Source organism: Xyrauchen texanus, chromosome 32 (assembly GCF_025860055.1).
Source record: "Xyrauchen texanus isolate HMW12.3.18 chromosome 32, RBS_HiC_50CHRs, whole genome shotgun sequence".
Taxonomy (NCBI): Eukaryota; Metazoa; Chordata; class Actinopteri; order Cypriniformes; family Catostomidae; genus Xyrauchen; species Xyrauchen texanus.
The window spans coordinates 30,179,322-30,433,765 of NC_068307.1; the positions used below are offsets into that span (position 1 = coordinate 30,179,322).

The 254,444-nt window shown below is 40.9% G+C and overlaps 10 protein-coding genes and 1 long non-coding RNA gene across 19 annotated transcripts; 7 read left to right on the forward strand and 4 right to left on the reverse strand.

Annotated features, from left to right (window-relative positions):
- The first annotated feature begins 12,996 nt into the window (after positions 1-12,996).
- tomm20b (translocase of outer mitochondrial membrane 20b) lies at positions 12,997-16,082 on the forward strand. Its single transcript, XM_052101794.1, has 5 exons — positions 12,997-13,226; positions 13,805-13,851; positions 14,636-14,717; positions 15,126-15,268; positions 15,481-16,082. The coding sequence occupies exons 1-5, from the start codon at positions 13,103-13,105 to the stop codon at positions 15,523-15,525; spliced, it is 441 nt and encodes a 146-aa protein (XP_051957754.1). The 5' UTR covers positions 12,997-13,102; the 3' UTR covers positions 15,526-16,082.
- A 2,376-nt stretch (positions 16,083-18,458) lies between these two features.
- LOC127626386 (uncharacterized) lies at positions 18,459-19,582 on the reverse strand. Its single transcript, XR_007968444.1, has 5 exons — positions 19,455-19,582; positions 19,283-19,368; positions 19,111-19,196; positions 18,939-19,024; positions 18,459-18,509 (listed from the first exon to the last, which is right to left on the reverse strand). It is a non-coding gene; the product is annotated as an uncharacterized LOC127626386 (long non-coding RNA).
- A 4,585-nt stretch (positions 19,583-24,167) lies between these two features.
- LOC127626164 (nidogen-1-like) lies at positions 24,168-60,685 on the reverse strand. The gene is made up of 20 exons (XM_052101753.1): positions 60,425-60,685; positions 51,271-51,573; positions 49,972-50,201; positions 49,192-49,529; positions 47,246-47,386; positions 46,727-46,978; positions 46,134-46,334; positions 45,159-45,392; positions 43,349-43,486; positions 40,722-40,850; positions 40,421-40,564; positions 38,225-38,350; positions 35,235-35,474; positions 34,974-35,146; positions 32,296-32,422; positions 31,904-32,075; positions 31,641-31,798; positions 25,820-25,943; positions 25,255-25,367; positions 24,168-25,003 (listed from the first exon to the last, which is right to left on the reverse strand). Exons 1-20 carry the CDS (start codon positions 60,611-60,613, stop codon positions 24,876-24,878), a joined length of 3,660 nt encoding a protein of 1,219 aa, XP_051957713.1. The 5' UTR covers positions 60,614-60,685; the 3' UTR covers positions 24,168-24,875.
- A 5,394-nt stretch (positions 60,686-66,079) lies between these two features.
- LOC127626372 (G protein-coupled receptor 137Ba-like) lies at positions 66,080-77,454 on the forward strand. The gene is made up of 7 exons (XM_052102114.1): positions 66,080-66,598; positions 67,935-67,984; positions 69,339-69,561; positions 70,187-70,336; positions 70,558-70,686; positions 70,785-70,906; positions 73,144-77,454. Exons 1-7 carry the CDS (start codon positions 66,212-66,214, stop codon positions 73,250-73,252), a joined length of 1,170 nt encoding a protein of 389 aa, XP_051958074.1. The 5' UTR covers positions 66,080-66,211; the 3' UTR covers positions 73,253-77,454.
- A 2,137-nt stretch (positions 77,455-79,591) lies between these two features.
- LOC127626040 (ERO1-like protein beta) lies at positions 79,592-97,189 on the reverse strand. Of its 2 annotated transcripts, none has more exons than XM_052101555.1 (16): positions 95,139-95,311; positions 94,481-94,600; positions 92,436-92,519; positions 92,142-92,183; positions 89,943-90,025; positions 89,783-89,856; positions 88,839-88,959; positions 88,689-88,735; positions 88,566-88,577; positions 88,439-88,465; positions 84,476-84,568; positions 84,143-84,389; positions 83,203-83,272; positions 82,432-82,518; positions 82,187-82,320; positions 79,592-80,605 (listed from the first exon to the last, which is right to left on the reverse strand). In XM_052101555.1, exons 1-16 carry the CDS (start codon positions 95,214-95,216, stop codon positions 80,545-80,547), a joined length of 1,380 nt encoding a protein of 459 aa, XP_051957515.1. In that variant the 5' UTR covers positions 95,217-95,311; the 3' UTR covers positions 79,592-80,544. The 2 variants fall into 2 exon arrangements, with proteins under 2 accessions (XP_051957515.1, XP_051957514.1); XM_052101554.1 differs by lacking the exon at positions 95,139-95,311 and adding an exon at positions 96,801-97,189 and having other exon boundaries at positions 79,593-80,605.
- Positions 97,190-97,904: 715 nt separating this feature from the next.
- Positions 97,905-105,243, forward strand: LOC127625917 (GTPase IMAP family member 8-like). The gene is made up of 7 exons (XM_052101374.1): positions 97,905-98,120; positions 98,471-98,522; positions 99,458-100,135; positions 100,238-101,056; positions 101,173-101,238; positions 103,432-103,533; positions 103,658-105,243. The coding sequence occupies exons 2-7, from the start codon at positions 98,498-98,500 to the stop codon at positions 103,828-103,830; spliced, it is 1,863 nt and encodes a 620-aa protein (XP_051957334.1). The 5' UTR covers positions 97,905-98,120; positions 98,471-98,497; the 3' UTR covers positions 103,831-105,243.
- A 5,025-nt stretch (positions 105,244-110,268) lies between these two features.
- Positions 110,269-193,661, forward strand: LOC127625919 (GTPase IMAP family member 8-like). 8 transcript variants are annotated; one of them, XM_052101381.1, is made up of 6 exons: positions 110,269-110,671; positions 189,756-189,938; positions 190,030-190,842; positions 190,934-190,999; positions 191,373-191,474; positions 192,721-193,661. In XM_052101381.1, the coding sequence occupies exons 1-6, from the start codon at positions 110,284-110,286 to the stop codon at positions 192,861-192,863; spliced, it is 1,695 nt and encodes a 564-aa protein (XP_051957341.1). In that variant the 5' UTR covers positions 110,269-110,283; the 3' UTR covers positions 192,864-193,661. The 8 variants fall into 8 exon arrangements, with proteins under 8 accessions (XP_051957341.1, XP_051957339.1, XP_051957340.1 ...); XM_052101379.1 differs by lacking the exons at positions 189,756-189,938; positions 190,030-190,842; positions 190,934-190,999; positions 191,373-191,474; positions 192,721-193,661 and adding exons at positions 110,940-111,071; positions 182,671-183,351; positions 183,430-183,492; positions 183,607-183,717; positions 183,872-184,395 and having other exon boundaries at positions 110,269-110,854; XM_052101380.1 differs by lacking the exons at positions 189,756-189,938; positions 190,030-190,842; positions 190,934-190,999; positions 191,373-191,474; positions 192,721-193,661 and adding exons at positions 169,417-169,548; positions 182,671-183,351; positions 183,430-183,492; positions 183,607-183,717; positions 183,872-184,395 and having other exon boundaries at positions 110,269-110,854.
- LOC127625918 (GTPase IMAP family member 8-like) lies at positions 136,504-139,616 on the forward strand. Its single transcript, XM_052101375.1, has 6 exons — positions 136,504-136,640; positions 136,964-137,638; positions 137,724-138,536; positions 138,613-138,675; positions 138,769-138,873; positions 138,982-139,616. The coding sequence occupies exons 1-6, from the start codon at positions 136,631-136,633 to the stop codon at positions 139,137-139,139; spliced, it is 1,824 nt and encodes a 607-aa protein (XP_051957335.1). The 5' UTR covers positions 136,504-136,630; the 3' UTR covers positions 139,140-139,616.
- Positions 180,897-182,809, forward strand: LOC127625920 (GTPase IMAP family member 9-like). The gene is made up of 3 exons (XM_052101385.1): positions 180,897-181,036; positions 181,778-182,452; positions 182,538-182,809. Exons 1-3 carry the CDS (start codon positions 181,027-181,029, stop codon positions 182,627-182,629), a joined length of 777 nt encoding a protein of 258 aa, XP_051957345.1. The 5' UTR covers positions 180,897-181,026; the 3' UTR covers positions 182,630-182,809.
- An 8,280-nt stretch (positions 193,662-201,941) lies between the features above and the next one.
- Positions 201,942-220,334, forward strand: mfn1b (mitofusin 1b). Its single transcript, XM_052101914.1, has 19 exons — positions 201,942-202,061; positions 202,681-202,711; positions 202,796-202,918; positions 203,082-203,217; positions 203,331-203,493; positions 204,798-204,922; positions 205,463-205,571; positions 207,466-207,573; positions 207,696-207,849; positions 208,690-208,757; positions 211,186-211,307; positions 214,594-214,720; positions 214,904-215,008; positions 215,227-215,329; positions 215,601-215,827; positions 218,565-218,738; positions 218,982-219,178; positions 219,455-219,589; positions 219,807-220,334. The coding sequence occupies exons 3-19, from the start codon at positions 202,804-202,806 to the stop codon at positions 219,874-219,876; spliced, it is 2,238 nt and encodes a 745-aa protein (XP_051957874.1). The 5' UTR covers positions 201,942-202,061; positions 202,681-202,711; positions 202,796-202,803; the 3' UTR covers positions 219,877-220,334.
- A 387-nt stretch (positions 220,335-220,721) lies between these two features.
- On the reverse strand, positions 220,722-233,595 carry LOC127626015 (guanine nucleotide-binding protein G(I)/G(S)/G(T) subunit beta-1-like). Its single transcript, XM_052101514.1, has 10 exons — positions 233,413-233,595; positions 229,634-229,732; positions 228,940-228,978; positions 228,040-228,146; positions 227,592-227,655; positions 227,338-227,500; positions 225,461-225,527; positions 224,882-225,083; positions 223,817-224,033; positions 220,722-223,008 (listed from the first exon to the last, which is right to left on the reverse strand). The coding sequence occupies exons 2-10, from the start codon at positions 229,688-229,690 to the stop codon at positions 222,902-222,904; spliced, it is 1,023 nt and encodes a 340-aa protein (XP_051957474.1). The 5' UTR covers positions 229,691-229,732; positions 233,413-233,595; the 3' UTR covers positions 220,722-222,901.
- Positions 233,596-254,444: the final 20,849 nt, after the last annotated feature.

A 254,444-nucleotide genomic window follows, 5' to 3' on the forward strand; every position in this document is an offset into this window, starting at 1 on the left:
AAAGATATCCTTTGAAACCATTTAAAAAACACGGCTTTTGCCAAAATGTTTAAGAAAACCCTTGCAAGAAAAATCACAAGAGCGACTTTTTTGTAGCATAAAAATATTTCTGGTAATATAGCATAAACAATCATTATAAGAGCTAGCAGTTAGCATTAGCATTATGAAGTATACACTTGCGAGTGAACTAAGAATAAAAGGATAGTAAATTAAGCAGTATTGCCATGTCTGCTTATAGTAAGCAACTCAGGAGTTTTCAAGTCGCTTATAAATATGGCAGTCGTGAGTTGCTTTTTTTTTTTTGGCTTATTTTTACAAAACAGTCCCTCTCCCCCAATTGGGGAACAATTGTGGTCGCTTAATTTAGCTTGTTTTGATGAGGCACGTCGGTTATTTCGTCCTTGTTTTTCCAGTCCAGGTTGCTTGTTACACTTGCATGATCTGGTAATGCTGAAATGAACTTTTGCTGATATTTCTCCAAAGTAAAAGACCCCAATAATCTCACACGTGTCTCCTCTAGAAATCTCAAACTGTGCTCATATTTGCCAAGATATTGAAGTCTGCGATCAAAAGTATTAATATGACCCCAAACATTTCTAATTAAATTCTTCTCAAGAGAGACCCCATTAAGTTTCCCGAGTGATGAAAAAGCAGCCTCTGAGCAATAACATGCTCCTCAGGGAATGGCTCAAAATGGCTGCAGTTGTGTTTACATTTTTCTTCTTGTAAAAACAAGGTGCCGAATCTGGATCGAGCTTCCCATGTGTATAAAGACCCAGAGGCCTTTGCTCAAGCCTTCCATGACTGTGAGAAATGCGTCTCTATCCCCCGATAATCCCTCTTGCGCGCACACACACACACACACACACACACACACACACACACACACACACACACACACACACACACACACTCACACTCACACACCATGAGGCCTGCAGGTCATTGCAGGATAGTGATGGAGTGTAAAGCTCATTTTGCTGACACAGTTTCGCGAGCTGTTGAGGGGAATTGTAGCCAGCTAAGCTACCAACTACCGTACAGAAAAATGAGCTACGCTAGTAAAAAGCTACATTTTTAGAGAAGGTATCTAGTAACACTGCAAGCTACATGGCAAAAGTACCATGATACATTTAAGCTACTTTATATGCTTTAAAAAATATGAAACATTAAAGATGGCAAACTGTCATTTGGAGTCTGGCCTCGGATGGTGGTGTCATTTTTGCAAAATATGATGTGGTTCAGTTCTGAGGTGAAATGTCCACTGGTTGGCGCTAAAAGCGAGTATAGCGAGAATATTCTGACAAACAGATGAGGATTTAAGGTTAACGAGTTTGAATCCAGGGTGTGCTGAGTGACTCCAGTCAGGTCTCCTAAGCAACCAAATTGGCCCGGTTGCTAGGGAGGATAGAGTCACATGGGGTAACCTCCTCGTGGTCACTATAATGTGGTTCTCGCTCTCGGTGGGGCGTGTGGTGAATTGTGCGTGGATGCCGTGGAGAATAGCGTGAAGTCTCCACAAGCGCTACGTCCCCGTGCTAACACGCTCAACAAGCCACGCGATAAGATGCGCAGATTGCCGTTCTCAGACGTGGAGGTAACTGAGATTCGTCCTCCGCCACACGTATCGAGGTGAGTCACTACACCACCACAAGGACTTAGAACACATTGGGAATTGGGCATTCCAAATTGGGGAGAAAATAAAAAAATAATACAATAAATATATATATATATATATATATATATATATATATATATATATATATATATATATATATGTTAGGATTAAGTTAGGATTAAGTTGGTTGTTACTACCATTTAAGTTATGTAATTGTGTATTGCAATCCAAACTGATTTTGCACAATTCTTCCTTAATACAGATAAAATTAGAAATTCTCATTCAGTCTTTGTGTATTTTATTTACAGAGATGGCTAAAAATCATTACATGTGAGAAGTGACTTTACAAAATCTTTTGAAAAAAAATAAATAAATAAATAAAAACATATTTACATATTAGATGCGAGCATGGTGTATAATTCTAACACGACGGCTTCACAACAATACTTGGACACATATTGGTCAAAGCACAACACACAACCACAATTTTATCCAGCAAAGTCTTATCCTCCCCCTCACAAGGCACCACATATCCCAGGCCCAGTCAGGATCACACTCCAACATTTCATAGGCAGGTTTGCCTGCAAACAGTCACCAAATAAATTGCTATATAGCCTAGATGTACAACATTTAAAACTGATTAACGTTACGCTTTAGTACATTGGTAACTTAAGCTCATTTTCTAGCCATGTCATGCTAGTTAACACTGGCCTAACGTCAAATCTAATGGTCTGGTTAAATCAAACAAAACATGCTGGTTATTTGCCCACAACATAACATTTACAATTACTCTCTGTAATTTAACTTTGTGAAAATACTTTGAACACACCATCATGTGTAGTGGAGTGTTATCGAAGGTAATCTTGGGCCTCCTTACTGCTGCTATCCATGCCATTCGTCGCACTTTTTGTCACCTTTGAAACGTGGCTTGTACTATTATTTTTCCACGCTGGAAAACGATAAAAGGATTTTCCGTTCTTAAGCTTTATGCCACTTCTATCATGAGAATGACTATTGTAGTTTATAACACAGCAGGTAGACGGCATCTTGAACATTGCGTTCTTCCCTCCATGCAATCAAGTCTGGCGCCTACTGTTTGTGCCGCGGATTCCCAAAATGCTTTGCGTTCACCACTGGTAATACGTCACGATGACGTCACATTAGCAATCTCTATTGACTCGTGTGCTTTTTGCTGAAAAACAAAGTATATTTTGGGCTTCACTGGTTAAAATACCCGCTTCACATTTAGTGTTTATTAAACATCAAATATGTCTATTAAGTTTGTCATGTCGCAGACAGACAGACAGACAGACAGATCACATTTCACCAAAGTGCACTTATCATGCAGATTTTGACCCCGACGACGAAAGAAAACAATGTTTTTTTGTAGTAATGACTATTCGTGGATGCATAATTATTGGATGGTGATATAATTTAAGGGGAGTTCAAAGGGTTTAATTGGTATGCTCGGATGCAGCTCGACACGTTCAATGCACGTCTCTGTTCAAAGGCTTTAATCAGATCCATTGCAGGAGGACGCAGCGTGCAGAGCCTCAATCCCAGACCATCTGCAGCCGAGCGCGCTGTGCCAAGTGTCTCCTGTGGCTGTGCCCGCTGCCGACACAGAGACACAGGAAGTGAAGAGAGCAGATGCACAGGTGCAGATTAACACTCGTCTCCTGCATGGAAATGACACGTTAGGATGAGTTTAATCATCTCAAAGCGTTTCATCAAAGCACTATTGACAATATTTCATTGGTCATGGTGTACAGTATGAATGTACAGTGGATAGTAATAAATCTCTCTATGCAATAAACTTTTGTTTTTTCTCAGCATATTGATGATGCTGTTTCTATCAATGAAGTGTGTGTGTGTGAGTGTGTGTGTGTATTAGAGTGTGTGTGTGTGTGTGTGTGTGTGTGAGTGACTGAGCGAGTGTGTGTGTGTGTGTGTGTGTGAGTGACTGAGCGAGTGTGTGTGTTGTGTGTGTGAATGTGAGTGAGTGATTGAGCGAGTGTGTGTAGTGTGTGTGAATGTGAGTGTGTGTGAGTGATTGAGCGAGTGTGTGTGTGTGTGTGAATGTGAGTGTGTGTGAGTGATTGAGCGAGTGTGTGTGTGTTGTGTGTGTGTGAATGATTGAGCAAGTGTGTGTTGTGTGTGTGAATGTGAGCGTGTGAGTATGTGTGTGTGTGTGTTAGAGTGAGTGTGTGTGTATATGTGTGTGTGTGTTTGTCTGTGTTAGCGAGTGTGTGAGTGAGTGTGTATGAATGTGAGTGTGTGTGAATTTGAGTGTGTGAGTGATTGAGCGAGTGTGTGTGTGTGTGTGTGTGTGTGTGTGTGTGTGTGTGTGTGTGTGAATGTGAGTGTGTGTGTGTGAATGATTGAGCAAGTGTGTGTTGTGTGTGTGAATGTGAGCGTGTGAGTATGTGTGTGTGTGTGTGTTGGAGTGAGTGTGTGTGTATATGTGTGTGTGTGTTTGTCTGTGTTAGCGAGTGTGTGAGTGAGTGTGTATGAATGTGAGTGTGTGTGAATTTGAGTGTGTGAGTGATTGAGCGAGTGTGTGTGTGTGTGTGTGTGTGTGTGTGTGTGTGTGTGTGTGAGTGATTGAGCGAGTGTGTGTGTGTGTGTTGTGTGTGTGAATGTGAGTGTGTGTGTGTGAATGATTGAGCAAGTGTGTGTTGTGTGTGTGAATGTGAGCGTGTGAGTATGTGTGTGTGTGTGTTAGAGTGAGTTTGTGTGTATATGTGTGTGTGTGTTTGTCTGTGTTAGCGAGTGTGTGAGTGAGTGTGTATGAATGTGAGTGTGTGTGAATTTGAGTGTGTGAGTGATTGAGCGAGTGTGTGTGTGTGTGTGTGTGAGTGTGTGTGTGTGTGTGTGTGTGTGTGTGTGTGAGTGAGTGTGTGTGAATGATTGAGTGAGTGTGTGTGTGTGTGTGTGCGTGCGTGTGCGTGTGTGTGTGTGTGTGTGTGTGTGTGTGTGTGTGTGTGAGTGTGTCTCCTGATGCAGCAGCCACCCCTACTGAATGCAACTGGTCTCACACTGTCGTTTTCAGTTTTGCAGTTCAACATGTTATAAAACACATTTGCCCACACACACTCTTACAAAATCACAATTAAGACACATTGAGTTTTTTTACACCTCAGTCCGAGCAGATGTTTCACATTCTGTTTCAGTTACCAGGTGCTGCCCACTGTGATGGCACAGACAGATTTTCTACAGAAAGATGCTATGTGTTTCCACAGACGCTCTATCAATGACATCAGAGGAAGTGATTTTGGATGATGGTTCCTCCTAAGGAAACTGGCTTCAGGATGACTTTTAAGGCAATATAATATCGTGTCTAAAGACCTAGAGCAAACGATCAAGTGATCTTAGTTGACTGCATGTGATTCAGTTTGAATGTGGACATGTGTAGATGCCTTCCTACCTCCGTGTACAGCCTGTGAAGGCAGCATAATTCAGCTTTTGATAGAGCCACTGTTTACTGACTGTCAAAACTGCTATAGCTGAACTGTGTCAGGACCAAGAACCGGACTGCAGGGACTTTATAGAGTTCTTCAGCCAACACACACTCTCTGCACTTTCTAAACACGGTTTCTATTTGGCTTTCTCTGTAAACCCCTCCCTACCCAGCTAGAACATCCCAACATCATGACAACTCACAATCATTTTTAGGAGATAGCGAAAAAGTACGACTTTTATTCCTATAGTGAGCAACCAATCAGCAAACAGTATTTCAAACTGATACAAATCAATATTGGCTAATACAGGTGATTCTTGTTTTTTACAGGCCAAAATCAGTCATTAGTTTTAGGGTAAACTTGAGTAAGGTGTTTAGGTTTAGGTTAGGGGTTAAACTATGGTTCATTGGTTCTTTTTTCTTTGGAAGTCAGATTTTACTACTGGTTACAGTTTTGCCATCCTGAACTTTTCTTATGACTTGTCATGAGACCCGGTTGAAAATCCAGCATGAGCTGGTAACAGTGTTTTGGAACATGATAGTTGGTTTCTAGTTAGTCCAAGAATGTTTCTAGTTGGTCTAAGCTGGCTATAAGATGGTCCATGCTGGTTTCTATCTGGTCTAATGTGGTAAACTGGTAGCTGGTTTGTTGCTGACACAAGATGGACTTCCAGTTTGGACCAGAGAATGATCAGCTTGGAGAACCTAGAAACCAATTTTAGTCAATTAACGAGTCTGACCAGCTTAAAACGGCTAGAAACCAGCTTGGACCAGGTTAATGATAATCCTGAACCTGCTAGAAACCAGCTTGGACCATGTAATGGCTAGCTTGGAGAAGCAAGAAACCAGCTTGGAGAAGGTAATGACCAGCTAGGAACCAGATTGGACCAAGTGATGACCTGATTGGATCAGGTTAACGATAAACCTGAACCTGCTAGAAACCAGCTTGTACCAGGCCAGGTAATGACCATCTCGGAGAAGCTAGAAACCAGCTTGGAGTAGGTAATGACTAGCTAGAAACCAGATTGGACCAAGTGATGACCTGCTTGAACTGGATAGAAACCAGCTTGGACCAGGTAAAGACCATCTTGGAACAGCTAGAAACCATTAAATGGCCAGCTTGAAACAGATAGAAACCAACTTGGACCAGGTAATGACCAGCTAAAACTGGCTAGAAACCAGCTTGGACCAGGTAATGACCATCTTGGAACAGCTAGAAACCAGCTGGAACCAAGTAATGGCCAGCTTGAAAAGGATAGAAACCAGCTTGGACCAGGTAATGACCAGCTAAAACTGTCTAGAAACCAGCTACCATGTTCCAAACCACAGTTACCAGCTCAGACTGGATTTTAATGGAGGGTATGCAGATAAAAATCCCTCGCACTGCTTGGACGTGGCCTACATCACATCATTCCAGGTTCCACTATGTGTTTCTCCTTGAAAACTCATTGGATGACATCACAAAGCTCTGGGTTCATGGAAAATACAGACTCTGCAGCCATAAAGGCTTTTGGTCGGCTATTCCTGGGCAGCGGCTCAAATCGTGGTGTATTTTATTCCAATAGTTATAACAGATTTTTTCAGTTGCTGTCTCCTGGCGGGACTCCCGTGCTGCACTTGCCAAAGTTTTATAAAAAACTAAGCAAAACAGCTGCAGTTTGGGGTAAAAATAATGACACTTCTGTCTCTAAAGAGATGGAGGGTGGGGCGTCCTCAGAGACCACAACACCCATCAGCCGAAGCACCACATTTACTGCATCTCTAGTTAACTCTAGTTCTCTAGCTGACACTAGAAGAATATAACTACTGAATTTCGACATTTAAAAGGCATTCTGAATTCAATTCTGATTGACACGCAATACTGATCCATGTGTGTGTGTGTGTGTGTGTGTGTGTGTGTGTGTGTGTCATGTGGCCAGACATACTGTAGATGACAGAATGCACATATGCGCTTTCAAGTTGCGGACCCGTGCACAAATGCAGACAGTCACAGTCCACACACACACTTCAGTCAGTCTGACAGACAGGACAAATACACACATGCAGCATGTGCTAAATGACGACATGCATCCAATCTCGTCTTTCATAAACTGCAACCGCAGCAGCTGCACACAATGACAGCAGACTGGCGCCTCACTGCAGCTGACACGAGCAGATGTGCATCAACACAGTTTATCTGATACTTTCTGTTGCGTTTGAGTCTCAGTGGTATCACGGGTCATTTGTAATTCATTCATTCTTTACTGAAACAGAAATCACAGTTCAAAGACAGACAATTACGTTTAAAGGAAACACATTAAACTGCTGTGCACAACTAGACTGATTTTTAGTAAACGTTTCAGTCTATAAGAGAGGTGAACTATTGCCACCAGCATTTAAAACATAAGCTGGTGATTACTAAAGTGATGATATTTACTGTATATCATACTACAAGGTACAATGTTATTGAATAAAAATACTAAGCAAAAGCATGCTGTTAAATATATATATATATATATATATATATATATATATATATATATATATACATATATATACACTGGTGGCCAAAAGTTTGGGATAATGGACATATTTTTCTGTTTCAGAAGGAAATTGGTACTTTAATTCACCAAAGTGGCATTCAACTGATCACAGAGTATATTCGGGACATTACTGATGTATAAATCAGCACCATCACTATTGGAAAAAAGTCATTTATGATTAAATCTAGACAGCAGCATCACTCCAACACCTTATCCTCGAGTAATCATGATAAATTGATCATTTGATACTAGAAAATCACTCGCCATTATATCAAACACAGCTGAAATATATTTGGATCATTAAATGAAGTTGAACATTGTATTTGTCGTCAGTCAATCATTGTTTTGAGGAATGAATGTGATATAATGCTTGAAATTGCCACAAAACTGCAGATTTCATCCAAAGGTGTACATGTTAATTCTCATTTCGGACATTGTGAAGGAAAGTTTTAGTGAATATATCAGAAATATATATATATATTAGGGCTGTCGATTTAAAGCGTTAATTCAGTATGATTAATTTGACAAAAAATAACACGTTAAAAAAATGTACGCAATTAATCGCAATGCCCACGGACCGTAATAATGAAGATTTGTGAGAAACGCAAGCTTGTAGTACCACCTGTTTCCTCCAGGGGGCAGTAAGTGAAACTTCAGCTGTGTGAGCAACACACAGTTTATACAGTGAAGAAAACAACCCACAACACAAACATGAGTTACGTTCTTGCGTTCAAAACACTTTATGGAGCGCAAATGTGAACTAAGAGATCTCAAGATGTGTTTAAAGATTGAGTATTAAACTATATTTAACTTGACACAGTGACCTAAACATGTATGTTTATGACGCAACACACCCGAGACGACTGACGCAGGTGTACCTTAACGGGTCCTTAAACAAGCCCTCATAATAAATCTCTGATTGATAAATTCACTTGTGTAATGGATTGCTGTGAACTGTTGATCAATGATTGACTTATGATCAATAATATGGTAATAAACAATACATTGTTTTCTAAAGCTGATTTTTGTCTTATTAATGATGAACTCTTCTGCTACAGGAATGTAATGCATTTTAATTATCTGAATATTTTTTATTATATATATATATATAATTTTTTTATATTTAAAAATCCATCCATCCATCTTCAACCGCTTATCCGAAGTCGGGTCGCAGGGGCAGCTGCTCCAGCAGGGGGCCCCAAACTTCCCTATCCCGAGCCACATTAACCAACTCTGACTGGGGGACCCCGAGGCGTTCCCAGGCCAGTGTGGAGATGTAATCTCTCCACCTAGTCCTGGGTCTTCCCCGAGGCCTCCTCCCACCTGGACGTGGCTGAAACACCTCCCTAGGCAGGCGGCCAGGGGGCAGCCTTACCAGATGCCCAAACCACCTCAACTGACTCCTTTCGACGCAAAGGAGCAGCGGCTCTACTCCGAGCTCCTCACGGATGACTGAGCTCCTCACCCTATCTCTAAGGGAGAAGCCCGCCACCCTTCTGAGGAAGCCCATTTCGGCCACTTTTACTCGCGACCTAGTTCTTTTGGTCATGACCCAACCTTCATGACCATAGGTGAGGGTAGGAACAAAAATTGACCGGTAGATCGAGAGCTTTGCCTTTCGGCTCAGCTCTCTTTTCGTGACAACGGTGCGATAGAGCGAGTGCAATACAGCCCCCGCTGCCCCGATTCTCCGGCCAACCTCCCGCTCCATTGTCCCCTCACTCGTGAACAAGACCCCGAGGTACTTGAACTCCTTCACTTGGGGCAAAACCTCATTCCCTACCTGGAGTACGCACATTACGCATATTAAAGATAAATATGTATAATTATATATTGATATAAATATGTAAAATCTATATATATTGAATTATTGTTATATGAGGGGCTTTCTCAGCAAATATTTGTATATGCGATTAAATGCGATTAATCGCGATAAATTAATCGGGACACCATGTACTTAATTTGATTAAAAATGTTAATCGATTGACAGCCTTAATATTTATACACACACATACAAATATATGTACACTCACCTAAAGGATTATTAGGAACACCTGTTCAATTTCTCATTAATGCAATTATCTAATCAACCAATCACATGGCAGTTGCTTCAATGCATTTAGGGGTGTGGTCCTGGTCAAGACAATCTCCTGAACTCCAAACTGAATGTCAGAATGGGAAAGAAAGGTGATTTAAGAAATTTTGAGCATGGCATGGTTGTTGGTGCCAGACGGGCCGGTCTGAGTATTTCACAATCTGCTCAGTTACTGGGATTTTCACGCACAACCATTTCTAGGGTTTACAAAGAATGGTGTGAAAAGGGAAAAACATCCAGTATGCGGCAGTCCTGTGGGCGAAAATGCCTTGTTGATGCTAGAGGTCAGAGGAGAATGGGCCGACTGATTCAAGCTGATAGAAGAGCAACTTTGCCTGAAATAACCACTCGTTACAACCGAGGTATGCAGCAAAGCATTTGTGAAGCCACAACACGCACAACCTTGAGGCGGATGGGCTACAACAGCAGAAGACCCCACCGGGTCCACTACAAATAGGAAATAGAGGCTACAATTTGCAAGAGCTCACCAAAATTGGACAGTTGAAGACTGGAAAAATGTTGCCTGGTCTGATGAGTCTCGATTTCTGTTGAGACATTCAGATGGTAGAGTCAGAATTTGGCGTAAACAGAATGAGAACATGGATCCATCATGCCTTGTTACCACTGTGCAGGCTGGTGGTGGTGGTGTAATGGTGTGGGGGATGTTTTCTTGGCACACTTCAGGCCCCTTAGTGCCAATTGGGGATCGTTTAAATGCCACGGCCTACCTGAGCATTGTTTCTGACCATGTCCATCCCTTTATGGCCACCATGTACCCATCCTCTGATGGCTACTTCCAGCAGGATAATGCACCATGTCACAAAGCTCGAATCATTTCAAATTGGTTTCTTGAACATGACAATGAGTTGACTGTACTAAAATGGCCCCCACAGTCACCAGATCTCAACCCAATAGAGCATCTTTGGGATGTGGTGGAACGGGAGCTTCGTGCCCTGGATGTGCATCCCACAAATCTCCATCAACTGCAAGATGCTATCCTATCAATATGGGCCAACATTTCTAAAGAATGCTTTCAGCACCTTGTTGAATCAATGCCACGTAGAATTAAGGCAGTTCTGAAGGCGAAAGGGGGTCAAACACAGTATTAGTATGTGTTCCTAATAATCCTTTAGGTGAGTGTATATATGTATATTATGTCAATTTTATTGATGACTTTAATGTGTTTTAATGCTCTTTACATTTTTGTATGAGTGTGCCCCTAAAATGTTTTAAATCTAACATTGGAAAGTCAGAATTATTCTAGTGAATCGGTTCGTCCTAACCGGCCAGTGTCTCACATATGTTATAATTCTAGTAAGTGAATATGTGAAACCGATTCACTGTAATGAATGTAGCCAGAGACTATTTACCCCGAGACGGAGCACTAGTATTAAATATGAGAAATTGGAGCACCCATTAAGCAAGTCCTGCCTTAGATGTTAAAGAGCAAATCACCTTTTAGAAACATCGCCTGTCAATTTATGATACTATTGATGTCAGATTTTACTGCTGATTTGAAATATGTTTTTTGATCGTAATCTTGACCAGCCGTTTTGGAGTTTTTGGTCTTTCTCCAATCAAGTAGATTTCCATGCCGCTTATATACATGGAAAATAGCTTTGCGGGAGTGTTCGACTGACTTGTGTTAAAACAGTGGTCATTTTTGGAAAGCTATTTTCTAGGTAAAAAAAAGTAAATCCTAAACTAGCCGCAAATTTGCCATTGACTCTCGATTTTTGTAAGGGTATAGGTGGCATAAAAGCACATCTCCCGTCTACTTGAATGGACAAAGACCGAAAACTCCAAAACGGCTGGCCAAGATTACGATCAAAAAACACATTTCAAATCAGCGGTAAAATCTGACAACAATGGTTTCATAAATTGTGCTTCTTTACCTCATATCACGCTAAAAAAAACAACATGTTCAGACTGTTTCAGGTGATGCATACTCAAGTGATCTAAAATCTGATTGGCTCTTTTACCTATAAGGAGGGACTTCCTTTTCTACATCCATTGACATTGGGCGTTCCAGTTTCTCCCATTAATTTTAATAGTAGTGGCCTGTCTCTGCTAAATAGTCTCTCCTTGAAATGATAGACCTTGTTCTTATCACATAGCGCCATCTTTGATTTTTGACGGGAATGAAAACGAGGCTCTGAGGGATAGACTTACTTTCACTTCAATGACAACTGTATAAAGCTATTCAAAAGCTCCTAGATCACATCAGATTTTCCACAACTCATGTTGTGTGGAGTTTATTTATTTTTTGTCTATTTTTAATGTTTCATCAGGGGAACAATGCAAAAACACTTTAAACAACTATACGTCAATCCGTCACCCTCTAGCTTTATCTGCATTTGCACGATAACAATATATAGACAAAACAAAGGCAAACAATTTTGTTTGTACAATACAACATATTAGAAAGTACAAAATATTACAAATTATAAAAAATATTATACATTTGAAAAGCTTCAAAAGTTTTACAGATTTCACAAATCTAGTGTTCTGTATTCTCAAACTTGAAAGGGTATCAATATAAACCTTCAGATCAGTGTTGCAGAATGTAATATAGTGTTTTTATTTAACTTTTCAGTAATTCTTGTTTTGTGCATATACAATTATGCTAAAATAATGAACAGATTGAGGATATAATTCTCATTCTCTGAAGTGTTTTCTAAAGAGTAAAACGTCACATATGGTTTTAAGTATATGGTTTTGTTAAATATTTTAGTCATGTCTATATTGAAATAAATCCAAAACGAAACTGAGGAGGGGCAGTCAAAAATAAATGTTTTATGCCTTTAACTGATGTAAAAAGTACACTTATGTCAAATATGGTGTGGATATAGATACTGATCGCCGTCATTCCCGTCAGAACTCAATTATGGCGTTATTGTAATAGGCTACGGTCGGACTCATTCTGGTGATTGATATATTGTAAACAGTTAGTAACTTCTCCAACATTGATTACATGTAGATCGCAAAAACAGAGGGATTGAATACAGAAGCATTTTCTTGCGCTAGTTTGAGAACAGTTGTGTTTGTGTGGCGCTGAGGTGATTCATCTGTGGATATCTACTACCATCTGCTGTTGAAATTTACAAACAACGTCCAAATAAATGAATTCAGTTACTACCTGTTATGCTGGTGATTTTCATTTTATCATTCTTTCTAGAGAGATATTATATTATCTTCTTATTTTCAAACATATACGATTCAGTAAAGCGCGATTGTGTATTTTTGATCAGGCGAAAGTGAGCGGCGGCTCATGTGTCACAAGTTTGACGTCACTGGGGTCTTTCCTCGTGTGTGGTTGTGTGAGGGTCATGCAGTCAATCTGATCTTTATTATTATTATATTATTATTATTGTGTCGTGTTATTTAACTCTCGGATCTGTGTCGTGATGATGGGCGGACGGAGCAGCACTCTCGCGGCTGGTGTGGGCGCGGCGCTGTTTGTCGGTTACTGCATTTATTTCGACAGAAAGAGACGAAGCGACCCGAACTACAAGAACAAACTCAGAGAACGTGAGACGAGATATAAATATCTGTCTGCCTGCATGTCTCTGTTTGTTTGTTTGTCTGTATGTAATATGTGTATCTATCTGTCTATCTATCTAGATGTCTGTCTGTCCATATAAATGTCTGCCTGCCTGCCTGCCTGCCTGCCTGTCTATCTAAATATCTGTCTGTCTATATAAATATCTGTCTGTCTGTCTGTCTGTCCATATAAATGTCTGTCTGTATAAATATCTGTCTGTCTGACTGTCTATCTATCTAAATGTCTGTCTATCTATCTGTCTGTCTGTATGTCTCTGATTGTTTATCTGTCTGTCTGTATGTAATATGTGTATATATCTATCTATCTAATGTCTGTCTATATAAATATCTGTCTGTCCTTCTATATCTATGTCTGTCTGTCTGTCTGTCTCTGTTTGTTTATCTGTCTGTCATGTGAACTGACAATTTCAGTTGTAACAGGAATATGGATGATTTGCACAAATAAATATGTGATATTATAAATATCTACCTGATTCTTAATGTCTGTCATCACATTCCTAACACATTTATTGTCATTGTTGAATATTATTGTGGTTTTGTTGCAGGAAGGCGAAAGCAGAAAACTGTTCAGGAGAAAGCTGGATTGTCAAGGGTAATTTCACAAAACGAACACCCTGAGTTACATCTGTTAGACAAATTGAACAAAATGTAGTTGTTATCTATCGGGAATTATGATGTTATATATTGTGTTGGACACGATCTGTGGGGTTACACCACAGGAGGGCTGTGCAATATGGACAAACATATCATTTTGCTACTTGATAGAATTGTGATTTTCCTTATTCACTCGTTTTGCATTTCAGTGTACAAAAACATATTTCAGGAGGGGAAAATATCTTGGCATAATTGATAGTCTGTTATTTATTGTCCATGTGCAAAAGATGTGCACCATTGAGAATAGCAATCTAAATAATAATCAAAAATATCATTGCAGCGTGATGTGATTTAGAAATTGCTCATAGATGCTCGTAGTGTGATGTTATTGCGATTAATTGCGCAGCCCTACAAAATAATCTTAAAATATTCAGATAATATTTTACTTCTAAAACACAGTTTTACAACAGTTCTTCATGATTTATTGACATTTAAAGATATTGTTACTGTTTATATGTTGCTTAATGGTTAAAAACGTGTAAATATGACAGTTTACCTGCATCGGACGATCTCAGACATTTATTTGTTCTCATTGTAGAGAGTTGTGCAGAGAGTAAAAGTCGATCTTGGGATTTAAGAATCAATATCGAGATCGTTCAAATGAAGATGCCGATGATCGGAAAATCAGTATTTTTACCCAGTCCTAATAATGAAGAGTGACTGAGAAATGGTCACAAAACAGACTGTTCCCAGATTGTTTCATCTTTTATATTTCTGTTCAGTTACCAGACCTGAAGGACGCAGAAGCCGTGCAGAAATTCTTCCTGGAGGAGATTCAACTTGGTGAAGAGCTTCTTGCACAGGGTGAGATATCACACGCACACACACACTCACAGAAACACACACATTTACAGACACACACTCACACACATTAAACACACACTAATCACACACACACTCACAGAAACACACACATTTACAGACTCACACACATTAAACACACACTAATCACACACTAAACACTCACACACACTCACACACACTCAAACACTAATCACACACTAATCACACACACACTCTAAACACACACACTCACACACACTAATCAAGCACACACACTAACCCCTAACCCCTAACCCTAACCCAAGCACACACACACTCACTCACACACACTAAACACTTTCTCACACACACTAAACACACACACACTCATTCACACACAAACACACATTTCCTTTATTCACAAGTACCCCCGGTCTCTCTCTCTCTCAGGAGACTATGAGAAGGGTGTGGATCACCTGACCAATGCGATCGCCGTGTGCGGTCAGCCGCAGCAGCTCCTGCAGGTCCTGCAGCAAACTCTTCCTCCTCCAGTCTTCCAGATGCTCCTCACTAAGCTGCCCACTATCAGTCAGGTGATTTTTCTTTGTTTTATCTCATATTTCACCTCAAGCATGCTCTTTACTGACACTTGGTTAACAAGTACACTAACTTTTGAAAAAACGATGGTAGTACTCTGTTCTGAACACAACGTACTTAAATAATAACGTCTGTGTAAATTCAGTTTTTCAGTCTTCATGATGTCGATTAACTGCAATTCTGACATTTTTTCTTTTCTCTCGTGCAGAGAATCATCAGCGCTCAGAGTGTGAGTGACGATGACATCGAGTAGAAGAAACTCTTGCAGCGTTTTGAGTTTGGGCCCTCCCTCTATGACATCACTTCCTGTCTGCTTTCAAACTACGATCACTCAGTCCCGCCCCTTTGAATCCATTTGAGTGAAACACTGAACGCACACATCTGAGTGTGTTAGAAATCTCATTGTATCTGAAAGGTTTAGAGTTGTTTCTGTAAAAGCTGTTTCAGTGTATTAGAATGACAGAAAACAAGCATGAACTGCAGACCTTGACATTTCCTGTGTCATTTGTTTTACTAACAAAGTTCTAGAAATCATGAAATATGCGATGAATTTATAAAATGTTATTATTCATGGGCTCTCGGCCTTAGATAATCACAGACAGTATGTTTACCGTCATGTCAGGGCTGCTCAAGAGAATGAGTGTGTGCTTCATGTATTTAAGTTATTTTTAAAAGCTATCAGACATCTTGTGTGGTATTGTGGGATGTGAGGCACTTTTAAATGTGCTTTGGCTCTGTTTCCTGTAGGGGAAGATTCCACTTTTTTTTTTTTTTTTTTTTTAACAAAAATAAAAACATAAATCAATGTATCACATCAAAGAGCGTCAAAATCATTAATATTGAGCTGCTGTTAGCTTATCATAGTGGATTGAAATTTAAAGGGACAGTTCACCCAAAAAAATTACAACTTCGTCATCATTTTATCACCCTCATGTCATACCCGATGTATATGACTTTCTTCCCAAGAACACAAATGAAGACAAATAATGCAAGTCAACAGTGTCCAAAACTTTGAAGCTCATAAAGCATATAAAGGCAGCATAAAAGTAATCCATTACAAACAGATAAATATTTAAATACTTTTTTACTATAGATTTTTCTCCCTGCCCAGTAGGTGGCGATATACGCAAAGAATAAATCGCCAAAAACAAATGAAGAATGTGAAATTGATCCGTTTCTCTCACACCTATCATATCGCTTCTGAAGACATGGATTTAACAATTTTTATGTGCTTTTTTGAGCTTCAAATTTTGGGACCCTGTTGACTTGCATTGTGTGGACCTACAGAGCTGAAATATTCTTCTTGAAAAATCATCTGTGTTCATCAGAAGAAAGTAAGTTGTACACATATGTGATGGCATGAGGGTGAGTAAATGTACATTTTTGGGTGAACTATCCCTTTAAAAGTTGAATATTTTGCTGTTGGTGATTTTACAAATGAGCTATAAAATTGGCAAGAACAAAAAGAAACATGTTCAATCACAGACGTGTTATTGGCAGTTGTGTGACTGAACAAGAGCAGTGGCTTTCTAGTTTTCTCTTGTTTGATTAATATCACACTAGAAACTGGCAGGCTGCATTTACACTTCCAATATTGTGATATAAACCTGCTGTTTACAGTCAATTTAAACGTAAATGACTGCGTTTTCACTGATACCTTACCAAGATGGGCATTTACACACAATTGTGAGGTGTATTTTATGGTTAATAAGCAATTATATGCATTATCACAACACTGTGAGCTCTGACCTGTCAGTCATACAGCGCGCGGGGAAATGAGGAAATAAGCGATCTTTACAATTATCGTTACAAATTATCGGCCACTCCAAAAGGTGGATTTTCTTTTTCTGTAGTGGATTTATTTCTATGTTTATGGTCATTGCCTCATTGAGCATTCTGTGGTGTGCCCTTTGAGTCATCTTGGCTGGACGGCCACTTCTAGTGAGAGTACCTATAGTACTAAATCACCATTTATAGACAGTTTGTCTCACTGTGGACAGATGAATATCTAACAGCCACTTCTAGTGAGTAGTACCTATAGTACTAAATCATCTCCATTTATAGACAGTTTGTCTAACTGTGGACAGATGAATATCTAACGGACACTTCTAGAGAGAGTACCTATAGTACTAAATCATCTCCATTTATAGACAGTTTGTCTAACTGTGGACAGATGAATATCTAACGGACACTTCTAGAGAGAGTACCTATAGTACTAAATCATCTCCATTTATAGACAGTTTGTCTAACTGTGGACAGATGAATATCTAACGGACACTTCTAGAGAGAGTACCTATAGTACTAAATCATCTCCATTTATAGACAGTTTGTCTAACTGTGGACAGATGAATATCTAACGGACACTTCTAGAGAGAGTACCTATAGTACTAAATCATCTCCATTTATAGACAGTTTGTCTAACTGTGGACAGATGAATATCTAACGGACACTTCTAGAGAGAGTACCTATAGTACTAAATCATCTCCATTTATAGACAGTTTGTCTAACTGTGGACAGATGAATATCTAACGGACACTTCTAGAGAGAGTACCTATAGTACTAAATCATCTCCATTTATAGACAGTTTGTCTCACTGTGAACAGATGAATATCTAACGGCCACTTCTAGAGAGAGTACCTATAGTACTAAATCATCTCCATTTATAGACAGTTTGTCTAACTGTGGACAGATGAATATCTAACGGCCATTCTAGAGCGAGTACCTATAGTACTAAATCATCTCCATTTATAGACAGTTTGTGTCACTGTGGACAGATGAATATCTAACGGCCACTTCTAGAGAGAGTACCTATAGTACTAAATCATCTCCATTTATAGACAGTTTGTCTAACTGTGCACAGATGAATATCTAACGGCCATTCTAGAGCGAGTACCTATAGTACTAAATCATCTCCATTTATAGACAGTTTGTGTCACTGTGGACAGATGAATATCTAACGGCCACTTCTAGTGAGAGTACCTATAGTACTAAATCATCTCCATTTATAGACAGTTTGTCTAACTGTGAACAGATGAATATCTAACGGCCACTTCTAGAGAGAGTACCTATAGTACTAAATCATCTCCATTTATAGACAGTTTGTCTAACTGTGGACAGATGAATATCTAACGGCCACTTCTAGTGAGAGTACCTATAGTACTAAATCATCTCCATTTATTGACAGTTTGTCTAACTGTGAACAGATGAATATCTAACGGCCACTTCTAGTGAGAGTACCTATAGTACTAAATCATCTCCATTTATAGACAGTTTGTCTAACTGTGAACAGATGAATATCTAACAGCCGCTTCTAGTGAGAGTACCTATAGTATAAATCACCTCCATTTATAGACAGTTTGTCTAACTGTGAACAGATGAATATCTAACGGCCACTTCTAGAGAGAGTACCTATAGTACTAAATCATCTCCATTTATAGACAGTTTGTCTCACTGTGAACAGATGAATATCTAATGGCCACTTCTAGAGAGAGTACCTATAGTACTTAATCATCTCCATTTATAGACAGTTTGTCTCACTGTGAACAGATGAATATCTAACGGCCACTTCTAGTGAGAGTACCTATAGTACTAAATCATCTCCATTTATAGACAGTTTGTCTAACTGTGGACAGATGAATATCTAACGGCCACTTCTAGAGAGAGTACCTATAGTACTAAATCATCTCCATTTATAGACAGTTTGTCTAACTGTGAACAGATGAATATCTAACAGCCACTTCTAGAGAGAGTACCTATAGTACTAAATCATCTCCATTTATAGACAGTTTGTCTCACTGTGAACAGATGAATATCTAATGGCCACTTCTAGAGAGAGTACCTATAGTACTAAATCATCTCCATTTATAGACAGTTTGTCTAACTGTGAACAGATGAATATCTAACGGCCACTTCTAGTGAGAGTACCTATAGTACTAAATCATCTCCATTTATAGACAGTTTGTCTAACTGTGGACAGATGAATATCTAATGGCCACTTCTAGTGAGAGTACCTATAGTACTAAATCATCTCCATTTATAGACAGTTTGTCTAACTGTGAACAGATGAATATCTAACGGCCACTTCTAGTGAGAGTACCTATAGTACTAAATCATCTCCATTTATAGACAGTTTGTCTAACTGTGGACAGATGAATATCTAATGGCCATTTCTAGTGAGAGTACCTATAGTACTAAATCATCTCCATTTATAGACAGTTTGTCTAACTGTGAACAGATGAATATCTAACGGCCACTTCTAGTGAGAGTACCTATAGTACTAAATCATCTCCATTTATAGACAGTTTGTCTAACTGTGGACAGATGAATATCTAATGGCCACTTCTAGTGAGAGTACCTATAGTACTAAATCATCTCCATTTATAGACAGTTTGTCTAACTGTGAACAGATGAATATCTAAACTCTTCCAGATAACTTTGTAACACTTTCCAGCTTTTTGCAAAGCAACAATTCTTAATTGTTAGATCTTTTTTGTGATGCACGGTCCACATCAGCAGATGCTTCTTGTGAATAGCAAACTCAAAATGTTTGAGTGCTTTTTATAAGTAAAAGTAGCTCTAACCCGCACCTACAATCTCGCTTCATTAAGCAGATGCCAGGTTTGCCAACTCCTGACTTTAATTAGCTTTGGTTGACATTATTAGCATAATCGCTATTTCAAAAAAGGCATTTATGATTAAATCTAGACAGCAGCATCACTCCAACACCTTATCCTTGAGTAATCATGATAAATTGATCATTTGATACTAGAAAATCACTCGCCATTATATCAAACACAGCTGAAAGATATTTGGTTCATTAAATGAAGTTGAACATTGTCTTTGTGTTGTTTTTGAGTTGCACAGTATGAAATAGACTGGCATGTCTTAAGGTCAATATCAGGACATAAATGGCAAAAAAGAAACTTTCTCTAGAAACTCATCAGTCAATCATTGTTTTGAGGAATGAAGCGATACAATGATTGAAATTACCAAAAAACTGAAGATGTCATACAAAGGTGTAACTACAGTCTTCAAAGACAAAGCACAACTGACTCTAACAAGGACAGAAAGAGATGTGGAAGACCAGATGTACAACTAAACAAGAGGATAAGTACATCAGAGTCTCTAGTTTGAGAAATAGACGCCTCACATGTCCTCCGCTGACAGAGAAAATATTTAGCAATTTCAAACTTGATATAATACAAATTTATTTTGCAAGTGTGTGTGTGTTGTGTGTATGAGTGTGAGTGTGTGTGTTTGTGTGTATGAGTGTGTGTGTGTGTGCTTGTGTGTATGAGTGTGAGTGTGTGTGTTTGTGTGTATGTGTGTGTTTTGGACTGAGGACATTTTAGAGTCTCACCCTGTAATTTTTTTCTGTCTGTTTTTTTGTTTTTCTGCATTGCTGATATATTAATTGTATTTGATAGATAAAAAAAATATCTGTTTTTGGTCTTTCCCATTCATTTTCAATGGTCGGTCAATTCTGACCACGAATTCCAACGGTGTGTGTGTTTCTTTCATTACGACCACATAGACAGAATCAAGCTCGATCTTTTTTTTTGTATGTTCAGGTGGCAAATGGAGGAAAAGTCACCAAGTCTTGTACTGCTCAGATATTTTTTAAATTAAATTAGAAAAATGTATTTAGGTTAAAAATGACCAAATACCATAAGAGGCTTAACACTTTCACAATGGCTACATTCTGAAAGTATTACTAGTGTGCTGCATATTGCATATGCTCAGTATTTATTCTACTTTTTTAGATGTTGTACTGCACATTTTGTAAATGCATCAAGTTATTTCATGCATGCTGTTTAATGGTAGACAAAATAATCATAAGTAATAATGTCTCTTTTACTGTCATAGATGGCTGGCAGAGAGATTGATAATGAGAAGGATCTAAAGCGCTGCAGTTTTACATAATCCTGGTGTGCTGGTCTTGATCACACAAAGCTGATCTCCAGGACATTTGAGCTTTAAAGACTCAACAGCACCCTGATTTAGTTAACAGCAACAGCACCCTGAGTTAATGAAACTGATTGTTTAAACAGACTCATTTAACATTGTCAACAGTGTGTTACTCTATTACAAACCTTCTGGGATTGTCTTTGCAGGTGATTACAGTAACTCACCACCAGATGGATGTAAAGTTCATATGGCTGAAACATTTCCTCCAGACCGACACTGTATAAAGATTAAGATTTTTAATGATATCTGTCCTGTAAAGAGTAGAAATAATGAGTATGCTACATGAATACAAGAACATCAGTATAAGTTTTATTAATATATCACTCAAATACATAATCTGTCCCTTACGTACCTGGTTATTCTTCTGTCAAATGAATTGTTTACAAGTGTCCATGTTCTGTATTGTTTATGTGAGAGGTTAAGAGTGCAACAACATGTGACAGCATGTGTATGTTTGATTAATATGCAGAAGAATTGTGATATAATACACAATTTGATTTTCTTTCTTTCTTTTTGAACGATGTATGAGATGTTTTTGTCCATAGTCAATGGGGTCCAACACTTTCAAGCACCAAAATGGGCATAAAGGCAGCAGAAAGTGAATCCATAGTTCTCAAGTGGTTTAATCCATGTCTTCTTAAGTGATACGATCAGTTTTGCTGAGAAACAGATGAAAGTGGAACTTCTTATGCACTGTAAATCTTGATATCTTCAGTCTCATAAGCGATCGTGATATGAAGCTCAATTACACCTCGTGTTTGTGGCATGCGCACATTATGTACTCAACACAATCTGTTTTAACTAATGACAAACAAATTATTGTATTGTTCTTGTTACATATTAAGTAAATCATTCAAACATTCACAGTGTAGGTTGGAAAAGGTATGTGAACCCCATAGGCTAATAACGTCATCAAAAGCTAATTTGAGTCAGGAGTTGGCAAACCTGGCATCCGCTTAATGAAACGAGATTGTAGGTACGGGTTAGAGCTACTGTTACTTATAAAAAGCACTCAAAAATTTTGAGTTTGCTATTCACAAGAAACATCTGCTGACATGGACCATGCCTCACAGAAAAGAGATCTCAGAAGACCTACTACCTGATTTAGTACTGTAGGTACTCCCTCTAGAAGTGGCCGTCCAGCCAAGATGACTCAAAGGGACTCTAAGATTTATCAATGAGGTAAACAAGAACCTCTGAATCATTGGTACTGGTGAACATCTCTGTTTGTTACAGATTAACATTATGGTGTTCATGGCAGGACATCACGAAGGAAACCGCTGCTTTCCAATAAAAACATTGCTGCGCACCTGAAGTTTGCCAAAGACCACCTTGACACTCCACAACGCTGCTGGGAAAATGTTATATGGACTGATAAAACTAAGCTTTAATCCGCATCTTCCGGAAACACTTGATTGAGGTTATTGATGCCAAAGGAGGATCAACCAGTTATTAAATCCAAGTGTTCACTTACTTTTTCCACTGCACTGTGAATGTTTAATGAGATGTATTCAATAAAGACATGAAAGATTATAATTGTGTTTGTCTGTACTTGTGACTTTGATGAAGATGAGATCACATTTTATAACCAATTAATGCAGAAGACCAGCTGATTCCAAAGGGTTCACATACTTTTTCTCGCCACTGTACATATGCATGCATCGTCCAAACAAACCGATTCGCTTAAATGAATAAGAATTTCTATGATTCATATGGGACAGTGCTTTAGGAGTGCTCATTCGGGTGATGTGTTGGGAAAATATTCAAATTCAGAGACATTTTGCGCCCTGGAATCGAATGATATTTTCTCATAACAGACGGCTAAAAACCTGTTGAGCAATTATAACAAATACTAGGTAGACTAAAGGCTTTAATGTTTAATGTAGACTTTATCGTTTTAGTGAAGTGGAAGTGATCAGAAACAGTCTTACATGAAGAACAAATGAATGAAAGAAAATAAAACTTCTTTAAAATGTTTTAATTGAACAGCTGTACAGAAAACAGTCTCTCTTCCTGTCTGTCTCTCGTGTTGTTCTTCCTTTGTCCAGCTGTGTCCACAGTGCCCGCCATCCCATCATGCAATGTGTAAACAGTGAATGTGAACTCCCATCTGGGGCCATAAAGTCCCGAGCGCCGAGGGCCCCGTACAGATGGACCGTTTGAGTGTAAAGAACATAAAATAACCTGAAAGGGGCCTTGAACCCCCCGAGCACCATCAAGAATATATATATATATATCGGATAATGACTATATAGTTTTGATATTTACAAAAATACTAAATGAAATATCTGACAATTTAAAAATCTGATTAAAAAATAACATATTTCACCTAATCAAAATGATTGAACAGTATAAATGTATGCACCTGGAATACATTTAAAGGAATATTCTGGGTTGAATGCAAGTGAATCTCAATCGGCAGCATTTGTGGTATAATGTTGATTACCGCAAAAATGTATTTGGACTCGTTCCTCCTTTTCTTTAAAATAAGCACAAATGTGTGTTCCAGTGAGACACTTCCAATGGAAGTCAATGGGGTTTAATCTGTCAACATTAAAATACTGTTTCACAAGTATAGACACAAGACATAAACAACATGTGTGTTAACATGATTTTACTGTCATTAAATCACTCACTGACCACATCTGTGTGAAGATAGAGATAATTTTACAACTCCGTTGCCATGACGACATATTAGTGTAAACCCTAATATCCTAAAATGATTATTTAAATCAACTTTACAGCTCAAATAATACACAAGTTTTAATGCAAGTGCTTTTATTAAATTATAAGCTTCAGATTTCGGTCATTAAACCCCATTGACTTCCATTAGAAGTGTCTCACTGGACACACATTTGTGCTTTTATTAAAGAAAAGGAGGAACGAGTCCAAATTAATTTTTGTGGTAATCAACATTATAACACAAATGCTGCCGATTGAGCTGAACTTGTATTGAACCCGGAATATTCCTTTAATTCCCGGCTTTCTGTGGCATTCTGGGTAACTGAGTACTTTAAATCCCTGAATTTTGACTGTAAGATTACTTTCTTCCACAAGCTGATGGACTAAAAACTCAAACATATGAATAAGATTCATTTATTCTTGAACTATCGGCTGGGCAGTCGAATTTCAGAATGTGCAAATGAAAGTTTGGTTTTATTAGGGATGCACACATATAGGGAATGTTAGAAATATATATATATATATATTAGCAAAAACAAATATGAATGCCAATATTATAAATCTATACTGTTTTGCTTGCTTGCAAATACAAAAACAAAACACAAAAAACAACGCTAATATGTTTTCTACGGCTTCTTCAAGTGATTTGATTGCTGATATTATAAATTAGATTTTAAAACAAATAAAAAACGTTCACACTAGAATTCGACATGTATCAGTAAAATCATGGATCAAAACGTTTAACGTACAACAGAAAAATAAAAAAGATAACCGTATAATTCTGTTTAAAGAAATGAACTAATATTGGCCAATACCGATATGGCGATGATATATGGGCTGCATCACAGTTTTTTGGACTTTTTAATCTATATTGATTCTCTCCGCACGTGTATGACGGAGATTTGTCATAAAGAACACAAATGAATCCTGCAGTGAGTTCTGAGTCTCTTTCTCTCAGAAATTCTCGCCCTCTTCCACACATGACCCGTCTCTGGCATCGGGACACCTGCAGGTGAATCCGCCCGGCCGCGGCAGACATAAGTGTGAACATCCTCCGTTATCACGAGAGCAATAGTTCACTCCTGCGGAAAACAGTCAAGTGTTAAAAGACGCTCAAAACGATTCATTCAGAACTAAACATTACAGCGTATATATATATATAAATATATATTCACTTCTCGACTTTCTATCTGCTGGAAAATTTCATCTGTAATTGTATGTTTTGGTCCAATGTAGAAAAACATTGCACCTCAAACTTTAACACTATTTTATTGCTGACTTGCTATTTCCTTCAGGAACCCTTTTAATATATATATATAATATGATGTCAGACCTTGAGGGCATTGTGGGTAAGTGATCGTGATGCCGTATGTACGTGACCGTCTTTGAGGAAGAAACTCCTCCACCTCCATCCCATCATGATGATCCACGGCAACCACCGCTTCCCTAGCAACAAAAACAATACATTTACAGTAGCATGACATTAAAAACAAACATAGTCCCAACACCGGTAAAGACGCTCTGGGTTAAAGGTCACACAGGTCAGCGGACACTGAACTTCAGGTTACACAGCTCAGGGGATCGGGTACTAAACAAACTCCCAAAAGCGTCAGCCAATCCCTAAGAGCTGTTTATCAATCGTTCAATGGTAAACATGCGGTAGATGTTCGTCTTTGACCGCCGTGCTGCATCTTGCTTTGTTATCAGCGTCTTGCGTAGGAGCATTATGTTGCTTAGACACCAAGTCAATTGCACTTTTAATAACACCTGCAATCTGTTCTTTTCATTGCGCAAGAATGTGTTGGGTTTGAACGGCCACTGAAAGCAGTCCATAGAGATGATCATTTGTACAAAAACACTACTTTATTGTATATGAAGAGATGGACTGTTTGAAAGACCTTCTCCAGTCGGTGTAGTAAAGGTTTCTTCCGTATGACACGATGGCAAATGGGTACTGAATCCCTTCAGTCACTTTCCTCCTGAGGCGTGAGAACGGATCGATACACTCCACCTTACGAGTTCCTGAAACAACAAACACAAAGATATTTGATGGTCAGCATCGGCCAATAAATGCGACGCTTTGCAGAGTGAACGCACTTAACTGCATAGAGAAATATAGGATGCTCCTTTGCTCCCTATTTAGTGAATGACTTAACCTCCAGTGTGCTGTCTGTCTGCACTGGTCTCAGAACAGTTATAGGAGAGCTATAGGATGCTCCCTTGCTCCCTATTTAGTGAATGACTTAATCTCCAGTGTGCTGTCTGTCTGCACTGGTCTCAGAACAGATATAGGAGAGCTATAGGATGCTCCCTTGCTCCCTATTTAGTGCATGACTTAACCTCCAGTGTGCTGTCTGTCTGCACTGGTCTCAGAACAGTTATAGCGAGCTATAGGATGCTCCCTTGCTCCCTATTTAGTGCATGACTTAACCTCCAGTGTGCTGTCTGTCTGCACTGGTCTCAGAACAGTTATAGCGAGCTATAGGATGCTCCCTTGCTCCCTATTTAGTGCATGACTTAACCTCCAGTGTGCTGTCTGTCTGCACTGGTCTCAGAACAGTTATAGTAGAGCTATAGGATGCTCCCTTGCTCCCTATTTAGTGAATGACTTAACCTCCAGTGTGCTGTCTGTCTGCACTGGTCTCAGAACAGCTATAGGAGAGCTATAGGATGCTCCTTGCTCCCTATGTAGTGAGTAACTTAACATCCAGTGTGCTGTCTGTCTGCACTGGTCTCAGAAAAGTTATAGTAGAGCTATAGGATGCTCCCTTGCTCCCTTGCTCCCTATTTAGTGAATGACTTAACCTCCAGTGTGCTGTCTGTCTGCACTGGTCTCAGAACAGTTATAGAGAGCTATAGGATGCTCCCTTGCTCCCTGTTTAGTGAATGACTTAACCTCCAGTGTGCTGTCTGTCTGCACTGGTCTCAGAACAGCTATAGGAGAGCTATAGGATGCTCCTTGCTCCCTATGTAGTGAGTGACTTAACGTCCAGTGTGCTGTCTGTCTGCACTGGTCTCAGAACAGCTATAGGAGAGCTATAGGATGCTCCTTGCTCCCTATGTAGTGAGTGACTTAACCTCCAGTGTGCTGTCTGTCTGCACTGGTCTCAGAACAGTTATAGGAGAGCTATAGGATGCTCCCTTGCTCCCTATTTAGTACATGACTTAACCTCCAGTGTGCTGTCTGTCTGCACTGGTCTCAGCACAGCTATAAGAGAGCTATAGGATGCTCCCTTGCTCCCTATGTAGTGAGTGACTTAACGTCCAGTGTGCTGTCTGTCTGCACTTGTCTCAGAACAGCTATAGGAGAGCTATAGGATGCTCCCTTGCTCCCTATTTAGTGCATGACTTAACCTCCAGTGTGCTGTCTGTCTGCACTGGTCTCAGAACAGTTATAGGAGAGCTATAGGATGCTCCCTTGCTCCCTATTTAGTACATGACTTAACCTCCAGTGTGCTGTCTGTCTGCACTGGTCTCAGAACAGTTATAGTAGAGCTATAGGATGCTCCCTTGCTCCCTATTTAGTGCATGACTTAACCACCAGTGTGCTGTCTGTCTGCACTGGTCTCAGAACAGCTATAGGAGAGCTATAGGATGCTCCTTGCTCCCTATGTAGTGAGTGACTTAACGTCCAGTGTGCTGTCTGTCTGCACTGGTCTCAGAACAGCTATAGGAGAGCTATAGGATGCTCCTTGCTCCCTATGTAGTGAGTGACATAACCTCCAGTGTGCTGTCTGTCTGCATTGGTCTCAGAACAGCTATAGGAGAGCTATAGGATGCTCCCTTGCTCCCTATTTAGTGCATGACTTAACCTCCAGTGTGCTGTCTGTCTGCACTGGTCTCAGAACAGTTATAGAGAGCTATAGGATGCTCCCTTGCTCCGTATGTAGTGAGTGACTTAACCTCCAGTGTGCTGTCTGTCTGCACTGGTCTCAGAACAGCTATAGGAGAGCTATAGGATGCTCCCTTGCTCCGTATGTAGTGAGTGACTTAACCTCCAGTGTGCTGTCTGTCTGCACTGGTCTCAGAACAGTTATAGGAGAGCTATAGGATGCTCCCTTGCTCCCTATTTAGTGCATGACTTAACCTCCAGTGTGCTGTCTGTCTGCACTTGTCTCAGCACAGCTATAAGAGAGCTATAGGATGCTCCCTTGCTCCCTATGTAGTGAGTGACTTAACGTCCAGTGTGCTGTCTGTCTGCACTTGTCTCAGAACAGCTATAGGAGAGCTATAGGATGCTCCCTTGCTCCCTATTTAGTGCATGACTTAACCTCCAGTGTGCTGTCTGTCTGCACGTGTCTCAGAACAGTTATAGGAGAGCTATAGGATGCTCCCTTGCTCCCTATTTAGTGCATGACTTAACCTCCAGTGTGCTGTCTGTCTGCACTGGTCTCAGAACAGTTATAGGAGAGCTATAGGATGCTCCCTTGCTCCCTATTTAGTGCATGACTTAACCTCCAGTGTGCTGTCTGTCTGCACTGGTCTCAGAACAGTTATAGTGAGCTATAGGATGCTCCCTTGCTCCCTATAAAGTGCATGACTTAACCTCCAGTGTGCTGTCTGTCTGCACTGGTCTCAGAACAGTTATAGAGAGCTATAGGATGCTCCCTTGCTCCCTATTTAGTGCATGACTTAACCTCCAGTGTGCTGTCTGTCTGCACTGGTCTCAGAACAGCTATAGGAGAGCTATAGGATGCTCCCTTGCTCCCTATGCAGTGAGTAACTTAACGTCCAGTGTGCTGTCTGTCTGCACTGGTCTCAGAACAGTTTGAAATGCACATTATTTTCATGCTAACTCCATGTTAAAGCCTCTATAATGCACAGTAAATGTAGGATAACTTAAGGAAAATGAGCCTGTAATTTAATGTAAAAACTTAATGAGGTTTCTTACCAGATGTAGTTTTACTGCCATTTCTGGTAAAGACAAACTTAGCAGAGGTCGACGCCATGTTGTTTTGCCACATGACTCGGAGCGTCACAAGTTAAGCCTAGAGTCTCCTGAACTGAGATCAGTTGGTTTAAATGAAATGTAATTATCTAGCGAAGCCAAAATGTAATCTCTGCGCATGTGAACGTGGGATCTCAGGAGGTTCAGTGAATTTTCAGTAAATACTGAGTGAAACACGTGTTCAGAAATGTTGTCAGTGTTTCATTTGCGGTCATTAAATTGTATATAACTAGGGCTGTCAATCAATTCACATTTTTTATAGAATTAATAACACAATGTGCCAATTAACCCTTTAAGCTCTGGAGGTGGTGTTAAAGATTTCAGATTTCAGTGGCATACCCAAAATTAAAGGCTTATAACTCAACAAGTGTAAAGTGTTTAGTATCATTGTAAAGAAAACTTTTCACATTTTGTAATGATATAGATTATGAGACATTCTGAGACTCTTGGCGTAAGAAACTGCTGGAAAATCACACAAAATGTTTTAATTTTTTCATATTTTTCTTATGTGACATTACACTCACCTAAAGGATTATTAGGAACACCTGTTCAATTTCTCATTAATGCAATTATCTAATCAACCAATCACATGGCAGTTGCTTCAATGCATTTAGGGGTGTGGTCCTGGTCAAGACAATCTCCTGAACTCCAAACTGAATGTCAGAATGGGAAAGAAAGGTGATTTAAGCAATTTTGAGCATGGCATGGTTGTTGGTGCCAGACGGGCCGGTCTGAGTATTTCACAATCTGCTCAGTTACTGGGATTTTCACGCACAACCATTTCTAGGGTTTACAAAGAATGGTGTGAAAAGGAAAAGCATCCAGTATGCGGCAGTCCTGTGGGCTGAAAATGCCTTGTTGATGCTAGAGGTCAGAGGAGAATGGGCCGACTGATTCAAGCTGATAGAAGAGCAACTTTGCCTGAAATAACCACTCGTTACAACCGAGGTATGCAGCAAAGCATTTGTGAAGCCACAACACGCACAACCTTGAGGCGGATGGGCTACAACAGCAGAAGACCCCACCGGTACCACTCATCTCCACTACAAATAGGAAAAAGAGGCTACAATTTGCAAGAGCTCACCAAAATTGGACAGTTGAAGACTGGAAAAATGTTGCCTGGTCTGATGAGTCTCGATTTCTGTTGAGACATTCAGATGGTAGAGTCAGAATTTGGCGTAAACAGAATGAGAACATGGATCCATCATGCCTTGTTACCACTGTGCAGGCTGGTGGTGGTGGTGTAATGGTGTGGGGGATGTTTTCTTGGCACACTTTAGGCCCCTTAGTGCCAATTGGGCATCGTTTAAATGCCACGGCCTACCTGAGCATTGTTTCTGACCATGTCCATCCCTTTATGGCCACCATGTACCCATCCTCTGATGGCTACTTCCAGCAGGATAATGCACCATGTCACAAAGCTCGAATCATTTCAAATCGGTTTCTTGAACATGACAATGAGTTCACTGTACTAAAATGGCCCCCACAGTCACCAGATCTCAACCCAATAGAGCATCTTTGGGATGTGGTGGAACGGGAGCTTCGTGCCCTGGATGTGCATCCCACAAATCTCCATCAACTGCAAGATGCTATCCTATCAATATGGGCCAACATTTCTAAAGAATGCTTTCAGCACCTTGTTGAATCAATGCCACGTAGAATTAAGGCAGTTCTGAAGGCGAAAGGGGGTCAAACACAGTATTAGTATGTGTTCCTAATAATCCTTTAGGTGAGTGTATATATCTCTGGGTGTAAATAAGGTGGCTCCAGAAAACCGCTCCCAAGCGTTTGTTCATGTTTCTGAGAAAATTGTTTATGATGATACGACAAAGCAATAAAAAAATATAATTTATCATAGTGTACAAAAGCCTCTCCAAACAAATAAAAGATAATAATTGTGCATAAGAACTAATTACACATGCAAACACAACAATGACTAAAGGTTTGCATAGCATACAGACATGATTTTACTCATGAGATTTCACAGAATGAGTTTCATTCTGTGTCATTTGAGTCATCATTGAGTCTGTGACATGTATTTGGCGCCATCTCCTGGTGGTCATATGTAACATTGTGCTTCATGTGGATTATCTAATGATCTATACATCTGATTATCTTGTGTGTGACCAAATTTTGACCAAAAATAAAAAAATGATAGTGGATCCATATGAGCATTAAAGGGTTAAATAATCAAATTAATCGCATATGAATATATATACTAAGAAAGGCCCCCAAATAAAGATAATATAGTATATAATATTTATAATAATTATATATATATAATATACTGTATAATACATTTTATAATTGAGATATTTAAAATGCATAACATTAGATTAATATATTGCGGCAGCAGAAAAGTAAAGTATTTAGAAAATACAAAAAGATGCTTCAAAGTCATAATATTGTTTTATTTCCATATCATTGAACATAACCCCGTTATTGGCCTAAGTCCAGCTGCTCTATTTTGTTTTATAATTGTTGGTCTATATACTCATGCGTCAGATGAATGCTTTCGGAGCATCTCACTTTTTAACACGTTATTTTGCATGTAATTAATTGCACTCAATTAATGCGTTAAAACCAACAGCCCCAATACTAACGATTTATTGGCTCTGTAATCAAGATAAATATTAGTTGTTGAAAAACTCACATTGGTCAACCACCAGGTAGTAAATTGACTTCTGAGTAGCAACATGTATTTACAGCATAACTTTGAAATCAATATTCAAAACGAACCGTAATCATGTCAACGATTAATTAACTCTGACCTGCATCCGCCCAGCAGAGCTGTCTGGTGTGGGGGTCAAAGGTCAATCCATTGGGCAGCCCCAGGTCATCTTTCACCAGCACTGTTCTGTCAGTACCGTCCATGTTGGAGCGCTCAATCTTGGGTCCGTCTCGGTTCCAGTCGGCCCAGTATAGATGTCTGAGTTACAGGAAAGAGAGATTCAACATTTACTCGTTTCGACATTTGACATTTTCCACAGCAAACACCCCTCTGATGTCACAGTGTTAACGGCAGAGCATGTACCCATAGCTGGGGTCAGCAATGATTGGTCGTGGATTGATGAGGTCATTGTCGAAGAGGACGTGTCGAAAGCGCCCGTCTAATCTTGAAACTTCAATTCGGTCCAGTATAGAATCAGTCCAGTACATGTTCCGTGACATGTGATCAATCGCGATTCCTTCAGGACTGCCCAGATCTGTCCATGGAAAGAGAATTAATCAAATTAGAGGCCGTTCACACCGAATGCATTTTTGAGTCCTATGTACACATCGTCTAGATGTCATATAAACATCCAATCAAGTCCAATGTCTTAAATGTGACAGGTATTTAATCATAAGATTATGTGTTAAAATACAGTTGCTTAAGAATCGTATAGCTTCTTTTACATCATACAGGATAATGCGCTAATCACAAACCTGTTTTGATGATATCAGTAGTCTGGCCGCCCTGCATGTTTGCTCTGCTAATGGCCGGTTGTGTGATATCAGACCAGTAAACCATCTTCTCAACGCAGTCGTACGCCACAGCGATCACGACTTTACCCTGCAGAGACACATGAAAGCAAATGCTACAGCTGAAAGTCAAGACAGAGCCAACATATGGGGAGTATTCATAAAGACATATGGGAAAAATAACATGTTTAATATGGAATGCAAGTCCAGCCTTTGAGCTTAAATACCAGAATACCTTGTGTTTCAACACATTCACTTTTCAGGCCTATTTTGCATTGAAACGTGTTGAAATTACATGATTTGTAAAGCCCATGTGGAATCCACAATATTCTCAGCGAGTTTGTACGGTACAGTTTATATGTCTGGTAAGACATCGTTATTTCCTACACAAGAACAATAAATTCAATCTATCAACAGGATCAGTTGTTCAGTCAACACTAAAAGACTTCAGGAATATTATAGATTTAGATAGAGATTAAGTATGTAAACTAACAATCATAAAGCTAGATTGATCTTACTACACATTCATCTCCTGCAAAATAATTGTATTTTATCTGAAAAACTGAGAATGACAGTATCATCTCCCGAGTCCTGTAATGCACCTGCTGTCATGACCTCCCCTGTATCTGCATTGAGAACATAATCTCAGTACAAACAACTCTTCAGGTTCTGACTAGACTCAATATATGCTTTAAAATAAACATGATTATCTACAGTTCTCAAAACATGTCCAACTTTACAGCTGTGAAGGCGCTAATAGGCTACATCGCTTATCATGTTAGTATGCTCAGGTTCGAAAAAGACTTGACAAAATAACTAAAATGCTTCTGTGGAGCGGAGGGGGGCGGGGCCGGGTCGGAATATTGCGTGCCCGGTCCCCAATCGGCCTGATGAGGCACGCGAGGGATAAAGGCGGCCGGTGACGATGGTTCGAGAGAGAGAGAATTACGGGCATGTCGGTCATGTGTGTGTTTGTTTATGCTTTTGGTTTAAGTTTGCATTAAATTATGATTTATGTTGACAAGCCGGTTCTCGCCTCCTCCTTACCCATCCTTTAACAGTGTTACATTGGTGCGGAAAGCCCGGGAAGGAGGAGGGATGCCCGTTGCAGTGTCCTCTACACTGCCGTCCACCCAGGCGCTGCTGCTATCTGCCGGGTGACGGAGTAGCCCGACCGCCCGGATGCGTGGAACGGCCGCCGTCCGCGGGGCAAGTGGGGACTGGATACCCCGACCGCCTGGAGCGAGGGAGCCGCTGCCGGGGGAGGAGGAGTGCCCTGCCATCCCCAGAGACGCGGAGGGGTCAAGGGAGACCGCCGTCCGCAGGGAGAGGAGGGAAGAAACTCTCAGACCACCTGGAGCGGTAGGGCCGCTGCCAGGGGCGGAGGAGTGTCCTCATTTGCTGCCAGAAAAGCAGAGGGGCGTTCTGCCCACTGGAGGTCGAAGGTTTGACTCCGGTTCGCCCGGGGTTGGAGCGGCTGTTGTCCGCCTGAGTGTGGAGGAGTGTTGGAGGACCACGCAACAGTACATCAGAGAACCAGTGAGTGAGCTTTTTCTCTCTCTCCTCTCTCTCTCTTTCGCACCGTGTTGGCTTTTTCCCTCGCCTATTTTTTTTGTTGTTGTTGTCTTCCCATCCTATTTCCTCCCAGGGCGAGGAAGGCGGAGATGGGGGGGGAGTGTATGTCATGCCGATGGCACCCCGGCCTGAGATAACGGCAGGAGGAGTGTGGAGCGGAGGGGGGCGGGGCCGGGTCGGAATATCGCGCGCCCGGTCCCCAATCGGCCTGATGAGGTGCGTGAGGGATAAAGGCGGCCGTGACGATGGTTCGAGAGAGAGAGAATTACAGGCATGTCCATCATGTGTGTGTTTGTTTATGCTTTTGGTTTAAGTTTTCATTAAAATTATGATTTATGTTGACAAGCCGGTTCCTGCCTCCTCCTTGTCCATCCTTTAACTGTGTTACAGCTTCTATTTGCGATATTTGGCCATTATCCTGAAACCCATAATCATTAACAGATTGCCGAGGACGAACAATATCGCCTCACTATAATTCTGTGATCATTTGTTCTCAAGTTTCTGTCATTTTTAATGCTGCGTTAGTACATAACATAATGATTGTTTATGGGTAACTGGAAGTTCCACCCACATCGCCCGTAAAGCATCATGGGACAACTACTACATCAAGTAGTTGATGTAGTTGATTGACTGAATGGTCAGTTTGAAGAGACCAGACAAACTGCAGTAACTCAGAATATGTGGATGGAGTATTGTGTAATTGTCTCCAAAGGTTCTGAAGAACCCACACTGAGTGTCAAATCAAAGCCACCTCAGTGTGACCAGCATTCATAAAACAAAAGAAAAAAACATTCTCTTGTTTTCTAGTTTTCCTGGAATGTGTCCCACCGTGACATGACTGAAGATTGTATCTGATGGTGTGGTTGACAAAGGCAGTAAAATGAGGCTTTACCATCTCTGTGCTGATTTCATTAAGTTAGCTTTAGTCACACTCCTAGAAAAGTAACCACAGGTGTAGTTCATCGAGTATTCATATAGAGTATTGTAACAAAATCATATATGACATCTACACAAGTTTGAGATGATAAACATCTTCATAAAATGCCCTGGGTGAAAGGTCAACTCACTGGTACATGCAGCATGGTCTTTGCTTCATCTTTATTCATTCGGTTGCTGTCGAATGGGATGTGCTCGATCTTTCCGCTCTGTGCGAATAAGATGTTAGCTCCTGGAGCCAATGGGCTGATGTCAGGCTTTGGGGTGGGGCCAATGATGGGCGGAGCCACGTTGTAGTCAATACCTATGGAAAGAGGAAGGGGCTCATTGTCATTAAAGGTGCTGATGTCAGATTCTGGTCAGTTATGACACAAGTCTGTTTGTGTGCTTACACATGGGTCTGTTGCCAGGTCCGGTTCTGGAACCTGGAATTTCCTGTCCAGATCCGTCCACACACCAACACTGGCCAACACTGGCATGACACTGTGTGGGTTCGTAAGCACCGTAGCTATCACAGTTGGGGACGTACTGCCCAACGGCTGGACGTGGACGGAAGAAAAAGTATCCACCAGAGGAAGAGGACGTGGCCAGTGCTGAATCTCTTTGATGCTCACATGCCGTCTTCTCACGATCTGACATATGTAAAAATATACAATCAGTGAACATGCAAACTCTTACAAACCCTATACAAATTTTAAAGAAACTGCTAAAGTGAAGTTTTGCAAAGAGGCTGTTTTTGAAGAATGCAAAAATTCTAAACTTGGGATGGGCTGGGATTGTGGTGACATCTAGTATACAGAATCTGTGACCGACCTTTGTCCCCGACACACTGCGGCCCACCACAAATAATTACAACATACTCATGTACTGAATACAATCTATCCAAGCACAAACAACACACACTGTCTCTTCTACAGAGATGAACAGTGACTTTAAAGAGCTAAACAGTCATAGTACAGGACTAAACAATGAAAATACAGTTGTAAACAATGACATAACAAGGCTGGAGGGCAATATTATAGGGTTGAACAGCAACAATACAGGGCTGAAGAGTGACAATACAGTGTTAAACAGCGGCAATACAGAGCTGGACAGCGACGTCGCAGGGCTGAACAGCTACAATATAGGGCTGAAGATTGACAATACAGTGTTAAACAGTGACAATACAGGACCGAACAGTGATGTTACAAGGCTGAAAAGTGACATTACAGCACTGAACGGTGACGTTACAGGGCTGAACAGGGATGTTACTGGGCTGAACGGCGACGTTAATGGGCTGAACTGCGACGTTACTGGTCTGAACAGGGACGTTACTGGGCTAAACAGGGACGTTACAGGGCCGAACGGTGACGTTACAGCACCGAACGGTGACGTTACAGGACCGAACGGTGACGTTACAGGGCTGAACGGTGACGTTACAGGGCTGAACGGTGACGTTACAGGGCTGAACAGTGACGTTACAGGGCTGAACGGTGATGTTACTGGTCTGAACAGCGATGTTACTTGTCTGAACAAGGACGTTACTAGTCTGAACAGCGAGGTTACTGGTCTGAACAGGGATGTTACTGGGCTGAACGGCGATGATAATGGGCTGAACGGCGATGTTACTGGTCTGAACGGGGACGTTACTGGTCTGAACAGCGACGTTACTTGTCTGAACAAGGACGTTACTGGTCTGAACAGCGAGGTTATTGGTCTGAACAGCGAGGTTATTGGTCTGAACAGCGACGTTACTTGTCTGAACAGATACATTACTGGTCTGAACAGCGACGTTACTTGTCTGAACAAGGACGTTACTGGTCTGAACAGCGAGGTTATTGGTCTGAACAGGGACATTACTGGTCTGAACAGGGATGTTACTGGGCTGAACAGGGACGTTACTTGTCTGAACAGGGATGTTACTGGGCTGAACAGGGACATTACTGGTCTGAACAGATACATTACTGGGCTGAACTGCGACATTACTTGTCTGAACAGGGATGTTACTGGGCTGAACAGGGACGTTACTGGGCTGAACAGGGACGTTACTGGGCTGAACAGGGATGTTACTGGGCTGAACAGGGACGTTACTGGTCTGAACAGCGACATTACTGAGCTGAACAGGGATGTTACTGGGCTAATAAGCAACAATACAGAGCTGAACAGTGATAATACAGGGCTAAACAATGATGCTACAGACTTAAAAATCAAGGCTGAACAGAAGAGGGTTTTACAGTAAGCATGAAACATTTGGGCTGATGTTCATGGTGGGACAGGGGCTGTAATTATCAAGGCGTCAGAGACAAGACACCTGCCCTCAAATTAGCAAACACTACAGGCCTCTCAACAAACCCGGACAGACAGAGACAGACTCACATACGTGCTGTGAAATATTTGCCCTGGGGACAAAACCTGTGTTATAACACAGTAGAGTTGAGCTGTAATAAACAGAACAGCACAGAGAAGTCTAACAGGACTGCCAAAATTCAATGGATTGAGATTTTGGTTAAATTATAACCTAAACTATAGAGCTATTTTTTGGGGTTATTATGCCATTCTACATTTTTTTTTTAGCTTTTATAAATGTCTGCCAATGTTTAATGTTTACTTATGTCTGTTTACATTTAATGGCTATTAATTGTATATATCTGTCTACTGTATATACATTTTATGCCGGTGTCAAAGACAAATTGTCATTCTATGGCAAACCGAATGTTTAATAAATTGTAAACTAAACTGAACATATTTCAGTATGTGCATACGTATGTCAAACAATTAAAATAGGCTTCATTTCCTTTACGCAAAATATGATTTCATCCACCCCATTACATCCATTTTTATCATAAATGAAAATTTGAATTAAAGTTATAGTATTACAGTAATAAGAGGGGTAATGTGAAATTATTATAAAAAATCTTAACTAAAATATGCTTTTTCTTTATGCAATTATAAATTCTCAATTTATCCTTTAGGTTAAAACACATTTTTTGTTCACCGGATTATCTCTAATGTTTTTAACAATAGACAGCTGGTGAATGGTACATACTGTAACTGGTGAAATGACAATGCAATGAGCAACCACTACCATTTCAACAAAACTCTGTACAGTATGTATACACATGCAGAACAAAGACACAGATTCCAGATGAATTCTTGCCCACTGATTGGAGCAGGCGTGCCGGGACTCAACGGCATTGTATATGAGAACCATATGATAATGTAAATTCCCTGACCATCCCCCCTCATCCCTGAGGGAAACAAAAATCTGTGGAGGAAGGAACAAACTCACAGATAACAAAATGAGAGCTATTATCTTACAGGCACATTTCCTTACAAATGAATAAACGCTTTCAGAAATCACAGTTCACTACATTAGTCTTATAGTACACATACTAACACCTACCGGAACCTGGTGTGCAGCTGAAGCCATCGCCATGGAAACCTGGTCGGCACTGACAGGAGAAAGAACCCTGGGTGTTGTAGCAGATGGCATCACTATGGCAACGACCGGGTTGACATTCATCAATATCTGTATGTCACACAGAAAACTCTATCTTAGACAATCATTTGTTAGTCTTATCAGAATCGACACTCTATAAGTAGGAATGCTCATCTGTTGCATGAGGTTATTAAAGCATGTCTATCTGTGGTGCCTCTGACTTGCATTGAGTTCTCATGAGCATTCAAACATACATGTGCAGCCCTTATGCAACATACACTGACCGAGCAATCTCAGCATGATTTTCTAAGGCTGAGGAACCCATTCAGGGCGTGAGCTGCAATCTGTCCGAACTCAGTTATTACTAACTGGTGAAGAGGAACGTGATAAACGACGTGCACAGCTGTGGCACATATTCAAGCATTTCCTGTCGGGGTCAATGCATTTCCTCCCTTTAGGGGCCCTGATGTTGGGTGAGAGCAGAACGCAGACTCTATATTACTCAGTAAAACAGAGTATTACTGTTTTCCTAAAAATGTATGTCCTCATGTGTGGACAGCAGGACTAAGATTTAAATAATATCAAGCGATAGAAAGTCAGATATTTTTCCATCAAATAGTTTATGATGTTTGCAGGAGTGTCGATTATGATGTTTTTGAGACGTTACATGCACTTAATGCATAGAGAGCTATAGGATGCTCCCTTGCACCCTATGTAGTGAATGACTTAATAAAAGTATAAAATATCACATCACTATAGTGTTATTTGTTTAAGTAATGCAAACAAAATTCTACATAAATATGTCCATAGAAGTCAGAGTTGCACGGCTCATACTGCGCTGAAATGACCGGGACTTCCCAACAAATGGCCAGTAATTGAAATGGTGATGTGCATGATTGACAGAGTTTGAAATATAAAAGCACTGCTGGCTCAGAGATGCACGCACAGTCATCCAACGTAATTGGATATTTTGCCTATTATGTTGCAAGCTTAGTCTTTAAGAAATGTCACTGTTTGAGCTGTAGTTTGAGCAGCTTTTGGGACAAAAGCAACATTGCAGATGCCAAAAACAATAGTCTGTGCTTCCCCACTTCTGAAAAGCTTGTGTGACATTAGCATGTTGCTAAGCTCTAAAAAACAAAATATACTTGGCACATACAAATTTGTCAAATTTGTATTCAATATTATTATTGATGCTTTGCATTTTGCAATTACAAAAACAAAAAAAAGGTTTTTGTGTTATATATTGTGGTATAAAATGTGTTTAGTATCAATTTAAAGAAAACTTTTCAAATGTGTTAATAATATAGATTCTGAGACATTCTGAGACTCCGAAACTAAGTTCTGAAACTAAGACTAAGAAACTACTGAAAAGTAATTGCCAAAAATTAACTTTTTTCTTATTTGATAAATTATTTTGTTGGTATGCCAAAGCAATCAAAATGTTTACCATTGCAAAAATAATTTATCATAGTGTCCAAAAACATCTCCAAACAAATAAAAGATAATAATTGTACATAAGAACTAATTACACATGCAAACACAACAATGACTAAAGGTTTGCATAGCATGCAGACATGATTTTACTCATGAGATTTCACAGAATGAGTTTCATTCTGTGTCATTTGAGTCATCATTGAGTCTGTGTCGTGTATTTGGCGCCATCTCCTGGTGGTCATATGTAACATTGTGCTTCATGTGGATTATCTAATGATCTATACATCTGATTATCTTGTGTGTGGACTCGTTTGAAAGACAATCACAGACTCTAAATAATCATATGTGAGATTTCAGTTTATTTTTGTGAAGTTATAAGTGAAAACACAGCATATAAGCAACACAAACATAATGATCAATAACGCTAACCAATCAATTATTTGGATAAATAAAAATAAATAAAAAACGTTATTTATAATGAACATTTCTCTTTATTGTTTTTGCTGAGCTAGTTTTGATGCATTCTGGCATATCACTTCTGTGAATGTGATGCACCCTAAAAATGTTGCCTAGATAGGCACCTCCACTAGAGTTGGCAACAGACCTTATAGCGTTGCCTTTTATTGAAAAATAAATGACTCCCCCCACTAAAATATATTCCTGTTTTTTCTTTTACACTCACATATATGATCTTGTGAAAATAATAGCGATTGAGACAGTTACCCTGGCAGGTGCGGCCATCTCCCGCGAACCCCGGCAGACACGAGCAGACATACGAGGAACCCCCCGTGTAGCTGCATCTGGCGCGTTCTGGAATGTCACAGTCATGTGTTCCCCTCTGGCAGTGATCTATGGGACGATCCATTTCTACAGAACAGTTTCAAATGCAAAAAGTGTTTAGAAGTGGGTTGGTGGTTTAGTCTTGTGAGTGTTTTTCTCAAAAACACATAATTCAACCAGATAGATGAAACCACACACACACACACACACACACACACACACAAACAAACAACTGTGCTCTCACCAACACATGTCCGTCCATCACTGGCAAACTCAAAACCATCCAAACATTCACATCGGAAAGTTCCAGGTTGGTTGTTACACGTGGCGTACGGACCGCAGATAAGAGGCGTTTCCGAGCACTCATCCACATCTGAAAACGAGACAATGTTAGAATGCAATATTCTCAATTGTACATCACATTATTTGAGGTATAGATCTATACGTCATGGGCTCCCTCGAGAATTTCCAATGTGTTTTCAGAATTGCATTTTTTTGATTTATAACTAAAATATGAGACAACATAAATTACACAGTCATAACTTAAAATGGACTTTTGAAACCTAACCTAACCCGTCCTTTACAAATGCACATTGCAAACAAGTGCTTAAATGTTAACTTACATCCCTTTGGTAGTTGTAGTTGCTGTGTGGCAATTTGTGAGCAGTTTAAAGCTTAAGTTTGTAATTTTTGCACCAATGAACGGAATTGCAAAGATAAACAATGGATTCAAAACAGCTTTCTGAAAACGCTCCTCACTTTCTATTGTTCAAACAGTCAGATAGTCCCGCCCCCAACCCACACCAATGGCAGAGTAATGTTGTTGGGGCGGGTCTAATGGGTCTCTCAAAACAAAAACAGGAATTTTCATAGCGCCACAGAAACACAGTGTTTGCAGTTTTCATGTTTACCGCAGACCTTACTTGACTCAAAATCGAAAACCGCTAATCAAAAACCCCATTCGAAATACCTGAGGGAACCCACAGCGAATTAGATGTCCAGGCTAGCCTCCAAACTGACATTAATCTGCCCAGTATGTCAATGGTCAGATATTAACCCTTTAAGCTCCGAAGGTGTTTTTAAAGATTTCCTGGTTGTGGCATGTCCAAATTAAATATAAAAAATAGACTTATAATTAAAAAAAAAACTAAAAAAACAAGGAGATTGAAGTGTTATCATTGTAAAGACAACATTTAAAATGTGTTCCTAATATAGATTATGAGACATTCTGAGACTCTAAGATACCCTAAGAAACTGCTGAAATTTTATTTTGGCCAAAATTTACTTTTTTCTTATTTTTCTTATTTGATAAAACAACCAAAAGTTTTAGCATTGCAAAAATAATTTATCTTAGTGTACAAAAGCCTCTCCAAACAAATAAAAGATAATAATTGTACATAAGAACTAATTACACATGCAAACACAACAATGACTAAAGGTTTGCATAGCATGCAGACATGATTTTACTCATGAGATTTCACAGAATGAGTTTCATTCTGTGTCATTCGAGTCATCATTGAGTCTGTGTCGTGTATTTGGCGCCATCTCCTGGTGGTCATATGTAACATTGTGCTTCATGTGGATTATCTAATGATCTATACATCTGATTATCTTGTGTGTGGACTCGTTTGAAAGATAATCACAGACTCTAAATAATGGTACGTGATATTTCTGTTTAGTTTAGTTTTGTTAAGTTATAAGTGAAAAACGTCATATAAGCAACAGCAACATAATAGTCAAAGATATATACTTAGCTATTACTCACTATATATTAGTCTGTGATTAAAACAAATAGACTGGTTGTTTTTTACTCTTTAAGAGCTTTCCAACAACACATAACACATGGCTTTTGGTTTGATGTTTTTACTGATTGCAATAATATGTGTTGTAAAGTAGATCTTCTAAGCTTTCAAACGATACCTATTTTCTGTTGGCCAAGACTGAAGTTATTTATATTTTGACTATATGTTTTCTGCTGGAAGACCCATTAGAGCTTAAACGGGTGAAACCAAAAAAAATAATTTTAGATGGGACTTTTATCTATGAGGAATTGATTGATTTGTGAAAAGTGGGCTAACTATTTGGCTATTGATTAACGCTAACCAATACGCCATGACCTAGCTAACATCAGCCGATATGGAAAGTCACTTCAGAAGAGGAGAAGGTTATACATTTGTAATAAACAATTGTAAAGACCAACATTTATTTATTTAAGAATAACGTGCACTGATGAATGGTCTTAAAATAACCTATACCTCATTTTCTTTAAGCTAAACATCATTTCTTCTTTCTTTCTAGTGATCTTGGTGTGAAATATGACCAGGACATGTTCTTGACAAATTATGAAAGAGACAATTTTGCCATTTCAAGACCTTTCTAAGTTTCGAGGGTCTTTGAGATTAAACATTTAATATTTGCAGAACGCAGCGATCTGTGCACATGTTCAGTGTTATCTGTGGCAGTCTGACATTTCACAAAACCCAGATCTCAGCCAAGAGATCGGATGAATTGTAGAAAAAAAAAATCACACTGAAAGTCTGGGAGGTAAAAACAATATTTCCTTTACATTAAATCCCAAGTACCTCTTAACCCTCAACCAATGTCAACACACATCCCAAGAACTACTGTTGAACACTGTATACACAGACAATGACATCTGGACTGAACTCTCTTTCGCAGTGTGTTTGGATTGGATCTAACTCCAGTTTATGAACCAGCAAGACTTTGATGTCCAAAATTGAATTATAATATCATTTCTTCAACAAGATTGATCCAACAGCTCTCAAAGGGTCTTCAAAAGCTTCTTGAGAAACAGATATTTTTACTCAATATGCTTACATGTTTATTAATAATGCATCAATTCTGTATTACCGTTGCAAACGCGTCCATTACCAGTGAACCCAGTGGCACATTCGCAAGTGAAATCTTTTCCTTGACCTGGACGGCACATGGCGTTGGTGTCGCATCCGTGTCGGCCAGTAAAACACGGATTTTGTTCTGGTATTCCACCTGAAATAACACGCAAGACATTTCAATGCAGCACCAGCCAAATCTGCATGTGCTTTCAATATAGGAATTCATTCAAACTATATATTTATAGACATGATAATTAATCGGGACACCATGTAATTAATACAATTAATTTTTTTAGCAATTGACAGCCCTAATTAATAGCAATTCATATATGACTAAATATATTAATCAAACAGACTCTTTATTAGTTGCTGATGTGGCAATCATTAATGAATGCCTTAGCTAATCATGAGTCATACATTAACTCAGTATTAACTGTGCATTAATTAAGCATGAATTAATGCATATTAATGCACCCGTATTGTAAAGTTTTACCAGTTTATTTAACAAGTTGGGAGGCTGTGGCTTTTATAATTTTAGAGTGGCTTTGGTTGTCTATGCCCCTGAAAGCAAGATGAATCATCAGTATTTTTGGTCCATTATTCACAGAAAAGAAAGTCTATACATATTAAATGCATACATCTACTTAAAATTCCTTTAGTCAACTTTTAGAAGTACACTAGCATATCGTCGCTGTCCGATGAAAAACACGTATCTCCACTTATGGCAATTTTGGCCTTCTACCATAGATGGAATGCACCGAATGACTTCTTCCTACTGTTTGTGCATCAAAATGACCAATGAAAAGATGTTTAATCAGACTCTCTGTTTAACTCTTTCCCCGCCAAACACGGAATTTTCCGTGTTTTATGAAAAAACGCTTCCCCGCCAAACACGGAATTTTCCGGGTATCCGTGTTTTAGGTGTTATACGGTAAGGAAGACCCCTGCGCATGTTTTCAAAGAGTACGCAACTCTTTGATCAAAGAAACAGACTGCGATCGTCTCAAACATGAAGAAGTGGAGTATTGAGAAGCTCAAAATATCAGACATAAACATGCCTTTTTATCAGCTTTTTGTCTGAAATGTTGTTTTTGACAAAACCTACCTCTGTTCAAGTGGCAATAAAAAAAGAACAAATGAAGATAAAATAAAATCGGTTTTTTTGCCTAAAAGCAGAGGCTCAGATCTTTATTGTGATATATACACTGCAAAAAATGTATACATTTTTACAAATTTTTACAAGAAAAAAAATCTGCCAATGTGGTAAGCAAAATAAACTTAATTTAAAAGGAAAACAAGTTTATTTTGCTTATCCCATTGGCAGATTTTTTTTCTTGTTTTGAGTCTAAAGTTCACTAAATTTAGTTAGATTTATCTTAAAACAAGACTTAATATCTTATCCCATTTTGCTTGACAAGTAAATAAATCGTGTTTTAAGAAAGTTTAGATAATTTGACAGGAATACAAGACAAAAATACTTGTCAAGAAAATCATTTTTTGCAGTGTAGCATCTTCATATATTCATGGAAGAAAATATTCTGCGGGCCATTAAAGTTTAGCGAAAATCGTCAAAAACCCTGGCGGTGGCTGGCAACTTTTTTTAAAAACGCTGGAGAAAGAGTTAACAAGCATCTCCATTGGCCTTGAGAAGTGTCCATCAAAACCGCATCTATCCCGCCCTTATGTTTTGAAGAACAAGAAAAAACTTTTTGAAGTACCACATACTTTGAAAAACGATGACATTAGGGAATTTTCAATTGATAATTAGTGTGAAAGTGTCCTTAAAATGCTGTTTAATTGTAGTTTGACAACAGGAGTTTCCTCACTGTGAATGGAGCCGATTTTGTTGCTCATGGCGTAGCGGATCAGCTGGTTGTTGGAGTCATACATGACGAAGATTTGGTCGATGCTGAGCTGTTGGCTGGAGGGTACAGAGTGCATGACCTCTTCGTGTGGGCAACTCTGGAATTTGATGTTCTGCGTCCACAAGTAGCTTCGCGTGTGGGTGTTACCATCAGGCATGTTAATGGTGTAGTCCCGCCGCGACGATGATGTTATCACTGAAAGCACAAAAGAAGAAGAGTTAGCTAGAGATAGATTGGACATTAGCAATTTTTTACACAGATGTTGTGTGGTAAAACGCAAATGCTTGCACAACGTATTGCACTTGTGCAATCTCGTTGACGTGCTCATGCGTTGCTCTGCTTGTAACAAAGCTCAGTACTCAAGGGGGTGAAAGACTTACATTCAAATGTCTTTGATATTAAACCCATTGATTTACTATTCAGTTAGCCAGCTTTTTGCACAAGAATGCGTTCAGTCTGAACGGCTCTTTACTGCACCATGTAGTTGAACTGAAATAAATGAAACGCTAATTTCCACTATAGTGCCCCTTGTGGCAATGCTAAGAATGCAATGAAAGAATGCTTTCATTTGATACATGACTTGCCATTTAGGTCCTATGTGAAAGACTTGTATATTCATATTAACAGTTCTACCACATTACAACTAGGGGGCGCTACTATGCGACGTGAATGTTTTCAGGACTTATTTTGTTATTTATGTAACTTAAATGCAAAAATATGGTTCAAATGATACCTCATATGTCTGACTTACTTTATGTATACGGGGACTTTTAACCCTTTAAGCATAAACTTTGATTGCGATATAGCGCCCCCTTTGGATCCTCCAGCGGGTCCATATAGTTTAAAGGGTTAATGTGCAAATTTCAATATTTCCAGCTGCACTTAAAGGTCATGGAGCTATCCAGCACCATTACGTTTCCAAGACAGTACACTCACAGTTGCTGGAATACTGATAAATCTCGTTGTAGGGATCGATTTGGACCGTGGCTCCACGAGGCACCTCAGGAATCCTTCCGTCCAGTTCCGTGCTGATCACCAGGTGATCGTGTTCATCGATACCTTTGAACTCCTGCCTGATGGTCAGCTTCTCGTTGCCAGGCTGGAAGGTGACCTCGGCCTGGCGGGTGAACACACCACCTGTGGACATAGAAAGAATGAGAGGGAACTGAGCCCAGAAACATCCTGAGCTCCAGAGAATTCCAGCTCCTCAGACATCAAGGGATCACCAAGTAGGGAGCGACCCTGAGCATGTGTTTTCACTTGTTTCTGAGGAACAGGAGACAGCTGGATCTCATAGGTTGGAACAGCAACTCAAAAGAAAAGCTTGCGTGAAGATAAAGGAACGCTGTTTTATTGAGTTTTGAGATATGAGACGAATTTGAAGCAGGACCTCTGGGATTTTTAATACAGTACTATCTACAACAATACTTTAAATGTCATGCTAATAATCAATAAAGGGGTTGACTTTATGGAGTAAACAAGCAACAACAAAAAAGCTATAAAGAAGACAAGCAGAAAACGGCTCGTACCAATGATGCTAAAGCCGTTCTGATAGTTGGGCTGCTCCAGGGCAAATGCCCATCCAATGGCTTCTCCGAGAGGCGGCAGCGGTTGCAGAGACGGTCCAATACTGGCCGGAATACTGCTGATAGCGATGTACGCTCGCCCGTCATTGGTCACCACATACGAATGAAGGTCATTATTGGAGAACTCCACTGGAGAGGGAGCGTTACCAACATAGACTCTGCCGTTGACTTTGCCGTTCATTCTCTGAGGTTTACCTGACGATTCGAGAAATATGAGTATAATTCTCAACTCAAATATGATGAAACATTAATGGAATTATTGTTGCTTAGCAAGAACAAAAAAAGCTGATTATTTACAACCAAGTCTCAGACACTAATACTTTGTTCTTCCAAAAATGATTTTATGTTATTGAAACACAATCAATGGATAACACATCCTGAGGAGGTATGTTTTGAGTTGTGTTAAAATGTTGCTGTGACTTCATTCTTTGTGAGTTTGAATGTTCTTACTCTTAATCTTACCTTCAGCAACACAATCATTGCCGTTGCCATAGTAACCTGGCTTGCAATGACAGCAGTAGCCGTTGGCGTAGTCTCTGCAGTCGGCGAAAGCAGAACACTTGTGCTTGTTGCTGGAACACGTCTCATATTTATATGCAAAAACTATTTAAAAAAAGAAAACATTTTCATTACGGTTTAGGTGTTAAGACGTGACAGTAGAGTGAATATAAAAATGGACAGATTTTCAACACAATAATATGATGCAAATATAATAATAAATGGAGCGTTTATCAAGGCTTTTAACATTTTTAAAAAGCCTTGACAGACAGACAGAAAGATAGATAGACAAACATAAAGTTCCGTATATAGATAGACAGATCAATAGACAGACAGACAGATAGACAGGCAGACAGACAGATCAATAGACAGACAGATAGACAGACAGACAGACAGATCAATAGACAGATAGACAGACAGATCAATAGACAGACAGACAGATAGACAGACAGACAGACAGACAGAAAGACAGACAGACAGATCAATAGACAGACAGACAGATAGACAGACAGACAGACAGACCAATAGACAGACAGACAGATAGACCGACAGACAGATCAATAGACAGACAGACAGATAGACAGACAGATCAATAGACAGATCAATAGATAGACAGACAGACAGACAGATCAATAGACAGACAGATCGACAGACAGACAGATCGATAAACAGGCAGACAGACAAACAGATAGATAGCAAACAGATCAATCGAAAGACAGACCGATCGACAGACAGACAGACAGAGATAGACTGAAATATTGATAGACAGATAGACAGACAGACATATAGATGGACAGAAACAGACAAGGAGACAAATTTACAGATCGATAGCAAACAGACTAATCAATAAACAGACCGACAGACAGACATATAGAAAGACAGACAGATAGACAGACAAATTTATCAAAAGACATACAGACAGACCAAAAGATAATTTGCAATCAATAGACAGACAGACATATAGACGGACAGAAACAGACAGAAAGACCGACAGACGAAAAGGTCGATAGCAAACAGACCAATCAATAGACAGACAGACAGACAGACAGACAGATCAATCAATAGACAGACAGACAGACAGACAGATCAATCAATAGACAGACAGACAGACAGACAGACAGATCAATCAATAGACAGACAGACAGACAGATAGAATTACTCTTACATTTTTTGATATCTGAAATACTAAATCTATAATGCTGAAATAAATTTCAAAATTAGCAAAAATTAGCGTTTTTACTAGTTGTTATTCATTTGTTGATATCAGGAATAAGCATTTGTATTAGTAACAATTAATTACTGATATACATTTGTTTATTTGTTTATTTGTACTACTTAAAAGTACACAGCTGAGATGTGAATTTGGAATTTCAACTAGTAAGAAATTAATTACTGTATATCTGTAATTGCTTTTTGAACAGGAGCGACTGACATATGAAATGTGAAAATACAGATATCAATAATTGTGTTTTTTATTGGTAGAAACTAAATTTTTTAATAAAGAATTTAAAGGGGGTCTGGGCAGCTCAATGAGTATTGACGATGACTATCACACCTGGAGTCGTGAGTTTGAATCCAGGGTGTGCTGAGTGACTCCAGTCAGGTCTCCTAAGCAACCAAATTGGCCCGGTTGCTAGGGAGGGTAGAGTCACATGGGGTAACCTCCTCGTGGTCACTATAATGTGGTTCTTGCTCTCGGTGGGGCGTGTGGTGAGTTGTGCGTGGATGCCGCGGAGAATAGCATGAAGCCTCCACATGTGCTACGTCTCCACGGTAACGCGCTCAACAAGCCACGTGATAAGTTGCGCGGATTGACGGTCTCAGACGCGAGTTAGCATTTTAACTATTGAAAATGTAATTGTTGATATCTTGATTCAATGTAAAAATTGTACAGTGTAAGTGTCTCTCACCGTTAACGTTCAGATCATCTTCATCGATGATCAGCACCTGAGGGTTCTGAGGCTGTTGAGGCGTTTGTGGTCGACGCGGCTGCACATATCTATATCGAGACTGATCGGGGATGGTTGAATCTGGCTGTTCTTTTGTGGTAATGTCATATGCGGGCGACTCGGAGGTCTCAAGCTCTACTTCATAGTATCTCAGTATCGCCGGCGTTTCAGAAACAGGCAGCTCTGTCACGGCCTCTTCCGTGGGAACCTCTGTGACGTCGCCGGGCGTGATGGAGGTGAATAACGGTGATGTACCAATCTCATACACCCAAACGCCATGTCTGCCAGAGTTGGTAGTCCTGAAAGTTTTGAAGAATGGAGTGTAACACTTCAATAAGACCAATGGGGGAATGAAGCCATACTTTAACTTCAGCAGTTCAAAATAAATAGGCCAAACAACTGTTAAAAGGGAGGAGAAAACACTTCCCATATGTTTTGTTATTGACATTAAGCCCAATGCTCCAATCAAACTCTATGGTATTTTGGTGTAAATAAATGTGGCAAAGTCATTTTATTACATTTCAATGTTTCAGTTTAAAGGACTAAACAGTATGCCACAAATGATGTCAATTGAGCTTAACTTGTATTGAACCTGGAATATTCCTTTGAGAAATATTTTGTTTACCAAACCATTTTGTTTCGCTTTGGGTGGCCACTTGATGTGCAATATAAAACTTAATATCTAGAGAACTGTCATAAAACCAAAAAAGAAAAAGAAACACGTTGAAAATTAGCACTTACTGTGTCAAAGCATTAACCGACTCCTCGGTGTCGTCAGTGACACGATAATAAGTTCCTTGATTAGACCAACTAAACCAGCCAGAGACTAAACCCTCATTGAACCCAACGTGAACCGGCTGATCTTCACCATCTGTAAGTGTGGAAACAAACTGCATGCCCTCTTCAGGGTACAGCAGGATGGCGTAAGTCGCTGATTCCATGTTTGCCACAACAAGCTGAAAAGTGTTTCTCTGCAAGAGATCATGCAACGAACAGGTTTACATTTGAGAAGGGAGAAATTAGATGAAAAATCAAACATCAACATGTTCACAGACATGGGCATTACGAGGATGCAAACTTTGGGGGTACAGTATTTTGATCTTAACGGCCAAAGTATACTTAGGTTTTTACGCGAACGCTTAGCATATATTTGAACGTTCAGCCTTTCAAAGTATACTTCATTTGACAGTGCGCGCATACACAGGAGGTTGGCTGCATGCACGCTACAACTGTAATGAGAGACTGGACTATTTGTCTTCAAGAGTTTAGACCCATAAATGTCTTTATATTCCTTCAGACTCGAGTTATAGTATCTCCTGATCTCCTCACACACGTGCTCTTGACCTGCACATCCACTGTTGTTGATTTCACTTCATCTCTTGAAGTTAAGTGGCGATTACATCTTCTTTTAACATTTCTTTGTGACAGAAACGGCTCAAATGTGAGTGTTGTCACCTTGTGGACCCACTAATCAGTGCAAATAATTCCAGGCGCATACTGCACGTTCAGAGTATGTGCGGTTAGAAAAATCAGGCTGCATTCATTCAGTGCTCCAGCTCTCTGCTGATGACAAAATTTGCATTATGTGTCCTGTACGCAGATGACTAGCATTCGTGTCTAACCGAAGTATACTTTGGGCTTTATGGTAGGCAACTGGTTGTCTCTTCAACGGGGTAGTGCTGTCTGAAGTTTCCAAGAAAAATTTCAGGGGGACCTCCTAGCCCCTTCTTAGGTCCAGCCATGTTTACAGGCCATTATACTTCCAATATGTGACATATTTATGAGTGAAACAAGATGTGTTGGACAAAATGTTGGACAAGATGTTATTTAATCCATCAGAAATTGATTGGATGTTGAAAAGTGGGTATGTCACACCAGAATTGATTCTGAACCGAATTTGCAGTGGATTCAAAAGGACAACATTTTGTAAGCCACATTTTATTTTTGTCAAGCTGCTTTGGTACCATGTGCATTACACAAAAACAAGCATTATACAAATACATTTAAATGACCTATAAAATTTCAAACAGACTCACGTACCACATCATGAAACTCATCTCCTCTTCCTGGTCCACCTTGAGCCGCCACATTCTCCCAGGTGACGATGAGGGCATGGGTGGGTTCGATCCCATCGTCAGAAGGAAACGCCTGGCTAATGTGATCGGCCGTTCTTTGGAGCACGTCTGGGCTTCTGTCCTGCCGGAAATAGACTTTCCCGATCCCATCGCTAGTGTCCAGGTCTCCCAGGAATGCTGCGATCATACCAAAACGGGCTGGCATTTTCCCCAGATACTCCGATTCAGTTGTGGGTTCGGCCAGTGATATAAAGCCATTGGTGCTGACCTGCAAAGGGTGTAGAATGTAGAATGAAGAGGGTGAATAACTGTATCAGTGAATAACTTTTTCTTGGCCATCACTTCCAATCAACCTGTAATTTTGCCAAATTATACAAAAAGTTAAAAAAAAAATATGATTTAATTGTGTGTTTTTAGGATTCATAAAAAGTTAGCTCTAAAATTAATCTTGGCAAGACAATGGAGTTCATTTATTTGGAAAAAATTTCAAATTCAATTTCGGGGGTGTGGGTAGCTCAGCAATAAATACACTGACTATCACTCCTGGAGTCGTGAGTTTGAATCCAGGGCGTGCTGAATGACTCCAGTCAGGTCTCCTAAGCAACCAAATTGGCCCGGTTGCGAGGGAGGGTAGAGTCACATGGGGTAACCTCCTCGTGGTCGCTATAATGTGGTTCTCGCTCTCGGTGGGGCGTGTGTTGAGTTGTGCGTGGACACCGAGGAGAATAGCGTGAAGCCTCCACGCGCTATGTCTCGGAGGCAGCTGAAATTTGTCCTCCGCCACCCGGATCAAGGCGAGTCACTACGCCACCACGAGGACTTGGAGCACATTGGGAATTCCAAATTGGGGAGGAATTTTTTTTATTTCAATAGCGTCATTTCCAGCACAGAATTCTATTAAACACATTACAGAATTTGAGATGTGCTGGAAATGACGCTGTGGTGGGAAAAAATGTGTTTCCACAGTGGTTAAAGTGCCCGAAGTTTAAGAAATACCAATAAATGCCTCATTCTTCTAAACGCAACACACATTTCCTATAAAAGTCTAAAAGAGAGAGCGAGAATCAATAGCAGATGTTACGTCTATAATTCTGTTGGAACCGCTGGGGGGTCCAAAGTGGGGGTTAGGTATTGCGGAAAATCTTTACACTTAAAATGTTGTTTCCATATAAATAAGTCAGACATGCAAGGCATCATTTGAAAGCTTAGAATCAGAGATAGACATCACTCCTGCATTTATGTTACTTTAACAAAATAAGGCCTAAAAACATTTGCGTTGAAAATTAGCGCCTCCTAAAGGTAATGGGGTAGAAATAATTATATGAAAATAAAAGTCCTTCACATCATATATCAAATGAAAGCTCTCATTCTCATGAATATGACTGTATAGTTTATTTTGTTGCACTTATGCCACAGTCTGAAATATTTTCAAAAGAATCAGAAAGTGAAAGTCATCAAATACAAACATCTGTTTAATGTGCCGATAACTGCTGCTGTAAACCTCAACTAGCTAAAAGCTGATTTTTTTTTTTTCTAAAAAAAATATATATATATTTATATATTATAATTTTTTTTTTACTTGTCTGTGAACTTGTTTGGCTGAATAATCAAATTGTATATCTTAGATGTCTAGAACAAAATTATGCCAATCAGCAGGAAAATCATGCTAAACAAACCAACAGAAAAATATATGTTTTCAATAAAATGTTATGTATAATCTCTAAGGGGATTTCTGAAAAATAAAAAAAATAAAAGAAAATAAATAAAATTAGACCAGTTGTTTGCAATTAGTCCACAGTGTGTGTGAATGGCGAGCTTTTAAAATTTAAGGGGTTAAGATATGCTTTTTTAATGGCCTTGTGCTAAAATATAGTTTTAATTACAGTCTGTACTGTAAATGATAAAAAACACACATGATTAGAAGTTTTCCTCCAGGAAGAGACAAAACAACATGTTTACCTGACGCCTCATGAATCCAAACAGTCACGTTTTTCTCTGATCTTCCTTTGCTAATGGTTATTTAGCATGTTACACTGCCGTGCAAACAGCCTTTTAAAGGTGTGTGACATTTAAACTGCGTTTGTGTGTGTAAAAGCGTTTTCTTTAACAAGTTTCTGGCAATTGCTGTAAGTAACAGCAGGAGATCTTTGCGAAAGAGACAACATGACACAACATCACTGTTAGAAGATTTTCCATTTCTTTATCCATTGGGGTGAAATATCAGAAACCAAGCAATGTTAGCAGACAAAAATTGCCATAGACATAAAAAGAAAACACAAACGCAATGGTTCAACTGTCTACATAGGCAGCTACATTCTAAAAGTCAACGTATACTACGGCTTTCCATGTGCTTGTACGTCAGTATCTTTAGGAACAGCGTTTGAGTCATAAGAGCGAATATGATGCTTTAAAATGCTATCTAGATAATTACCTTACAAGACTGGCTCCTCAGGGCCACTGTTTAACAGCAAACCAATAAATGAATGAGTCGAGCTCTTTACACCAAAGTGACAACAGAAGAGTCTCCAGCAAACAGCCATAATTAGTGTTTGACGTCTGCTTGTCATTACCCACAAACCTGATGAGGATACAGCTGAGAACCACAGCAGCTGAGAAATGAACGATAACTTTGCTTTAAGGTGGCCAGTAAGTTCTGAATAGAAGAGCACACGAGAGATTAAAGCATATGGATGCATCTTCAAGGTGAGTAAACAACAGGTATTGACTTAAGATTCTCCAACAGAACCTGAACAGCGTGATGGAAAACGTATACAGACAGGCGGCAGCTGAAACAAACATTTTGTCTCAAAGGATTAGCCCACCTCTGCAGGGACAGGTCACACACTTATCTTGGGTCATTTGTAGTGTTGTGAAGCTTGAGTTGATGGAAGACATCTCCTATTTCTAGAGGCCAAACCAATCCAAACAAGACCGTCTCAAATTACGTGACAGATTCCCCCCAAAGTCAAGCCAATATTTAGTGGTGTTTGCAAAGTCTAGCATCAGGATTACTATCGCTAATCGCCAAATAACAACATAAATGTAGGTCTGTTCATCATACAAAGCTTCAGAAGGTGTGAAGTAGACCACACAAGGACAGTTGGGGACGCTGTAGCTAAACAGCATTTTCCTCCACCGAAAACCATTTGTTTTCGTAAACGTTCTCCATTACCCCATAATTTGTATGACGATGACGTAAAACGATGGCGCTAGGAAACTGAAAACTCATTAACTCCGCTATGTTTACAGCACTCATTCATACTAGTATGGCATTTTCTTCCACCGAAAATGGCGCGTTTCGAAAATGCTCTGCACAACTTCATACTTCGTAAAACGATGACGCTAGGAAACTCATTAATTTGGCTACGTTACGCTTCTCATCCACATTAGAATGGTGTTTTCTGACACTGAAAATGGAGCATTTCGATAGCGCTCTAGTACGTTAATACATATTTTAAAAACAATGGCATTAGGAAACTGAGAACGCATTTATTTTGTTACGTTTAAGTCTCATCCACACTTGAATGGCGTTTTGAAAATGATCTCCATTACCTTTACTTTACTTTGGAAAACGATGTCCGATGACTGAAAACAATGCAGGGGGTACATGAATCATCTAAACTAATTGATTCACAAAAATATCTTGATACATATATGTAAATTTGTATGAAAGTGAACTGATTTGATTTGGAAAAGCTACAAGAGAGGACAGTTTAGGTAAGGGTGTTTGATTACTCCATTGGAAATGGAAAAGAATGGAGAAGAACAAAGTGAATATTCTTTGAAACATCATCCTTTTCTGTTCCACGGCAAAGAGCAAGTCATATGAATTTGGAACAACATGGGTGACAAAATTATGACGAAATTTTCATTTTTGTGTATACTGTCCCTTTCGAGAAGCCAGAAAGGAGATTTGGTCCCACTGTAGATTTGAGTCCTGAATAATTCCACCCCCGCCAGTCTCTGCAGCTGTTTCTCATGGTGGAGGAAGGCCGGTCACATGCATCGCCTCAGGGGACGGCAGGAGATATCAAAGGCACCTGGAGGACCTCTAAACACACTCACTAAAGCAACACAACCCCGTCCTGGACTGCAGGGGTACGGGAAACAAGCAACAGGAGAGAAGAATTGAACAGGAAACAAAGAGAGACCTGATGCATCAGTCGAATTCCTAGGATGGAATTCCCAGCAAGGGAGAGCAGTGAATTGTGGGAGAAGGAAAGTAACTTCAACCCTATATAATGTGGTAAACCACTGCACGCAATCATTCACAGAATTCCCTACAGACAGGGTAACAAAGCTAAATGCAAGTAAAATGCAACTAATGAAATATTAAAGAGATAGTTTATCAAAAAATGATCTCATCATATATAAAAGTTATTCCATACGACTCGTGTGGTTTTAAATCAAGATTTAAGTCCGAATTTTTAAACTGCGAACCTGGCAAAACTATATCTGGTTTGTGTACAACGCTCGGTGCATGCATCAAGCACGAGGAAGAGTAATAATGATCGCGCCAAAGAAAGTGCGGATGTCAATATTTATAGTGAGTAAGGACTCATATTTTGGTCTGTTTCTCACCCAAACTGATCATAGTGCTTCAGAAGACATGGATTGAACCATTTGAGTATGGATTACCTTTATGCTGCCTTTATGTCCATTTTGGAGCTTGAATGTTTTTACAATGTTTTACATTATTATACATTCTTGAAAATATCTTTGTTTATGTTCTGCAGAAGAAAAAGTCACGTGTTTAGGATGTCATATGTGTAAATTATAAGTATGACAATTTTTGGGTGAACTGTTCCTTTAAATCAATTAAAGGTGCTGTAAGTGATTTCAGTCTTTTGCATCCACAATACTGAGCCGTTGGATTAGCCACACCCCCTCTTTCCATAATCCCCAACTCCAAAGATACTAAAATGAGCTTTATTGAGAGTAAAAACGGATGTTAAAAACAACAGCAGTAAAACAGCGCCCTCAACTGACAGCTGTTATGAACATCATGGCTTAAAAATGCCATTATGCCTCAATAATTATCTGCAACTACAATACTATGAGAACATGCAAAATGATTGACAGGCAGAAAGTGTCATTGTCTGCGGACATGCTTTTGTTTGTTGTTTACAGAGACTAGAGCTGTCACAGAGACCGGTGAGATATCTCAAGACACTTTTTGTGCATGAAAAAAAATCGCACTTTTAATAATTCATATTATCAATAAATGATGTTTGATTTAAAATGGATGGTTCCACTTCAAATGAAAGTCCTGTAATAATTTACTCCTATGTTGTCCCAAACCTGTTTGACTTTCTTTCTTCTGTGGAACACAAATGAAGCCTCAGTCACCATTCACATTCAGTGTATCCTGATTCCATACAATGATACTATGTAACATTCTGCCTAACTTTTGTGTTCCATGAAAGAAAATCAATGAAATGATGGTGAGTAAATAATGGCAGAACTTTCATTTTTGGGAGAACTATCCCTTTAGGGGGTACTTATGTGGGATTTTTGTTTATGCTAAACAATTTTGTTACTGGGTTGAGTCAACATTGAGGTCCAGAATAAATAAACACTATCCTACATGCTTCAGACCGAAGACCTTATCCTGAACTGAAATTAAGTTCCAATGGCAATTAGACATTCTTCTAAATTTTTATTGTGTTAAAACCAGCTAAAACAGCCATCTTTGTTTGATAAGTTCAATCAGGAACATCAATGCTCTCAGAAATGAATGGGGCAAAGCAGGAAAGGAGTTAGTGCTTATATAAAAGGCTGTTGAGAGGGGAAGTAATCAAAGTTACCACAGATCTGCATTGATGACGCTCTGAAGCCTCAGGCAAAACCTAAACGATGCATCGAGGAAAGAAACAAGAATTCCCACAAAGACATTGCAGATCCTTCTGGAATCATACAATGGCATCTCTGTTTCCTCAAGAAGGCACTTAGAAACTTCTGTTACTCAACGGAAGCTGTTATCTGAAACCGAATAAAGTCAACATTCTTGACAATCTTTACAATTGTGTGTCCGCTATCCGTGGAAGTGTCCGTATGGAATATGTCATTCCAAGGGGAGGTTGCGTCAACGGATGGGGGGAGAGATATAGCCAGACATATAACATAAAGACCAATGCTTTGGCAGATTCATCATCAGGCCGAGCCTTCACATACAGAAATCTGTAGAATGGATTTAAACTTGGCAAAATGGGTTCAATGGAGCTTAAAGTACTACGGTTTATTATTTCAAAGTAAACTCTTATGAACACAAACCCCTCTGGACGTATTCGATGGATGCGCACTACGATTGCTTTTGTTATATTCTTTAGTAGCGACAGATGCAAAAAACTAGGCTGCTGATGTGCGCGAGACGTTCCGGCACGTTGACAACTGAAGTGTATTTTGGCCTTTATTGGTAGCTGAAAACAAAATGAAATAAGCCAAAATCTTTAACAAATGAACACACAAGGAAAGGGGAATATGTAAGGATTTAAAGGGGTCAGGAAATGGAGAATCGCGCTTTCCTTGGTATTTAGACACGCTGTACATTTCAGAACTCATAACGTCCACCCCAGTCTGAAAAGAGTATTTATAGTTGCCACCCTGCTGTAACATCTCTGTGTTAATGATGTCACAACACATTTGCATTTACACATCCCACAACATCTCATCGCACCCTTGGCCCCACCCACTAGCGCATAGTTCAAGTCCAGACGGAAGGCCATGTGTAACACCAAAGGGGACCCATTTGAACTATTTTTTATTATTTTGTATAGCAACATGAACTAAACCATCTATTTCGCTGCTTTTGAAAGATGCGATGTCAAGTTACAACCCTCAAAGGCAGAAGCAATTCTCTCATTCAGCTGCTGACGCGTTCCTTAACCAATCCACGCTATTTTTAATTGTTGGTGTATGTAAACATAGGATGTCTTTGACCGTTTCGATGTATTTCCGCCTCAGTGCACCTTCAGAATGTATGTGCGTAATTTCATCGTTCTTTGTTGTCGCTATAACTGTGGAGGACCTGTTTTTAGATAAACAAAACGAGTTATCGCTTGAACGCCCCAATGTCGTGAGGGGGTTCGTGAACTGTTGCTCTCGTGCACTATCATGAACACACACGAGAGATCAACAGTGAACATTTACACTAAATAATACTTTAGATTTCAGTTTCTCATCAAATCTTATCGTGTCCTTTCATAACAATCATGAGTCTCATGAATAATTAATTAGACTTCTGAATGATACTTTTGTGTTCTTTTGAATCTTGAAGAGGCGTCACCATAAACTGCCATTGTGACATCACTGAGCACAACATTTACTCACAGTTTCTCCCTTTGTGTTCAGAAAAAGACAGAAAGTCATATAGAGTTACAACAACACAGGAATTATCATGATAAACTAATCCTTTAAAGACAAGGAAAACTACCAAAAGATATAATAATATCTTACATATTCATAAGCAAAATGATAGGAAAGTTTTCTGTACAAACTGAAATATGTTAAAGCAAACTGGGAATTTTGTAGTAAGCAGCACCTACAGATTTAGTTTTTAGTTAATTTATCAATTAGTTCCAGCTGGTCTAAACTTCACAACTTCTGCCATTCTTGTCAAGTCTTCTAAGCTGGCAGAACAACAAACCATACAAACATACTTCAGATAACCGCTTATGAATGGTAATTGGCTTCAGATTGGCTCCTATGGTGACGGTAGGTGAAGATGCTCGACAAACAATGACATCATTCAAATTCACCAATATGTTGAATGAATAGTGGGGCACAACTGCTGGAACAACAGGGGTTCATGTTTGAGAATTATACGGCCCTGACGGTGGAAACTCAATGCATTATGTGCTTTACTAAAGACTGTCTTGGCTTACATTGGAAAGTGAGCATTTAGGGAACTTGACGAAGGTAAAATATGATTGTTTAGGGAAAAAAGACTTACACATGACTGATTTTATTCATTTAAAACTTGTAAATCTCTTGAACTCACTCCAGAACTTAAACAAACCCCCAAATAATGACTATATCTACAGGGGAATAACAAGACAGACACCTAAGGTAAATATTTATGTCTCTCTCCACTGTTTTCTTTCCATATGGGGGTTTTACTGTAGACAGCTTTAAAAAAAAGACAAAGAGTAGGATGTGGTGAGGTCATTAATGTGCAGCCGTCGATATGAGATCCTGATAAGCTGTGTTATGTCTGTTTTGGTAGATCAGAGCGAGTTTAGAGATGTAATCAATGTGCTCGTATGATCAAACACAATGAAGGAAATTCCTGCAAACTCAGAATCAATACATTTGTTAAATACATTTTCTTAGTTAGTTAGATCAGGACTTTTCATACATTCTTTAAGCCTACTAAAACTATAAACAGTGTTGGGGTGTAACGGTGTTACGCATTTAAAATACAAAATACAAAAAACCTTGTGTAAATTGTTAGCTTTACGCTAAGCTAAAATGCTATTTCTAGCCATTTTATACATGCCCATGTGACCAGACACCATCATATTTTATATCAAGAAAATTAACATTGGATTATAATTTCTTTTTTCTAGTAAGATCTTTGATATTAGGGCAAAAATCATATTCTTGATAATAATAATTTTTGTATTGTTTTCCTGTAAAAATATCTAAAAATCCTTAAAACAAGATCAGTTTGATTTACCTTGTTTTAGAAACAACACTGCATAAGATATTTAGGTTTTTCAGAGAATATATTTGTGTATTTTGTCTGACTGTACTTTTGACAGCATGTAATCTGTATTTCAAAATTAACCCTCACAACCCTGAATATAAATAAATGTCAAATCTCTCAAACTTCAGTTATAATCATTTGTACACAATAATTATATTCAATATTCAAATGGAATGTTAATTTCATTTAAATAGAATTTCTTATTCATGCGGTGACGTCCAATATTAAAAAGAATTAAATGATCAATTAAAAATATATAAATAATGAATGAATGGGTGAATAAACTAAATTAGTTTCTCAAAGTGCTGAACAAAAAAACAAACAAATTACAATTATTCCCCCCCAAAAAGGTTAAGAATACCAAACTGAAAAACAACAATAGAAAGAATGTGTTGTATTGAAATGTACTTACGTAAACTTTGTCAAACGTCCCTTTGAAGAAGAACAGAGTCTGGTCCAGGTCGAGTTCTAGAACGGAGTCAGTTCCAGACTCCAGAATCTCATCACCAAACTGGACCCCATAATCAAAGAGCTGATCTCGGGTCAGACACTGGACCGACACCAGTAGAGTCAGAACCCCAACAGTGCACAAAAGAGACATTATAACAACTCTATAATCATATAAATGAGCGTTTATTTTCCATACAACGGATTTGGGGTCAGTGTGTCCCCATTAAAGTTCCAGTCTGTAGTAACAGATGAACTCCAGAGGTGCTTCAAGAAGCTATGAAGGGAGGAGCTGGAAGGGGGTGGCGAAGCCCCTCTAAACATTTACATCTTTAGGGTGTGAATTACCGGGGGTTTGACGGGATGTGTGTTGTCTGTGGGGCATGGATTCCAGGGGGGATGGGGGGTAATCAAAACAAGCAAGTACAACCCCACCATTATTTATAGCATGATCAATGGAGATATGTAAATGCTTCACACTGTGTTCAAGCCAAATTACACCCTTGTGTGCGGCCCTAATTAAGATACCCCTAATTACCCCCCAAGGGCAAGACAACAAAAGGCTGGGGGTGTCTTAAAAAGTACCCTAAAGTATTTTAATTCTATATTACACATGTTACTCAAGGAACATTTCAACAACGGTGCTTGTTTTCACATGGGAAGTTGTGTTCCTGAGGAGGTAACCGTATGCCGCTTGAACACTTTCAGTTACTACTGGACGATAAGATACATGTGTACATATGCCAAAAAGTTTACATTTAAAAGGATTATCACCTGAAGTCCTCAGACTGCCTACTCCTAGCTCTGGAAAACAGACTTTGCATTCGCTTCATGAGGTAACCATAGCAACAGTAGTTCGCATGAGCGCTTTCCGCTACGATCGATATCGTACGTTGCACTAACAGAACACAAGTACTGTCACTTAGTGAGATATTTCACTGGTCTCTGTCTCTATAAACAGCAAACAAAAACGTATCTGCGGGATAGTCAATAACGTATTCTGGCTTTCAATCTTTTTGGGCATTCTCATGGACATTTTTCACACTTCCGTGTTCGCAAAGAGGAAGTCTTCATAGTTGGGAAAAAGCAGCTATGGCCGCTGCCGAGGTGTCTGTGTATTCACAGTCCTTAAAAGTTTTTCCTGCATTTACGTTTGGAGACATTGAGCGCATCATTCATCAACATTTACAAGGTAAGTCGATAAAAAACGTATTATTATTATTTTTCTTTTTTTCCTCCCCTTTTCTCCCCAATTAGTAACGCCCAATTCCCAATGCACTCCAAGTCCTTGTGGTGGCGTAGAGACTCGCCTCAATCCGGGTGGCGGAGGACAAATCTCAGTTGCCTCCGCGTCTGAGACCGTCAATCCGCGCATCTTATCACGTGACTTGTTGAGCGCGTTACCGTGGAGACTTAGTGCGTGTGGAGGCTTCATGCCATTCTATTCATCCACTGAGAGCGAGAACCACATTATAGCGAACCACATTATAGCGAGGAGGTTACCCCATGTGACTCTACCCTCCCTAGCAACCGGGCCAATTTGGTTGCTTAGGAGACCTGGCTGGAGTCACTCAGCACACCCTGGATTCAAACTCATGACTCCAGGTGTGATAGTCATCGTCAATACTTGCTGAGATACCCAGACCCTAAAAATATATTATTATTGAGAGGTTGTGCGTTAAATCAGAAGGCGCAAAGGACAGATTTTTAGGTCGTAGATTGCAAAAATGCCAAAATAAAGAGGGCATAGTTACCAAATCTGTGAGTTGTACTTGGCGAAACTTATAGCCTACCTGAAGGGGGCAAAGCAGGATGTGAATAAGTGCAGAGACACATGTCGCACTCTATCCGACTTTTAACCCTGTCAAACACACACACACGTGTCAGTTGTGATGTGTAATCGTTCCAATGAAACTGACGGCACAGATCAGATCGAAGCAGGAGTGACTGCTGCAAGTCCTCATCTTGTAAATACTGTCCACAGATGAAAGTGCTTCCTCATTTAATAACGGCGCGATCTCCCTCGTGTTTAATTGCCTGAACTGACAGAGCTCATACAAAGTTCAGCATCGTTCAGAAATTCATGGAAACACAAATCAGGATGATTTATTTTAGGATTTGTGCATATAGGAACACTGTAGTGGCACTGGTTATATCTGTTCTTCACAATCGTCACCAGAGTTTACCCAACGATGATGACTTGTGTGAAAAGGGTTCATTGTATTGGAGTTGCAGTAAATTATTGAGGCTTAATGCCATTTTTATACCATGTTGCTCACAACAGTTGTCAGCTGAGGGCGCTGTTTTACTGCCGTTGTTTTTGACACCGTTTCTGCTCTTGTCGGTCTCAATAAAATTAATTTGGTATATTTGGAGTGGGTGTGGCTATACGGTTTGTGGAAATGATAGTACAGATAAAATCACTTATAGCACATCGTTTTTATTGCTTACAGTATTTCACCGATTTGTTTTGCTTTAAGAAGCAAAGACTTTTGATGAAGTGAGGGCGAGAGACGTTCATTTCATGTTCAGCTGCATTCCAGCTCTCACCTTTGACCTTTATTGGTCTGTTCAGAGATCAGTGGTCCAAACGATCAATAACAACAGCAGAGCATTTATTGAGGTTAAACAGCAAACCAGCTCATATCATGGTAAACATACATTAATATTCATAAAATGATGTTTTATAACATTTCAATTCAATTGTTCACATGTGTTTTGATGCAATATCTCCCTCTGGTGGTGATGAGTGACATTAACACGCTTCTCTAGTGAGATGACAACTGTGCAGCATCTTCTGATGGGAGGAAAATGCTTTTAAAACCTGTCAAGATCATGTCTAGGTTATATCTCAGCCTCAAATTAAAAGAAAATATAAGAAATGTAATTTTGCATAAAGGAAATCAAGTCCACTTTTTGAATAAGACGACGTTTTTGGGCCGTTAAGATTTTATTTATTTTGCCATGAAAATTAAATAACAAAAATGATCATATATTAATGAGTATTTATATCATGGCATTATTTGTTGTACTACTGTTTATGCTGCTTTAATTACAAAATCATTGTACTTATATATATATATACACTGGCGGCCAATTGTTTGGAATATTGGACAGATTTTTCTGTTTCAGAAGGAAATCGGTACTTTAATTCACCAAAGTGACATTCAACTGATCACAGAGTATATTCGGGACATTACTGACGTATAAATCAGCACCATCACTATTGGAAAAAAGTCATTTTTGATGAAATCTTGACAGCAGCATCACTTCAACACATTATCCTCGAGTAATCATGATAAATTGATCATTTGATACTAGAAAATCACTCGCCATTATATCAAACACAGCTGAAAGATATTTGGATCATTAAATGAAGTTTAACATTGTCTTTGTGTTTGTTTTTGAGTTGCACAGTATGAAATAGACTGGCATGTGTTAAGGTCAATATTAAGTCAAAAATGGCAAAAAAGAAACTTTCTGTAGAAACTCATCAGTCAATCATTGTTTTGAGGAATGAAGGTAATACGATGCTTGAAATGGCCAAAAACTGAAGATTTCATACAAAGGTGTAACTACAGTCTTCAAACACAAAGCACAACTGTCTCTAACAAGGACAGAAAGAGATGTGGAAGACCAGATGTACAACTAAACAAGAGGAGAAGTACATCAGAGTCTCTAGTTTGAGAAATAGACGCCTCACATGTCCTCCGCTGACAGCTTCATTGAATTCTACCCGCTCAAAACAAAAAGAAAAGGTTCGAGTGGGCAAAGAAACACAGACATTGGACAACAGATAATTGGAAAAGAGTGTTACGGATCTAAACCCCATTGAGCTTTTGTGGGATCAGTTAGACTGTAAGGTGTGTGAGAAGTGCCCGATAAGACAGTCACATCTATGGCAAGTGCTACAGGAAGTGTGGGGTGAAAGGTCAAGTGCTACAGGAAGTGTGGGGTGAAAGGTCACCTAATATCTGGACAAACTGACTGCTAGAATATCAAGGATCTGTAAAGCAGATGATGAGACCTCTTTGATGTAGCTTAAGAATGTGAATAATGTGGGGGCAGTGGTGGCTCAGCAGTTAAGGCTCAGGGTTACTGACCAGAATGTCAGGGGTTCAAGCCCCAACACCACCAAGACACCACTGTTGGGCCCTTGAGCAAGGCCCTTGACCCTATTTACTCTGCTCCAGGGGTGCTGTATCATGGCTGACCCTGCACTCTGACCCCAGCTTAGCTGGGATATGTGAAAAATAAATAATTTCACCATGTATATGCAGAAATGTATGTATAATGTGTGACAATTGTACAAATGTTTTATGTGAAATTATTCACATTATTAATGTCCTGACTATATATTGTGATCAGTTGAATGTCCCTTTGGTGAATAAAAGTACCAATTTATTTCCATAAGAGCAAAATCTGTCCATTATTCCAAACTTTTGGCCACCAGTGTGTGTATATATATATATATATATATACATACATAGTATATACTGTGTACACTATATGAATATAATATAGTATTAAAGTAATGAGAATCAGCTTTGAGAATGGGAATAATAATGAAAAAAACTCAAATGTAACCAAATGTAAAAGGTGCATTACAGTAATGAGAATTTTAGGGGCAAACTGGCTTAAAGGAATATTCCGGGTTCAATACAAGTTCAGCTCAATCGGCAGCATTTGTGGTATAATGTTGATTACCACAAAAATTAATTTGGACTCGTTCCTCTTTTTCTTTATAAAAAGCACAAATGTGTGTTCCAGTGAGACACTTATAATGGAAGTTTAAAGACCGAACTCTGAAGCTTATAATTTAATAAAAGCACTTGCATTAATTCTTCTGTTAAAACTTGTGTATTATTTGAACTTTAAGGTTGTTTAAATCATAATTTTTTTTACAGTCGTTTTAGTGTTTGTTGACATTACATCATCAAATTATCTATATCTTCACACAGATGTGGTCAGTAAGTGATTTAATGACAGTAAAATCATGTTAACACACATGTTGTTTATGTCTTGTGTCTATACTTGTGAAACAGTATTTTAATGTTGACAGATTAAACCCCATTGACTTCCATTGGAAGTGTCTCACTGGAACACACATTTGTGCTTTTTATAAAGAAAAAGAGGAACGAGTCCAAATTAATTTTTGTGGTAATCAACATTATACCACAAATGCTGCCGATTGAGCTGAACTTCTATTAAACCCGGAATATTCCTTTAAAGGTGATGAAATTACACAATGAAAACTGAATGGCTCTAAAATAGGCTGCATTGTCTTTATGCAAAATATGTTTTCTTCTCGTGTCAATTTTGCTTTGGAGCCAGTAAAGAGTATTTCATTTTGATTCAAATTGAGATGATAAGATCTTACTGGATAAATGGCAATGAAAAATGAATGATGGCATAAATGTATCACTTACATGTATTCCCTGAAGACATATCGATAGCAAATGTTTCACATAAACCTGCTGAATCAAATGAATTCCTCCCCTCACCCCCCCTCTCTCCTCACAGTACAGAGCCAATCATATTCCTCATATCCTGATCATGTGCTCCATCCTCTCTGCACGCTGCAGTCGTGCTCTTTCTCTCCCTCTCTTCCTCACGACTCTCACGAGGACAGACAGTAAATCCATGATGCTTCATGAAGAGGTAAAGACAGGGATCCAGACAGCAGCATCACTGTGGATGTAAAATCGAGGCTTTCTAAGAGTCAGAGAGAGACATACAGAGAACATCTACCATGGAGCATCATTCCAGGTCAATTCAGCAGGATACTTCAGGTGGGAACGCCTCCCTTTCTCCACCGACTCTCACTCCAGCGATTCCTCCCTACGTCAAACTGGGCCTGACAGTCGCCTACACTGTCTTCTACTCCGTCCTCTTCGCGTTCATCTATGCTCAGCTGTGGCTGGTGTTGCGTTACCGGCACAAACGTTTCAGCTACCAGACGGCGTTCCTGTTCTTGTGTCTGCTGTGGGCAGCTCTGCGCGCACTCCTCTTCTCATTCTATTTCAGGGACTGCATGACGGCCAACGCACTCGGACCATTCTCTTTCTGGCTGCTCTACTGCTTCCCCGTGTGCCTGCAGTTCTTCACCCTCAGCCTCATGAATCTGTACTGCGCTCAGGTGAGTACTCGCAGTCAGAATTCCTAAAGGAGAGTGTATGGAATTCCAGTTGAAATTCTAGCGAATTTAAAACCAATCCTAAGGAATCCAAATGGACATTTTCTCATAGGATCCCAACACAACACACAACTTAAAATAAATATTTTCTAATACATTGTTCCCAATTGGTCGGAATGTCGGGATTTGGAACCAATCCTAAGAGATTTTCTCATACTGTAGGATCCCAACACAACACACAACTTAAAATAAATCTTTTTAGAACACATTGTTCCCAATTAGTCGGAATGTCGGAATTTGGAACCAATCCTAAGAGATTTTCATATTCTGTAGGATCCCAATACAACACACAACTTAAACCAAATCTTTTTAGAACACATTGTTCCCAATTGGTCGGAATGTTGGAATTTGGAACCAATCCTTAAGGATGGGAATTGTCTATCAAAAAGCATGACAATAAATATGCAAAGCAAGGACTTTCAGAACATATAGTTTCTAATGGGAATATCATGATTCCCAATAGGATAAACTTCCCATGGACATTACAGGATTTTAAAACATTCTACAGCTCCCTTTGCAATTTACTTTAACAGTCCAGTATTAAGACACTTATAAGTATAACATAAAAAAAATATATATATATTTTTTTTTACTTAAAAAGTTTTTAATGCAATTTTTTATTGAGAATATGAAACTTTCCATTGTGGAATTTACCCAGTAGGAACTAATTATTGCAATTAGAATTAAATTGAAATATAATTGAATGTCCCCAAAGGAAGTTTGATACAATGATACAATGCAGGATCTTGTTATTACATGGTATTACAATAAAAATCATTGAAACAATCAAGAAAGAATTTACGAAGGAAGGAAGGAAGGAAGGAAGGATGGGGGGATTTCATAAATGAACATTACAGACGATATGAATAAACGATGGATCATCTAATACATAATTAAAGAGGAGTGCTGTTACACGTGTGACCTACATTAAACACTGAATCTGTGTAATATATTGTTGACGTCATCTGTGAGCTGAAATAGTTATGACGATACCGGCAGACATATAATATCATCTTTACATCCCCCAGTGGTTAGTTGAGGAGGTTAACCTGGTGAAGGGTGACGTGTACATTCAGACCCCTCGATCACGTCGCACACTGAATCCGGCGGGCCGCTGCTGAATGTATTCCCTGAGCAGTTCAACGGTCTGTCATGAATTAAACAGGAGATGATGTCTGCGGCCATTCTCCATCGCTGATGTTTACAGCTGTGCCTATAAATAATGTTTGAATGGAATGATCTGGAATAAAGAACTCATAAATCCTGTTTCCTTTGGCAGGTGTTCTTCAAGGCCAAATCGAAGTATTCCCCTCACCTCCTAAAATATAAGTGAGGAACGTTCTGCTATTTTAGATCTTCCATTTCTGTCTCTCTCTCTTTTTCTGTCCTTTCCTCCTCCTTTTCTTTTTTTATTTACTCCTTCCTTAACTTCTTTCCTTCCTTTCTTCCCTCTATCTCTTCTTCCTTCCTTTCCCCTCCTTTAATGCTTCCTTTCTTCCTTCATTCCTTTCCCTCTTCTTTAGTTCTTCTTTTCTTATTTCATTCGTTTTTTCTTTCCTCGTTTGTCTGCTTTTTTCCTTTCCATTTTGTCTTCCTTTCTTTCCCCTTTCTTCAATTCTTCCTTTCTTTCCTCCTCCTGTCTTCCTTCCTTCTTTTCTTTCTTCCCCCTTCTTCAATTCTTTCTTCCTTCTTCTTGTCTTCCATCCTTTCTTTTCTCCTTTTTCCATTCTGCCTTCCTTTCTTACTTCTTGTCATCTTTTCTTCCTTCCTTTATCTCCTTCCTGTCTTTCTTCTCTTGTTTCTTCATTTCCCCCTTCTTCCTTTCTTTCCTCCTCTACTTTCTCTTCCTTTCTTCTTTTCCTCCTTCCTGTCTTTCTTCCCCATTCTTCAATTCTTCCTTCATTCTTTTACACTTTTCTGTCTTCCTTTTCTTCCTTTATCTCCTTCCTGTCTTCCTTCTATCTCTTCTTCATTATTTTCCCTCTTCTTTAGTTCTTCTTTTCTTGTTCAATTTGTTTTTTTCTTCCTCGTTTGTCTCCTTTTTTCCTTTCCATCTTGTCTTCCTTTCTTTCTTTCTCTTCAATTCTTCATTCCTTTCTTCCTCCTGTCTTCCTTCCTTCTTCTTTTCTTCCTTCTTTGACTCTTTTCTATCTTCCTTTTCTTCCTTGATCTCCTTCCTGTCTTTCTTTTCTCCTCCTTTCCTTTTTTCCTTCCTGTCCTATTTCCTTTCTTTTCTGCTTTTTACATTCTGCTTTCCTTTCTTCCTTTATCTCCTTCCTGTCTTCCTTCCATCTCTAGTTTATTCAATTCCCCCTTCATCAATTCATCCTTTCTTTCCTCTACTTTGTCTTCCTTTCTTCATTTCCTTCTTCCTGTCTTTCTTCACCCTTAATGTGTTCTTCCTTCTTTTACATCTTCCTTTTCTTCCTTGATCTCCTTCCTGTCTTTTTTCTTTCTTTCTTTCTTTTCTCCTCCTTTCCTTTTTTCCTTCCTGTCCTTTTTCCATTCTGTCCTTCCTTCCTTCCTTTGTTCCTTTATCTTCCCCTACTTCAATTCTTCATTTCTTTTTACTTCCAGTCTTTCTTTGATACTTTTCCTCCTTTTATAATCCTTTCTTCTTCCCTTCTTTCTCTTTTAAACATGACTCTTCGTTCCTTGTCTCTTCCTCTCTGTGTGTCGGCAGGTTTCCTCTGTATCTGCTGTTTGTTGGTGTGAGTCTGTTGTTTCTGCTGGTCAATCTGACGTGTGCTCTGCTGGTGAAGATGACCGACACACAGGTCAAGATTATCGTCCTGGTGCGCGTCACCATCAACGACTCTCTCTTCGTTCTCTGCGCCGTCTCTCTGTCCGTCTGCCTCTACAAGGTGGCCAAGATGTCTCTGGCCAGCATCTACCTGGAGTCCAAGGTAACAAAACGGATCTGAGAGTATAAAGTCAGTCTTAATCCCATCAAACGTCAACACATGATATATCTGCATCAATTTAAATGTAAGACATGAGAATGATAGAACATTTAAACCCTGTTATCGTTTACTCGCTCTCATTTCATTTAAAACCACAACTTTCTTTTACGTATAACACAACAGAAGATGTTTAGCGGGAAGTTTAAACTTCTCTTTTCCTTACAGTGAAAGCATCCGGTGATCAAGGGCTGTCAAGCTCCAAAAATGAAAAAAAAAAAAACAATCAAGACATAAACGAATCATTAGTCCGTATAAAATGTGGAACCACCCGATGTTGTTGAGTGGTGGTGGTGTAGTGGGCTAAAGCACAGAACTGGTAATCAGAAGGTTTCTGGTTTGATCCCCACAGTCACCACCATTGTGTCCTTGAGCAAGGCACTTAACTCCAGGTTGCTCCGGGGGGATTGTCCCTGTAATAAGTGCACTGTAAGTTTTTTGGATAAAAGCATCTGCCAAATGCATAAAATGTGAAATGTTGAGTAAATGATGACAGAACATTCATATTAAGTTGAACTATTCCTAAAGCCTTGGATGTTTAATGTGATATGTCTTCTGTTTCTGAATGCAGGGCACATCCGTGTGTCAGGTGACCCTGATTGGTCTCACAGTGATACTCCTGTACGCATCACGGGCCTGTTATAATTTAGTGGTCCTGGCTCTCACAGATATCGAGACCATTAATTCGTTTGATTACGACTGGTACAACGTGTCGGATCAGGTAAGCAACGTGCTCTATCTTTCTCTATGGGTAGTTGACGCATAATGTTTCCATAAACGTTTTATTAAACAGATTTGAGCTTTTTACCTTCACTAGACACATTACATGTATTCTTTCAGTATACTCTTTTATCAATAATGATAAAAGAGTACAGCATGCAACATTACAGAACATGTCAACTTGCTATATACAGAAATAAAACGATGTCTGTGGTTTTGCAGGCGGATCTGAGGTCTAGTCTTGGCGATGCCGGTTATGTCGTGTTCGGTGTGATTCTGTTCGTGTGGGAGCTGCTGCCCACATCCCTAGTGGTTTATTTTTTCCGAGTGCGCAAACCCGCTCAGGACAGGGTGAGCTGAGACACATCTGATGTGTGTTTTGATACGTGTCTTATTTCATTATCAGCATCACTCATTGACTAACAACAGAGCATTCTGGTTCATTCTAGAGCGGTTCTGCGATTCCCAGCCACGTTTTCGCCAACAGACCATATTTCTTTGACAACCCCAGACGTTATGACAGTGATGACGATTTAGCCTGGACCTCCAACCCTGTGACCACCTCAAAAAGGTAAAACTCACCGTCCAGACACACACGCACAACAACATCTGATATTATATTATAGAGATGAAGTAACGGTCTGGTAAGGTAAAAAGACAGATATCATCCCAAATACAATTTGTCATCATACAAAACATACAATGTCTTATGACCTTTCCTTATGTTTTGATTGCCAACATTGTTTTCTTGATCTTCAGGACCAAGTTGTTTGATGGTCAATTTGTCTTGAATTAGCAACAGAAACGTCACGCTGTTGCACACACGTTCATCACACTGGTGGTGCGCACTAATACTAAAGTTACCTTTATGGGCAGAATAATTTCTTTCCCAATGGGTCTCAATGATGGCTTGTTGCAGTACCATATTTGACCACAGATTTCCATTGGAAAAACTGAGTGGGCGCTGTGGAGTTCGGGAGGGCAGCAGACTCCCTGCCTCACATGCTCGAATATCTACACCAATGAGCCAAAACATTATGACCACTCACAGGTGAAGTGAATAACGTTGATCATCTCCTAACAAGGCCACATGTCAAGGTCTGGGTAGATTAGATGGTGAGCGAACAATCAGTTCTCGTAGTCAGCATGTTGAACGCAGGTGAAATGGGCAGGAGTAAAGACCTGAGCGACAAGGGCCAAATATTTATGGCCAGACAACTGGGTCAGATGCATCTCTGAAACAGCAAGGCTTGTGAGGTGTTCCCGGTCAGCAGTGGTGAGTACCTACTGACAGTGGTTTGAGGAGGGACAACCACAAACCGGCGACATGGTGTTGGGCGCCCAAGGCTCATCGGTGCGCGAGGGCAACGAACGATATCCTGTCTGATCCAAACTGACAGAAGGTCTAATGTGGCACAAGTCACAGGAAATTTTAATAATGGTTATGGGGAGAATGTGTCACAACAGAAAGTGCATCTCACCCTGCTGCGTATGGTGCTGCAATGACCCCTGTCCACTGTCAAAAGAGCCTACAATGGGCACGTGAGCATCGGAACTGGACCTTGGAGCAGTGGAAGAATGTCGTCTGGTCTGATGAGTCACGTTTTATTTTACATCACGTGGACGGTCGTGTACATGAGCGCCGGTTACCTCGGGAAGTGATGGCGCCAGGAAACATTGTGGGATTATGACAAGCCGGTGGAGGGAGTATGATGCTCTGGGCAATGTTCTGCTGGGAAACTCTGAGTCCGGCCATTCATGTGGACGTCAATTTGACACGTGCCACCAACCTAAACATAGTTGCAGTCCAGGTACGCCCCTTCATGGCAATGGTGTTCCCTGATGGCAGTGGCCTCTTTCAGCAGGGTAATGCGCCCTGTTACACTGCACACATTGTTCAGGAATGGTTTAAGGAACATGATGAAGAGTTCAAGGTGTTGCCCTGGCCTCCAAATTCCCCAGATCTCAATCCGATTGAGCATCTCTAGAATGTGCTGGAACAACAAGTCTGATCCACAGCAGCTCCACCTCACAACTTACAGGACTTGAAGGATCTGCTGCTAATGTCTTTGTGCCAGATACCACAGGACACCTTCAGGGGTCTTGAAGAATCCATGCATTGGGGGGTCGGTGCTGATTTGGCATCATGCAGAGCACCAACAGCATATTAGGCAGGTGGTCATAATGTTTTGGCTCATCCGTGTACATCAAACACTGTGTAACGGAGCTTTCAGCTACATTATGACTTAAAAATGCAATACAAACTTTCCCTAGTCCTGCTTTTAAATACACATGTCAGCATTTTGAACACATTTATGTGTGAACAAATTACATTATTGGCAGTTTATAGTATGAATCTATGTTTTCAAGTGGATTCATAGTTAAGCGGGCTCTGCCCTACCTGCCCATATAGACGTGCCGTGCCTGGTTGCTATGTATTCTGAGTCGTTTTTAGAGCACTGACAGGGGGTTGCTAGGGTGTGCTGATTGGTTGCCAAACAGTTGCTAAGGTATTCTGAGTGGTTGGAAGGATGTTCAAAACAGCCTGAATCTCTTTATTGGACATATAAATCACGAGGAGGAATTATCCAGATATTTTAAACAGAAATATTGCCAAATATTTCAATCAAACCCTTATTTGTACAGCTACAATATATTATCTTTGAAAAGCCAGTATAGCTACATTGTTTAGTGGACACTGTGGTTAATAAGGTAAAGTTTTGTAAGGGACGCTGCTCTATAGGTGGATTTAAAGCAGATCATTTCATTTCACACATCTATGACTGTAGTCTATATTTCTCTCTGTAGTTTGTCTACAGACTGCTATGATTGGGGGAGCCGGAGCAGCAGTTTCCTGGTCCATTTGGGAGGAGATGACCAACGGTTGTCCACGACAACAGCGGGACTAAGCCGTTAATGCCGCAGCTTATTAATGTAGTTGTACAGTTGTGCTATCTCAATTGCACCGCACTTTAGTCGGACAACTACAGTACATGCGCATATAAATACGCACAAGCAGTTCCATTATACATGTCAAAGAGAAGGCCCACTGCAAATGCGAGTATCCATGGCAACTAACTCCAGAGCAATGTGCAATCGTCATGGTAACCACAGCTCTAAACCATGTGATCCTACAGAAGAGAGGACCATGGCTGTGTTCAGAATTGCATATTAACATGCTGCATATTACACAGTGTTTATTTTTATTATACTATTTAAAAGATAAACAGTATGCAAGGATAAACATGTCAAACATTGATCTCATTATGTTGCATTTTAATTCAGTCAGTGGCGTACATTCTTTAAGTCTGACATCCATTTTTGTGTAGGACATTTGTTATGTAAGTTTTTCTACTGGGGTAAATCTTGGGGTGTCATCAGAGGACTCTCTGGGCTTTTCAGAGATACCAAACGTTTGAGAGTTTGGCCATGACAACTTCCTCTCCTTGATCTATAAATATGGATTGAAACGTATCACAGTTAAATAATAAAAAAAAAGTTTTATCATCTGTATTTAATGCACCAAACACTATATTGACATTTAGAAAAGCGATAAATTGTAAAACGTTTTTCACTGGGTCTCAAGTAGTGGTGAGATGAATGATCTTTATAATGACAGAGCAGGCCACATATATATAAATACACAGAAATATTAGTTCACATTTTAAATATATATTATAACATGTTTATGTCATAATTGTAAAGCTCTGTGATGTTTGTTGTGGTGTGCATGAATGTAATGTAATGGTGATTGAGAGATATTCTTCAAAAGCCTGTTGATAATATGGATTTCAAAGGGGCTTTTTCAATAAAATAATTTATAAAAGTTTAATCAAGCACAAGTTGCTTATAATCAGAAAATACTCATTTTAAAATATCAGTAACAATATAATCATTACTTTTACTTGATTAAATTAAGCTGTCATTTATCCCAACATATAAGTCACTTTACGTGCAAGTCCACCACCATTTAAATTGATAAACATTGAAACCACATTTTCCACCATTAACCACTAGATGGTGCCTTAAACATGTGACACTTACATACCAATTGATTTTTGGCTCATCAGCTTGAACAGAGAGTGAAACAGGAGTCATCAAACGTGTTGCATCATATTTAAATAATGAGCTCAGTATGTACAGTAATGTGCAAATGTTTTAGGCACTTAAGATGTTTCACAAAAGCATTTGTCTTAAGATGGTTATTTATATCTTCAGTTTTAGTGTGTCAATGGGAAATATCAATGTTAGACTCCCAAACATTACTTTTGTAAATCGAATAGAAGAACAGGGGGCCCTGCAACAGATGGCATTGGCATTGCCCACACAATGTCTGCCACTGAACATTGAGTCAGTTTCAGATTACAAGAAGAGACAGAAACAACTGAGACAGCCGAAATAGACAGAAGAACTGAGGTGAATTCTCCAAGAAGCTTGAACATCCGATCTGCCAACAACCAAGAGAAACTGTGTCCAGGTGTATCTAGGAGAATTAGTGCTCACTATGCAACATTTTTCACGTGCCTAAAACATTTGCACAGTATGTATACTGCAGAACGTACTGTATGTAGTATGCAATTCTGAACATGGGACATGTCTCCAGAGCACGCTTCTAAACTGTGTGAGTATTTTCATACATCAGAATTTAGTAGTTGATTTAATCAGGACTATAATATAACATGTATAAGGCATGAATTGACGTAACTTGCTTTGTCATTATTTATCTAAAAAATGTATTTAAAAAAAAAAAAAATTATTGTTTGTCCAGTGAGGTAAAGCACAATTAAAGTTCACAACTGATGTCTTAAAATAATGTGTATTATAAATGCATTTAATGTTTATTTCAGTGAATATGTGGAAACATTTTATTCTCATTTGTTGATTTGTTATAAGGACATTTGATCACGTTGTAAATCCACAAATGATGTGTGACAAGTTTCCAGCCCGGATTAAAAGTGACTTAATTGCAACCAATCAGAACATTTATTTAATGTTTAAACCTTCCTTGGTCATATGGGTAAATTTGACACTTTTGATTTTTAACACTGATTTACATCAACTTAAGTAGTTTTCAGCCTGAAACTTCATGACATCTACAGAGGTGATCTGAACCTGGCAAAGTCATTTTTTTAAATTCATGTTTTTATACAAAAAGCTACAAATATTCCCTACATTGACCTTACGGGTCAAATTGGTCAAACTTCAAAAGCTTATAATAAAGGCTCTGTTTGTTCTATCTCTCTACTTCTAAATCATTCGTTGACGTGCCAACACTAGAAAAAAATACTTTTTCCTCTATCACAACATACAGATCTGAAAAGATGGGGATGCCGCAACGTGGTTTGTGACTCCGCCCATAGACATCCAGTCTGTTTTAGGAAGCCCCACCCTGTCCCCATGGTTTGTGGAATATCTTGGCCTCTGAATGGACTACAAATGTGATCTTGGTGTCATTTGAATGCTAAGAACATCAGGTTTCAATGATGTCTAAAAGTTTATCATCATTTTTCAGCAACATATTCAAATTATGATTTATATAATTTTTTTGCTGAACTGCATTTTCTAGAAATTTGAGACATAACAGTGGTTTATTTACCCAGACAAGCTGAGAGAATAAGTACAAATAGACTCGTTTGGTAGAAAACAACCTAAGGTAAGAGCTGATGTAGAGTTTGTGGCTATTTGGGGTTTACAGAAGCAGTGATCGGAGCTGACATTAGGTTTTTTGTTTATTCACAATTTCACTTTGAATCTCTTTTGACATTTTCAACTAAATAATCCAATAACTAATAAACTTAAATTGCATTTATTCTCCTTTTGTTTTTAAAGGTGTTTATTATATCTCATTTGAACATACAAGCTTGTGTTTACATTGGTGTCTGTTGTCAATGAGTGTTTGTGGGTGTTTGTGTGGATGTACTTATGTGTTGTGTGTGTTTTTAAAATAACATTTTGACCTTTTCTATAATTTTACGGCGAGGCTTCTCAAAAAAGACTGGATGTCTATGGGCAGAGTTGGGGCTCCCCCTGACTTTCAGATCTGTATATTGTGAAAAAAGGTGATAGACAAAAAATACTTGTTTCTACCATTAGCGGTCACCTAGATTAACAAAAAGTATAGAGAGCAGAGAGAGAGAGAGCAAACAGAGCCTTTAATACAAGCTTTTGAAACTGAACATAAAAAGGGTCAATTTGACGCTTCAGGACAATGTAGGGACTTGATCGTTAAGACAAAGGAGGGTTTAATAATTTGGATGGCGGGATTATCCAGCGCAATGCCACAGAAAACAAGTGAGTGCCAAAATTGGCTAGTTTTCCAAAAACTCTGATTTATATGCTAGCTCGTGTTATTGCACGTCTCTTTATCGTGTCTCACCAGGTTTGGACACTTTGTAAATTATTTGTTGTTTAAATATACTAGGATCGATGTTGTTGACAAAAGAAACAATGAAAATTGAAAGAAAGACAAAAATGCTGTGAGTGACAACCAGATAAATGTATTTATTCCTGTTAAATAAATATTCTTGACACAAAAACAATATAGAAGCATCTTTATCTTTTAAATGTCTGATGTCGGTCTTTCAGAAACGCCAGAGGATGTTCTGAACATTATAAAGGCAGAGATCTCGACTGAGGTTGTGATGGGCAGATTTATTCAAGTTTTTAACAATTATCAGCAGGCCGACAGGGAGAGAGCCCATAGAGTTGGAACGCCCCTCATTTCACGCATTTATTTTGGTTTAATACAACTTTTGGGCTAATTTGATTTACTTTCAGCTACCAAGAAGAGCTGTGGTTGCAGATACACCTGCTTATTATTCTTCCAAAGATGCAATAATATCAAATATCTGACCCAATCGTAGGCTGTCACCGCTTCTCCGTTTTGACCTTTTTGAGCTAAACATGAACAATCAGGCCTTTTAACAATTACAGAAGACAGAAATCATAATCACAGGAGGCAGACATGAGCAATATATACAGTGTGTGTGTATTTTTGGAAATATTAAGGCAGACAAGTTGAACACATTGAATGTTCTTTTTTTGTCGAAAGCATGTGCTGCTCAGTCCGACACACACACACACACACACACACACACACACACACACACACACACACACTTCATCTTAACTTCTAGCTGACATTATGCGATTATCGCTTAATAAAATGATTCCTCCAGATTTATTAGCTCTTGACAAAGTCAGACAGAAAAATAAAGAGAAGGAACAGCAAAACTGACTCATTACTAAAGTAAAAACAAATATTCCAGGACAATCGAGCAGAACAAAGCAGCTTTGGTTCAAATCGCTTCGTGTTTCAGTGTTAAATCAAACAGCCGTTTGTGATTCACTGATCACGTTTAGATGACGTCTTCAGGTGATTTAAGTGCACGCGCCGCTTTGACGTTATTAATAGAAACGTCTTGAAGGGACGTTTGCACACAATGTCAGAACTTACGCAATTGGAAGAAGCGAGCTGCCTTTTTACACCACGACACCTTTCAAGCGATATTTGAAGAATTCTTAGAGAAGCCGTGCTATAATTATAATAGTCAAAACTTTTGAGGCTCAAAATGTCATCAATCTGAAGTCCGTTTCTATTGGCCTCGCATACGTTTAACGAGTCTGGACTGAATGGAGGAATATTATTGCTTGTTATGTGATGCTTAAACTTGTAACAATTCAAAGCTACATTTACTTCTTTCAAGCTTATAAAAATAAAGGGATAATTCACCCAAATATAAAAATCATTTACTAAACCACATGTCAAACCTGTTTGGAAGCTCCAAATAGGACTTTACAAGTATCACAGGAGTAGCAGTAGTCTTCTGAAGTCACACACTAACTTTAATAAAAAAAACAGACCCAAATTTAAGTTGTTATTCACTGAAAATCCTCCCCTACGCCAAATCTCATTCGACGTATTCGAACTTGCCACATTGCGATCGCTCACGTGAAATGTGACAACCAGCGGCACATTGGAAAATATGCAAACATGAAGGAGATTTGTGAATAATTACTTACATTTGGGTCTGTTCGTCATTGTATGACTTCAGAAGACTTGGATTATAGCGCAGAATTTGTGTGGACTACTTCAATTATAAAGTCATTCCGTGCCAACTCAACCAGAGATTCTCCACTCAAAAATGCGATTTCGATATTTTTTTTTTCAGGTGAAAGAAATCCATAAATGAAGATGAAAGCCAAAATATGAAATGCCATGGACAAATATTTACAGAGTAAAAGTTTTTTAAAGCGTGGTCAAAATGGCGATTTTCACCTTTGAAAATAAAAATCACAGGTAAAAAATAACTTTAGAAAGGTGGCAGCATCATGATTTTATTTTTACACAGAGATTGGTTGGTCAGTTACTAAAATCAGTTGACTTTAGCAATCCTTGTTGCATTATATGCCAATGGTGACTGCTCAAAAATGGGAAAAAGCACTTTTTTCCAAAGTTGGCATGCCTGTAACTCCAGAATGATTAAAGATATCTTAACATCCTTTTAGATTCTGGTTCAGAACAAAGTTTTCTTACTGTATTTTCATTTTTGAGGCCCTTTATGGTTCAATCCCAGAGATATGGGGATCTCAATGTGGCTCCGTGTGCAAATTGTTAAATTGTACACATTTTCAGTGGTCAAATACGGGTCACTTTGCATACAGCTGATACTTTCGGTCTTTTAAAGGGTAATGTCTGAAGTACAGATAATGTTGAAACTTGAACTGTATCTTTTTTCCCTCAATCAAAACAATTGCAAAGATTTTAACAATGTCTGAGTGCCAAAAATACACTGAAATGGTCAAGCTGAATAAATAAAAGGTACACCTTTAGTTTCAGCATTATTTGTTCTTCAGACGTTTCTATTTATATACAATAAGTTTTAGCAGATTTATACAAAGTGACCAACATTTGGTTTTTGACCACTGTAAATGGGTAAAATTAAACAATTTGCACATGCAGTCACATTGAGATCCCCACATCTCTGGTACTGAATCATATAGGGACTTAAAAATGAAGAAACTAAAAGAGAAGATTGTTCTGACACAGAATCTAAAAGGATATATATATATATATATATATATATATATCTTTAATACTTCTGGAGTTATAGGCACGTTAACTTTGGGAAAAAGAACACAAAACGTGCTTTTTCCCATTTTTGGACTCACACCATTGGCATATAATGCAACAAGGATTTCTAAAGTCAACTGATTTTAGTAACTGACTAACGAATCTCTGTGCAAAAATAAAATCATGATGCTGCCACCTTTCTGAAGTTATTTTTTTGATCTGTGGTTTTGCTCCAAAATCATTGGTGAAAAATCGCCATTTTGACCGGCCTCTATAAAATAGCGGATTAGTGAGTAAATATTTGTCCATGGCATTTAATATTTTGGCTTTCATCTTCATTTATGCATTTTTTTCACCAGAAAAAAATTATAAACATTTTGAGCCGGGACCTCTGGTTAAGTTGACATGGAACGATGCTAAAGCTTTTTTGGCGTTTTTTTTTGTCATCTTTGGAAAAAATGTCAGATTTGAAAAGTCATTCAGGTTTGAAACAACATGAGGGTGAGTAAATAATTTTTGTGTGAACTAATGCTTTAACTAAATTCTATGGTCCCTTAAACATAAAAATCTTCATTTATGGATTAGGAATGTCTGTAAGACAAATGCATGCAGCTAACGCATTAAACGCACAGATTTCAGGGACACGCAAAATTATTAAAACACAAGTTCTTTAACTGTTCTGAAAGAAAAGAAGAAAATGTAATTACCATTGTAACTGACAGAAACTAACCTGGACACAAAGACCAACCATCAAATATACAAACAAGCGAACGAGGGAAGAAACACCAGCGCTTTGTGAACTGAAGACATGAACCGTCTAATCGGTCAGAGATGACGAAGAAAACGAGAAGTCTGAAATCTGTTCGCACATACAGAGACATGTAAAGCCTGCACATCTAAAGTCAAAGCGTAAAATCCGAAGTTTTCGGAGCTGAAAGCTGCTGTTTTGAGTGATTATGAGTCAGTTTTTTTAACTCTCGCAGTGTGGAAACTGAGCAGAAGGGCTTGATGTGATCTAGAGTAAAAGGGTTCTGCAGACAACGGTCCTGCAGTCCCTGAGAGAGGAATTTGTCTGGGGCGGATAAGACCATTGCAGAGTCCACTGGGCTGGTGCCACCTGGTGGCCTGGAGGTGTGTTACCTATGATCCTTCAGAAGCATTCGGAAGTTGTGCAACTCTTTTATACTGGTGGAAAGTCTGGAGAGAGAGAGAGAGAGAGAGAGAGAGAGAGGAGAGAGAGAGAGAGAGAGAGAGGAGACTGTAGTGAGAACATCATTTGCTTGTTTTGGTGAGTGTAATTAAAGACATTTTATTACAGCAGAGAAACGTTCTGGTAACTGCAATAATCCCTTGCAATGTTTCTTTATTCTTTTGTTTTTAAAGTCAAAATGAAATAAAAATTTGCTCTTTAACTTTCCTAACATGTTACTGGTCTTATTGTGAACATCAAGGCATGTTATTCCATAGAAAATAAATTATTTTTCTTATCTAAAAACAGCGATAGTGACAACAGAACTCAACACAACTGCACAAAACTGAGAACAGAACTTACTAAACATGTCTGAAGAGTTTGTAGTCCAAGAATTGATGCATTTCTATGCCCAGCCTTGTTTTTTTGTTTTTTAACGGAGAACGCAAAATAAGAGAAACATAGAGGCTACATGCAGCCACAGTCACACCGTGTCCTAATCTGATGGCAAACAACACGTGATTAAAGGTATATTATATATGTTAATCAGAGTTTTTGTCCTAACCAGCAGTGATGAGCGACGGTATATCATATCGATCACTTGTTTTCTATTTTCGGCATCGTACGGGTAACTCCGACCACTGTAAACTAGCACTGATCCAAAAACTTTCAAAACAAAAATAAGGCTGGGCATAGAAATGCATCAATTCTTGGACTACAAACTCTTCAGACATGTTTAGTAAGTTCTGTTCCCTGTTTTGTGAGCAGCTGTGTTGTGTTCTGTTGTCACTATCACTGTTGAGGACCTGTTTTTAGATTAACAAAACAAGTTTTCACTTGAACGCTCCCAATGTTGCAAAGGGTCTGCGTGAACTGTTGCTCTCGTGTCCTATCATGAACACACACAGGACGTTCTTTTGAAGCTTGAAGAGGTGTCACCATAAACTGCCATTTTATGACATCACAGAGCACAACATTTATTCACAATTTCTCCCTTTAAGTCATATAGAGGTATAACAACACAGGGGTGAGTAAACAATCACTGAATTATCATTTTTGGGTGAATTATCTCTTTTACAGCATCTCAGTTCTTCTTGTGCATGTGCTACTGAAGTGCATTTCTGCAGAGAAATACGTTTATTTCACGATTGACCTAGAATCAATTATAAACTTCTTTATTTAAGTGGTCTTATTGTATGACATAAATTTGAGTCAATTTAATTTGAATTATTAAGTAGCAATAACAACATCAAAATAGCAAATCAGAGTGAAATTTACTTGCATCTAGTTACTTAGTTAAGTTCAATCTATAAGTTAAGTGAACTTAATTACACCATTACTTAATTTAATTGAGTAAAGTCAACTTTTAAAGTGCATGGAAGAATAATAATGAGTAATAAACTAATCTTCTTAAATCCTGATGGATAAAATCATGGAGATTTTGCAGAATTTTCTGCTGCATGTTGTGTTTCATTTGGAAATTGTCATATTATTGAAGTTAAATGCATGTTTACAGACCTCAGTTGAGAATTTCACACACACTCGTGCCATTATATGCCGCTGTAACAAACAGATCGACCATGTTTTACCTGGAGAATCCGTTGAGTAGAGCTATAATCTCCTGTCGTGTGAGCTGGAAGCCCTTTGACGGGCTGTTTTCTGGAAGATTCTTGATTTCTTTCTCAGAGAAGAGAATCCTGAGAGCCGTGCCCAGACCCTCAGTCTGATGGGACACACATTCATTCGGGTTTATCTTTGTCTTACATAACACAACAAAAAGAATGACGCAGAACAGGACGCTGTTCACTATGAGGAAAAGGGCTGTAGTTTGTACCTGTAACTTTCCCCAAAGTCGACATTTACTGCAGCCGACACAGTCCATGATACGAGAGATGTTTTTAAAATGAAGTCTGAACTCCTCCTAGACAGAAATGAACGAGTCAAGTCAACATGACATTAAAACTCCATTTACTTTCTTTATAAGCGTTTCTTGTTTTACTGTGAAGAAGTCTCAACCACTTGACATACAGAGACACTTTTAACCATCAGATCATAAACTGGTCAATGGCTGTTGGGTAAACTGCAGTCTCCTCACATTTGAACGTTTTGTTTAGTCTGATTCAGCTGATGAAAACACGCCGCGTGATCATGTGGAAGGATCAAGATGTAAACTGGAATGAAGGTGCAGAATTTAAATGAACAAAATAGTCTACTCCTCTCCCGCCGTTGCTGACGTGCCAGTGATTACCCCTCTGCGTGCCAATGCTGGCACCCGTGCCATAGGTTGCCAACCCCTTATCTATACAAATGAGCACTCGTGTAAACGATCTGTACTTATGCAAAACGCATAACTGAACTTGTACTGTTCAGTTATTGTCATTTTTTTTAATCATAGAAGTATTTACGCATAAGCCTTTAGATCAAAAGCTTCTGAAGATAATATGAAAGATCTCATGCATTTGAATGATCAAACAAGATGAACGAGTCAAATTATAACATCCACCAGCAAGTTACCGATACAACACATTCAATAGACATAAACCTGTTTAATCACAATGTGTGACGCGGGTCTGTAATTAGCGAGTGAATGTGTGATGTTACTCACCTTTAATATTTTTGCCTCTATTTTGTGTCCAGCAAACATGGAGCTCTCGTCAAAGTGCATTGGGAACGTTCTGCGGGAACACACACACAAATTAGGAAAATAACAGAAAATATATAAAAACTAAAATACATTGTTTATTTACACTGACTACTGTATATCTATTCAGGTGAATCTCATTAAGAAATGTCCAGGTTCTACCCCCCTAATTTATAAAATTAAGCCTATTTTTAAGATAATTCAGATTTTGTTTTTGCATTATGACTTTATTTTCATGTCAATTAAGCACATGAGCACACGTGAGATTAGTCCATGAAATTATACAAATTTAAATTGGAAAAGATGGCACAAATTAAGAAAAACACATTGGTAATTAAATAAATGCAGACTTTAGAATTAAAGAGGAATATCTAGAATAATTACAATTTGTTTTGTTTTTCATGACAATTAAGCCCATTTCCCCTCTGAAATTCTCAATAAGTAAAACCAATTGATCATGATTTATAATTACTGTAAATGTGTATATTAATATTAAATAAAAAGTCAATTAACATCTCAATGATAAAGGTTTTAAATAATAATGGGTACAAAAAAATCATACAAATATATTCAGAATGCAAAAATCTAAATTAAATGTATTATATTAATATTATTTTATTATTATTATAACTAAATAAAAAGAGATTTAATTTTATTTATGCAATAACAGCATAATTTCTTATTATTTTTTATATAAATCGTTTTTGCGAAATTCATTGACAAAATTATATATATATATATAAAAAAGATTAACTGGCAATTAATTACACATAATAAAAAAATCAAAATTATGCAACTTATGGAATTGGTGATGGTGAAAATAAAGTATATTTTTGAACTTCCTCCTCTAATAATCAGTATGAATCTGCTTGTATTAGTCAGTCAATTGACGTTTTCCTCTCACTTGGTCTCGTTGAGTATCTCCAGCAGCAGATCTTTGGTCGTCGTGTCCTCTTCTCTGTTTCCTGTGTACAGATTGATGAAGGTGCGCTCGAAGTACGGAGCTACTTTAGACAGCGCTCTCAGCTCGATAAGGTACAGGAAGTACAGGTTCTTCAGGCGCCGAGTGCCCTCGCCCTTCGTCTCTGCCGGGTCGAACCGCTGACGGAACTCATGGACGTTTGGACCCCAAACTGATTTGCCCCAACCCTCTTGGATCATACAAAATACAGGAAATGAACAAACACTACTTAGGAATGCCCCGAGCAGAAGTATGAAGCAGGTGGAGAGTGTTTACCATCCAGCAGGTATTCAGCACACAGGTGGATGTTAATGCTGCTGTGCAGACCGGAGATCAGACGATAGAAAACTCTCTTCTCCAAACACAGACCTGCAGCACACATGAACATACAGTCCATCAATACAGATGTCATGAGAGAATATTTCACAGACTTCTCAGAATCAGAAATCAACAATGACTTGCACAGTCTTGCATAGTCACGACTTTCGACTCTAAACATAAAGTCTGGCCACTTTGCAGTTCATTCTGCACAAGAGCTGCTCACTTAGACAGGAAAAGATTTCTTGTTGTACAGAAACCACGGTTTCCTCTTTGCATTTTTCTTGTTTTTGTGATTGAAAAAGGTGCTGCTTTTTAAATTGATATATATATATATATATATATATATATATATATATATATATATATATATATATAGCAATTCCCCAAGTGCAATAAAAAGAGCTCTGGCACAACAGTCACAACGTTTATACCAGCTGAAGTGGGTATCGAACCGGGGCTCACCAGTCATTTGAACTGAAGCCCAAAGCTCGAACCACTGTGCCACACAATCGACAAGTCTGACTGACATCAAAGACACATTATTGGTTGAGATTATACAGCTATTCTGAGAAAATAGTTACAGCCAAGTTTTAGTTTTTTAAATTGAAGCATGAATTATGCATAATATCATATATATATAATATATATATATATATACACACACACTCACTCACCTAAAGGATTATTAGGAACACATACTAATACTGTGTTTGACCCCCTTTCGCCTTCAGAACTGCCTTAATTCTACGTGGCATTGATTCAACAAGGTGCTGAAAGCATTCTTTAGAAATGTTGGCCCATATTGATAGGATAGCATCTTGCAGTTGATGGAGATTTGTGGGATGCACATCCAGGGCACGAAGCTCCCGTTCCACCACATCCCAAAGATGCTCTATTGGGTTGAGATCTGGTGACTGTGGGGGCCATTTTAGTACAGTGAACTCATTGTCATGTTCAAGAAACCAATTTGAAATGATTCGAGCTTTGTGACATGGTGCATTATCCTGCTGGAAGTAGCCATCAGAGGATGGGTACATGGTGGCCATAAAGGGATGGACATGGTCAGAAACAATGCTCAGGTAGGCCGTGGCATTTAAACGATGCCCAATTGGCACTAAGGGGCCTAAAGCGTGCCAAGAAAACATCCCCCACACCATTACACCACCACCACCAGCCTGCACAGTGGTAACAAGGCATGATGGATCCATGTTCTCATTCTGTTTACGCCAAATTCTGACTCTACCATCTGAATGTCTCAACAGAAATCGAGACTCATCAGACCAGGCAACATTTTTCCAGTCTTCAACTGTCCAATTTTGGTGAGCTCTTGCAAATTGTAGCCTCTTTTTCCTATTTGTAGTGGAGATGAGTGGTACCCGGTGGGGTCTTCTGCTGTTGTAGCCCATCCGCCTCAAGGTTGTGCGTGTTGTGGCTTCACAAATGCTTTGCTGCATACCTCGGTTGTAACGAGTGGTTATTTCAGGCAAAGTTGCTCTTCTATCAGCTTGAATCAGTCGGCCCATTCTCCTCTGACCTCTAGCATCAACAAGGCATTTTCAGCCCACAGGACTGCCGCATACTGGATGTTTTTCCTTTTCACACCATTCTTTGTAAACCCTAGAAATGGTTGTGCGTGAAAATCCCAGTAACTGAGCAGATTGTGAAATACTCAGACCGGCCCGTCTGGCACCAACAACCATGCCACGCTCAAAATTGCTTAAATCACCTTTCTTTCCCATTCTGACATTCAGTTTGGAGTTCAGGAGATTGTCTTGACCAGGACCACACCCCTAAATGCATTGAAGCAACTGCCATGTGATTGGTTGATTAGATAATTGCAATAATGAGAAATTGAACAGGTGTTCCTAATAATCCTTTAGGTGAGTATATATATATATATATATATATACACACACACACACACACACAGTATTTACTGAGATTTATAGGTGTGTGTGAGTAAAATGAGCATAAATTCATTTAGAGCATTTATTTGCAGAAAATGACAACTGGTCAACATAACACAAAAGATGTCGTGTTTTCAGACCTCCAATAATGCAAAGAAAACAAGTTCATATTCATTTATAAACAACACAATACTAATTTTACTAAATCAATGTTTACTGGAATCATTTTTCATGCGTCTTGCTTTCACCAGTCTTTCACATTGCTGTTGGGTGACTTCATGCTACTCCTGGTGCAAAAATTCAAGCATCTCTGCTTTGTTTGAAGGCTTGTGGGCATCCATCTTTCTCCCGATCACATTCCAGAGGTGTTCAATGGGGTTCAGGTCTGGATGACAGGGTCTTGATCCGGTGGTCCTCCATCCACACCTTGATTGATCTGTCTGTGTGGCATGGAGCATTGTCCTACTGGAGAACCCAATCCTCAGAGTTGGGGAACATTGTCAGAGCAGAAGGAAGCACGTTTTCTTCCAGGATAACCTTGTACATGGCTTGATTCATGCATCCTTCTCAAAGACGAATCTGCACGATTCCAGCCTTACTGAAGCACCCCCAGATCATCACCGATCCTCCATCTGATCATCTAATGGTTAGACGGAGACCTGGAGAGGCCTTCAAGCCACAGTGTCTCGCACCCACTGTGAAATTTGGGAGGATTGGTGATGATCTGGGAGCTGTTTTTGCACCAGAAGTGGCATGATGTCACCCAACAGCAATGTGAAAGACTGGCAGAGAGCGTGCCAAGACGCATGAAAGCTGTGATTGAAAAATCAGGATTATTCCAATAAATATTGATTTCTGAACTCTAAGTTAATACATTAATATTGTGTTATTTATAAATGAACATGAACTTGATTTCTTTGCATTATTGGAGGTCTGAAAACACGCCATCTTTTTTGATATTTTGACCAGTTGTCATGTTCTGCAAATAAATGCTCTAAATGACAATATTTGTATTTGTAATTTGGGAGAAATGTTGCCAGTACTTTATAGAATAAAACTAAAATGTTCATTTTATTCACACATTCCTATAAATAGTAAATCCAGAGAAACTGATCATTTTGCTGTGGTCTCTTAATTTTTTCCAGAGCTGTAATTATATATAATAAATTCATTTAGACATGTATCTCTGCCAATTTCAGAAGACTTAGAATAAGGAAACAATTATACATTCAAAGTTTTGTTTAAGTTGAGTAAGCATTTTGACCACTATGTGGCGCTGTCTCCAAACTGCTTAGGTACCCTCAGAACACCCCTCCAATTTTCATTCAAATAAGACAAAGCTTTTTAAAAATACATCACTACAATAAAATTCAAAATGGCGGAGTGGTTATATGGCTGATGTTGGTAAAGATGACATTGTTGAAATCCTCATGACCCAAGGAATCCAAAATTTGAACAAACAGTTAAAATGTTACGGGAAAAATATCAAATCTTGATATTTCTTGACCCATAGGTGGCGCTGGCATAATTTCTGAATGGTAGAACAAATTCAAATTAATTCTGGTCAGTTCTCAGTCTGGAGATTATTTTGAGCCATCGTTTGGACAAATTGGAAAAAGTTTGAAGGACGTGAAAAGTTTAAACTGTAAATGTCATAATGCAAGGTGGCGGACACTGTAATGAATTTTGTATCAGTCAAATAAACAATAATCTACCACATCTCTCAGTTTCAGATCATTATTTAAGCAATCACATATTTATAGGAAACATTGAGTATTGGCTGGCACATTAACGTTAGCAGGAGGTCGTTTACAGATGAGCTCGTTCACCAATAAAGCACCACGTGAGATCTCAGTGTCTGAATGAATTAGCAAATAATTCATCTCTACTTCTGATAGGAACAGGAAACAAAACAATCAAAAGCATGATGTCCGAGGACAAAACACTGACGGTTCAATCTTTCATCAGATTTACAGTGTTAAGAGACGTTCATGCTGAAATACTCCATTACCTTCAAGCCACTTGTAGAATCCTTCACCTGTGAGAACAAAAACAAACCAAGATTAAAAAGCCCTTTACACTGATATAAAAACAGAGAATAGCAAATAAAACAAGATACTAAACAAATATGAACTCACCATCATCATCACCTGAGCAGAGAGAAAACACAACAGACAAAAGGTGTCAGGTTACACAAACAGCCCATGAGTGCACACCTGTCTTTAATTATACATGCAAATGTTGGATTCAATCAAACACACCTCGACTGGGAGCCAAAGGATTGAGGGGACGATACACTGATCTTGGCCTAAAAATGAACCATTGACAATAAAATCAGTTGAAGACCACAGTACAGCAGTGTGTGTGTGTGTGTGTGTGTGTGTGTGTGTGTGTGTGTGTGTGTGTCTCACTTGAAGCAGTTTTCTTCATAAATGCTGTTCCACACTCTCCAGGCTGATGGTCCTTTATATCCCGTGTATCTCTCTGGATTCAACAGCAGATCCACATACTCGGATTCAGGAGACATCTCATCTACACACACACACAGAAAAACACACACACACACACACACACACACACACAACACACACACACACAGAGAACAACACACACACACAAAGAAAACACACACACACACACACACACACAGAAAAACACACACAAAGAAAAACACACACAAAGAAAAACACACACACACACACACACACACACACACACACACACACACAGAAAAAGAAAAACACACATACAAACACAGTCACACACACACACACACACACACACACACAGACAGACAGACAGAAAAAGAAAAACACACATACGAACACACACACACACACACACAGAAAAAGAAAAACACACATACGAACACACACACACACACACACACACACACAAAACAAACACACACAGAAAAACACACACACAGTGTTGGGCGTTGGGGAGATTAAATAAATAAAACAAATAAAGCTATTTGCATTTCAGATTAACAGGATTATGAAAGTTTATACATGTGTAACATTGTAAATTCAGTATAAAAGTGCTTCCCTGCACGTGCTCACACTAAACTCAAGCGTCAGCTGCTAAATGACGGATGCACGAGAGAGAGAGAGAGAGAGAGAGAGAGAGAGAGAATGATTTTGACTCCCGCAGATTCTGCTGTTTTAAGCGTCTCCTCTATTCACGCCCCAAAATGTTATTTAAGATATTAAAGATGTTTTAAATTTCAAACATTTTATTTAAGACTCTTTAAGTCTGACATTTCTTTTTCTACCAGTACACAGTAAATAACCACATCTGTTTCAGAGACAGATTTGTTTAGTGATGCTCTGTTGCAATGAAAAGTCAAACTCACCATCTAACCCACAGAAATGGTCCTGAGCATCGTCATGGTGAGCCCAGTCTGCAAACGCTTCTTTACTCTGATTACTGTGGCATAATGAGGGAACAAACATGTTTTTGGAGAAGTGAACTGCAACAGGAAGTGAAAGGTTTTGTTATGGAGTATAGTTTACCTCAGTGTGCTGTTAATGGCACCCAATTCATGCGCCTGTTCACACTCTATGATGTTATCCATGTTGTTGCCAGCCTGAGCGTACTAGCAGAGAAAACACAACACAGACCAATCAGAATGAGCCAAAGTTCAAATATGAGGATTAATATGTTTCTATACTGTTTTACATTGTTGCAAAATGAACCCTGACAGGGCGATGTGGACACCAACGGAAAGCGGTGGCCTGAAAGCATCTAAACATTTGGTAACAAGCTGCTAAATAAGAATTGCACGTCTAATTTCCAAATATTTCTTCCTCAAAAAGCACTAAAAGAACCGATAATTGAATCGTTAAGAGGGATCAGAATGCCTGCATTGACCAATCGGAAGTATCAAGTATTCCGGAGAGCTGTATAATAATGATGGAGAAAAACATCCAATTCATGTCTTCAAGTCTTTATATTAGTGACAGACCAACATATCGGCCGGGCTGATTAATCGCCAATATTTGGCCATTTGCGATTAACGGCATCAGCCAATAACGGTGTTAAATTTCCCTCGTGTCAGTTACTAAATCTACCAATAGATTTGTCAATGGATAGTCAATACTTCGTTTTCAAGTTTATGCAAATGTGAGTATATATTGCATTAAAAAAAGCATTTGTTTAAATTTGGAGTACATTTGATTTTATTTTTTTTCCCCATTTTGGAAAGCCCAATACCCACTACTTAGTAGGTCCTCGTGGTGGCGTGTTTACTCGCCTCAATCCGGGTGGCGAAGGACGAATCTCAGTTGCCTCCGCTTCTGAGACCGTCAATCCGTGCATCTGATCACGTGACTCGTCGTGCATGACACCGGAGACTCACAGCATGTGGAGACTCATGCTACTCTCCACGATCCACACACAACACACCACACGCCACATTGAGAGAACCACTATGTGCCATGTGACTCTACCCTCCTTAGCAACCAGGCCAATTTGGTTACCCCATGTGACTCTACCCTCCCTAGCAACTGGGCCAATTTGGTTGCTTAGGAGACCTGGCTGGAGTCACTCAGCACGCCCTGGATTCAAACTCGTGACTCCAGGGGTGAAAGTCAGCGTCAATACTCGCTGAGATACATAGACCTCCCTGATTTGCTGTTGATAAATTATTTTATGTTTATCAGCATTTTATATTTGTCACTGACCATTTCACTCTCTAGATATCGATATCGGCTATATTTCAAACATTTCACATCAATTAGGGCTGTTTTTACTATTAAAAAATAGTCGATTATTTACTTTGATTTTGTAATAGTGATTAATTGCGATCAACAGAATTGACATTAAATACTAGAAGTAGACCGATATATCGGTTTTACCAATTAATCGGTGCCGATAGTTGCTTTACGTAACTATCGGTTATCGCCAAAAAGCTATGCTAATAATTTTTTTATTTATTATTATTATTCCTACGTGTTCCTCTGAGGCCGGTGCTTGTGGATTCTACTGTTAGAACAGCTGTCTATAGAGGTGAACTAAAAACAAATCACTGACACCAGGTGGGAATTCGCTTTATCTAAATGTGTCATCATTCACAACATATATCATATGTTTATCCTCACTTCAACGCATATTGGTTTTCTTTTGAGTAGATTAAAAAAAGTGTTCTAAATTAAATCAATGGCATGCAAAAAATACAAAAGTATCTATATGTGCTTGTGATCTGTCCTCTGTCTGATGTATGAACACTTACAGCTAACTAAAAATAACCTGCACGTCTATTATCAGCATTTAAGACACGCTCACACTTTAAAACACTCAACTGATATCATAGAAAGAGACAGATAGAGAGCGCCGAGTGCTGACTCAACCTTACACACTTTAGTCTCCGCTCCATTACACAAACCTGAGACCCTTAACAAACAAAACACACTTAACGTCCCCGGGTCAGTCGCCCGTGCTATCACAACCAAACATTATTGAGCCATGACGTACACAAACCTCAAAGCTCATGAGAAGTAGCTTAAAAAAAAAAAACAGTAAATGCATTTCAAAGCTCAAGGACTACATTTCTATTAACTTAACATGAAACGTCAAATCAAACCCACTGGAGAAGTTTTACACAATATGTTTAGAGAGGGAAAGCAGATATTCAACTGAGCGTCTGTTGCCAGGACGGGGCAAAAGTAGAAACAAAACATTCATTACGAACGATTATTTTCAAAGTCTCTCACCTTGTTGTAGTTGCCGGATTTAATTCCCACGGGGACTTTGCTCTGGAGGGAAAAGTACATAAAAAGGACACAGTAAATCTGTATCTGTAGGCAAAACTACTTCTGTAACAATAAATATAAAGCTGTCAGAACATCTCATCACTGCAAAATCAAGAGGAATGTATTTTAAAACAAGATTTTAACTCGAAGTTTCCATTGACTTCGAGGTTAAATGAAAACAAACAAACAAACGACACGGAAAGCTTGTCTATTTGACTGGCAATCATTTGGAAAGCGCTAGTGTTGAACTCTGACCTCTGGACATGGCTCTACGTGACAGTCTTTGATGGAGCATTGGCCATCGTCAGGCCAAAACGGACACGGTCGCTTCAGGTTCACCTGCAGAAAAAGATTACCGTGAGCTTTGGTTTGTGTTCGCAATTCATTTCATTTCTTAACAGTGGGCATCAAATCAGGATTAGATTCTGCCAACAAATGAGTCTGTATGACATCATGCCACGTCCATGACTATGAATACAAGACCATTTAATTCATTCATCCAGACTGTTAGAACATCAGACACCATTCGCGTTACAGATTAGAGGTTGACTGATAGTGAATATTGATGATAATAATAACTAAGGTGTCAGAAAAGACAGATAACAGATTAATCGGTCGATAGTTTTTAAAAATCAATTTACAGAATCTTAAGGTGCGTCCCAAACGGCACACTTCTGCACTATTCAACACTGTCATTCTTAAGTGCGAGTAGTATGTTAACACTGAAAATGCAACAGCAGTGTACATAGATGATGCACTCTGAATTTTGGGCTTAACGTTTGTAGCCTCAATGCTGGTCTGACAAACAATTGTAAATAATGTAGAGACATTATAGCAAAACTTTAGTGAAGAAAGCACCTTAGAAATGTGAGTTGAACGTTTTATCATCACCTCACGCTGTGTGAAAATGTACGTTATTTGAGATACTCAGTTGAACTGAGGTTGGCTAATGTGCTAAACGCGCAGCAACACATCATGTGCGTTTGAAACGTCACATTAATCAGCTGTTAAATGGCTAATGCTTCTGTTTTCCATTTGGGAGCGATAATACGCGTTCATAGACTACATGGCTGAGTGCATAGTGTATAGTGCCTCATTTGGGACAGAGCTTTCGACTTTTCTTACTGTGAAAGGCACAGACATAGAGGCTACAACAGTCTATAATTAATACAATTCCAGATGTAGATTATTGTTCATGAAAATATATATATATTAACCAAATGACGGTGGCATTTTATTTTATTTGTATCACTTCGCTTTAATTTAGAACACTTGATAATCAAAATAACAAAATATGCATTGAATTAAATATGGATGTATATTCTCAATCATGAAAGATTAAGATACAACAGATCCCCATGAGGGGTCAGTAATTGTTTTTATCTCACCTCTGCCACAGTTATTACAAAACTATCGGCATAGATTTCTGCCGATAACTGATGGTTGCTTTTTGGAACAATCGGCACTGATTCATCGGTAAAACCGATATATCGGTCTACCTCTAATACAGGAGCTGTTATTCATCTTTGGTTAGTTGCGAAATTACTCCAGCAGATTCTTGCTTGCATAATCATCTTAAAGGTAGACTCAGTAAGTTTGTGTTCATGCCATCTTATACTTACACTGACACCTAGTGGCCTGGATGCAGCATCATTCAAACACAATATTTGTGTTATTTTTAAAACCCCTTTTCTCCCAATATAGAATGCCCAATTCCCACTACTTAGTAGGTCCTCGTGGTGGCGCGGTTACTCACTTCAATCTGGGTGCTGGAGGACGAGTCTCAGTTGCCTCCAAGTCTGAGACCGTCAATCCACGCATCTGATCACATGACTCATTGTGCACGACACCGCGGAAACTCACAGCATGTGGAGACTCATTCTACTCTCCACGATCCACACACAACTCACCACACGCCCCATTGAGAGAACCACTAATCACCACCACCACGAGGAGGTTACCCCATGTGACTCTACCCTCCCTAGCAACCGGGCCAATTTGGTTGCTAAGGAGACCTGGCTGGAGTCACTCAGCACGCCCGTGAATCACGACTCCAGGGGTGGAAGTCAGCGTCAATATTCGTTGAGCTACCCGGACCCCCCTCAAAATAATGACTAGTACATAAAATGTATTTATTTAAAATCAGATCAATTGCAAATTTGGATGTTTATGTTCAGATTGTTTCCCCTTCAAATCCTAAACCAGCCTACACTTCTAAAGGAAATGCAAAAAGCTGTAATGGTGCATTTGTAAAACCTTCAAGACTCGGCCAGTCGGAAAAACTCACTGAGCCAATTTACCTTGTAGTATCGAAAGAAGTCTCTTTCTGTGAGCTTGCGAATGCGAGGATAAATTTTGAAGTTGTTGAAGACGTCAATGCTCTCAATGTCACAGAAACAGTCGTCCAAGACACCTGTTAACTGTAGAGAACAGAAAAGATATTTGTAAAACCACCAGTTTGAAAAAAGTACCTTGTTTATGCCAAAATCTATGAACATATGTCTCTTTCATTGCACTGTGAGCTTCTCAGCTGTCTTTTTTCTCATGCGATATGACCAGTATGTTGCTTTGAGAGAGCACTTTTACATAAAACTATGTACTAAATAATAATAAACTGATTATTAATAGTGACTGCTATACCAGCCAGGTTGATTAAATCAAAACATATTTGGCTATTTTGAGATTAGCGCCAGAGAACTATGCCTGACTGGACAGAACAGGTATTCTGTTTTCACCTACTTATTAAAATATAAATTGCAATCATTTAAATTTAGTATTTTGATGGATATCCTGCTTTGTATATTTTGGTAGCAGCCAAAGCCCTATTAGTCAACTTTAAATATTGCATAACATGTTTAAAATCACCAAGACTTAGGTGCTAACTGTGTCATTAATATACAAAAACATCTTAAAGAATGAAACAGAAGTCATTTAATTTGGTGGTTAAAAATCTCTGACCTGCTCTGAGTGTAAAAGTCCAATAAATCCGAAAGCAAACAAAGATATTTCCCAAAAACTACATCTGTTCCCAGCCATTACTGTTTAAATACAGAGCTTTGTTTTATTGTCATTTATTTAGCACGTTCTGCAGTCATCAGGCTGTTTCGCTGGTCATGCAGTGTGAAGTTACTCTCCTCTGGGATCATCGGACACTACTAGAGATGAGCTGTCAAACTCAAACAACTACCGCGTGAAAATTCAGCCACGGAGCCCCTCCTCCAAACAAAGCAACGTCATCCTTAGTCACGCCCCTACGCGACTTGGCGTAGTTCTTCGCTGACGCGCTGACCGTTGCAGTGAATGTTTGACGGAGAGACGAAAGACTACAAATCCCACAACCCCTCTGACGTCAGCGATTCTCACAGACCAATAGGACATCACCACGCTGATTAACGGACGGTTTGCTTTCGTTACCGTGTTGCGAACGTAATGTTCAAGATTTTCTTACAATTTAATGAAATTATTGAAAATAGGTATCCATCACTGTACATTTACACTTTTACAATAAAATACATTGTTTAATGAAAACAAAGATGATAACGCTCTTGACTTTGTTGCAAATGTTTCAAAACACACACAGACTAAATAATTTGGAAACATTTATGGAAGATAATGCAATGTCAGCCCGTAATTTTTGTAATATTTCATAAATGAACCCTGTTGCGACCTTCGGGACATTTTTGTCTTTTCGATCATTTTGGCTGTGTTAAGGCCAACGGCATAACTTTTGCCAAAGGTGTGTATTTTGGGGGGAATTTTCACATTTCAACCTCCGTTCCTATAATACATCTATAATACTCGGTGTACACAATACTTAATTAAATCATTAAATCAAAATGTCCCCACTGAAACCCATTAAAACTGCAATATTTGATCCCAGTGTCTAAAGCATAAAATCATGAATTCTATGATATTGTGCTTTCATTCCGGAGCTCTGGCTTAAAATTTTACATTTTTAATATTTTCCACCAAATTGTGCCATTTTTCTCATGTTTAGCCTGTGGAGCAAATACAAGATTTTGTCCTATTTTCTGTTTGCTGTATTATAGAGCACTGCAGCACAATTGAATAAATGATGCAGATAAAAGTGTGTGTGTGTGTGTGTGTGTGTGTGTGTGTGTGTTGTTATGGATGTCAGTGTTTTATAAATGTTCATTGAGAAGTGTGTGTAAAAATTAGTGGCATTATATAAACAAACTGGCATTTAAAAGGTTAAAATCCTGCAAAAGAATGAATATTTGGTAGTTATGATCAGTCAGTGAGAGTAGAAAATAATATTAATATATACTAATATTATGGCAGTTCTTTGACGTGGACATTTTTGTCCTCTAAGGTCCTATGAGAAACTTTTTTTTAATTTTATTTTTTTAATTGACGCACACGGGTTAAAAATAAATCTTGATGTACATTTTATATAAACAAGGAGATGTAACGTTACATGAACAGGAGACATTAAACAGCAAAAGAGCTAAAGCGAACTGCGGACATGATGACGTCAAATTAACGCGACAGTAGAACATGCCAGAAATACCATGAACTACATAAAAAAAAATGAAATGTTGACATTAACATTAAAGTGTCTTTTTTCAGGATAGCGTCAGACACATCAAATCAACTTACATGACATAAGCAGCTCTGGTCCTCGCTGTCTGAAGTCTCTGTGTAAACATGCTCGTGTTTCTTCACGTTGTTTTGAAACCATCCCCATGTGAAATTCCCGAAAAATAAACCGAGTAAAATCACGAGTCCGGGTGTTTGTATCGTGTATTTTAACATCGCTGATGCGGAGTCGTTTCCAGGAACCTAAACATGAACAACTGATGTAAATAACTCCAACTTCCTGCTGCGCTAAGAGGGCAGTACCTAATTAATGCTTTAATTAAAACGACAGTCACATGTAGTTATTACAAAGATTAATTATATGGCGCCAACTGCATTAAAAACCCGTTCAAGATCTCAAATGTGAGGAAATTGCTGGAATAAAACATCGACACCGGGGCAACACTACGGGAAGCTGGGGGCGTGTCTAAACAAGCGATGTCAGAGCCCTTCTACATTTTTGCCTACTTACCATAAAATAGCATAACGAGGCCGTTTTTAATGGATTTCTACGGAGGAGATACTTCATTACGCTGAATAAACTGCTTTTGTGAGGAAACAGCTCATAATGTAATGATTTGACTACCTGTCCACCAATCCTCAATATATTTTACACTAAACAGTCCTTAGGAGTGACATATGTGTGGAGTTTAGTACAATAAAACAACTGTTTTATAAGCGTTGACGTGGACATCTTTGCGACAGGTAGGTGTCAGTTTACGGCTTTCCCCATTCGACTGATGACTTTTTCTTATTCAGATTTTAGAAATGTACTTTTATGTACATTTATTTTATGAATCATGACTCATGTGTAAACAACATAGGAATAATTAAACCTACAAACTTATTTAAAATATATATCACTTATGGAAATGTATTTCAACATATTTTCACATCAAACGAACGTAATATCATACAAATTAAAATGAGTTGAGTTGGCAAAATCGTAAAAAAAAAATAATGAGGTTTTCCTGAGCATAAAATATAGCCTAAATTAAGACTGAAAGACTGATATTTAGATTTGAAGTGGTAGTTAAATTATGTTTACTGCGATCTGTGGCCAGCAGGGGAGGCAGTCACACCTCAAGCGTGCTTCTTAAAAAAAAAAAAAAAAAAAAAGAACTTTTTATACAAGTTTTACTTTCACCTTTTCATCATTAGCGTTTCCGCTAACAAAAAACTGATTAATTCAAACTCATTACTCTTTATTATTTTAAAACTAATTTTTAAATGCATTTGCACAGAGTTGTAATTTTTTGGTAGTTTTATTTTAAGAATAAAACATTTTTACTGATCATTTCTGCATGCGCAACACAGGAAATGTCATGCAGCGCCATTTCGGTAAGACAGCTCTTGGCATACTGTTTTAATTTATAATCTATCATTTAAATGGCTATATCTGACAAATAATAAATAAACGAGTAGATGCAAGTAAATATGAATATGCACGTTTGTTATTTCTGTACTTATTCTACGTTACAGTCAAATTACTCGTTTTTCTAGCGATGTTTTGATGGAAATGGCAACAGGGCGGTGAGGGATTGACGTAGTGTTTTTGCATTCTTCCCCCGATGAGACAAAAAACTCCAGACAACATTTTAATATTGTTGTTAATAGCTTTAAACAGTTGTCATTGAAGAGAAGTGTTTTATTCGACATGATGAGTCCTCTGTACCCCTTTACTCTTATAGAGGCAGTGACCATCATGGAGTAAGAACATGTCAGTAGTAGAGAATCAGACAGGTGGGTGATTATAACGAATGTAACTTTTCTCTTGAACTCAATTTAAGTGTGTTGTAGACTTGTGCAGGGGCGGAAAAGTGGGCCACCAAATATTCAGAATGTCAGTATGCAATAATCAGCAAGCTGCACTTCAGCTCTCTGTGTTATGAATAAATTATGCAAATGACTATGTACTGCTCATACCTTTACTTTTTGCAGATTTTATATACACTGCTGTTATTATCTTTGTTTTAACTTGAAGTTATTTGTCATTTTGTGATTATTCAGAGCTTATTTTATACTCAATGTTGTCTTTGGTTGTCACCATTATTGTGATTTGCATGTCAAAAAATGAGGGCACACGTAATCAGTCATAAATACATTTTCAGATATAAGCTTTACAAGATGTGATCTGTGAATCTTCATAATTTAGTCACCGCTATTTTGTTCCAAACTGGTTTCATTGTCTCCCATCTCTCGAACACAAAAGGTGAACTTTTGCAATGCATTGAGATTGAGTTGGGATGCAGTAAATTAACTGATATTAACAACAGAAACATCTTTAAAAAAGTTAATTCTCTGAATATTCAAATCGTCTGACTTTGCAACTGGGTTGAGACTCCTTAAAGGCCAAATTATACTTTTGTTGTCCGCATTGATGTCATCAGTACATCTGTGCTTGCATCATCTCATGCTGATAATTGATCCGGGTTTCAAGTGAGGAGCGTTTTCAATTTGAGGTTTCTCATACGCTGAAGTCGCACGGCAGGAAAAATTTACATTTAGTCAATTTAGTCAAAGCAAATTTCAGCATGCCCGATCATTAATGATAAATGTAGAATCTATTTACAAAGAATACCTTTATGGCACTTTTGTTTACATTCTGTGTTTGGGTTGGTTATCCGTTTTGCACACTGCTCATTTTTCTCCTGTATTTCTTCTTTGTGGTCACGCAGAGTTGAGGGCAGCACTACTTGGATGGCACAGCTCAGGGAAGACATCGGTGATCAACACTATATTGGCGGCCAGTGAAGTAGAGATAAAGGAATTGACAGATGAAAATGTGAAGAGAGAGGGATTTATTGATGGGAAAAGAGTCCTCTTGGTTGAGACACCAGGCTGGTGGAAAGAGTTCAGTTTAAATGATTTATCAAACATTTCTAAACAGCAGTTGGTGCGCAGAGTGTCTCAGTGTTCACCTCATGCTGTCATAATCACCATTCAGGCAGATTTGAAATTTAATGAATCTGATGGAAAAGGTTTGGTTGAACACGTCGAGCTACTTGGTCCAAATGTCTGGGCACATGCTATAGTACTCTTCACAAGAGGGGACTTGATTAAAGAGAAAGACATAGAGCGAGATATTAAGAGAGCAGGACCAGCGCTCAAGCGGCTCATTGAAAAGTGTGGAAATGAATATCATGTTTTTAATAATTCTAACCATCATGACAAAACCCAAATCACAGAGTTGCTAGAGAAAATGGTAGGAATTGTCAAAAAGAATGATGGCAAGCACTTCAGCGTTGACCTAAAAAAAGTAAAGGAACTCAACATCAAGTGGGGGGAAATTCAGACGAGAGCACGTGCTAGAAAAGCCAAAGTACAGGCGCAAAGTTCAATAATTCAAGATAGAGGTGAGTGACAGATATTCAATCTTTTGCCTTATTCTGTACACAGATTCAGAGACCATAAAACAGATTCTTTACTCTCTTTTCTCAACTATTCTTTAATCTTAGCCTACGTGCGTCGTCTTGAGGAGATCAGAGTAGTTCTTCTGGGATGGGTGATCGCTGGGAAAAGTCTTGCTGGAAACACCATCTTGAACCGCGATGAATTTGTCACTGGAGGGAGAACAGAAAAGGGAACAAGAGGCTTCAGCGATGTGGATGGAAGGAAGATGACCGTACTGGACACTCCTGGCTGGTGGAAGTATTTTGCATCAGAATTAAACCCAGATTTTGTTAGATCTGCAATTCTAGACAGCATTTCAGAATGTACGAAATTTCCTCATGCCATGATCCTAGTGATTCCGGCAGATACTTCATTTCAGCAAGAACAAAGAAGAATCATTCAAAAAAATATGGCCATCCTTGGTGAGGACGTCTGGAGACACACCATAGTTTTGTTCACGCTGGGCGACAAACTTCCTGTCGTCTCAATCGAGGAGCACATTGAGAGTGAAGGAGACGCACTCCAGTGGCTGATTGAGAAATGTGGGAACAGATATCACGTCTTTGACAACACAGACAGGAAGAATCGAGATCAAGTCACACAGCTGCTCCAGAAGATTGATCAGATGGTGGCAGGAAACTGTTTGTTCCATCTTGACACTACAGCGAAATACAGTGATGTTGAGTCACACCTTCAGAGAACTGATACCCAGGAAAATGTGACGATAGAGGAGATCAAACTGAAGGATATCTGCCATTTTCTGGATGAGGGGATTAACAGGAAGTTAAAAGAGATAAGAGAGAAGATAGAAAGCATATGGAAGGATATCATGGAAGAAAACCTATACCTTGATGAATATAGAAGCATGGATTCTCCAGTTAACTGTACGTTGATACTTCTTTATACTGTATTTGTTTTTACATAATATGTAAACATATCTATACATAATAGGTATTTTAAGAGTACTTTCCATTTTCATAAAAGTTTGTCTCATATGTAGTTCGAAATGAATCTCCTAAATCCTCTGAGCCAGCGGAAGTGATCACTACACCTCAACAGGACAGAAGTAAGTAGAGTTTCTTTTCAAGATGGCAACTTCTACATTGCATCAGAAGCTGGTGCTATGGAAGCACCCTTCAGGGGGCGTTGACTTTTAAACCCTAAACCATCACGCCAATTTGATTGGCTGGTGAAGCTTTGCGCTCCGCCTATGCTGATGTTATCATGAGCATATTAGCTGGAGCCCAGTGTCACACCATCAGAATTTTCCTTTTCCCTGCTTTGTTCCAGCAAAAGAAGCAACCCTGAAAAAACTTTTCCAGGTTTTAAGTGTTTACATTGCACTCCTAAAAGAGTATATTGAAGAAAATAAAAGAGTCACCTGCTGAAAGCACATCTATTTAAAGATGGCAAATCTTGACACTTTTTCTCTAGAAGCTCGTTTTTTTGTTCTGAAAGACGAAGCCGCTCCTTTATGGCTTCCGAGAGGCCAGGAGGTGATATAGAGCACTGAGATTTAAGGAGAGTTTGTTGCAGGCTCATGCCTTGCATGCCTCGTTTTCTCCAAATTAAGAGGTTTGCCCGTTCAGTACGACCACTGTATTTAACCTGAGCTGAGCCCTTGCTAAAACAGCGCTCAGTGAGATTGATTTTGTTCATGGTGAACACATGAACACTGAAATCCAAAGCCACTCCCCTCTCTTCCCACTTGCTCCTCTGCTGCTCCCAAGACACCTTATGAGTAAGATGCGAGAGGAAGGGATACAGAGTTTGGAGATTCTTTTTCGCAAGCTCATTTTCCTTCATATCAAGCAGCTTCGTCTGAAAGTGAAGATCTTTGTCCCAGAATCGGCACACGTTATACAATCACGTTTGGCAGAGATGAAGGGGATTCTTTAATGGTTCTGTACTCAGGGTAGGCGCTTGACATTTCTTTCCCGAGGGTGAAAAACGGGACAAAGCAGCCTCTGAGACTGTGTTGCTTGTGTTTTTATTTAGCCTATCAGAAGCTAATTGTCTAAAGGCTTGATATCATTTTCTGTAATTTTAAGCTGCTTAAAGGCACAGTTAACAGTGTATGTAAACATCTGACCCACTGGAATTGTGATATAGTCAAGAAGAAGTGAAACAATCGGACTTGTGTCATGCACAAAGAAGATGACACAATGAAGTAGATGAAAGCAATGAAGCAGTTCAGGCAAGAGTTTATTTTCTGCCCTATCACACATTTCACGCAATCATCCTCTGTGGCTTCTTAACTCAAGGTGCTCAAACAGATTTCTTAAAGGTTCAACAACATAACATTTCTTAAACAACTTCTCAATAAAATAAACACTCTGAACAAAAATTAGAGGGAACATTGGCCCCATGGGAATAAAATGTATTTCTAGCAGGAGTATGGCCTCCTCCTAGGCATGAGCAAAGGGCTTAACTTTAGGAGACATGTCTTGGGCTTCCCTAATACCTTTGCCAGGTTTAATAACCTGCATGTACAGTATCGTCCCTCTCTTCCCAGATCTTTACAGAGGAAGAAGGTTGAGCACTGACCAATTGGTTAGTGCTGGTGTTAGATTCCCACTGCTGTGCACCCCTCTATCCTGCTAACCAGGAAAATGTGTTGAGACATTGCTGTCATTGCTAGTGTCTCTGTCTTGGCACCAAGCAGTTGGTTTATTATTTTCAGTATGAAGGGGTAGCTACAGCAATGCGTTTGACTGCCCTGTAATGGCTAGAATCCATTGCACATCAGTGCTACATCATTATGGTATACAGATCCCATAGCATCAGCTCCTCACGCAGTGTCAAATTTACCTCCTTGAAAGGGAACGTCTAGGTTACACACGTATTCTTGGATCCCTGAAAGGAAGGAACGAGACTCTGTGTTGCTGTGTGCAGTTACTGATTTCACTGTTATGGGGCTGAGCGTTACACTGTTCTTGCTTTAGTCAGAAAATTCTGATGGTGTGACACTGGGCTCTGGCTTCTATGCTTACGATGATGTTAGCATAGGTGGAGCACCATGGTTCACATGCCAATCAAACTGGCACTATAGTATAGGGTTTCAAATTCAACACCCCACTGAAGGGTGCTCCCAAAGCGTCAACTTCTGATGCAGTGTCTCATCCCTCCTTTCAGAGAATAAAGGTTACATGAGTGAAATTTTTTTGTTTGGTTGGAAATATTTTACAATTACACAGATGCTGTGATGATACACTTTGCATTATGTTAATATTGATAATGTGCTAATCAAATCTTTCAGTCCTTGAGCACATTAAGACACTTCTGGAAAGAGAATTTAGCAGATGGGAAAATGTTATGATATCTGGAGTCCGAAAAAGTTTGCTGGACATTAAATCATTTGGTGAGTTATTGAACTGGAATAGGGCGACTTGCTTTAAACATTTATATTTCACACACTAAATATCACATTTGTAATTGTCTTCAGTTTAAGACTAAGATTACTCTGTACATTGTCATATTTACAGAGCTCTCTCAGGAGGAAAAGATCCAGAAGTCGAAGGACGCAGTTGAGGGGTGGCTACAGAACCATCGACATTATGTTGAACATACTATAGAAAAAATACAAGATACAGAATCTGTGATCAAGCCAAAGAGACTGAAGACAAGACATGATGATGACATCAGAGAAGTGACTTAAAACCTGCTGTGAAACATCAAACCATCCAAAATTATAATAAAAAAGAAACTAAATTGTGTTCATACTTTGTATTTTACTAATGGTGACTCTGATGTAAAGAAGGCGTTGTATTATCTGCCATTTCAGTGTCATGTTCTAATGAGAAACAATATTACTATATAATATATTATAACAGACACATTTTTTATCTCAATCTTCAGATCATTTTGTAGCATTGTTAAATTTTTATGTGATCACAAATGGGATACATATACAGTATGTAAACACCGGTGATTTGTTATTATGTTGTAAAAGCATATCTATATTCCTATAATAGATTATGAGTCATTTTAAAGCTATTAGGTACATTTTTGCATTGAAGTATCAAGAATTTAGCATCGGAAAATCCTCCTGGCAAATACTGTAACTTGAAAATTCTGTGGAAAAATGACATTTTTTGGAAGCAACATATAAATTGTACATTTTTCATTACATAACGGTAGATGTTTTACTGGTGCCCAATATTTTTGGAAGAGAGTTGGGTGGAGCTATTCTGTTATAGCACTGATCCTCCAATTCAAGCTAAATCCCTGCACTTAACAAACACTGAAAAAATACTTTAGCCTATTTGATTTATGCATTTCAATTATATAATCAAATTTTATTGTGTAATTTTTTTTTACAAAAATTAAATCTTCCAAGTATTTTATTTTTTACACTTTGTTAAATATTACTCAATTCAATTTGATGGATTTTTGTTATGAAATTTAAATGTGTAAATCTTCAAAATAAGGCTAAAACATTTGTCTGCGTGACACATACGTGTTATGATATATTGAAAACAATTTGAATAGTGTAGTTTAGTAAGCAAACCCATCAATGTATAAACAGGTCAGTTGTCACTAATAGAGGAAGACCATTTCACCTTTCTCTTTGGCTCTGTTTCTGGAACAAATAACACGTTGTTACTCACAGAACAGTACCTTTATTAGTATACCAAAGGAAAATGAAGTGTGTTTGCATTCTCCCTGAGTAAGTCATGTTGATTTCTGTGTATTGAGGCTGTTTTCTGAAATGTATTATTGGGAAAATATGTTTATTGAAAATACTTCTGGTTATCAGAGTTGTTTTGTGTTCGTTGTCATCTGAGCAGCTTCCCTGATAATCTGGTTTCAAGATGTTATTCCATGTTCTTTCACTTTCAGCCACATTTTCTGTGTAACAGTTTGTTAAGTTGGTATATACTCTTGTCCGTCATGTAGATTTGTACTGGTTTGATTTTTCTGTCAGGACTTCGACACAGAAGGCGAGACCAAGTGAGAAAAATGGATCAAGTTAAAGTTCACAGACGATTTGTCAAGATATCAAATGTCACTTTCATTTGATTAATTTTCTATGTTTGTTAGACATGTTATACAGCCAGGGACTGCTGTAAAATAAATATAATCTAAATTGCTTAACTCTTTATCTTGGTTTGTCCTACAAATACAAAATGTGTAATGTTGTTAGAGTTTGACACTTGCGTCCAGATCACTGTTCCTGAAAATGCTCTTTCTTCTTGGTTAACAAGAATTGGGTTGTTTATCAACCACTTAGTAAACTACTTGATGTCATATACTCATTTAATTTCTATCAAAACCGTCTTATGTACTTTTAATTCTTCATGAAATTTGAGGTCTGTTTTCTATTCCCATTCTTCATCTTTTCAGAGCTAAGAGTGGTTGTTCTAGGTTCCCCACCCTTGGAAAAAGCATCAGTGATTAACAGTATTTTAGGTGGTAGTATTTTGTAGCAGTGTCAGAAGAACTGGTGATTCAGTATCAAGTTGATACTAATTATATATAGATTTTCAATATTAAGTAATAGATATATATAGATTAATGTTACCCACTCAGTTCAGTGCCCAGTGTATATGCGCGCCTGCAAGAAGATCGCTGGTGTCGTGCGACTGCAGATGTGTTTAAATGGTCAACATGTCTGTCTTGGTGTGATATTGGAAACTGTGTTAAGTTGGTCCATCCAGATTCAGTACAGTGGATATAAAAAGTCTACACACCCCTGTTAAAATACCAGGTTTTTGTGATGTAAAAGAATGAGACAAAGATAAATCATGTCAGAACTTTTTCTACTTTTAATGTGACCTATAATGTGAACAATTCAATTGAAAAACAAACTGAAATCTTCGTGGGGGAAAATGAAAATGAAAAACCTTACAATAGCCTGGTTGCATAAGTGTGCACGCCCTCTTATAACTGGGGATGTGGCTGTGTTCAGAATTAACCAATCACATTCAAGCTCGTGTTAAATTGAAGTCATTACACACCTGCCATCATTTAAAGTGACTGATTAATCACAAATAAAGTTCAGCTCTTCTAGTAGGATTTTCCTGACATTTTCGTAGTTGCATCTCAGAACAAAAGCCATGGTCCGCAGAGAGCTTCCAAAGCATCAGAGGGATCTCATTGTTGAAAGATATCAGTCAGGAGAAGGATACAAAAGAATTTCCAAAGCATTAGATATACAGTGGAACACAGTGAAGACAGTCATCATCAAGTGGAGAAAATACGGCACAACAGAGACATTACCAAGAACTGGACGTCCCTCCAAAATTGATGAAAAGACGAGAAGAAAACTGGTCAGGGAGGCTTCCAAGAGGCCTACAGCAACATTAAAGGAACTGCAGGAATTTCTGGCAAGTACTGGCTGTGTGCTACATGTGACAACAATCTCCCGTATTCTTCATATGAATGGGCTATGGCGTAGGGTGGCAAGATGGAAGCCTTTTCTTTCAAAGAAAAACATCCAAGCCCGGCTGAAGTTTGCAAAAACAAACATCAAGTCTCCCAAAAGCACGTGGGAAAATGTGTTATGGTCTGATGAAACCAAGGTTGAACTTTTTGGCCATAATTCCAAAAGGTGTGTTTGGCCAAAAGAACACCATACCCACAGTGAAGCATGGTGGAGGCAGCATCATGCTTTGGGGCTGTTTTCTTCAGCTGGAACAGGGGCATTAGTCAGGGTGGAGGGAATTATGAACAGTTCCATATACCAGGCAATTTTGGCACAAACCTTCAGGCGTCCGTTAGAAAGCTGAAGATGAAGAGGAAGTTCACCTTTCAGCATGACAACGACCCAAAGCACACATCCAAATCCACAAAAGCATGGCTTCACCAGAAGAAGATTAACGTTTTGGAATGGCCCAGACCTGAATCCAATTAAACATCTGTGGGGTGATCTGAAGAGGGCTGTGCACAGGAGATGTCCTCGTATTCTGATAGATCTGGAGTGCTTTTGCAAAGAAGAGTGGGCAAATATTGCCACGTCAAGATGTGCCATGCTAATAGACTCCTACCCAAAAAGACTGAGTGCTGTAATAAAATCAAAAGGTGCTTCAACAAAGTATTAGTTTAAGGGTGTGCACACTTATGCAACCAGGTTATTATATAGCTACACTGGTGGCCAAAAGTTTGGAATAATGTTCAGACTTTGCTCTTAGGGAAAGAAATTGGTGCTTTAATTAACTAAAGTGCATTCAACTGATCACAATGTATCGTCAGGATAATATTGATGTAAAAACAGCACCATCACTATTTGAATTTCTTTTTTTTTTAACAAATCTATACAGACCCATTTCCAGCAGCCATCACTCCAACATCTTATCCTTGAGTAATCATGCTAAATTACTTATTTGGTACTAGAAAATAACTTTATAATCAAACACAGCTGGACGTCAATCATTGTTTTGAGGAATGAAGGTGATACAATGCTTGAAATAGCCAAAAACTGAAGTTTCGTACAAAGGTGTAACTAAATTCTTCAAAGACAAAGACAACTGACTCTAACAAGGACAGAAAGAGATGTGGAAGACCAGATGTGCAACTAAACAAGAGGATAAGAACATCAGAGTCTCTAGTTTCAGAAATAGACGCCTCACATGTCCTCTGCTGACAGCTTCATTGAATTCTACCCGCTCAACACCAGTTTCATGTACAACCGTAAAGAGAAGACTCAGGAGGTCTTATGGGGAGAATTGCAAAGAAAAAGCCACTTTTGAAACAGAAAAACAAAAAGAAAAGGTGTAATTTACTGATAATTCAAATTATTTTATTTCATATTCATAATTCTGTATTTCATGATTAAAATGTTATATTAATTAGCTAAATGTAAGAAATGTGGTAAAAATTATGATGATAATCATGAAATGTTAAAATGATCAACAGTGCACAAAATCTCATTTAATAAAAGAGTTCTGACTCAAAATTCTGTCTGTATGAGCAACATTAGATGCTGTTGTAAAATTATTATAAATGCACATCTGTCACTGAATATACAATGAATAAGAAGTAATAAGCAGTTTTTGAAAATATATAACAAGCATTATTCTGGGCTGAAATGTGTTTATTATGCATTTCAAAATAACATCATTAAAGGTTGTCAACTTGTTTTTCAGAGTAATGTCCTTATCTCAATTTTCTGCATGAATACACACAGGCTGGTATGTGCTCTTCAAGAGAGAACTCTTACGAAAGGGCACAAAAGATCTAGAAGATTGCAAAAGTGTTATATAAATATCCAACATTGGACATTAAAAATCTGATGGTTCAGTCACTGTTGATTAACCTGATACAATTATTTATTTTTGACTAAATGTTGTCAATCCTAAACCACCAGAGCAATACTTGATTTATGCACTTCAAATGGGGATTAATTGATTGATTGATTGATTGATTGATTGATTGATTGATTGATTGGATGTTGAATTTAAAACTTACATTTTTGTCTGTTCATCACACAAAGTGATCATAAGGTTTTAGAATATATTGAAAACAGTATTTTCCAGAAACACAGAATACTACAGTATGCAAACCCAGTTTATCATCATGCCAACAAATTTGTACTGTTGCTAATACATTTAGTACTTTACAAATCAATCTTAGTCATCTACTGAGCACTGCTATTTATTAGTATTCCTAAGGAAAATTAAATGTATTTGCATTCTCCCTCAGTTATAATCGATTTCTCCTTGTTATTAAAGAAAAAAATAAGCTGTTATTTATTCAAAACATTTTGTTTGTCAGATTGTTGATCATGTTTGAACGGGAGGGAATGTTTCTTCTAATCACTGTCATCTCAGCAGCAAGACTGACCTGATATTCTGGTTTAGTATGCTTCGGGTCATTGTCCATCTGTACTGTGAAGCACCGTCCAATGAGTTCTGAAGCATTTGGCTGAATATGAGCTGATAATATTGCCCGAAACACTTCAGAATTCATCCTGCTGCATTTGTCAGCAGTCACATCATCAATAAATACAAGAGAACCAGTTCCATTGGCAGCCATAGATGCCCACGCCATGACACAACCACCATCATGCTTCGCTGATGAGGTGGTATGCTTTGGATCATGAGCAGTTCCTTTCCTTCTCCATACTCTTCTCTTCCCATCACTCTGGTACAAGTTGATCTTTGTCTCATCTGTCCATAGGATGTTGTTCCAGAACTGTGAAGGCTTTTTTAGATGTTGTTTGGCAAACTCTAATCTGGCCTTCCTGTTTTTGAGGCTCACCAATGGTTTACATCTTGTGGTGAACCCTCTGTATTCACTCTGGTGAAGTCTTCTCTTGATTGTTGACTTTGACACACATACACCTACCTCCTGGAGAGTGTTCTTGATCTGGCCAACTGTTGTGAAGGGTGTTTTCTTCACCAGGGAAAGAATTCTTCGGTCATCCACCACAGTTGTTTTCCGTGGTCTTCCGGGTCTTTTGGTGTTGCTGAGCTCACCGGTGCGTTCTTTCTTTTTAAGAATGTTCCAAACAGTTGATTTGGCCACACCTAATGTTTTTGCTATCTCTCTGATGGGTTTGTTTTGATTTTTCAGCCTAATGATGGCTTGCTTCACTGATAGTGACAGCTCTTTGGATCTCATATTGAGAGTTGACGGCAACAGATTCCAAATGCAAATAGCACACTTGAAATGAACTCTGGACCTTTTATCTGCTCCTTGTAAATGGGATAATGAGGGAATAACACACACCTGGCCATGGAACAGCTGAGCAGCCAATTGTCCCATTACTTTTGGTCCCTTAAAAAGTGGGAGGCACATATACAAACTGTTGTAATTCCTACACCGTTCACCTGATTTCGATGTAAATACCCTCAAATTAAAGCTGAAAGTCTGCAGTTAACGCACATCTTGTTCATTTAATTTCAAATCCATTGTGGTGGTGTATAGAGCCAAAAAGATTAGAACTGTGTCGATGTCCCAATATTTATGGACCTGACTGTATATATATATATATAACTGAGATGATAAACTTACAACAGTTTATTTGTACCAACACTGTTTTCTCTTCACATTCTTCATCTTTTCAGAGCTAAGAATGGTTGTTCTGGGTCACCAGTCCTCTGAAAAAACATCAGTGATCAACAGTATTTTAGGTGAAGTTGAGTCTAAGAAATGTTTTGTGAAGTCTATGAGGAGAGATGGTGAAGTGAATGGACGGAAGATCGCTCTGATTAACACACCCAGCTGGTGGAATATATTTGACCTGCGAGACTCACCAGTAGTGGTCAAACAGGAACTGGTGTGCAGTGTCTTCCTGTGTCCACCAGGACCTCATGCTTTTCTGCTGGTTATTAATCTCAGTTTGCCTTTTACTCAAGAACACAGAATCAGTATTGAGGAACATCTTGGTCTCTTTGGAGAGAGAATCTGGTCACACGTCATAGTGCTCTTTACACGAACAGTTTCACTGAAAGATGAATCCATTGAGCAGCACATACAGAATCAAGGAGAAGATCTGCAGCAGATCATCCAGAGATGTGGACACAGATACCACATCTTTGATATTGACAATAAAGGTAATGGAGTTGAAGAACTGCTTGTGAAGATTGATGGTGTTGTGACTGTAAACAATGGCAAACACTTTGAAACTGATGATGAAAAACTACTTGAGGTGAAGAAAAAGAGAGAAGAAATTCAAGAGAGAGCAAAAGCCAGACAAACAATGGTGCAGGAAAAAACAGAACAGCTGACAGAAAAAGGTAAAAGTCAATTACAGTTATATTAGTGATGAATGAATAGCTTGGAATGATCAATCTTTATAATCATGACACATTTTCTCCAAAGGTGACGTGTTTCCACTCCGATCACTGAGACTTGTTCTGGTGGGTTGGATCCTTGCTGGGAAAAGTTTAGCAGGAAACACCATCTTGAATGATGATGTATTTAAAGCAGGAAAAATAAAATCATATGTAGAAGGTTCTGGTGATGTGAATGGAAGGAAGATAACGGTGATGGACACGCCAGGCTGGTGGAAGTATGTTTCAACCCAATTCAATCCAGAGTTTATCCAGACATCACTTCTAGAGAGTGTTTCAAAAAGTGGAAAATTTCCCCATGCAGTAATATTAGTGATTCCTGGAGACACTTCATTTAAGAAAGAACAAAAGAGAATCATTGAAGAAAATCTGTCTGTTCTCGGAGAGGAAGTCTGGAGACACACCATAGTTTTGTTCACATGGGGTGACAGATTTCCAGACATCTCAATCGAGGAGCACATTGAGAGTGAAGGAGACGCACTCCAGTGGCTGATTGAGAAATGTGGGAACAGATATCACGTCTTTGACAACACAGACAGGAAGAATCGAGATCAAGTCACACAGCTGCTCCAGAAGATTGATCAGATGGTGGCAGAAAACTGTCTGTTCAGTCTCGACACTCGCTGTGCTGCAGAAATCAGTCTTCATGAGACTGACACACAACAAGATCTGGATTCAGAGGAGGAAATAAATCTGGACACTCAACATGTGATGAAATTACTAAGTGAGGAGCTAAATAACAGGTTGAAGGGAATTCAAAATACGACAAAAGAAATACTGAAGGATTTCACTAAAGATAATGACTCTGCCAGCCAGAGAAGTTTGCAAAGCCCTCCAGAATGTGAGTTATTAATCTTAAAATGAGTTTCGAGTTCTCAGTCTTTTTCAGTTCCAGTAATATTGTGTTTTATTTACAGTTAAAGAGGATGAATCAAATAAATCTTCTGAAACACAGATCATCAAACATCAACAGGAGATCAGTAAGTGTAGTTTTACATTATATCTGATTGTAGTTTCAAGAGTTGAATTTATGCATATAGTTCATTGAGTTTAATATTACATTACTCTTTCAGTTCAAGAGAAACTCCAGGATCAGATTAAAAGGGAAGGAAACAGATGGGAAGCCATTTTAATGGAGGGACTCTTGAATATTTTGCAGATTTCTAAAGTATCATGTGGTGAGTTATTGAACTGATACAGAAGAAATGGGATTTTCACTGCTTGAATTATAGAATTTATCTTTCGCCAAACTCACACTCACTTTTTCAACTCATAATATCTACAGATGAAAATGGGAACCAAAGATCAGGTGAGGTGCAGAAGTGGCTTCAAAGATGTGAGGAATACAGCACATCTGGATATGAATCAAACTCTAATCTCAGTGATCCAGCTGAAGATTCACAGAATACAGAATAATAAAAAACTCAACATCAAATCACATTATCAACAGTTCAGTCAGATTGTGATTGATTTGAAAAAGTTTAGAACATCTAGAACATTTTGTATTTACTGCTTTGATAAACTGTAAATCTGTAATTTTTGGTAATTTAAATTATTTTACTTCATGTTCATAATTCTGTATTTCATGATTAATTTTTTTTAAGTAATTTAAGTTTTAAAAAATATTTTCTTGATGGAATGTTACTCAAATTGTTATATGATGACTACACTGTATATTAATCATATACTATACTACGCAATAGATATCTTACCATAACTGAATACGTCTTGTTTTGAAATGTAACTGCAATGCGTTTTTAAGAGTAACAAATTATGTCACACTTAAATCTATTTAGTTGACACCAACTCATTTCATCACATGGCGAATTCTGATCAGACTGATCTCACAGTGAAATCGGAAACAGTAGTTTGACTTTCCTTTAGATAAAGTCAGTCTATGCTTACTGATATTGGAAAAACTGCCCCCAGTGGCCAAAGCGTTAAGTGTTGTTGGGCATATGGGCACATGGGAGATCCATTTTCTGTGTGAAATATCCACGGATGGGCACCAAAAGTGAGATGTACAAGCTGTAATACAGTGAAGAGGAATGCATATTTTATAAACTTTACCCCCACCCCAAACCTAAACCTAACCATTACTGGAGTAAAAATGTAATGTTAGATGGAAAAATTAAACCTCTGAATTGTAGTGTTTTGGATAGAACTGCACAGATGAACTTACTTCATTAATCCATTTATTTTTCCAAACAATTCTTCTTACAGCTATTTAAAATGCGGCATCCTTCTTGTCAACTTGTGAATTTTAACTAATTGGGTGCTTCTCATTTCTTTAATTGTACATCCTCGTTCCCTTGCTCCTCCGTCCTTGAGACTGTGAGCCAGAAACCGATCAAAGTCTGCCATCATGAAGGACGACTCAATACTGTAAATACACCGCAGGGACCGAGGACAGAGGAAGATTCCCGAGGACGCTTGAGGAAGGAAGCACCAGAGCATCCTATGCGGAAGACTTTTTGGCTGATGCACCTGATGCACACTTAAATTCTCCACCTCCGTTCTTACATTTTTTTTATTCAAATGTAATTAATGTTTCACCTTTGCAGTTTAAATAAACCATAATTGTCACACACTTTAACTGTGCATCTTGAATTAGGTTTTATTATGAAAATATAATTTAATCAAGTTTCAACAGCATAACAACAAGCGCTCTGAGGTAAGATCCACCATGCACAATTTAAATATATATTGTGTTGTCACGATACCAACATTTCAGTTGTTGGAACCAATACCAGTGAAACGAATAACTAATTTGTTAATTGGGTAAATATTGTTTCAAGTTCTCAAGTAAGTATTCAGGACCAAGAAACAGTCATTAATTATTTAAGAACAAAGAAACACATTTCTAACAGTTGTATCAAGTATTCAAGTAAACATTGTTACAGGTCTTCACTGTTTGATTATATTTATATATATTATATTTTATTTTAAAGCTACTAAAGTTATTACTTTACACAAATGCTGTGGTGTATTTTTATCAAGTTAAGTATACATTAATCAGGTGTAATCAATGTAAACATTGTTGATTTGTACCACGGTTATGTCTGACGGGCAAACATGCAGTTTACTGTGTTTGTGTAAAGGCCTGTAGTCATGAGGGAATGTGTGCTCAACATATGTGTGACTATTTGAAGGTATGTGCAGGAACAGGAATAGCCTCATATATGTGCTCTCATGACTGCTGAGAAAATATATGGTGAGACAGGTGTCTCCTGTCCACTTCTCAAAATAAGCTGACCAGGGTTAAAGCACAGGAATAGCCCCACCGTGTTAGAGGACTGTATTTAAGTGAACCAAAACTCAGAGATGCTTTAGTTGTTGTTGTGGTTGTACTGCAGGCAACTCGGCTTTATGGTATGATAATAAAGTCTATTCTTCTGAAATCAAAATCCCAAAGATGTTGAGGGATTTTTCACAAAATTGGCAGAAACTACTACAAATGGTGCCCGAACAGGGACAGAAGAGAGCAGAGGATTGACTGCAGCGCTGGCTGGCTGGGAAGGCAACACAAACAGGTGGCCACCATTAAAAGGTAAGCAACTTTCGCTTATATAAAAGTTTGTATTGCTTGCCAGTTTGCCTGTGGTGGTAAGAACGCTCAAAAAGCTCTTCTAAACCAATAAGGAAAATAAAATAAGAATAAATAAAGGGTTTTGATTCCAGAAGAAATAATTGCATGTTTTTATTTGCTGTTAAGGGTCTAAATGAAATGGCAGTAAATGAAGGCAGATAAAGTAGTAGTATTACGGATACCGCTCTATTGAATAGCAATAAGAGGACTGCACGGGTAATACTACAGATACCGCTCTATTGAATAGTAATAAGAGGACTGCACGGGTAATACTACAGATACCGCTCTATTGAATAGCAATAAGAGGACTGCACGGGTAATACTACAGATACCGCTCTATTGAATAGTAATAAGAGGACTGTATGGGTAGTATTACGGATACCGCTCTATTGAATAGTAATAAGAGGACTGTATGGGTATTACTATGTATACCGCTCTATTGAATAGCAATAAGAGGACTGCATGGGTAGTACTATGTATACCGCTCTATTGAATAGCAATAAGAGGACTGCATGGGTAGTACCATGTATAACGCTCTATTGAATAGCAATAAGAGGACTGATGGGTAGTACTACGGATACCGCTCTACTATATTAGAAAGAGGTCCGCACAGATAGGCAAAAGAATAAAAAATAAATAAATAAAAAATAAATCCTTCAGGTTACTTAGGATAGGAATAATAATAATTGTGTTTTAAAATTGTATTGTATTTTTTGAGAGCTCTGTGTTTATAAAAGCCTTGTGTTTGTAATAAGTGTGACATTTCTGTGGTTGTGAGTGTCTGTGTTTGAAAATGGAAAAGTATGACCGAGTACAGATATAAGTCCTGTAACGGAATTGAAATGTGTAAAGAGTTCTTAACCATATAAAGAACTCAGAGTGTATGTTATATGAGCCCTGTTACGAAGGCAGACAAGGAGTGGGGATCTAAATGCGGTTTATTGAAAATAACTAGACAAACAAGACTGGAACAAACAAAACATCCACGATGGGAAACAAAAGATATAAACAAGGGAAAACATCCACGACGGGCTCAGGCAGGAACACATACCAGAATCTACAAGACTTTAACATAGCATTTAGACATTTATATTCGAACATTTATATTCGAACATCTACATTCAACGACCGACAAAGACTGACCAAACAACCAGGGTTTAAATACAGAGGGATAATGAAGATCAAACGACATACAGGTGAGAACAATGACTGAGTGCTGGCAGTGATGAGGGCAGGGAATTATGGGAAGTGTAGTTTATGACAGCTGACAAGTGAAACACAGGGCAGACAACAGGGGATTGTGACAAGCCCTATAAATAAGGGGAGAAGTATGAATATAAGCCCTAAAAATTAATAAGGGACAAGATGAATGGAGTAAAGTTGTCCAATAAATAAAGTTTGTTGTTTATATGTTGAATGAATGTTGGAAATGAAAGCTGTCTCATAAAACTGTGGAAAGAAATTTCTTTAGGTAACACATAGAAAACTAAAATCTGAGATATTGTAGGGTGTGTGACCAAGATAGAGAGACTGGCAATTGTCTTTAAAAATATGCCAGATCTCTGAACTAGTCTGTAACATAAAAGTAGTGGACTTCATACAGAGAATCTATACATTCAAGAGGTATAACTGTGCTTAGAGATAAAGTTTATATTAAAGTGACAAGTAAGAATATTTAAATTATAAAGAACTGTAAAGTGACCATTTGGGAAATCACATTATCTGGACAAATAATAAAGTGTATTGCATTAAACTAAAAAGTCAACTAAGTAATTGGAATTTAAACAGAGGTTGTATTTAAGATAAGTGTTGTTATATTACATAAGGTAAAACTCCAGTGGAAATACTAAAATCTAGAAGTCCACTGTGTAAAATCTCAAAGAAATGAGAAAGCAAAATAAATAAATAATAAAGTGACTTGAATGAACTTTGTGTATTATAAAGTAAAGGTGAAAGAAATTGGAAAAATTGTTTCAAAATATTGCCGTTGAAGATTAGTGTAGAAGGAAATACATTTACAAAATAAGAGATTAATTTATTCTCTAAATGTATTGATTTATCTAAATTAATGGTGCTAAAATAATTTTTCATTTTTATATGCCAAGTAAAAATGAAGAAATAAACAGCGAAGAAATAAAAACTAAGATCCAGATGAAGACTGATCCTAAAAGTAAATTGACAAACATATAGGAAATGTATTCATGTATGGAGTATAATAATTCATATATTTAAAAAGCATATTATTAGAAGAAGATAAGGAAATTGATTTAGAAAGACAATTTGATTAAAAGGTTAAAAAATAAATAAATAAAAAGACAAGAGTAAAAACTAGAAACAGGAAAAAATAAAAAGAATAAAGTAAGAGCTACCAATTTCCAGGAAGTTTAAAATTCACTGAGAAATATGAGACAGGCCAGAAAAAACTAAGGGATGCAGAAGAGGGTAAAATGGCAAGGTCCTTTTTAAAAATACCTCCCTCTGCGACCCCAAAGGTCAGCTCCAAATACTTTAGAAGAAGGTGGATGGTGGACTTATAAAAAGACAGCATAGGAGAATGAGAGAAGCCTGTCTTTAGATGGTTATGAATAGGAGAGCTATTGTTTTGTTGTGTAATTCTTTTATTGAGGCCAGTAGTTATCAAAGCCACAACGGAAATGCAAACATGTCAAGAAAATGGGAAAGAGAAATTAAAAAGAAGGATTTTTGTAACTGGAATATGAAAAGTAAACCTTAAATGTGAAAATGTCACATTCGTGTGTCTGTTTTATGTTCTGTCTAGTCCAATATGAGAGAATAACATTTTTAACAATATTGAATTAAACACTATAATGTCTTGATATATAAATTCAAAAACCCATGATTATATGTTTTATTTTTTGATGTGTTTAAATATGTCTGGAGAACAATGTACATGTGTGTGCAACTTTATCAGTGTAAACTTTGATCAACCAACAAAAATAAGACAGATAGCGTTTATTATTTTTGCTAGGGAATGTCTAAATGGAGAGGTTGAGTAAAAAAAAATCTCGTCTCTCTTGATGTCTCCACTCAAACAAAGGGGCGCCCCGAATTTAGAAAAGATAGATAGCAGATTCTTTTAAGATTAGATATTTTTTACAGTGTAGGCATTGGTTGATCATGGGTACACTGAGAGCTGTCACTGAGACTAGAATTAAAGACAATAAATTTAAGAATGATTTAGATCATTTCATGTTCTCTACTTTTCAAATTTGCTTAGAGAAGTTGTTTCTTGGGTTTGTTCTGTGACTAATCATGCCAGATAAAATTGAAATAGTCACAATATGTGCTATATTTGATTGAAAAAATATTGATAATGCTAAGGAAAAACTGGTAATTGGTACTAGGTGAAAACCCAAGGAGAAACATTAAGATTAAATTTAATATCATAAATAACTTAATGTTCATGTGTCTATTCTGTGTGTTAGTGATGCTAACTATGTTTTACTCTTTCTGTTGTCAGAATTGTGTAATTCGTTTCAATAACTCATTCTGGAACCAGTCTCTCACCATTGCAGATTGCTGAGCCAGATGATTTATTGAAGATGCTTATATTGCAGGAGAAAGTCCGGAGAAAAGAAAAAAGACTGAGAAATACAGTATGTGGGCTGTTATATGATTGGCCCTCCTACTATCATGAATGCTGGTAATTATTACTGAATTGACATTTCAATTGTGGATTCAAATTTCTCTGGATAAGTTGATTTCAGTCATATATGACTAAGTGGATGTTTGATTCTCCAACTGCCATCCATGGGTTCAATATCCATGTCTAAATTGTTCTGAGGGTCTAAATTTAAATCCAGCATCTAATTGCTAATTTATTGATGTGAAGGTTAAATATTAAAACTTAATGGCAAAGTAAGAGTTGTATATTGGGTTGGTTACTCCCCTAAATTTCCCAAAGACTACCCTCACTTTAAAGAAAAAGATTAATGAGTGCTACATAGAAAAAATTACGTGTTTATTTCTAATAAGCTATTTCTATTTTGAGTTACATCCATGAAAATACAATTTTAGAGGTATACAGTTTATGCACAGTGACATCTGTCTCTGCTATTTAACTGAATAATTTATCATGAAATGCTGATAAGTATAAGAGGATAATAACTGAAAAATCATATTGTTAAATGATAACATTAGGATATAAAAATGAAACTTGTGAGAAATTAGAGGGATTTAATGTGTTTTACTGATCAATTATTGCAAAACACAAGAGATTTGTCTGAACTTCCATTGTGCCTCTTTACTATTTTATTTTGTTTAAATTTCTTTAATTTCTTTTCTGTTAGTTTAAAAAGGTGATTTATGTTGGTTTATTTGACATAATGAAAGTTCCTTCTCCTGAGAAAGAGTAAGAAAAGGGAGAAAGTAATCATAAGAAAGTTTATTGGTTTAAAAACAAAAACGTACATTTCTCAATGGTCTGAATACAAATGCGCATTATTTTCATTGCGCGAGGGGGGAAGGGATAAGAGAAGTAAAAATTCTAGAAGTTTTCTTGAAGATGGTTTAAAATGGGAAAGGTTGAAAGCAGATAATATAATGAAATATATTTGATTATATTATTTCATTAAATTACATTTATCACTATTCTCACTGTTGTAGAATTACATAAATGTGTTATTGTGATTTTCTAAGAAAAAAAAAAGGAATAACTGTAACAACAGTGTGAAGGAGTGGAATCTCTCCTCCAAATTATTTCTTGTGTTATTTAAAGGCATATCTCTAAAAAAAAATTATTTTCTTTTGATTTTATTTTCTTTTATATGGAAAATGATGTGATTTGACAATAATGTTAGATACAGTAATATGAAAGAAAGGTTCAAACAGCTTTCCTCATCATGATTAAAAATGTTATATATTCAGAGGGCAATTTGAAGTGAAGTGTTCACAGTGAAAGATAAGAGATTTGGTTGAATGTACATCTGGAAGAATAAATGTAGGTTCTAAAACTACCTAGAAATTATTAAATTAAAGTGATGATTTAAATTAAGCATCAGAAGCTTGACAGAGGCGACCCTGTGTTTTGATTTGTTCTGATGGTTAGTCTTCACCAAGAGACAAGGTCTTTTGTGACCTTTGCTAAATGAGAAAACATAACTACTTGAATGGAAATTAGTGAACTGTAGATGAGTTCAATTGTAACATTTTACTTTTAATTTGGACAATTTCAATAGATTGTTGAACTTTGAATAATGCCTTGTAAATTTAACCATATGATGAACTGTCTTCATGTTTGAGCAGTTGTAGATGGTTCCATTGGCTGTGACGGTTTTCAGGTGATGCTCCCTGAAACAAGGGAAAATATCTGTTACTGATACCAGATCATTAAAGATTGGATAATAGGACTGAGCGGTATCGAGACCAGAGACAAGAGATGATAACCCAATGATGGGTGGAGATCTCCAGTGGCGAGAGGTGACGACCCAATGACGGGTAAAGACTCTCCAACTGCAAAATGAGAGCTGCCTAAGACAGGGTTTCACCGCCCTGGAAACATGCCCAAGAAGGGTTTAAGGAAGTGGAAGGATGCTTTTAGGTTAGAAGCATCAAAAGGGAGGTCTAGAAGAAACCTGCCAGATGTTGTGAGTTCCACTCAACCCGACTGTGTCTTAATAACCGCTTTATTCAAATAGTTTATCACAGCGATAAATACCAAGCATTCTATCACTGTGTTATCAGGGGATCACACCCTGTGTAGAAGATCAATTATAGATTGATTGTGGAGGTAAAGCTTTGAGAACCGTTGCATACAAAGAAGTGCCTAAATTATTAAAGAAGTATTAAGCAAACCTGGGTTTGGTTGTATAATGAAAGATTAAGATTGATAATGTATTTTTGTTTATGCTTTTATTGAACTCATGTACATTTTAATAATAATGAAGAATGGAAAAAGAAAACAGGGTGGGGACTAAAAATTAACATGGCTTGACTTGTTTATAGCAATTTAAATAGATTGTTTAAGAAATGGGGTGCACAATTAGCTAAAATTAATATAATGTTTGGAATAACAACATTGTGGAAGGAATAATATTCTGTTGTGTGTTACCATTGGTAAAATAATTTTTGATTCGAGCAACAGTGAAACAGATGACATTGTTCGATGTGAATGGCCCAATGCAATGGCAACTACCCTGGATGAACAGAAAGACCAAATTGGGAGGAAATTGATTCCTCCAATGAATATACAAAACGATATGAAGAACCACGCCCTGGGTGTAAGTGCTGGCTAACCTCTCTCCAAAGGGTGACCCTCTACGATGCGCAAAATATCTGGGTTGAAGACATCTACACTACAAGCAAGAACTCTTAAAATTAGGATGAATATTTTGTTTGATACACTCCACATAACTGTGACAACCAAAAACAAGGCTGAACCAGGAGCACGCACATGCTTAAATATGTTAAGGTGTGCCTCGGAAAAAGTCACAGAGGAGGGATATGTAGTATATTTTTATCAAGTTAAGTATACATTAATCAGGTGTAATCAATGTAAACATTGTTGATTTGTACCACAGTTATGTCTGACGGGCAAACATGCAGTTTACTGTGTGTGTGTAAAGGCCTGTAGTCATGAGGGAATGTGTGCTCAACATATGTGTGACTATTTGAAGGTATGTGCAGCAACAGGAATAGCCTCATATATGTGCTCTCATGACTGCTGAGAAAATATATGGTGAGACAGGTGTCTCCTGTCCACTTCTCAAAATTAGCTGACCAGGGTTAAAGCACAGGAATAGCCCCACCGTGTTAGAGGACTGTATTTAAGTGAACCAAAACTCAGAGATGCTTTAGTTGTTGTTGTGGTTGTACTGCAGGCAACTCGGCTTTATGGTATGATAATAAAGTCTATTCTTCTGAAATCAAAATCCCAAAGATGAGTGATTTTTCACAAAATTGGCAGAAACTACTACAATGCACACAAAAAAAGTAGTCTGTCAGACAGTGTGCGGTGATCAAGATTACGAAATGTATGATGGTGATACCTGACTGGATGATTCAGTAATATTTATCAGATAAGAGCTACCTGATTGGTCTGAGAAACTATAGTCTAAATCTTTAATCGTAGCCATAAGTAATCAGTAGAGCTTTCCTCATAAATATGAATGAGTCTTCTGTCATCCTACATTTCAGAAATCCACCCTCGTGGGAATTACAACCATCTTCACCTTCAGATATTATTTCCAGATAAAACAAGAACTTAAACATTACCCTTAACCTTTAACGTTAAACATTAGCATTGGATCTACGAGTTCTGTTCCTTTGAATGTATTCATTTGACATTTTATAGTCCGCTAATTTCCTTGGTGGACCTCTGTTTTCTCTCTGTGGGTATGTCCTGACATCAGGAGATTGAGGCTTTAGAGCAGGTGATGGAGGAAGCATTACTGCTGAAACTTGGCCTGTGAAATTGACTTCCCCAATTGTGATCCAATAAATTTTTATTTCTCTTCAGTGTGTCACTTCTGTTGCTCTTGTTTATAAATTTTTGTGGCTAGATCCTGAAACTCATGTTTTGTCTCTAGTGTCCGGATCCTGACACTTCTTTTGGTCTTGTTTGTAGTTTAATTGGATGGATCCTGACACATGTTTTGTCTGTTTTTGTGTGGGTGAACTTGGCTTTGTTGTTTTTCTTCATTGCAATGTGCACTCATGTCTGCTCAGTCTAAGGTATTACACCGCCCCCTCATTGCCTGGTTATCTAATCATCTTTTTCACCTGCCATGTCTCATTTCCCTCCTTATTTCTCTCTCTATATAATCTCCACATCTTGTGCCAATTCATTGATTGTGGAAAGTCCAGCAGAATGTTTAGCAGATTTCTCCGTCATCTGTCTGTCCATCCGTCCATGTGTCTAGTCAAATTCCTGTGTCCTGTCTGTTCCTGTTTTGGTGTGGAACTACGACCTTAAGGCTTTTTTCGCCAGCCCGGCATTGAGTTTATCGCCCTGAGTGGTTTTTTCCCCCTATGGGCTAGTTGGGAGACCCATTTGCGACCAAGCTTTAACTTCCTGGCTGATGTCTTGAGATTTTGCTACAATATATCCACATCATTTTCCTTCCTCATGATGCCATCTATTTTGTGAAGTGCACCAGTCCCTCCTGCAGCAAAGCACCCCCTAAATATGATGCTGCCTCCCACAGTTGGGATGGTGTTCTTCAGCTTGCAAGCCTCACCCTTTTTCCTCCAAACATAATGATGGTCATTATGGCTAAACAGATTCATTTTTGTTTCATCAGTCCAGAGGATATTTATCCAAGATCTTTGTCCCCATGTGCACTTGCAAACTTAGTCTGGCTTTTTTATGGTGGTTTTGGAGCAGTGGCTTCTTCCTTGCTGAGCAGCCTTTCAGGTTATGTTGATATAGGACTCGTTTTGCTGTGGATCTAGATATTCGTCTATCTGTTTCCTCCAGCAGCTTCACAAGGTCCTTTGCTGTTGTTCTGGGATTGATTTGCACTTTTTGCACCAAACTACGTTCATCTCTAGGAGACAGAATGCGTCTCCTTCCTGAGCGGTATGATGACTGTGTGGTCACATGGTGTTTATACTTGTGTACTATTGTTTGTACAGATGAACGTGGCACGTTCAAGTGTTTGGAAATTTCTCCCAAGGATGAACCAGACTTATGAGGTCCACAATTATATGCTGAGGTCTTGGCTGATTTCTTTTGATTTTCCCATGATGTCACGCAAAGAGGCACTGAGTTTGAAGGTAGGCCTTAAAATGCACCCACAGGTACACCTCCAATTGCTCAAATAAGACAATTGGCCTATCAGAAGCTTATTGGCTGATTGCCTAAAGGCTTGATATCATTTTCTGTAATTTTAAGCTGCTTAAAGGCACAGTTAACAGTGTATGTAAACTTCTGACCCACTGGAATTGTGATATAGTCAAGAAGAAATGAAACAATCTGTCTGTAAACAATTGTTGGAAAAATGACTTGTGTCATGCACAAAGAAGATGACACAACAAAGTAGATTGTTTATTTTCTGCCCTCTCACACATTTCATGCAATCATCCTCTGTGGCTTCTTAACTCAAGGTGCTCAAACAGATTTCTTAAAGGTTCAACAACATAACATTTCTTAAACAACTTCTCAATAACATAAACTCTCTGAAAAAAAATTAGAGGGAACATTGGCCCCATGGGAATAAAATGTATTTCTACCAGGAGTATGGCCTCCTCCTAGGCATGAGCAAAGGGCTTAACATTAGGAGACATGTCTTGGGCTTCCCTAATACCTTTGCCAGGTTTAATAACCTGCATGTACAGTATCGTCCCTCTCTTCTCATATCTTTACAGAGGAAGAAGGTTGATCACTGACCAATTGGCTAGTGCTGGTGTTAGATTCCCACTGCTGTGCACCCCTCTATCCTGCTAACCAGGAAAATTTGTTGGGACATTGCTGTCATTGCTAGTGTCTCTGTCTTGGCACTGAGCAGTTGGTTTATTATTTTCAGTATGAAGGGGTAGCTACAGCAATGCGTTTGACTGCCCTTTAATGGCTAGAATCCAATGCACATCAGTGCTACATCATTATGGTATACAGATCCCATAGCATCAGCTCCTCACGCAGTGTCAAATTTACCTTCTTGAAAGGGAACGTCTAGGTTACACACATATTCTTGGATCCCTGAAAGGAAGGAACGAGACTCTGTGTTGCTGTGTGCAGTTACTGATTTCACTGTTATGGGGCTGAGCGTTACACTGTTCATGCTTTAGTCAGAAAAGTCTGATGGTGTGACACTGGGCTCTGGCTTCTATGCTTACGATGATGTTAGCATAGGTGGAGCACCATGGTTCACATGCCAATCAAACTGGCACTATAGTATAGGGTTTCAAATTCAACACCCCACTGAAGGGTGCTCCCAAAGCGTCAACTTCTGATGCAGTGTCTCATCCCTCCTTTCAGAGAACGTCTAGGTTATGTATGTAACCTCCGTTCCCCGATGGAGGAAACGAGACGTTGTGTCAGAGAAGCGACACTAGGGGTCTCTCTTGAGCGCCGATATTCACCTCTGAACTATGAAAAAAGGCCAATGAGAGTTGGCAACCAGTATTTGCATGTCCCGCCCCCGGACATATGGGTATTTAAGCAGTGCAAATACAGGAGTTCATTCAGGATTTTTCTGAGGAGCCGGAAATGGTCCGGCCACAACAGTGGCTCGGCTCAGCGACGTGGCAGGGGAGACACAACGTCTCGTTCCCTCCATCGGGGAACGGAGGTTACATAAGTAACCTAGATGTTCCCCTTCTGTCGCTCTCTCCACGTTGTGTCAGAGAAGCGACACTAGGGGTCCACTTATAAAAGTGCCATGCGCTGAGCCGTGTACGTGAACTGCTGATACAGGAGCGAGCAGGTATTCTTACGTGCAGGACAACCAACTGTATCAGGCTGCACGTACCCTTCCCCAATGCCCCATTTAAGCCATCAGGATTCCTTATTGTTACCCTGGAGGGGGGAACAAGGTGCTGGCCGCCAACCTGGGAACGGGCCAAGCCTGGCCGGGCCTCTTTTCTCTCTATGTTTCTCGCATAGAGCAACTAAGGCCGGGGCCCTTACACGCATTGAGGGAAGGGCATCTTAGCCCTTATTCAGGGTGGAGAAGACCCTGCGGAGGCCACGCCTACCCGAGAGGGGAGGCAAGTTTAAGTGGCAAAACCATCAGAGGCCTGACTTAGGGCCTATGTGGAAAAGTTGATGTGGTGGTGGATCCAGCCTCATAGAGGGGGGAACATACAGCACGGCAACCGTGGCAGCCGTGACTGCCTAAGGGAAACACGGGAGTCCGCTCGCCAGAGGGGACAGAACCGTGGTGTTACACACAGGGGGAGTCCGAAGGAGGCCTTACCTGTGGAGCACCTATACCAGTACAGGGTAGCTTGCGGTACCCGCAGTGGCTTGGGTCGGCGAGTTCCTCCGCTGAACTGTGACCCACGAGGGCTAGGGAGGAATCAACCAGTGTCCCAAACCTGGGATCTCCTGGGAATGAAGGCGCACTGTTTCCCCTGGTTAGGGGGAAGGGCGCTAGGTGCAAGCGATTCACCCGGTCAGATCGTGGGCGTGCTACCGAGTTCTACGGGCTCGGTACCTGAGAAAACACGGGACGATACTGACTCAACTCGGAGATTGTAGAATCTTGCAAAAGTGTTAGGTGTTGCCCAGCCCGCTGCTCTACAAATGTCTGCTAGGGCAGTGCCCCTAGCCAGTGCCCATGAGGACGCAACACTCCTGGTGGAGTGGGCTCGGACCCGCAAGGGGGGGGCACGGCCTGGGTGTGATAAGCCAGGGAAATGGCGTCGACAACCCAGTGGGCGAGTCTCTGCTTGGAGACAGCGTTCCCTTTCTGCTGTCCCCCAAAGCAGACGAAGAGCTGCTCAGAGCGTCTGGTGCTCTGTGTGCGGTCCAGATAAATACGCAAAGCACGTACTGGACACAGCAGTGAAAGGGCTGGGTCTGCCTCCTCCCGGGGCAGCGCTTGCAGGTTCACCACCTGATCCCTGAAGGGTGTGGTAGGAACCTTGGGCACGTAGCCCGGTCGCGGTCTTAGGATCACGAAAGTGTCTGCCGGACCGAACTCCAGGCAAGCGTCGCTAACAGAGAACGCATGCAGGTCCCCGACCCTCTTGATGGAAGCGAGCGCGATCAGCAGGGCGGTCTTGAGAGAGAGGGCCCTGAGTCCAACTGAGTCAAGCGGCTCGAAGGGGGGTCTCTGGAGTCCCGTAAGGACGACCGAGAGATCCCAGGAGGGGAACAGGTTAGGCCGGGAGGGCACCTTTTAGGAACCTGACGATTAAGTCGTGCTTACCAAGAGACTTGCCGTCTACCGTGTCGTGGTGGGCCGCGATAGCGGCGACATACACCTTGAGGGTGGAGGGGGACAGCCTCCTCTCCAGCCTCTCCTGAAGAAACACGAGCACTGACCTAACTGCGCACTTCTGCGGGTCTTCGGCTCGGGAAGAACACCAGTCCGCGAACAGACGCCACTTTAGAGCGTAAAGATGCCTGGTAGAGGGGGCTCTGGCTTGATTGATTGTATCTATGACGGTCGATGGTAGGCCGGCTAGATCTTCCGCATCCCGTCCAAGGGCCAGACGTGGAGGTTCCAGAGGTCTGGGTGCGGGTGCCAGAGCGTGCCCCGTCCCTGAGAAAGAAGGTCCTTCCTCAGGGGAATTCGCCAGGGAGGGGCTGTCGTGAGGAGCGTGAGGTCCGAAAACCAAGTCCGGGTGGGCCAGTAAGGGGCTACCAGAATGACTTGCTCCTCGTCCTCCCTGACCTTGCATAGCACCTGTGCAAGAAGGCTCACTGGGGGAAATGCGTACTTGCGCAGCCCCGCAGGCCAGCTGTGTGCCAACGCGTCTGCCCCGAGGGGAGCCTCTGTCCGGGCATACCAGAGCGGGCAGTGGGAGGTTTCTTGGGAGGCAAACAGGTCTACCTGAGCCTTGCCGAACCGGTCCCAAATCAGCTGGACCGACTGGGGGTGGAGCCTCCACTCTCCGCCAGGCAAGCTTTGTCTTGACAGCGCGTCCGCTATCACATTGAGGTTGCCGGGGATGTGAGTGGCGCGCAGTGACTTGAGTCGCTGCTGACTCCAAAGGAGGAGACGACGGGCGAGCTGTGACATGTGGAGGGAGCGTACTCCGCCTTGGCGGTTTATGTAGGCTACGACCGTGGTGCTGTCTGTCCTGACTAGGACGTGTTTGTTCCGAATTAACGGGAGAAACTTCTGCAGGGCCAGAAAAACAGCCAGCAGCTCTAGGCAGTTGATGTGCCAGCGCAGCGGGCCTCGGTTCCACCGGCCTGCGGCTGCGCGCCCGTTGCACACGGCGCCCCAACCCAATTTGGAGGCGTCGGTTGTGACCAGAACGCGTCGGGACACCTGCTGCAAGGGTACTCCTGCCCTTAGAAAGCAGAGGTCTGTCCAGGGTTTGAAGGTTTGGCGGCAGGCAGAGGTAACTTTTACGTTGTGCGTGCCGCGGCGCCATGCTCGTCTCGGGACTCGAGTCCGGAGCCAGTGCTGAAGTGGTCTCATATGCATCAACCCCAGCGGCGCGGCCGCCGCGGAGGATGCCATATGCCCCAGGAGCTGTTGGAAACGTTTTAGCGGGACCACGGCGCCTGGCTTGAAGGAAGCGAGGCATTTCAGCACTGACTGAGCACGCTCGTTGGAGAGACGTGCTGTCATTGAGACTGAGTCTAACTCCAGACCGAGAAAAGAGATGCTCTGGACCGGGGAGAGCTTGCTCTTTTCCCAGTTGACCTGAAGCCCCAAACGGCTGAGGTGGCTGAGCACCTGGTCTCTGTGTGCGCATAGTAACTCTCGGGAGTGGGCCAGTATGAGCCAGTCGTCGAGGTAATTGAGTATGCGTATGCCGGCTTCTCGGAGCGGGGCAAGAGCTGCCTCTGCGACTTTCGTGAAGACGCGAGGGGACAGAGACAGGCCGAAGGGGAGGACTTTGTACTGATACGCCTGGCCGTCGAACGCGAACCGTAGGAAGGGTCGATGTCGAGGGCGAATTGAGACGTGGAAGTACGCGTCCTTCAGGTCTACCGCTGCGAACCAATCTAGATGCCGGACGCCAGATAGAATTTGTTTCTGGGTGAGCATTTTGAACGGGAGTTTGGACAAGGTCCGATTGAAAACTCGCAGGTCCAAGATCGGTCGTAAGCCGCCGCCTTTCTTGGGTACAACGAAGTAAGGGCTGTAGAAACCCTTCTTCGTTTCGGTTGGAGGGACAGGCTCTATCGCGTCCTTTAATAGAAGGGAGGCGATTTCTTCGCGCAGGGAATGGGCATGTTGGCCGTGTACTGCGGAAAAATGTACGCCCACGAAGGGGGGCGGAGACCTGGCAAACTGAATTGCGTAACCGAGTCGAATGGTCCGGTGCAGCCAGCGTGACGGGTTGGGCAGTGAAAGCCACGCCTCTAAACTCCGTGCTAGGGGCACCAAGGGGACGAGTTTTTTGGACGTACCCGGCGGGGCTTCGCAGCGGTGCGGAACAGGTAACGCGGCGTCGGGAGGCAACGTGGCGTCCCGAGGCTCTGGTGCTGAGAATAAACTCAAAGCACTTACCTTGCTCCGCGCATCCGGCAGGGGGCGGGTTCGTGACTGAGGAGGAGGTCTGATGCTGGCGTCCTCTGGACTCGTCTGAACCGGCCGGCCGGGGAACAGTCGTGGGGCTGAAGGCGGGGACACCGCGTCCATGGAGCCGGGACTGTTGAGGCCTGAAAGCAGAGTGCCGTGAGAACGGCATTTGCGGGCCAGGTGACCCCAGAGACAACAAGGAAATAGCTCTATAGAGTGTAAAGAATTTAACAAAAAATTCTCCTCCCGGCCCTCCACCGGGGAACGGAGTGGTCTTACCAGCTCCGGAGCTAACGTCTCGGTCTCTGGGTCTGTCATCTCAGGAGCGCCTGGGAGCCTTCTGGGTCCTCAAGGGGGTCCGTGAGACGATGGGCGTCCAACTTCTGCGGGGAGCTCAACGCTGGGGCTGAGAGCTGGGCCCACTCACTTGTTAGTTGAGGCGGAGCACCACTTTCTTTCTTTCTTGAAAGCCGCAGGAGGACGCCCTCGGCGAGCAGACAGGGCATGGCCCCTGGCGGCAGGTTTGCGGCAGGGCAGGATGCTTTTTTGCTTGAAAATAGCCTTCGTCTGTTTCTTCACCACTGAGGACTGCTGGGTGAAGTCGTCAAGTGGTGTCGCCGAATGGACGGAGCTGGGAGACGGGGGCGTTTGAGAAAGCGTGCTTTGTCTGCCTCCCGTACTGCCTGTCCATCGTTGCGTTTCTGGACCACGGAGTGGCCATCGCCTGTTTGAGTGCAGTTCCTGCAGCACGTCAAGAACAGGACCACCCAAGTGCAGATTTTGAAGTGCCCTGGCCCGGTGGACTTGCAGGAGGGGGCCATGGCGTGCAGGGGGGAGCGGTCTGGGACCGTTCTACCACCGAGGGTAGCGAGAGCGGAGGAGCGAGGAAGCTGGGCTTGCTCAGCTCGTCATGCACGTCCGGGAAGGAATCCGGCTGTGAGCGGTGCACATGCCCGCGGAACCAATTAAGCCTGGGGAAGCATAGCGGACCTTCTTGCATCAGGCTCAGACTGGGCGGAGACCCGAAGGTGGCGGCCCAGGCGAGTTATCCGCATCCGACGCCGCTGTTACGCTCTCCGATGCAGCGGTGATGTCATCATCCAATGCCGGGGAGCTCGAGGGACCAGACGGTAGGCTGTTAAGCGGACCGCACTAATCCCGAGCTCGGGGGAAGCAGGCAAGCGTGCCGGGGGAGGCGGGAGGTTTTCGAGGGGATTTACCCGGCGAAAGCGTCCCGTTATTCTCCCCAGATCGTTCTCCATCGCCCGCGGCGCCTGCCTCAATCCCGTAGGAAGGAGGCGAGGCGCGGGGGGCGGCTGAAATGGCTCTCTCTCACTACAAGAGAAAGCAGAGGCGGATGGTGCTGAATGGTACTGAAAACATAGACCATTTATAAAAACGCTGCCTGCGTGTGATCGCAACCCAGGAATGCAAGGCAGTTTTTATGGCCGTCAGAGGTGGGGAGAATCAACGCATCCAGAAACTACACAGAGGCGGAAAATCGTCTTTAAAAAGACGCGTCCTGAGAAGGACGTTCAACGCCGCTGTGTTTTTCTCTTTAGAGCGAAATTCACTCTTTTAGAATAACTCTTTCGAGTTGTCTGCGCTGTCGAAGCGCCCAGGGGCAAGAATGCACAGCCGTGCACGAATGAGAAAGCCGCTGTTATGCGCCGTCAGATCCAACAGCATGCAGAGCGTCAGAGGATTAAACAGGAACTTGGTGTGTATCTCGCAGCAGACTGCATGCACGACCATCGGCTCCGAAGAAATTTTCTGAATGAACTCCCGTATTTGCGCCGCTTAAATACCCGTATGTCCGGGGGCGGGACATGCAAATACTGGTTGCCAACTCTCATTGGCCTTTTTTCATAGTTCAGAGGTGAATATCGGCGCTCAAGAGAGACCCCTAGTGTCGCTCCTCTGACACAACGTGGAGAGAGTGACAGAAGGGGAATCAAGGTTACATGAGTGAGATATTTTTGTTTTGTTGGAAATATTTTACAATTACACAGATGCTGTGATGATACCCTTTGCATTATGTTAATATTGATAATGTGCTAATCAAATCTTTCAGTCCTTGAGCACATTAAGACACTTCTGGAAAGAGAATTCAGCAGATGGGAAAATGTTATGATATCTGGAGTCCGAAAAAGTTTGCTGGACATTAAATCATTTGGTGAGTTATTGAACTGGAATAGGGCGACTTGCTTTAAACATTTATATTTCACACACTAAATATCACATTTGTAATTGTCTTCAGTTTAAGACTAAGATTACTCTGTACATTGTCATATTTACAGAGCTCTCTCAGGAGGAAAAGATCCAGAAGTCGAAGGACGCTAGTTGAGGGGTGGCTACAGAACCATCGACATTATGTTGAACATACTATAGAAAAAATACAAGATACAGAATCTGTGATCAAGCCAAAGAGACTGAAGACAAGACATGATGATGACATCAGAGAAGTGACTTAAAACCTGCTGTGAAACATCAAACCATCCAAAATTATAATATAAAAGAAACTAAATTGTGTTCATACTTTGTATTTTACTAATGGTGACTCTGATGTAAAGAAGGCGTTGTATTATCTGCCATTTCAGTGTCATGTTCTAATGAGAAACAATATTACTATATAATATATTATAACAGACACATTTTTTATCTCAATCTTCAGATCATTTTGTAGCATTGTTAAATTTTTATGTGATCACAAATGGGATACATATACAGTATGTAAACACCGGTGATTTGTTATTATGTTGTAAAAGCATATCTATATTCCTATAATAGATTATGAGTCATTTTAAAGCTATAAGGTAAATTTTTGCATTTAAGTATCAGGAATTTAGCATCGGCATATCCTCCTGGCAAATACTGTAACTTGAAAATTCTGTGGAAAAATGACATTTTTTGGAAGCAACATATAAATTGTACATTTTTCATTACATAACGGTAGATGTTTTACTGGTGCCCAATATTTTTGGAAGAGAGTTGGGTGGAGCTATTCTGTTATAGCACTGATCCTCCAATTCAAGCTAAATCCCTGCACTTAACAAACACTGAAAAAATACTTTAGCCTATTTGATTTATGCATTTCAATTATTTAATCAAATTTTATTGTGTAATTTTTTTTTACAAAAATTAAATCTTCCAAGTATTTTATTTTTTACACTTTGTTAAATATTACTCAATTCAATTTGATGGATTTTTGTTATGAAATTTAAATGTGTAAATCTTCAAAATAAGGCTAAAACATTTGTCTGCGTGACACATACGTGTTATGATATATTGAAAACAATTTGAATAGTGTAGTTTAGTAAGCAAACCCATCAATGTATAAACAGGTCAGTTGTCACTAATAGAGGAAGACCATTTCACCTTTCTCTTTGGCTCTGTTTCTGGAACAAATAACACGTTACTCAGAACAGTTCCCTTTATTAGTATACCAAAGGAAAATGAAGTGTGTTTGCATTCTCCCTGAGTAAGTCATGTTGATTTCTGTGTATTGAGGCTGTTTTCTGAAATGTATTATTGGGAAAATATGTTTATTGAAAATACTTCTGGTTATCAGAGTTGTTTTGTGTTCGTTGTCATCTGAGCAGCTTCCCTGATAATCTGGTTTCAAGATGTTATTCCATGTTCTTTCACTTTCAGCCACATTTTCTGTGTAACAGTTTGTTAAGTTGGTATATACTCTTGTCCGTCATGTAGATTTGTACTGGTTTGATTTTTCTGTCAGGACTTCGACACAGAAGGCGAGACCAAGTGAGAAAAATGGATCAAGTTAAAGTTCACAGACAATTTGTCAAGATATCAAATGTCACTTTCATTTGATTAATTTTCTATGTTTGTTAGACATGTTATACAGCCAGGGACTGCTGTAAAATAAATATAATCTAAATTGCTTAACTCTTTATCTTGGTTTGTCCTACAAATACAAAATGTGTAATGTTGTTAGAGTTTGACACTTGCGTCCAGATCACTGTTCCTGAAAATGCTCTTTCTTCTTGGTTAACAAGAATTGGGTTGTTTATCAACCACTTAGTAAACTACTTGATGTCATATACTCATTTAATTTCTATCAAAACCGTCTTATGTACTTTTAATTCTTCATGAAATTTGAGGTCTGTTTTCTATTCCCATTCTTCATCTTTTCAGAGCTAAGAGTGGTTGTTCTAGGTTCCCCACCCTTGGAAAAAGCATCAGTGATTAACAGTATCTTAGGTGGTAGTATTTTGTAGCAGTGTCAGAAGAACCGGTGCTTCAGTATCAAGTTACTAATTATAGATATATTTTCAATATTAAGTAATACATATATATAGATTAATGTTACCGAGTTCAGTGACCAGTGAATATGCGCGCCTGCAAGTAGAGCGCTGGTGTCGTGCGACTGCAGATGTGTTTAAATGGTCAAAATGTCTGTCTTGGTGTGATATTGGTCCATCCAGATTCAGTACAGTGGATATAAAAAGTCTACACACCCCTGTTAAAATATCAGGTTCTAGAGCATTAGAGGGATCTCATTGTTGAAAGATATCAGTCAGGAGAAGGGTACAAAATAATTTCCAAAGCATTAGATATACCATGGAACACAGTGAAGACCGTCATCATCATCAAGTGGAGAAAATAATGCACAACAGAGACATAGAACTGGACGTCCCTCCAAGAGGCCTACAGCAACATTAAAGGAACTGAAGGAATTTCTGGCAAGTAAACAACAATCTCCCGTATTCTTCATATGAATGGGCTATGGCGTAGGGTGGCAAGACAGAAGCCTTTTCTTACAAAGAAAAACATCCAAGCCTAGCTGAAGTTTGCAAAAACAATCATCAAGTCTCCCAAAAGCACATGGGAAAATGTGTTATGGTCTGATGAAACCAAGGTTGAACTTTTTGGCCATAATTCCAAAAGGTATGTTTGGCCAAAAGAACACCATACCCACAGTGAAGCATGGTGGTGGCAGCATCATGCTTTGGGGCTGTTTTTCTTCAGCTGGAACTGGAGCATTAGTCAGGGTGGAGGGAATTATGAACAGTTCCATATACCAGGCAATTTTGGCACAAAACCTTCAGGCGTCCGTTAGAAAGCTGAAGATGAAGAGGAAGTTCACCTTTCAGCACGACAACGACCCAAAGCACACATCCAAATCCACAAAAGCATGGCTTCACCAGAAGAAGATTAACGTTTTGGAATGGCCCAGACCTGAATCCAATTAAACATCTGTGGGGTGATCTGAAGAGGGCTGTGCACAGGAGATGTCCTTGCCATGCTAATAGACTCCTACCCAAAAAGACTGAGTGCTGTAATAAAATCAAAAGGTGCTTCAACAAAGTATTAGTTTAAGGGTTATTTTTCCCCCTCAAAGATTTCAGTTTGTTTTTCAATTGAATTGTTCACGTTATAGGTCGCATTAAAGGTGGAAAAAGTTCTGACATGATTTATCTTTGTCTCATTCTTTTACATCACAAAAACCTGGCATTTTAACAGGGGTGTGTAGACTTTTTATATACACTGTAAGTACCAAATATTAAGATATATAACTCTGAAAACAACAAGTAATATACAGTGCATTGATGTGCTCAAGGAATTTTGCAATCTTAAGGTTTTTTCAAGATATGATGCAATGAACTTTGCAAACTTTGTCAAATATATAATATGTTTTGCCTATTTACAGCCTGCTATTTCTAAACCAACTTAAATCACCCGATGAATCAATATTAGACGTCAAAATTGTCAATTGTACTCAATGCGTATTGAGCAAACAGAAAGCTTATTTTAAAATTTCGTATTTTTAAAAAGCATGCAACGTCTGATCTATGAGAGTTTCTGAAACTGAGCCAAAAGTTGATGGGACCTTTTTAGTTATAGTTTCAGTCATTTAAATATTAATTGCATAAATGACACCTCACTAAGACTCTTGAATCACCCCTGCGCACAGCATTGAATGTTTTAACACTTTGGCAAAACTCTGGTTATAGTAACCTACACTGGCGACCAAAAGTTTGGAATAATGTACAGACTTTGCTCTTGGGGAAAGAAATTGGTGCTTTAATTCACTAAAGTGGCATTCAACTGATCACAATGTATCATCAGGATATTATTGATGTAAAAACAGCACCATCACTATTTGAAAGAAATATTTTTTTAACAAATCTAGACACCCATTTCCAGCAGCCATCACTCCAACATCTTATCCTTGAGTAATCATGCTAAATTGCTTATTTGGTACTAGAAAATAACTTGCCATTATAATCAAACACAGCTGGACGTCAATCATTGTTTTGAGGAATGAAGCGATACAATGATTGAAATAGCCAAAAACTGAAGATGTCATCCAAAGGTGTAACTACAGTCTTCAGAGACAAAGAACAACTGACTCTAACAAGGACAGAAAGAGATGTGGAAGACCAGATGTGCAACTAAACAAGAGGATAAGTACATCAGAGTCTCTAGTTTGAGAAATAGATGCCTCACATGTCCTCTGCTGACGGCTTCATTGAATTCTACACGCTCAACACCAGTTTCATGTACAACAGTAAAGAGAAGACTCAGGAGGTCTTATGGGGAGAACTGCAAAGAAAAAGCCACTTTTGAAACAGAAAAACAAAAAGAAAAGGTGTAATTTACTGATAATTCTAATAATTTTACTTCATATTCATAATTCTGTATTTCATGATTAAAATGTTATATTAATTAGCTAAATGTAAGAAATGTGTTCTTTAAGAAATGTTTACTCTGACTTTATAGGCCTATAGAATGACTATATATTGTATTCATCGTTTAACTTATAAATCAATATCTTACAATTACAGAATATGTTTAGAAATGTAAATTCAGTGCATCTTTAAGGGTAAAAATTATGATGATAATCATGAAATGTTAAAATGATCAACAGTGCACAAAATCTCATTTAATAAAAGAGTTCTGACTCAAAATTCTGTCTGTATGAGCAACAGTAGATGTTGTTGTAAAATTATTATAAATGCACATCTGTCACTGAATATACAATGAATAAGAAGTAATAAGCAGTTTTTGAAAATATATAACAAGCATTATTCTGGGCTGAAATGTGTTTATTACGCATTTCAAAATAACATCATTATAGGTTGTGTCAGCTTGTTTTTCCAAGTAATGTCCTTATCTCAATTTTCTGCATGAATACACACAGGCTGGTATGTGCTCTTCAAGAGAGAACTCTTACGAAAGGGTACGAAAGATCTAGAAGATTGCAAAAGTGTTATATGTATATCCAACATTGGACATTAAAAATCTGATGGTTCAGTCACTGTTGATTAACCTGATACAATTATTTACTTTTGACTAAATGTTGTCAATCCTAAACCACCAGAGCAATACTTGATTTATGCACTTCAAATGGGGATTAATTGATTGATTGATTGATTGATTGATTGATTAATTGATTGATTGATTGATTGATTGGATGTTGAATTTAAAACTTACATTTTTGTCTGTTCATCACACAAAGTGATCATAAGGTTTTAGAATATATTGAAAACAGTATTTTCCAGAAACACAGAATACTACAGTATGCAAACCCAGTTTATCATCATGTCAACAAATCTGTACTGTTGCTAATACATTTAGTACTTTACAAATCAATCTTAGTCATCTACTGAGCACTGCTATTTATTAGTATTCCTAAGGAAAATTAAATGTATTTGCATTCTCCCTCAGTTATAATTGATTTCTCCTTGTTATTAACGAAAAAAATAAGCTGTTATTTATTCAAAACATTTTTGTTTGTCAGATTGTTGATCATGTTTGAACGGGAGGGAATGTTCCTTCTAATCACTGTCATCTCAGCAGCAAGACTGACCTGATATTCTGGTTTGAAAGAGTATCTAAAGCCAGTGCTAAAGTCTTTCGCTTCATTTCATCTGTGTATCGGTATGTTTAGTCGGCATATACAGTTGTCCATCGTCTGGATTTGTTTGATTTTTCTGCCAGGAATTAAAAGTGTTAGTCTGGAGAGCGTAGAAGCCAACATTCGGCAAGAAAATGGATCAAGGTAAAGTTCACTGACAATTTGTCAAGATATCAAATGTCACTTTCATTTGATTTATTTTCTATGTTTGTTAGACATGTTATACATGCACTGACTGCTGTAAAATAAATAGAAACTAAATCACTAGATGCTGTTGCAGAAAATCTTTCTTTGTTTTTAGGTAACAAGAATGAGTGTTTCTTTCTTAATATATTCTTGGTTTAAAAAATAAAAATAAAATAAAATATATATATATATATATATATATATATAAAACTGAGATGAAAAATTTACAACAGAGTTTATTTGTACCAACTGTTTTCTCTTCTCATTCTTCATCTTTTCAGAGCTAAGAATGGTTGTTCTGGGTCACCAGTCCTCTGAAAAAACATCAGTGATAAACAGTATTTTAGGTGATGAAGTTGAGTCTAAGAAAAGTTTTGTGAAGTCTGTGAGGAGAGACGGTGACGTGAATGGACGGAAGATCGCTCTGATTAACACACCCTACTGGTGGAAGATATTTGGCATACAAGACTCACGAGAAGTGATCAAACAGGAACTGGTGTGCAGTGTCTTCCTGTGTCCACCAGGACCTCATGCTTTTCTGCTGGTCGTTGATCTCAGTTTGCCTTTTACTCAAGAACAAAGAAACAGTATTGAGGAACATCTTGGTCTCTTTGGAGAGCGAATCTGGTCACACGTCATAGTGCTCTTTACACGAACAGTTTCACTGAAAGATGAATCCATTGAGCAGCACATACAGAATCAAGGAGAAGATCTGCAGCAGATCATCCAGAGATGTGGACACAGATACCACATCTTTGATATTGACAATAAAGGTAATGGAGTTGAAGAACTGCTCGTGAAGATTGATGGTGTTGTGACTGTAAACAATGGCAAACACTTTGAAACTGATGATGAAAAACTACTTGAGGTGAAGAAAAAGAGAGAAGAAATTCAAGAGAGAGCAAAAGCCAGACAAACAATGGTGCAGGAAAAAACAGAACAGCTGAAAGAAAAAGGTAAAAGTCAATTACAGTTATATTAGTGATGAATGAATAGTTTGGAATGATCAATCTTTATAATCATGACACATTTTCTCCGAAGGTGACGTGTTTCCACTCCGATCACTGAGACTTGTTCTGGTGGGTTGGATCCTTGCTGGGAAAGGTTTAGCAGGAAACACCATCTTGAATGATGATGTATTTAAAGCAGGAAAAATAAAATCATATGTAGAAGGTTCTGGTGATGTGAATGGAAGGAAGATAACGGTGATGGACACACCAGGCTGGTGGAAGTATGTTTCAACCCAATTCAATCCAGAGTTTATCCAGACATCACTTCTAGAGAGTGTTTCAGAAAGTGGAACATTTCCCCATGCAGTAATATTAGTGATTCCTGGAGACACTTCATTTAAGAAAGAACAAAAGAGAATCATTGAAGAAAATCTGTCTGTTCTCGGAGAGGAAGTCTGGAGACACACCATAGTTTTGTTCACATGGGGTGACAGATTTCCAGACATCTCAATCGAGGAGCACATTGAGAGTGAAGGAGACGCACTCCAGTGGCTGATTGAGAAATGTGGGAACAGATATCACGTCTTTGACAACACAGACAGGAAGAATCGAGATCAAGTCACACAGCTGCTCCAGAAGATTGATCAGATGGTGGCAGAAAAATGTGTGTTCAGTCTCGACACTGGCTGTGCTGCAGAAATGAATCTTCATGAGACTGACACACAACAAGATCTGGATTCAGAGGAGGAAATCAATCTGGACACTCAACATGTGATGAAATTAATAAATGAGGATTTGAAGAACAGGTTGAAGGGAATAAAAAATACCACAAAAGAAATATTGAAGGATTTTACTGAAGATATTGATGTTGCAAGCCAGATTAGCATGCCAGAACCTCCAGAATGTAAGCTATTAATCTTAAAATGAGTTTCGCGTTCTCAGTCTTTTTCAGTTCCAGTAATATTGTGTTTTATTTACAGTTAAAGAGGATGAATCAAATAATCCTTCTGAAACACAGATCATCAAACATCAACAGGAGATCAGTAAGTGTAGTTTTACATTATATCTGATTGTAGTTTCAAGAGTTGAATTTATGCATATTGTTCATTGAGTTTAATATTACATTACTCTTTCAGTTCAAGAGAAACTCCAGGATCAGATTAAAAGGGAAGGAAACAGATGGGAAGCCATTTTAATGGAGGGACTCTTCAATATTTTGCAGATTTCTAAAGTATCATGTGGTGAGTTATTGAACTGATACAGAAGAAATGGTATTTTCACTGCTTGAATTATAGAATTTATCTTTCACCAAACTCACACTCACTTTTTTCAACTCATAATATCTACAGATGAAAATGGGATCCAAAGATCAAAGCGTGAGGTGCGGAAGTGGCTTCAAAGTTGTGAGGAATCTGCATATGAATCAATCTCTAATCTCAGTGATCCAACTGAAGATTCACAGAATAGAGAGACATCAGAAGATACAGAGACACTTTCACAAGCTTAACATCAAATCACATTATCAACAGTTCAGTCACGTGATCAGTGCCTGTAAAAAGTACAAATATTTTCTCCTTGAAAAAATTATACATGTGTACAATTATTTTACTTCATATTCATTATCGTATACATTCATGAATGAAATGTTAAATTGCTACATTTTAGAAATGTGTTCTTAAGAAATGTTTACTCTAACTTTATAGGCCCATAGAATGACTATATATTTTTGTAATCATTTACCTTATAAATCAATATCTTACAATTACAGAATATGTTTAGAAATGTAAATTCAGTGCATCTTTAAGGGTAAAAATTATGATGATAATCATGAAATGTTAAAATGATCAACAGTGCACAAAATCTCATTTAATAAAAGAGTTCTGTCTGTACGAGCAACATTAGATGCTGTTGTAAAATGATTATAAATGCACATCTGTCACTGAATATGGAATTAATATAGAAAGCAATAAACCATTTTTAAATATCTCAAGTGTGTCTGAAATAAAAAAGCATGATGATACAGGACACAATATGAAAATTAGGCCTTGAGCTTATCATGCATTTTAGCTTAGAGACGTGAAATAAAGAAGAAATGGATAATTGAACGGGGTGTGTGTGTGTGGGGGGGGGGTATATCTATTATGGGAGCAGGCTGAGCTAGCCGCGGCCTTTTCTCTATATATTTTCTCTCCACAGAGTGTTAGTTATTCGGCTGGGGGAATTTAACGCTCATTATATGCACCGGGGAAGGTTTTCTTCCTATTCTGTCAGGGGGAAAAGACCCAGCGGAGACCACATCCTGCCCCGAAGGGCAGCTGAATCAACTTGGGGTGGAGTCTCCACTCTCCCCTGAGCGTCACCTGCCATGACAGCTTGTCCACTGTGGCATTGAGGTTGCCATGGATGTAAGTGGCCCACAGCGATCTCAGTTGACTCCAGAGGACGAGATGGCGGGCGAGTTGTGACATACGACAAGAACGTAAGCCGCCTTGGCGGTTTATATACGCTACTGTCGCTGTGTTGTCTGTCCAGACAACACGTCCTTGCCCTGTATCAACAGCAATAGCCTCCGCAGGGTGAGCTGTATTGCCAGCAACTCGAGGCAGTTGATGTACCAATGCAGCCACGGTCCTGTCCAGGATCTGACGGCTGCATGCCCACTGCACATGGCACCCCAGCCTGACTTGGAGGCATCTGTCGCAACCACGACGCGCCTGGACACTTGCTGTAGGGGGACTCCTGCCCGCAGAAACGCAAGGTCTATCCAAGGGCTGAACAAGTGGCAGAGAAGGTTAATGAGTTAGAAACACACATCTGAACGTTAGTGGAGGTCAATGCGGGTAGTACAGAGAGCAATGCACACACTTTGGTTCCGGCTGTAGTGCCCCCGCAGCAGGGCGTTTGGGTGACATCTTGGTGGCATACTCGATCAGCAAAGCGACACCACTCTCCCGTTCCTGTTAGGATTTCCAATCAATTCTCCCCACACAATGATGCAACCACTGAGAATCATGTCGAAAGTGCCCTTTTTATTGGTGATTCTATTGTAAGGAACGTGGAAATAGAAACTGCATCCACTATTGTTAAATGCATTTTGGGTGTCAGAGCGTCTGACATCAAATCAAATTTACAAGTGATGACTAATGCTAAACGGAGATTTTCTAAAATTGATATTCATGTCGGCACTAATGATGTCCGGCTTCGCCAGTCGGAGATCACTAAAGATAATGTTAAAGAGGTTTGAGAATTTGCAAAAACGATGTCAGACACTGTAATATGCACTGGTCCCCTCCCTGTTTGTCGTGGTGATGAGGTTTATAGTAGATTAGTGTCACTGAATGGCTGGATGTCTGAGTGGTGTCTGGAGAATGGAATAAGATTTATAGACAATTGGAAGATTTTTTGGGCTAAAAAGAGACTGAGTCAATCCCTCCAGGGAAGGTGCCACTCTCCTCTCTAGTAATTTAGCTCTTAGTCTTAATAATTATAGTATTTGACTAACTGGGACTAACTGGGGCCCAGGTCAAGAACATCTGCTAGCTGCCTTGAGACATCACACAGATCTCTTTCTTCCAAAGCACTAATTGAAAATTCAGTTATTACAGATCATAGTTTGGATGTGCTCTGTTTCACTCAAACCTGGCTTAAACCAGATGAATAAATAAGTTTAAATGAATCTACTCCCCAAGGTTATTGTTATAAACATGAGCCTCGTCTGAAGGGCGAGGAGGAGGTCTTGCTACAATTTACAGTGAAGTTTTTAGTGTTTGTAATGATTACCCTGTCTTGTCTCTCTGTTACCCTCTTGTTTTCCATCTTGTCACTTTTTCACTTAGTTTTCACTTTGTTCCCTTATTTAACTCCATAGTCCACCCTGTCTTGTTTCACTGTTGCCCTCTTGTTTTCCTTATCTCTTTTAGTTGTCACTTTAGTCCCGTATTTGATTCCATAACCCTCTGTTAGCGTTCGTGCTCACTGTTCATTGTTTACACCTGCACTTGTTAATTTGCCTTTGGTTTCTGTTAATCACCTTGTTATCCTGTTTGAGTTCTGTTCTTTCATTGGCCACCTATCCTATGTTTGTGTATTTATACCCCGTGTCTTTGTTCTGTCTTTGTCGATCGTTGTTTGGTGTAAACCCGGTATGTGTTCCCTGCCCAAGTTCTCCGCTTGATCCTTCGTGTTTTAGTTAACTGTTTTATGCTTTATTTCCCCATCGTGGGTTGTTTGTTTGTGTTTCTCTTCTGTTTATTCAAATAAAGCCTCAGCTGCGCTTTGGATCCGTAACTCCTCGCCTGCCTCGCTACTCCAACATTACAGAACGATCGACCGCACATGGATCCAGCAGCTATCCGAGCCAAATGTCGGCTGCTCAATTTGCAGCAAGAGCACTACCCGCCAGACCACGCCGCTACTTCCTCCTCCTGGCCAACGCTACTGACTTCCCGGACTCTGCGCTTGATGGTCTTCTTCAGGGATAGCTTAAATCCCTCGCTGAGGGAGCAGGTGCCACAGGCAACGCCCGCAGCACTCTCCGCGACTACCTGGAGATGACCCTACTAGCTGCAGCTCACCGCACCCTGTCACACCAGCCCCACCTGTCAGCGAAGCCTGCCCCCACGCCAGTCGCCTTCCATGAGCCAGCGCGCCCACTGCGCCTGCCCGAGGAGGGAAAGAAGACGGGCTTCCGCCTCCGCCCGCGCCAGCCCCGGTCTGCGAGCCTGAGCCCCGCGATGTCACGGTGAGCTGAGCTAGAGCCCCGCGATGTCACGGTGAGCGAGCTAGAGCCCCGCGATGTCACGGTGAGCGAGCTAGAGCCCCGCGATGTCACGGTGAGCGAGCTAGAGCCCCGCGATGTCACGGTGAGCTGAGCTAGAGCCCACGCATGTCACGGTGAGCTGAGCTAGAGCACCCGAGATGTCACTGTGAGCGAGCCCGAATCCTCGCCAACCACGGTAACCCAGCCAGAGCCTGTAGCCTCAGACGCCAATGAGCCAGTGCCGCAAGCCTCAACCGCCACTGAGCCAGCGCCGCAGCCTCAACCGCCCCTGAGCCAGCGCCTGTAGCCTCGACCGCCCCTGAGCCAGCGCCTGTAGCCTCGACCGCCCCTGAGCCAGCGCCTGTGGCCTCGACCGCCCCTGAGCCAGCGCCTGTAGCCTCGACCGCCCCTGAGCCAGCCTGTGGCCTCGACCGGCCCCTGAGCCAGCGCTGTAGCCTCGACCGCCCCTGAGCCAGCCTGTGGCCTCGACCGCCCCTGAGCCAGCGCTGTAGCCTCGACCGTCCCTGAGCCAGCTCTGTGGCCTCGACCGCCCCTGAGCCAGCCTGTGGCCTCGACCGCCCCTGAGCCAGCCTGTGGCCTCGACCGCCCCTGAGCCAGCGCCTGTGGCCTCGACCGCCCCTGAGCCAGCCTGTGGCCTCGACCGTCCCTGAGCCAGCCTGTGGCCTCGACCGTCCCTGAGCCAGCCTGTGGCCTCGACCGCCCCTGAGCCAGCCTGTGGCCTGACCGTCCCTGAGCCAGCCTGTGGCCTCGACCGTCCCTGAGCCAGTGCCAGTGCCAATGGCCGTGGACTGCCCAAGAGCCAGCGCTCTCGAGCCTTCCAGGGCTCCTCCTCCCGAGCTTCCAGAGCTCAGCCATCCGAAGTTTCCCGAGCTTCCAGAGCTCAGCCATCCGAAGCTTCCCGAAGCTTCCAGAGCTCAGCCATCCGAAGTTTCCCGAGCTTCCAGAGCTCAGCCATCCGAAGTTTCCCGAGCTTTCCAGAGCTCAGCCATCCGAAGTTTCCCGAAGCTTCCAGAGCTCAGCCATCCGAAGTTTCCCGAGCTTCCAGAGCTCAGCCATCCGAAGTTTCCCGAGCTTTCCAGAGCTCAGCCATCCGAAGCTTCTCGAGCTTTCCAGAGCTCAGCCATCCGAAGCTTCCGAGCTTCCAGAGCTCGCCTCCCGAGTCTTCCAGAGCTCCGCCTCTCGAAGTCTTCCAGGACTCGCTCTCGAACCTACCAGGGGTCCGCCCTCAAGCCTCTCGAGCCTCCCAGGGCTCCACCTCCTGAACCTCTCGAGCCTACCAGGGCTCCGCCCTCTAAGCCTCCTACTGGCTCCACCCCCAGAGCCTCTCGAGCCTCCTGCAACTCCGCTCACGGGCCTCCTACTGCCCGGCTCCAGAGCCTCCGATTGCTCCGCCTCTCGATCCACTCAAGCCTCTGACTGTTCCTGCCTCCAGAGCCTCTTGAGCCTCCTACTGCCTCGCCTCTCGAGCCTTCCAGGGCTCCAGCCCCTCAAGCCTCTCGAGCCTTCCAGGGCTCCGCTCTGCTCTCAAGCCTCTCGGGCCTTCCAGAGCTCCGCCTCTCAAGCCTCTCGAGCCTCCCAGGGCTCCTGCCTCTCGAGCCTCCCAGGGCTCTCTCAAGCCTCTCGAGCCTCCCAGGGCTCCGCCCCTCAAGCCTCTCTCGAGCCTCCCAGGGCTCCTCAGCCCTCAAGCCTCTCGAGCCTCCCAGGGCTCCTAGCCTCTCAAGCCTCTCGAGCCTCCCAGGGCTCCTCGAGCCTCCTCCAAGCCTCTCGAGCCTTCCAGGGCTCCTGCCAGCCTCAAGCCTCTCGAGCCTTCCAGGGCTCCTCCAAGCCTCTCGAAGCCTTCCAGGGCTCCGCCTCTCAAGCCCCTCGAGCTTCCCAGGGCTCTACCCTTCAAGCCTCTCGAGCCATCCACGGCTCTGCCTTCCGAGCCTCCTCCAGAGCCTCCTACTGCCTCGGCCTCAGAGCCTCCAGCTGCTCCGCCTCCTGAGCCTTCCTTGGTTCCTGCCTCCTGTGCCTTCCTCAGCTCTGGCCCCTCGAGCCTTCCAGGCCTCCGCCTCAAGAACTGCTCCACGGCGCCACCGCCTCAGCTCCGCCTCCTGAGCCTCCAGAGCCTCCCTCTGCTCGCCTCCTGAGCTTTCCAGGGCTTGCCTCGAGCCTCCTACTGCTCGGCTCCAGAGCCTCCAGAGCTTCTAGGGCTCGCCTCTAGAACCTCCTTCGGCCTCGCCTCCTGAGCCTCCCTCAGCTCCGCTCTTCTGAGCCTTCTACGCCATCGCCTCCCCTGCTCCACCTCCCGAGCCTCCCTCGGCTCCGCCTCCAGCCTTCCACGGCCGCCTCCCAAGCCTTCTACTGCTCTGCCCACAGGGTACACCATGGCTCTGCCTGCCTCTGCTCCGCCCTCAGGGTCTCCTGCGGCCCTGCCTATGCCTCCTGCGGCGCCGCCACCCAAGTCTTCGACTGTCCCGCACTCAGAGGTCCTCCTTGGCTCTGCCACGCTGCTCCGCCAGCTCCCCAGTGGCCACACCTCCCAGGTCCCCTGAACCGCCATTGGCCCACGACCACCTCCCAGGCCACCGGCTGGCCTCTGTCCTGTGGCCTCCTCCCAGGCCTCCTGACCCGTCCCTGTCTTGTGGCCTCCTCCCAGGGCTTCTGACCCTGTTCCTGTCCTGTGGCCTCCACCCAGGCCTCCTGCCCCTGTTCCTGTCCTGAGTCCTCTTCCCTGGCCTCCTGACCCAGTCCCTGCCCAGTGGCCTCCTCCCAGGCCCCCCGACCCGTCCCTGTCCTTGCCAAGTGGCCAGCTCCCCGGCCATCTAAACCGGCCTCTGTTCTGACGGCCACCTGACCCTGGTCCCTTGACACACCCCCATAGACTGCTTGCCTGCCCTCTCGGCCTCCATGGTCTATCTATCTACCCTCTCCACCTCCCTGGACTGCCTAATGGCCCCCATGGACTTCCTGCCTGCCCAGTGTACTCCCCTGGTCCGCCCATGTGCCCACTTGTCTCTGTCTGTTTGCCCCTGGTGCCCCTCATTTGGGTTTTTCTTTGTGGGTCTTTTTTCGTCTTTTTGTTGTTTTGATCGCCTGGAATCCGATCCTTAAGGGGGGCTATGTAATGATTACCCTGTCTTGTCTCTCTGTTACCCTCTTGTTTTCCATCTTGTCACTTTTTCACTTAGTTTTCACTTTGTTCCCTTATTTAACTCCATAGTCCACCCTGTCTTGTTTCACTGTTGCCCTCTTGTTTTCCTTTATCTCTTTTAGTTGTCACTTTAGTCCCGTGATTTGATTCCATAACCCTCTGTTAGCTGCTCGTGCTCACTGTTCATTGTTTACACCTGCACTTGTTAATTTGCCTTTGGTTTCTGTTAATCACCTTGTTATCCTATTTGAGTTCTGTTCTTTCATTGGCCACCTATCCTATGTTTGTGTATTTATACCCCGTGTCTTTGTTCTGTCTTTGTCGATCGTTGTTTGGTGTAAACCCGGTATGTGTTCCCTGCCCAAGTTCTCCGTTTGATCCTTCGTGGTTTAGTTAACTGTTTTATGCTTTATTTCCCCATCGTGGGTTGTTTGTTTGTGTTTCTCTTCTGTTTATTCAAATAAAGCCTCAGCTGCATTTGGATCCGTAACTCCTCGTCTGCCTCGTTACTCCAACATTACAGTGTTACTCAGAGGACAGGATATAAATGTAAGTCTTTTGAAATAATAATGCTTAATGTGACACCATCAGATATAAATGAAAAAACTCTCGTCTTTTACCCTTGCACAGTATATAGATCACCAGGGCCTTATTCTGATTTCCTTGGTGAACAGATTTTGTAGTTACTGTAGATAGAGCTTTAATTTTTGGTGACTTCAACATTCACATAGATGATAAATGATCACACTCATGCTCTCAAGAGAGCATCTCGGAAAATGGAGTGCGAGAGGAAGAATAAAAAATTAGAAATATTTTGTGGTGCATGGAAGGATAGTGTCTGTAGCTGCAGCATATTTTAGCAAACTCATAAAAAATAACCGCAACTATCCTAGGTGTTTATTCGGTACTGTGGCTAAATTGATCAGGAAGAAAGCCTCATGAACCAGATATTCTGTCGCAGCACAAGAGTAATGATTTCATGAAATATTTACTGATAAAATTTAAATAATCAGAAATAAAATTGGAATAATGCAATCATCTGTCATAGCACTTCAGAAAACAGTGTCTCATAATTTTCCTCATGTGCAACTTCAATCCTTCACTGTCATAGGTCACGAAGAGCTAACAAAATCGAAACATCGATCTAACAAACAACATGTTTGTTAGATCCAATACCAACTAAGCTCTTAAAAGAGGTATTTCCTATAATTTCAGAACCTCTTCTTAATATTATTAAACTCCTCACTATCCTTAGGACATATCCCAAGAAACTTTAAAATGGCAGTTATCAAACCACTTATTAAGAAGCCACATCCTGGAGAACTGGCTAATTATAGACCAATTTCAAATCTCCCTTTTATGTTGAATATACTAGAAAAGTTAGTATACTTCCAAATACATTTATTTCTACAGAGAAATAGTGTATATGAACAATTTCAGGATTTAGGCCTCTTCACAGTGCAGAGACTGCAAATATCAGTGTTATAAATGACTTGCTCTCATCATCAGATCGCTGCTGCATTTCACTTCTAGTGCTTTTATATCTTAGTGCTGCATTTGACACAATAGATCATGACATTCTCTTGAATAGACTAGATAATTATGTTGGCATTTGTGGAGTTGCAGTAGCATAGTTTTGGTCCTATTTATCAGACCACTACCACTTTGTCTATGTAAATGAGGAATTGTCAAACCAAACAAAAGTTAAACATGGATTGCCACAGAGATCAGTTTTAGGGCCTCTTTTCTCCATGTATATGCTTCCCCTGGGAGATATTACCAGGAATTGTGCGATAAATTTCCATGGTAATGCCAACGATACCCAACTTTATATTTATTAAAAACCTGATGAGATTTCACAATTCTCCAAATTAGCAGAGTGTTTCAATGAAATAAAAGATTGGATGGCCAGAAAATTCTTTCTACTCAATTCCGACAAAACAGAGGTACTAATTATTGGACCAAAAACCTCTAAAAATAAGCAGCTAAAATATAATCTGTCTCTCGATGGACACACTCCCTCAGTTTAAGTCTAGACTAAAGACTCATCTATTTAGCCAGGCATGCACCTAATTTATTCATCAACTGAAAATTAGGCTGTTTTATTTAGGTCTGCCAGAACCAGAAACAGTGATCATGATCTATAAGTCTGCAATAAATTGAATGGCATCTATGCTAATATTATTTTATTTATTTCCCTGTCTCAACCTGGGGACTCCTATCCTGAGGTCACCAGAACCGTCTGGATCAAGCTCCATTCCTGCTTCGTGTTGGACTCCACTGCTACGTGTCGCTGTGTGATGATGACTAATAGCAACTGGTGCCAGCCAAACATCACTTCAGACTATTACATGGACTTCAGAGGATGAACTGATGCCAACACAACCTTAACACTTAGTTTTAAACCATGACCTGAACTATACATAAGTAATATTGTCATTATATTCATGATATTTGTCAGAGGAGAACTGGCCCCCACAGTGAGTCTGGTTTCTCCCAAGGTTATTTTTCTCCATTAACCAACATCTTATGGAGTTTTGTGTTCCTTGCCACAGACACCTTCGTCTTGCTCACTGGGGTTATAAATAAAATTATTATTAAATTTCTTATTTTTAAACAATTCTCAATCATATTTTATCAAAATACACAATGATGACTCATAGACATAATAGACATTACAGTTTTATCTTCTGTTAATGTCTGATATTCTGTAAAGCTGCTTTGAAAAGATGTGTGTTGTGAAAGGCGCTATACAAATAAAAATGACTTGACTGAAGTGGCTTTCCCCCGGAAGAAGGAAAGCCGCGACCGCATCATTGCCATGGTCATGTTCTCGCAATGAGAACATGAATTATCCATGAATGCTTCCTCAATGTCATTATGGCTTAGACATGTCAGGCAGTGATCTTGGCCTGCAGAGGTGGCGAGGTAACGACCGCACCCAGAAACTACACGGAGACGGAGGGCATCTTTAAAAAGATGCATCTTTAAAAAGACTTTCACGTCAAAGTGTTTGCTCTAATAGAGGAAAATATACTTTTTGCTAAGAAAAGACACTATTTTAAACCTGTCGAAGCGCCCAGGGGAGATAGAGATTGATAGGTGAATGGACCGGTAGTGAAATTCAGCTTGCTGAGACTCAACCGCTTGGCTCCGAAGAACAAATCTGAATAAGTGGATGCATTTCAGCTCCTTTTATACCCGTATGTCCAGGGGAGAGGCATGCAAATTCCACTCGCCAATTCTCATTGGCCTTGTCTCATAGATCTGTGGTGATTGGGGCTCCAAGAGCGACCCCTAGTGTCACTACATCGACACAACGTCGAGTGTGTGACAGAAGGGGAACACAAAAGTTCAAAACTCTTTTACTTTCTGTCTGCACTACAGTATTTTGTGGTCATCTTGTGTATTTCTCCTGGTCAGACTGTCACAATGTTCTGAATTAAATTGTTAAACTTTTGGAGAAAATGGGACAAAAACATGACATGGATCAATCCAGTTCTATTAGGCAATCTATAAGTACGATTTCAAATCAGGTTGTTACAGAGATTTTCACTGATCTTGGACAGTGTAAGGTGGCCAATGTGTTTGCATTCAAAGGCAAAGAGCAAATGTATGATCTCTGAGAAAATCAACATATGAACTTTCTCACAATTAGCAACTCTTCCTGAGGCACCACACCCCACTGAGCGAAGATTGCAAATTCACACCTCATTGTTGTCCTTCCACATCTGTCCCATTCTCTCCTCTCTCCTCCTCATCCATTCCCCTTCAGCTCAGAATCACCTCAAACTCACCTAATATCTGTATGTAACAAAATACCATATCTGTTGTATACAAATAATGTAACTACTGTAACATGTTTGGTATAATTTAAAATGTCTCAGTGCATCTGGTATAGTGTTTTGTCCCCAGGTTTATAAAACGTAATGACAACAAAGTTATAAGGTCTTTGCCAAATACTGAATAACTCTGGAGGTCTATCCCCTTCCATGAAGGTTTAACACCAGGAAGCCAAGAACCCATTTACCCCCAAATTCTCAAAGGATAATACCATTTGGTAAACAATGTGTATTCTGTCTGGATATTTAAGGAAGGGTGGCCCAGAGCTCAAGGTTCTCTGTAGTCAGATGATCCCACACCTCGATGTGTGTAACTGTAATAATAGGAATCTGCATTCAGATTTCCCATCCTTTGCAATTACATGTAGCTTCTCAACTGCCAGGTATGTTCTTTGACTTGTTTCTTTAACTTCAGAATCAGAATCAGCTTTATTGCCAAGTATGCTTACACATACAAGGAATTTGTCTAGGTGACAGGAGCTTCCAGTCAACAACAATACAAACAATACCAAAAACAGCAGCAAGACATAGGTAATTAAAAACAAAAAAGAACACAAAATAAATAATTATACATATACGTACATACACTCACCTTCATACATACCCACATACACACACGTAGTGCAAATCTAATACAATCTGTTATATAAAGAACAAAAAACAGTATATTATGTACATAGCAATGTAAGTAATGGCAGAAGTGGATAAGTTGGATAATATAAATTTAAATTAAAATTAAACTGTGTATTGCACATAATTATTGCTCAATGGGGCAATTTAATTGTTCATTAGATGGATGGCCTGAGGGAAAAAACTGTTCCTGTGTCTGACGGTTCTGGTGCTCAGTGCTCTGAAGCGCCGGCCAGAAGGCAACAGTTCAAAAAGGTAGTGGGCGGGGTGAGTGGTGTCCAGAGTGATTTTACCAGCCTTTTTACTCACTCTGGAAGTGTATAGTTCTTGAAGGGGGCAGGGGGCAACCAATAATCCTCTCAGCAGACCTAACTGTCCTTTGTAGTCTTCTGATGTCTGATTTCAGTAGCTGCACCAAACCAGACAGTTATTGAAGTGCAGAGGACAGACTCAATGACTGCTGAGTAGAACTGTTTCAGCAGCACTGGTGGCAGGTTGAACTTCCTCAGCTGGCTAAGGAAGTACAACCTCTGCTGGGCCTTTTTCACAATGGAGTCGATGTGTATCTCCCACTTCAGGTCCTGTGAGATGGTAGTGCCCAGGAACCTGAATGACTCCACTGCTGCCACAGTGCTGTTTAGAATGGTGAGGGGGACAATGTTGGGGTGTTCCTCCTAAAGTCCACAATCATCTCCACTGTTTTGAGCGTGTTCAGCTCCAGGTTGTTTTGACTGCACCAGACAGCCAGCCGCTCAACCTCCTTTCTATATGCAGACTCATCATCATCTCGGATGAGGCCGATGACAGTGGTGTCGCCTGCAAACTTCAGGAGCTTGACAGAGGGGTCCTTGGTGGTGCAGTCATTGGTGTACAGGGAGAAGAGTAGTGGGGAGAGCACACATCCCTGGGGGGCACCAGTGCTGATGGTACAGGTGGTGGAAGTGAATTTTCCCTGCCTCACAAGCTGCTGCCTGTCCGGCAGAAAGCTGGTAATCCACTGACAGGTAGAGGTGGGAACAGGGAGTTGGTTTAACTTAGTCCGGAGTATATCTGGTATGATTGTGTTGAAAGCCGAGCTGAAGTCCACAAAAAGGATCCTTACGTATGTCCCCGGTCTGTCCAGATGTTGCAGGATATGATGCAAACCCATGTTGACTGCATCATCCACAGACCTGTTTGCTCGATAAGCAAATTGAAGGGGGTCCAGAAAGGATCCAGTGATGTCCTTCAGGTGGGCCAACACCAGTCTCTCAAATGACTTCATGACCACAGATGTCAGGGCTGACAGGTCTGTAGTCATTAAGTCCTGTGATTTTAGGTTTCTTAGGGACGGGATAATGACTGAGCGCTTGAAGCAGCATGGGACTTCACACTGCTCCAGTGATCTATTGAAGATCTGAGTGAAGATGGGGGCCTGTTGGTTAGCACAGGAATGAAGGCAAGCTGGTGAGATGCCATCTGGTCCTGGAGCCTTCCTTGTCCTTTGCTTCCGAAAGACACGGCACACATCGTCCTCACAGATCTTGAGTGCAGGTAGTGTAGCAGGAGGGGGGAGGAGGGGGGTTGCAGGAGGTGTTAATGGTTGTGTGAAATGAAGGTCCGAGTGCATGTGGGGTGTGAAATCGTGCCTTTCAAATCTGCAGTAAAACACATTCAGGTCGTCAGCCAGTTGTTGGTCCGCCACAGGATTTAAAACTTGTGTTTTAAATCCTACCTGGCACATAAATTGTTACTTTTTGATTTATTCTGTATTCCTCTGAAATCATTTATATCAATACTGGGTCTTTAAAATAGGAGAAACTGCTCTGGAGGAACCGAGCAGGAGAATACCATTTTAAGAATAATTGATATCATAACTGAAGCTTTAATGTAGGAGGAAGCCACTTAAAGACTATCAGTTTGAATCTCATTAGAAACTGATCAAAAGGTAAATGAATAGAAGAGGATTCAGAGTAAACAATAACTTAAATTATTAAAATAAAAGAATGATCAGAAAGTATTTAGAGCTTTTATCTAAATTAGAGGTCAACTAAAAATTGGAGTCAGATAAAATTAATAACGGGATGAATTTGTAAAGTGCAAATTATTAACAATAATTGCTTTACTTCAGTGCTCAGAAAAGACAGAACAACGTAGAGACCTTCAAAGGGAAATCTATCTATTTTTAGCAGTTTTGCCTGCATTTTTTCAACAGTTTACAGTATATCTGACAGTTGTTAATATTTTGATGTGTTTACTAGTAACTTAATAGTATTAAGGTAATCTTTTTGATGATGAATTTAAACACATGGCTATATTAAGTATTCATAAGGAAAACAATTCTGGCCTCTGTATGTGATGGGGTTTAATAAGTAATATAGGTATCTTATGAGACCAAATGTAGGACGTATATCAGTTTTGCACTATTTGAAGCATGAAAGATTACATAACCACTAATCACTGTTACGACCCTGTTATTCTCTCTTTGTCTGCTCAGTACAGTATATGGTTTACTGGGGGAGAAATAGTTTTATTGATTTGATTGGGGGTTTGTTGTATTTACAGTAAGTAACCTATTTTTTTGTTTCTTTGCTCTGTTTGAGCAAAAGTGCGTACTCCAGGTAGGGAAGGAGGTATTGCCCCAAGTGAAGGAGTTCAAGTACCTCGGGGTCTTGTTCACGAGTGAGGGGACAACGGAGCGGGAGGTTGGCCGGAGAATCGGGGCAGCGGGGGCCGTATTGCACTCGCTCTATCGCACCGTTGTTACGAAAAGAGAGCTGAGCAGGAATGCAAAGCTCTCGATCTACCGGTCAATTTTTGTTCATACCCTCACCTATGGTCATGAAGGCTGGGTCATGACCGAAAGAACTAGGTCGCGAGTACAAGCGGCCGAAATGGGTTTCTCAGAAGGGTGGCAGGCTTCTCCCTTAGAGATAGGGTGAGGAGCTCAGTCATCCGTGAGGAGCTCGGAGTAGAGCCGCTGCTCCTTTGCGTCGAAAGGAGTCAGTTGAGGTGGTTTGGGCATCTGGTAAGGATGCACCCTGGCCGCCTCCCTAGGGAGGTGTTTCAGGCACGTCCAGCTGGGAGGAGGCCTCGGGGAAGACCCTGATTAGGTGGAGAGATTACATCTCCACACTGGCCTGGGAATGCCTCGGGTCCCCCAGTCAGAGCTGGTTAATGTGGGTTGGGATAGGGAAGTTTGGGGCCCCCTGCTGGAGCAGCTGCCCCCGCGACCCGACTTCGGATAAGCAGTTGAAGATGGATGGATGGATGGATGCTCTGTTTGAGGTAGGTTCTGCACAACTCTGCTTGATACTCACCTGCACTTACCAGCTCCGTGTGATGTGAGTTCTTATGTTCAAACCCCTTAGACAATTTGCTTTATGTTCATTTGAATAATTTACAATAAAATAATTTTTAATTGCATTTTGTTTCTGACTTTCCTTTATGTTGCGGTCTTAAACGAGCTGGCTGTAACACTAAAACTGCTCTTTTCTTCTCCTCTGTTTGTCTGTTTTAGATCTCAGAGTAATTTTTCTGGGGTGTCAGGGGTTCGGACACAATGTCCATCATTAACAGCCTCATAGAAGATGATAAGCATGAATCTAACTGATCTCATTTCATGTCTGTGGGGCGACACGGTGAAGTAACTGGAAAGAAGGTACATTTTGTTGACATTCCAAGCTGGTTTAGAGAGTTCAAGTTCAGAGACATGCCAGCGGTTCTGAAAAAGGGACTGGACTTTTCAAGTGCCCTCCAGGAAAATATATATTTTTTTTTTATTCAACATTGATATCAGTTTGCCTTTTATTTAAGAACACAGAGTATGTATCGAGGAACATATTAATCTATTTGGTAGGAGAATCTGGTCACACATCATAGCTTTCTTTCTTTCCGTGGCAAGCACGTGTTTATCCGTTCAGACAACACAGCAACAGTAGCGTATATAAATCACCAAGGCGGCATTCGCTCTCATCACATGTCACAACTCACCCGTCATCTCCTCCTTTGGAGTCAGCAGCTGCGTGCCAGTCATATCCCGGGCAAACTCAACGTCACAGCAGACACGCTGTCATGGCAGGTAACACTCAGCGGAGAGTGGAGACTCCACCCTCAGGTGGTTCGGCTGATTTGGGATCAGTTCGGCAGATCACAGGTAGATCTGTTTGCCTCCTGAGAATCCACCCACTGCCCACTCTGGTACTCTGACGGAAGCCCCCCTCAGCACAGATGCGCTTGCACACAGCTGGCCCCGGGAGCTGCACAAGTATGCATTTCCTCCAGTGAGCCTACTTGCACAAGTCCTGTGCAAGGTCAGGGAGGACGAGGAACAAGCCACTCTCGTGTCCCCTTACTGGCCCACTCAGTTTTGGTTCTCGGATCTCTCTCTCCTCACAACAGCACCTCCCTGGCGGATTCCCCAGAGGAAGGACCTTCTTTCTCAGGGACGAGACACCTTCTGGCATCCGTGCCCAGACCTCTAGAACCTCCACGTGGCCCTTGGACAGGATGCAGAAGATCTAAGGAGTCTGCCACCAGCCATCGTAGACACAATCTCTCAAGCCAGAGCTCCCTCTACCAGGCAGCTTTATGCCCTAAAGTGGCACTTATTCGCAAAACTGACAGAGGTGGTCAGTGAGGTCAGTGCTCTCATTCCTGCAGGAGAGGCTAGAGGGGTGGCTGTCCCCCTCCACCTTGAAGATTTATGTAGCTGCCATAGCGGCTCACCACGACGCAGTGGACGGTAAGTCATTAGGGAAGCACGACCTGATCATCAAGTTCCTTAGAGCCACTCGGAGGCTGAACCCTCCTAGGCCATGCCTGTTCCCCTCATGGGATCTCTCCGTGGTCCACTTAGGCCTTCGGAGAGCCCTGTTTGAGCTGCTAGAGTCAGTCGAACTTAAGGCCCTCTCCTTGAAGATGGCCCTCCTGATTGCGCTCACTTACATCAAGAGGGTTGGAGACCTGCAAGCATTCTCTGTCATCGACACTTGCCTGGAGTTCAGCCTGGCAGATTCTCACGTCATCCTGAGACCTGGACCGGGCTATGTACCCAAGGTTCCTACAACCCCTTTCAGGGATCAGGTAGTGAACCTGCAAGTGCTGCCCCGGGAGGAACAGACCCAGCATTAGCGTTGCTGTGTCCAGTGTGTGCTTTGCACACCTATTTGGATCGCACGCAGAGCTTTAGATGCTCTGAGCAGCTCTTTGTCTGCTTTTGTGGACAGTCTCAAAACAGAGGCTTGCCCACTGGATCGTGGACACCATTGCATTGGCCTACAAGACCCAGACCTTGCCCACCCCCTTGTGGGTTCGAGCACACTCTACGAGGAGTGTGGTATCCTTGTGGGCACTGGCCAATGGCACCTCTCTAGCAGACATCTGCAGAGCGGTGGGCTGGGCAACACCCAATACCTTCGCAAGCTTTTACAATCTCCGGGTTGAGCCAGTCTCGTCTTGTGTTTTGTAGAATTCGGTAATATAGAACAGCTGGCTGGGTGTATTGCTTGCGCATAGTGCCTTTCCCCTCTCCTGAGGAGAAGACGTGCACTCTACTCCCCCAGTCAAGTCCACAAGTCACGGACCCTGGATGTCCTTCCTCCCTAGCCCTCTGGCTCTGAATTCAGAGGAGTTCACAGCCAGACCCATTGCAGGTACCGACCTGCCTGTACTGGAAAAGGTGCTCCACAGGTACTGATTAATCTGATAATCTCCTGTGGTGTTTTTTCCATGGTACGGTCCCGCTGTCGGTGGACTAACGTCTCCATTCGAGGCAGGACCTACCACCATGCCACCTCCATATGTGGCTGGTAAGCCCATGTGACGTATTTTGCCACATGTTAACCTCCCCTGCTGGGCAGGATATGGTCTCCGCAGCATCTTTTCCCCCTGAAAGAATAGGATAGGAAAAGAATGCTTTCCCCAACGCGTGTTATAGCATTAGATGGCCCCAGCCGCATCTAACACTCAATGGGGAGAGGGAACATAGATGGGGAGAGAAAACATAGAGAGAGAAGAGGCTGTGGCTGGCACGGCCTGCTCCCATGCTAGTTATTTCGTGGGAGGGGCATGCAAATTCTGTTTGCTAATTCTAATTTGCCTTTATTCAAAGATAAGAGGTAGCCAAGGCTCTCAAGACCCCTAGTGTCACTACAATGTCTGGTTCCCTCCATCAGGGAATTGAGGTTACAACAGTAACCAAGATGTTTTTGTCATTTTGCACATTATCATCAAATAAATATATTTTTATTGACTAAACTTACATGCCATTTTAGTCAGAATAAAATAGACTAAAATGAATAAATATGACATGAGAAAATATTGACCAAAATTTTACATTTTTGACATTTCCATCAAAAGACAAAAATTTTGACTAAAATTAAAAACTGTGTGAAAATGTACACTGCAGGGTATATTAACTTTCAGATGCTACATAATGATTTCACATGTGATCATGTCATCTCCAGTATGTTGGAAAACAATGCTGTGTATTTCTGTCTTTAGGAGATGTGCATCCATTCCCAGATCTGAGAATAATTCTGCTAGGTTGGATGCTTTCTGGAAATGGTTCAGAATAACAGCATCCTTAACCGAGATGTGTTTGAAACAAGAACAAAAAGTGCTTTAGAGCTTCTGGTGTGGTAGATGGAAGATAGATTGACTTCAGGTTGTATTTTGCATCAGAATAAAAACAGATTTAGTTGTATCTGCAATTCTACAGATTGTTTCAGGGTGTAAGAAATTCCCTCATGCCATGATCATAGTGATTCCAGCAGATACCTCATTTCAAGAAGATGAAAAAGAAAACAAAAACATTATAGAAAATTTTGGCATATTTTCGGAGAAAGTTTGGAGACACATCATAGTTTTGTTCACATGGGTGACAGATATCCAGACATCTCAATCGAGGAGCACATTGAGAGCTATGGTGCGTTCAAACCAGAAGCTTCGAGAGAGTCAAATCGACCGGAAGTCATTCATTGTCTATGGCAGCCAATGTCTCTCGGCGGCAGGAAGCGGTGCATCAGTGGCCGCCGCGTCTTGGGCGTTGTGGGCGTCAGAGGAAAGGTGTAGTGCGGGCAACATTATGGTAATGAGCTTTGGCGCGGTTCGGCGGCAACCTATTGGAATATAGAAGTGTCCAATCTAGTGACGTCTAGAGAACACAACTTGTTGGCGTAGCAGGTGAGTTGATGAAGTGGATATTATGGTTTATATAATATTATATTTATAATATATTGCATGCTAATTTTAATTTGCTCAAAACACTGATTTGACTCATTGCACTAAACAACCAGAAACACACTTATTATTACAAATGTATTTTATTTTTGTTTATTTTGGTAACAAACAACTATAATTTGAAATAATTTCTGCCATCGATCAATTTCTTACTTTCACATTCAAAAGATTTCATGAGGATATATGCTACCTGTGATAGGTCGGTAAAAATATACTGGTCGACATGTCTTGATGTTTTGCGGCCCTTTTAAATATAGTTCACAAAACCAAGCATTCCGAACGAACGTTGCTGCATATTTCAACTACGTCAGAGCGTCCACAAATGTTCGATAGCGTTTTTGGCAGGACAGCCAGAGATAATTTTTTTTGTCTGAACTTCTCTGGTCTGAACGCACGGTGAAGGTGATATCCTGACACTGACGAGACATTACATCGATACTGATGCTAGGGGTCATATACCACAGCACCACAACACTGGTTTGGCTGCACTTGCTTCCAAAAATATGGTTGAAAGTTTACAGAAAGCACGCTTCCATTCCTAAGAGGGGAAGATTCGGGAACAGTGAGAGTTATGCTGCGTGCAGACCAGAGTTGTCGAGAGCGTCAAAATGACCGGAAGTCATCTCGGTTCCAAATTCCGTATACAAAGAACCAGTCTCCATCCAGGAATTATTTAACCTTGTACAAGGAAAAGAGGAAATCAAGATACTGTTTTGGTCCTGAGTGATGACTTTCTTTTCCAGTGTTGATTGGGTTGGCTCGCCATCAACAAAGATAAAAAAAACCCTGACCTGTTCAAAAGGCCAGAAATGCATACATATACTGCATTTAGTCAAATATAACATCACATTCAATAAGTATCTTCACAATCCGGTAAATAAATAATTTTTACAATGTTCAACAATATTATGCTGCTAATATACATATATATCTTTTCAGGAAGGTGTACTTCACCGCAGCGTCCACGTGAAACAAATCACACCACGTGAGAACAACTGTACTCACCGCGATTCATTTGTACATTAACTTTCCAAAATACAACAGAAATCATGCATATGAACATAACAAATGAAAAAAAAAATCTTATTTTCTTACAAAACAAATGTCATTTAGGCAACATGCACTCATGCCAACTGACAGATAAGACGAGAGAATACACGGCAATGCTAGCAAAGCAATGCCATGCATTCTCACAATAGACAAAGCCTGAGTGAACATCGTGAGGCAAACACCAAACAATGAGACAGGACACCTGTGTGAGAGTTCAGCCACAAAGAAACCTGACAAAGTGACCGAACTAACGTGCTCGATCCCGACTCGGGTGCACAGCACAAAGCGAAGCACACCCATGGTCGTGAGAGACAGACACAAACTATTGGCGCGAGTGCATGCCACCAAGATGACATAAGCGTAACGCACTCATGCTAATAAAGGACAAGACATGGGGCATGAGTGTTCAGATCCAAAGTAGAATGGGAAGTCAGGATCCAGACACTATGCTCCGGACATGAAACAACATCGACAGAAGAGCGCAAGGCAGGGAGTACCATATTTCACCAAAGATTTTTATTGGAAAAAAATGAGGGGCACTGTAATTGTCACAGTCTGTCTCCATTGTGTTTCCAAGGACTCTTATTTTGAAGTGTTTCCTCTGACTACGTTTCCAGTATGCTCTGCCTTCATCACTGCCATCTGTTCCCGATCATTCTCACCTGTTTTCCATTCCCTCATTAGCTCTTGTGTGTATATATACCCTCTGGTTTTGTATATGTACACTTTGTCAGTTCTTGTTTGTTGTTATCTGAGTTCACGTTTATTTGTTTCACTTTTATCATCTTCATTAAAGCTTGCAATTAGATCCTGCTTCTCTAATCTTAGCAACAACCACTTACAGTGATGTTTGGGAGGACTTAGCTGCTCGTCAATCTATCATGACGGAGGTTTAAGATACATTAAGACTCAGAAATAGAATAAAAAGCTTTTAATAGACCTGCTTTTAAAAACTGTACATCTGTCAGATGGGTGGCAGTGAAGGCCGGGGGTCTCGACAGACCAGGCCTGGGTGGCAAAGGCTAGCTCTGGGGATGTGGGGGGAAGGAGCCGGAAGGAGCCCAACACCGTGGTGGGAAGGGTGGGACCTGTGACCTAATGGCTATGGCATCCAGGAAGATGAATTTAAAAAAAAGTTACTCAGAGGTCTTTAGAGGACAAAATTGCCCATGTCAAAAAACTGCCATAAAGATATTATATATTAATTATTTTCCATTTTCAATCAGTTAATGTTTTTAACCAACATCAGTCCTGATCATAACTATCAAATATTCATTCATATTCATGATTTTAACCCATTAAATGCCAGTTTGTTTATATAATGCCACTGTTGTTCTAATTATGAAAAATTTATTATTTTCCATACACTAAATTCTAATGGGATTTTTTTTATGTTAATGTTGACATGTTAATGATTAGCAACAACATTGATTTTAATGTAGTATTATTTTTTTAACGCATGTTACGTAATAAGATTACTAGTACACAATCATTTTTATTTTAGACCATAATATTTGAGTTATAACTTTTTAAATAAAGTTACACTTTGCTTTTTTACACCTCTACTGTCCCTGCTTTGTGTGCAAACTTTGGGGAGGTGACGAAGTGCATTATGGGCATTGTAGTTCTATAAATTGTGAGGCAAGAGACTATTTAGCAGGAAGAGAAATGAGTCACTTTTATTTAAATGAATGGGAGAAATTGGAACACCCATAAAAGACACTCTAGCACCCAACAGTCAATGGATGTAGAAAGGAAGTCCCGCCTTGCCGGTAGAGAGGAATCACATTTCCCTTGTTTTAGCGTCTCTACACTGGCTTCATGTGAAATTCAGGGTTATTTTTTTAATTCTGCTTTATGTCTACAGGGCACTATGTGTGTCATGTTCACTGTTTGTCTTTTGTTTTTGTGCTTTTATGTTGAAGTTTAGTTTAGTTCCTGTTTCCTGTTTGGTTTTTGTAGTCCTTTGTAGTTTATTTTTATGATTGGTGTTCCCCTGATTGTTTCCTCCAGGTGTCCCTCATTCCCTTGTTTGTTCCTGTTCTGTATTTAAACCCTGGTTCTTTGTTCAGTCATTGTTGATCATTGTTGATGTGTATGTTTCACTGTTTTGAATGTCTCAGATGTTTCTATGTTACCTTTGCCCGTAGTGGATGTTTCCCCAGCCTGTTTATTCTTTTGATGTTTTTTCGTGTTTTGGTTTTGTTTTCCCACCGTGGATGTTTCATTTGTTCCTGTTTGTTTGTCTTCACTCTGATTAATAATAAAAGAACCCGCAATTAGATCCCCACTCCTCGTCTGCCCTCGTCTGCATTTGTAACAGAACGATCGACCACAAATGGATCTAGCGGTTCAACAGGCGAACTACAAATTCCTCTGCCTCAAACAAGAGGACCGTCCGGTGGAAGAACACATCCGCGATTTCCTCGAGCTGGCGAGTGTCGCGGACTTCCCGGACTCCTCTCTGGTGGTCTTTTTCTGGGGCAACCTGAACAGTTCGCTCGAGGAGCGGTTGCCACCGGCGATGCGCGGCTGGACGCTCCGCGATTTCGTGGAGGAGACTCTGCTGGCATGCGGCTCGCCGTTCACCGTGGAGCATTGTTGAGGAGGACCCTGCCTCTCCTCCCACAGTGGTGACCCTCCAGTCGTCCATGGCTGTTCCTGTTTTGCCTGCTCCACCTTCCAGCAAGCCAACCCCCACGCCTGCCGTGATCAGCGAGCCAGCGGCCAACTTCGTCCGCCGGAGGAGGAGAAGAAAGGCTTTCGCTCCCCAGCTCACGCCTTCCCCGGTCTGCGAGCCTGAGCCCACGCCTGCCCCGGTCTACGAGCCTGAGCCCACGCCTACCACGGCCAGCGAGCCTGAGCCCACGTCTGCCACGGACAGCGAGCCTGAGTCCACGTCAGCCACGGTCAACCAGCCAGTGCCTGTAGCCTCAGACATCAGTGAGCCAGCGCCTGTAGCCTCGACCGTCCCTGAGCCAGCGCCTGTAGCCTCGACCGTCCCTGAGCCAGCGCCAGTAGCCATGACCGTCCAAGAGCCAGCGCCAGTAGCCATGACCGTCCAAGAGCCAGCGCCAGTGGCCGTGCCCGTCCAAGAGCCAGCGCCCACCGAGCCTTCCAGGACTCTGCCTCTCGAGTCTCCCAGGACTCCGCTTCTCGAGCCATCCAGGGCTCCGCCTCCTAAGCCATCCAGGGCTCCACCTCCCGAGCCTCCCAGGGCTCCGCCTCCCGAGCCTCCCAGGGCTCTGCCTCTCGAGCCACCCGAGCCTCCCAGGGCTCCGCCTCTCGAGCCACCCAGGGCTCTGCCTCTCGAGTCTCCCGAGCCACCCAGGGCTCCGCCTTCCGAGCCTCTCAGGGCTCCACCCCTCGAGTCTTCCTTGGCTCCGCCGCTCGAGCCTCCCAGGGCTCCGCCTCTCGAGTCTCCCGAGCTACCCAGGGCTCCGCCTCTCGAGTCTCCCGAGCCACCCAGGGCTCCGCCTCTCAAGCCTCTCAGGGCTCCGCCCTCGAGTCTTCCTTGGCTCCGCCGCTCGAGCCACCCAGGGCTCCGCCTCTCGAGTCTCCCGAGCCACCCAGGGCTCTGCCTCTCGAGTCTCCCGAGCCACCCAGGGCTCCGCCTCTCGAGCCTCTCAGGGCTCCGCCCCTGGAGTCTTCCTTGGCTCCGCCTCCCGAGCCTCCCACGGCTCCGCCTCTCGAGTCTCCCGAGCCACCCAGGGCTCCGCCTCTCGAGTCTCCCGAGCCACCCAGGGCTCCGCCCCTCGAGCCTTCGAGGGCTCCGCCTCCTGAGCCACCCAGGGCTCCGCCTCTCGAGCCTCTCAGGGCTCCGCCCCTCGAGTCTTCCTTGGCTCCGCCGCTCGAGCCTCCCAGGGCTCCGCCTCCAGAGCATACTATGGAGCCACCTTCCAGGTCTCCGCCTCCCGAGCCTTCCAGGTCTCCGCCTCCCGAGCCTCCTACGGCTCCGCCTCCCGAGCCTCCTACAGCTCTGCCTCCTGAGCCTTCCAGGCCTCCGCCCCTAGAGCCTCCTACGGCGCCACCTCCCTCGGCTCCGCCTCCAGAACCTTCCGCTGCTTCGCCTTCCACGGCTCCGCCACCCGAGCCTCACTCGGCTCCACCTCCCTAGCCTCTCCCGGCTCAGCCTCCAGTGGCTCCCTCTGCTCCGCCTCCGAAGCCTCCCTCGGCTCCGCCTTCAGAGCCTTATACGCCATCGCCTCCTTCGGCTCCGCCTCCTGAGCCTCCCTGGGCTGATCCTCCCGAGCCTCCCTCGGCTCCGCCTCCCGAGCCTCCCTCAGCTCCGCCTCCTGAGCCTCCCTAGGCTCCGTCTCTTGAGCCACCTTCGTCCCCGTCTCCAGAGCCCACCACGGTTCCGCCTCCTGACCCACCCAAGGCCTTACCACCTGAGTCTGCCACGGCTCTGCCTGCCCCTGCTCTGCCCTCAGAGCCTCCCACGGCTCTGCCTGCCCCTGCTCCGCCCTCAGAGCCTCCCATGGCTCTGCCTGCCTCTGCTCCGCCCACAGTGTATCCCACGGCTCTGCCTGCCTCTGCTCCGCCCCAGGGTCTCCTGCGGCTCTGCCTACGCCTCCTCGGTGCCACCACCCAAGTCTTCGACTGTTCCGCCTCAGAAGTCCTCCTTGGCTCTGCCTCACTGCGGCTCCGCCAGCCTCCCCAGTGGCCACGCCTCCTCCCAGGACCCCCGAACCCGACCTTGCCCCGCGGCCAGTACCCGGGCCCCCTGGATCTTTCCCTGTCCTGCGGCCACCTCCCAGGCCTCCTGAACCTGTCCCTGCCCCTGGGACTTCCTGCCTGCCCTCTGTGCCCCCCTGGACTGCCTTCTTGCCCCTTGTGCCCCCCTGGACTGCCCTCTTGCCCCTTGTGCCCCCTTGGACTGCCCTCTTGCCCCTTGTGCCCCCCTGGTCTGTCTGTCTGCCCCTTGTGCCCCCTTGGACTGTCTGTTTGTCCCTGGTGCCCTCATTTTGTTTTTTGTGGGTTTGTTGTCTTTTGTTTTTGTTTTAGGATCGTCTGGAATCCGATCCTTTGAGGGAGGATTCTGTCATTTTAAATGTTGTCTTTTGTTTTTGTGCCTTTATGTTGAAGTTTAGTTTAGTTCCTGTTTCCTGTTTGGTTTTTGTAGTCCTTTGTAGTTTATTTATATGATTGTTGTTCCCCTGATTGTTTCTCCTTCCCTGATTGTTTCCTCCAGGTGCCCCTCATTCCCTTGTTTGTTCCTTTCTGTATTTAAACCCTGGTTCTTTGTTCATTCATTGTCGATCATTGTTGATGTGTATGTTTCACTGTTTTGAATGTCTCAGATGTTTCTATGTTACCTTTGCCCATAGTGGATGTTTCCCCAGCCTGTTTATTCTTTTGATGTTTTTTCGTGTTTTGTTTTCCCATCGTGGATGTTTCATTTGTTCCTGTTTGTTTGTCTTCACTCTGATTAATAATAAAGAACCCGCAATTAGATCTCCACTCCTCATCTGCCCTCGTCTGCATTTGTAACAGAACGATCGACCACAAATGGATCTAGCGGTTCAACAGGCGAACTACAAATTCCTCTGCCTCAAACAAGAGGACCGTCCGGTGGAAGAACACATCCGCGATTTCCTCGAGCTGGCGAGTGTCGCGGACTTCCCGGACTCCTCTCTGGTGGTCTTTTTCTGGGGCAACCTGAACAGTTCGCTCAAGGAGCGGTTGCCACCGGCGATGCGTGGCTGGATGCTCCGCGATTTCGTGGAGGAGACTCTGCTGGCATGCGGCTCGCCGTTCACCGTGGGCATTGCTGAGGAGGACCCTGCCTCTCCTCCCACAGTGGTGACCCTCCAGTCGTCCATGGCTGTTCCTGTTTTGCCTGCTCCACCTTCCAGCAAGCCAACCCCCACGCCTGCCGTGATCAGCGAGCCAGCGCGGCCAACTTAGTCCGCCCGGAGGAGGAGGAGAAGAAAGGCTTCCGCTCCCCAGCTCACGCCTGCCCCGGTCTGCGAGCCTGAGCCCACGCCTGCCCCGGTCTGCGAGCCTGAGCCCACGCCTACCACGGCCAGCGAGCCTGAGCCCACATCTGCCACGGACAGCGAGCCTGAGTCCACGTCAGCCACGGTCAACCAGCCAGTGCCTGTAGCCTCAGACATCAGTGAGCCAGCGCCTGTAGCCTCGACCGTCCCTGAGCCAGCGCCAGTAGCCATCGACCGTCCAAGAGCCAGCGCCAGTAGCCATGACCGTCCAAGAGCCAGCGCCAGTGGCCGTGCCCGTCCAAGAGCCAGCGCCCCCCGAGCCTTCCAGGACTCTGCCTCTCGAGTCTCCCAGGACTCCGCTTCTCGAGCCATCCAGGGCTCCGCCTCCTAAGCCATCCAGGGCTCCACCTCCCGAGCCTCCCAGGGCTCCGCCTCCCGAGCCTCCCAGGGCTCTGCCTCTCGAGCCACCCGAGCCTCCCAGGGCTCCGCCTCTCGAGCCACCCAGGGCTCTGCCTCTCGAGTCTCCCGAGCCACCCAGGGCTCCGCCTTTCGAGCCTCTCAGGGCTCCGCCCCTCGAGTCTTCCTTGGCTCCGCCGCTCGAGCCTCCCAGGGCTCCGCCTCTCGAGTCTCCCGAGCCACCCAGGGCTCCGCCTCTCGAGTCTCCCGAGCCACCCAGGGCTCCGCCTCTCAAGCCTCTCAGGGCTCCGCCCCTCGAGTCTTCCTTGGCTCCGCCGCTCGAGCCACCCAGGGCTCCGCCTCTCGAGTCTCCCGAGCCACCCAGGGCTCTGCCTCTCGAGTCTCCCGAGCCACCCAGGGCTCCGCCTCTCGAGCCTCTCAGGGCTCCGCCCCTGGAGTCTTCCTTGGCTCCGCCTCCCGAGCCTCCCACGGCTCCGCCTCTCCAGTCTCCCGAGCCACCCAGGGCTCCGCCTCTCGAGTCTCCCGAGCCACCCAGGGCTCCGCCCCTCGAGCCTTCCAGGGCTCCGCCTCCTGAGCCACCCAGGGCTCCGCCTCTCGAGCCTCTCAGGGCTCCGCCCCTCGAGTCTTCCTTGGCTCCGCCGCTCGAGCCTCCCAGGGCTCCGCCTCCACAGCATACTATGGCGCCACCTTCCAGGTCTCCGCCTCCCGAGCCTCCTACGGCTCCGCCTCCCGAGCCTCCTACAGCTCTGCCTCCTGAGCCTTCCAGGCCTCCGCCCCTAGAGCCTCCTACGGCGCCACCTCCCTCGGCTCCGGCTCCAGAACCTTCCGCTGCTTCGCCTTCCACGGCTCCGCCACCCGAGCCTCACTCGGCTCCACCTCCCTAGCCTCTCCCGGCTCAGCCTCCAGTGGCTCCCTCTGCTCCGCCTCCGAAGCCTCCCTTGGCTCCGCCTTCAGAGCCTTATACGCCATCGCCTCCTTCGGCTCCGCCTCCTGAGCCTCCCTGGGCTGATCCTCCCGAGCCTCCCTCGGCTCCACCTCCCGAGCCTCCCTCAGCTCCGCCTCCTGAGCCTCCCTAGGCTCAGTCTCTTGAGCCACCTTCGTCCCTGTCTCCAGAGCCCACCACGGTTCCGCCTCCTGACCCACCCAAGGCCTTACCACCTGAGTCTGCCACGGCTCTGCCTGCCCCTGCTCTGCCCTCAGAGCCTCCCACGGCTCTGCCTGCCCCTGCTCCGCCCTCAGAGCCTCCCATGGCTCTGCCTGCCTCTGCTCCGCCCACAGTGTATCCCACGGCTCTGCCTGCCTCTGCTCCGCCCCCAGGGTCTCCTGCGGCTCTGCCTACGCCTCCTTCGGTGCCACCACCCAAGTCTTCGACTGTTCCGCCTCAGAAGTCCTCCTTGGCTCCGCCTCACACGGCTCCGCCAGCCTCCCCAGTGGCCACGCCTCCTCCCAGGACCCCCGAACCCGACCTTGCCCCGCGGCCAGCACCCGGGCCCCCTGGATCTTTCCCTGTCCTGCGGCCACCTCCCAGGCCTCCTGAACCTGTCCCTGCCCCTGGGACTTCCTGCCTGCCCTCTGTGCCCCCCTGGACTGCCTTCTTGCCCCTTGTGCCCCCCTGGACTGCCCTCTTGCCCCTTGTGCCCCCTTGGACTGCCCTCTTGCCCCTTGTGCCCCCTTGGACAGTCTGTCTGCCCGTTGTGCCCCCCTGGTCTGTCTGTCTGCCCCTTGTGCCCCCTTGGACTGTCTGTTTGTCCCTGGTGCCCTCATTTTGTTTTTTGTGGGTTTGTTGTCTTTTGTTTTTGTTTTAGGATCGTCTGGAATCCGATCCTTTGAGGGGCGATTCTGTCATTTTAACTGTTGTCTTTTGTTTTTGTGCCTTTATGTTAAAGTTTAGTTTAGTTCCTGTTTCCTGTTTGGTTTTTGTAGTCCTTTGTAGTTTATTTATATGATTGTTGTTCCCCTGATTGTTTCTCCTTCCCTGATTGTTTCCTCCAGGTGCCCCTCATTCCCTTGTTTGTTCCTTTCTGTATTTAAACCCTGGTTCTTTGTTCATTCATTGTCGATCATTGTTGATGTGTATGTTTCACTGTTTTGAATGTCTCAGATGTTTCTATGTTACCTTTGCCCATAGTGGATGTTTCCCCAGCCTGTTTATTCTTTTGATGTTTTTTCGTGTTTTGTTTTCCCATCGTGGATGTTTCATTTGTTCCTGTTTGTTTGTCTTCACTCTGATTAATAATAAAGAACCCGCAATTAGATCCCCACTCCTCGTCTGCCCTCGTCTGCATTTGTAGCAATGTGGTCTCACACCCCAAAATATCAGTGACCTTCTCTTCCCTTACTCCCCCACTAGAGCGCTCGGGTCTTCTAATGAAATAATTTTGAGGGTTCCTCGATGCAGCTATAGATCTATGGATCGCTATCGATCGAGCCTTTTCTGTGATAGGTCCTAATCTCAGGAACAGTCTCCCTTTCCATGTGAGGTCAGCTTCTTCATTAGCCATTTGAAAATAAATTTTTATTCTGTAGCTTTTGAATGGGTCCTTGAACTGAAATAGGTAAATACATGATGCTGTATATAAAGGTATTTTTATTGTTTTATAACTATGTATATATTTATATCACTTTGTCATTGTACATTAATTAGTTTGATCTGTAAAGCACTTTGGGTCAACTTCTGCTGTTTTTAAATATGCTCTATAAATAAAGGTTGACTTGACATGACAAAGTGACTCACAGTGTTTACAAAACAGACAGTCGTCCCCGTGTAACCTGAGGTTAACGCTTTAGTCAAGGTCACATAACTGAAAGAAAAACTCAGCAAAGTTATAGTTTATGGTTTATAGTTGGAATCCCTCTGCGATCATTAAGAGCTGCCAAACATTCACTAAATGCTCAAGTACAATGAAGAAGATCATAACGAAACCGTCCCAAGCCAGTTAATGTTATTGAGAGCAACTCCGTCTGGATATTTCTGAAAAGTTTAGGAAATTTATACTGAAAAGAGAGGTGTGCTTAAGACATCCCGAGTAAGTCCTAAACCTTTTCATCATTTTCAAAGACATCTAAAGGATTATATTTATTAACAGATTTTAACACTAGTGTCAATGTTAAGCTGTGAATATTGTAAAAGAAAAGAAAATGTGCTTATTAAAATTAGATGCTTATTAAAATTAACTGTACATTTGTAGACTTTGACAGAACTTTTATACTCCCTGAATGTAAGTCATGTATATTTGCACTGGTTTGATTTTCTTATATTTCTAACAGTTCCTCAAGGTATACCTGAATGACAAAATAGAAGCAAAGACTTATTAAGAAGCATGGAGCATGGTAAAGTGTTCCTATTTACTTTATTAATGCCAATTCCTGTTTCAGTTCTGTTTATATTACATCATGCACATGTTATTTACTGTCATTCTTTATTTCTGACTTGATGAAAGTTCATTAAAAAGATAATGGTAATAAAATAGTTAATGGACACTGGATGCAACCAATGATCCCTAGCTAGAAGAAGTCTAAGAGCAAGCAGTCTAACAAGTTTTAACCCCTGTAATGTTAGCGAAACAAGACAGGACCTGATCTAGAATTATAAAGATTTATTAGAGAAATCTCTCTCATGCTCTAACTTTATTTCAGGTTAATGTTTGATTCATTCAGATGATACATTTAGTAAATGTTATACAGAGTACGGCTTTATTCAGACAAACAGTAAAAATCTAATTGTTTTCAGTTGGAAAAGTTGCTTGCTGTCTAAATGGCACAATTTTTACAAACCAGCTCCAAATCCTGTGCATATGTGGTCTGAAATCAGATTCAATTCAGTTATATTGACTGTCTGTGACTGTAACATAAGTAGTGGTGCGTCTTCAGTTGTGTATGAATTGACACATTTATACTCACAGTACCAAGTTAATTGTTTTAAACACCACACCAGATATTTACACAAAATAACTATTATGAAATTTGGCTTTTCAAAAGTCTGTTCAAATCCTGTTTTCCCCCCATTCAGAGCTCAGAGCAGTTGTTCTGGGATGTCGGACAGCTGAAAAAGCATCAGTGATTAACAATATTTTAGGTGATGAAGTTGAGTCAGACAGATTTTTCGTGAAGTCTGTGAGGAGAGACGGTGACGTGAATGGACGGAAGATCACTCTGATTAACACAACCTGCTGGTGGAAGGAGTACAGTACGAAGGATACACGAGAAGTGGTCAAACAGGAACTGGTGTGCAGTGTCTTCCTGTGTCCACCAGGACCTCATGCTTTTCTGCTGGTCGTTGATCTCAGTTTGCCTTTTACTCAAGAACACAGAATCAGTATTGAGGAACATCTTGGTCTCTTTGAAGAGAGAATCTGGTCACACGTCATAGTGCTCTTTACACGAACAGTTTCACTGAAAGATGAATCCATTGAGCAGCACATACAGAATCAAGGAGAAGATCTGCAGCAGATCATCCAGAGATGTGGAGACAGATACCACATCTTTGATATTGACAATAAAGGTAATGGAGTTGAAGAACTGCTCGTGAAGATTGATGGTGTTGTGACTGTAAACAATGGCAAACACTTTGAAACTGATGATGAAAATCTACTTGAGGTGAAGAAAAAGAGAGAAGAAATTCAAGAGAGAGCAAAAGCCAGACAAACAATGGTGCAGGAAAAAACAGAACAGCTGACAGAAAAAGGTAAAAGTCAATTACAGTTATATTAGTGATGAATGAATAGCTTTGAGCAATCAATCTTTATAATCATGACACATTTTCTCCAAAGGTGACGTGTTTCCACTCCGATCACTGAGAGTTGTTCTGGTGGGTTGGATCCTTGCTGGGAGAAGTTCAGCAGGAAACACCATCTTGAATGATGACGTATTTAAAGCAGGAAAAATAAAATCATATGTAGAAGGTTCTGGTGATGTGAATGGAAGGAAGATAACGGTGATGGACACACCAGGCTGGTGGAAGTATGTTTCAACCCAATTCAATCCAGAGTTTATCCAGACATCACTTCTAGAGAGTATTTCAGAAAGTGGAAAATTTCCCCATGCAGTAATATTAGTGATTCCTGGAGACACTTCATTTAAGAAAGAACAAAAGAGAATCATTGAAGAAAATCTGTCTGTTCTCGGAGAGGAAGTCTGGAGACACACCATAGTTTTGTTCACATGGGGTGACAGATTTCCAGACATCTCAATCGAGGAGCACATTGAGAGTGAAGGAGACGCACTCCAGTGGCTGATTGAGAAATGTGGGAACAGATATCACGTCTTTGACAACACAGACAGGAAGAATCGAGATCAAGTCACACAGCTGCTCCAGAAGATTGATCAGATGGTGGCAGAAAGCAGTTTGTTCTGTCTCAACACCCTCTGTGCTGCAGAAATTAATCTTCATGAGACTGACACACAACAAGATCTGGATTCAGAGGAAATAAGTCTGGTACCACAACATGTGCTGAAATTACTAAGTGAGGAATTGAACAAAAGATTTCAGGGAATCAAAAACAGGACAAAAAAATTACATCTGGATTTTACTGAATGTGCAAGCCAGAATAGCTTGCCAAACCCCCCAGAATGTAAGTTGGCACTGATTAAACTGTTACCTAGTCTCATTAAAAAACATGATTTTGGGTAGGCTACATTTTTTGCGAAAGCGATAAATGCTACATTGAGAATGTATCCATATGCAGTTTCCAGGTAATATGTCCATTGAGTGGCACTAAAAACATCCTGGTCACTTCCATAACTTCCATTGCCTGATGGATGGAAAGAGGCATTGTGTCGATGCAGTAACACTAGGGGTCGCACTTGAGAGCCCGATACACCTCTGATCTTTAATAAAAGGCCAAGGGGAATTGGTGAGTGGTATTTGCATGCCACTCCCCCGGACATATGATTATAAAGGAGTGGACATGCATACCACTCATTCAGATTTTGTGCTGAGGAGCTGAGAATAAGGTCCCGGCCATTTCAGCAGGTAGTTCAGCATTGTGGCAGGAGGGACACAACATCTCTTTCCCTCCATCAGTGAACTCAGGTTACGGAAGTAACCAGGATGTTCCCTATCTGTCACTCACTCGACGTTGGGTCGATGTAGTGACACTAGGGGTCCCCTACAAAAATGCCACAACTAGCTGAAATATGTTATGTAGATCAGCTGTGCAAGAAGGGCAGACTACTGCGTGTCGCATAGCCAGCTGGCATGTAACCTCCCCTGAAGCTAGTATGAGTGTCGAACAGCACTTTGGGGATGAGTTGACTACCCAAAGGATAGGGACAGGCTAGCCCATTCATGCCTCTTCTCTCGTTTTTCTTTTTCTCCCAGAAAAAGAGAGAAAGGGGGGGGTATTTCAAGTGGAGATACATCACATAGTTTTGCCCAGTCTAGTTGGAAGTATGTCATGTCCCATGTTAATGCCCTACTCAATGGGGGAGGAAGCTCTAACAGCATGGTGACTGGGGCAGAGGGGCTTCTGCCCAAGGAAGACGCAGTTTGCCAACAGGGAAACATTCTCAGTGGAATATAGGTCGCAAGAGGTTACATGCAGCGCATGCAGAGCACCTGTCCCAGTACGGGGATTAGTTAACACAGGGCTAGGAGGAAGTCAACCAGGGAACACATTTGTGAATGCTACTGGGAATTAATAAGGCACATCTTCAGCTCAATGGAGGTGAAAGATGCTATGGGTAAGCAATATACCCGGCTGGATGACCCAGACTTACCTGTTCATATCTGTAAAACACGGGATGAAGACTGCATGCAAATTGTAGCCTAGCCCGCTACTCTGCAAATTTCTGTTAGAGAGGCACCACTGGTCAGAGCCCAGGAGGCTGCCACACTCCTGGTGGAATGGGCTCATAGCCCTGCAGGGGGTGGCCCATGCTGAGCTTGGTAAGCAACAGTTATGGCATCAATGATCCAGTGGCCGATCCTCTGTTTGGAGACAGCGTTTCCTTTCCGCTGGCTGGGTCTGCCTCCTCCTGGGGCAATGCTTGCAGGTTCACCACCTGATCCCTAAATGGGGTCATAGGAACCTTGAGCACATAGCCCTGTCGGGGTCTCAGGATCACGTGAGAGTACCCCGGACCAAACTCCAGGCACATCACTGACAGAGAGCAATTGCAGGTCCCCTACCCCCTTGATGGAGGTAAGTGCCATCAGGAGGGCAGTCTTCAAGGAGAGTGCCTTAAACTCTGCTGAAACTAAGGGTTCGAAGCGAGCCCCTCATAGGCCTTGCAGGATTACAGAGAGGTCACACAAGGGAACGAGGCATGGTCTGGAGGGATTCAACCTCCTGCCGCCTCTCAGGAACCTGATGATCAGGTCATTGGCACTTACCAGCCACTGTGTTGTGGTGTGCTGCTATAGCAGCTATATACACATTCGAGGTGGAGGGGGACAGCCGTCCCTCCAACCTCTCTTGCAAAAAGGAAAGCACTGAGCCGACTGCACATCTCTGGGGATCTTTGTGTAGGGAAGAACAACACATAGCGAACAGACGCCACTTCAAGGCATACAGGCATCTCATAGAGGGGGCCCTAGACTGAGTGATGTGTCTACCATGGCAGGTGGTAGGCCACTGAGGTCTTCCGCGTCCAATCCAGGGGCCAGACATGGAGGTTCCATTGGTCTGGTCGCGGGTGGCAGATTGGCACACCATCCCTTAGAAAGAAGGCCCTTCCTCAAGGAAATTCACCAGGGAGGGGCTGACGCGAAGAGCGTGCGGTCCGAGAACCAAATCTGGGTGGGCCAGTAGGGTGCTACTAGGATGAACTGCTCCTCTTCCTCCCTGACCTTGCACAGGGTCTGTACAAGCAGGCTCACTGAGGGGAACACATACTTGCATAGTCCAGGTGGCCAGCTGTGTGCCAGCGCATACCGAGGGGTGCCTCGGTCAGGGCATACCAGAGCGGGCAATGGGAGGTTTCTGTGGAGGTGAACAGGTCTACCTGTACCTGTCCGTATCGACTCCAGATCAGCTGGAGGCAGTTGATGTACCAATGCAGCCGTGGGCTTGTCCAGGAGCCGGTGGCTGCATGCCCGTTGCATACAGTGCCCCAGCCCGTTTTGGAGGTGTCGGTCATAACCTCGATGTGCCTAAAGACCTGTACTAGGGGAATACCTGCCCGTAAAAAATGCAAGGTCGTTCCAAGGCCTGAAAAGGTGGTGACAGATCAGCGTGATGGCCATGTGATGCCGTAGCGCCATGCCCATCTCGGGACTTGAGTCCAAAGCCATTGCTGAAGCAGTCTTATATGCATCAACCCGAGCCATGAGGCCACTTCCGAGGATGCCATATGCCCCTGGAGCTTCTGAAATAGTTTCAGTGGAACCATGGTCTTCTGTCTGAACACCTTCAAACAGGTCACAACCGACTGGGAGCACCAGGTGCATTCGAACGTATGCGTCCTTTTTAATCCAGGTGGGTGAGGGCTAGATGGAGGGTAGTGGCGATGGCGTTGTCTGTTGAATAGTTGGGATGATACGCAAACTGCAGTTGGTCCAGTGAGGGGGCAGCTGGGTCTTGGTGTGTCTCACGACGAGCCTTTTGAAGCACTTGATGATGATGGGTGACAGGACGGTAGTCATTGAGGCAGGACACTGAAGACTTCTTCGGCACAGGGACGATAGTAATGGCCTTGAAGCACGTTGGAACGATGGTGCTGCTCAGAGAGATGTTGAAGATGTCAGTATGAACAACCACCAGCTGGTCTGCACATCCTCTGAGCACTCTACTAGGAATGTTGTCTGGTCCTGCAGCCTTCCGTGGGTTGACTCATGTAGAGTTTTTCTCATATTGGCCATGGTAAGACATGACACTTGGTCATTGGAAGGAGGGGTGTTCTTCCTCGCTGCCACATCATTCTGCACCTCAAACCATGCGTAGAAGTCGTTCAGTGCATCTGGATGGGAGGCATCATTGTCACAGTCAACTGATGTTGTCCTGTAGTTGGTGATGTCCTGGATGCCCTGCCACATTCGTGGCATGTCGCCGCTGTCCTGGAAGTGACTGTGGATTCTCTGAGCGTGTTTGTGCATTGCCTCTCTGATGGCCCAGGACAGTTTGGCCCTTGCTGTTCTTAGAGCCGCCTTGCTGCCTGCTCTGAAGGTGGAGTCTTGGGTCCTTAGCAGCGCACGCACCTCCGCAGTCATCCAAGGCTTCTGGTTGGAGTGTGTGGTGATGGTTTTGGAGAAAGTGAATCATCAATGCACTTGCTGATGTAGCTGGTCACTGATGCTGTGTATTCCTCCAAGTTGGAGTCGCCATTTGTTGCAGCCTCCCTGAACATGTGCCAATCAGTATACTCAAAACAGTCCTGAAGAGCAGAGAGCAGGCTCCTGCTGCCCAGGTTTTCACCTGCTTGTGGTCTGACTAGTCGAGGTGGGGGGTTCCTAAGCATTAGCACTAGGTGGAATGTAAACTCTGGTTATAATGACAGTGGTGAATTCCTGTAGTAAATAAAAAGGTCTGCATCTAACAGTCATAAACTCCATTAGCGATGAGCAGTAGCTAGAAAATAGCATAGAGTTCTTGCACCATTCTGTGTTGATGTAAACACACAAGCCACCACTGCGAGTCTTACTGCACAGAGCTGCATTTCTGTCAGCACTAAACGAGGTGAACCTGTCTAGCTGAATGGTGGCATCCGGAACTCTGTAACTGAGCCACCTCTCCGTGTAAACGAAGACGCAGCAGTCTTAAAACTCACGCAGCATAGTCTGCTGGAGTCGGATGTAGTCTAGTTTATTGTCCAGGGAGAAAACATTGGAGAGCAGGATAGACTGAAGAGCTGGCCATCTATGGTTTGTTTTTAGCCTAGCATATACCCCCGCTATCTTGCCACGCTTCCACTTCCACACAGACCGCTTACAATGTCCCCTACCCTGCCACCGGCATCAGGCGATGCCGAGTACTGGAGGCCTGGTCTCTGCAGCAAGCCGAGTTCACGTAGCTTCTTCTGCAGATCATCATGTAGCTTGGTTGTTGCATGATTCTTGTATTTGAGCTGTGTCTGGCGATGGTAAACATGAATACCGGTTGCTCCGCTGTCCATGTGCCATAAAAGTCAGGCTAAGAAACAAAAATAGCACCATTTTGGATCCGGAGCGGCTGCTGCATGCTACTGCGCTGCCATCTTTGAATAGAATAAAACTAATTAAACACAAAAAAGGGTTGGTTTAGGGTTAGGTTTTGGTTATGTGTTAGGTTTAGTAAAATATGCATTAATGTTTTAAAATTCACTAGAATTATCTATTTGGTGATACACTAACTGAGCCATTTTTAGGACCACTATACTAATACAGTGTAAGGCCTCCCTTTGCTTTCAAAACAGCCTCAATTCTTTTGGCATGGATTTCACAAGATATTGGAAACATTCCTTTGAAATTCTTGTCCATGTTGACATGAATTCATCATGCAATTTCTGCAGATTTGTCGGCTGCACATTCATGCTGCGAATCTCCCATTTTAACACATCTGGTGACTGGGAAGGCCACTGAAGAACATTGAACTCATTGTCATGTTTATGAATCCAGTTTGAGATGACTTTTGCTTTATGACATGGTGCATTATCATGCTGGAAGTAGCCATTAGAAGATGTGTAAATTGTGGCCATGAAGGAATGCACATGGTCAGCAAAACTATAAAAATAGGCAGTGATATTCAAGCGACTGATTGGTATTAGAAAACATTCCCCACACCTTAACACCACCGCCACCTGCCTAGACTGTTGACACAAGGCAGGTTGGGTCCTTGAATTCATGCTGTTGGCACCAAATTCTGACCCTACCATCTGTGTACCTCAGCAGAAATATTCATCAGACCATGCCATGTTTTTCCAGTCTTCAACTGTCCAGTTTTAGTGAGCCTGTGCAGCCTCACATTTCTGTTCTTGGCTGAAAGAAGTGGAACCTAATGTGGTCTGCTGTTGTAACCCTTTTGCCTCAAGGTTCGACATGTTGTGAATTCTGAGATGCTATTCTGCTCAGAGGGGTTATCTGAGTTACCGTAGCCTTTCTGTCAGCTCCAACCAGTCTAGTCATTATCTGTTGACCCAGCTCATCAACAAGGCATTTTCATCCATAGAACTGCCGTTCACTGGATGTTTTTTGTTTTTCACACCATTCTCTATACACCTTAGAGACTGTTGTGTGTGAAAATCGCAGGAGATCAGCAGTTACAGAAATACTCAAACCAGCCTGTTGCCACCAACAATCATGCCATGGTCGAAATCACTGAGATACAATTTTTGCATGATTTTATGCATTGCACTGCTGCCACAGGACTAGTTGAGTAGATAATCACATGAATAAATTGTTGTACAGGTATTCCTAATAAAGCAATCATGTGTGTGTGGATTTTCTGTTATTTAACCATATTAGTGTAGAGCCTAGTCTCTTTTGAAGAAAATAAAACTATTTTTGGCAGCACGCAGTGGACATTTCACTGGAAACTGAATTGAGTTGATATGTAGTACGGCCATTGGCGGTGCTAGGGATGGGCTACCAGGGTTTAGGCCAGAATGTTTATAATAAAGCCCTGAATGTTTTTATAATTTTGTAGTAGTGTCAGAAGAACCGGTGTTTCAGTATCAAGTTGATACTAATTATAGATATATTTTCAATAGTAAGTAATACATATATTGTATATGATTAATGTTACCGAGTTCAGTGCCCAGTGAATATGCGCGCCTGCAAGAAGAGCGCTGGTGTCGTGCGATTGCAGATGTGTTTAAATGGTCAAAATGTCTGTCTTGGTGTGATACTGGAAACTGTGTTCAGTTGGTCCATTCAGATGCAGTAAGTACCAAATATTAAGATATATACCTCTGAAAATAACAAGTAATATACAGTGCATTGATGTGCTCAAGGATTTGCAATCTTGATTCTGTCATTCTGCAGAAATAATGCAAAAGCAACTATTGATGGATAAAAAAATAACTTTGATGTAGATTTTACTGTTGTGGTGCAGTTTTCAGTGGTGCCTGCTATTTTCTAAACCAACTTAAATCACCCGATGAATCAATATTAGACGTCAAAATTGTCAATTGTACTCAATGCGCATTGAGCAAACAGAAAGCTTATTTTAAAATGTAGTATTTTTAAAAAGCATGCAACGTCTGATCTATGAGAGTTTCTGAAACTGAGCCAAAAGTTGATGGGACCTTTTTAGTTATAGTTTCAGTCATTTAAATATTAATTGCATAAATGACACCTCACTAAGACTCCTGAAACGCCCCTGCGCACAGCATTGAATGTTTTAACGCTTTGGCAAATATCTGATTATAATAACCTAGCGACACTGGCGGCCAAAAGTTTGGAATAATGTACAGACTTTGTTCTTAGGGAAAGAAATTGGTGCTTTAATTCACTAAAGTGGCATTCAACTGATCACAATGTATCATCAGGATATTATTGATGTAAAAACAGCACCATCGCTATTTGAAAAAAATATTTTTTTAACAAATCTAGACAGACCCATTTCCAGCAGCCATCACTCCAACATCTTATCCTTGAGTAATCATGCTAAATTACATATTTGGTACTAGAAAATAACTTGCCATTATAATCAAACACAGCTGGAAGTCAATCATTGTTTTGAGGAATGAAGGCTATACGAATGCTTGAAATAGCCAAAAACTGAAGATGTCATACAAAGGTGTAACTACAGTCTTCAAAGACAAAGCACAACTGACTCTAACAAGGACAGAAAGAGATGTGGAAGACCAGATGTGCAACTAAACAAGAGGATAAGTACATCAGAGTCTCTAGTTTGAGAAATAGACACCTCACATGTCCTCTGCTGACAGCTTCATTGAATTCTACCCGCTCAACACCAGTTTCATGTACAACAGTAAAGAGAAGACTCTTATGGGAAGAATTGCAAAGAAAAAGCCACTTTTGAAACAGGAAAACAAAAAGAAAAGGTTCGAGTGGGCAAAGAAACACAGATATTGGACAACAGATAATTGGAAAAGATTGTTACGGATCTAAACATCATTGAGCTTTTGTGGGATCAGCTAGACTGTAAGGTGCGTGAGAAGTGCCCGACAAGACAGTCACATCTATGGCAAGTGCTACAGGAAGTGTGGGGTGAAAGGTCAAGTGCTACAGGAAGTGTGGGGTGAACTCTTTGAAGTAGTAATTTTTCACATTATTAATGTCCTGAATACACATTGTGATCAGTTGAATGCCACTTTGGTGAATAAAAATACCAATTTCTTTCCATAAGAGCAAAATCTGTACATTATTCCATACTTTTGGCCAACAGTGTATATGTAGCTATAGATATAGTTAAGTTTTTGTAATGAGACCAGGTTGTAAAATTATCTGTTATTTCTCCATCTTGTTACAATAGCAGTAATTTTGTATCTTATTCACAGTTGAAGAGGAAGAGTCATCTGAACCCTATAAAACACATATGACCATCGACAAACCTCTACAGGATGATAGTAAGTGGAGTCTTCATTACAAACAATGATCCCACATACTAGTTTATTTAACAAAATCTGCAGTAAATGTTACTTGTTACAAACTAGTTCTCAGGAAATTGGAGCTCAACAATCCTCCAATGGTATCTCATTTAATGGCATTTTATATACAGTATACTTTGTAAAGATCTTGTTATGCTTCTGTGATAATTACAGATGTAGATAAGAACTAAAAATGACAAGATCACTGCAATGTATTTAATGACATGTAACTTCAGGTTCTTATTTTTCACCTAATGACGCACATTATATCTCCCCACTCAAAAGAATGTTTCCTTGTCTTTTCATAGAGGATTTTAAAATGTTCAGGTATTACCATCAAGGGTGTAGATTTGGCTAAACATGCTTCCATTGATCATGGTACTGTATAAATATTGGGGGCTTGTTGTGATTATTGGGGGGTTACCTCACCCCCACCCCCCTTGGAAACTACACCCCGATTACCATTACAGATTACATTAGTATGCGTATCTAATCTAATGAGCTCTTTGTCACCTCTTTTATTTCAAGACCCAGCTGATAAGAAACTCCAGGATCAGATTAAGAGGGAAGGAAACAGATGGGAAGCCACTGTAATGGAGCGATTCATTAATATTTTGCAGATTTCTAAAGCATCTTGTGGTGAGTTATTGAGCTGACACAGAAGAAATGGGATTTTCTTAGCTTTAACCACTTGCAAATCCTTTATTAAATCATACAAGTGTAAAATATTTAAATGTTTGAAATCCATTTATCTTTTGCTAAAGTCACACTCACTTTTTTTCAACTCATAATATCTACAGATGAAAATGTGATCCAAAGATCAGATGAGGTGTGGAAGTGGCTTGAAAGATGTGAGGAATACAGCACATCTGGATATGAATCAATCTCTAATCTCAGTGATCCAGCTGAAGATTCACAGGATACAGAATAATAAAAAACTCAACTTCAAATCACATTATCAACAGTTCAATCAGATTGTGATCAATGCCAAAGTTAAAAACAAAGAACAATTAATATTTTCTCCTTGAATAAATTGTACACGTGTAATTTACTGATAATTCAAATAATTTTACTTCATATTCATAATTCTGTATTTCATGATTAAAATGTTATATTAATTAGTTAAATGTAAGAAATGTGTTCTTTAAGAAATGTTTACTCTAACTTTATAGGCCATATAGATGTGATTCTTGTTCTTCTGTTTAAGCCCCCTAGACAATTAACTTTATGTTCATTTGAATAATTTACAATAAAATAATGTTTAATTGCATTTTGTATCTGACTTTCCTTAGGGGGGTGGTTGAGCATTAGTGTGTGAATGGAGAGTGAAATCGGGAGATGAGAATGGTAAGGATTGTCACCAGTTTAAAATGAGTCTAAAACCTGTTTCTTGTTCTAGTGAGGAGAGCAGGAGAGTTTAAAAGGAAGCCAGACACCAGAGAAGACAGAGAGAGAATGACACGCTTGTCCTTTATGCATGTGTATATTAGAGTGCCCAAAAGGCACGTTAGTGTGTGTGTGGAGGAAAGCCCGATTTACGTTGTCGCTGGAAGGCTGTTCTTTTGTTTTAATGTAAAATAAACGGTACGTCAACTGTACGCCCAGTTCTGGCTTTCTCTTTATTACGAACTGTTAGAGTGTTACACTGGTGTCAAAAACCCGGGCCTGATAGTCCTAGGCAGGGGCCAATGAAGGTCTCCGGAACATCCTGGGGCTCCATCTTGGTCAGCAGGAGAGGAGGTAGGGCTGCTGCCCCCGGGAATTCGGCAGGTCCTCAGCCAGGAGCTTTTTCCACGACATCGTGGAAGTGATAGATCTGGGGGTGCTGGAACAGTTCATCTCCCAACTTCCCCAAGGCATGCCGAGTGGGTCCAGTGCTACAGCCCGGCGTCACTGTAGGAGGCCATCCAGTTGGAAGAGGACTAAATGGCTGCATTTCCAGGAATTTCCAGATGTAAATGGAGAAGCTGTATTGGCAACATTAGTGGGTTGGGTAGTTAGGATTTCTCTGATGAGGGTGGTGAGCTTTTCCAGTTGTGTGTGGTGAGCAGCCAGAGTGGGTTGAATGAAGTATTCTAAGGTTGGTGAAGTATTCTGTGATTCATCAGTCTTATTACTGGGGTTTAGATCCATAAGCAGATACTCGTAAATTAAACACAAATCTACAATCAGAGTCCATGAAACAGGCAAGAAGATCAGAGACATAGATAATCCAATGAAAAGGGAAACAAATCTAAAAAACCCAATCCAAGTGGCAAACACGTGAAGAAAGCAAAAGGTCAGAATAACACCCAAGACAAGGCAAGAGAACACTCAGAATTGCAGTCTAAGAAGGCATGGTGAAGTATAGGTTGACTATCAAAACTGAGGCAGTAGCAACCTCTGGTGGTTAGATGCTGGTGCAGCAACAGTCCTGACATTCATACGGTTTCAGAAATTGTGTTCATATTAACCCTGTGTATATGCAGTAAGCAAGTATTCCACATTTCTGTTTCTTGAACTTAACAAATAATACTTTGCAACCCACTCAGCATTATTATTATTAGTAATATATAGATAATTAAATATATTTGTATTCTACCTGAGTAACTATCGATTTGATATAGATTTTTTATAGTTTGAGGCTGTTTTCCAAAATGCACATGGTTGTCAGATTTTAGTTAATGTTTGACCCAAAGTTCCTTTCTAATCATTGTCTCATCTCTGCATGAAAACTAACCTGATATTCCAGTTTTAAGGAATATCCAACAGTGTTGAAAAGTCTTTCACCTTCTGTCTTACTTATTTGTACCAGTATCCTAGTTGCCATATACTTTTATTCGTCGTGTAGATTTTTACTGCTTTGATTTTTCTGCCAGGATTTAAAAGTCTTTGATTGGATTAGAACATAGAAGCCTATACTCAGTGAGAAAATGGATCAAGGTAAATTGCGCTGGCAATTTGGCTGGGTGTCAAATGCCTCTCACATTTGATTTCTATGCTTGATCTCATGCTATACATGCACAGTCTGCTGTAAAATAAATAGAAACAAGATTGCTTGACCCTTTATCTTGTTTTGTTCTATGGATACAAAATGTGTAATGTTATTAGAGTTTGGCACTTATATTCAGATCACTGTTCCTAGAATTTTTTTTCTTCTTCTTGGGTAACAAATGTTGGGATGATTTTCTAACACTTAGCAAACTGCATGGTTGTGTACTAAATGGTTTAACATACTGATGGTTTAAAAAACATTTGGACACACTTTATGTGGCCTTAAGTAGGCCTACTACTGCATGTACCTAACATTTGATACAATGTACCTATTATGTACATACATGTTGTTGCATTGTAATTATAATTAAAGTACTTGCATTTACTTACATTTGTAGTTACACTGTTAAATTTACCCATAACCCATCCCTTACCCCTAATCCTAACCCTAACACTACCCTTACTCCTAAATCTACCCGTACCTCAACCTCAGTAGCAGCAAATGTGGGAATTTGCAGAACAACATGTAGTTACACAGTAAATACACAGTCTTGTGCATATTTAATGTTAGTACATAGTAGTAAAGGCCCCTAATATAAAGTGTGACCAAACTTTCAATATGACACTGAGATGTATAAGAAATATTTGGCCTGTTGTCCATTTTCATCAATTTTTCCCCCATTTTTTCAGAGATAAGAGTGGTTGTTGTGGGTTCCCAGTTCTCTGAAAAAGCAGCAGTGATTAACAGTATTTTTGGTGATGAAGTTGAGTTGGACAGATTCTTTCTAAAGTCTGTGAGGAGAGAAGGTGACGTGAATGGAAGGAAGATCACTCTGATTAACACAACCTGCTGGTGGAAGGAGTACAGTACGAAGGATTTGCCAGAAGTGGTCAAACAGGAACTGGTGTGCAGTGTCTTCCTGTGTCCACCAGGACCTCATGTTTTTCTGCTGGTCGTTGATCTCAGTTTGCCTTTTCCTCAAGAACACAGAATCAGTATTGAGGAACATCTTGGTCTCTTTGGAGACAGAATCTGGTCACACGTCATAGTACTCTTTACACGAACAGTTTCACTGAAAGATGAATCCATTGAGCAGCACATACAGAATCAAGGAGAAGATCTGCAGCAGATCATCCAGAGATGTGGACACAGATACCACATCTTTGATATTGACAATAAAGGTAATGGAGTTGAAGAACTGCTCGTGAAGATTGATGGTGTTGTGACTGTAAACAATGGCAAACACTTTGAAACTGATGATGAAAAACTACTTGAGGTGAAGAAAAAGAGAGAAGAAATTCAAGAGAGAGCAAAAGCCAGACAAACAATGGTGCAGGAAAAAACAGAACAGCTGACAGAAAAAGGTAAAAGTCAATTACAGTTATATTAGTGATGAATGAATAGTTTGGAATGATCAATCTTTATAATCATGACACATTTTCTCCGAAGGTGACGTGTTTTCACTCCGATCACTGAGAGTTGTTCTGGTGGGTTGGATCCTTGCTGGGAAAAGTGTCAGCAGGAAACACCATCTTGAATGATGACGTATTTAAAGCAGGAAAAATGAAATCATATGTAGAAGGTTCTGGTGATGTGAATGGAAGGAAGATAACGGTGATGGACACACCAGGCTGGTGGAAGTATGTTTCAACCCAATTCAATCCAGAGTTTATCCAGACATCACTTCTAGAGAGTGTTTCAGAAAGTGGAAAATTTCCCCATGCAGTAATATTAGTGATTCCTGGAGACACTTCATTTAAGAAAGAACAAAAGAGAATCATTGAAGAAAATCTGTCTGTTCTCGGAGAGGAAGTCTGGAGACACACCATCGTTTTGTTCACATGGGGCGACAGATTTCCAGACATCTCAATCGAGGAACACATTGAGAGTGAAGGAGACGCACTCCAGTGGCTGACTGAGAAATGTGGGAACAGATATCACGTCTTTGACAACACAGACAGGAAGAATCGAGATCAAGTCACACAGCTGCTCCAGAAGATTGATCAGATGGTGGCAGAAAACTGTCTGTTCAGTCTCAACACTCGCTGTGCTGCAGAAATCAATCTTCATGAGACTGACACACAACAAGATCTGGATTCAGAGGAGGAAATCAATCTGGACACTCAACATGTGCTGAAATTAATAAGTGAGGAATTGGACAAAAGATTTAAGGGAATTAAAAATACAACAAAAGAAATATTGGATATAGATTTCACTGAGTATGAACTTGCAAGTCAGAGAAGTTTGCAAAGCCCTCCAGAATGTAAGTTAGAAACCTTAAAATGAGTTACGAGTTCTCAATTCTTGCTTCAAATCCAGTAATATTGTGTTTTATTTACAGTTAAAGAGGATGATTCAAGAAATCCTTCTGAATCACAGATCAACATTCATCAAAAGGAGATCAGTAAGTGGGGGTTTTAAGTAAAGAATCGATTTATCCGATTGTAGTTTTATGAGCATACAGTGTGTGTGCATCTAGTCCTCTGTGTTCAGTACTACTTTACTCTTTAATTGCAAGAGCCAGTTGATGAAAAACTCATGGATAAGATCGAGAGAGAGGGAAGCAGGTGGGAATCTATCATAATGGAGGGGCTCTGGAGGATTTTGCAGAAATGTAAAGTATCAAGTGGTGAGTCACTGAACTGGCAGCAAAGAAATATTTTCTTACACAATGATAAATGAATTTTCATAGCTTTATTCACAGGCAAATTAAACTATTTCTCTGGCTAAAATCACATTATCTACCACTCATGCATACTCTTTTGAATTTATAACATCTATAGATGAACGTGTGGTCCAAAGATCAGGTGAGGTGTGGAGGTGGATTCAGAGTTGTGAGCAACTCAGCTTATCTGGATATGAATCAATCTCTAATCTCAGTGATCCAGCTGAAGATCCACAGAATACACATCACATCAAAGAATAACACCTTCAAATCACATCATCAAAAGTTGAATCATTAAATGATCCTTATGAGTAAAAATAATCTTTCTGAAGTTTCAAACCATTTGATTATGAGATACTAACATCAGTGTCCCACCGCAGGATTTTAACTGTGTTCATTGTGGAATGATTCATTGTTTTATTAATTTACATCATTTATTTGGAGGTTTGCATTGATTTCCTGGTTTAAGCAGAGTGTGCACTAATTATTATAGTTGTTTTATCTGTCCATTATATGTAGCTTTCATTTGAACTCTTATTAATTATCATTTATATTTGTATAATTTAAGAATGAAGACAAATAGTTCATTTTATTGAAGTGGCATATTCTAAACAGCAAAGGCAGAACATTTTCGTATTTTAACCCAATCCAATAAAAATCAAGTTTTTAACCTTGTTTACATGTCCATATGGTGTTTTTTATGTGCTAGAAGACATACCTTGAATGAAATCAGCAGTCAATGCCATGGCTGAGCATTTTCGCCTTGGAATTGCAGTGTACCAATGACAGTCTCAAAAACATGTCACAAACCTAAGGAACCAATCCCAACAACTTGCGGGGTGGGGCTTTCCATATCAATAGCATAAGCTACGGCAAAGCAAGTGGTATCAGGAGACCAGGTGTAGCTATATATCTGTATTTTGCAACACATGTTCTGTTTCCGGATGCAAAGTTGGAAAAGATAAATGGTGAGCCTTCATGTATTACCAAAGGATCAGAAAATCTGAGATAAATGGGTGCCGTTTATTTGGAAAAATTGTAACGTCCCAGCAAATCTTCCAGAGAAAACTAGGGTTTGCAGTTGTCATTTTCCAGAGAACTGTTTTGAACATTTTAATCAAAAACAGATGGGTTTCGCCACTAAACTTATATTGAAGCCCAACGCGGTACCATCAATTTATCCTGGGGACACACCGAGCCCAAGCTGCAGGTGAGTGGTGAGTGGAGATGGAGGCGGGGATTCATTTGCATATTCATAGATCCGCACATGCTAAATGAGGCAAAGGTGTAGAGTTATATCTAAGCCAATTTAAGGCATGAAGGGTGCTACAAGGACACAGGAACAGAGAAAACATGAACAATGGGAATGGGTCAAGAACAGGAGGTCAAAACACATAACAACTGACAAAGACTAAGCAAACAACAGGGCATTAAATAGACAATGGATAATGAGGTAAATGAAACACAGGTGAGAAACAATGGAGAACAACTGGAAGTGATCAGAACAGGGGATTATGGGAAGTGTAGTCCGGGGGGAACAGCTGACAGAGGCAAAACACAGGACAGGCAACAGTGAATCGTAACATAACCCCCCCCCCCCACCTTAACGTGCGGTTCATGACGCCCAAGGAGGGCATGAAGGGGAGGCAGGGTCAAGATGGAGCCGGAGAACAAAGAGTCCAGAGTAGAACAAGCTGGTGTTCAAAGGACCCAGGAGACCAGATCAGATCAGGCAGATGGCCAGGATACCAAGGGAGCTAGGGCAGATCAGGTGGATGGCCAGGAGACCAAGGGAGCTAGGGCAGATCAGGTGGATGCCCAGGAGACCAAGGGAGCTAGGGCAGATCAGGTGGATGGCCTGGAGACCAAGGGAGCTAGGGCAGATCAGGTGGATGCCCAGGAGACCAAGGGAGCTAGGGCAGATCAGGTGGATGCCCAGGAGACCAAGGGAGCTAGGGCAGATCAGGTGGATGCCCAGGAGACCAAGGGAGCTAGGGCAGATCAGGTGGATGCCCAGGAGACCAAGGGAGCTAGGGCAGATCAGGCAGACGGCCAGGAGACCAGGGATACCAGAGCAGATCAGGCAGACGGCCAGATTGCCAATTAGCATATTAGTCTTTCAAAATCTTTTAAAGAACTATTTTATCATATATTTTTATATATTATATATATTTTTGCTACATGTAAATAAAGCATTTCCTGGTTTTTAACCATTGATTCGAAATTCTTACTGTTAAATGAACTATGACATTTTTAATCATATTGTATAATTGCTGCATCCCTTCTTGACACCACATCTTTTAAAAGCGGTGTGAGATACCTGCCAGCGGTCAAAGATGTCTCTCTAGTGCAGGGGTGTCAAACTCCGTTCCTGGAGGGCCACAGCCCTGCTCCAAAATGCATCCTTGTAATCTTCAAGCACTCCTGAAGACCTTGATTAGCTGCTTCAGGTGTGTTTAATTAGGGTTGAAGCTAAACTCTGCTGGACTGTGGCCCTCCAGGAACCGAGTTTGACACCCCTGCTCTAGTGCATGTTTATGTACAAAAATAGTTCAGATGGGTCCCCTTTGGTGTTCAGGAATAGTTAGGCCACACTGGGCCTGTTTGTCCTACTCCCTCTGAGTAAGAACTGAGCACCAGTGGGCGGGGCCAAGGATACAATGTGGTAAAGTAGGCGTTGATGTTTTTTCGCTGTAGAGGCGGACATGAATTAATGAACCCCCTAGTGACATAGGGTAATCACGCAAGTAGAGAACGAGGCGATTTTAAAGCTAGGTTTATATAAATTAATTTATTGCACTGGCAATAACGTTATAAGTTCTGAAATTTACAGTATATTTATATATTTGCCAATTTGATTCCTCATGGCATGACCACTTTTAGTATGATACATGACCACGCAATGATACAAAAACTCTTCAAAGAACTGTAAACCCTATTGAAGAGACTGCTGAAGAGACATCGGCACTGCTGTGAGAAAGAAAATGTACCTCTGGTCAGTCAGAGCACTCATGCATAGTGTGTACAGCTGCAGGAACCACTGGTTACATCTACCATGTAATTAAGCTGTTAATTCTGTGACCCTGCTTGATTTAAAGCATGACTTATGTGGCTGTAGATGACAGATTTAATTCATATCTCAAGTATTGTTTAATTTAATGTTCCCATAATGAAATACAAATCTATTTGCCAGCTGTTTGTTTATGTCAAACAAGATATTATCCTTTATTTATATTGGCTTAATAATTAATGTAATAACAGAATAATTTTCTGTTTTCATTATGAATGAAACCTCTCCGTTCTCCATAAATGCAAATAATGTTCAGAACAGATTATTAATCTTCTAACATTTTTCTGTTCAACACAATGCATTACTCCACCATTAAGTTTAATAAATATAACCTAAAACCTGGTGTATTTTTGTCCTTTTTCCTGTATAGTGCAGATTGTCCCACCATTTATATCTGTGTCTTTAGCATATTTTGGAAAATACTGATAATTTAAAACAATTGAATTACATTTCATGATGAATCGTTCAGTCTATTATTTTGTGCATTAGCAGGCCTATCTTTATTGAAGTATCATTAATGTCTTTAGTTGAGTCATTAATATGTAACACAGTGCTATAAAAGAATTATAGCTAAAAATCAATATATGCAATGGTTGTCAACGATCACTTTATTATGTGTCACTCTATTGTGCTTCAGTTCTGCCTCACCTAGTTTTCCCTTGGCACATCCAGCACAGGTATTTACTCCATTGTTTTAACAATCATAATAGTGTCATATCTTAAACTTCTCTGTTTCAATACCAGTGTTCACCTGTTTATGTTCTTGCTTCATATTTTATTTAACAACCACGGAGCTCAACTCACATAGTTTTCCATCAAATTCGAACCAAATCATAAAAAGGACATCGATCAGCCATGCGGGCCACCAAAGCATACTTTGGCCTTAAGAGTTCTTCTTCTTTTGTTTTGCTGATTTGCATTCATCCTGCATGTCGCCACCTGCTGGGCTGGGTGGAGAATTTATTGATCTGTTTCTCACCCACACCTATCAGATCACTTCTGAAGACATGGATTTAACCACTGGAGTCATTTGGGTTACTTTTATGCTTCCTTTATGTGCTTCATTGAGCTTCAAAGTTTTGGACCCCGTTGACTTGCATTGTATGCACCTACAGAGCTGAAATATTCAGCAGAAGAATGAAAGTCATACATATCTGGGATGGCATGAGGGTGAGTAATGAGAGTTTTGTAGATAATGAATTTTCATTTGTGGGTGCACTGTCCCTTTAAGGCCAATGTTTTGATGATCCTTACTCTACTGTTGGTTAATTTGGATTCTGTCACCTTTCACCTAATGATCCTCACACACACATACATCTGAACTCTAAACTGAATAGAATACATCATTCTCTCATTCATCTTTTAAGTGTGTTTGGCATTTTAAGGATTCTAAGAGATGTTCTAAATATTCTAATGTGTAATCAGAAGAGACTGTTTCTTTTCTTAGAATATGTGTAAACCAGTTTAGTCATATTAGAGCCTGAAGTCATGTCGCATGAGTGATTAAGAAAGATTGAAGTTGAAATGTGATTTTGTGTTGTAACAATTTGAAATGATCCAAAGTAACATGAACCCACACATAGTCTTCATTTAAAAATCTGGAAGGACATCTAAACTCACAGGCTTAAAGTTTATCTACAAAAGTAATGCTTTAATTCACATTAAATGATAATAAAAGGCCTTTAATGGTAGTTTTAGTTCTCTGACCTCTCTGAGGAGAAATGTCTCATTCCCCTTGGGGGTCCATTTCTGCTTGCTACTAGTTTATTTGGGGAAACATATATTGGTGCTACTTTTTGGTTAGCACTGCCTTCTGGTTTGAAATGTGTTTGTTATTTTTCCATCCAATCAATCTCAGCAACAAAACAAATCAAACCTGATTTTCTGGTTTCGAGATGAAAGATATGGGCGAAAAAATAAACTCTTCCGCTTCATTTCTGATGATGTAAACTAAAGTGCACTCTTGTATTCCTCGTGGTCCTTCGTGTCTTTTGAGGAGATTAGTAGCAGTAGAGTCATTTGTATTTTTGTGCCTATAGTTTGAACTAATTGCATTGTACTACAGCTGAAGTCTATGGACAGCAAATAAGAAGCCAAGATCGATGAAGCAAGGTAAAGTTCACAGGCAATCAGATGTCAAATGTAAAAAAATAATAATCGTTTTTTGATTGTCACAAACCGTCTTAAACTTTGTTTAGCACGTTCAACTACTAATGAACATAAAATTCAGACTGAAACACATTTCCAAAAATAAGATTTTAATCAGATTTCAAACAGAATATGGATGTGATGTCATGTGGTTTGGTTCAGGTTTGTAAAAATCTGATTTCAAGTTGTTATTTGATATTCAGGCAACATATTTGAGTCGGTTTTTTAAAAAAAAAATGCAACTTACTGTACAGTTTGACTTTACAAAACACTGTCTTCATCTTTCTTTCAGATTTAAGAGTAGTTGTTCTGGGATGGCAGAAAACTGACAAAGCCACATTGATCAACCGTATTTTAGGTGATGAAGTTGAGTCTAAGAAAAGTTTTGTGAAGTCTGTGAGGAGAGACGGTGACGTGAATGGACGGAAGATCGCTCTGATTAACACACCCAGCTGGTGGAAGATGTTTGGCATACAAGACTCACCAGAAGTGATCAAACAGGAACTGGTGTGCAGTGTCTTCCTGTGTCCACCAGGACCTCATGCTTTTCTGCTGGTTATTAATCTCAGTTTGCCTTTTACTCAAGAACACAGAATCAGTATTGAGGAACATCTTGGTCTCTTTGGAGAGAGAATCTGGTCACACGTCATAGTGCTCTTTACACGAACAGTTTCACTGAAAGATGAATCCATTGAGCAGCACATACAGAATCAAGGAGAAGATCTGCAGCAGATCATCCAGAGATGTGGAGACAGATACCACATCTTTGATATTGACAATAAAGGTAATGGAGTTGAAGAACTGCTCGTGAAGATTGATGGTGTTGTGACTGTAAACAATGGCAAACACTTTGAAACTGATGATGAAAAACTACTTGAGGTGAAGAAAAAGAGAGAAGAAATTCAAGAGAGAGCAAAAGCCAGACAAACAATGGTGCAGGAAAAATCAGAACAACTGACAGAAATAAGTAAGCCACAGATTTGTACATTGCAAACTAAAACTCTGCATATATTTTTGAAAACCTCTAACAAAATCGTAATATTATTGTTTTCCACAAGGAGCTGTATCTCTGCTCTCAGAACTCAGAATTGTCCTGTTGGGGTGGATCGTTTCTGGCAAGAGTTCTACTGTAAACACCATCTTCGATGACGAAATATTAAAGAAAGGAAAAACAGAACAGTGCACCAACCATTCTGGTGACGTGGATGGCAGAAGGGTGCTGGTGTTGGACACGCCAGGCTGGTGGAAGTATCTCTCAACTAGATTCAATCCAGAGTTTGTACGGACTGCAATCCTGGAGAGTGAAGGTCTAGCAGAACGTGTGAAATTTCCCAATGCCATGATCTTGGTGATTCCAACGGACGCATCATTTAAGAATGAACAAAAACGGGTCATCGAAGAGTACATGGCCATTTTTGGAGAGGAAGTCTGGAGACACACCATAGTTTTGTTCACATGGGGCGACAGATTTCCAGACATCTCAATCGAGGAGCACATTGAGAGTGAAGGAGACGCACTCCAGTGGCTGATTGAGAAATGTGGGAACAGATATCACGTCTTTGACAACACAGACAGGAAGAATCGAGATCAAGTCACACAGCTGCTCCAGAAGATTGATCAGATGGTGGCAGGAAACTGTGTGTTCAGTCTCGACACTACTGCGAAATACAGTGATGTTGAGTCGCATCTTCAGAGAACTGATACCCAGGAAAATGTGACGATGGATGAGATCAAACTGAAGGATATCTGCCATTTTCTGGATGAGGGGTTTAACAGAAAAGCTGAAGATATTAGAAAGAAGATAGGAAACTTATGGATGTATATCATGAAAGAAAACCTTGACTGTGCAAGTTTAGATCAGCTAATTGAGTGTAAGTTGGCAACGATATAAGAAGCTCTTTGATCTTTTTGAGTTTAATACCTAAATTATTTCCATTTTTTTTTTATGTGTTGCATTTGTAGTTCAGAATCACTCACCTTCTACCACAGAACCTCCAAATTTGGTGCCTACACCTCAACAGGACTGTAGTAAGTGGACGTTTTACTGTATTTATTATTTATTTCATTTTAAATAGTTTACAATTAGAAAGTGTTATAATTCCTCCTGTTTTAATAAATCAATACAAATATTTTGCCCCTCCTTGAGCATTGCTTCAATCCGGGATGGTTCCCCTTGAGTGTCTCACCACTAAAAAATGGACAATTGCCATCCTGTATGGGACATCTTTAGTTAAGCCAAAATATAGGCTGTCCTGCCTAATATGGGACAGTTGGAAACCCTAGTAATAGTATAATCAGAGGCAGTGAAAACAAAGCTAAAAAAGGGGGGGGCTTCAGATTTTGTTCTGATACTTTCCCATGTTATGACTTTTGATCATGTGCTTTTTCAAACTTCCCCAAGTTCCCAACCAGATAAAGACACTACTGGAGAGAGAATTAAGCAGATGGGAAAATATAATGATAGAAGAAGTTCGGAAGCATTTGCTGGACATTAAGTCCTTTGGTGAGTTATTGAATTGAAAACATTTGGTGTTTTACACACAATACAAATACTCAATACAACAAAATACAAGAGTTATTTATTATGATCAACATTTGACAACTGTGGGCATATCTAATATACTGTACACTGATCAACCAAAACATTATGACCACCTGCCTAATATGCTGTTGGTGCTCTGCATGATGCCAAAACAGTGCCGACCCACCGAGGCATGGACTCTATAAGACCCCTGAAGGTGTCCTGTGGTATCTGGCACCAAGACATTAGCAGCAGATCCTTCAAGTCCTGTAAGTTGTGAGGTGGAGCTGCTGTGGATCAGACTTGTTGTTCCAGCACATTCCAGAGATGCTCAATCGGATTGAGATCTGGGGAATTTGGAGGCCAGGGCAACACCTCGAACTCTTCATCATGTTCCTCAAACCATTCCTGAACAATGTGTGCAGTGTAACAGGGCGCATTATCCTGCTGAAAGAGGCCACTGCCATCAGGGAACACCATTGTCATGAAGGGGTGTACCTGGTCTGCAACTATGTTTAGGTTGGTGGCACGTGTCAAATTGACGTCCACATGAATGGGCGGACTCAGAGTTTCCCAGCAGAACATTGCCCAGAGCATCACACTCCTTGTCGTCTATAAAAATGCCATTACTTCCCCAGATAAATGGCACATATGTACACAGCCGTCCACGTAATGTAAAAGAAAACGTAACTCATCAGACCAGGCGGCCAACACACTGCTTCATGACCCAGTTCCGATGCTCGTATCCCCAATCGACAGTGTGCGATGCACTGTGAGTTGTGACACATTCCTCCTGTAACCATCATTAAAAGTTTCTGTGACTTGTGCCACAGTAAACCTTCTATCGATTTGGACCAAATGGGATAGCCTTTGTTGCCCTCGTGCATCGATGAGCCTTGGGCGCCCAACACCATTTCGCCATAGGTACTCACCACAGCTGACCAGAAACACCTCACAAGCCTTGCCGTTTCAGATGCTCTGACCCAGTCGTCTGGCCATAAATATTTGGCCCTTGTCAAAGTCGCTCAGGTCTTTACTTCTGCCCATTTCACCTGCGTTCAACACGTCGACTACGAGAACTGATTGTTCGCTTCCCATCTAATCTACACAGACCTTGTGAGGAGATGATCAACGTTATTCACTTTACCTGTGAGGGGTCATAATATATTGGCTCATCAGTGTGTATTTTAAATAATGTAATCATTCAGATTTTATGCTGTATTTACAGAGCTCTCTAAGGAGGAAAAGAGACGGATGTCAATTGATGCAGTTGTGAGGTTGCTACAGAACTGTAACCATTATGCCTCACATACTGTTCAAATACAATGTCCAGAATCAATGATGGTACCAAAGATACTGAAGATGAAATGACATGAAACCTCAAATCTGAAGAGCTGCAATATGCTGTTCCAAACATGATTCATTCCTAATTCCTTCTATGCCTAAACCAAACTCAATTCTGAAAAAACAGAAAAATGCAGGTTGTCTGATTTATTTAAGCATATTATTTGTGATCTACACAACAAAATTGTGTTTCCCTTCTAAACTTGTTGTCTTTGCTTTCGATGAATGAAATTCTCTAAAATGTGCCTTCTATTATATTACATCATGCAGGGTGAATGTGAACCAATCAAGTGTGTCCAAAAACATGGGCAAGGGGATTTGTGGAAATTAAGTGTTATTTTATGCATATATGAGTCAGATTAGAAAAGGGGCGAGATTTAATAGATTTTAATTGGGGACCAATTTTAGTCATTTACAATTTTGCTTCATGTTTTAACTTGCCTGTGTGTTCTATTGCTAGCTAAAAGATAAAATCATGTAAATTCAAAGCATTTTGCTCCAGTGTGTGCTGTATATGGACTAGGGTCTCATACTTATATGACTGTTCCTAAAGCTTGCTTAGAAATGGGATAAAGGCTTTTAAGTTTTCTGTGCCATTTGCTTGGAACGATTTGCAATCCATCCTTAAACATAGAATTTATAAATGTAAAATTATTAGTAAGTCTTGCGAAAATCAATCTTACGATTGTAACTGTTGTAAATAATTGAGTTTTTATATGTTGTTTTTGGAGTATCTTATACTGTCTATCTCTGGGTGCTGCTTTACTTGTCCAGGGACAGACCTGATTAAATAAAGGTTCAATAAAAATAAAATACAATTTTAGTAACGCATGCAGTGTGTACATGTTTTATTTGACTAATAGTGATTCTGATGTACAGAAGAGACATAAATGGTGTTTTCTGCCATTCCTGTATCAAGTTCTAATGAGGAAAAACAGAATTATTATTTATAAATAGAACTCTTATGTCATTGTGGAGCGGAGGGGGGGCGGGGCCGTGCTGGAATGCGCACGCCCGGTCCCGCCCCCCGCCGCTCCACAGTCATGTTTAATGTTTATGTAATCACCTATGAGAAATATCTAGACCAGTTGCCTTTCTTTAACTGCAATGGGATTACCTGTTTCTATACATTGTAAGTGTCACGAACCCCTTTCCTCTGCCCCATCTCCGCTTCCTCGAGCACGCACCCATACACTCCGCGAGCATGCTCGCTTCCCGCTCCCTCGCTCCGCCCCCTTGAGCGCGTACGCTCTTTTTCCTCCCTCGAGCACTCACGCTCCTTTTGCTATTACGAGCTCTCGCTCGTAAACTCTCTCCCCCCTCTGACTCATGCTCGCTTCTCACGCGCACCAGCCTGAACATTATGACCACTTGCACTCACGCGCTTTCTAGCCCCACACATTAGATTCACCTGCACTCGTCTCGTCACCTTCATTGTTCACACCTGCACCTTCCCCTATAAATACCCAGCACTTCCGTTTCACGGGGGTTGGTTATTGTATGTATTTAGTTCCCCGTATCGTTGCCCTGCTAGTCTCGTCTAGTTTTGACCTCCCTACTGTTTTACCTCTTAGCTTGCCAACTTGTTCCCCTGTCTCCGTTCCCACTTGTCCCTAGTTGTTAACTGTTTTCCCGTCCTCGACCCTCTTGTTATTGTTATCTTGATTCCCCGGCTTTTGACCTCACGCTTCCCACGACTACACTTCATTGGATTTGCCCCTTGTTTGTACGTTTGTCTGGACTGCTTTTTATTTAATAAAGCGGTTTTCAACCAACATTGTGACTGTCTCATCTTGTGTGTGTGTGACCGGGTTACAGAATAACCAACCTCACCGTAGACAGTCACAATGCGTCACGCGGATGTTTCGCGCAGCTCACTAGAGCGGAGAGGCACGTCACATTCGGCGCAAGGAGCTACAGTTTGGAGGCAGGACCAAGCGCTCACGGCCCAGGGGCAGCAGGTATGTGCGTTGTCTGATTTATGTCACACTGTTTCACCTGTGTCTGCCCCTGAGCCCGTTTATGCCTCCAGCGCATTTCTGAGCGCCGTGAGCCTTCAACCCCTGAGAGGTTTGACGGCTCTTCGGACGCTGACCAAGGGGTTTTTCTGCGAGGCAGCGGTTGTGTAACCCATAACCCCGCCCTCGGCATTATGGACCCAGCGGCCCAACTCGTGGGTTTGCGTCAGGGGAGCCAAACCGTGGAGGCTTATATTATGGATTTTTGTGTCCTGGCGTACCAGGTGAATTTTAATGAGGTGGCTCTGAAGACCATTTTTCAATGTGGTCTGAATGAGCCAACCTCATCATTAATGCCTGGTGGTCGCTGCCCCCTTAACCTGGCTCAGTTTATTGACCTCGCCCTACTGTACTCTGGTTCCTCGTTCACTGTGGGGAGGCAGACACTGAACCAGCGCTCCACACCAAGACCCCCGTCTCGAAGCCTACCACGGCCCCAGTCCCGAGGCCTGTCACGGCCCCAGTCCCTAAGCCTGACGCGGCCCCAGTCCCGAGGCCTGTCACGGCCCCAGCCTCGAAGCCCGGCACGGCCAACGAGCCGGCGCCCATGCCCGCCACGGCCAACGAGCCGGTGCCCATGCTCGCCACGGCCAACGAGCCAGCGCCCATGCCCGCCACGGCCAACGAGCCAGCGCCCCTGCCTGCCACGGCCGGTGAGCCAGCGCCCATGTCTGCCACGGTCAGCGAGCCAGCGCCTGTAGCCTCGACCCCCCCCCTGAGCCAGCGCCTGTAGCCTCGACCGTCCCCATGGCCACGTCCCCTGTTGGCCGAAGACGTAAGAGAAGGAAGAGGGCCCCTTCTCCCCAGTCTCGTCTGGTGCTCAAGACCTCTGCTCCGCCCTCAGAGTCTCCCACGGCTCTGCAGACCTCTGCTCCGCCCTCAGAGTCTCCCACGGCTCTGCAGACCTCTGCTCCGCCCTCAGAGTCTCCCACGGCTCTGCCGGGTTCTGCTCCGCCCTCAGAGTCTCCCACGGCTCTGCCGGGTTCTGCTCCGCCCTCAGAGTCTCCCACGGCTCTGCCGGGTTCTGCTCCGCCCTCAGAGTCTCCCACGGCTCTGCCGGGTTCTGCTCGCCCCTCTGAGCCCTCCCGGGCTCCGCCTCACGAGTCTCCAAGGGCCCCTCACGAGCCTCCTAGGGCTCCTCCTCACGAGCCTCCCAGAGCTCTACCCCTCAAGTCCCTCAGGGCTCCACCCCTCAAGCCTCTCACGGCTTCGCCTCTCGAGTCTCTCAGGGCTCCATCCCTCGAGTCTTTCATGGCTCCACCCCTCAAGCCTCTCACGGCTTCGCCTCTCGAGTCTCTCAAGGCTCCATCCCTCGAGTCTTTCATGGCTCCACCCCTCAAGCCTCTCACGGCTTCGCCTCTCGAGTCTCTCAGGGCTCCATCCCTCGAGTCTTTCATGGCTCCACCCCTCAAGCCTCTCACGGCTTCGCCTCTCGAGTCTTTCAGGGCTCCATCCCTCGAGTCTTTCATGGCTCCACCCCTCAAGCCTCTCACGGCTTCACCTCTCGAGTCTCTCAGGGCTCCTCCGCCTCTCAGGGCGTCCCCTCTCGAGTCTTTCATGGCTCCACCCCTCAAGCCTCTCACGGCTTCGCCTCTCGAGTCTCTCAGGGCTCCTCCGCCTCTCAGGGCTCCGCCCCTCGAGTCTCTCAGGGCTCCTCCCCCTCTCAAGCCTCTCAGGGCTCCCCTCTCTCGAGTCTTTCAGGGCTCCCCCCTCAAGCCTCTCGAGCCTCCCAGGGCTCGGCCACTAGAGGCTCCTATGGCTCTGCCTCCCGAGCCTCCTACGGCTCCCCCTCCAGAGCCTCCTACGGCTCCACCTCCCGAGCCTCCCAGGGCTCGGCCACTAGAGGCTCCTATGGCTCTGCCTCCCGAGCCTCCTACGGCTCCCCCTCCAGAGCCTCCTACGGCTCCACCTCCCGAGCCTCTCATGGCTCTGCTCCCAAAGACTCCAGAGCTTCCTAGGGCTCCGCCTCTTGAGCCTTCCACGGCTCCACCACCCGAGCCTCCTACAGCTCTGCTCCCTAAGACTCCAGAGCCTTCTAGAGATTCACCTCTCGAGCCTCCTACGGCTCCGCCTCTCGAGCCTTCCACGGCTCCACCACCCGAGCCTCCTACGGCTCTGCTCCCTAAGACTCCAGAGCCTTCTAGAGATTCGCCTCTGGAGCCTCCTGCGGCTCCGCCTCTAAAGCCTCCCTTGGCTCCACCTCCAGAGCCTTCCAGGGCTTCACCTCTGGAGCCTCCTACGGCGCCACCTCCCCCGGCTCTGCCTCCAGAGCCTACCAGGGCTTCACTCCTGGAGCCTTCTACAGTGCCACCTCCCACGGCATCACCTCCCTCGGCTCTGCCTCCAGAGCCTTCCAGGGCTTCACCTCTGGAGCCTCCTACGGCGCCACCTCCATGGGCTCCACTTCCTGAGCCTTCCAGGCCTTCGCCCCTAAAGCCTCCTTCGGCTCCACCTCCAGAGCCCACCAGGGCCTCGCCCCTGGGGCCTCCTGCGACTCCACCTCCCTCGGCTCCGTCTCCTGAGCCTTCCTCGGCTCTGCCTCCGGAGCCCCCCGAGCCTCCCTCGGCACCGCCTCTTCTGTCTCTCAATTCCCCGCCTGCCGAGTCTCTCACGGCTCCGCCTTCCAAGGCTCAGTCTCCCAAGTCCTCCACGACTCCGCCTTTCACGGCTCCGCCCCCTGAAACCTTTCCTCACTGGGTCTTGCCTGCTCCCCTTGTTACCGTTCCTCTACCTGTCCTGTGGCCTCTTCCCTGGCCTCCGGACCCTATTCCTGTCCGGTGGTCACCTTCCAGACCCCGGACCCAGTCCCTGTCCTCCAGTCGCCTTCCAGACCTCCTGACCCAGTCTCTGCCCTATGGCTGCCCCCTAGACCTCCCGACAACCCGCCTGTCCACTATGTTCCCCTTGACCTTGCCTTGAACTGCCCATTGACCCCCATGGACTGTTTCATCTCCCTTTTGTGCCTTCTGCCCCCGCGAGCTCACACGCTCGTTCTGCTCCCCTCGAGCTCTCACGCTCGTTCTGTCCCCTCGAGCTCTCACGCTCGTTCTGTCCCCTCGAGCTCTCACGCTCGTTCTGTCCCCACGAGCTCACACGCTCGTTCTGTTCCCTCGCGCTCCTCGCAGCCGAGCGCGGCCGTCAGGAGCCGTCCTATTCAGAGGGGGGAGTACTGTCACGAACCCCTTTCCTCTGCCCCATCTCCGCTTCCTCGAGCACGCACCCATACACTCCGCGAGCATGCTCGCTTCCCGCTCCCTCGCTCCGCCCCCTTGAGCGCGTACGCTCTTTTTCCTCCCTCGAGCACTCACGCTCCTTTTGCTATTACGAGCTCTCGCTCGTAAACTCTCTCCCCCCTCTGACTCATGCTCGCTTCTCACGCGCACCAGCCTGAACATTATGACCACTTGCACTCACGCGCTTTCTATCCCCACACATTAGATTCACCTGCACTCGTCTCGTCACCTTCATTGTTCACACCTGCACCTTCCCCTATAAATACCCAGCACTTCCGTTTCACGGGGGTTGGTTATTGTATGTATTTAGTTCCCCGTATCGTTGCCCTGCTAGTCTCGTCTAGTTTTGACCTCCCTACTGTTTTACCTCTTAGCTTGCCAACTTGTTCCCCTGTCTCCGTTCCCACTTGTCCCTAGTTGTTAACTGTTTTCCCGTCCTCGACCCTCTTGTTATTGTTATCTTGATTCCCCGGCTTTTGACCTCACGCTTCCCACGACTACACTTCATTGGATTTGCCCCCTTGTTTGTACGTTTGTCTGGACTGCTTTTTTATTTAATAAAGCGGTTTTCAACCAACATTGTGACTGTCTCATCTTGTGTGTGTGTGTGACCGGGTTACAGTAAGTCACATTAAGGCTTTTGAAGTCATATACCATTTTTAAGCACATGTTTGAGAGTTGTTATGAAATGTGTCATCATAATAGGTAAATAAATACCACTGTTATAAAATTCAAAAAGTGACTTAATAATCCCGCTGCACTTCAATACAGGAGGAGACCCAAAAACGAATAAGACAAGTGTAAATGTACTTTATGAGAAATAATGTATGAATAAAAAGCCATTAAGGGGCCTTAAAGGCCCAGATAATCCACGTGTGCATCAGTTTTATCTCTTACCAAAAACACACAAGGATCCATCAAAATGTACGGCTCCCTTTGAAGTTCTGTATGGTCGAGTCATAGTATCAGACTGTCAGAGTCATGTCGGGTGGCAGAATATATTGATTCGTTTTAAAATCCTCTATCACAGATGCATCCCAGTTACATAAAGGACACATATAATTATGTGCAGTGACTTTGAAATATATTTTTATTTTATTGTAGATATCTGGATGACATAGTTGGGCTTTTGACTCATTCAGAGGGGGAGTTTTATGCATTTGTAGACATTTAAATACACATCAACCAAGTATCACTATCAAGTACATCCCCCAAAAAGAAAGATTAGAAATTTTAGACACCAAGGTTTTTTTTAAGGTGGGATGGTAGAATTAAATGTTTGGTACAAATGTGATTTTTAAGTCTTATGAACAAAACAAAAGAGATGGTTGTTGACTTTAGGAGAGCACAAGGTGAACACACTCCGCTGAACATCGACGGCTCCTCTGTGGAGATCGTCAAGAGCACCAAATTCCTTGGTGTTCACCTGGCGGAGAACCTCACCTGGTCCCTCAACACCAGCTCTATCACCAAGAAAGCCCAGCAGCGTCTCTACTTTCTTCGAAGGCTGAGGAAAGCACATCTCCCCCATCCTCACTACATTCTATAGAGGGACTATTGAGAGCATCCTGAGCAGCTGCATCACTGCCTGGTTTGGGACTTGCACTGTTTCGGACCGCAAAGCCCTGCAGAGGATAGTGAGGACAGCTGAGAAGATCATCGGGGTCTCTCTTCCCTCCATCAAAGACATTTACAAAAAACACTGTATCCGCAAAGCAACCAGCATTGTGGACGACCCCACACACCCCTCACACAAACTCTTTACCCTCCTCCCGTCTGGCAAGAGGTATCGAAGCATTCGGGCCCTCACGGCCAGACTGTGTAACAGCTTCTTCCCCCAAGCCATCAGACTCCTCAATACTCAGAGACTGGACTGACACACACACACACACACACACACACACACACACACACACACACACACACACACACACACACACACACACACAATAAACGACAATAAAACCACTTGACTTGACACACATGCAGTTTTGCACAAAAACAGTTTTCAACCTAAACATACATTTAAGGGGATTATTAAATCTCATAGAATTTGTTCCCAACCAAAAGATGTTGAAGAGGCTGGGAAACTGAATTCTGTTGTGATGACACATTTTCAGCAGTCACATGACACACACAATGTTTTGAGACCCTTTAAGGTGATAACAGCATTTAGAAGAAATCGAAATGTAAAAGATTGTTAGTGCAAGCTCGATTTATACAACATTCTGCTTGTAAAACTAAGTTTCTATCTTGGCATCTTCGTTTTGAATACAGAAATTTCGTTTTTAACAAATAGAGTCGCATTTTACAAACTTGTACATTGCAAATTGCAATGTGATTTATGTTATAGAGTGTTTGAAATGTGGGAAATTATATGTAGGTGAAATAAAACATACGCTAGCAGTTCGTTTAAAACAACATTTATATCAGGTGGCAAAATATTATATTCTCATTTTAGAGAACATTCAGTTGCAAACCTTCAGATGAGTAATCGTCAGTGGTTAACCCAACAGCGAAAGAAGAAGGAAGTGTACTGGATACATTTTTTTATAACAATACAACCAAAAGGTTTAAACCAAAGATATTAATAGAATATAATTCTAGAATGAATTTGGGAATGCTTCTGGCTAATTTTAACCTTACCCCTTTTTTCTGATATAATACATTTTTAGTCCGGTATTCATCCCTATATATCTTTAATAGACACTTGTCACAAGAATAATGTTTAGGGGCTTTTATTTTGAAAAGGATATACATACGTGTGTGAATATATATATATCAAATTATTATTATTTTCAAATTCCTCCTATCTATCTATCTGTCTGTCTGTCTGTCTGTCTGTCTGTTATCTATCTGTCTGTCTATCTATCTGTCTGTCTATCTATCTGTCTGTCTGTCTATCTGTCTGTCTGTCTGTCTGTCTATCTATCTATCTATCTATCTATCTGTCTGTCTGTCTGTCTGTCTATCTATCGGTCTGTCTGTCTGTCTGTCTGTCTGCCTGTCTATCTATCTATCTATCTGTCTGTCTGCCTGCTCTTTTGTCTGTCTGTCTGTCTATCGTCTATTCATCTGTCTGTTTTTCTGTCTGCCTGCCCGTCCGTCTGTCTGTCTGCCTGTCTAGCTATCTATCTATCTATCTGTCTGTCTATCTATCTGTCTGTCTGTCTGTCTGTCTGTCTATCTATCTGTCTATCTCTATCTATCTGTCTGTCTATCTATCTATCTGTCCATCTGTCTGTCTGTCTGTATGTCTGTCTAGCTATCTGTCTATCTATCTGTCTGTCTGCCTGCCTGCTTGTCTGTCTGTCTGTCTGTCTATCTATCTATCTATCTATCTGTCTGTCTATCTATCTGTCTGTCTGTCTGTCTGTCTGTCTATCTATCTGTCTATCTCTATCTATCTGTCTGTCTATCTCTCTATCTATCTATCTGTCTGTCTATCTATCTATCTGTCTGTCTGTCTGTCTGTCTATCTGTCTGTCTGTCTATCTCTATCTATCTGTCTATCTATCTATCTATCTAGCTGTCTGTCTATCTATCTGTCTGTCTGTCTGTCTGTCTGTCTGTCTATCTCTCTATCTATCTATCTGTCTGTCTGTCTATCTATCTATCTATCTATCTATCTGTCTGTCTGTCTGTCTGTTATCTATCTGTCTGTCTATCTATCTGTCTGTCTATCTATCTGTCTGTCTGTCTGTCTATCTCTATCTATCTGTCTATCTGTCTGTCTGTCTGTCTGTTATCTATCTGTCTGTCTATCTATCTGTCTGTCTATCTATCTATCTATCTATCTGTCTGTCTGTCTGTCTGTCTGTCTGTCTATCTAAGGCGATATCAGAGTTTGTTTCCACGAGCTTCACAGTTTGTCGTGAAAGGAGACTTTTATTTTGAAGTGTTGGATGTTCAGTGAGTTTGTGAGTCCGACGCTGTTTGTCTTGACAGGAGGGATTTAACAGCGCTGTGACCCGGTGAGATGAGATTTATGTGTTTAATAACATTTATGAGGATTATGTGATGATTTCAGATATAAACAAAGAAAGCTAAGTGTTTTAAATCGGAGAGTTATGTTCGAAATGTTTCTCATGTGTCTGTATGCTAATGCTAACAGCTCATGTCACCTTTACAAACATCTGACCATTAAATATCGACATTTCTAAACCATCAACGAGCGAGTTACAGTACAACTTACAGCTATTAAAATGCACTTTCTAATCATTCATTTTAACTTTAAGTGTTCAATGCACACATTTAACCGTGTATTTTTAGTGTCTGATAGATTTAAAATAATTAGTTGAATATTATCTGCACTGTAATAAATGAACTGTACATATTGCCCTGTAATACTTTAAAAGTTGAGAAATAATATCAGCAGACTGTTCATATGTTTTGTGTATATTAAATTAATCATAAATCTGAATTTCAGTTTTGTTTTAATGTGAGAGAGAGATTTGTGTTGCTGGTGGTATCAGATGGAAATATTTGTCATTATTTATGACCATATTCATATATTTACAATACTGTGCTACCATGAGAGGGTTTCTGCACTTGTTTACCTTGCATACAAACTTTTCATTGTTTTGTTCACAGTTTTGGCTGCTCTGATGTGAAGGTTTTGAAGGTAAGAGTCAGTAAATATAATTTATAGATGAAATGCATATTAAAGTGTTGTGAGTTCTGATGTTTTTACATGTTCTTCATACAGGGTTGGAAATGGACCAGGCTGATCGTTCTCCATTAAAGCACTTTGTGCTGGCCAAAAAGAAGATCGGGGATGTTTTTGAGCAGCTTTTAGTTTATGTGGAAGAGGGCGCAGAGTTTGTGAAAGGTAAGCTATCTGCTGTTTGTCATTAAAAGTGTAAAAGCTTGTCTAATACTGTATCAAATGAGGTCAGATTAGCAATCACGCTTTTAGAGCTTACCGAAGGAAACATTAGGCTTGTGTTAAATTTGCATAGACTTTGGTTACATGTTTGTGTCTGTGTGGACAGAAACCTGCCTGAATGAGTCGTTGGAGAATATTGCAAACAGGAGCCAGTTGGACCACATAGAAACATACACAAACAAACTGTCCACCATTAAAGAGGTGTTGGCTCGCAGACATATGAAGGTGGCCTTTTTCGGCAGGTGAGTTCTGTGAAGGTTTGACCAGCAGTTGTGTATGAACATTTTCAGTTTCATTTCAATCAATGCTGCATTTGACTTTCAAAATAAAAGTCCTTGTTTCATAATTTTACTAGAACAAGCAATGGCAAGAGCACAGTTATCAATGCCATGCTGCGCGACCGTGTGTTGCCCAGCGGCATCGGCCACACGACCAACTGCTTCCTGAGTGTAGAGGGCACAGATGAAGACAAGTCCTATCTGAAGACAGAGGGCTCTGAAGAGGAGAAAAGTATCAAGGTACTGTTGACATGACAGGTTCATGTTTACACTTTTCTCAGAATGTATGTAACAGATTTTCCACTCCACTTCCTTGAAAGAATAGTTCACCCAAAAATGTAAATTCTTCATCACTTACCCTCATGCCATTCTAGATGTGTATGACTTTCTTTTTATCTGCTGAGCACAAATTAAGATTTTTAGAAGAATATCTCAGATCTGTAGGTCCATACAATGCAAGTGAATGGTGACCAGAACTTTGAAGCTCCAAAAAGTACATAAATGCAGCATAAAAGTTATCCATAATCTCCAGTGGTTTAATCCATGTCTTCTGAAGAAATCCAGTCGGTTTTATGCTTCAATATACTGTTATGAGAAAGATTTTGGGCCAGTTCACAGTGGACAAGGGCTGCAACGCTGCAAACAGAAACCAAGCGATCCACAGAATATCCCGTCGCGGCTGGTTAGGACAAAAACTCTGTTTAACTGGAAATGCATTATCGCACGTCGTTTGATATCTGGTTAGGACGCTGTGTGAGAGTGGCTGCCTTTATTTGAGCCGAGTACTCCAGTTAAAATAAATAAGGCAGGGCATAGAAATGCATCTTCTTGATGACTTGAAACTTTTCAGACATGTTTTGTAAGTTCTGTTCTCTGGTTTTTGTGCAGCTGTGTTGTGTTTTCTGTTGTTAATATTGCTAGTGGTCCGGTTGAAGCGAAACAATGTGTTTGTCGCTTGAAAGCACCATCTTGCGAGAGGGAGCTGTGCGAACTGCTGCTCTCCTGCAGTCTCATGAATGCACACAGGAGATCATCGGTGAGCATTTTCACTAAATAATATATTAGATTGTAGTTTGTTTCTCACCAAAACGTATCATATGTCTTCATAACTAGGCATGAGTCACATACAATCCTTTATTAGTCTTTATGAAGTTTGAAGAGGTGGTCACCATAAACTGCCATTGTATGACATCACTGAGCAATTGTTTTTTTTTTTTCGTTTTTTTTTGTTTTCTCCCTTTGTGTTAAGAATGTCAAATGGGGTTATAACAACATAGGGGTGAGTAAACAATGACTGAATTAAAATTTGTAGGTGATCTATCCCTTTAAATGTTAATAGGCCTATATATATTTTGCAATATGTCGCATTTATTATTTTGTTTTTAGCATGTTTTTTTTTTCTCCTGCTGTCCGTGACCCTGTCAGAACAGACCTGCAATCTACCAGTTTAAAACCACAGAACTAGAACCCTGTGACTCAAGTCCTAAACCCGATTCCTAAAGCACTTTAGGTGAAATTGCACTAAATGTACTTTTTCTCTGCAGACAGTAAATCAGTTGGCTCATGCACTACATATGGATGAGAGTTTGGACGCCGGCTGTCTCGTGAAAGTGTTCTGGCCCAAGACAAAGTGTGCTCTGCTCCGAGACGACCTAGTTTTGATGGACAGGTACTCTTTCTTTCTATATATCGCAATACGTTTTCTCATGATACTGTTTCGATATTTATCTTAAACCTTTTGTGTATTCATGTCACGTAACTCCCCCCAACAAAGTTGGCACACTGTTACTTCCAAATCAATTTAATGAGCTCACCAAGAGACAAAAACATGATTTTTCGAGCTACATGCTCTTCTTCAGACATCAGTATTAAATAAAAAAATACCCAAGTGAATTGGTTTTGATTTGTAATCAAATCAGATTATGATATCGTGATGTATCGGACTATATTGAATAGTGACCTGTATTAGAATACGGATCTTATCGTGAGGTGCCAGTCGATACCCAGCCCTATTGTTTACTTGCAAAGCAGAATCGATGTAAGGGGCAAAAATCTACCCATGTTGATTGGTTTATACTTAAGGCATTTATTTAATAAAGAAAGCCGTTTAATGCGTTTACATGAACATAGACATGTCGTCTGCTTATCAAGCATAATCGGTGTAAGAACGTGCATGGAAACACCCTCATTGATTCTTTTTGGCTTTTAGTCCTGGAACTGATGTCACCACACAACTGGACAGCTGGATTGACAAGTTCTGTCTGGACGCTGATGTGTTCGTGCTTGTGGCGAACTCCGAATCGACATTAATGAACACGGTGAGTTGGGTTGGCCGGTTGTCATTCAAAATAAAACATATATTTCAAGGGATAGGTTACCAAAAAGAAACATTCTAACCTTTATGCAGTTTCAAACCTGTGTGACTATTTCTTGCGTAGAACACATAAATAAGTGTTTTGAAGTTTATCCTGGCTACTTTTTCCATATAATGAAACTGAATTAGGACTAGAACTGTTAAGATAAGATGTCCTAATGACTTGTGCACTATGCTGTATATTTCAAGTCTTTTGAGTGGTGATGGCATAGTGGGCTAAAGCACATAACTGGTAAGCAGAAGGTCGCTGGTTCGATCCCCACAGCCACCACCATTGTGTCCTTGAGTAAGACACTTAACTCCAGGTTGCTCCGGTGGGGAAGTTCTGAAATTGAAGTCCAAACATAATTAATGTTGCTGTTTTGATGTATTGGCGCGTTGACGTTAATGATGCTGTATTTGCTTGTAGAACTACACCAGAGGGGCATCTTGTCCTCATACAGAAGCTATCATATGACTTGAGAAGACTTGCAATATAGTGCTCAAGTCGTGTTGACTACTTCAATGATACCTTTGTAGTGCTTGACTAACCCAGTCACCATTCACATTCATTAAAAGAGCGGCCAGGGTATTCTTCAATTCGCTTTTTGTGTTCCACCCAAGAGAGAAAGTCATACAGGTGTGGAACAACATAAGGGTGCAATCACTTTCCATTTTGAACTATTCCTTTAGCAGTGAGTGCCAGATTATTAAAACTGTCAAACATTAATCAGACCCGATGGGATTGGCGTGTGAAGTGTTTGGAACAGTTTGACTGCAGGTTAAACTGAGTGCTATAATGGGAAAGTATGCAGAGGAGGAGGGGTCTCGCAGTGTTTGGTGTCGTGCAGTTCAGAAGTATGCAGAGCTGTGTTTAGAGCGGGCATGTGTCCAGTTCTGTTCATATCCACCCCAGCACTCTCTGTTCATTTCAGGGCCTCTTTTGGGGGATTTTCTTAAAGGGGAAGATTAACTGTGTTAGCCTAATGGGCAAGAGCAAAGCTATTTTTCTATATTAAATAACTTTGATAACATTACTAATTTGTCTTATTTATACCTCCTTTGCTGCTTTAAGTAATGGACCCGAGAAACAGTTCATTTCTATGTTTGGATTGGCATACTGCCTAGTGTTAAACCGCATGAATACTGTGGTTTTTCTGTGTGCATAGAATACCTGGATGACCTACAACATTTGCCATAATATATGCAGTATACCGCTGAGTGTGCAATACAATTGACTTGACCTTCCACTTCCATTATGAATAATAAACCGGTGGTAATATCGGCCACGATTTCTCTTCAAAGATCCCAACAAATGTCTCTTTCTTGACTCACTACACTACAATTGTACAGAGTGGTTATCTGAGTTACTGTAGCCTGTCTGGCTATTCTCCGATGACCGTCACTGGTGATTATTTTTGTAATTGAGCAATCTAATGATTATTTTGACCGTCTGGCACCAACAATCATTCCACAATCCAAATCACTGAGATCACATTGGTTGATGTGAACATTAACTGAAGCTCATGACCTGTACCTGCATGATTTTCTGCTTTGCACTGCTGCCTCATGATTGGCTGATTAGATAATTGCATGAATAAGCAGATGTACAGGTGTACCTAATAAAGTGCTCAGTGAGTTTATATGCTTTATTCTACAATGTTTTTGCTTTTTGGACCACTCGCACAAGTTCAATTACATGTTCTTCTTAATACCCTGTAAATAATCTATTGCTCCTCATCTGTTGATTAGATAAGAGTGAAGTTTGTCATCTTTATGCTGCTTATATGCGTGTGTGTTTGTGTACACAGTATTTCTATCATCACCCCAAGTAAACTCAACCTCGTTCTTTCTTAAAGGAGAAGCATTTCTTCCACAAGGTGAACGAACGGCTCTCAAAGCCCAATATCTTCATCCTGAACAATCGCTGGGACGCGTCTGCTGCCGAACCTGAATACATGGAGGATGTGAGTTTCTTTGTGTCTCTGCGGTGGAACATCTCACCTGATGTTCTGAATTATCTGTGCCTCTGCTCTCGCCATTAGACATCATTGATTACGTGACGTCAAGTTTGTTTTAATGGTTTTAGGTGCGTAAGCAGCACACAGACAGGTGTGTGAACTTCCTGGTGGAGGAGTTGAAGGTTGTGGACCGCAATCAGGCACCCAACCGCATTTTCTTTGTGTCGGCGAAGGAGGTGCTGAACTCGCGGATGCAGCGGGCGCAGGGTATGCCAGAGACTGGTAAGAGCATGGTCATGCCAGGGTTCACATGGCAGACCCAGCTACTGTGTGTGTGAGTGCGTGTGTGGGCGCGTGTGTGTGTGTGCGTGTGCGCGCGCTAGTGGTCGACCGATATATCACAAGGCCTATAGTCTTGACTTTTATAATAATCGCATCTGCCGATAAGTTTTCCCGTTAGCCCGATTTGTATTATGGCAAGTAGCAGTCGGTGATTGGCTGAAGTATTTGGAATGTACTAATCATAATGATGTCACAAAAGATGAATTTGCAAACTGCCATAAAGAGTTGATTACATTGTGATTTTACCTCTGTAGGTCACCAGATGGCTTTGGTTTTGGTCATAGTTGCTCTAATTTTATTAGTAGGCTGCACAATCTGATCACAAATGGGATTTATTGCTGGTTAAAGTTGATGTCATATTTTCAGTGTTAAAATACTTTCAAAAATGTTTTTTTTACATTTTTAAATGTAAAAATATAAACGTGTGTGTGTGGTGGGGGTTCCCCCCTTTTCTCCCCAATTTGGAGTGCCCAATTTCCAATGTGCTCCAAGTCCTCGTGCTGGTGTAGTGACCCTCAATCCGGGTGGTGGAGGACGAATCTCAGTTACGTCCGCGACTGTCAATCCGCGCATCTCATCACGTGGCTTGTTGAGCGTGTTACCGCGGAGACCGATACGGAAAGCCGTTTTGAAAACATTGTTTATTTTTGCAATTCCATTTGGTGTCGCTAGTGTAACAGAAATGATATACTTCAGCTTTAAAATAAGATGTCATTCTATTAGATGATCCAAGAAGTGTGTTCAAGAGATGCTTTGCTAAAACGGCGTTTATGTTTACAGGGGGTGCTCTTGCTGAAGGGTTTCAGGAGCGACTGAAGGAGTTCCAGAATTTTGAGAGAACATTTGAGGCAAGCTTGAGATTCAGTGGGATCCATTTTCACCTGCTATTTTGTTTTTAATTACATTTTTTCTAAAGCCTGTTTCAACTAAAACCAGTTTAAAGTGTAATTCTTATTTAGTATGCAATCTGCAAGGAAAATCCTCCATCTGTCCTTTTTAATTCTGCTGTAAGGGGTTAGAAAATGAGAACAGGAAATGTATCAGTCTGTTTTACAGTAAGCGGTGGGTGAAACGTTTCAGGTAATCGCAATTCAGGATAACTGATACTACTGAAGACTAGGGATGTCCTGATACCGATACTGTGCTCATGTACTTGTGCTCATAAAAGTGCTTTGATACCAAACACTGATACCATTCCGTAAACATTCAGCGCACAAATTATCTTAGTGTGATTATTAAACTGCAAAGGCTGCAATTGAATGAGATGAACATGTAGTTTGCATGTGCTGCGTGCTTCAAAGTAAATGGATCTTGTTTTAAGAATGTTTGAATGTAAATATGAAGCCGGCTGCTCATACCAAGGAGCTCTAAAACATCATCATGAGCGTTGCATGCTACGTTTGTAGCAGATGGCAATGAACAGAGCACTAAAGCTGCGTTCACACTGCTGGCTACTTTGTCGCTGCATGTCGCCCGGGGCTGGCGGTTAGGTCGCTAGTGGCGTGTATGGAGTCTAAAAGGCACTGTTTCTAATAAATATTATTATTAAAATATTAGGATCACATGAGCTCTACCATCTTCTCTCGTATTGGCTGTCACTCCCGAAAGTCGCTCTTCATTTGCATAAAGATAAACATTTCTCAACTTTGTCGCATCGCTGGACACACCCACATCCGGCGTGTTCCTTGTGTTCCTGGATGTCGCCAGCTCTCATCGAAAATGAATGAGACGAGGTTGTTGATACGTGTCGCTGGCAGTGTGAACGCAACTTAATTCACTTTGTAGTGTGCAGCACATACAGACTACATATTTCATTAGATAGCAGCCTTGTGCGGTTTAATAATCACACTGGGTCACGTAGTGATTTTTAAGACCCCAATTTAATTAAACATTTAAATATGGAATTTAGAAAAAAACGTTTTTTTTTTTTTTTATCACTATCTGCAAGTACCGAAAAGGAAGTGTCGGTACTCGTTCTCCAAAAAATGGTATCGGGACATCCCACCTGAAGACTGATTAAAAAAATAAGATCTTCTGTGAAACAATGTGCTAATATGTATGTTCACTGCATTAGTATTTCTGTATGTCCATTTTTTGTTTAGCTAGAACCACTTGAACGCTCCGATATTTAGGTGACTGACACGGTGTTGTGTAGGTGTTGATTCTACAGGTCAATTGGATGAATTACATTTGTGACACTTTTCACCCTAAAATAAAAAAAAACAAGAAATGATATTGTGCATAAAGAAAATAAAGCCTACTTTAAGAATGACACAAATACCAAAATCTTTTTTTTTTAAATTAAAAAAATATATATATATTATTTTAGGGGTAAATTTGAGTTTGGCCTGTTCATGTCATATAATGAGAACCGTTCAGTTTATTTTCACTTGATGATGTTCTGTATCTGATCAGCGTTCTGTCTTTATCATCTATAAGTTTAGTTTGATTAACCCATCAGTCTCCCTCTCGTTGAGTTAGCGGCGGCTGCGAGCGCGCCTGTGCAAATGAATTCAATCTGTGTCGTCATTGCTGAAGTCTAGATTTACTAAAGCGAGGTCATTCATTTTTTTTCGTTCAGTTTGAATTTGTTTCACCCTCTTCTTTCTGTTCATTCAGTATGGATCACATTTTATATTTTTTGTGTTTAATCAAATGCTTTTTTTTATTGATACTTTTATTTATACTGCAAAAATTAAATATATATATATATATATATATATATATATATATATATATATATATATATATATATATATTTTGGGCTTGTTCTCCAGTAAAATATCTAAACACCCTTAAAACAAGATTGATAGAGAAGAAAAACTGCATAAGATATTTTCCGAATTTGTGCATTTTGTCTTGTTGCATGCGCTATTTTAACATTTACATATTAGAGAAACACAAGTCAGGTAATTCATCTTGTTTTAAGGATGTTCATTTAAGATATTCATTAAGGAAATGATTTCTTGTGGTTTACAAGCATCCCACATATTTTTCCTTTGCAGAAAAAAAAACGTATTATGTTTTCCTGCCTTTTGTGTTCATTGTTTTACTTGTTGTCCTGCTTTTAATTCTGTCTGTTTTGAGTTCACGTTACTGTGAGATGATTTGGAGAGTTGCTGACGTTTAGGGTTCGGATATGCTGCAGTTTTCTGCTTTTAATTTCTCATTTTTAGTTTCAAGACTGCAACACATCTGAATCTGTATCACTTTAAAGTCGGCCATGACTGCTCCTGTCACAGTAGCCTGTGTTTATGTGTGCACATGACATCGCAGGAGTGTATCTCGCATTCAGCAGTGAAAACAAAGTTTGAGCAGCACACGATCAGAGCAAAGCAGATCACTGAAACAGTCCAAGACATCATGGATCAAATCAACATCAACTCTGCGGACAAAAGGTGCGTCCTGTTTTCTCTTTGCCTTCCCAAAGAATTATAGAGCGCAAGAGTCTGGTTCCAGAAGTAAAAATAGAGTTCATTTTTCCCATAGGAGAATTGATTATTAACGATAATCCTAATCCAAGGACGTAGGTTTGGAAGTTGGTGGGGACATTTCCTCATCCCTACCTAAAATTACACCTCTGCCCTAATCACCCATCATGAGCTCCGGGGTTAATATTCAATGGTATATTCTTCTGCTGAAGCCATCTGTCAGCGTTATTTTAACTTCATTTAAAAAAAAAAAACATGAATGATTCTGCAGTGTAAGATCCACCAATCAAACAATCACGCCAAATACAAAGTGCACCAAAAGAGCTCTGCAATGACTCCAGAGAGGCAATCGAGTCAGTTTCCTACACTCTCAAACTGCTAATGTATTTGCAGGGGTGTAAAGTAATGAATTACAAATACTCTTGTTACTGTTATTGAGTAGTTTTTACCAGGAATTTTACTTTTTAAGTAGTTTAATAATGCTATACTTGTACTTGAGTACATTTTAAGTGCTGTAACTGTACTTTTACTGCACTATTTTCCTTCCGTCTGTGTTCGCTACTTCCCTGTCCTGATTTTATTATCCATCAACGTGATTGGTTACCAGTGTCGCGTGACGCCCGTCAAATCAAATCGGGCATATTAAACCTGAACGGCAGCTGTAGATCGGGCGCCAGCTGCTGTGGATGTGATGCCTCAAGCACAGTTCAACACCTGACCATCTCGGCCGCACCTGAAAGGGCTTTTCGCAGTGAAAAAGACCAATTGCATGATTGTGTTGTGAGTTTAGTTTGCTCAAGCCAGTCGAGATATCAGCATTAATTCTGCCTCTAATTTGAAGAAACCTATCAAGGTACATTTTATATTTCTGCTTACAAAGTACACTTTATGTATAGCATACCTGTAAATGAGCCATCACTGAGATTATTGGGCTGGTGTGAGAGATTAATGTAATGTTCGCAATATGGCTGGCCAATAAAAGGATTGTGATATTAATCGGGGATAAAATCCTCTATATTGATGATAAATCAGCTGTGGCTCAGGTGATAGAGTGGGTCGGCCACTAATCTCAGGGTTGGTGGTTTGATTCCCGGCCCACATGACTCGAAGTGTCCTTTGCAAGACGCTGAACCCCAAGCTGCTCCCAATGACAGGCTAACACCTTACATAGCAGCTCTGCTGTCATGTGGGTCACAGTGTAAAGCACTTTGAATACCGCTACAGTTAAAAAGGCGCTATATAAGTGCAGACCATTTATATAAACTTTGGAGTAATTTTCTATATTTAGCCTATGTTTATCGAAAACAGGTGAACTGTGACATTTTAATAATAATTTGTTTTAATAATATTGATAATTGTTTTGTAATATCGACCCCTGAGTGTCAATTTGAATAAAAAATGACCAGGAAAGTGATAAATGATAAAATAATCTATAATTATGCTCAGCCTTGATCATGTTTTTCTAATGCCTGATTCGAAGTATCAAGCTTTATAGAGCAATGCTTCAGGCAGAATCATTTATCAGTCACAAATACACTTCAGAAAATTGTGCATCATGCATTAGAGTGAGAACACAAATATTTCTGGGCTTAAAAGATACAAGAACTAAATGAATGCGCAACATTGGAATTCGATGTGACCACTGATGTGCTACTTAAAGTCCAAAAAACTGTGCCCACCCCTGCTATGTACCCCCTCTATTGTGCAGGATGTCACATGCCTAGTGACAATCTTTTTTAGCATTCTTTGAACAATGTTTATGCACATCAACTCCTCGCTCTTGTCGCCATTACGGGCAACTTAGACCCTACAGTACACATAAACAAAGTTTAATGTGTTTGTTTCATACATGATGATCAATCTATTGAACAAAACTTTTTAATCTCTGTAATCATGTCTCCCTGTTGGTTTTAGATTTTATTTTAAAAGTTGGCATGATGAAGAAAATCTGTCTGACAAACAGGCATTAAATGAATTGTGAATGACAGTATTCAACATATTGAATTTGCAGCATACAGTGTGTATGATAAGGGGGCATTTCACAACTCTGTACTCAATACTCACTACTCATGAGTTACTCTTTTACTCTTACTTGAGTAGTTTTTAGGACAAGTACTTTTACTCAAACTAAGAAGTAACTACTTTTACTTGAGTATGATTTTTCAGTACTCTTTCCACCTCTGTAAATGTGTACAGTATATATCAGAATATTTTGCAATAAACTTTATTAGATTGAGCTTTATTGCCAAGTATGCTACACAGACAAGCCATTTGTCTTGGTGACCGAAGCTTCCAGTGCACAAACAATACAACGACAACAAGACAGAGATAATAAGTGAAAAATAGAATACAAATAAAAGTGAATAGAAAACATAAGTGTATATATAGAAATACGCAATAAGACTAATATATATATATATATATACACACACACACACACACACACACACACACATTGGTTATATACAGAAGCAAGGGAATGTATGGCAGAAGAGTATATATTGGATAAATAGAAGTAGACTAAGCTGTGTATTGCACATTAATTATCCCTCAATGGGGCAGTTTAAAGTGTTCATGAGATGGATAGCCTGAGGGAAAAAGTTGTTCCTGTGTCTGATGGTTCTGGTGCTCAGTGCTCTGAAGCGTCGGCGAGAAGGCAACAGTTCAAAAGGGTAGTGGGCAGGGTGAGAGGGGTCCAGAGTGATTTTTCACTTCACTCTGGAAGTGTACAGTTCTGATAGGGAGGGCAGGGGACAACCAGTAATCCTCTCAGCAGTCCGAACTGTCCTCTGTAGTCTTCTGATGTCTGATTTCGTAGCTGCACCAAACCAGACAGTTACTGAAGTGCAGAGGACAGATTCAATGACTGCTGAGTAGAACTGAAGTTTGTAATGTTGTGAATCATCTCAGAGCTGGTGGATTTGGTTCATGGCTTACAACTCTTATGAAGGATTTTATGAAATCGCTATGGGGAAAAATACTTCTGGAACCAAGACGGCTGAAAAAGTCGCGCTCTGTTGGACATCCAGTAATTCACACCATAAGAGTGGAGTATTTTGGTTTGGTGAATCCAATTGATTGTTCCAAAATAAGCCCAAAAAGTTAAACTACAAAACACACCTTGATATCTTTATAATTATAAGTGCAATCAAATTGATATTCAAAGTGGCGCTTGTATCTTAAAAGCGTTCATTGGTTTCCACATGAAAGCGGTCATCATTCATGTAGTCACCCATGATTTGTCCTCTCTCAGGGTGGCATCTCTGGAGGAGAGAGAATATCTCATTGACCGACTGGATTTCGTCCGCAATCAACTCAACCTGCTCATTCAAGACATCAAGAAAAAAATCAAGGTCATCACAGAGGAGGTAGAAAACCAGGTAAATGGAAGACTAGACTCTCTTCATCTTCTCCTTTCACCCATAGGTGGAGACACAATGACAAAGGGACTCTAGACTTCACGAAGGGTCAAAGGGTCATGGGTTCCAGGGCCTCTCCGTGGTGTTTATGGGTAATCTGCCCTGTTTGCAGTATGGTGAGCTTCATGTTTCTGTGTTTCGCAGGTGTCAAACGCCATGGCGGAGGAGATCTGCCGCCTGTCAGTGCTCATAGATGAGTATCGTTCAGATTTTCATCCGTCACCTCACATGCTCAAGATCTACAAATCTGTGAGTGGAGTTTCCTCCCTTGAAACGTCACATTCAACTGTCTTATGTCTCTACAGGGAGGCGCAGTAATACTGCAGACCTTTAAATCGGTTCATTTTGAGTCTGTGTTTTATGATCGTAATGAATGAAATTCAATGAAAGACCTCCAGCTATGGCAGTTGATCCATATGTAAGTCCAGTCCAGATTCAGATGTAAGTGATCTGTTCTTCCTCTGTAGGATCTTCTCACGCACATCGAGCATGGCATGGGCAAGAATCTGGCCTTCCGCTGTTCTGACGCAGTAAATGCCTCCGTGCAGTCCTCTCAGAAAGACATGATCGGTATGTAACAACACCAGGTTCAAAGACCTGTGTTTGATATTTAAAAACCACAGCAGATGACAGTGACCAGAAGTTGGAAGTGAAAGCATTGCATGATGCTTGCGTTGAAGCCCTGATACGAGTCATGTCAAATGGCCTATAGAAACGTGCGATCTGAACACATGTTGTAGAATCACAGTCCTCGTGACTCATGCTCCCTGTGTGGACAGTTTTGCAACAGTAATTTTGTGCATGCCATGTTTAGTAATCTTTCTTTCTGGTCTTCCTCCAGAGTGTCTGAAGCCTCTGTTGCCCTCTGCTGCTCAGAATCAGATCCACATGCTCATCCCCAGCAGGAAGTTTGAGCTCAGCTATGATCTGAACTGTGCCACGCTTTGCTCCGACTTCCAGGAAAACATAGAGTTCCAGTTCTCTTTGGGCTGGACTGCTTTGGTCCACCGTTACTTGGGTCCAGCCAACGCAAAACGGGCCTTGATGCTGGTAAATCAGAAATTGCAGGTACAGTCATCGTTTAGAGGATAATCTGCACTGAATTTTAAAGATTTCAGCATGTGGAAAATGTTTAACCGGTGCAAATTAAGCATTGATATGCTCTCCCCGAAAATTCCATAATTGCATAAAAGTAAAACACTGATGCTTTCAAATATACTTCGAAAATGGGGCTGGGAAATTCTTTATCTTAAAAGTACCAGGCCTAGCACGGCCTGGGTATCTCCGAGTATTGATGCTAACTATCACACCTGGAGTCGTGAGTTTGAATCCAGGGCGTGCTGAGTGACTCCAGTCAGGTCTCCTAAGCAACCAAATTGTCCTGGTTGCTAGGGAGGGTAGAGTCACATGGGGTAACCTCCTCGTGGTCGTGATTAGTGGTTCTCGCTCTCAATGTGGCGTGTGGTGAGTTGTGCGTGGATAGTGGAGATGTCTTGGACATGCTGTGAGTCTCCGCGGTGTCATGCACGAGTCACGTGATAAGATGCGTGGATTTAGGCGCACTTTCACAACAGTTCACATGGTGTTCCACTGATTCCTACTCCAGACTCAAACTTCATAATAACAGTGAAATACCACATCGTTTTTATTTTGTACAGTTGTATGTAGAGTAGCAATATTCCCAGATTGCAGTGGTATTCGGCTAAACTCGGTGGTGAAGCGGCTTAGACTGTGAGCACAGACCAGGGGCTGTTCAATCAGACAAATCACAACAGACAGGAACCGAACGTGAGGATTGAGACACACATTTCCAAGTTGAACAACAAAGCATTTAAACAACTTATTGCTTAATCTGAGACACGATATAAGAGAGCAAGATGCCTCCACCAACTGTAAGGGGCTGTTCACACAGAGCGCTATTGCAACCATCCAATTGTTTTTGTTTATTCAGCCTTTTTTAGCGCACAAATGCGATTGCTCTTTAGTCATTGTCAATGCTTGTCATGCATCCAAAATTTCAATTCACAGTTTTAGCATTCGAATGTGCATTTTTTTTTTCTTCTTAAATTCAACAAAAATTGGAATTTGACAGCCCTACTAAAGATTGTTTATTGCACCAAAAGTAACTTAAAAGAAAACACATTAAATACTTGTACAAACAGGCTACTTGGAATAAAACAAAGAGTGCAAATGTGCCAGTAAAATGTTTCAGAGCTGAGCATAACTAGATAAGTATTCCATATTTCACTATAAAAGTGAATTTGCATGACTTTTTCAGGTCTGTTAATCACAATTGTTAAAGTTACTGATATTTCTAGGTTTTCCATAATCCAAAAATTACAACACTAAAGTAACATCAACTGACTACATTTAGTTTCAAAGAAAACAGAAGCAACTAGATCAGGGTTTCTCAATCTCGAGTTGGGTTCTGGATGTCTGCTGGGTTGCGAGATCTTTCCTGTCATGAGGACAAATGATCAATTAGAAGGATCGAACTGCACATTTGCCATGTTTGGGGCAACAGTGACCTCTATTGTCGAATCGTGTTAATATCTCCAGGTTTGCGTAAACAACCATAAATCAGATGCAGCATTTCTCTGATGTTAATTATTAGCTGTCCAATCACAATAATCTATCAATGCTACGAATTGTTCTTTTTTCAGTAGCGTTGCATGCGCTAGCTCCATGCATTACCGTGCTAGTCTGAATGCAATCCAATTTCTGGACATCATCATTTCAGAGTGGCAGTACCAAGTAGGGTTTCCACCCATCCCGTAAAATACGGGATCGTCCCGTATTTAAAGATTAAACGATTTGTCCCGTATTTAAGCTGGTCCGATGGCGTCACTGCAAACTCGTTCAAGATCATTAATTTAACTTTGATATTTGTTAGAAATTGTGCTTACGGTGGGGTATGGGACCGCCTGAAAAGTCCTCACATTGTGCCAAAACGTGCTAAAACCGCGGAGAATGTGGTAAGGGACTGTCTGAAAACTTCAGCCAGAAGCACCAAAGTGGGTCCCGGTTGGAAATGGATGACTTGCATTCAAACAAATGTGGGTCGCTGTGGGCAAAGGGTTGAGAATCCCTGAACTACATGACTTCAATTTTTTCTACACTCTAAGTTTCCAATTAAACTATGATTGCAGTAAAATGGCAGCATTTTATCTTACAGAAAAGAACGGCTAAGTTTTCCCAGAATTAAAGCATTTTATTTCAGTAGTGGTCACGCAACGGGTTGGCAGCTGTATCAAATGGTTTTTTGTTGTCAATTTTCTTTTTTTTTTGTGATTTTCTCACCAATTTGCAATTCCCAATGCGCTCTAAGTCCACGTGGTGGCGTAGTGACTCAATCCGGGTGGCGGAGGACGAATCTCGCCTCTGCGTATGAGACCGTCAACCCATACATCTTATCACGTGGCTTGTTGAGCGCGTTACCGTGGAGACGTAGCGCATGTGGAGGCTTCACGCTATTCTCCACTGCATCCACGCACAACTCTCCACACGCCCCACCGAGAGCGAGAACCACATTATAGCGACCACGAGGAGGTTACCCCATGTGACTCTACCCTCCCTAGCAACCGGGCCAATTTGGTTGCTTAGGAGACCTGGCTGGAGTCACTCAGCACGCCCTGAATTCAAAGTCGTGACCAACACTAACAATCCTCAATTCAAAAATCACATTTAAAGATAAAATCATTTGAATCGGCAGGATTAGTATTCAATGCATAGAGAAAACGAGTGAATTGTTACACATTTAGTCTGCTGAGAGAATTCACATTGAGTTCATTGTTCTGTTTCTCAGCTGACTGCGCCGACCACCCCATCAGCGGTCCAAACTTCGATCCCCAGAGCTCCTGGAACTGAAGTTCAGAATCAAGCAGTGATGGCACAGGAAGAACTCATGATGTCCATGGTGACCAACCTGGCCTCTGTCACATCCCGCACATCTATGAGCGTGCTCATCATTGGAGGAGTGGTGAGAATTACCTCCAAATTTCTTCTGTACACAATCCTTTCTAATCTCCAATTAGACCGTCTGTGCATATTGCACTCAAAAATGGCAATGGTTGGCTGAAATTAATTAAAACATGCATGTCTAAATCTTAATGCGTTGGATTCATACAGTCAGAATATATATGGTATTTAAGTAGTGGAACTTCATTCTTCAGGTGTGGGAACTCATGCACACATTCAAGTTGATAATCTTGCCTGTTTTTAGGTGTGGCGAACAGTAGGCTGGCGTCTGATCGCTCTCTCCGCGAGTCTGTATGGGGTGCTCTACCTGTATGAAAGACTCACCTGGACCACCAAGGCCAAGGAAAGAGCCCTGAAGAGACAGTTTGTGGATTACGCCACCGAGAAGCTTCAGATGATCATCAGTTTCACCAGCTCAAACTGCAGCCATCAAGTCCAGCAGTAAGTGTTTAAGGGTGTTATCACCGCTGATCTTCGGCCCCAAATTTTGGTTCGTTTGATTGGTGGGAAAGTATTCTGTCATTTACTCACCTGTTCCAAATTGGTGTGACTTTACCTTCTTCTGTAGAACACAAAATGATGATTTATTTATTTTTATACAATATTCTGCCCGTTCTTGTCCATATAATGAAATCGAACGGGGCTGGGTAGGTCTAAAATGACAAAAAAAACAAGAGTTTTTATTTTGGGTTGAACTATTTCTTACTCATCTTACAGGGAGATCGCTAGCACCTTCGCACGACTCTGTCAACAGGTTGACATCACACAGAAGGACCTAGAGAACGACATTCAGCGCCTCACCACCAAGATCCAACAGCTGGAAACTGTACAGAGCCGATCCAAAGTGCTCAGGTCAGCTCATGGACTTTCATACAGTATATATATGATAAAAGCTATGGCAAATAGGGACATGTCAGCTGTAGCAATTCAATTAGGCTACATCACTTTAAATTGGAGTATGTAAACGTGATGGGCATCTTTGTTGATTTTGTCGTGCATCACTGTATTAATTACCATTTTTGAGCTGTTTGTAGTATTTGACACGGATTCCTTTTTTTTTTTTTCCCAGACATAAAGCCACCGATCTGGAAAAGCAGTTAGAGGATTTCAGCTCTCAGTATCTGCGTCCTCAGCTCTGACTCGTTAAACGAAGCTGGTTTAGACTTAATGTAGTTTGGTTGATGATTATGTTCTGTATGGAGATACGGTTTCAGTGGATCTCACACTATTTTATGAACTGCCATATGAAGCAAAACATTTGTACTGGAGAAAATGGATTCAGATTCGACACAGAAATGGGGAAACTGTGTCAAAACTCCCCAAATCAATGTGTCATTAAACTTGAGACTTTTCACTGAGCCTGACTTCAAAAAAAGAGACGAGATTCATGTCATCAGTCAGGGTAATCAAATTCTGTACCTTTGCCCTTTCATTACAAAAGCCTATTTTCTATGCTTTGTTTTTGGTAGTATTTCAGTTCATCTAACCTGGTATTAAAACTCTCTTTGTGGATTTTCTATTGTTTCTTAACATATGTGATATATTGAAATTCTAATGTAAAAACTCCCGTGGAATGAAAAATTATTAAAATATTACTTGTTGGTATGTGAGTCATTATTGGCTGAAACAAACTCGAATGCTTTAAAATCAAATTATACGAGTTTAGAAATAACGGCACTTGGGAAAGAACTGATCGACACAAACCACCTGTTCAATTCCTCAATACAGACTTGATCTGTCAGCAAAATACGTCCCATGATTTTTATTTTAAGGGTAATTCTCTATAAATGCCAACTGTCAAAAGTCTGTCAGAAATGATTTGCATTGGCACGCTTCAGTCCAGCAGCGCACACACGTGGAGTCCGACAGGAAACGGTGGAAATCGCTAAAGAAATACTTCAGTAAACATATTTAAATAAATAAGTGCTACACATGCAGATGTTTAAGAAGCACAATAAAACGACACATCAAGCTTTAGATTTGGTTAAAAGTCTTATTGGTTTTATTGGTTACAATATCAGTGTATAGCAACATTATCACCATGTCACCAAAAAAAGTTGAGAAACAAAAAATTATTAAATTGATTATTTGCAAATATGGCACTATTAAAGTACACAAGGCACCACACTCCTGGTTTCATTGGCACACAAAAATAAAAGTTACGTAGGATACACATGAGCCAAGTCTGTTACTCTTGAATACTTTAAGCATTGGGGTTCTAACAAGTAATACTAAAATGCTTTTTTTGTTGCTCAGGTTCGAGGGGTTTGGCCTGTACCATGTGTGGAAATAATGTCCCAAAGGTTTTCATCAAAGCTCTGACTTCGGTTTCAGCAATTTGGCCAAGAGAAATACAAAAACTGGCCATTTCATCTGATCTAAAACCAACCACTCAAAAACTTGATCATTATAAAACAACCACATAAATAATCACTGATTGGCAATCGGTCAACCTCCACAATACCATCAACACTAATCTGAAATCATTTCCATCCAATACCGGCAGACAAACTTCCTGTGCAAATTGCTGAATTAAGGAAACATGCTGCTAATGACATCCTTTTTCACAGTCAACTAATATTTGAATATCTTGAAACCAATCGAAAATTCCTCTACGGTGTTTTGACTAACTCTGGAAATGTAAATAGGATGTTTATTTACGCTAACGAAGCATCTTCGTACTGTAAAAGGACTCGTCACAACAAAAAATACCCTTCTTATCAACACCTCGACATATTTTCAAGCCATTCCCTTTTATGAAAACAAAAATAAAAGTTCTTAAAATGCTATTTCACAGTTACACGAGGTGTTAAGCGACTTAACAATAGCACAAATATCATTTTTGCCACAACCTGGAGTGCACGAGTACATACAGTAACACTGTCAGAACTGCTGGCACTTATGAATATGGCGAAAAGAGTGAACTGATTCAATGCTCGTGTTTTTTTGACAAACTCAAGTTCATCATGGGTGAATCTCAAAACCTGTCTAGAACATTTTTGGGTCACATTACACCCCAAAATCAAAAGAAATAAATTGTGTTTTGCTTCGTTTTCATGACACTTAAGCACATGCCTACCAAAAACAATAATGATATATTATTCAATTGTAAAGTACTTCTACATTATAGTTGTTTTTGCTCTACTGATCTTTATATTGATATTGCATTACATAATTGAGAATTACCAATGGGAATAAGAGGTTTTAGAAAAACAAATACAACTAAAACATTCATGTGCATTATAAGAATTAAGGGAAAATGTGCTTAATCGTCATGAATGTGTTACAATGCAAAACATCTAAATGGTCCTAAAATACGGTTCATTTTCTTTGAACATAATTACTAACACTACTTTTATAAATATGGCCTGGCCTAGAGTCATCATATACTGCAACACTTGTGAGGGGCCATTTCTAAAAAATAAATCATAATAAAAGTTAATTAATTCAAAGCACAGATTTTTGTTTGTAAGCACCAGGAATAAGATTAAGTCTATTTTGATCACTAGTATTAAAGGCTAAAATTGGGGAGGGCAGATGATTGTTTTCTTTATCATTCAGTAAAACAAGACGTCACAACGCTTCAAATTTAACACACGATCAAGGCCGTGAAAAACTTCTGCAAACACCCTCAAAGCACCAATAAATGATGATTGATTTAGTGGATTAAAATATGGCATGTACGGAGGTTATCTGCAGAAAGACACATGATATGTTTGACACACTTGATACTGTTCCAACGCACACACCTCCAGAAATGTGCAAAGTTTTTGTAATACACACTTCTGTTTGATAAACTTTCCGTCGTGTTTAGCGTTGTTTTCTATTTACACAAAATAAAGAAAATACAAAAACAACAAAGAAAATGAAAGATTAAAAAAAACAATTATGGGCGAATGATCAATTAGAAAAATATATACATGAACACTATGTATGTATATACTATATGGTATATACATACACATAATGCTGTACATATATATACCATATCTATATTCATATATATTTACATATAACACAATGACACTTCTTATGATTTCTGTGGTCGATAATGACGATCGTCTCTCCCACGGGATTATATTTCGTACTGAAAATCATGTGTAATAACTGGAATACAGAGGAACTGCTGCGGAGAGACGGCACCTGGAGATTTTAAGACCACTCTCAGTTCCAGATCCGAAGAAAACTGTCCCATGAACCCGTGGCTACAGCCATTCCATCATCATTCACCCCTAAACAGCTCACCCGGTTATCGTGACCGGCCAAAACCCCTGCGGAGGGAGAGAGAGAAAGAGAGAGGTTCAAACACATTGTTATCCCAAATTTGAAAAACACTGATGGAAAATTCTGTCATTTTGACATAAAAATGCATCAGCTAGATCAAGACAATAATAATAATAATAATACATACACAACTGGAATGGCATACCTCTATAATAATAAGAGAAATAAAAACAAATATGACAGATAAAAATAACATGCATCCAGTTACTGTGATAAAAGATTGTGGACTGTTTTTAAATAATATAGATTATAATACATTCTGAACCTAAGAAACTGCAGATAAAAATCACACAAATGTACTTTAAGTGTACTTTTATAAGTTAGCCCCGAAAAAATGCTTGTGTTTTCTTGTGACTAAAGGTTTGCATAGCATGCACACATGATTTTAGTCATGAGATTTCACAGGATAAGTTTCATTCTGTGTCATTTGAGTCATCATTGAGTCTGTGTCGTGTATTTGGCGCCATCTCCTGGTGGTCATATGTAACATTGTGCTTCATGTGGATTATCTAATGATCTATACATCTGATTATCTTGTGTGTGGACTCCATTGAAAGATAATCACCTCCTCTAAATAATGACGTGATATTTTATGTTCTGTTTATTTTTGTGAAGTTATAAGTGAAAACATGCATATAAGCAACACCAACATGTATGTCAAAGACATATAATTAGCTGTTACTCACTATAACTTTGTCTGTGAGTAAAACAAATAGACTGGTTGTATTTTACTCTTTGAGAGCTTTCCAAAAACATTGAGTTAAACAAAACAGCAGTGAAGGATTTTTCTCTCACCTGCACGCTCGCCTTTTAAAGTGTCCCAGACGTTACAGTTGAAGTCATCGTATCCGGCCAGCAGGAGGCGTCCACTTTTGGAGAAGGCCACAGAGGTGATGCCACAGATAATGTTGTCATGAGAGTACATCATCAGCTCCTGGTCTGCACGCAGGTCAAACAGCCTGCAGGTGGCGTCATCTGAGCCCGTAGTGAAGGCATTTCCATTAGGAAAGAACTGCAAGAGTAAATGACAAAACATGACTGTTCATTTAGTGTTAAACAAGAGTAGCTTCTACATCACAATAACAAACATCAGTTGTTGTATACATTGAAACTAAAAGCAAATGGAGTAAAACAATGAGAATTAAAAAAAATGTTTAATTAGAAAATCTAGAGAAAAAAAAAAGTTTAATTAGAAAATCTAGAGAAAAAAAAATATTTAGTACATGTTGAAATTTACATTAATCTCTTCAACTCAGGGGCATTTTTTTGACTGCTGCCTGCAGTTTTTAACACCCAAATTTAAAAGCTAATTTACAGGAATAATTCACCCAAAAATGAAAATACTTTCATTTTCTCGCCCTCATGTCATCCCAGATGTGTATGACTTACTTTTTTCTGCTGAACATGAATTAAGATTTTCATAAGAATATCTCAGCTCTGTTCTTCTAAACTTTGAAGCTCCAAAAAGCACATGAAGGCAGCATAAAAGTCATCCATACAACTCCAGTGGTTTAATCCACGTCTTCAGAAGCAATATGACAGGTGTGGGTGAAAAACAGATCGATATTGCATCACTTCTGAAGACATGGAGTCATATAGATCACTTTTACGCTGCCTTCATGTGCCTTTTGGAGCTTCAAAGTTTAGACCAACAACTGAGATATTCTTCTAAAAATCTTCATTTGTGCTTTCCTGAAGAAAGAAAGTCAACTACATCTGGGATGGCATGAGGATGAGTAAATGATAAGAGGGGGTGAACTATCCCTTTAAAAAGCATGTAATTCTTGTTCCGTTTGCTGCAAAAATTCTAGACTAACAACTAACTGACCTTTGGGACCCATCCCTAATCTAAATACTTACGCAGACGGCATTGATGTCGGAGACGTGGCCCATGAAAGACTGCCTACACATCCCGTCTCTGATGTCCCACAGTTTGGCAGAGGCATCACAGGCCCCAGACACAAATGTCTTCAAGTCTGGGATGACCGACAGACTCATGACATCACCTGTGTGTCCGGTGAAACTGGTGGTCTGCTGTCCGGTCTCAACATCCCACAATGCACTACAACAACAGTGAGACAGAAAAGTTGAGCATCAAAGAGATCTTCGATGGGACAATTTTTCATTTACATCAACATGAAACGATATTTAGCAATTGCAACTCACAGCAAATGTGTAGTGAAAATATTTAGAGTAAAATAATGTTCCTGGATCCTGAAAATTGGCCCATGATATAGTTTAATATTTTTCTCCCCACCATACGGCATTGGTCATGTCAGCAGAAAAGAAGTTAAAGCATTACATTTATTACATTTTAAAGTTAAAATATGCACAGGCAAAATAAAATCAACACCAGCTTGTCCCAAATATCCCATGATATATTAATACCAGACACTGATTCGTTTCATTTCAATATTATTTTGTGTAACATTAACTCACCATGTGGTGTCACCGGAGCTGGTGATGATCTGATTGTCATCAAGAAATCGACAGCAGGACAAATAACCTACAGATAAACCAAGAAATTAATTATGTGTATTATATTAAATTAAATAATGTTCATTGCACATGCAAAAATGTCATTTAAAAGAGATAGATGTTGTGCAACAATTCATTTTAAATTGAAGTCATTTGAAGTTTTTTGTGTGATTTAAGTATTATACTTAAAATTTATAAAATGATATAGATGACACATTGAGATTCTCAACATAAGAATCTACTGGAAAAATAAAACTATCAAATTTAGTCAAATTTGACATTATATATACATCTCTGGGTGTAAATGAGGTGGCTCTGAAAAACTGTTTGTTTTGTTCCCAATCATGTCAACTGTATTGGAGAACGATTTTGTGTTGATACGACAAAGCAATCAATATTTTTTTTTTTATGTTTTTTGTGTCCAAAAGCCTCTCCAAACAAATAAAAGATAATAATTGTGCATAAGAACTAATTACACATGCAAACACAACAATGACTAAAGGTTTGCATAGCATGCAGACATGATTTTAGTCATGAGATTTCACAGAATGAGTTTCATTCTGTGTCATTTGAGTCATCATTGAGTCTGTGTCGTGTATTTGGCGCCATCTCCTGGTGGTCATATGTAACATTGTGCTTCATGTGGATTATCTAATGATCTATACATCTGATTATCTTGCGTGGGGACTCCATTGAAAGATAATCACCTCTTCTATGTGATATTTTGTGTTCTGTTTATTTTTCATTAAGTTATAAACCAAAATGTGGCATTTAAGCAACAGCAACATAATTGTCAAACACATATTTAGCTGTTACTCACTATATTTTTGTCTGTGAGAAAAACAAATAGTCTGGTTGTATTTTACTCTTTGAGAGATTTCCAACAACATATGACACATGAATATTTGATCAGTTTGATGTTTTTACTGATTGTAATAATAGGTACAGTGCAATTATTTTAATTTTTTTATAAATTATAAACCTGAACACTTCTGATTTGTCCTAAAATTCCAAAGCACTTGTTCAGTTTTGGTCATAATGTCTACATGCATTGTGAAGTAGAACTTCTAAACTTTCAAACGATACTTATTTTGTGTTGGTCAAGACTGTAGTTATTAGTACTTTGACAATTATTTTCTTTTCTCACTGGCGGGCCCATCTGAGCTTAAAGGGTTAAAGAAATGCTAAATTGAAGTCAACACATATCTGCAAACTAGCCTATATTAAGAAGTTAAAATGAAAGTAATTTGTTCAGTAATGTTATTGTATTTATTTGTGATTCATATCAATGTTTAGTTTCTATTCTTCTATTCATGTACTTTTAAATTTTTTTTAATTACACTAAACAAAATCCAAAATAATCAAAACAGTGTTAGGATTCTATTTTAGCATCTTCAACAGTATTCCCCATTTGTCATGAACTTTTCACATTTTCTCCAGCAACTTCTCGAGGTTTCATCCTAGGATGATTTTAAACAGTATTGAAGGAGTTCATCTATGTTGGGCTTTTATTGGCTGCTTTTCTTTATTATTTGGTCCAATCATCAATTTCAAAAACTTGTTTTTTTTTTATAAAATTTTAGTTTTATAATGAAATAAATGTATATGTTGGCACAATTATATTTTTGTCCACAAAACTAATTTCAGACATTTAATCACACGCCTGCAGATCAAAAGATTTATAAGATCATGAGAAACATTTCAGTCAAATGTTTCAAAACCTATGTTAAATAAATAACAATTTACATGCACATCTTTAACATCAAGCTCTAAAAAGTATTGTTTAATGTACTCTAAAGTACCAAGTATGCTAGTGCGCTGTGTGCGTATGACTCTACCTGTGTGTCCAGCCAGTTCTCTGTTGACCCTGACGTTGCCCTCGCGTGTTTTAAGGCTGTAGGTGGAGCAGATGTTGTCGAGGCCCCCACAGGCCACATAGTTCCCCGATGGGGCGTAGGCACAGGTCATCACCCAGGAGGAGCGCAGGGGAATAGCATGCATCTGTGGGACAGCGTTAAAAGACAACATCCCTTCAGTACTATAGCACAAGCTAAAGATAAACTCTAGTTAAATTACATTAGTATCACATTACCTTGTTGGTCGTGTAACCATCCCATATGATCAGTTTGCCATCTTGGGAGGCACTGACAAGTAACCTGAATAAAAACGCAAATTATTATATACTCTTAATAGTCTCACAAAGCCAGAGTTTTGACTATGTGACATTTAGGGGTGGGTAAATCTAAAATTAGGTGTGAAAAATCAGATTTCCAGTGGACTGACATAAACACATGAGATACATAATTATATTGTGCAAAACCAATGTTTTGCATCAGTAATCAAATTTAGTTAATAGAGGATGGGATAGATGATGTGATTTGAGTAATGTTGGTAAAGTAACACCTGGTTCTGAGTGTGAAAGACACTTTTTCATGTAATATGAATCAATCAGTTCATGTAAGGGGACACTACTTGTAACACAGCTTTCTGTATATACACAACAAATCCCATTGGTTAAGGACTCGCTTCACAATAAACACCTGGAGTCGCTGCCCCAGTGCATGGCATAGATTTTGGCGAGATGACCTCGGAGTGTGCGTCTTGTTCTCATCTGTATCCGCCCCACTGAGTCCAAACTCGCCGTCATCTGTCACATGAACCCAAAAAAGAGAAATAGATTAAATATGATATAGTTGGCGGGAATCTGCAGTATACAATAATGATTTTCAAACAGAATGTGTACAGCTGCTATGGGTGCTATATCTGTTGTACTTTCAGACATTTCTTTTTTCACCATTTATTTGACAATGATGGTATGTGACTGTTTTGCAAAACTACAATACGTGGTTCATATCACGGCAGTTACGAGGTGAAATGTCCACTGTGAGGCGCTAAAAGAGTGTTAAATGCTCTCCCAAACAGAATACTTTTTAAGGGTTAATGCTCAATTACATTTTAAATCCACAAAACTGACCTCCCTACCCTAAACTTTAAACCTAAACCAAACCGATAGTGTCAGAAAAAGCAAATGCTAAATGAAAAACACAACCACGTCATTTTGTGGTGCTCCTATGACACTTTTGGTTCACGTGTGGACTTTAATCACACTCGAACAAGCTCGTAAATGTTGTTGATTAATTAATTAATGCAAACGTTAAAATCAGTCCTGTGCTACAGTTAAAGTGTTTAGATGACAGAAGATAACATTGTGTGAGGAACAGGCGAAAAGTCTTTATTAACTGATAATCTGCCATTTAAGCGTTTTAATTTGAAAGAAGGTGAAGAAAAGTCATTGTCGTTGTAGTGCCTCTAGTGTTTATTTCAACAGGAAACTGAGGTGATACGAACAATGAGCCACGTAAAAATTATTTAGCTAAAATGTAGCTATAGCATCGCAAATCTACGAGACCAGGTTGAAAATAATGATATTGTTCTTGTACCTGTGAAAGCGTAGAGTCACTGCAGGCTTTTCTGGCATCCTGAGGAACAACAATATTGAAATAAAATATCAATAAAAACAGATGTAACTTAAAGTTTATTGTCTATATTCAGAATGGAATACAAGCTTACTGCTCAACAGGATCAGACATTAATGGGGACTCTGGGCAGAAATGCCATCGAAATTCACAATATAGGGACAAAAAATGCCCCAGTAATGAGTTCCTGTTGTTTTTATTAATAACAGGGATAGCCAAAAATATTTGGAACTGCGTGAATGATGGTTGCCGTCGCAATGCACATTATGCACTGTAGAGATCAGGCAATATAAGTATTTCTCATTTATCATAGTTTTAAACACTTTATAATGGATGTTCATACAAAACTAAAACAGTCAAATGTAAACATAAAACACATTTGAAAAGAAACAAAGATAAATGACGAAGACCCGGTCAAAAGTTTCCAATTCAGTTTTAATGAGAACTTTATATAACAAAAAGAAAAAAAAATGAAATCTATTAGTTTTAATACAAATCAACCCCTGGGACATGAAAGTGCCCGATGTTGAAGAAACACCCACATACAGAAAGTTCTGCACACACTATATACACACTGCAGCACTAGTACTAGTAGTATGATAGTGTGCAATTCTGAACATATGGTTTGTTTACACAGGAGGGCGCTGGTTTCACTTACCCGGATCTGGTTGCGAAGCTGTTCTGCTTCCTGTCGTAACTGTTCCAACTCACTCATTGTTCCTGTTTGACCTACACCTCAGACGACAACACGCTGGACCTGAAATACATGCACACGTATTACAGATGTCTCTTATATAATCCACTGGACAGAGCTGTTTAATACTGATCTTGGGCCAGTTCATTTCCCAAATTTAATTTCAGCCACTTTAATTAAACACACAGAACTGATCAGAGCGCAGCGTGAAATGACAGCGAGCTCAAAGGGTCATCAATATCACAGCAACTGCTGTCAAATGTCACCCATGTGTTCAGTGACCTTTTGGTCAATTCAAGCGTCTGTTTCTCTGATGTCTCGCTTGCCATTATTTCCATATGAATGTGTTGATAAGAGTTAGAAGACTTACTAACTCAAACGGCAAAAATACAATTTAAGAATAAAATAGTCTTATTTAAAGACTATTGGTTATTGGTAGACGTCCGTGTGGATATCCCATGACTTCAACACGATGACATCACGCAGCAACAGATGGCATCTTAAAATATTCCATTTCATCTCCATCAAAAGGAACTGCCACGGTGATGACGCCAACTAATAGATGCATTATTGATCCACTTCGAATAAAAGCTCAATTCAAGACTGGGCTAAACTTATAAAAGCTCATATATGCTGCATCTCAAATTTTAAGGTCAAGAAAACCGAAATGGCCTTTTTACACCTGGAGCATCTCTCTTGGTCTCGGTGGTGCATGTGCACTACAGCTGCTTTGTGATTCTCTTTTGGTACGGTCAATGGCCAGCATGTTGTGTTAGACTTACAGTGACACCTAGTGGCCCGGATGTAGTATCATTTAAAATCAGTCGTTTTCAGTTTGAAATGCCGATGTAAAATTTCACAATTCAGTCAACCATGATTAGTTTAATCAATGAGTGAAAGTGTCCAATACCAGGACGGTTACTGAGATTAAGCGTGTAGTATTCAGCTGGTCATGTGATTCTAACATGGCCGCCTCCGTGCGTTTGACCGGCCGTCATCAACTACGGATAAGTAAGTCACTTGAAATTGGACTGTCGTTGCCATGTTAAAACTGTGCATGTTACTGTTCTTATATGCTTACAAATGTTGACTATGATGCTTAAATAAAATACAGCCTATTACAACTAAGTTACTTCACGGGTCACACGGTTTGGGCTTCAACTGAAGGCCAATGTAGACGTCTAGGCCCAAGACAATCTGCACAGCATCAATGTTCAATAGGTGAGTGAAACACAGGTGATGCCCGACAGTGGCAAATGAGTGATCAGAGTGTGGCAGCAGTGTTTGGCATGGTGTCAGGGGGCACAGCTTTGGCATGCTGGATCTGTAATGGTGACAAAACACACCGCTTGAGCCTTGACCACAGAGAGTGTGACATTTTTTTCTCTTGTTTGAAACACTTTTACTTCTATAGGTATTTTTGCAGCTTATGTTGATTAGGTTTTTATTTCATGAAATAAATCAAGTGTTTGACATACACAGATTACACAATGAAGAAATGCCCTCATAAAATGTAAAAAAAAAAAAAAAAAATTGAAATGCACAATTTCTACATGCACTAGCTAGTCTCATGAATCTAATAAATAATGCATTCTGAACTCGTGTGTGAGTCATTGACAAATAAGTTTGTCCGAGATGATACAAATCTATTAAAACAGACGTGTCAAGTTCGCAGAAATGTACAAAAATGTATTTTATGACTTTAAAACAGTCACGTGGCGCATGTTAAAAAAGGTATTCGTTTAATTTCCTTTGACCTTTTAATACACGAGTGTTCAAAATCCAAAAGAAATTATTAAAACATATTTTAGGTTAAAACTAAATACATTATAACACATTTTTTAAGACTATTAAGAAGTTTTCTCAGGGTTTGGCCTTAAGAAAATGTGCCTAATATTTTTTATGTTTTAGATTTATTTATTTATGACTTGTCACATGACAACAAAATGGCAACCTACATGTTGGTTGCACAAAATGACTTTGATTTGGAGAAAGTTTTTACATAAATAATATTTTACAACAAAATGGTAGCTTTATTTTTTGTCATTTTAAGAAATAATAATTAAATATTATTCTGCACTATTAATGCCAACATTTTATAAAAAAAAAAAAATAGTTTTAAATGAGACTGAGTTTTGTTTTGGTTTAATATCTCAGGACAGTATAAATAAATACACAATTAAGGCCAAGATAAATATTAAAATGACTTTGTGTGAATTGCATTTTTATGTATTTTTGAATTTGAACTGAATAAATCTGGAGAATGGTTGTTATTGCCATTTAAACCTTTAACATTCATAAACTCTAGAAAAATCCAAAGGTTATGAATAACACACTATAACTCCATGTCCAGTGTGAGAAATATAAATGTTTGATGTTTGGCCAGTTTCATCTCATTCAGAAAGAGAACGGCTTTGACTGAAGAACACACAGTTATTAGTATTATATAGTATAGTCATAGTAAAGTGAAAGTAAAACCATCTTCTGTCCAAAGATGTCCTTCACTTAAAAGTTCAATCTTGAATGTAAAAATGAACAATGGGAATTCTGAAAACATTTGATTCAGGAACGTTGAAAGATTTTAGACCAAGACTTTATAGCTCATTAACTGACATATATTCATATATCTTGATCTTTCTAATTCACTTACAGTACATGTTTACCACAGTAACCTGAGTGCAAGTGTCTTGAGGGTCTGAACCTTCAAACTTTCACTATTCACCCAGGAATAAACCACAGCTCTCAGAATATGAACTAATGACAGGAAACTGTGTGTGTGTGTGTGTGTATATTTAAGAGTATGTGTGTGAGATTGAGTGTGTGTATATGTAAGAGTATGTGTGTGAGAGAGTGAGTGTGTGTATATGTAAGAGTATGTGTGTGAGAGAGTGAGTGTGTGTGTGTATATGTAAGAGTATGTGTGTGAGAGAGTGAGTGTGTGTGTGTACATATATGTGTGTATGTATGTAAGAGTATGTGTGTGTGTATTTGTGAGTATGTGCGTGTGTGTGTATTTGTGAGAATGTGAGTTTGTGTGTGTATGCAAGAGTGTGTGTGTTTGTGTGTGTATGTTTGTGTGTGTATGTAAGAGTGTGTGTTTGTGTGTAAGAACGTGTGTTTGTGTGTAAGAGTGTGTGTGCATGTATATGTAAGAGTGTGTGTTTGTGTGTAAGAATGTGTGTGTGTATGTAAGAGTGTGTGTGTGCATGTATATGTAAGAGTGTGTGTTTGTGTGTAAGAATGTGTGTGTGTGTGTGTGTATGTAAGAGTGTGTTTGTGTGTGCATGTATATGTAAGTGTGTGTGTTTGTGTGTGTGCATATGTAAGAGTGTGTGTGTGTGTGTGTGTGTGTGTGTGTGTGTGTGTGTGTGTGTGTGTGTGTGTGTGTGTGCATGCATATGTAAGAGAGTGTGTGTGTGTGTATGTATGCATGAGAGAGAGAGAGAGAGAGTGAGAGTGTGTGAGAGAGTGAGAGTGTGTGTGTGTGTGTGTGTGTGTGTGTGTGTGTGTGTGTGTGTGTGTGTCAGGCCTCCTGTTGCCGTTTCACTTTCATCAACAAAGAATAACTTAATTAATTAGCTGTTAGTCAAGATTTAAACAACAGTTTAATCCCAAGACAGTACAAAAAAAATTCGAAGAACTTGCCATGCGTTAAAATGACCCAAGAAGCCTTTTTATGCGCTTTTTACAAGCAGGAAATACAACAGAAAAGAGAAACATAGCGAGCGGTTGTTTTTCCTCACCTGAATCCGGCTGGCTTGGTCGGAATTGGGCTGTCTTCAGAACCCTCGCATGTTGACAAGAGCAAAAATAACATTCAATGCATTTAAAATTAATCTGAACTAAATTTTAAACACATTTAAAGGGCCACGCACCCCTCACGAGAGCTGAGAGCCAATTTTCACCAGCAGGCTCGTCACCACACCCATAAGGAAACCGGGAACATGGCAACAGACCGTTGGAGGGGTGTGACAAAAACACCACCAATCCATAAAAGCATAAAATCACCGTTTAAAAGCATTATTACTGCTACTATTAACGTAAAAATAATTATCAAATTACAATACATTTAAAAATCCTGGCTTTTGTGTTTAATCAGTCAAAACGGAAGTAGGTTTAGCTATCGTGTTTCCCCCACAGAGGAATGGTTCATTCCGTCAGCTGCCTCAACAAAGCGCCTGTAGGAGAAACAGGAAATGTGTCCGCTACGTGTTTGAGTGTCAGAGGGGAACAGTTGTAGTGTTTTTGTCGTAGTAACAGTTACAATTCACATTTCTGATTTAAAAGAGTACTTTATTTCCAGGAATTATTCTGCGACATTATTTGAATATATTGTTAGTGAACGCTGTATTTAACAGTTATATTAATTACATTATTTGGTGCTGTGGTGTGATGCAATTCATGTTCTATGGTATTTACATCATGGAACTTAAAGGTGATTCCAAAAATGGTACAATGATACTTTTTTGTGACAGTCATAGACAGATTTGTTTTTAATTTGAATGTGTAGTTATTAAAAATGCTGTTTATATATATATATATATATACCTCATATTAATGGAGATACTACCTGGAATATTTGTACTGTTAAAACTCATACTTGGCCAGCATAATTCAGTATTGACCTATTTAATCAACATTTTTGCGATTTACACACTATTGTTCCATAAGATAACTTTGTTTAATTGTTTATACACTGATCAGCTATAACATTAAAACCACCTGTCTAATAGTGTGTAGGTAAAACTAAATGAATAACATTCAGAGATGATGTTCTTCTCATCACAATTGTACAGAGCGGTTATCTGAGTTACTGTAGACTTTGTCATTTCCAAACAGTCTGGCCATTCTCTGTTGACCTCTCTCATCAATAATGAGTTTTTTGTTTTTGGCACATTCGGAGTAAATTCTAGAGACTGTTTAGTGTGAAAATCCCAGAAATACTCAAACCAGCTCGTCTGGCACCAACAATCATGCCACGCTCCAAATCACTGAGATCACATTTTCCCCATTCTGATGGTTGATGTGAACATTAACTGAAGCTCCTGACCCGTATCTGCATGATTTTATGCTCTGCACTGCTGTCACACGATTGGCTGATTAGATAATCGCACAAATGATTGTTGGTGTCAGACGGGCTGGTTTTAGTATTTCTGGGATTTTCACACACAACGGTCTCTAGAATTTACTCAGATGCGGGTTGGTGCTGTTTTGGTGGCATGAGGGGCACCTACACAATATTAGGCAGGTGCTTTTAATGTTGTGGCTGATCAGTGTATATTGTGAGGTCTGAAATGAACAAAGATACACTCACATTTGGACATGTTAAATATTTAATGACATCAATAAAAGTGAACAGTGGGTGCAGAATCAGTGCAGTGCAGTTGAAAGCGATCTCTTCACTGTCAGTGTTTGTATGGGGTCTTTAAGGATTTAACCAGCTTTTCAGCCAGATGGGCTCACAGCTTCTCAGATATTGTCTTTATGACAATCAGCATCTTATTAAATTGTGTGGCATAAGCATTAGCCTATTTGTCCAATTCTCTTTTAGGAAGAGGGACTTAATAATTACTGTAATTTTTATTTGATAGATTTTTTTATATAAATATTTCCTTGCTTCCAATGAAGCGCAAAGATACCAAATACCAAGACATTCTCAAATATACATTTTTCAATTAAACGTTTCACTCAAATTGTTAAACTGATATAATTATAAAGTATGACAATAATACAATTTCTAATGAAAAATTCTGTATTATATTAGACTAAACTATTGTCAAATAGAAGCATGTTCACTAGTGGTCTCAGGCTACATATAAAAATAAACAGTGATCCTGTTGTTGTGTTTTAACCCTCTGTGACAAGGTCTCTTATACGTTCAACGTAAATCTTTATTTTACACACTTTTTCTTTCTAACACACAAATGACTTATTTTCAGCAGACCAATGAACACAAACACACTGGAATACTGCTGCTTGCATCTCTCTCTTTCTCCTCCGGTGGTTCGGACGGCCCTTTTATCCCTCCCAGCTCTCACTGCAAACACAAAAAGCTGTTAGAGATAATTTCCCACTGGTGTCAATCCTTACTGTTCTTCCTCTCTCTGCTTCGCCACGCTCACATCCCAACACCCTTCAATGGTATTCAGCCATTTTTGACCGAAAAAAATGTTTACAATTGAATAAAAACAGTTTCCTTTATCTGAGCAGCACAAGACCTGGTGACTTTTCATCCATTTGCCATCTGAACATACAAAAAAAAAAAATGAGCTTGATTCAACAAGTCTAAGTGGCTATAAAAAAAAGCGACACCTTTGGTATGCACACTCAAAATTGACTGACCATTTAAAAAAAATTAATGGGAAAGACCAAAAACTAAATCAATAAATCTGCCACAATGCAGAAAAAAAGCAGTCAGAAATTACAGGGTGAGACTCTAAAACATCCTTAGTGCAAAACACACACTCATACACACACACACACTTACACACACACACACTAAACACACACACACAAACACACGTTTACTAAATTATTTTTTAGAAAGTTTGAAATTGCACAGTTTACTCTGATTCTTCTGTTTTATACACTAATTTTATTTTCTGAATTTTGCCATTAATTTCTGTTTCTTGACATTATTATGTGTGGCAGGGCGGAGGGCAGGGCCGGAACGTGATCATACACACCCGGTCCCTTATCAGGCTAATTAAGCCTCGGAGAGGGATAAGGGCCGATGGCAGACGGAGGTGCGATTAGAGAGAGATAGTTTACGGACATGTCCATCACGTGTGTGTGTTTCTTCTGTTTAAATTTTATATTAAACCATTATTTAAATTGAAAAGCCGGTTCTCGCCTCTTCCTTTCCATTGATCCCTTTACACTGGTGCCAAAGCCCGGGAAGGAGAAGGGATGCCCATCGTGGAGTACTCAACACTGCCCTCCACCCAGGGAAGCGCCGCTGCCATCCACCGGGGGAGGGAGTAGACCGACCACCCAGACGCGGTGAACAGCCTCCGACCGTGAGGCGAGTGGGGACTGGACTCCCCGACCGCCTGGAGTGATGGAGCCGCTTCCAGGGGCGGAGGAGTGTCCCGACGAGTCGGCGAGAACGCGGAGGGGTGTTCTTTTCCGCCGGGGGTCGTGAGTCTGACTCCGGTCTGCCAGGGGAGGAGCAGCTGTCGTCCGCCTGAGAGGGTGGAGGAGTGATCGAGGACCATGCGACAGTGTATCGGAGAACCGGCGAGTGGGTTTTTTTTCATCTCTCTCTCCTCTCTCTCTCTCACTGCCGCTCTGCTTTGGCCTTTTCCCTCTCGTTTAAATTGTACTGTGTTTTTTTGGGGGGTACTACACTGTTACAGGAAGTACCCCCCCATTTTATTTATTTCTGTTTCCCTCACCTTGTCCCCTCCCTTGTCCAAGTAGATGGGGATGACCTGCCGGCAGACCAGGCTTAAAGCAAGCCCTCCCCCAGGAAAAGAGGGTGGGGGGTTGTACGTCAGAGAACGAGGGAGGAATGTGGCAGGGCGGAGGGTGGGGCCGGATCGTGATCATACACACCCGGTCCCTTATCAGGCTAATTAAGCCGATCAGGCTAGATAAGGGCCGATGGCAGACGGTGGTGTGACGAGAGAGAGATAGTTTACGGAGATGTCCGTCATGTGTGTGTTTTTGTCTTTTTAGTTTCTCATTAAAATATTATTCATATCGTCAAGCCGGTTCTCGCCTCCTCCTTTCAATTGAATACGTGACATTATGCATATAATTTTTCTTTAGTTATTAAATTTTTATTTTTGATATAAATTATAGGTAGAAAAAGCTTAGTCTGTTTCTTCTCTTTGTAACACCATGATCAGGTTTGATTGCAAGTATAATGACATTAACTGCAAAAACTGACACATCGGAGGGTCACGTGACACCATGCGAGAAGCAGACATGTGAGAGTCATACATACATACTCTTTGAGCTAAACATGCCCAAAAGTAAAAATCCTCGGCTCTGGAGACATTAAAAGACACTTACGTGTTCATGATGAGAGCGCCGATGTGCCTGTGGACCGGGGAATCGAGTTGTATGGCGTGGCCGGAGAAATCCAGCGTCAACTGTCCAACATGTTTGTGATGCTGACGAAGGTTGTTGCTGACTTGGAGGATCTCGCATATGTCGATCGATTACGGCCATGGAGTTAGTTACAAGAGTGGCAGATGTTGAAAAACGAATCGATTATCTGGAGTCATCGAAGAGGGAATTGTCTGTTAATCTGCCTGCGACCAAAGTTGATTTGGAATATATTCTTGAAAAGCTTGAAGATTTTGAGAATCGGAGCTGCAGGAATAATGTCAGAATTGTTGGAATTCCTAAGCATGGGGAGGGCAGTGATATGGTGAAATTCCTAGAAGAGTTCTTCCGATTCTGCTCGACATATGTAATAAGCTGGAAATCAAGCGAGCTCACAGAGTCTCAGCTCAGAGATCTGCTGAGGGAGATAGGCCTCGATCAATCCTGGACAAATTTCTGAGATCATCCGATAGAGATCTCATGTTGCGACAGGCGAGGAGCAGCAAAGGAAATCTTTCTTGGAAGAATCACAATATTTTCTTGTTTCCAAACTTTGCGAATTTGACAAGAGAGAAACGCGATCGGTTCAAGGAATGTAAGAAACTCTTACATCAATGGAAGATCGCTTTTGCACTGATGTTTCTGGCCAAACTGAGAACACCAAGGACGGTTGCAAGGTATTTTTGTGCCCAAAAGAAGCATTGTCATACAAATTTGTGAGGCAAAATTGTGTAATCTGAAGGCAAAGTTGTCACGGGGGCTCTTGTAGGAATACATGGACCTTTTTTTTCTGTTTGTTTTTTTCGGGGTTTAATTGTTGCACTGATGCTGAAATGTGGTCTTTATAATTTTGTTTTTGACACAGTTTATTTTGTCTATTATATTAAAATTTATATGTGAATGATTGGGGCACCCCATGAAAAGAAGGAAGGTTATTTCCTTCCTTAAACATAAAAAATATGATCTTTCCACACAGGAAGCTGGAAAATTTGGGAAGATATACGGTGGACATGTTTTCTTTAGTGCTGGCTCGAGTAAGAGCAGGGGAGTCATTACATTGATAAATAAACATCTACAATTCAAATATCTTAAACAGATTAAAGATAAATTATTGTTTTAGCAGACATTCAAGGGCAAAGGTTGATTTTGGCTAATATTAATGCACCTAATGCTGATGATCAGGGCTTTTTTATAGATCTTGAAGGGATGTTGCAAGCCACTGGCACCCCTCATGATATCATATTGGGAGGAGACTTTAATCTTTTGATGGACTCTGTCCTTGATCATAGTGAAGCAAAAGTGTGCAAGCCTCTAGAGCAACATTGACGCTTCATAGGATGTGTAAAAATCTTGGTCTTACAGATATTTGGAGACTTTTTTACTCATTTTTATATATATCTAAGTCCCTCATTTAATCTTTTGTTGATTGCTCAATTGGAAACTTTTTAGTCTCAGATCACGCTTGGTGAGTTTAGAAGTGTTGCCTCATATGGAGAAAAATAAATCATATAGTGCTTTAATGTGTCCCTTTTGCAAAATCCTGATTTCCAACAAATGTTAAAGACTAAAATCAATGTTTATATGGAGACCAACTGGTCCTCATTATCCTCTGTGGGCGTGGCTTGGGAGCCACTTAAGGCGGCTCTTATGAGTCGGATCATACAGTATGCCTCATTCAACAAAAAATCCAAAGCACGAGAACTCGTGGAGTTGGAAGGAAATATTAAAAGTCCAGAGGCAGAGCTGAAGCACCGAATGTCGTCTGATGGCCTCAGAGATTTGACCTGATTGAAAAACAGATATAATACTATTTTGTCACGGAAAGTGGAGTTTTGGTTATTCAGGGCAAGACAGTCATACTTTGAGTCAGAGGACAAAGCAGGGAAGCTTTTGGCAAGATATATAAAGCAGAGAGAGTCTTTTTCTGCCATTCCCTCAGTAAAATCTGCTGGTGGTGAAATATTCATCTCGGCCATGATTTATTAATGCTTTTAAAGAATTATATCTTGATCTTTATAGTTCAAAGCCTTCGTGTATTGATGAAGATATCAGAAACTTTGTGGAACCATTAGAACTCCCTAAACTGACGACTGAGCAAAAACATTCTCTTGATTCTGAGATAACCTTGGAGGAGCTTGGCGAGGTAATTAAGGCCTTGTCTACAGGCAAGGCTCCGGGGCCCGATGGTTTTGCCGCTGAGTTTTTTAGATCTTATGCTACAGAACTGGCTCCACATTTGTTAGAAATTTATTCTGAAGCATTAAAGAATGGAAAGCTTCCCCCAACCACAACACAAGCTCGGATCTGTCTGATTCTTAAAAAGAACAAAGATCCAAGCGAATGTAAGAGTTACCGTCCAATGTCCCTGATCAAGCTAGATGTAAACATTTTGTCAAAAATTCTGGCTAACAGATTAAGTAAAATTATAACATCAGGTGGGGTTTATTCAGGCCACAGCTCTTCTGATAACATTAGGCTTCTCATCAATATCATGTGGTCAAATGATCAGACTCTGGTCGCTGCCATCTCACTTGATGCCAAAAATGCGTTTGATATGGTAGAATGGGATTATTTTGGAAATGTATGGGTTCAGGGGTACTTTTATTGGTTGGACTAAGTTACTTTATAGACACCCTGTAGCGACAGTACTAACAAATTGATTAATTTCAGATTATTTTACTCTGGATAGGGGCCACCGGCAGGGTTAACCTCTTTCCCCAATATTGTTCTGTCTTGCCCTGGAAACATTAACAGCTGCAATAAGAAAGGAGGATGATTTTCCAGGGATTGTGGCAGGAGGTGCATAAACTTTTACTTTACGAAGATGATATTTTATTATTAGTTTCCGACCCTACTAGATCTATGTCTTACCTCCACAGAATTATTAATTCCTTTTCTAAGTTCTCAGGATACAGAGTCAATTGGGATAAATCCGAAGCTTTGGCTCTGACAGTGTACTGCCTAGTAACGGTTTTCCAGTCAGGCGCCTTCCAGTGGCTCAAACAGGACATTAAGTATTTGGGCATTTCCCAACAATTTGTCTGATTTAGTCAGAGTTAATTTTGACCCCTTAATAAAAAGGTTTGAGTGATGTGGACTGGTGGCTTCATTACATTTATCGATGATTAGGAAGGTTAATATAATTAAAATGAATTGTATTCCAAAATTCAACTACCTGTTATAATCTCTCCCTATAAATGTCCCCCTCTCTTATTTCAAGCAATTTGATAGCATAGCGAAGTCCTTCATTTGGAATGGTAAGCGTGCCATGTTAAATTTCAATAAGTTACATAAGCCGATTGACAAAGGTAGTCTAGGTCTACACAAGATTTTGTTTTATTATTATTCATTCAGTCTCAGACATTTGGCTCATTGGTCGCTTCCACCTGAGAGAGCCCCTCCCTGGTATTGTATTGAAAAGGAAGCTCTTGCCCCATCTCACCTCTGCAAAGCCTTTCAATCAAATGAATCGGAGGAGTTAAGTCACACCCCATTATTTCACATTTACACTCGATATGGACAAAAGTGTCCAGAGTGTTTCATTCGGACATTTATTTCAACGTAGCCTTGAGAATATGGCAGAACCCTAAACTCTATGCATTAATAAACCATCTTTCTGCTGGTCAGAGTGGATTGTGAGGGGAGTTAATACACTCGGCGACCTATAAGAGAGTGGAGTATTGAGAGCTTTTGAAAATTTGGTTACAAATTTTGGGATTCCCAGATCTCAATTCCCAGAATTATTTTCAGCTGTGACACCTACTCTGCACTGTTTTTGGGAGTGGCATGCACCCCCCTAAAGCAGCAGTTGCTCTGGGAGTGGTGATTACTGCTTTTGGGAAAGGTCATGAGGCATCAGTGTATTACTCCCTGATAATCCAGAGTCTGTGGGACAGAGCTTCAACATCTCTCTAGAGATTATGGGAGGAAGATTTAAATTAGCTTTTTGGGGATGTTGTAAAATACAGGAGTTCTGGTTGAGGGTCCAGAATTTGATGGGCGATGTATTGGATACTCAGATCTCCTTTTGCCCCAGGCTCAGTATTTTGGGTGACGGGCGGTCATTGATGTAGGAGATAAGTACATGAAGAATTGGATCCTGGCCGGTGTTAAGGTGGGCAGACAGGTTATCCTTAGAGGATGGAAGTCAGCTGGAGCCCCCTTGTTTCGTGAGTGGTGCGAGGAGATGGGCAGGGTGGCAGATTGGGAAGAGTTGTCATATAGAAGGCTAGGAAACATGGATATGTTCATCAGGCGTTGGGGCAGCTATTTGGCCTTTTTAGAAGGCGTTCGGGGAGGGACAGTGGAGATGTGTTGTTTTATACGTGTATGTTGTAGCCTTTTTGTTTTTGAACATATACTTTTAAAAAATGTATTTCTAAATATTTTCTTCTGTTTGTGTGTTTTTGTCAGTTGTATTTGACCACTGGGGTATCTGTTTGTGTTGGGTAGTGGAGTGGTTAATTACCACAAAAAATATTTAGACTCCCTTTATTATGTCTCTCCTTTTCTTATAAAAATAAATGCAGAAATCTGGTTTATAGTGAGATATTTAAAATGGGGTCAATTTTTGGAGGGTTTCAAGGCGGAAATCTGAAGCTTATAATTTTATAAAAGCACTTGCATAACATTTTCTGTTAAACGTTGTGTATAGCTGTAGAGCTGTTAAATCATCTTTTTTAAGTTAGTTTTAGGGTTTATGATGTTTTGTCATCATGGCATGACGGTTTAAAGTTGGATTAAACTTCACACAGTTCTGTTGTATGGACCTCTCTAAAACATATCAAACATATCAACATCTTGTCAAAAGCTTCTAATATTTCATTTTAGTGAAACAGCACTTTAGAAAGTCTGGGGACTGAAATATTACAGAATGTTGTTATATTCATGTTCACTAGGGGGCAGCACTGCGCTTTGAGATTGTAATGGCAGTGTACTGGACCTCTGCTTCTCGTGCAGAAATTGCAGGAAGTTGAATTTTTATTTTATTTGTATTTTTTATTTTAGTTATGCCAAACGTCTTACATGAAATTGTGTCAAAAATTACAGAACAAGAACTGCAAAAAAAAAAAAAAAAAAAAATACAACAATTATTAAATAAAAAAATAAAAAAAGCCAGAGGGAGAATAAAAAAATAAAAACCTATATAAGGTTAAACAATGAAAGCATTTTTTTACTTTTCAATGATTTTTTTGTTTTTTATGCCCATCAAAGACATAATATACAACCAGAAAATTTACCAAGTATAATAAAGAGATTAACAATGTTCTGGATACGTGAATTTGCATTGTTATAAAGAAAAATAATATTATAAGTGTTTATACATATTTTGACATTAGTTTTTTCTGAGAGTTGGGTACACAGCTCGTTCCAAAAGGATTAACACAAAGACATTCACTAAAAGATGAACAATCGTCTCTTCTATGTCACAGAAAGTGCATTTCTTCTCAATATTTTGAATATAATTCTGGAGTCTGCTATTACAAGGGTAGCATCTATGTAATATTTTAAACATGACTTCTTTTATCTTATTTCTTAATAGATATTTATGGGGAAGAGACCAGACCAAATTCCAATTAACCCTGTCGAGCTTCATCCATTGAAAGGAAGATGCTGGAACAGATTTTCTGCTGATATGATTGTGAACAAAGTGGATATTGAATTTCCTTCTGTTGAAATTGATGTGTTATTCTGAGAAATGGGATTATAGGTTCACTCTCCTTTCAGAAGCATTTTTACATCACTAGGAATAGCATTGGCTACAATATTACTCTTTTAAATCTAATTAAACAGACCATTATCATCTATCAACTGATTAACAATATAGATATTATTTAAATACCATCTCTCAAAAAATAATGATTTATTTCTGAGAGTAATATTTTGATTATTTCAAATATTATGTTTGTAAACCAATAACCATGACAACAGTGAGGCCGGTTGGCGAAAGCTTGCTCATTTAATGGGTAGTTTACCAGTTGAGAAGGGGCACTTTAACAAAAATTCAATTCCTCCAATTTTATTAAAAACAAAATTAGGAAATATGTTCCATATAGAGTCTGTATTTTTATCCAATTTACTTAAAACATGGTTGAATAAGGTAAAGTCAACAACTCCAAGACCTCCATCAGTAATATGATTTTTTAGGACTTCTCTTTTGATTTTGTGTGGGTTTTTTTTCCATATGAAACTATATAATAATTGATCTATTGAACATGATGACTTTACAGAAAAGAGATTAGAAACTCTTGCTAGACCTTCTGCCTTTGATAATAAAACTCAACCAAGAATTGAACTTCTTTTTAATCACATCTTTAATGGGAATTAAATTCATATCTGTAAGAATTTCAATTTAAAGCAACTTTAACACCCAAATAATTAATTACATCTTTAAGATGAATTCCACACATTTTTGTTTTATCTATATTTTTTAAAGATAATATTTCACATTTTGAAATGTTAAGAGAAAGGCCGGAAATCTGGAAAAAAAAAATTATAATCTCCAATGTTTTAGGAACTTCTGATTGATTTTTTAAAGAAAATTGTGGTAAAATAATTGATAAAATAATAATTCAAATCAAAGAAGCGTAATACACTAAAGATGAAATTGTGACTAACAGCATCGAAGGGAAGTTGAACATTTGTAAATTTGCAACATCATCCTGATTATCTGACCTTTCTCTCTCCTCCAGGTCAAAGGTCACGGCCAGTATTGGGGCATTTGTGTAAACCGTGTCGTTCTGAAGAAGTACAAAGTAATTTTGCTTTGTAACTGAAAACTAGAATAAAATAATAAACAAAATTCATTTCCACCCTCAAAATACAAATTGCGTATTTCACCGGTCATCATGATGAATATCTTTCCTAGGGTAGCTAACATTTGTTCTTTAATAAAGTCGTTGACCTAAAGCAATGCTAGTGCTAGTGATGTTTTAAGCGTCTATAAAGACAAACTGGGCTCATGTGAGAACATGGTGGTGATCAAATGTCAAATAAGTATAAAATGAGCTGTAGATGAATTTGAAGGGATAGTTCACCCAAAAATAAAATACTTTCTTTCTTCTGATGAACACAAATGCAGATTTGTAGAAGAATATTTCAGCTCTGTAGGTCCATGCAATGCAAGTGAATGGTGACCAGAACTTTGAATCTCCAAAAAGCACATAAAGGCAGCATAAAAGTAATCCATATGACTCCAGTGATTTAATCCATGTCTTCAGAAGTGATATGATAGGTGTGGAGGAGAAACATCAATATTTAAAACCTTTTTTAAATTCTCCTCCCTGCCCAGAAGGTGGCAATATATATAAAGAATGTGAATAGCCAAAATCACAAGAAGAAGAAAGTGAAAGTGGAGATTTATAGTAAAACAGGATCTGTTTCTCACCCACACCTATCATATTGCTTCTGAAGACATGGATTAAACCACTGGAGTCTTATTGATTACTTCTATGCTTCATTTATGTGCTTTTTGGAACTTCAAAGTTCTGGCCAACATTCACTTGCGTTGTATAGACCTACAGAGCTGAAATATTCTCCTAAAAAATCTTCATTTGTGTTCTGCAGATGAAAGTAAGTCACACACATCTGGGATGGCATGAGGGTGAGTAAATGATGAGAGAATTGACATTTTTGGGTGAACTGTTCCTATAATATGTAACTAATTCAGGATCACATTGGAGAGCCTAGAGCCTTACATAGCCATTAAATGAAAAGCATTATATATGTTTTTTACCTGTGTGTTGTGCTCTTTTCCTTCAGATATTGTTTGTGTTTTGAGTTCCCCTCTATTTAGGAAATACATAAATGCGTAAACAAGTTGTAAAAATGACCTAGGGGCAGCTGTTATCTAAAGATAGTGGAAGATAGCGGAGGAAGTGATGTAAGAAGAAGAACATGATGAAAGACTTCGTCCACTGATCTACACAAATAAACAGCAGAGTCATGAGAATCATGAAGTGACAGTGTTATGGCTCCAGCTCTGACCATCCATCCATCCATCATCAACCGCTTATCCTGTGCACAGGGTCGCGGGAGCTCTGACCATGAACAAATAAAATGAAATGAATGAAAGACGCATTCAATGTATGGCCATATTTTAAAAAACAACCACACCTACATAATAAAAACACCCATTCAGATGAAGAAGACATTGATCATGTAATTGTAGTAGCATGGTTTTACTACGTGTGACCGTCACTGACAGGATGTGTTTGATGTTGTGAGGATGTGACACATTGTTATCACTTTTTGGAATTTTACATCTTGGTGATGGTGAGTGATAGTTTGGTTCAATGCTGGACGCTTCTGTACATTTCTTGAAACATTTGTTGCTGTCCTATTGAACACTTACGTAGATCCCTTCTCACTTTACTGTGTGTTTGGTTTGCATCACCGCATCCTGTAACGTTCACTTTCCAGACCTGACCCTACGACACGCCCCCTGAAGCAGTCTGATGTTCATCGTGGAGTGGAGATGTTTTGACATCTGTCTACTGAAGTGACTGTATCTATGTCTTCACCCTATGGGAGACATGGTCCGGAGACATGGTCTCAGACATGGTGAGAAGCAGATATCTGCTCCAGAGATCGTGCTTTTTTAGTGTTTCCCGTTTCATCTGAAAGTCTTGGTGAATTTGCTGTATGTATGTGGGTAAAACTTACTATGCTGCTTGAAGTTTTTATATGTTTTTAACATGATGCACGGTTATGCTGAATATATAATGTGCAATAAAAACTAATAATAAATGAGAAAAATGCAAAACCTCATTGTGTTGATCCGGAGAGATAGAGAGTTTTTGGAGATCCTATAGGAGGGGCAGGCAGTGCCAGGAGCCTCAGAGGAATTTGTGTGATTTGTGGGACTCCAAGCATACTGAACTGTCCCGTCAGCGAGCTGTGAGGTCAGCGATGAGCATTCATGAGCTGCTGGAGGATAAAATGAACCCTGGATTAATGTATGCATTTTTTAAGGCCTCTGTTTTCTCATTGTGCACACAATGAAGATGAACTGTGCTCTCGGGTGATTACATGCAACTGTAATGAATGTTAGCTGCTTTCCCCTTTAGTGTTTGTAATAAAACATACAAATGATCCAATCAAGCGGTAGCACCGCAACTGTCTTTGGATTTCATTGAATATAATTTGGAGACTGGATGTAATAAACACCACAAGTGTTTTCATCCCCGCTCTCCCCCTTCATCACTGCTTGACTTTGGTGAAATGAAGCCGTGTCACTTAAAAGATAAAACTTTATTAAAAGAAAAATGACATTTTTGCTCTGGTAATTAAACAGCACTATCACCTTTTCAAGATTTAAAAACAGAACCAAAAATGTTGACGGCTTTTGCCGCATTCCACAGCGCAGCACAATGAAGAAATATGGAATTTGGGTCACAAAAATGGCGGCGGCGTGTCATATAGAGACGTCACATGAAACGGGTCAATTTGTCCCACTCCTCAGCACCCATAGATGACAGTTATATGTTTACTGTTTACTGGCAGGGACTATGTTTTCTGGCGTAAGGATGGCATTTAATGACTTATAAAATTTTAACGAACAATTGTGTCCTTTATATTTTTATTATGCGGTGACCGTTTTATAAAAGCAATCAGACACTCGAGGCTGTGCCATATTGTGAATATAGTCATGGCTGAAGCGTCACGCCTAACAACACCCTTCAGCCGTGACTATATTCACAATATGGCACAGCCTCGAGTGTCTGATCGCTTAATTCATGTTCGGAGCTTTACTCCCTGCTGTCGTTTGTTTTTGTTGGGAACTCATCCCATATCTTTGACTTTGGGTGGCACGTGACGTTATTGCCCAGATATTAGAAGAGATAAAACCATTACAGAATCTTGCAAATGGTGCAATTGAGATATGAGTGTGAATAAATGATGACAGAATATACATTCTGGGATGAAATTGTCCTTTAAGTGTTAAGTCCTGTTTTAGGCAACATTTAGCAGATGTTATTAGCCCTAAACTCCTGTTTTAAACTGTGTGTTTGTTTGTTTGTTTGTTTGTTTTGTTCATTTGGTGGAGTGTGTAAAATACACACAATACACTACAACAATATGTTTTTGATCTGTTGCCATGACAACACTATTTAAGATATCAAAAATCCCTTCGCTATTATAAATCAGCAATGTCTTGGCCTTATTCTAAAAAAAACTTTGAAGGGTTTCGGATAAAAAACAGGACTTTTTCAAAGTCTGTTCTAAACGCCACACTTCCTGCTGCCAGTTGGTGGCGCTATTACCGTTACCCACAATAGCCAAATCCATGTGATCAGCGCCCAGTACCAAACATAGATCTCAATTTTGATCTAAATCACACATTGTACGCAGAAGATATGAGACACTTCCTGTTTACATTTTTTTGCCATTAATATATTGCCTCGCCATGGCAACACCATTCAATATATCAAAAATCCATTTGCATTTTAGCATCTTCAATGTCTTGACATAATGTTGCCTAAATGTGGTGACTGTCATATGAATTCTCTTGGAGGAGTATTTAAATGTTCAGAGCCTGCAGGGGGCCTGGGTAGCTCAGCGAGTGTTGACGTTGACTACCACCGCTGGAGTCGTGAGTCTGAATCCAGGGCGAGCTGAGTGACTCCAGCCTCCTAAGCAAAAAAATTGTCCCGGTTGCTAGGGAGGGTAGAGTCACATGGGGTAACCTCCTCATGGTCGTGATTAGTGGTTCTCTCAATGGGGTGTGGTGAGTTGTGTGTGGATTGTGGAGAGTAGCATGAGCCTCCACATGCTGTGAGTCTCCGCGGTGTCATGCACAACGAGTCACGTGATAAGATGCGCGGATTGACGGTCTCAGAAGCGAAGGCAACTGAGACTTGCCCTGCCACCCAGATTGAGAGTAACCGCACCACCACGAGGACCTACTCCCACCACGAGGACCTAGTGGGAATTGGGCTTTCCAAATTGGGAGAAATTGGGGATAAAAAAAAAAGTTCAGAGCCTGTGATTTTCAGAAAATCACAAATGTCAGAATTTCGGTTGGGTAAGCTAATGACTGTAAGTATGAAAGTTGTTCGGCTTTATGAGAACAATATATGTACCAAATTTGGTAACTCTAGGTGAAAATGGGGGTGATACAGAACACGCCTTACATGTGTGACCTTTTGCCCAGTCCTAATAGTCAACGAATCTGATGTGTGTTCAAAATTTCATGACATTTTAAGCATGCCAAGTGCCTCAAAAACACCCAAGTATAGGAAGAAAGGAATGATAAAAATGAAAGCATTGCCACGGCAACAGTATTTAAGATATCAAATATTCATAAAAATGTTAACATCAGCAGTGTCTTGACAGAAAATGCCTTAAATATGCCTTTTGGACCATCAAACAGCCATCAGCCTGATGGCACCCATTCACTTGCATTGTATGGACATACAGAGCTGAAATGTGCTTATAAAAATCTTCACTTCGGTTCAGCGGCAGAAGGAAAGACATGCACATCTGGGAAGGCTTAAAGGTCTGTCAATCATGAGAGAATTTTCATTTTTGGGTCAACTAATCCTTTAAGTTTCACGAATGGTTTGTGGTTTGTCTTGTGTATGTTGTTTGGTAAGAACTTTAGGATAGGTTTAAAATGGACCAAAGAAAATGAAAGGATGGAGAAACTTGGCCTATGAGATTTATTTATTTTTTTTGCCTCCTTTGTGATCAAGTCTGAAGCTGCCAGTTTGGGTTTTACGACGGCATTATGGCAGAAATCACCATGACGGTTGTGTGTAGGTGACACCATTTATTTGACAACGTGGAACAAAATGGGTGCTATTATTGTGTTTTGGTGCACTGCTGCACGCTATCACACAAAAGAAGCCTGAGGGCCAACTATTGTCTGTCCTGTTGGGCTTCACAATTCCAGTGGCGCAGTTCAGGGGCCTTTGAGTCTCGTGTTTGCCCCAGACAGCTGGTGGGCTGTTCTCACCAGAGCTCTTCTGGGAATCTGAGTGTCAGCCGATGGGACGTGTCATGAGTCATCTGGAGGTCTATTGAGGTAATGAGACTGAAGAGGACAGTCAGGTGAAACATCCTGCTGGAGCTGTTGTATGGGTACTGAGATGGAAATTTGATTTATTAGTGGACAGTAGACATGATGTACAAATGGAGAACCACATTAGTGCTTTTGACATACAGAGTTGACAAGAAAAGTGTTTCACTTTTTATTGTTGCAGCCTTATGCTAAAATGCTTTAAGTATTTTTTTTTTCACTTCAGTCTACTCTCCATAATACACGATGACAAAGAAAAGTACAGATTTTTTTGATAACTTTCCAAATTTATTCAAAAGAAAAACTGGAATCTCACATTGGCATAAGTATTCAGACCCTCTGCTATGACACTTGAAATTTAGCTCAGGTGCATCCCATTTCTCTGGATCATCTTTGAGATGTTTCTACACTTTGATTGGAGTCCCCTTGCGGCAAACTCAATTGATTCGACATGTGGAAAGGCACACACCTGTCTATATAAGGTCGCACAGCTGTAAATGCATATCAGAGCAAAAACCAACCCATGAGGTCAAAGGAACTGCCTGCAGAGCTCAGAGACAGGATTGTGTCAAGGCACGGATCTGGTCAAGGCTACGAAAATGTGTTGGTTCAAGAGCACAGTGGCCTCCATAATTCATTTGGAGCAACCAGGACTCTTCCTAGAGATGGCCGCTCGGCCAAACTGAGCAATCAGGGGAGAAGGGCCTTTGTAATAGAGGTGACCAAGAACCTGATGGTCACTCTGGTTGAGCTCGAGAGATCATGTGTGGAGATGGGAGAAACTTGCAGAAGGACAACCATCACTGCAACACTCCACCGATCTGGACTTTATGACAGAGTGGCCAGACTGAAGCCTCTCCTCCGTGCAAGACACATAAAAAAGCACCTAAAGGACTCTCAGACTGTGATACACAAGATTCCCTGGCCTGATGAAACGAAGATTGAACTGTTTGGCCTCAATTCTAAGTATCATGTCTGGAGGAAATCAGGCACCGCTCATCACCTGCACAATACCATCCCAGCGGTGAAGCATGGTGGTGGTGGCATCATGCTGTGGGGGTGTTTTTCAGCGGCAGGGACTGGGGACTGGTCAGGGTTGAAGGAAAACTACAATAGCAGGCAAAATACAGAGATATCCTTAATGAAAACCTGGTCCAGAGTGCTCAGGACCTCAGACTGGGCTGAAGGTTCACCTTCCAACAGGACAATGACCCAAAGCACACAGCCAAGATAACGTAAGAGTGGCTTCGGGACAACTCTGTGAATGTTCTTGAGTGGCCCAGCCAGATCCCGGACTTGAACCGAATCGAACATCTCTGGAGAGACTTGAAAATGACTGTCCACAGATGGTCCCCATCTAACCTGACAGAGCTTGAGGGGATCTGCTGAGAAGAATGGCAGAAAATCCCAAAATCTAGGTGTGCAAATCTTGTCGCATCATACCTGTGGAACTCTCACGGGAAGCAGGACAGGAAACGAAGGTTTCAACAAAAAAAGGTAAGACTTTAATTGCCGTATGTCTCACAATAATTTACACAGTAGTTTACACAAAGACACAAGCGCACTGGGTTGGCTTGCACGGTCGTCTTCACTCTGCTCTGAGGCTGCTGGCTTTTTAACCGCTCTCCTCGCCTACTGCAATTAGAGACAGGTGTTAGTCATAATTTGGCCCAGGTGTGAGCGCCTTACCGCTTCTCTCCCGGACGGGCGCTTGACCACGCCCCGCTGCCACATACCCCCACCGCCCGACTCAGGCCGGGCGTCATCCGCCTGCCTACCACTCCCCCATTTCTGGAGAGGAAGTCGGCGGCAGCCATCTGCACCCCCGGTCTGTGGACCACCTTGAACTTAAAAGGCTGGAGAGCCAGATACCAACGGGTGATCCGGGCGTTAGTATCCTTCATGCGGTGGAGCCACTGGAGTGGGGCATGATCCGAACAGAGGGTGAAGGCCCGCCCCAGCAGGTAGTATCGGAGGGTGAGGACCGCCCACTTGATGGCCAGACACTCCTTTTCCACAGTGCTGTACTTAGTCTCCCTTAAGGAGAGCTTCCGGCTAATGTACAGCACCGGGCGCTCCTCCCCCTCCACCACCTGCGAGAGTACGGCCCCCAGCCCTCCGTCTGAAGCGTCCGAAAGAACGCTTAGATAGAAAAGGGAGAGAAAAGTCAGGTGCATGCAAAAGCGGCCCCCCACAAAGTGCAGCTTTAATCTGCGTAAACGCCTGTTGGCACTGCTCCGACCATTGGACCGGATCTGGAGCCCCCTTTTTAGTGAGGTCAGTCAGCGGGCTGGTGACGTCCGAATAATTAGGCACAAATCTTCTGTAATAGCCAGCCAGCCCCAGGAACTGCCTCACCCCTTTTTGGTCTTAGGTCTAGGGCAAGTCGCAATCGCCGCAGTCTTTTCAATTTGGGGACGACCTGGCCATGACCCAAGTGGAACCCCAGATACCGCACCTCCACACGTCCAACCACAAGACTTCTTAGGGTTTGCTGTGAGCCCCGCCCACCGCAGCCGATCTCAGGATCGGCCCTCAGATGTTGCACGCACGCGCGTATGCGGTCTGAGGATCCGATCCATGAGTCGCTGGAACGTGGCTGGTGCCCCAAACAAACCGAAAGGAAGCGTCACAAATTGGTGTAATCCAAACGGCGTGGTGAAGGCTGTTTTCTCGCGGGACATTGGTGTCAAGGGATCTGCCAATAACCCTTTGTTAAATCCAGGGTCGAGTAAAATCGAGCAGTACCTAACCGATCGAGCAGTTCATCAACACGGGCATTGGGTACGCGCCAAATTTAGACACCGCGTTGACTTTTCTGTAATCCACACAGAACCGAACCGACCCATCACTCTTGGGAACAAGAACAACCGGCTGGACCAATCACTGTGGGATTCCTCTATTACGCCCATATCAAGCATTGCATCTAATTCTTCCCGAACCATTTTCTTTCTATGTTCGGGTAAGCTGATAGGCGGCAACGCACCACCGCCACCGCTCGGTCTCGATGTGGTGCTGTATGAGGTTTGTACGGCCCGGAGAGGGAAAACACGTCCGCAAACTCTTTTTGTAACTCAGAAACCTCTGCGAGCTGCCGCGGTGAGAGTTGGTCTCCACAAGTGACCGGAGTGTTGAGATTGTAGTCTTTGTTTATCTCCGGTCCGAGCTCCGCCCTGTCCGGAACTACCGTGGCCAACGTCACAGAGGCCGCCTCCCTCCATAATTTCAGGAGGTTGAGGTGATAAATTTGACGCTACGCCTCTATCGGTACGTGATAACCTCATAATCGAGATCCCCACTCGTCGTGGTGACCTCAAAGGGTCCTTGCCACTTAGCGAGTAATTTAGAGCTCGATGTTGGGAGTAATACGAGTACTTTGTCTCCGGTGCAAATTCCGTGAGTCGAGCACCCCTGTCATACAGTCGGCGTTGGCGTTCTTGAGCTTGGAGCAAATTCTCCTGTGTTAGTCGCCCCAGTGTGTGGAGTTTTGCTCTAAGATCAAGAACGAATTGAATTTCATTTTTACTGTGTAAGCCCGTTTATCGGTCCAATGACGGTCTCCAATAATACGGGTGAAGGTCTCTGCGCGTTACAGTCTTTCTTGTACGCAACACAACAATATTAAATGAAATACATTTTCTCTTATGTATTATCTCGTTATTTCATCTGACTCCATAAATGAAAAGGTTTTTAATGATATCTGAGTATCATTAAAAGTGAGCTGAATGTTTGATTATTCCTTTAACTCTTTAATTATATTTTACCCGCTTAGATTAAGAAACTATGTCGCTTTGAGGTCCTCGCGTGTTTTCTCTACACCGCGGGTCTCACGATCACAAGCGGCCAGTATTGGATCATCAAACAGAGGTAATTGCTATATACCTGAGATCGGTCACGTTCACGTATACACAATCAAAGATACTTCAGTATAGCCCCATGGAATTGCATACACTTGAATGTAACTTAACGCTTTCTTCAGTAGAGGTCACGGCCACTATTACAGATGTAAGTTGACCAACATAACTTCTCTTATAATAGCTTTGATTGGCCATGCGTGGTTTCCCACGCACACTTATCTGGAGAAACATCAAATTAAAACAGAGGTAAGACACCCAGATTTAGATTGGTCAAGCAGCGTTTGCTGTTCTAAACGGAAATTCCTTTTTGTCTTTGCAAACCAAGTACACTTGAATCGATGCCAAATATTAGTCGTCACTAATCTGACGCAGACTTGCGGTAACATACTAATCGCTTAATCTGTTTGGGAAACACAATGTCAGAGTCAGTCAGAATAAAATCAAATGTTGACAATTTATTGACCAGGTAACATAATCAATTCCTCAATTCCAATTAGACATTGATAAGTCAAAGTTAGACATTTTATCAAAACATAAGAAATACTGAATTGCAATCACCTGAAATAAACTACAAACAGTAAACTGTTTGGGATCGCCTGATTACAGAGAGCCCTGAGCAATGTGTCGCCTCTCCTTAAATACCCAGATAATTCAACATGCTTACCAAATGGTGGTGTCTGTCATTATAATTAGATTTTGGTCCCCTGTTGAGGGGGTTCCTGTAGATTAACATACAGGAGGTATGGAGGATCTGGGGAGGGCACACCTTTAAGGGGCACACCACATTTCACATATTTTATAACTTCTTTTAGCTTTTCATTATGGCTGGGAGGATGAGACC

Coding starts and splice junctions, on each gene's coding strand:
- tomm20b (XM_052101794.1), top strand. CDS start 13,103: ATGATGGGCGGACGGAGCAGCACTCTCGCGGCTGGTGTGGGCGCGGCG. Junction 13,227..13,804: donor CAAGAACAAACTCAGAGAAC/GTGAGACGAGAT, acceptor GTTTTGTTGCAG/GAAGGCGAAAGCAGAAAACT. Junction 15,269..15,480: donor AGCTGCCCACTATCAGTCAG/GTGATTTTTCTT, acceptor TCTCTCGTGCAG/AGAATCATCAGCGCTCAGAG.
- LOC127626164 (XM_052101753.1), bottom strand. CDS start 60,613: ATGTCTCTTTTGTGCACTGTTGGGGTTCTGACTCTACTGGTGTCGGTC. Junction 47,387..49,191: donor AGATGATCTGAACGTTAACG/GTGAGAGACACT, acceptor TTTTTTAAATAG/TTTTTGCATATAAATATGAG. Junction 46,979..47,245: donor CAATGATTGTGTTGCTGAAG/GTAAGATTAAGA, acceptor TCGAATCGTCAG/GTAAACCTCAGAGAATGAAC.
- mfn1b (XM_052101914.1), top strand. CDS start 202,804: ATGGACCAGGCTGATCGTTCTCCATTAAAGCACTTTGTGCTGGCCAAA. Junction 204,923..205,462: donor GACCTAGTTTTGATGGACAG/GTACTCTTTCTT, acceptor TTTGGCTTTTAG/TCCTGGAACTGATGTCACCA. Junction 207,574..207,695: donor AACCTGAATACATGGAGGAT/GTGAGTTTCTTT, acceptor TAATGGTTTTAG/GTGCGTAAGCAGCACACAGA.
- LOC127626040 (XM_052101554.1), bottom strand. CDS start 96,956: ATGTTAAAATACACGATACAAACACCCGGACTCGTGATTTTACTCGGT. Junction 92,520..94,480: donor ACTTCTTTCGATACTACAAG/GTAAATTGGCTC, acceptor CTTTTTCTGCAG/GTGAACCTGAAGCGACCGTG. Junction 89,857..89,942: donor GCCATTAACAGCACACTGAG/GTAAACTATACT, acceptor ATTATGCCACAG/TAATCAGAGTAAAGAAGCGT.
- LOC127626372 (XM_052102114.1), top strand. CDS start 66,212: ATGGAGCATCATTCCAGGTCAATTCAGCAGGATACTTCAGGTGGGAAC. Junction 70,337..70,557: donor GGTACAACGTGTCGGATCAG/GTAAGCAACGTG, acceptor GTGGTTTTGCAG/GCGGATCTGAGGTCTAGTCT. Junction 70,907..73,143: donor CCTGTGACCACCTCAAAAAG/GTAAAACTCACC, acceptor TTCTCTCTGTAG/TTTGTCTACAGACTGCTATG.
- LOC127625919 (XM_052101377.1), top strand. Junction 190,843..190,933: donor TTTAGATCAGCTAATTGAGT/GTAAGTTGGCAA, acceptor TTGCATTTGTAG/TTCAGAATCACTCACCTTCT. Junction 191,000..191,372: donor TACACCTCAACAGGACTGTA/GTAAGTGGACGT, acceptor AACTTCCCCAAG/TTCCCAACCAGATAAAGACA.
- LOC127625917 (XM_052101374.1), top strand. CDS start 98,498: ATGTCAGTAGTAGAGAATCAGACAG. Junction 98,523..99,457: donor AGTAGTAGAGAATCAGACAG/GTGGGTGATTAT, acceptor GTGGTCACGCAG/AGTTGAGGGCAGCACTACTT. Junction 101,239..103,431: donor TACACCTCAACAGGACAGAA/GTAAGTAGAGTT, acceptor CAAATCTTTCAG/TCCTTGAGCACATTAAGACA.
- LOC127625920 (XM_052101385.1), top strand. Junction 182,453..182,537: donor AGAACAGCTGACAGAAAAAG/GTAAAAGTCAAT, acceptor TTTTCTCCGAAG/GTGACGTGTTTTCACTCCGA.
- LOC127626015 (XM_052101514.1), bottom strand. CDS start 229,690: ATGAGTGAGTTGGAACAGTTACGACAGGAAGCAGAACAGCTTCGCAAC. Junction 225,528..227,337: donor AGAACTGGCTGGACACACAG/GTAGAGTCATAC, acceptor GTTTATCTGTAG/GTTATTTGTCCTGCTGTCGA. Junction 225,084..225,460: donor AGCTCCGGTGACACCACATG/GTGAGTTAATGT, acceptor CTGTTGTTGTAG/TGCATTGTGGGATGTTGAGA.
- LOC127625918 (XM_052101375.1), top strand. Junction 138,537..138,612: donor CATGCCAGAACCTCCAGAAT/GTAAGCTATTAA, acceptor TTTTATTTACAG/TTAAAGAGGATGAATCAAAT. Junction 138,874..138,981: donor GATTTCTAAAGTATCATGTG/GTGAGTTATTGA, acceptor TAATATCTACAG/ATGAAAATGGGATCCAAAGA.